The 288358-nt window shown below is 41.8% G+C and overlaps 1 protein-coding gene and 2 long non-coding RNA genes across 11 annotated transcripts; 1 reads left to right on the top strand and 2 right to left on the bottom strand.

Moving 5' to 3' along the window:
- Nucleotides 1-3397: 3397 nt before the first annotated feature.
- On the bottom strand, nucleotides 3398-16035 carry LOC112544659 (uncharacterized). The gene is made up of 4 exons (XR_003088006.2): nucleotides 15504-16035; nucleotides 14595-14688; nucleotides 13675-13805; nucleotides 3398-4371 (listed from the first exon to the last, which is right to left on the bottom strand). It is a non-coding gene; the product is annotated as an uncharacterized LOC112544659 (long non-coding RNA).
- A 104-nt stretch (nucleotides 16036-16139) lies between these two features.
- LOC112544661 (uncharacterized) lies at nucleotides 16140-27661 on the bottom strand. The gene is made up of 4 exons (XR_003088008.2): nucleotides 26980-27661; nucleotides 22422-22487; nucleotides 19982-20074; nucleotides 16140-19313 (listed from the first exon to the last, which is right to left on the bottom strand). It is a non-coding gene; the product is annotated as an uncharacterized LOC112544661 (long non-coding RNA).
- Nucleotides 27662-29264: 1603 nt separating this feature from the next.
- On the top strand, nucleotides 29265-208279 carry LOC102463874 (solute carrier organic anion transporter family member 4C1). Of its 9 annotated transcripts, XR_012904797.1 has the most exons (16): nucleotides 29266-29771; nucleotides 37167-37430; nucleotides 84870-85064; nucleotides 93236-93332; nucleotides 94592-94713; nucleotides 95728-95843; nucleotides 101353-101497; nucleotides 106926-107121; nucleotides 115530-115683; nucleotides 130025-130212; nucleotides 136865-136929; nucleotides 140784-140921; nucleotides 158630-158815; nucleotides 159314-159410; nucleotides 161470-175482; nucleotides 177783-208279. XR_012904797.1 is itself a non-coding variant. In XM_075932072.1 (13 exons), exons 1-13 carry the CDS (start codon nucleotides 29546-29548, stop codon nucleotides 177827-177829), a joined length of 1953 nt encoding a protein of 650 aa, XP_075788187.1. In that variant the 5' UTR covers nucleotides 29265-29545; the 3' UTR covers nucleotides 177830-178719. The 9 variants fall into 9 exon arrangements, 4 of the variants coding, with proteins under 4 accessions (XP_075788187.1, XP_075788189.1, XP_075788188.1 ...); XR_012904799.1 differs by lacking the exon at nucleotides 158630-158815; XR_012904796.1 differs by lacking the exon at nucleotides 161470-175482 and having other exon boundaries at nucleotides 177783-178721.
- Nucleotides 208280-288358: the final 80079 nt, after the last annotated feature.

Here is a 288358-nt window from a genome sequence, read left to right on the forward strand (position 1 = left end):
TCTTCACAGCTTCAGAGCAGCCTCAGAAGTACTGGTGCAGAGGGTGGACATATATCAGCCTTGTCTGAACCCTGATGGTGGCATTGATAACTATAAAAAATTTACCTTTAAAATAAATTTCACTCTTTTCACCAAGCACATGGAAAAAAGCTGCCTTGCCTACAACTGATGTCTGCATGTACAGGAGTAGCTTAGTACTGGGCATGAATCACAGTCAAAGAGGTTGATGAATTCTCTGATTTTTCTCCTGATGATTGTATCAATCTAACATATTTATCTTCATTTTGTCTAGATTGGACCTCCACTAGCTGTCATCCAAGTCCCAATCCCAGCCAGATTCTGATCAGATGAGCTAGAAATTTAGAATGTCAACAGCCTAATAAAGACAATGCCATCAGATCTCATTAACTCTAACAGGTTCCTGTGTAGATTAAACAAAAGGAATGATTGTGACACTCAGGATTCCTGGCAAAGAATCCCCTATTCTTTGTAACAAAACAAACAAACAAACAAACAAACAAAAAAAACCCCCCAACCCTCTCACTTCAGACTTGACAAACTCACTACAAATACATTTTGTAGAATATTTATCTATAAATGGTAACATGTAAGATGTCTACAGAAAATTTATCAAGACTCATAATCATTGTGAGATATACATATGGTTAATATTTAACGAATAATATATTTGTATTAAAAGTATGCTTTATGGACTTAGAGTCAGCCATGAAAGGCTAATAGGTCTTGGTGATGGCTCAGTCACACAGGTTAGTGAACCAATGCTAAACTCAACCATCTAGCCTTGCTTCATGCCAAAACTTTCAATGGAAAACCATCAGAGACAATTGCAAACAACTGAAACCACTTAGAGGTTGGAAAAAAAAAGTTTATAACAGACAAGTTTTGTCCTGCCTATGAATAGATTGTTTCAGTATAACAGAGACTTGGAAAAGATACTGTGATCTGGTTCACTGGGGATCACGAGGTTCTCATAAAAATTAGACCCAGGTGCATGTAAGCCAGCTAGCTCTACAATAGATTCAGGTTTCTGGGGAAAATTTGTTTTATTTGATAGGAAAGATAAATATTAATACATTTAGAACTAGCGTTGAGTTTTATGATTTGGTTTTGTAATGTAACCAGTTGTTTCCAACATTCTCTCATTTCTAGAGAAATGTACTCTTGCTTAAATAAACCTGTTTTTGTTTTATTCTAATTGCTCATCACTGTTGTGTGATTTTACAGAATCAGTAATTTAAAGTCAAACTAGTAAACTGGTATATATTGCTCCTTTGGGGCACATAATCTGGGTTATCCTGTGAACAGCTAGGGTATGTCTAGACTACATGGCTCCATCGACAGAGCCATGTAGATGAGGTTTCTAGACATACGGAAATGAAGCGGCGATTTAAATAATCGCCGCTTCATTTACATCAAAATGGCTGCCACGCTGTTCCGATCAACTCTTTGGCAGCACAGCGCGGTAGTCTGGACGCTCCGCGGTCGACAAGGGAAGCTCTTATCGACCGCCCCATTATGCTATAACTACTCAAAGAGAGAGATCGTGGAGTCATTTTGGATAGTTCATCCACTCAATGTGCAGTGGTAGTCAAAAAAGCAAACAGAATATTAGGAATCATTAAAAAGGGATAGAGAATAAGGCAGAGAATATCGTATTGCCTCTATATAAACCCACGGTATGCCCACATTTTGAATACTGTGTACAGATGTGGTTGCCTCATCTCAAAAAAGATATCTTGACATTGGAAAAGGTTCAGAAAAGGGCAACAGAAATGATTAGGGGTTTGGAAAGGATGCCATATGAAGAGAGATTAAAAAGATTTGGACTTTTCAGCTTATAAAAGAGGAAAACAAGGTGGAATATGAGAAACATCATGACAGGTATGGAGAAAGTGAATAAGGAAAAGTTATGTAGTTGTTCCCATAACATAAGAACTAGGAGTCACCAAATGAAATTAATAGTAGCATGTTTAAAAGAAACAAAAGGATGTTTTTCTTCATGCAGAGCACAGTCTACCTGTGGAACTCCTTGCCAGAGGAGCTTGTAAAGTTCAGGATTTTAACAGGATTCAAAAAAGAACTAGATAAATTCATGGAGGTTAGGTCCATTGATACTTATTAGCCAGACTAGGTAGGAATGGGGTCCCTAGCCTCTGTTTGTCAGGGGCTGGAAATGTGTGACAGAAGAGGGGATCACTTGATGATTACCTATTTTTATTCACTCCCTCTGGGGCACCTGGCATTGGCCACTGTCAGAATACTGGATACTGGGCTAGATGGTCCTTTGATTTGACCCAATATGGCTGTTCTTATGTTGGTTAAAATATGGCTCATTAAAACTTGGATCATTGTCTTATGGCTGGGGGGACTCACTTGACAAGAGACAAGGGCAAATACATAAGGGGGAAAGATGAAAGTAAAATAAAGATCTTGAATGTGGTTAGGTGACAAGGGAACCAGCAGAGAGATTCTAAAAAGGGCGATGTGGTGACAGTATTTAATAAGAACTGGAAGTCAGTGGGGCCAGGAGGAGATTACAATAATCATAATGGGAATAAGGGCCTGACTGAAAGTTTGAATTGTATGGTTAGAAGGATTCAGGCCGATATGGCAGAAGAAGAACAAACAATTTGGAAACACCCCAGCCATGTTTATCAAAAAGGAAGGAAGAAACAAAAATGACCTTCAGATGAAAGACTTGAATCACTGGGTGGACAGTGGTATTAATAGTAATCAGAAATGGAGGAACAGAGAAGGTTTGGGAAGGAACACAAGAAGTTTGATTTTGGGCTTGTTATGTTTAAATTAATGGTGAAAAATGCAGGAAATGTCAGAGAGACAGGCTGAAATGCAGGAATGGTATATATTTTTTAAATTCTGAAGATAAAATGTTTGTTTTAGATAAAACACATTTGGGCCTGTAATGCTTGTTTTTACTTCAGAATAACTTAATTTATGGAGGACTGAATTGCATTAGACATAATTCTCCTAGCAACCAAAAAGAAGCAGGTGGTAATGTCGAGAATCATTAACTAGTAAAATATTAATATTTTTCACTTCTTATTTTAATAAAATACTTTTTAAAAGGAAGTGGCAGCTAGATGGAAGATTTCAAATTGTGAAATGTGTGAATATTTTTTCACTTCCTACATTGCTGTTTATTTTACATTCTATTTTCATCTTTCCCCACTCAGTTTCCACTGTAGGAGTTGATGAGTGGAAATTCCAACATTACCAAATGTCAAGCTAGATTAAGTAAGGCTTCCCTAGCTATTTGGCTCCAAAAACCAAGATATTTGTTCTTCTGAATTTGTGTAGTATGATATTATACATTACAAAGGACAGGTACTGCTAAATATAAAGTTTTATCTCTATGCAAATGATTCATCTTCTAACTCAGGTTGGCAGTCTATGTCCAGAGTAGATACCTCATTTCAACAGTCTACATCAATAGTCATAACTGGCATTAGTTAATCATTTTACAGGAGAGGTTAAGGGGTGAGCAGTCATGGCAAATAATTTCGCCTTGGAAATGTTCTTTTGAAGTCAGGGTTGAGGCATATTAATGGCTAGTTTTTTATTGATTCTACATCTACTATATCTTTTCTATGGATATTGAATCCCATTCTTTAGACTTGTCACTTGAATATTTTGTGACTGAGATGGTTATTTAAAATCAATAAATTAAAAGAAGGTATGTTGTGGACCACATTGAAATGGTTACATTAAACTGCTGTACTTTATTTTACTTGTTAAACCAAGTTAGAGGTCAAATGAATTTTATAGGCTTGTTTAATATATTCACACTACTAGCATTATATAATAAGCATACCCTTTAAAGAACTCAGTTGATGCATCACCCAGATTATTGATCTGTGTATCATTAAGAAAACAAAGGCAGACTAGTCCTTTCATTTTACAAAAGGATATATTTTCCAGTTGTGTGACATGAGGACTTGGAGTTATTTAAACCGCCATGGGAGAAACAGCTAATGTAAATATTATGTCTTGATTGAATTATATTGGTTTACATCAGCAAAAGTATCTGGTTTGTTTCCTTTAAATTTTTTAAATAATTATTTTAACTGGTTGCCAACCATTAATAACTTAGTTCTAAAACAGTATTCCTAACAGTGGTTTTGAATTTGGTATTTACTAGCTGTTTCTGGTTGCTATCCAAGTAGGTTTCTGTGGACTAATTCTGGATAAATTGGAGGAGAGATAAACAGCATTTCCTGTAGTTTAAAGCCAACATAAATCAGACAATATCTCTGAGAGCAGCTGTGGAACTTAGGAGGAAGAGCAGCATGTGACTTGCTTGGGCTCTAAAGGATTTAATGTGATTCAAATCTAGAAAAGAGGGAGAAATAGTAGTAAAAACTTCAGTTTTCTGTTTGGTAAATTAAAAAAATCTTGAATAAATATTCTATTAAAAAAATAGTATGAGAGTTATTGTAACCCTGAAAGAAGGACAGGAGACATTTGACATGGATTTAATTAGGCTACAACTTTATTATTAGACATCTGGGACTACCTGGCACATAAAGTGTATAAGCAGTGCAGGTAATACCATGTTTATTCCAAAATTTCGGGGGAGGGGAAAGAGATTTTACTAGAACCCCCTCTTTTTTCAACCATCTCTCCAGCAAATTTTTTGCTAGAACCACGTATTATTTTTATTCAATAAAACATGGTTTCTATCACAAAATTTACTACTATTGAAACTTAAATACTATTAGAATTACAGTACTATGAAAATAAAATCAGCACATTTCAGAGTGTTTCTAAAGGATTTTTAAAAGAGCATTGATAAACAACCCAGCACATGAACGTGGACGTTTAAGGAATAAAATATATGCATTGTTTGTGTAAAACTTAGAAGAAATTTGTCTTCATGTGGCTACTGTTGCTTTGTTTTACAGTAAACTGTAGTCATTACCCAAAGCAGTTCTTAAAGAAGTTGCCACTATCATATTTGGAAACTGACTAAGACCAAGACTCTGTCTGGACCTGCCAGAGGATTGAGGAGTGGCAGAATAAGGAAGAAATGGTACGATGAGCCTTCCCTTACAGCACACCTGCATGTGAACCCTGACAAAATTTCTCCTAGTCCACAACTTCTCCTATCAGGGCATGGAATGATGGGTAAAGAGTGAGGCAATAGCCTCCCTCCCCCATATATACCTCTGTAGCTTGCTAAGCAAAACAAGGGAGCAGATACTGTTTATTTAGAAAGCAGGAATATTGCATTCATTTCAGAAATCATATGGACTGTGTCTTTAAAAGACACAATAGAGGTCTATACCAGGAACCACAACTGGCTGTATCTGGACGGGGTGCATGAAATATACTCTAAAAGAACTTCAGTAGAGGTCTATTGGAACCTCCTTATGTCATGTCTCTCTGGGTATGTCTACACATCAAAATTAATTCAAAATAACAGCCGTTATTTTGAATTAACTTTCCTAGCATCTACACAGGCAAACTGCTATTTCAATATAAAATCGAAATAGTGGGGCAGTTATTTCGAATTTGGTAAACCTCATTCTACGAGGAATAACGCCAAATTCGAAATAGCTAATGCGAAATAAGTGCTGACTAGATGCTAATTTCGAAATAGGGGGCCTCCAGCCCTTCCCAGTTTCCCCTGGTGGCCACTCTGGGCCAAACCAGGAAAACTCCTCTCCTCTCCCCCAGCCCTGGAGCCCTTAAAGGGGTAGACTCTGGCCACAGTGCATGTACTAGTTACAGGCCTGCCAACACAGAGCCAGCAGTCACTGACCCTGACCCAGTGGTCCCAGTATGAGCCAGGCAGCCAGTGCCAGCCAGCTGTCCACCGCCCAGTCCCCCAGCTCCCAGGAGCCAGCCAGGGGCCGGAGATGGCAGGCGCCCTCCTGAACTAGTGCGGAGATCAAGGAATTCATTGAGGTTTGGGGGGAAGCCTCCAATGTCCATAGTCTCCGCACTAGATGGAGGAACGCAGCCATGTACAGCCGCATAGCTGCCACCATGGCCACCACAGGCCACATGCGCACCCAGGGGCAGGTGCGCATGAAAATTAAAGAGCTGTGGCAGGCATACGCCAGGGCCACACGAGGCAGCTCCCCAAAACAGGGGCAGACACCTGTCCCCATTTTGACACCCTGGACCGCATAATGGGGGGCAGGACGGTCTGTGCCACCCCAGGGGGCAATGATCCGGGAGCAGAGGGTCCTGACCAGGGCATGGAGGAGGAGCTGCAGGAGCCACCACGGAGGGTGCCATGCCGCCAGGACCCCTGAGCTGTCCCTGCAGCTGAGTCACCAGGGTCATCCGGGGAGGCCATAACATGTGAGTGACATCACTGTCCTCTTCTGGAGTAGGAGGGCAAGGGCAGGGAGGGAGACCAGGGACAATGTGCATCGGCCTTGCTTACCACGGATCACGCAGCAACCTGTGCATGTGTAAGCACGTGTCGTGCCACCCCTGGGCAGGTGGCTCCAGCTGCCTGCCACACAGGGGCCTTGGCCTGATAGCTACATGCATGTGTGAAGAAACATGACATGCTCCTGACCCCGGGGTGGGACACAGCAGGATGTCCTTGGTTCACAAGCCCCCTCTACGCAGAAGCAGGGGACATCTGCCCCCCACCTCAGCTGCACTATACTCAACACAGGGGCATGGGTGCGGTCTCGTGGCAGCTCCCACTTCCGGGGATAGCCGAATATTCTGACCATGACCTCTGTGCAAGCACATCAGCTCTGACGGTGCAGGGCACGGTCATCCTCACCTAGCAGAGGTGGGCTGGGATTCACCCACTGTGTCCCTAGGGAGAATTGACCACTTCTCTTGTTTCTCCACAGCCACACCAGCTGCGTGTGCAGGGTGCACCACTCTGCCCGGGACATCCTCCCGCACCCGAGGGCTCTGCAGGTCCACCCGAACACTGCAGGGGTATCGACAGCAGCACCTGAGGGCCCTGTGAGCCCTGCACTGCACCTTGGAGCTCTGGGTGCAAGACGATTGGGAGTTCCGGCAGTGTAGTAAAGCAGGCCTTTTCTGATCATGGCCTTCATGTATCGCCCATCCTGCCACACTAGGCCCCTCACTGAAAACAGACCGTAAGATACTCAGAAAAGCATGAGAAGCACAATGCAGCTTTCTGTAAATAGAATTTGGCCTTGTAGGCATCATAGAACAGGGTGGTGAGCATGAAAAAATAGAACACAGCTACAAGAGATAAATAAGACTCTCTTGACCAGTCCTTGAAGGCAGGGAGGTACGCAGGCATAGGGATATAAGATGCAATTGCCATGCACACTAACCATGCCCACACCCAGCACTGTCCACGGGGCCATCAGGCGGTCATCATAAAAAATCCTATAGGGCAGTATTTCACGTTACCTCATTACCAGCCTATCAGGCCCGGCCAGGGAACTGACCCTAATAAGGTACTGGATATCAGGTTATGTTATAAAAGACCCTCAACCCCTTTGTTCGGGGAGGTTCCGTGTATTGAGGGCACGTGGGTTTTTTTTTTCCCAGCTGAAGGATTGATCACCCTGAGGCTGCCTTCCTCACCCTTTGAGTCAAAGATAGGGGTGCGCGAGTCCTGAGCATGATCCGAGTTTTTGTGTGTCTTCATGTTGTTATCATTGCTGGATTTGTAAGTATTACTTAAATCTATCAATTGTTAGCTTAGTCAGTAGTTAAGTTGTATTAATCATGTCTTGTAATCTTGTGAGGTATAAGCAAGTTGCATTGTATAGATAGTGTAATTTTGTGCTGTGCGATAGTGTTATGTTTTAGTCTAAGTACAAGTGTTAGAAGAAAAACCTAGGAGTTGTTAACCTGTAACAGCAAAAAATCAATGACTAACTCTGCCAGCTGTCCTAAAGTAACATTGGAAGGATTGGCTGTAGGTGGCCTTTTTATTGTTATTATTTTAGCTTTGTTTTTTGTATTTTTTGTTTGTATGCTGCGCTGCATTAAGCGAATTAGGGATAGTGATTTAATATAAGTAAATTGTAATCTAGGAATTGTAATCAGTTATGTATAGTTGTGTTCAAGTTTTCTACCCTGTAAAAGCATTGGGCAATTGTTAGTTAAAAAAACCATTTTCTAATTGTTGGTTTTGATAAAAGAATCATTCCACTTAATAAAGATCATTTGTTTTACACCATCATCCAGTAGTTTTCACTGGGTAGTCGGCTTTAACCCTTGAGGCTTCCACCACATCACCGAACCAAAGTGTAACAGGCAGGAGCTGCTTTCCCAGGGTTGTGCCATCTGCCAACATCTGCAGATCCTGGTGCAGAGCATGCTGCCTCGTGCAGCTCCAGCACCTGCTGCCTCCCCAGCTACCACTCATCCTCCCACTCCTTCTCCTCTTCCCGCCTCTCCCTCCACACCCTCCTCAGCCTCCACACCCTCCTCCCCATGCCTCGGGGACATCGAGGCCCCCGAACCCGCTGTGCTCGGAGACAGTTGGCCTGGCGAGACCCCCACCGCTACCCCGAGCTTCCCCTTGCTCCTCTTGCTTCCCCCTTCCAGCTCCCTCCTCCCAGGTTTCCCCCTCCCCTCCTCTCTTCTCCCCTCTCCGGTTTCCTTTCCACAGTCTCCCCAGAGTTTCATCTCCCCCCCCTCAGTTTTGTTAAATTTTTGAATATACGTGTTTTTTATTTGACATTAGGAAGAAGGGTTGGGGGGAGTATGGGTAAGTGGAAGGATGTGAGGGAGGAATGAGGCACAAGCCCCGAGTGGGGAAAACCAGGGAGGCTCTGAGTGCTCCTCAGGGTGGATGCTCTCTTGCAGGGCCTCCTGGATACTGACAGCCCCCCGATGGACCTCCCAGATGGCAGCCTGCAGCAAGTGCAGCCATGCTGACAGCAACGCGTCCACAAGAAGCACCAGAGTGTCCACAGGAAGCTTTGTCTCCATGTTGCAGAGTGCTGTGGTGTCCTGAGTGAGGGCAACCAGAGCACACAGACACACAAATGCTTTGCTCTCCCTCAGTGAGGGTATGTCTACACTACAAAGTTAATTCGAACTAAGCTAATTCGAACTAACGCATCCAGACTAAAAAACTAGTTGGAATTAGCGTTTTGCTAATTCGAACTAGCATGTCCACACAGAGTGGAACCTGAACCGGGGTTAAGGATGGAAGCAGTGCCGGCAGGGCATCAGATGAGGACTTAGAGCGTGGAGCTGCTGTCTCAGGCTAGCCAAGGGCTGTGCTTAAAGGGACCCGACCCCCACCCCGAACAGACAGTTCTCAGGGATTCCCCGCTTGCAAAGCAGTCCTGGCTTGGAGTGCCCGGAGTACCCACACTGGGCACATCACAGCACTCAGCCATCAGACCGGCTGCACTTGCCGCATGCTGCCATCTGGGGAGAGGAGGCAATTGGGGGGCTGCAGGAGAGGTTCCACCCCCAGAAGCCCGCAGAGCCAGCCCAGTCCTCCCCATCGGGGGCTTGTACCCCATTCCTCCCTCATCTCCTTCCACTTACCGCTCCCTAACCCCCCTTCCTGATGTACAAAATAAAGGACAATTGTGTTCAAAAATAGAATCTCTCTTTATTGAACAAAACTGGGGGAGACTGGGAAAAGGAGGTGGGAGAGGGGAAGAGAGAGGGTGGGAGAGGGGAGGGCAACTACAAGGATGAGGGGTTTGGAACAGGTCTCATATGAAGAGAGGCTAAAGAGACTGGGACTTTTCAGCTTAGAAAAGAGGAGATGGAGGGGGGATATGATAGAGGTCTCTAAAAGCATGAGTGGGGTGGAGAGGTGCATACAGAAAAGTTCTTCATTAGTTCCCATAATAGAAGGACTAGGGGACACCAAAGGAAAGGAATGGGTAGCAGGCTTCAAACTAACAACAGAAAGTACTTTTTCACAAAGCAAATAGTCAACCTGTGGAACTCCTTGCTGCAGGAGGCTGTGAAGGCTAGAACTAGAACAGAGTTTAAAGAGAAGTGAGATGAATTCATGGAGGTTGGGTCCATGGAGTGGTATTAGCCAGGGGTAGGAGTGGTGTCCCTGCCCGAAGTTTGTGGAAGGCTGGAGAGGGATGGCACGAGACAAATGGCTTGGTCACTGTCTTTGGTCCATCCCCTCCAGGGTCCCTAGGGTTGGCCGCTGTCGTCAGACAGGCTACTGGGCTAGATGGACCTTTGGTCTGACCCAGTACGGCCATTCTAAGCTCAGGGCACAGGGTCGGGGGTCTCAGTGGACCACCTTGATTTTCATGCTCTCCTGCCCTAGATGGCCGCTTTCCTGTGCCTAGTGCGGAAGTCGTGGACGAGGTCCACGATATCTGCACTGGACCAGGCGGGTACCCGCCTCTTGTGGTCCTGGGCAAGCTCCCGGGAGCCGCCAGCCTGGTCCCGGAAAGAGGGGGAGGGCTGGGGGGCATCAGGTGGCTGGCTCGAGCTGTGCCAGGTACAGGGTCTGCTGGCTGGGTGCTGGCAGGCTTGCACCTGGCATGGGCACCGTAGCCAGCCCATGCCCCTTTAAGGAGTCCGGGGCCGGGAGGGGGGCAATAGAGTTTCCCTGGTGTTGGCCAGAGTGGCCACTAGGGAAAGCTGGGGAGGGCTAGCCTCCCACTGGTTCGAATTTAGGGGCTACACACCCCTTAATTCAAACTAGTAAGTTCGAACTAGGCTTAGTCCTCGTAAAATGAGGTTTACCTAGTTCGAAGTAAGCGCTCCGCTAGTTCGAATTAAATTCGAACTAGCGGAGCGCTAGTGTAGTGCCTATCAAAGTTAATTCCAACTAACGTCCGTTAGTTCGAATTAACTTTGTAGTGTAGACATACCCTGAGGCAGGCAATCAAACAGGGACACCTGAGAACTGGCTTCCTGGGGGCGGGGAATGTGTCCCTTTAAACACAGGCCTCAGCCACACAAAGACACTCCTGACCTGATATCCTACCCCTGACCTGGTTCCAGCCGGCCTAAAATCCGAATCAGTGTCCACTCCATGTGGACGCGGTATTTCAAAATAGAAAAAGGCTATTTCAAACTGCATTTTGTGTGTAGACGTGCTATTTTGAAATATCTTATTTCAAATTAACTATTTTGAATTAAGATATTTCAAATTAACACTGTAGTGTAGACATACCTTATGTATGCTGCCTCTGTCCAGTACCAAAACCAAGGACATTACACTGCTTATGCACCAGAGAAATCTGGAAAAATTATTTCTCAAGGCTCAGTGTCTTCTGAAATGAATTGGAACAAGACACCACTAAACAGAAGGGCTATGTCTAGACTGGCATGATTTTCCGCAAATGCTTTTAACGGAAAAGTTTTCCGTTAAAGGCATTTGCAGAAAAGAGCATCTATATTGGCACAGATGCTTTTCCGCAAAAGCACTTTTTGCGGAAAAGCGTCTGTGCCAATCTAGAAGCGCTTTTGCGCAAAAAAGCCCCGATTGCCATTTTAGCCATCGGGGCTTTTTTGCGCAAAACAGTACTGTGCTGTCTACACTGGCCCTCTTGTACAAATGATTTGCACAAGAGGGCTTTTGCCTGAACGGGAGAAGCATAGTATTTCCGCAAGAAGCACTGATTTCTTACAGTAGGAAGTCAGTGTTCTTGCGGAAATTCAAGGGGCCAGTGTAGACAGCTGGCAAGTTTTTCCATAAAAGCAGCTGATTTTGAGGAAAAACTTGCCAGTCTAGACACAGCCAAGATGTATCAGAAAAAGACAATGGCAGAAAAGGAGCAGAAGCAGTGTTTCCTTCCCCATAATTGGCTCTCTGAAAAAGTTTAATTTAACATGTCCCTTTCCAAAAGAGTCGCTGAAGGCCAGGTGGTTGCTTCTGTCTATGGTTAGGACGCAGAGGGTACATCTACAGTGCAAACCTATTTTGGGATACCATAGTATCCCAAAATAGCTATCCTGTGTCTTAACAGCAAACCTGTTATTTTGGGCTCACTATTCCAAAGTCCCTGTAAACCTCATTCTGCAAGGAGTAAGAGACATTTTGGAATAGCGCTTTATTTCAAAATTTGGCGCTGTGTAGACTATTTCAAAATAGCATCGAAATAAGATACGCAATTTGCATAGCTCAAATTGCATATCTTATTCCAAGTTATGGTACAGTTTAGACGCACCCTGAATGATAGAATTGTATAGGTAAACTGTTACTCACAAGGGTTCAGTCATGCTGCTAACTCATTATAGTAGGACTTAATTCCAGAAATGTGATCTTAAAAAGGTGGCACTTTTGTGAATTATACTGTAAAATACATCAGATACAATTCAATCATTAAATAAAGATACTACAAGTTGTACCTCCCAAAACTGGGAGTTTCTTGTCTGGCAACATCCATGGTCTGCCAGGACCATGGGTGTTCTTGGACCAGAGAGCTACATGGGGAGAGGGACAGGGAGTGTCCAGCAGCATGGGGTTGGGAATCTCACAGGCCGGAGGCAGGAGGTGCTGGCCGGGACTAGAAGTGGAGCCAATGGTGGGCTGTGGGGCTAGTGGTAAGAGACCACCCCTGCTCCAGCAAATTCCCTCATTTGGGACCAGTCAGATCCCCAGGGTGCGTTAGCGACGGGGCTGGATGCTGCAAGCCCTTTCAATTGCTTCTATTCAAAGGGCTCACGCCTGCCTAAATTAGTAAGAAAAAGACAACTTGAACCTCGGTCCCCCAAATCCCACATGACTGAGCTAATCACAGCGCTATTGGCCATTTTGGGCTAAAAAGAAGTGCGTCTGCTTTAACATTATATTTTTTAAAGGTCTGAGTTGGTCCACATCAGAACAGAACAAAACTGATTTTTGTGAGTGAAATTTAATCAAACTTAAGGCCATTAGCTATTATTTTTGAACCACAAAACACTTAAAATATAATACCTGTTATCCATTCCAGAAATGTGACAGTTGCTTTATTCTTTGTTTAGACATTTTAAATGGTTGGGGTTACCATACCTGAACGTTCAAAAAAGAGGACACCTTTGAGAGGGAGTGTATTTGTATCAGTATCTACCAACTTACATTATTAATTATAATTATATTATATTATATTATATTATATTATATAACACATTAATACAATGTGAGTTGGTAGATACTGATACAGATACACTCCCTCTCAAAGGTGTCCTCTTTTTTGAAAGTTCAAATATGGTAGCCCTAAAATGGTGGTTAATAAAACTCAGAGATTTTAAAGGCATAATTGGGGAATCTTTTTTGGGTCGGGGGAATCCACTGACTGAGAAGGAGAAAGACACTCCTCACATTTCCCTCGTGCACCAGTTCATGGGGGGAGGAGGGCATCCTAGTAGATTTTGTGTGCTCCAGCCCTGTGGTGGAGGGCTGGAGTGCCAGCACATGCTCCCCAGTACTGGGGGTGGAGAGAACCCTGAGCGTTGGGGGCCACTTCCAGGCAAGTCGGGGGCTGCATCCTGTCCATAGACCTAAGGTCTTCCACCCCTGTTTTAAGACCAGAGGGGACCATCTAATGTAAGCACCTACAAGTTGCAGGCCACAGAACCTCACTCACTCACTACTAAGATGACCAGAAACATCCTGACTAGTGGAAAGCAAGAATTCCAGTTAAAAAAAAAATGCAATTTCATTCAACAGCAAAACAAAAAGTATAACCTTTCAAAATTTTTCATGAAAACAAGATATCAACCCATTTCAGAATAGCCTCTCACCTGGATGTTAGAAATCCAGATTCCAGTCCTTGGTCTAAATCAGTAATAGAACTTGAAGCTGGGTCTACCACAGATCAGGTCTTAACTACTTCGATATGGGCCTCTCCCTGGGTTTGACCTGAAATTCCATTCTGGAACATCAAAACAAATAGATTTCCACAAACTTTTGGTTTTGACAAGCTGGGTTATTTGGATGAAAAACATGTCAAAATATTTTGAACTGGCTCTGCTGTAATCTGTTTCTGCTTCTGTAAGCTACTCTATATTTATCTGTATCTCTCCTCTACCTGTTATTGCTTTTCAGGCATATACCATTGGTGATATTCCCTTTCAACCAGATGATTGGATACTTTTACTGAAAAGTATTGAACTACCTGAACGTGGAGTCATTGTGCTCAAAATTTGTTTGTTGTACGGTGCAATCCTGGCTCAGTAATGTCAATGGCAGAACTGCCATTAATATCAGCAGGAATAGGATTTCACCATAAGCACATTCTAAGCTTTGTTTTAATTCCCTGACTTTTAAAATAAGCTCCTTCAATGGTACCTAATTCTGCCATGTTTAAAGTGAGGATCACTGTTTGTAATTGTACCCAAGAAGCTATATACCTCCCTTTGCCCTCTTATTTTTTGCATATTTGGATTGGCTAATTTCAACACCTCTTTAGGAACACAGTAGGTCCTAACTCTTAAGTAAATATAACTGTACACTTTCAGTTTCATATGACTGCCCAGAAGTGGATTTTGATTTTTTTCTTTTTTCTTCATATATACATGGCTTCATCATCTATATGCAACAGAATTGATCGGTTTCTCTGATGCCTTTAAAAAGTTGGACGAATGTTCTATGGAAAATTTGTGTTGAAACATTATTTCAAATGTCAGTTGAAGATGAAATGTATAAACATTTTTTAAATTACCTCAATATCAGCTACCAAATTCATGAGCTCACAGCAAGGAAGCATAAAACAACCATAGAATCTTTGCTAGTAATATCCTCAGCAACCATGTTCTCTGTGAAAAACAGAAAATTGATTTAAAACATACCCTCAAATTTCTTGTATCCCATCAGGGACAAGCTGCGTTGCCCATTTTTGAGATAGTCTGTATCTTGAATCTGTTTCCAGCATTCACTTATCTGAAATGCTTCGTGGTTTGTTTAGTTTCTTTTCAAACTTTCACTCAGAATGACTAGAAACTTTCTATTAAAAAGTGCACTCTGGCCAGTTTCTTGAGTTGGTTTTTCACTTCTTCCATCTAGGGACCTAATACTATGGAAAACCCATTCATTTAGGCAGAAATATACCCTTATTCAGAGGGCTAGGACAGAAAGAACTCTTTTAAGAGTTCTGTTCCCGTCCTAAACTGAGCACAACTCTTACCCTGGACTTTGATCTTTCTTTGTGTAACCCTTCTGCTGGGTAGGCCTGGCAGTTACCAGGGCTGGGTTCAATATCTAGGGGTCCATCTCACACAGAATCGGCTCGAGCCCCCACCCAGTAATCTGGGAAATTCACACACCCTTGGGTGCCTCTGAGAGGCAATGCTTTCCCACTTGCAAGCACTGAGTCTAAGTGTAGGAAAGAAACATTTAATGAAACAGAGAGAAGTCATACGGCATTAACTTGGTGGAAACACCACAAACAGAGTTTATAACCTAAACATGAGCTAAGCCCCCCACCAGCCAAGAATCACCTGAAGTCCAAAGAGTCCCACACCCCAAAAGTCTCTATCCCTGGTCCGTGCCACCCAGAGTCCCAAAGTTCACCCGCAGGGTTTTACCTCCCAACCTGGGTAGAAATAGGGGTGGCGGAATAGATAGGGGGCACCTTACGACACTCCTCCACGCTCCACCAGTTGTCTCATCCCGCACCACCAGACGCTCCACTGGTTGCCTGCCGCTGCTCCTCGTCTGCTGTTGCCGCTCCTCGCCTGCCACCGCTCCACGCAACGCCACTGGTCGCTACTCCACACCGCTGGTCGCCGCTCCTCGCCTGCTGCTGCTTCGTGCCATGTTACGCCACCAGCCAGTGATTCCCACCAGCCACTCTACTGGTCGCCGCCACTCCACTGGCTGCAATGGGTCTGGCTCTCAGCCAAACCAGTGATTTCAGCTTTCCAAGATTTCAACTCTTTAGCCACCAGCTGGACTGGCAAAGGAATCCAGCTTCCACTAGACTATCAAAAGAAAAGACTCCTCAGGGAGTCTGCTTTAGGTCTATCCTTAAAACAAAGGGCCTGTGTCTAGACTGGCATGATTTTCCGGAAATGCTTTTAAAGGAAAAGTTTTCCGTTAAAAGCATTTTCAGAAAAGAGCATCTAGATTGGCACGGACGCTTTTCCACGAAAGCACTTTTTGCGGAAAAGCGTCCGTGCCAATCTAGACGCGCTTTTCCGCAAAAAAGCCCCGATTGCCATTTTCGCAATCAGGGCTTTTTTGCGGAAAACAAATCTGAGCTGTCTACACTGGCCCTTTTGCGCAAAAGTTTGGTGTAAAAGGACTTTTGCCTGAACGGGAGCAGCATAGTATTTCCGCAAGAAGCACTGATTTCTTACAGTAGGAAGTCAGTGCTTTCACAGAAATTCAAGCGGCCAATGTAGACAGCTGGCAAGTTTTTCCGGAAAAGTGGCTGATTTTCCAGAAAAACTGGCCAGTCTAGACACAGCCAGGGGGAAAAGGGGCAGGTTGGGCCAGTCTTATAGCTCACACCTAGCAGGTGTGAAGCAGGCTGACTCAAGCCCTTTAACCTTTCCCCCCAGCTCAGTTCACTCAACTCTGGAAAGGGAGAGGCTTGTTCCTCCGAGACCTCTTACCATGATGGTAGTGTCTCTCCTACAAGCACTGGTGGCATGTTTTACAGTTCCTACATATATGGGTAGCATGATTAGTGACCCCCACAACAGTCCCAAATTATTTACAATTCTCCACATTCCATTCCAACACTGACTCTCCATCAGCCCTAGCTGAATGGGATTTACATAGCCACAACTGGTATTCTCTCCTGAGCTATATTTACATATCAACAGTTAGTTACCTTGCAGAGCTAAACAATTGTAGTGGGCACACCCACCCCTCCTTTTAGCTGGCTGATAGCAAGCAGCAGTTCAGCCCCTGCTTACATCTGCTTTCCCCTTGTTCATGGGGTAGCTGTGTCCCCTCAGAGGGAGGGTTAACTTATTTCATATGTATCACCATGTGGGGCTTCTCTCCAGTTCCAAAGCATACCCAGGCTATACCTAGTTTTTACAAGAAGGTTTGTTTCCTTGACTGAGGAAAGCAAACAAACAAGGAAAAGAGCCTTAATACATTCCTTAGCCTCAGGCTTCTGGGCCACCACTCCTGGGGTCTCTGGCTATGTCTACACTACAGAGTTTTTCCAAAAAAACTTCACTTATGTCCACACTGCAATCATGTTATTTAAAAAAAAAATCAAAAGAACAGAGGGGGTTTTCTGACATTGGTAAACCTCTTTCTACAAGGAAGAAGCTTTTTTCCGAAAGAGCTCTGTCAGAAAAAGATATGCATGGCTAGGGAAGAGGGAGTTCTTTCAAAAGAAGAAGAAAAAAGAAAATGCACAGGTCCCCATTCAGTGTGGACGCTATATTTCGAAAAAGCAGATCACTTTTTTGATACGCTTTGGCAGTGTGGACACTCACTTTCAGAAGAAGTTTTTTCAAAAGATCTCTTCTTGAAAAACTTCAGAAAGAAACCTTCTCTCTAGACGTAGTCTCAGTCAGCTCTTCTTTCTTCTTGGAACAATAGTCCCGGGACTGCTTCTCTGAGCTCCTGGCCCCTTGCTCCAGAAACTACCACAGGAGCCAGCTCCACTGTCTCGTTTTCCCTTCCTGGGGCACAGGCTATGTCAGCTCCACCCTCAGCTGCTCGTTAGCAGCTCTTTAATTGGTTGGATTGGAATCATCTGCTTTGGTCCAGGTTCAGCATATTCACAGGGACCAGTTACCCTATGAAGTACTCTCCCCTCACATAACCAGGGCTGCCCCAATAAGTTGCTCTCACATTGGCTTCCTTTAAGCCCCTTTTTGGTTGGCCGGGGCTTTTCCCTCCAGCCTGTTTTAATCCCCTCTGGATAGAGTGGGGCAGGTGCCTCACTACAATAATTCCAGGGATTTCAACAACTTCCACCTCATCATCAACCTTAGCCTGGACCAGTCCACACTAGCGATCCACTTCCTTAAACTACAGTACAATTAAACAACGGCCACATTTCCACCACCTTATACCAGAAACCTACTAACCATAACATTTAACTATATGCTTCTAGCTTCTATCCTGGACACATTTCCCAATCAATTGTTTACAGCCAGGCCCTAAGATACAACTGGATTTGCTCCAATCCCACAGACAGAGACAAACACATATAGGACCTCCAGGACTAAAGGGTGGGCTAGCTGGGCAGCTGCCTAGGGTGTCAACCTATGGGTGGCACCTGGCTCCCAGTGGGCTGCAGTGGCTGCCCGGGGTGGGGACTGTGTTAACCCCCGCAGCACCAGCCAGCAGCGCCCTTTCCCCTGCAGTCGCAGAGCCCTGCACAGCCAGGCACAGCCTGCTCAGGGCGGCCCCGGGCTGTGCACCATCAGCGGTGGTCGGGCCGATTGGGCAGCGCATGCGCCATGCGTCCACCCACACGCCCTGGGGGAGGGCCCGCACATGAGTCCAAAGGTGGGGCCGTGCACCCCAGGGACGGTGCCGCGTGCCTGGGGCCCATGGCACCAAAATGGCTCAGGCTGGCCCTGAGGACCTCTATCAGGCATTCTTAAAACTTAAATACCCACCCAGGGAAGTGAAAAAACAGATTGACAGAACCAGACAAGTACCCAGGCATCAGCTTCCTCAAGAGAGGCCCAATAGAGGAAACAAAGAACACCATTGGTCGTCAACTACAGTCCTGAACTTCAACCCCTCCAGCACATCATTAACAATCTACAACATATCCTGGAAAATTATTCCTCACTCTCAAGGGCCTTGGAGGACACTTGGATCTAAAAGTGACTATATCACAAAGCAATTTAAAAAACACTGCTTGAGAGAGAAGCTGCAGAACCTGGTTTCATTTACAAGTTTGACACCTGTAATCAAAGTCTGAACAAAGACCTGACCTGGATGGGCCACTACATTACATACCATTATGATATAAAAAGTTAAGCTCTGGGGACAAATAGCTAGCCTCATTTAGCACAGACACTGTAACTGACAATATTTTTCCTTCTCTTTCCCTTCCCATCCCCTTTCTTTCTCTGCTATTTATTTGTACCCTGGACCCCTTACTCCATATATTGAAGAAGTAGGTTGTGCCCACGAAAGCTCATAATACCATCTACATTTTTGTTAGTCTCTAAGGTGCTGCAGAACTATTCATTGTTTTTGAAGTTTGTGCAGCTACAGACTAACACGGCTACCCCTCTGAGACACTGCAGTAATGTTGATAAATACTCAGATCTGTAATATCTTAACTACATTATGTGAAAAATATGGATGCAGTGTCCTCTATAGAAGGCCATCAGGTTTGGTTCATTTCCATTGCATTTGGACCTCTTTTTCCACATTGAAAGCATCTTCTTTAAGTTAACAGCGTGTCTTAGTAATGTGACCTCCTTGTAAAAGTAGAAGTTCTTCCTTCCTAGTGCAAAACAAACATCTAAACAACATAAATCCAAACCAGGAAGGAAACTACAAATTCACCTTTCTGTTTAAAATAAAAACATTATTAAGACTGAAAAATCAATCATTCTTAAAAAAAAAAAAAAAAAAAAAAGCCAGAATTAAGGTTCCCTATGCAACTTTTCTCATATAATCAAGTCCCTTATTTTATGATACTGTACATTAACTAAATGATATAAAGTCATACATTGTAAGTCTCCTGCTAGTATCATTTTCTTTCTAGTTTTAAAGGGTGCATCTACACTGCACACTTAGCTAGAAATAAGTAGCAGAAATAAGTAGCAATTGTGTAGCAGATTTTGTAATTTGAAGCTGCCTACACAGTGCCAAATTTCAAAATAAACTGCTATTCCAAAACGTCCCTTAATCCTTGTGGAACGAGGTATAGAGGGATGTTGGAATAGTGCGCCTGTTATTTTGAGAAATATTTTGAAATAACAGACGTGCTGTCAAGATGCGGAATAGCTATTTTGTGATACTGGAAATATTCTGAAATAGCACTGCAGTGTAGATGTACCCAAATTGAAGGTAGACTGTCAGATTAAAAACAGCCTATTTCTTTATCTGCCTTATAAACACCACTTTAAACACTAAGGACTCTTCCAAAACATACTTATTGTTGCTTACACTGGTTCAGCTACATCAGCTTAAGCAATGTTGATAGCAGTAGTACATATGGTTTTCTCTGTCTTTTACGCGCTTCTGGAAGACAACATTTTCCTATACAAACACAAAGTTTTTAATTAATTTTGTTTCACACACATGCAGCATCATGACTCAGCAAGAGCAAAATTGATTCAAGGAATATTAATATAAACAAATGTTGCTTTCTTTTGGACAGGGGGGCAACAGTAAATGTCAGACTTACATCAGTAAGATAAATATGAGATTTGCATGTATTAGGAAAGCTGGAAAACCCCTCAAAAACCCAGTTACTCTCTATGCTGATTAAAAATAAGAACAGCTGTGAATTTCACCTTATTAGTTAGTTATAGGACAACAAATTAATGCAGAACATCTGAATATTTTGAGTGAAAAACATTTACTATGTGAATGAAGTTGCAGTTGGAAGTGGTCAAGCAATACATCTCCTCAAAGAAATCCAGCACAAACACAGCAGTAAACTCAGTTTCTTCAATTTTATCTAAATAAATTTCTACTTACAACTAAGCATCGAACACATGATGGTTATAAATGTGAATATATGTAACTATCCAGAATACGTTGTCAAAGTTAGGGAGTTGCAAGGAATAAGAAGTCAGATAACTTGCAGGATTAGTAGAGAAATCACTATATAACCATTGCATTCTATGATTGGTCTACGCTTAACGTTTAGATCAATCTAGCTAAGTCATTCAAGAGTGTGAAAAATTCACATCCCTGAATACAATAGGTAAGCTGACTTTGCCCATCTTGTAGTCACACCTACATTGATGGAAGCATGCTTCCACTGATTTTACTTCCACTGCTCGTGGAAGTAGATTACCCCACGAGCAGTGGGAAAACCCCTTCCATTGATGTTGAAAATATCTGTGTGATAGTGATGTATTAGAACTACAGCCAGTGATAGCTACAGAACTGTAGCTATGCTGCTGTAGCATAGATATGATAATGAGATAAATAGATACTTATAGTATAGATATGACTTCAGTTTGACAGATTCATTCTATTTTGAAATTACAGGCAGTCCCTGGGTTACGTACAAGATAGGGACTGTAGGTTTGTTCTTAAGTTGAATTTGTATGTAAGTCGGAACTGGTACATATTGTAGGGGAAACTCTAGCCAAACATTTCTCCAGAGCTCAGTTTTATTCTCCCACACCTCACTTCCCTCAGTACTTTATTCTCAAGCTGAGGTGTCTGCTGAGAAAAGCCGCTCCGCGTCTCCCTGGTCTGCTGGGGGGAAGCAGCTAGTGCGGGGTTGCCTCACCCCGTTAATAAATAGGGATCCGATGTAAGTTGGATCCATGTAACCCGGGGACTGCCTGTATGTTTTTCCTAATTCACAAAACCAGTGCTCTGGTTTGCAGGATCCAGGTCTGTAAAATAAGATAAAACTATCCATAGATCCTGTAATTTTGAAGGCAGCAATTATAATATAGTCACATTCCTACATCCATGCTTCTGTCTAATGAGGAATGGAGTGCCCCATAGCATAGGGGTGCGTCTAGACTGGCATGATTTTGCACAAAAGCAGCAGCTTTTGCGCAAAAACCTTGTCGCCTGTCTACACTGGCTGCAAGTTTTTGCGCAAAAACACTGACTTTGTAATGTACAAAATCAGTGGTTCTTGCGCAAATATTCCGACGCTCCCGCTCAGGGATAAGCCCTCTTGTGCAAGTATTCTTGCGCAAGAGGCCCAATGTAGACAGCCACGTTAATTTCTTGCGCAAGAAAGCCCAATGGCTAAAATGGCCATTGGAGCTTTCTTGAGCAAGAGATGCAAATCTTTTGTGCAAAGGCACATGCCAGTATAGATGCTCTCTTGCGCAAATACTTTTAATGGAAAAACTTTTCCGTTAAAAGTATTTGCGCAAAATCATGCCGGTCTAGACGCAGCCCAGCTGTTTCATCATCAACCACTAGATGTCACATATCTGCAGGTGAAACAAATTACTGTTGTCCTGAACCATCACTTATTGTTTGATCAGACTGTGAACAGAAACAAATAAACAAAATAATGAACACTGCCCAACCCTAGTGAAGACAGTGTATGTGCATGCATCTATGTTATAATAACCAATTACCTTCAAGAAGGAGAGAAGGCAATTAACTCTTCTGTACAAACTTGTTTAATAGATTCACAATCTCAAAGACAAATATATCATTGAACTCTTTCTATAAATAAATAATCAAAGACTATGTTAAGTGAATTTGGTTCTTTCTAGTTAGTAATGAACTGATATACAGATCACAGCAAAGACCACCATCCTTTATATAAACTGAAATGCTGGCAGACTTGGCTGAGAAGTTAAAAAGCTGAATGGACAGGGAACCTGAATAATCGCCTAAAAATGCTCAAAATCAAGGTTGAGGCACACTTGTATGCCTGCTACTCATACTGTACCTGTTCTGTGAATACATGCAGAACTTCATTTTTCAGGACTGCCAACGTGGCACCTTTTAGTGAATACTAAATGTCACACACAAAAACAAACAAGTAAATGTTGTAAAAAATAGTATGCTATTGTGAAGAACAACAGATGTCTCCTACATAGGCACGAAAAGTACACAAAGAGGAAGAAGAGAGTATCCAGCACTATCTTGAAATAAAAGAATAAACTAAAAATAATTGCATTACCATGGTTAACCATGGGAAAAACCAAGTAGTCCTGTGGCATCACTGTGTTGGATCACTATAGCTAACACAATTAGGTTGTAGGGCTGTTGTAAGGACCTCCCTGCCCTGGTGAATGGAGACCTCTAAACTAGACTTGCAGCCAGCTCTGTGCACATGATGCAGAGATTGTTCTGAAGTGGGAAGGATGGAGAAGAGAGGAGGCATGTCGGGAACTGTCCCCTATGATGATCCCCTGGCAGTGCCTAAAGAAGGGAGGCAGAGGACAACTGTCCTCAGTCTCTGCCTTGATGTGGTTTTTAATTACACAATCACATACTATTTGTCAAATAATAGGTTTTTTAACCTTAGATACATAGGTGTAGCATTCGTTTATATGTGATGTGACAGGGTCTGGCTGAAGGAGTACAGAAGGGTGATAGAAGGGAAATATATTAGCTGTAGATTAAATAGGTCCCTGTTTCCAGGGTAAACTAACAAGAATTAATCCAGAACTAACAGGAACCTTCTAGAATTAATCAGGGCTATCAGGCCAATTAACACATTTGAAGGCCATTAGGAGGCTTTCAGCTTCAAGGGAGCCAGACTACTCAGGACATCTGGAGCCAATGAAGAACCAGTTGAGACAGGTTAGAAAGGCCTCCCCCTTCTGTTTGTTCAGTGTGTGAGCAAGGAGAGAAAGTGCTGTGGTGGGTCTGGGAGAGAAAGCATAAGCTGCTATAAGGAGGAAGAGCCTGTGATAAGGAAGTTGCTAGGGTAGGGTGTGGGGAACTGGCCTTGCGGAGTGTAGCTGTCATGTAGCTGGAGACATTGCAGGCAGCTGCTATTTCACAGTGCCCCTGGGCTGGAACTTGGTGTAGAGGGTGGACCCAGGTTTCCTCTCCCCTACAACTTTCCATTTCAGCACCAGAAAAGCCAGTGCTTTGGGTAAGTAGCCTCTCTACTATAATGCACTTCCCCTGGTGCTTGGCTGCAGTACCGGTTGGAGAGCAGCCCTGCCAACATGGCCCTACTGGGAGCACTGCTAGGACCAGACAACAAAGCTCGCAGTGCTGGCAGGCAGCACAGCCTCAGCCTCCTCCCCTCCGACTGAGGAGATGTGGGCCAGGGCCAGGGCCAGGCAGTGCCTCCTGCCTTCCTCAGGAAAAGCTGTGGGCTGGGCCACGGGGCCCTGCCCCCTTAAGGAGAAACAATGGACTAGATCTGGGCCACAGTCTTCCCCCTCAAGGAGAAACACCAAACCTTCTAGCCCTCAGCCCATATTGCTACACTCCCTACCCTTTGCACTGAGTCCCCAATAGGGGACTGAGCAGAGCTGGGTAAATCCTCTAGTAAAATATAAACTCTACATTGGCCAGGTACTGCACGGGAAATGAGCTCCCAGTGCTATAACTCCTGAGGTATTCACATTGACAAGGGATTTAGTGTGCACAAACTCTGAAGTTGCTGCACTCTAGGTAAACCAACTTGATAAGAAGCATAGAGCTTATTACACTCTGGATACAGCAGTAGAGGGCCAGTGTGGACACTTACATTGTATGTTGTGTTCTGACTGGTCTCTGGAAATAACCCATAATCCCTCAAGTCCCCTCTGCTCTTTTGAGTTCAGCTCTCTGCTCTGCAGGCATGAGCATATCCCCTTTCAGAGCTCCATTTTGGAAAAATTCATTCCTCTGTACAATTCTTAGAAAGTATTTGCACAAACATATTGCTCAAAACACAACAGAAGATTAGTGTTACAAGCTTTGTTGTGTTTCCTCCATAAACATTTAAAATACAAAATAGCTTCACATTTTTGGTAAAATATCTCAAAATATAAGTAACAAAACAAACAAACATAAATACAGGCAGTCCCCGAGTTACGCGGATCCGACTTACGTTGGATCCGCAGTTACGAACGGGGCCGTTCCTTTCCCTGGTCTCCAGCAGACCAGGGAGAGGAAGCAAAGTGGCGGAACACGTGGGCAGCGGACAGGGCTGTCCGCTGCCCACGCGCTCCAAGGCTTGGCTCTGCTTTGCCCCCCCCGTCCCCCGGGTCTGCAGACCAGGGGGACGGGGGGAGGCAAAGCAGAGCCAAGCCGCGGAGCGCGCGGTCAGCTGACAGCTGTCAGCTGGCTGCGTCCTCCGTGGCTTGGCTCTGCTTTGCCCCCCCCCTCTTCCCCTGGTCTGCAGACCAGGGGGACGGGGGGGGGGCAAAGCAGAGCAAAGTCGTGGAGCCCGAGGGCAGCAGGAAAGCCACGGCGCGTCTGGGTTGTCCCGCTGCCCCTGTGCTCCATGGATTTGGTCCGGGCACCTGTGGTACAGCAGCTGGGGCGCTGCCAGTTGGTCCCGTAGCGCCGCTCTGGGCGCTACTGGACCAACCGGGCAGCACCCCAGCTGTTCTGCCCCAGGCGTCCTGATTCAGCCACTGCTGGTCAGATTCAGCAGCGGCTGAATCAGGGCGCCTGGGTCAGAGCAGCTTGGGTGCTGCTGGGTTGGTCCAGTAGCGCCGAGGAGCGGCGGCGCTACTGGACCAACCCAGCAGCACCCCAGCTGCTCTGCCCCAGGCGTCCCCAAGTCATCCGCTGCTGAAACTGACCAGTGGCTGACTACAGGAAGCCTCTGCCCCGGGCTTCCTGGAATCAGCCGCTGATCAGTTTCAGCAGCAGCTGACTTGGGGATGCCTGGGGTTCTTAAGTTGAATCTGTATGTAAGTCAGAACTGGCGTCCAGATTCAGCCGCTGTTGAAACTGATCAGTTTCAGCAGTGGCTGAATCTGGACGCCAGTTCCGACTTACATACAGATTCAACTTAAGAACAAACCTACAGTCCCTATCTTGTACGTAACCCGGGGACTGCCTGTAAAACAAAACAGAAGAAGGAAAAGAGAAAAAGAAGGAATATAGAAAAGGAGAATAGCTATAACAGGATATGGAGAAGTGCAAGGGTATTGAAAGAAGATATGACTGATGTTAGTAAATCATATGCAGGATTGTTATAAACCTATTAGTCCCAGGATAAGAGAGGCAATGTGGGTGAGATAATATCTTTTACTAAGTTGCCACTACTGGAAAGCAATCCAGGCAGGCCATTCTCAGCTCTGGGGAGGAGTCCCATGGGAAATCAACCACTCACTTCATCTGTGAAGCTATGTGTACATTACAGATTTTTTTCAGAAAAACGTTTGTTTTTCTGAAAAAATTCATGGAGCATCCACACCTCAAGCACATTCTTGTCCAAAAAAATCAAAAGAACAGAGGGGTTTTTCCGGCATAGGTTTCCTTATTCTACAAGGAAGAACGCTTTTTTGCAAAAGAGTTCTTTTGCAAAAAGTTGTGTGTGGATGTGGAAGAGGGTTTTTTTTTGGTGCAAAAAGAGGAAAAAGCACAGGTGCCCTGATGGCCATTCTGTGCATAGCAATCAGAGCTTACTTTTGAGAGTGTCCAGGCAATCTGGATACTCTTTTTCACAAAAGCGCATCGCTTTTTTGATGCATTTTTGCAGTGTGGATGTGCTCTTGTGCAAGAAGTTTTTGTGGAAGAGCTCTTCCAATAAAAGCTTCTTGCACAAGAAGCCTGCAGTCTAGGCGTAGCCTGAGTGTAGACATCCAGTTCCCTTTGTAAGATAAAGGGCTAAATCTGCAAGAAGCGCTAGTAGTTGTATAATATCTTGTATGAGATCCCTGGTAAAATGGAATAAAATCTGATAATTTCTATCTGATGTAGCTTTTTCTACTATAAATACATTGATCCACTATTTCTATTTATTGAGAGAAGAGCAATGACAAAAAAGAATGCTTTTAAAGAGAGGTAGCACTGTTAAAACTAGCTTTGAAAGATAATTTGGAATGGTTGTATGCACATCTCAATCCAGAAACTGAAAATGATGTGGAGAAATGTACTGCAGCAGAGATAAAATTGCATAAGCTATATCTATCATAGTCCTAAAGTAAAGGAGATAAATTTGTAGAAGAACATTGATGTGTGAAACTGAGCAGAAATTGAAAGTCTGCCTGAAAAATGTCTAGCAGGAAACTGGTAATATCTTTTCAGGATCTTATTTCGTGGTAGATGGAGAGACAGTAGATGGAGATGGAGAGTAGATGGAGAGACTGAATTTATTAACAATAAATTATGCCAAATGCTTATTGAACTTTAGGAAGGGTGAGATTTAGATCTGTATTCCATTTGATTCTAGAAGAAGGAAGACAGCGAATAGACAAGTGTATTTGTTCAATCTGACAGTATCTCATCCTCTCTAAAAAGTTTGTGTCTTCCCCCAAATCCTACCCTAAAGGCCAATACAAAACAGTGATTTAGCTTCTCCATAGCTGTCCTATTCTCCTTACCTACTCACTGTACTACCTGAAAGTCACTGAAATGAGGCTATCCAGTGACTGTGGGTAGCAGATTGAGGCCATATGTGATGATATGTAGCAAACAGGCACAAATGCAGAGGGATGTGTAGCTGATCCTGAGTGCAGAAGGTGAAGGGATTTCTTTTCATAATATAAGAATCTACCTTAGTCTGGTAATGGGATGGTGACATCATCTACCAACTGTCACACTCAACCACTATGGAACAGTTTGACTCCAACATTCCATCAAATTTCTAAAAATGGTGCTTGCTCTAACATTTTCCTTCTGTTTCATAATCCACTTCTCTAGAATAGTTAGGTTTTCTTTTAAAGCAAACATGATTATGTTATTTTACTGCATTGTATTGTCATAAATCTTCTCAATTTTATATTGTATGTCCTGCTATGTGCTCCCTGAGTAGCTAGGACTATTTGAAACTCCAGTCTGCTCTCTTAAGAGGAAAAAAAAATCCTTGTTGGGGAGTCAGATGTATGCCTTGAGACTTATCCAAGGCCACTGCTAATGCATGTTGGTTCAATTTTTATTCTTTCCAATGAGTCTAAGCTGTTTTGGACTCATAAAAGGGGATGGAGAATCCAGTGGGACAAATTTGTGATGAGCACTTGCTGGTGATGTTGATTTCTGCATTCCTTCCAAAATGTACTTGTTCGGAGAAGTAAGACAATTAACTCCTTATCTTGGTAAAACAAAATACAGGACTATGTAGCATTTTAAAGACTAACAAGATGGTTTATTAGATGATGAGCTTTCGTGGGCCAGATCCACTTCCTCAGATCAAATAGTGGAAGAAAATAGTCACAACCATATATACCAAAGGATACAATTAAAAAAAGTGAACACATATGAAAAGGACAAATCACATTTCAGAACAGAAGGGGGATGCGGGGGGGGGGGGGGGGGGAAGGAAGGTAAATGTCTGTGAGTTAATGATATTAGAGGTGGGGAAAGGTGGATGTCTGTGAGCTAATTAACTCACAGACATTTACCTTCCTTCCCCCCCCCCCACCGCATCCTCCTTCTGTTCTGAAATGTGATTTGTCCTTTTCATATGTGTTCACTTTTTTTTAATTGTATCCTTTGGTATATATGGCTGTGACTATTTTCTTCCACTATTTGATCTGAGGAAGTGGGTCTGGCCCTCAAAAGCTCATCATCTAATAAACCATCTTGTTAGTCTTGAAAATGCTACATAGTCCTGTATTTTGTGTCAGCTACACCAGACTAACATGGCTACATTTCTATCACTATCTTGGTAAAGAAACTGAAACTACCACTAACCACTGGATGAACATTCATACTTCACACCACCAGAAAAGTTTTAATACCTCTTCCTTGTTGCTCCAACACACAACCAGCCTCTGTAAGTCAACACAGGAATAACTGTTGTCAGAGACAACTTTTGGAATTGTTTTTGGGGGGGGAGAGGTTCAGAAATTGTCTTAGTGGTTCAGGATGGGTTTCATTCCATCTAACTTTCTCCTCACAAAGAAGACCAGCATCTGTATTAACTATTCTCTGGGTTTTTCCATTAGCAACATTTAATGTTGTGAAAGTTTCTGTTCTGGGGAGAGACTTTCAGAGGGGAATTCTTCCAGGTACTCAATTTTTAAAAATTCTATGGGCTTTCTATTTAGCCATCTAACATCTGAGGTAATAGTTGTTTGCAACAATGCCAGTTGGTCCCAGCCACACCCCCTGGTGGTTGTGGAGCTTATACCAGCCATCCAAGGAGCCAAAGCTGGTCACATTTCCACCCTGGCTGTTTTTCCCCTTGACTTCATGAACTCCTTTGACACCTTAATTGCATAAACCACCCTGATTCTAGTATCTTGGAGGAGAGCTGGGTATTGAGGCATAACTGTGTATTAGCAAAATCTTAAAAACCAAGGACTAGTCTAGCAGCACCTTAAAGACTAATAAAACATGTAGATAGGATCATGAGCTTTCCTGGGCAAAACCCGCTTCTACAGATGACACTAGTGTGTTGTACTCAAGAAAGCTCATGATCCCATGTACATGTTTTGTTAGTCTGGAAGGTGCTGCTAGACTATTCCTTGGTTTTTAAGTTTTTCCTGTTACAGACTAAGTCGGGGACTCCTCTGCAGAGTGTGTATTTGCAAAAGCTTCCCGTGGCGGGGTGTTATTTTCCCGGCTTCTTCCTTGAGCGATGCCTTAGCAGGGAGAAACGCAGCCGACCGAAGGGGGGGGGGGGGGGGAAGCAGCTTGAAAAAGTTTCCCTTCGAAGGCGGAGGACGCTGGCGAACGGCCGGGCTGGGTTGGGCAGGGGCAGCCGTCGGGTGGCGCTGCGAGGGCGGGAGGCCCCTCCCCTCCCCTCCTCTGTGGCGGCTGCGGCGGCAGCTTGACCAAAGCCGCGTTGGGCAGGTGACTGGTAGCAGCCGCCGCCGCCGCTCAGCGAAACCTCCCGAGCGGTCCCACGAGAAGCAGCTGCCGCCTGCCCCACGTATCTGGCGGTCCCGGTCCCGAGCGCTACCTCTGACTGGAGGGCGGGGGTTGAGCGCGGCCGCCGGCAGCGCCATGGAGCGGGACGGCATCGACAACCCGGCTTTCGAGCCCTCCACCCCCGACCTCCGTTTCCAGAGCAGGACGAGCGCCGCCCGCCCGCATCCGGCCCCCGGCCGCTCCCCGCGGGTGTACGAGGAGGGGCCCTGCGGGTGGGGCAGCTTCTCCCCTAGGGCTCTGCAGCTCTGCAACAACCCCGAGGGCTACCTGAGCGTCTACAGCCTGCTGGCCGTCTTCCAAGGTAACCCTGGCCGGAGCGGGCCCGCCGGATGGGGGCGACCCCTGCGAGACGCAGCCCGACCTCGCCCCTTAGGAAGTAGGGAAGGTGGAGCAGAAGGGCCCGAGGGCATTGTGAGCTGGGAAGGCTGCCAAAGGGATGGGAGAGGAATTGCGGGTCGGCTGGTGTCAGTCTAAAATGTGACAATCTTGTGACTTCACCAGGATCCATGTTAGCATGGGCAGGCTCCTAGCTCAAAAGTGCTGGGACAGTTTGTATAGCTGGGGTGCAAGGAGCCGTTACCAAACCGTATCCCTTTCTATAACGAGAACCACTTCCAGCCAGGGGGTGCTGCAGCCCAAAGTGGCACAGATAATGCCAGACTCTCTTTAGGTGCTTGTTCCCTCCTCTTTCCTCCCCTCCACCCCTGTTAATTACTCACAAACCTTCCTCTCTAGTCAGTACTCTTTCCTGTGCTACTTCACTACTACCTATAAGTTAGGCCGGATCGACTAGTCCCAAAAGGTCTGCTTAAAGTAAGCAAGTCTAGCTACATAAATAGCGTAGCTGGAGTTTAAGTACCTTAACCCAAGCTTGGCACAGTCTCCATGGTGGGAGGTTGATGGAAGCAAATGCTCCCATCGACTTTCCGTATTCCTTGCAAATCAAGGAGTATTGGTGCTGATAGGGGGTGCCCTCAGCATTCAGTTTAGTGGGTCCTTACTAACCTACTCAATAGAGTACCAGAAGATTGATCTCTGGCATGGTAAGTATAGACGTGACCTTAGGGAGTCTAGATGTTGAGACTGAATCTTACTTGGAAGCGTAGGGCCTGAAAGTTAGGCACTGCAATGATGAGCCATAGTGCCCTGTGTGAATCCAGCCCCTACTACTTATAATGAACTAGTAGAGGAAAAAAATTGATAGTGAGTCTTTCAAATAAAAATTGGCAGTGGATATATTTTACTCAGCATCAGAAAATAAGAAGGTAAATAAAGAATATCAGGGAAGAACACTTCAGCAATTTCCGATTATATATTAAACTTGTATCTGTGAACTGAGGTTCTGATCCTTTAAATAATTTAAGCATATGCTTATTTTTAAGCATATATTTATAGTGATAGTTGGGGCCTGAGGCAGTCTTGTAATGAAGGCACTGAACTAGGACTCAAAAGTTTTATAGTTTTGCAACAGGCCTTGCATAATTCACTAATGTCTTGATCCTGATATCGGAGATCCAGATGGGTAGAAATGTGCAGAAATGTTTTGAAGCTTGCCTACACAGATCTGACTGCATGATTGGATTTTTATCTTGTGGTTAAAGAGTGATGAGCACTGTTGCGCCAAACCTTCTTCTAGATACAGTAATCCTCAACTTTTATCTCATCAGAACATACAACATTTTTATATGAAGAATAAAATGACAAAAAAAGAAAATTATGAATAATTATTTATATATATCACAACTTTAACTGAGGTGCTACGTTGGTCAAACTTAGGACTCCATTAACTAAGAAGATTTTGTACTTTCATAGCTGGCCTTAAAAAGATGATAGTGTAATAGATAATAATTGATAGATTCCTCAGTAGTTCAAGTAGAGCTGTCTGGAAAACTGATTTTTTTTTTTTTTACTTGTCATTTCAAGTTCAGATGAGGCCTATATTTCTAGAGTATAATCATTATGTATAGCAAATAGTAAAATGACTAACTTGATATCTGATTTATATTGATCAAAGGCCACATAAATGTGCATAATTGCATCCTAGGATGCATGTCTGAGTCACCATAAATTATAACAAGAGATGCTACAGTTCATAACTCTGGGAGGGAGTAACAGCTTTTTAAAGTTGAGTCACAGAATATGTAAACAATGTCGTCATTATTGTTTCCAAATAAAATGCTGCCACTTTTGAGAGCTAGTACTTTTCCTGGGCAAATGGAGGGAATGCTATTTTCACACTGTAGCTGGGACTATGATTGATGCTAGGAGTAAACAGCAAAGATTAAAATAATACATCCAAGTCTGCATGTGGCTTTGATGAGCTTTTGTGACCAGACCTAACATAATACAAATATTATTCTTCAATGTTTGTAAATTATTTTGAGGTACTTGGGTGAATGATTAAAGTTCAGGATAATATTTTTATTAAACTGTAACTGGTTAGAAAAATCGTCAAAGCCACATACTGGTAGTAAAGGTTTAAGTAGACAATGACATGACACCAATCACATCTGAGACCTTTGAGGGAAAGAGAAAAAAAATCTGTTTAGCTACAATGCTACATGACTGGGTAAAAAGTGAAAAGTAGTAATGATTAGCTTTAGTAAAGTAAGTCAAAGACTAATGACTTGCTAATTACCATTCTAGTTTATTGGTGCAGTACTCTTTGTGAACCACACTGTGTCCATTCCTTCACATACTGCAGAAATGCGAGTAATTGAAACAAACTGTTCCTTGGCTAATATTTACTCGGGTGCCAAGAGCTCCTTGAGTAAGATCTAGGAGTTGCTGACAGTAATGGATTAACAGGCTTCCATTTCTGATAAAACAACTTCTTTCCTTCTTTTGTAATAAGGAGGTATTGAAAAATATCTTGCCAGCAATTGCATTTATTATTAAATTGTTATCTAAATTCTTATAAGTGAAGTTCAATTACCAATTGAATTGTAATGAATTTGCTTATGTGTCTTTAATCTGTGAGCTGAACATTGGTAACTAAATTTAAGACAAATTACAAGAATGTTTAACAGTTTTGTAATCAGTTACTGACTTGCTTCATTTTTGTGGTGTACAGGTATTTAACTCTTGTGAGCCAGCTTCCAAATACTTCCTGTTTTCTACTTGATATGAGTGCTCAGGAACCTAATTATATATTTGATGTCCAGTGCTTTTTTTGTGACTGTACTGCTGGGTACGCAGTACCGGAACCTCCAGATGCAGTACTAGAACCTCCAGTCAGAGCTCAACAACTTTTCTCCTGGAGTACCAGCACCTTTTTTTTTTTTTTAACAAAAAAAGCACTGGATGTACCATATATATGCCGACAAATGACAGAAGCAGAAAATGAGCTAGACACTTGCTCATGTCTTTTTAGGTTATTAGTGTCTTTACTCATCACTGAGAGTTTTTTCCAAGTTAAAAACAACCCAACATAACAGTCCATCATAGTAACATTTGATACTATAATTCTTTTCTCACATTTTCTCCATACCCAATATTCCATAATATGAATTAAGTGTACTAGATTGGACATAACAGTTCATAGGGTGAGCCCTTTTCCACTCTTTTATGCTAGGTGTATGAATTAAGGTGCTTTTAAAGCCTAGTGCTGGGCCAGTGCAAAAACTGTTTTCCTTCTCTTGATAATCACATTTCCAAATCAGTTGCTTGAATTAACCACTTTCACCATGACTTGATAAGCTTCATTTACACAAGTAACTGCTTTCTTTTGTTGTTCTTGTATATATACCCATGCCTTTGTAAATTGCACTCCAATTCATCTGATTAAGGGGGGTTTACCTACAGAAACTCATGCCTTAATAAATGTGTTAGGCCATGTCCACAGTATGAAGTTAGGTCAGATCTAATATGGTTGATTTCCTATCACCTGATTTTGCAAAGTCGAAGCAAAATTAAAAGGACTTTTTTTTTCTTCCAAGCACCGTCTCCTCTTGTGCCATTCATCTGAGCTTGTGTTCATTTCAGATTAACTGGTACAGAGCATCTCACTGGGAGAAATCCTTGGATCTCTTTGTCTTCATTATTTTTATTAAAATATAATTAGGAAAACCCTTCTAAATGAGCTACCAACATGTCCTCGCTGCAGGGAAGAAGTGAATATTGTCCAAAGTAATATGTCCCCATTATGGAGCTTACTGTCAGCTCAGAGAGCAATGCACCTTGGGTAGCTTTGTATTCTGGGCTATGCTCCTGGGGCCCGCTGGGACCAAAATTCTGCAGTGGGTGGTTATGGGTTCATGTTGTCATGTAATCCTGGGAGTGGAAGCAGCGGGGCTGAGGGAGGAGGGACTGGTGTTGTCATTGGGGCAGGCAGGGTTCTTGGAGGAGTCCCTCTCCAAACATGCAGCCAGGGGCTCCATCACAGCTGTCAGGGAGGCAAAGATGGTCTCAACTGCTCCCTGGCAGATTGGGAGCAGATGCTGTTTGAATATGGCCAGAAACCTGGGCCTTATGCTGCAATACTTTGTGGTTCAATGATGCTAGACCACTGCTGGTTTGGTATTGGAAAGTATCCTGCCATGGAGGACAGAATAAAGTCCTGCCATGGAAGACAGTTGAGATTCCAGAAGACTGGAAAAGGGCAAATATTGTGCCCATCTATAAAAAGGGGAATAAGACCAACCCAGGAAACTATAGACCGGTCAGTTTAACGTCTGTCCCAGGAAAGATAATGGAGCAGGTAATTAAGGAAATCATATGCAAACACTTGGAAGGTAATAAAGTGATAGGGAATAGCCAGCATGGGTTTGAGAAGAACAAGTCATGCCAAACTAATCTGATAGCTTTCTTTGATAGGATAACGAGCCTTGTGGATAAGGGAGAAGCGGTGGATGTCATATACCTAGACTTTAGTAAGGCATTTAATACGGTCTTGCATGATATTCTTATTGATAAACTAGGCAAATATAACTTAGATAGGGCCACGATAAGGTGGGTGCATAATTGGCTGGATAACCGTAGTCAGAGAGTTGTTGTTAACGGTTCTAAATCCTGCTGGAAAGGGATAACAAGTGGAGTTCCGCAAGGGTCTGTTTTGGGACCTGTACTGTTCAATATCTTCATCAATGATGTAGATATGGGGATAGAGAGTACGCTTATTAAGTTTGCAGATGATACCAAACTGGGTGGGGTTGCAACTTCTTTGGAGAATAGGGACATAATTCAAAATGACCGTAGCAAGTTAGAGAAATGGTCAGAGGTAAACAGGATGAAGTTTAATAAAGAGAAATGCAAAGTGCTCCACTTAGGAAGGAACAATCAGTTCCATACATACAAGATGGGAAGCGACTGTCTAGGAAGGAGCATGGCGGAAAGGGATCTAGGGGTCATAGTGGACCACTAGTTGAATATGAGTCAACAGCGTGATGCTGTTGCAAAAAAAGCAAATATGATTCTAGGTTGTATCAACAGGTGTGTTGTAAGCAAAACTCGTGAAGTCATTCTGCCGCTCTACTCTGCACTAGTTAGGCCTCAGCTGGAGTACTGTGTCCAGTTCTGGGCGCCACATTTCAAGAAAGATGTGGAGAAATTGGAAAGGGTACAGAGAAGAGTGACAAGAATGATTAAAGGTCTAGAGAACATGACCTATGAAGCCAGGCTTCATGAACTGGGCTTGTTTAGTTTGGAAAAAAGAAGATTAAGGGGGAACATGATAGCGGTTTTCAAATATCTAAAAGGGAGTCACAAGGAGAAAGGAGAAAATTTGTTCCTCTTGGTTTCTGAGGACAGGACAAGGAGTAATGGGCTTAAAGTGCAGCGAGGGAGGTTTAGATTGGACATTAGGAAAAAATTCCTAACTGTCAGGGTGGTTAAATATTGGAATAAATTGCCAAGGGAGGTAGTGGAATCTCCCTCTCTGGAGATATTTAAGAACAGGTTAGATAGACATCTGTCAGGGATGGTGTAGTTGGAGCTTGGTCCTGCCTTGAGGGCGGGAGGCTGGACTCGATGACCTCTTGAGGTCCCTTCCAGTCCTATGATTCTATGATTGTAAGTTGCTCCTCCTCCCCAATTAAAAAAAAACAAACCTCGTGAGAAGGATGAAAGAGTTTCTAGCGGAGAGTTTCCTGGAGATGTACAGGCACGACTCCTGCTCCATCTGGAGACACATTAACAAGTTGTTCTCAGCCCCCATGCTGTGTAGTAACAGGGCACACCAAACATCGCATCCTATTGCCTTAACCTGCTTGTAGAAGAAAAAATATTATGAATTCATCAGAAGTGCCGCCCTGGGTCAGTGCTCGACTGGGAGACATCCTGGGAGAAGGGGACTGGTTCCAGCATTGTGAGCAGATCTTGGTTCTCATCAATCGCAGGCTGGCCAGTCTCCTCATCCTCACTCTCTGCCACCATGCTGTCCTCCACAGTGATGCCTGGAGTATCTTGGCTGGACTTCACATTCAGACTGATTAGCCTGTTGGTGGCCCCTCTTTCCATGAATAGCACCCAGATTCTCATAGAAGCAGCATCTGTGAGGTGCTGCACCAGATCATCAGTTAGTCTCCTTCGCCTTGTGGAAGTACTGTCTCAGCTCCTTGATTTTAACTCTGCGCTGCTGGACATGCTTAGAATAGCTTTTAGCCTCCTGGCAGCTTGTGATCTTTGCATAAATGTCAACATTTTGCTTGCTGGTTCCGAGCTCAGAGAGAATGGATTCATCTCCACACCTTGATGAGGTCCAAGATCTCCTGGACATTCCATACTGGTGCTTTTCTGCACCTCTGGGAACTGGAGCCTGTGGGAGCAGAAGTATTTGAAGTCATTACCGTATTCGAATTGGACAAAGTCATGTCCACGTGTGCTGCCATGTGCTGCTCGTAATGCTGGCCATACAGGAAATGAAATTCAAATTTACCTGGGGCTTTTTTTGTTTACCTGGAAGGCAGTAGAGGCACAAGTTCTGGCCAGAGCAGTCAGAGCGGGGAACTGTGGGATGCCTCCTGGAGGCCAATAGTCTCAACTTTTGCCAACGCTGTGTCTATACTATCTTAAAGTCGGCTACGAAAGTTAAGGAATAGTATTATTTCTTGTAAAATTAGGAGTAACCAACATTGACTTTAGTGGCTGTTATGGTTGATGCGACAGGGTTGGTAGCATGAACACATGGTTTAGAAAATTAACCTTATGCAGCTAAGTTTGATTTAAACTAGTATAGACCAGGCCTTAATCTCTAAGATGCCACAGGACTTCCTGTTTTTGTCTACCATGCTGTTTTAAACAGTGTTAAGGGCTCCATCAAGACACTACACTGCTATGCATAGCCACACAAGGCAGTATGGATGCAGCTTGCCTTTCACTGAAACATGGAGCGACACAAACTATACACTGCTGCACGTAGTGACAAGACTTTAAGCAGTCAGAGTTTCTGCAGCTCCAGATGAAGAGGACACAAAGGTTGCTTGAATTTGGGTCTCCCACATCCTGGATGAGTGTTCTAAAAGTTAGGCTAAAAGTTATGTAAACTGTTCATCTGGAAAAAAAATTGCTCCATGCTAATGTCTGGATTAAATTTTTTGCTATCATAATCACTAAATTCTCTATCAAGAGTTGAGTGATTAAATGCAAGATGGAATTTGAACTTTCAGATGATACTGTAATAAAATTACATAGTAATTGGTCAAGAAAATAATACATATTTGGTTTGTCTAATCATGTCTCTTTTTTTTTTTTTTGGTAGGTATCATTGTGAATGGCCTAATAAACGTTAGTATTTCCACCATTGAAAAGCGTTTTGAGCTGAACAGTTCCCTTGCTGGCGTCATCTCTGCAAGCTATGACATTTCTTTTTGTGTATTGTCCCTGTTTGTATCTTTCTTTGGAGAAAGAGGGCACAAACCAAGATGGCTTGCCTTTTCATCATTTATGATAGGATTGGGCTCACTTGTGTTTGCCTTGCCACACTTTTCTGTTGGAATATATCAGTATGGATCTAAACTTGAAGGTAAGTTTATATTTTAGTATTTTTGGTATTTTCCTAACAAAATGAATAAGAGAGATGAATATGCATAGAGTTGTGTTTTAAATAAAAACCTATACATTTGGATATGAAAGTACATTATCTGGATTAAGGATGTTAAATTGCAGTTAAATAACTAGTCAAGTAGTCCATGGAATTTCCATAAACTACTTGACTAGTTGATAGGCACTTCTGCATTCTTCCTTTGAAATGTACAAGAGCACCTGCTGGGGCACCTGCTGTAAATTTCAAAATAGGAATGTGGAACTCCGCGTGCAGCCCGGGACGAGCAGGAAGCCCCAGGCATGCCTACTTTGAAATGTACGTGAGTCCTCAGCAGGGGCTCTTGTGCATTTCAAAGCCATGCAGCCTGGAGTCAACGAGGGACTCAGAATGCCCCGCTGACCCTGGATTCCATGCTGCCCTGAATCTCGGGTTCTGGGGAAATGATGCACGGAACCCAGGGTCAGATGGGGAGTCCCCGGCATTGCCCTTTTGAAATGCTGAGGCAGCATTTCAAAGGCGCAGCGCTGCATGCTACCTTGGCATTTCAAAGGGGCATGCCGGGGACTCCCCAGCTGATCCCTGGCTCAGCTGTGCATCAGCTTCCCCTTTAAAATGACCCCTCAGCATTTCATAGGGGCAGCACCGTGGAACCAGGGGTAGCTGCAGACTCCCTAGCTGATACTGGGCTCTGCATGACATTTCAGCCATTCCCTGGGTTCTGGGGAAATGCTGCTTGGAACCCACAGTTAGCTGGGGAGTCCCCAGCTGACCCCAGGCTCCACAGTGCTTCAGTGTTTTAAAGGGGTAGCACTGCACAGCTGAGCCGCGGATCAAATGTGCAGCGTCTGTCCCTTTGAAATGCTGCCTTGGGGTTTCAAAGTGGCAGTGTCGCACAGCTGATCCCTAGCTCAGCTGTGCGAAACTGCTGCTTTGAAGTACCCTTTTTTCCCCCCCTATCTGATAGAGGCAGCAAAGGGGGAGGGGAATTGATTAGATGACTGACTAATTATCTCATAAGCAAATGCTTATCGGATAAATAGTCGACTAGTCCTTAACATCCTTAATCTGGATTAGGGTATCAAGATCAAGTGTACAGGAAGATGTGGGATGTGTTCACTCTCCCTGTAGTTTTACTTACTGAGGCGTTGGGTGTGCTACAGTTGTATGCATCTCATATATCATATCTATATCACAAGTTTTTTTTTGGCTTGTTAAGGTCCAGGGCAGATTTTGGGCTTCCTACTGATGCAGATTCATGATTTCAGTGTGCTACAAAGTATCAAGTGCTTTTAAATGGCTGATGGTGTCTTCTCCATTAAGGTCTCAACTTGATATTAAACTTCACTAACTGCTACCCTATCTCAATTTTCTGTGTTTTTAGTAAAGGCTGCTGCAAAAGCTGAGATGAAGGGGGTTACTCAATAGTTAGTCAACCTATCTGAGGTCACTTAAATTGCAATCTTTCTGGTGGAGGACTGTCTTTGTTCTATGTCTCTGCAGCACCTAGCACAACGGGGTTCTGGACCATAGCAAGGTGCTAAGTTACAATTCTGGAAACACTCACTTTATATCTAAGGATCTGCATATTTGCAGGACTCTACTTACACCATCTCCTTTGATGTTTTGGAAGGAGAAAGGTCACAGAATATGGCATTATCTTTTCTTGTAAAATATTTTTGTTTTCCACCTTTCTAAGCCTTTTTTTCCCTTATGCCTTGACTTTTGTGTGTTAGAACTTCTTATGTCTTGATGGCCTTTTTGTTTCTAGGAAAGTTTTAGTGATTCTAATAAACTCAAATGTAACACAAATGAGTTATTAAGAATTTGGAATCTGTTCCATAGAGTATTGAAATCTAGTTGTATATCAATACTACTTTTAAATATTCATTGTATGTGGATAGCTTACATGTTTTATAGGGTTGCCAGCTTTTGAGGTACTTTAAAATCAATAAGATGCTATTTATTTGTATTTTAAACAAATACAATCACGCACTCCTTGAAATTAACCAGTTCCCAATGGCTGATATTAAGAAACTGATTGTAATTTCATATGCAAGACAGTATTCATATCTTGACTGCTCAGGACATTTTTTCTTTTTAGTGGACCTTGAGCATCTGAGTGTGGTTGGGTCTCCCTGGCAGCAGGGTGGCCTAGAGGTTAGGACCCCGATTTAGCAGCGGGACAAGGAGGGTAGCTCCCTGCTGCTTTTCCCTGGGCCTGGGAATTCTGGCCTTTTATTGGGGTATAGTCGTTAAGTTTGGGGTGTCGCCCCAAGAGTCCAAACTTCCCCCTCCTTCATGAAGGTTCCTTATAGGTTTTCCCCCTCCTTTGCCCCAGGATGGAGTGGGGTGGGGTGGGGTAGGATTGAAGGCTCATGTACTCTGGTGGTTAGCCAAGTAGACGGATTCTGGCTCAGGTCCTGCAGACAGCAGAACCAGCTCCCGTCTCCTTGCTGGTCAGCTCCAACTGAGCCAGGCTCCTTTTTCTTATCCTCCCTCCAGGTCTGGCATTGGCTGCAGGTAAAGCGGGGTGGGGCTAGTGGGAAAAAAGGCTTTATTTAGCCCCTGTACTGCCAGACCCTCCTCTCCCTCCCTCCCACTGAGGTTAGAATAGAATCTTGGTTTAAGCAACATATATAAGACCTGGCTTGTGTTGACTAACTACCATAGCACTTACATCTTGTTTAGAATTCTACCTACGCTTTTTTCTTAGGGTACGTCTAGACTACATGCCTCTGTCGCCAGAGGCATGTAGATTAGACTACCAGGCACAGGAAAATGAAGTGGCGATTTAAATAATTGCCGCTTCATTTAAATTTACATGGCTGCCGCGCTGAGCCGACAAATAGCTGATCAGAATTCTACCTACGCTTTTTTCTTAGGGTACGTCTAGACTACATGCCTCTGTCGCCAGAGGCATGTAGATTAGGCTACCAGGCATAGGAAAATGAAGCGGCGATTTAAATAATTGCCGCTTCATTTAAATTTACATGGCTGCCGCGCTGAGCCGACAAACAGCTGATTAGCAGCCATGTAAATTTAAATGAAGCGGCGATTGTTTAAATCGCCGCTTCATTTTCCTATGCCTGGTAGCCTAATCTACATGCCTCTGGCGACAGAGGCATGTAGTCTAGACGTACCCTAAGAAAAAAGCGTAGGTAGAATTCTGATCAGCTATTTGTCGGCTCAGCGCGGCAGCCATGTAAATTTAAATGAAGCGGCAATTATTTAAATCGCCACTTCATTTTCCTGTGCCTGGTAGCCTAATCTACATGCCTCTGGCGACAGAGGCATGTAGTCTAGACGTACCCTTAGTTACTAAAAACATGAAGGGGGGAAAACAAACACTGAATACAAACAAAGAACCCAAACTGATAAATTGAAGGGATTCAGAAAACTATGATGATTAAAAGCAATGTTTGTCTAATCAGGAAATACAACACTTAAAGCAGAGAGGCACTGAATATGATTAACTTTGGGTAAATAATCTTATTGTATATTTTAGAAATGTGCATCTGTTAGTCTGTGAGTCTGTTTGTTCAAGAATTTCTCCTAAAGGGTAAAGGCTAAGGCCACCAAATTTCATATGCTGCTCCCTCTAATCTTAACTTAAAGCAAGGCAAGGGTTTGGTTGTGCCAGGACAATGGGATGTGCCTGGAATTCAATTTTATCATAAAATGGAAAGGGGGGCCTGATTGCAGGGACAGTAATACTGTAGATTGATCACAGGGGGGCAGCAAGGACCAAAGAGGGGGACTGGGACAGCTATAACCCCATTGGGACAGCAGAGGGCAGGAGAAAGGGACAGCTGTTTACTATATATTTTAGAGTGTCTATTTGTTTGTCTGTCTCCCTGCTGGGGGTCATGCACCACTGTGACTGCTGTGGTTGTAGCAGCCAGGGAGAAGTGCTTCTCACCTGGCCCCAAGCTGCTGAGGTGAGAGAAGGCTGGGGTTGTCCTCTTTACCTGGGGCAGTCTGCACACTGAACTCCCTCATTCCCAATCTCATCCCAGAACAATGGTTTAACTGAGGAAACATTGAGTGAAATTATTTATATACGAACTTGCTAGAGAATGCTGGGATCATGTCTCAGTAACACATCACTAAAAACTGGTAAGAAGAAATAATGGGTTAATGTAAGGTCAGTTCTGCCCTACTGAAAAGGGATGAACATATGCCTTAATTTTCCTTTCTAGTTTGATATCTGTACTAAGAAATAGATATGCTATTATTCAGAGTTGTTGACTCAAGTCTCGCAACTTGAACTCGAGTCCGACTTAGTCCCCTAGGTGACTCAACTTGAGACTCGACTCGGGTTCATTGTTTGTGACTTGAGACTCGACTTGAGACTTGCTAATTTTGTTAAATTGATTTGGCGAAAAATTGTCCGAAAATGCCAATATTGATAGTATGTACAAAAGTGACTTGACATTTTTTAGAACATAAGAATGGCCGTACTGGGTCAGACCAAAGGTCTATCTAGCCCAGTATCCTGTCTACCGACAGTGGCCAGCACCAGGTGCCCCAGAGAGGGTGGACCGAAGACAATGATCAAGCGATTTGTCTCCTGCCATCCCTCTCCAGCCTCTGACAAACAGAGGCCAAGGACACCATTTTATCCCCTGGCTAATAGCCTTTTATGGACCTAACCTCCATGAATTTATCCAGCTTCTCTTTAAACTCTATTAAAGTCCTAGCCTTCACAGCCTCCTCTGGCAAGGAGTTCCACAGGTTGACAACATGCTGTGTGAAGAAGAACTTCCTTTTATTAGTTTTAAACCTGCTACCCATTAATTTCATTTGGTGTTCTCTAGTTCTTCTATTATGGGAACTAATAAATAACTTTTCTTTATTAGCCCTCTCCACACCACTCATGATTTTATAGACCTCTATCATATCCCCCCTCAGTCTCCTCTTTTCTAAACTGAAAAGTCCCAGTCTCTTTAGCCTCTCCTCATATGGGACCCGTTCCAAACCCCTAATCATTTTAGTTGCCCTTTTCTGAACCCTTTCCAAGGCCAAAATATCTTTTTTGAGGTGAGGAGACCACATCTGTACACAGTATTCAAGATGTGGGCGTACCATAGTTTTATACAGGGGCTGTAAGATATTCTGGGTCTTATTTTCTATCCCTTTCCTAATAATTCCTAGCTTCCTATTTGCCTTTTTGACCGCCGCTGCACTCTGGAAGTTTTCAGAGAACTGTCCACGATAACTCCAAGATCTCTTTCCTGATTGGTCGTAGCCAAATTAGCCCCCATCATACTGTACGTATATTTGGGGTTATTTTTCCCAATGTGCATTACTTTACACTTATCCACATTAAATTTCATTTGCCATTTTGTTGCCCAATCACTCAGTTTGGTGAGATTTTCTTGGAGTCCCTCACAGTCTGCTTCTGTCTTAACTATCCTAAATAGTTTGGTATCATCTGCAAACTTTACTACCTTACTGCTTACCCCTTTCTCCAGATTATTTATGAATAAGTTGAAAAGTATTGGTCCCAGGACTGACCCTTGGGGTACACCACTAGTTACCCCTCTCCAATCTGAAAATTTACCATTTATTCCTACCCTTTGTTTCCTGTCTTTTAACCAGTTCTTAATCCAAGAAAGGACCTTCCCTCTTATCCCATGGCCATGTAATTTACACAAGAGCCTTTGGTGAGGGACCTTGTCAAAGGCTTTCTGAAAATCGAAGTATACTATATCTACTGGATTCCCCTTGTCCGCATGTTTGTTAACCCCTTCAAAGAACTCTAATAGATTAGTAAGACAGGATTTCCCTTTACAGAAACGATGTTGACTTTTGTCCAACAAATTATGTTCTTCTACATGCTTCACAATTTTATTCTTTACTATTGTTTCGACTAATTTGCCTGGTACTGAAGTTAGACTTACCGGTCTGTAATTGCCAGGATTGCCTCTAGAGCCCTTTTAAAATATTGGTGTCACGTTGGCTACCTTCCAGTCATTAGGTACGGAAGCCGATTTAAAGGATAGGTTACAAACCACAGATAATAGCTCAGCAATTTCCCATTTGAGTTCTTTTAGAACCCTTGGATGAATGCCATCCGGTCCCGGAGATTTGTTAACATTAAGTTTTTCTATTTGTTCCAAAACCTCCTCTAATGACACTTCAATCTGGGACAGTTCCTCAGATTCATCACCCACAAAGGACGGTGCAGATTCAAGAATCTCCCCAACGTCCTCAGCCGTGAAGACTGAAGCAAAGAAATCATTTAGTTTCTCCGCAATGGCTTTATTGTCCTTGATTGCTCCTTTTATAGCTCGATCATCTAGGGGACCCACAGGTTTTTTAGCAGGCTTCCTGCTTCTAATGTACTTAAAAAACATTTTGTTATTTCTTTTTGAGTTTTTGGCTAGCTGTTCCTCAAAATCTTTTTCTGCTTTTCTTATTACATGTTTACACTTGATTTGACAGTGTTTATGTTCCTTTCTATTTATCTCACTAGGATTGGACTTCCACTTCTTAAAAGATACCTTTTTGTCCCTCACTGCTTCTTTTACATGGTGGTTAAGCCACAGTGACTCTTTTTTAGGTCTCTTGCTATGTTTTTTAATTTGGGGTATACATTTAAGTTGGGCCTCTATTATGGTGTCTTTAAAAAGTTTCCATGCAGGGGATTTGGCTCTAGTCACTGTGCCTTTTAATTTCTGTTTAACCTCCTCATTTTTGCGTAATTCCCCTTTTTGAAATTAAATGCCAGGGTGCTGGACTGCTGAGGTGTTCTTCCCACCACAGGAATGTTGAATGTTATTATATTATGGTCACTATTCCATATTTTAAATTAAGACTTGAGACTCGACTTGGGACTTGACTGGAAAGTGACTTTAGGGACTCGAGAATCAACTTGAGACTTGAACTGTAGTGACTTGAGACTCGACTTGGACTAGACAATGACAACTTGAAGACAACACTGCTATGACTCATTGTCATAATGTCTGTCTTTTTTGTAGTTTCTAATTTCTAGTTTCGGAAATTGTGTGGTATTTCAGAGTCAGTCTTGGCTTTGTTTCTTTCATTGTTCTGTGATCCCAAATTATACTTCTAGTGATGGGTGTGCAATTCCATTACCTTTATTGAGGTTGCAAATCTATAATTAAATGTATTACAGTTGAGCCTGGCGTATCCAGTTGAAATGGGGGCATTGCTATGCAAGACGTTATATTATTATACAAATTCATACTGAAACAGTCCCTGCTCCACAGAGCTTACCAGCTGTTTGGAAAAGACAGAAGAAATCAGAGAAATGACTGATAATCATCAGAGCAGGGAATGGAATCCATCTCTTCTGCGAAACCTCTTTCTTAGATCCTGCTGTCCACTTGGTAAACAGATCTTTAAAATGCAAGGGATAGAATCTAGCACCTTCCCTGGCTGTTCTGTTAGCACTGCAGAGATCTCAAGAGTAAATGCACTAAATATAAGTTTTGTGGAAGATGATAGGCTATGAGTGCATATGATCTCTGGGAGCATAGCTGTTATTCTTGGGAAAAATGAATGGTTATCGAGAGTGGAATTTATATTGATGAGATTGCTTTCTGGCCCATAGCTATGGAACTTTTCTCTGAAAGATGTGAACATCCTGATATTCATAATCACCTTTTGAGCAAAATGTATACCATCTTTCTATTTGGGTTTTGCTCAAGAATGCTTCCAAAATCGCTATTTGAAAAAGGATCTTCCTACAGAATAGTGGGGGAAAAGTGAGTTACTTTCATGTTAATGAGTACTAGAAATGTGGCCACTGATTAATAAGAGCATAAATATTTGAGAAAAGGGATTCAATTCACAGTTACTTTTCAAAGTAGAAATATACTATGCAGTGATTTTCTTACTGTTGTCTTTTTGTTTTTGTTTAAAACTATTGCCAGGTTCAGTGAACATTCTTAATGAATTACTTAACTCTCTTTAGAAATTTCAGAACTTCCTCTAAAATGTTGATTTTAAAGGTGTTTGTACAAAGAGGAAACTATTAACTTCTTCTTTTTGTTGCATACACTTCTGAGAACTCTTGAGTATTCATCTCTGTGGCAGCATTTAACTCTGCATTCTTCAATATGAAGCATAAGGGTAACTATGAGGGGGGGTCATGACCATGTCCCCCAATAATCATTGGGTGCATAGAACTTCTCAGGTCCTGGGGCCATGGAGGCAGAGAAGGAGGACTTGCTGGTATAGGGGAGTGTCACAAGGTGGGGGCGTGGTCAGACGCCCCGACCTGTTGATAGTCAGATTTGCATAGATCGCCGCCCAGCTCTGAGCTTTCCGGGCGGAGTGGGGGGTCTGGGCCCGCCCTCCCTCCGGACCCCGACCCAGGGCCTTAACACTGAGAGTGCGACTCTCAGTGGTAGCAGGGGGGTTGCTAACCCCAAACACACCTGCTCCCGGGTTCCACAGCCTGCCCTGGGTCCTACTCCACTCCGCCGGCCATTGGCCGCACCAATCACCCTCTGGTCCCCGCGGGCTCCTTGTCTCCTCCGCCTCCCCCTTGCCCGCGCCTCTCGCTCACCTCCCCTCTGTCCTTGCCTTCGGATTCCTCCGGCTCCGATCCCCCTGCCTCGGCCGCTTCCACGCCTTTTATTCTCTCCTCTCCCTTCCGGGTTCCCCCCTCCTTTTCCGGCGTCGTGCCCGTGACGTCATCGAGGGCGTACCCAGGCGCCGCGTGATGACGCGCCCCATCCCCCTCGCTCAGACCTCCCTGAGCCGGGCGGCCTGCCGCGCTCGCTGTCTCCCCGCCGGCTGCCCCGTGCGGCGTTAACAAGTGACGGGGTTGCTCTACCCCATCACAGGGAGGGAAGGGCATACTTTCAGCCAGGGCTGGGGTGAGGGGCAGCAAAGTGAGGGTAAGCTCCTTGGGTGGGGATAAATTAAATTCCTTCACATGCCCCTTCTAACCACTGTACTTATGTTGACTATCCAGCCTTTATAATCCACAGTGTGATGTGCAGTTAATTGTATGAGCATGAGTACAACTGTCTGTCAAACTGATGTTTCAGGGCCATCATAGCTTTTATTATAGTAATTCATAAACTATAAGCATGTCAAGTATGGAGAAATAGCCTATTGCCTTGACATTTTTATTAGCAATTGGTCTGCTGCAACCCAGAGCTGAGCAGGACTTTTTGTAATGACAATTCTGAGCTGCTGTGAGCTGGGCCTAGAGATGAGACCAAGAAGTTTCTTGCCCTTGTACTCATTCCACTCTCTCCATCCCATTACTGTGTAGCATGATCAATAGAGGAGGAGTTGTGGGCGACTGTTTGTGATGGAATGCCGGGGAAATGGGGAATTTGTGGAGTTGAATTGGAGCTGACTCGTGACACACAGAACCATCAAGATGTTTTAATAAAGTTTCTCTTGCTCAATTTAAATCAATAGACAGCTTCAATCTTTGTAGATGACACAGGCAGTCTGGCGGAGAAAACTGCCTGCTTCTAACACAGAAGGGGCGAGAGATGGAGTAGATTGGGGCTGAGAGATGGACAGAGATGGGAGTATATGTGTGCAGGGAGTGAGAGTAGGTCTTGTTGGACAAGGAAGCTACCCTGGGATGAGCAGCTTGAGGACTGGAATCTGGGTTAGGCAAAGTGAAGGGAATTGTACTAGAAGGAGTAGACAGGAGTGGAGGATGAGACGACAACAGTGACAGCTGTGATGAGATGTAGCAGAAAAGTGAAGGGTCCCTGTGATGGGGCACCTTCGTCTTGCACTTGGAGAAACCCCGGGCCGCGGAGCACGGGGGCGGGGGGGAGGCCGAGTGGAGACGGCGGCGCGCCGGAAAGCCCCAGCTGGGAAGCAGCTGGGGTGAGTACGGGCGGCAGAATGGGAGACTCAGCAAGCCCGCCACCGGAGTTGCCCGCTGAGGGCGCCATGGGGTGCGGATGGGGAGGTGAGCGAAAGGCCGTCACTCGATGCACCGGCGTGGAATTTAAAAGGATGTGAGGAACCAGGGGAGGAGGGAGAGAAGAGGAAAGAAGGCGAAGAGAGAAGAGGAGAAGGAGAGGCGACTGGCGAAGAAGGAGAGGAGGCATTGGAGAGGAACGCCCGATGAGAGGACTTGGACCAGGGGACAACAACGGTGAGTCCTGCCCCCAACCCAGCGAGCCGGAGTTAGACACGGAGATGGGGAAGAGGTGGCCCAGGGCAGGGCCGTGGAACCCATGAGTGGAGGGGTTTAGGGGCTACGGCCCCCTCCACTAAGCAGGGGCTAAGCTCCCTGCCTTAGGGCCTGGACCGGGGCTCGGAGAGAAGGAGGGCCTGAGCCTCCTTCCCCCATCGCTGAGACAAGTTGATAAACACACCAAGGGCGAGGCCACAGGGCATTTTGCCCGTCTGACCAGACAGGAGCGGTGCAAGAGTGAACACAAACATGGACTGGTAGGACCGGAGCCCGCGGCAAGCGGCCTCGCGGAACAGCTGAACCTTGGGGAGAGGGGAGACTGATAACACGGGGGAGACTTGTACCAGTCCCTCTGTAATGGGGAACAGTTAGTGTGCTATCATCCACAGCCTGGAATAGACCTAGATTCCTGAGTCTCACTGTTTCTTGGTCAGCAAATAGCTGTGAAATCATGTGGCATAGGGATTAATTTACTAATTGAGTATTCGATGGAATTTCCTATGCTTATCGGGTAGTTGACTACTCAACTAGTCGCTTACATCCCTAATGTGGCAAAGTGTGTTATTCCCTTTTCTGGTTTGCATCAAGGCTACTGCTGATATAATTTGCTTTATCATCTCATGTGTCAGAGGTTAGTGTATTCAAAATAAAAGGTTCCTATTCTGCTGATGAACTATGTGTGTGTCAATATGATATACCACAGGGTGGAATTTGTTTGTTTTTAGAAAGAGCCATCTAGGAAATCTCTCACACATTGCATCTAAAGAATCTTAAGGCAGAAAAATAAGATTCAAAATGTTAGAAAATGGTAACTTTTATGCTTCCTTGGGCAACTTATTACAGTCAGCTTGTGTGTAAAGGCTGTTTCATAAGGCATATACATGAGCTCACACTCCTAGAACTTTTCAGTATATAAAATTAATGATATTCACTTATTTTATTCTCCTAGTGCGGTGTTTGGTTCCATGCCTAATTTATGACACACTTAGGGCCACTGATTGGGGGGAGGGATCAAAGGGGGCAGGTGGCTTGGGTCTTGGTGAGTTAAAAGTGACTAAGGCTGCTGTCATTGGCTGGAACTCCAGGGCATTTAAATTGCCATCTGTGCCCTAGGCAGTGCAGTCTGGGGGTGTGTCTAGACTACATGCCTCCTTCGACGGAGGCATGTAGATTAGCCAGATCGGAAGAGGGAAATGAAGCCGCGATTAAAATAATCGCGGCTTCATTTAAATTTAAATGGCTGCCCCGATCTGCCGATCAGCTGTTTGTCGGCAGATCGGGGGAGTCTGGACGCGATGCCCCGACAAAGAAGCCTTTCTTCATCGACACAGGTAAGCCTCGTGAAACCAGGCTTACCTGTGTCGATGAAGAAAGGCTTCTTTGTCGGGGCATCGCGTCCAGACTCCCCCGATCTGCCGACAAACAGCTGATCGGCAGATCGGGGCAGCCATTTAAATTTAAATGAAGCCGCGATTATTTTAATCGCGGCTTCATTTCCCTCTTCCGATCTGGCTAATCTACATGCCTCCGTCGAAGGAGGCATGTAGTCTAGACACACCCTGGGTGGTGCACAAAAGCTGGCTGGGGCTGGCAGCTAACCTCACTCTCCTTAACTTCCCCCGTTCCCATGGGCCTGGCATTTCTGTTCTCAGCCCTGGGTAAACTAGTCAAATTCTCCTCTGAATGCAACTTATAAATACAGCATTTTTTTTTTCATGGGGGTTGTTTGGGTTCCTGCCTGTACTATCTGAGTGGTCAACAAAACATGAACTAAGTTTTGTAATATCCTTGTGACATGAGGAGATATTATCTGTTTCACAGATGGGGAACTGAGGCTTGAGAATAAAAGCACAAGAATCGGTTCTCGCTAGGGGTGTGAAAGTATAAACAATGAGCCTGGGTTAGTCGGTTAACATGCATTGTTACACAGAGATACACACATGCACATGCGCTACTGACACCCTGTGTCAGAGGCAGCAGCGTGGGAAGGGAAGGGAGAAGCAGGAGCCGGTAGGCACAGGGAGCTGGCTTTTGAGTTGGCTGCCTGCATGGACTGGCCCATCTACAACTGCTGCAAATTACAGTGGTTACATGATTAAAGACATTTTAACTTCCCTAGTTTTTATCGTGCACAATTTGACATGGATAAAACTATAGTATTCTGTAAGACTTCATATGCTCATATCCAGGGTTTGATGAATGGCGGCGAAAGCCTCTCGCCAGCCCCGCACTGCACATGCGCAAGACCCACATTGCGCATGTGTGTGCCGCAAATGAACGGGGTGCACGGCTGAAATCTACTAACCATGGGCGAGTAGATTCGGTACTTTGTCGAGCCCTGCTTATATCCCAGTTTCCATTGACTTCAGTTTCAGCTCAGCATATGAGATCATATGGTATCTCATTAGTCACTTAACATGAAAATGAGGAACATGAACATTGACTACCACGAAAAGTTAGACAAATTACATAGACTAATCATTACGTGAGAACTCTGGGGCCGAAAAGCAATATAGTTCTGTCCTGAAGGGGGTACATTTATCTAACCCATTTGAGGCAATTTTACTCTGCTTCCTAGTCACTGAAGACTTTCCAACTTCTGCAACAAATGAGGTAACGGTCCTTCATCTAATATACTCCCTTATTACAAAAGTCTAATTTATCTCTAGGCACATGTTCACTGAATGAATCAGTGACTCTTGTGGTGATCATGTAATTGCAGATTGTAGTGTAATGCATAGGCAAAAGGGAGCCCAACTAAAATTGGTCTTGCATCTCCTAACTTGAGTTGGACATTGCTTGATGTTGCAACTGTAATGCTTTTTTTTATGTGGCTTTGTGTGTGTGTGTGTGTGTGTAAGTCACGTACTACCTAAAGCATGTCAATGGGATACAAAAATAAAAATAAAATGGACTAATACATTTACGTTAACTTTAAGTTTTCTTCATGTGTGCATACCTATACAAAGAATATTGCTTATTATGCTCTAGTGCTACTTACATTTACTCTTATAATTTGAGTGGTTGTAGTTCTACTTCAGGTTGTAATGGACTTGTTTGTGCTTGTAATCCCTACACTTAGAGCAGTGGTGGGCAACCTGCAGCCATTGGGGTTCTGTGTGTGGCCCTCAAGACATTTTGTTTACCATGGTTGACAGATTCCGCTGGTTTTCATCTGCATAGTTTTTTCTTACTAGTATTACAAAAGTGACACACACTTAAAGCAAGGGCACAAGGAAGTGAGATGTGTGCTGATTGTACACGCTGTGAGAGCCATGTGCTCCTTGTGCATCCAATCAAAACACTGCTATGGTTCAGTTGGCATGAATTCTAAGTATGCAAACAGTTTGCAAAACTACCCTATCCCAGGAGATGGTCTTGGTTACAACAGTCTTGTGTCCCGCCACTTATGCAGTGCATTCACTAGCCAAGGTTACCCCTCACTTACTTAAATTCTGACATAGAATCATAGAAAGGGAGAGCAGGCAGGGACCTCTGAAGTCACCAAGTCCTGAGGCAGGACTAAGTAACCCTAGACACTCCCTTACAGGCTGTTTGTCTGACTTGTTAAAAACAGTCAATGATGGGGATTTCAGAGCCTCTTTTGAAACCCTCTTCCAGATCTTAACTATTCTTTCAGTCATAAAGTTTTTTCCTAAAATCCCTTGCTGCAGATTAAGCCTATTACTACTATTCCTACCATCAGCAGACAGAGCAGTGGATCACAATCCTCTTTGTAACAACTCTAAACAAATCAGGACCCCTGCAATTCATTTTTTCTCAAGACTAAACATGCCCAGTTGTTTTCACTTTTCCTCCTAGGTCAGGTTGGGTATCCTAAACCTATTATCACTTTTTTTTGTTTCTTTTCTTTGGACTCTCTCCAATTTGTCCACATCATTCCTAAAGTGTGATTCTCACGACTATACGCAGTAATCCAGCTGTGGCCTTCCCAGGGCCGAATTGAGTGGAATAGTTATATTCTATTTGTTTTATATACAGAACGCCTGTTAATGTACACCAGGCTGTTATCCTTTGATACAAACCATGGTGATAAAATTAAGGTGAGTTTATCTCCCAGTGATTTTGTACCACTATTTCAATCTGCTATCTGGGAAGATGGAGAAACCCAGATCCACAAAGGTATTTAGGCACCTCAATCCCAGAACTAACAGGAGTGTTATGAGCAAGATACAAGAAGTAATTTTTCTGCTCTACTCTGCACTGATTAGGCCTCAGATGGAGTATTGTGTCTACTTCTGGGCATAGGGATGTTAAATTCAGTTTAATCAACTAGTTAACTAGTCGATAGATTTTCCTTCGACTAGACGATATGCAGGGGAGCCACAGCGGGGCTAGGTCCCAGCCCCAGGAGCTAACCCTGCTGCGGCTCAGCCTTTTAAATGTATTAAGAGACTACTCTTAAAAATCAGAAGTGCAGTGGGGGTGGCAACTCGGTGCTAGCCAAGACAGCTGATTCTCAGCTTGCACCAGGTTCTCCTGCTGCTCACGACCCCTAAATGTAAAAGGCTGGAGTGAATTGGGGGACCTGGCGTGACCCAGAAATGTGCTGTCTTGGTTCATGCCGGTTCCCAGGAGGCTCTTAATACATTTGAAAAGCAGAGGCACATCATTTGGGACTGGGTGTGAGCTGGGAATCAGCTGATTCCCAGCTTGCACCCGGTCCCCACTACCCTTCTGCGTGTAGCTGGGGGAACCGACTTTTAAGCCCACTCCCCCCAGCACCGGCTCCTGCTTCCCTTCCCTTGCTGCCTCTAGTGGAAAAGCTTATTGGATGGTTGACTAATCACTTACATCCCTATCCAGGCACATTTCAAGAAAGATGTGGAGAAATTGGAGAAGGTCAAAAGAATAGCAACAAAAATGATTAAAGGTCTGGAATACACGAGTATGAGGGAAGACTGAAAGAATTGGGCTTGTTAAGTTTAGGAAAGAGAAGACTGAGAGGGGACATGCTAGCAGTTTTCAGGTATCTAAAAGGGTATCAAGAGGAGGGAGGAAAAATTGTTCTCCTTGGCCTCTGAGGATAGGACAAGAAGCAATGAGTTTAAACTGCAGTAAGAGAGGTTTAGGTTGGACATTAAGAAAAACACTACCCAACTGTCATAGAATCATAGAATAATAGGACTGGAAGGGACCTCGAGGTCATCGAGTCCAGCCCCCCGCCCTCAAGGCAGGACCAAGCTCCACCTACACCATCCCTGACAGATGTCTATCTAACCTGTTCTTAAATATCTCCAGAGAGGGAGATTCCACCACCTCCCTTGGCAATTTATTCCAATATTTGACCACCCTGACAGTTAGGAATTTTTTCCTAATGTCCAATCTAAACCTCCCCTGCTGCACTTTAAGCCCATTACTCCTTGTCCTGTCCTCAGAAACCAAGAGGAACAAATTTTCTCCTTCCTCCTTGTGACACCCTTCAAGGTGGTTAAACACTGGAATAAATTGGCCTGGGAGGTTGTGGAATCTCTATCAGGGAGATATTTAAGAGCAGGTTGGATAGACATCTGTCAGCGTACTCTAGATGGTGCTTGGTCCTGCAATAAAGGCAGGGAACTGGACTTGATGGTCTCTCAAAGTCCCTTCTAGTGCTAGTATTCTGTGAGTCTATGAATTAAATATTTAACACATAGTTTTGGCTCCACAGCTATCCATTGAACTCTTGCTCAATCTTATAGGTACCTAAATTCACTGAACACCTAAATTTTCCATGTAAAAGTAGCTGCTGTGTCTGTTTTTGCCACTAGGCATGTGCATTGCTGCTTCTAGATAACATCCAACTTAAGCTCCTGGATTATTACATGAACCAGGGGAAGATGGGCATTAGTCTGCCTAAGTCAGGCTATGAGGTATTCTAATATGGTGCTCCCTCAGTCTCTTCTAATGAAGCTGTTTCACTGTGGTTAACTAACAAGAGTATATTGGAGTACGGGGGATTGGATAATCTTTCTCTCCAACCAACCCATTATGAATATTTAATAGTCAGTGGGTGATTGTAGGAGTGGTTAGGGTAAGCTCTTGAGAAATGGGAAGGAACCTTCCAAATCTTCCACTTGTAGATAGGGGAATTGAACCTAGTGTTACTCATCTGCCAGGTGAGTGTTCTAACCACCAAGTTGTCAGCTGTATTTGCTAATTTTTCAGCTAGTTGTTTTGTGTGGAGTAAGGCAGGAATCTGCTTCAGGCCTGGTCTGAAATAGGAATTTATAGCCATATTACTCCATCTTTCACGGGGGTGAAGAATTCTCACCCCTGTGAAATATAGCTGTAGGCAGGGCTCGACAAACAATGTAATCTACTTGCCAGTGGCAAGTAGATTACACCCTGGAAATGCCGGCGCAGAGCGATATGCACATGCGCAGAATGATCTGCGCATGTGCAGAGCGTAGAACCGCACAGCTGGCGAGTGGGGCTCACCGCTGTTTGGTGAGCCCTGGCTAAAGGGTATGTCGAAACTACATCCTGTTTTCGATAAAGGGATGTAAATTAGACATATTGAAATTGTAAATGAAGCCGGGATTTGAATTTCCCGTGCTTCATTTACATAATGGCGGCCACAGCTTTTTTCCAAAAGCTGCTTTTCGGAGGGGGGGGGGGAACCGCTTTCAAGGCAGGGATCTTTTGACAGAAATACCCCAGTTTGAAAGATGCTGTAAATCTTGAGGATTACAGGATCTTTCAAAACAGGTGCAGCTGTGTTGCCGTAGGCTACGTCTACACTGACATGATTTTGCACAAGAACTCTTTTGCGGAAGAGTTCTTGTGCAAAAATTCTTCCAGAAGAGAGTGTCTACACTGGCATGTGCCTTGCACAAGAGATGTACTTTTGTGCAAGAGCATCCATGCCAGTGTAGACGCTCTCTTGCACAAGAAAGCTCTGATGGCCATTTTAACCATAGGGCTTTCTTGCGCAAGAAATTCATGTTGCCTGTCTACACTGGTCTCTTGCACAAGAACAGTTGTGCAAGAGGGCTTATTCCTAAGTGGGAGCATCATAGTTTTTGCGCAAGAAGCACTGATTTCATATATTAGAAAGTCAATGTTCTTGTGCAAGATCGCGCCAATGTAGACACAGCCATAGTGTTTTAAGTGTAGACAAAGCCTCATTTGTGTAAGAAACCCCTTAGGTGCATAAACTGCTTGACTATAGGAAATGAGTTCCTATTTGTGGATTGCTAAGCAGTGATATGTGTCTCTTTGCAGTCTGACATAGGCACTATCTCTGTGAGGGGGTAAGAATGAAGACATGCCCCATGTAATTAGCATTTTCACTCCTTAGCCTCCCACCTAGCATGCTGACTTTTAGAAATCTCTTTCTTAGGCACCTATTTCTTCCCATTCATACTATATAGGAGCCCAGTTGCTTAACTCAAGCTTAGCAGATCACAGTGGTGCCATTCCTGTTTTGGAGTACTGCATTGCAAAGCTTAAGTCCGTGTTTTGATCTGGCCCAGATCACAAGAACATTTGCCTACACAAGAAATCTGTGCCAGGGCCCAGATAATCTATGCCAGTTCTAATATCCTAACACCACTATTCTTACTCTGTCTGGCAAGCAGTCTTAAGACCTGAAGCATTTACAAACCCTGCAGAGTCATGGTACCTCATCAGCGAAATTTTGCCTCGCTATGAGTAGTGCAGCATCAAAATACATTGCACTGGATGTAAGAGGTCTATTATGGTAAAGATTTTGCTTTCATTATTATAGTCCCGAGTGAGGCACATGTAAAGTGGTTCTGTTTAGTCATTTGAAGACCTAATACTTTGGGTGCCATGTCCTAATCCAGTTACAGTCCTTTCAATCCCACTAGTTCTGAACACACTACTGAATTCCCTCCTGAAGTGACAATGCATGTGACTGTGGAGAAATTGGTAGTCAAAGGATGAAAGCTGCACAATGAAATGTGGGGTGTAAAGTTGGGGAGTTCAGTCCAATAGTTGGGGGGGAGGAGAAAGGGGCGGAAGTCTTAGATTGCAAATGGCTTTATCATACACTCAATTTAGACAACATGCTTCTTCTTGATTTAGTTTTAGACACACATCACTGGGTAAATCACTATGTTTGTGTGGCTAGTGTTTGACCAAAACCATCAGCTTCATATACCTACAAACCACATTTCTGCTTGTGGGACTGCATTTAAAATATCCCTTCAGAGATGGTTCAGAAATTAGGAGGCAAAAGGCTCCATACAGAGGGATTGGTAATATCACTGTGGTTAGTTGAAATAAGTCTGAGGGGTAGCCATGTTAGTCTGTAACTGTAAAAGCAATGAGCAGTCCTATGGCACATTTATTAAGTCATAAGCTTTCGTGGGTAAAATTCACTTCATCATATGAATTTAGTGGAAATTACAGAATCCAGGGTATATATAACAGCAAAAGAAGTTACCTGTCAATTGTAGGACCAGTTTTAATGAAGCTAATAAAGTCAGGGTACACATGTTTCGTTCACAGCATTTGACATGGCGATGTGAATATCAAAATTTGGAAAAATGCCTTAACCAGTTTGGAGATTTGTTCATGCCTAAATTGATAGTGTTGAACTTGTAAATGAACTCCATTTTAGCTGTCTCCCTCTGCAGTTGGGTGATAAAATTCCTTTGTCAATGGATGGCTACTTTAAAATCCATTATTAAGTGTTCTGGTGAGTTCTAGTACTGTGGTGCCATACCTTGCCGAGCAGCACAAGGCTAAATTGGAGCTAACAGAATATGGCATCCGAGAGGAAATCCTTAAGACTTGGGTGTGAGTAGGTGCTACATATCTAGTAACTTTTTGACCTGTTAGGCACAATCACTTTGACGCATCTAAACACTGTCTGGTATGGCTGATCGCAGTTCAACCTTTATCCTAATAAAGACAAAGCCTAAAGAATAGTGGATGTGTTCACACTTCCCTCTGATTCCTTAAGTATACAGATGTCTCTCATGAGCTCAGGACTTCACTTAGAGAAGTCAAGATTAAGGCTTTCTGGGGATGTCATGTAACATTACCTTAACTCTCTTTCTTGCTTATAAGAAAATTAAATAGAGGTATGTTTGACATTGTGAAAGGATATAAGGCACTGACTGTCAACTTTAATTCTATGTTGAAGAAGTTCTTGGGTAGTGAATTGTATTTGCACAAGTGGTGAATTTGGAGAATGATGATAGGACTTCAGATTTTTACAGAACAAGTTCCCACACCCAATTGTGGTGAATTATTTTAGCCCAAGGGAGCCCTTATTATACTACAGTGAAATATGTTCTCTCTACCAAATGAGTTAGTACTTGTGGTTAAAGGTACCCGTTCTCTCTGGGGGATGGTATTTTGCTGCCATGGGAAGATTGTGATTAGTAAACTCTGTGTTCCATGAGATCTGCTTGAAAGGTTTTGTGCATATTGTTCTCTGTGGGAATGTATTTGAATGGTTTTCACTACATGGTTTTGGTTTTCTTAGTGATGATCAGGGTTAGGGAAATTGGCCGATTCTGATCAATTATTTTAAGTCCGCGAATCCTTCTTTTGAACTGAAACTCAAGTTTATTGTAAAACAGCTGTATAATGAGAGGAAAATAGTCTAAGCAGCCAATAATAGGGATTTACAAAAATGAGACTACTGTGGGATTCAGGAGAGGAACTTGAGATTCTGTGAGAAAAACAACGGAGCCTTTTTACATCTATCCCCGCCCTCTTCCTTCTTTAGGTCAGTTTCCTTTTGTTTTGCTGTAATAGTTGTAAAATAACTTCCCTTATTTCAGAAAGTCCTCCTCAAGTTCTTCACATGTTTCAGGAAGATAAGAGAAGAGGTTCTTGTTCTCTGGGACCTTTAACCATTCTAACTCCTGCAGCGCATGCAGGTGTTGTATAAATCTGTTTTTGATGTACAGTATTGAATTGTCCAGAGTTCTGACACTGAGGCAGGGATTTTGTGTGGCCCTAGCTGTGAAGGATGCAGTCATGTGAAGCCTCATATAAAAGAATATGTGAACATGCCAAATTGAATGGTTAATGAGTAACTTTCCCTGATACTTTCCCAGTTCTGTTGGACCTTCAGAAAAAAAGAATGTAGTTTTGAAGTGCTGTATATGTGTTTGTAGGTTACTCTATATCGATGAAAAACTTTCACCTGCTCAGTGTTTCACAGTAAGGTTAAAGTGGAAATGCAGTCCTGCAAGTGTTGATATTAGTGCATATATGTATTACGCAACATTTTTAATTACATGTTATGTAAAAATAGTAATCCTTCCATGGGTTTTCTAATTCAGAGAAGTAAATACAAAGCCAAAATTATCAAAAGAGTGTTGTTCAGCATATACCTGCATTTTTATTGGCAGAACTTGTATTTGTGTGAACATATCCAAAACTAGGTTCAAAATTATTTCACAGTAGATCTGACTATAGTCTCTTAGAAAATGGGAGAATATGCAAACTGTGAGTGCGGATCTCTTTAAAAAGACCCTCTAAAAATCTCTTAAGGGTCTCAAGTGAAATCTCCATACATTTCTTCCAGTGCTACTGATTTTTAGTGAATGTAACTTTCCTGAGAAAAAGGCATAGGAAAGGAAAAGTGAAAACTAATCAATGAAAGTATGACTGTTCAATAACTTGGGGAGTGTTAAAAATGATCAGACAAAAACTGAGTATATAACCCATTATCTGATATGCTATTTTTAACATTTGCTAAATTTTGATACCAAATAGGAAGAATGTATCTATGGCTGTGTCTACACTGGCCACTTATTCCGGAAAAGCAGTCGCTTTTCCGAAATAACTTGCCAGCTGTCTACACTGGCTGCTTGCTTTTCTGGAAAAGCAATGACAATCTACTGTAAAATTGTCAGTGTTTTTCCAGAAAAACTATACTGCTCCCGTTTGGGCAAAAGTTCTTTTCCAGAAAACTGTTCCGGAAAAGGACCAGTGTAGACAGCACAGTAGTCTTTTCCGCAAAAAAGCCCCGATCGCGAAAATGACGAAAGTGCTTTTCCGGAAAAGCATCCTGCCAATGTAGACGCGCTTTTCTGGAAATACTTATAACGGAAAACTGTTCCGTTTTAAGCATTTCCGGAAAAGGGTGCCAGTGTAGACGTAGCCCATATGTGTAAACAGTGATAAAATGTTATTTTTGACATCTCTTACCCCTAAACTGGCAATATCAATATTCATTCTTGTTCGTATTGTTCGTCAATCCAGACCAGGGATGTAATAGTTTAGTCGAGTAACCGATTAACCAATAAGCAAAATCTTATAGGTTAATGCTATAGACCAGCCCTGCACAACTCGGAAAACAATGAGGGCCATATTACTCCAAAGAAAACAGCTGCGGGCTGCAAGTAAGGATGCTCTCCCAAAAAATACCAAACACACAAATAAAAATTTTTGTTGAGCAAAAAAAATTGCTCCCCTTGGTGTCTTCCCCTTTCTCCTGACTTGCCCCCCCTCCCCTCAGCACAAGCCCCTTCCCCTCCTACCTGGCTTCTGTCTTTTTGAATCCAGCAGTAGCTGGCCGTAATGTCACGACATCACGCCAGCGTCCTGGCATATGCTGGCGTCCTGCTCTCCTGCCCTCTTGCTCGCACCCCTCCTTCTTGCGCCAGAGCTGCACGCAGGCAGCCCTGCGGCGAAAATTGCCGCACTTCCCCTCCCCGGCAGCACTCCACTCCTCCGCCTGGCTGGTGGATCGGATGGGGCTGTGCTGCCCGTAGTTGTCAGGGGCCGCACAGTGAGCCCCTGTGGGCCGCATGTTGTGCAGGCCTGCTATAGACTACACGCATTTCCACCCCCCACCCGCCCACTTCCTTTGCCAGTACATTTTTTAGCAGGCTGTCCAGCAGCCTGACTCAGTCATGGCTCACACCAGGTCTGGGACCTATCCCTGTCTTACACTCCCTGTCCTAAAATAAAGAACAGAGAAAGTTTAAATGATAGAGAAATTGTAAAGGGAGTATTAAGATCAAGTTCTCCAAATGAAAGAGGAGTGCCTACTTGACCCTTTAATTATATCCATATTGTGTGGTATAATTCATCCCGTCCCAATGTAAAATTTCTAGACATCATTAATGGCTGCTTTTTGGAGCAGCTACTCTTAGAACACAGAAGGGGAGAGGCAATTCTTCATTCTAGGTGACACAGAGGATCCTGGTTTAAGAGATTAATATAAAAAAAAACAGTTGGTAATATTCACCATAATGTAATTAGATTTAACATCTTTGTGTTGACAGTCTATATAGGTGGGAAAATACCAAAGGAGCCCACCACCATTGCATTAACTTCTAAAAGGGGGGGACTACACAAAAATGAGGAAGCTAGTTAAATGGAAATTAAAAGGACCAAACACAAGAGTGAAAACCCTTCTCAGTATATGAAAACTTTTAAAAACATCATAACAGAGGTATACAAATTCAATGTTGTCTGCAAATAAAGTAGGAGAGATTCAGCAAACCTGTGTTGAAAGGTGATCGGTTTGATATAGTCTGCTTAGACTTTCAGAAAGGTTTGTGATAAAGTCCCTCACCTAAGGGCTCTTACAAAAAGTAAGCAGTCATGAAATAAGAAGGAAGGTCCTCTCCTGGATTAGTAACTGCTTAAAGATAGGAAGCAAGGGGTAGGAATAAATTATCAGATTTCTTAGAGGAGAGAGAGAGAGAGGGGACTCCCAAGGATTTATGCTGGGACCAGTGATGTAATGTACTGATGAATAATTTAGAAAAAAGGATAAACAAGTGGAATAGCTTTCAGATGATACAAATTTATGGTTAAATTATCTTTCAGGCCTATGATTCTATAATTTACTTCAGATAGTTAAATGCATAGTTGATTGCAAAGAATTATAAAGGGATCTCACAAAGCTGGGTGACTGGGCAACAAAATAGCATATGAAAATCAGTCTTGATAAATGAAAGTAGTACATATTGGAAAATGTAATACTAACTATACATACAACTTGATGTGGTCTAAAATACCTCCAGCTACTCAAGAAAGATCTTGGAGTCATTGTGGATAGGTTTCTGAAAATAACCACTCATTGTTCAGCATCAGTTTAAAAAAAAAAAAGCAAACTGAATGTTAGGAACCATTAGGAAGGGGACAGATAATGAGACAAAGAATATCATATTGCCACTACAGTATATAAATCCACCCCTTGAATACTGGATGTAGTTCTGGTCGCTTCATCTCAAAAATATATATTGGCAGGGCTCAACAAACTATAGAATCTACTTTCCTGTGGCAAGTAGATTTCAGCCGCGCACCCCGTTTACCGGTAGCGGCTCTTGCTTATGCGCAATGCGAGGCTGGTGAGCGGCTTTCGCTGCTGTTTGTCAAGCCCTGTATATTGGAATTGGAAAAAGTATAGAGAAGGACAACAAAAATGAGCAGGGATATGGAACAGTTTCTATACGTGATTAGAAAGACTGTTCATCTTAAAAGAGATGACTAATTTGTGAATGGTGTGGAGAAACTAAATAAGAAAGTGTTATTTACTCCGGATGATAAAATGCAGCAGGTATTTAACTAATTGAGTAGTTGATAGAATTTTTATTCACTACTTGATTAGCTGATAGGGAGTCTGGCTTGCCTTGGGTGTGAGACCAAACCCCACTGAGGCTCTGCAATTTAAAAGGTGGTAGGAGCTGGACAGCCTGCCCCTGGCTCCTGCTGTGTTTTAAATTGCAGAGTTGCAGCAGGGTTTTGTCCCACACCTGACGTGAGCTGGAACTGAGCCAGGCTGCCTACCTAGCTGGCAGCAGCCCCTGTGCATGGGGGTTCCAGTGGGGATTTGGGACCTCCCGTGCACAGGCACTGCTGCTATGAAGCAGCTCCTGTCTCCTCCTCCAATAGATGGGTGGCATTGCAGAGACAGTGCTGGGGGAACCAGCTCTTGCTTCCCTGCCCCCTTGTTGCCTTTTAATACAGAGGCAGCAAGGGCGGGGGGTGGGAGTAGTCGACTCAACTACCCAATAAATATAGGTTTATTGGGTAGCTGACTCGTTGACTTCTCCTTTACATCCCTATTATTTATCCCTTCATATAACACAAGAACTAAGGGACATCCAATGAAATTAATAGGCAGCAGGTTTAAAATAAATAAAAGGAAGTATATCATACAACACACAGTCATCCTGTGGAACTTGTCGCTGGGAGATGTTGTGAAGGTTCAGCTGTAACTGGGTTCAGAAAAGAATTAGATATGTTCATGGAAGATAGGCCTATCAGTGGTGATTAGCCAAAATGTTCAAGGATGCAACTCTAATGTCCCTAGGGGATGGATCAGTAATAATTGCTGTGTTCTGTTCACTCCCTCTAAAGCATCTGGTAGTGGCCACTGTGAGAAGATGGGACACTGCGTTAGATGGATCATTGGTCTGACGCAGTATTTGTATAATATTCTTATGAGGAAAATAGAATTTTTATATACAAATCTTGGAAAGCAAAGGTTACTAAAATGTACTGTAATTTGATAAATATTTAACAGCTACCCAATTCCCCCCCAACCAAACAAACCCCATGAAGCTACTTGTGTAAATGGTACTCTCAGTTCTATTTTCAAATGCATTGAAATGATATAGAGAGAGTATGAGATTGAAATAGGATTTTAACTCTCATTCCTTTCTCTGTCAGTTCTTATTAAAAGTATAGTTTCCTGTTCTTTGTGATTCAAACAAAAGCAATCTCATTTTTCTTCACCACAAGAAGGAGTTGGGGGAGAGAAGAAGGAATAGTCCATGTTCAGTGGTATCACAGGCTATTCAAATATGTACCTTACAAATGGTCTTTTTAACGACTGCAGTCCTATAACATCTTGGGAAGATGTTAATGTTTCCTGTTACTAAGACCAAAATATTGTCATCTAATGGTTAAAGCACAAGAATCGGAAACAAGATGAAGTAGAATCTTCCAGTCTTTCACATCTTGTGTATCAATTGGGTCTTCATTCTCCTCTAACACCTCTGTCCTCCCTCCCCCAGTACCTCAGTCAGCGTCTCTCACAGCCACTGTTTTTCTTCCCTCTTAGGATCAAGCACACTTGCAAAACAGAGCTATTAACCACAGTATCTCACAGGTGTATTATACAGATTAATTTATGTTGGTAAAGTGGAAGATGCAGTAGAAATGCAAATTGTTGTGTGATACATATGAAGTGGGATTTCCAGAAGCATTTAGCGTTGATCAAATTTTGTTAGTATTAACATTAATGGAGAGATGCCTGCTGACTTCAGTGGAATCAAAATTAGGCCAATATGGAATATTCTTGGAAAATCTCTCCTTCCATTTGTCTCTTTGTCTGCCCTCAGCAGTTTATCTTATGAGCAAATCCCCATAGCTGATCCTTAAGCTTTCAAAAATGTGATACACACGTTCACGTTCCACAAAAGATTGTGTAACTTAAAATTTATTAGCTTATGAAACCTGAACCATGAATTCTTCTGACCATATAATTGTCTAGACAAATAGCCTAGTCTATCTGCTGTAGTACAGGGGAGGCAGATACCTAGTTCAAAGCCAAAACTCAAATTTATTTGTTCTTTTCAAGTAATGCTAACTGTGGGGATTTCATATTTTTGGATGTATGTTTTATTTTGTGCCCCTTCAAGATTTTTTTGCCCCAGTTTGAAATCTGCATCTGTGAACATATCACAACAATCTTTTGGTGCCTCCTAACTTCTGAATTTGTTATATAATTCACCATTTTATGTAAATAATCAAATGCTGACAAACTACTGAAATAAAATACACGTACAGACAAGTAGGCCTTTCCTCCATGCCTCTAGCACTAAGAAAATTACACAACCGAGAATTATTCTAAGATTCTAGGGGACAGGTTAATGAGGCTCCTTTAAACGTTTTCCTCTCCCGGCTGATACACCAGACTTCCATTACAAGTATTCCTTTCTATTGCTGTAAGCCTATGTTTTATTGCTATCATCCAGACAAAATAAAGAACAAATGTTTTTTACATATTCTAAATTAGCCAGAAAGAATACCACAGTATCAACAAAACATTCTTTCAGGTGGAACTGATATCAAGCCTGATATTTTTCCAATTCATGGGTAGGTAATAACTGGCCTGTGGGCTGGACATGGTTAGCCAGGGTTATCTGCTGGTGGGCTTCCAGATGCTGTGTTTACTTGAGTGTCCCCAGGTGTGGCCACTCACAGCTCTCAATGGCTGCTGTTCACCATACACAGACAATGGGAGCTGTGGAAAGTGGTGGGGACTGGACCATTGCCTTCTGCAGCTCCCACTGGTCATGAATTGAAAACCACAGCCAATGGGAGCTGGGGGTGGGGAAGAGGCTCCATGTGTGTGGACACTTGGATAAACAAAACATCTGGCAGCAGCTAACTCTGGCAAGCCGTGTTTGGCTCACGGGTTGCTTATTGACCATCTCTGTTCGAACTCTTTTGCTTTATTCTCAAGTAAAAATTATATGTATTAATTGTAATAAGACTCTGCACAAATGTAAAAGATTGAGGTCTGCTAAAATCAAAGATCCTGCAAAATTGAGAAACATCGGATCCTCGAGAATCTTCACTTCATTTGAAATCATATAGTTTGCAATAAACTAAATTGGGCTCTTCAACCCTTGCTAAGTATATGAACATCTTTTATTTGGGATAAACAGGTCCAAAAAGTGTTTAGATTTTTCCCTGTATTAGAGTATTTTGTGGTAAATGTCCATATTATCTGGTCCAAAAATGAGAGAGAGCGCTATAATTTCAGAAGGCTCGAGATCTTCTGTTCTAATAAAATACTTTATTCTCCTCCAGGTTGGTGGTGGAATGTTTTGTTTGCCTTCATCAGTTTTTCCTTTGCAGTAGACCAAATGAAAAGCTCATTGGGGTTGAGTGTATTTCCATCAATTTCAGTGATTTTTGATCTGAGAAGTGTACAAGTATGTTGTGTTTCTTTAAACTTGTATCCCCAAGACATTGTTAGTTTGTTTATTTACTAGATGGTTTACCTGGCATTGTTTGGGTCTTTAACTCAATTAATTTGGGGGTTTTGGAAAATAAAATGAAAATGTACATTCTTAATTTAAATCATTGCTCTGGAGTGGGGCCATAGATGAGAGATTCAGGATGCAGGCTGCCCCAGAGGGAGAGAGGACTACCCTAGCCCTTTCTCACCACAGTAGCTTGGGACCAGGTGAGAAGCGCTTCTCCATAGCTGCTTCAGGGAAAGAGTACATGTCCCCTGGCTAGGGCAGGTTGAAGTTCATCTGCCCACTGTGCTCCTCAGCCAGAGGGGAAATGCAGAAAATGGCACACTTTCCCTTCGCTTCCTGACAAAGGCCAGCAATTTTCCTGTATTGGGGGGAGGGAGAAGGAGGGGAGGAGGGGAAGGTGACTTCAGCCACCCCACTTTCTGTAAAGGACACCTGGTGTGTAGGCAGGCTTGGGGCTGGGGCAGTCCTGGACAGTGGGGATGTACCCTCAGCCAGCCCCTTTCATCTACCTGGTGATTGTTTGTTTATTTTCCGTATGGTTTTATGAGAGGCACTTCCCATTTTCCTGGCACAGCCCAGTGCTTACATTGCTTTAAGTGAGGGGTCAGCAACCTATGGCTCAAAAGACAAATATGGCTTGCGAGGGAGTCTGTAGTGGGGTGGAGTGGCTGCCCACTGACCTCGAGGGGGAAGCATCCTTTGGTGCCTTGGTGGGGAGCACCTGGCCCTAGTGTCCCACCTGACCAGAAGACAGGAGGCGGGGCCAGGGATATAAAAGGCCTGCCAGAGAGGCCAATGACGGAAGGAGCCAGAAGCCTCCCCTGCACACCTAAAGGAGGAGCTGGACCCAGGAGAAGTGGAGGACTACCCTTGGCTGCTCGAGCCCCAACTGGATGATGAACTAGAGAGACTGCTTGCCTGACTGGGGGTTCCAGAGCCACGAAGCCCAGGTACCACCTGAGGGCAGGAGGGAGGAAGAAGCCCAAGGGTATCTGATCACTATTTGGCTGGACCAGAACCAGGACAGCATGTTGCGGTACAGATCCCTGCTGACCCAGCAGCAGACTGGTCTGCTGCTAGGGCCCTGGGCTGGGATACAGTGGAGTGGGTGGGCCTGTGTCCTCTCTGCTACCCTACTCTTGGGTGGCAGTCTCCCCCCTCGTCTGTTACAGAAGAGTAGCCGTGACCTTCTGGACCCCTGCCTGAGCAAGGGGACCCAGCTGGGTGCTTATATTAAGACTGTCTGAACTTTTTATGTTTGCCTGCCACGCTGCCTTGAACCAGGACTAGGCTCTGACCTGTTCACCTGTTTGCTGCCCTGTCCTCAACCAAGGCCTGGGGCTCAGAACTGTTTGTTTACTGCCCTGCCCTGAAACAAGTGCCTGCGCTGAGAACTGTGTTTATTTGCCTGCTGCCACACCCCAAACCAGGGCCGGGGCTCTGAATTGTTTGCCACTGATGGCTATCTTGGACGGTGGACTACCCGTAAGCCTAAAGCCACAACTAATTTCCCACAAGAGACTAAGCAAGGTATAGTGGGATGGAGTGGACACCTCGTGACCTCAAGGGGGAGGTGCACCTTTCTGAGCCCTACATGGTTACATATGGTAGAGAATGCAGGCACCTGGAGACAGCCCCAGACGAAAAGGGGCTTAGCCACTACCCATTAAGAAAAAAAGAGACACAGACACAGAAATGGATCTCAATTTTTTTTCAAGTACTGGATGGAGAGCCAACACCATCACCACCACCACCACCACCAGCAGTTGGTACAGCAGCTGGGCACACAGCATGAGCAGCAGCAGCAGCTGATGTGGGAGATGGGCACCCAGCAGCAGCAGTTCCTACAAAGGGTAGCTACTTAAGAACAGGAGCTTCAGCTGCAAGGGTTCCAGCAGGTGTTCTCCCTCAGGTCCTGAACCAACCAACAACAACCCAGGGCAGCAGGAGACCCCCTGGGACTCACCGCACCAGTATGACTCTCCAAGATGGGGCCCAACAATGACTCTGAAGCCTTTTTGGAGACATTTGAATGTGTGGCTATGGTAGTGGGCTGGCTATGGGAACAGCGGGCCACTCTTCTGGTGCCCTACCTGTCTGGGCCTGCCCAGATGGCCTATTGAGGTCTTCCTCTTAAGGAGGCCCAAGATTATGGATATGTAAAGGCGGCGATCCTAGACACCCAGGACTTCATGCCAGAGACTTTCCAGTGCTGGCTCTGGAGCATAAATTATCCAACCGGCCCTTCCCCCATCTTCCCTCAGCAGGCTCTGAATCTCCTTCCCCCGAGGCCTTGGGGGGGGAGGGGAGAGCTGACCATTGTTTGAGCACCCAGGAGCCTCAGGTTTGCACTCAAAGGGGGAAGGGGGTAGCCAACCAGCCCCTGGGAACAAGGAGCTCAGGAGATGCCCCAACTGGGAAACGGGGATGGACTGCAGAACCAACCTCCGAATGCCCCAACCCAATTTGCCCTCTCGGATCTTGGACCCTGCTTTTCCTGCAGCCACTTGGGATACCTACAGCGAGATTGTCCTGATATGGACTGTAACTTTGGACTGGTTTGCACCACGGCATCTTGGGCCCACAGGCTGGGGCTGTCCAAGCTGACAGTGCTTGTGAAAACAGGGCCATGGGAGATGGCTGCCCTTTTAGACTTGATCTATGGCGGTCTATCCTCCAGTGGTGCAGTGGATAAGGTACCTGCCTTCGGATCCAGAGGTCGAGGGTTTGAGCTCTGCACTCAACCAACATGAACTTGGCACCCTTGGAACTAAGGAAGGATAAGAGGGGCCCAGATTGTAGGGGGATTAGGGGGCTCCTCCAGTGGTGCAGAGGATAGACTGCAAGAACGTTATCCCTCCCCCAGTAGTGCCTGATGGGACTCTCCAGCTTCAGTGCATCCATGGGAATATTAAGGCATCTCCCCGGGCCCTAGTGGCCCTGACCATAAATGACTTAATAGAGGAAATGGTGGTGGGGTTGGGCCCAACTCTAGCCTACTCCCTCATCCTTGGTTGAGACTGGCTAGGATTTATTGATCTCCTCCATGGAGCCAACTCCATGGAGCCAGTCTCTGGCCCTCAGCCATGCAGGATGCTCTTGTGGAGAGTTTGGCCAGCAGGGGCCTATCTGCATGCCAGGGCGTGGAGCTTGCCACAGAAGGGGAGGAAGAAACCTGTCCTGGTTTTTCTGGCCAGGTGTTTACCAAGAATTAAGAAATAAAACTACTACAGCAGCAAAAGTCCCATTAAATAAAGTGTGTGAATATGTTTCATTCATGCTTTTATGTCAATTATCAATAATATTAAGTTGTATATTTTCAGTCATGCAAATTGGCATTCTTATACAGCTCTTTGTTGACCACTTGTTTTGAAATTTGATGTATATTGGCTCTTTGGATTGAAAAGGTTGCCAACTCCTGCTTTAAATTATAAGAGGACGCTGTACACTGAATTTGGTGGTCCTAGCTCTTCCCATGTAGGAGCAGTTTTTGAACAGACAGGCAAACTATCTCAAATATATAATAGATTTATTTATTCATTACAAAGACTTCCAATGATTATAAAACAATTTTAAAATATCTTCATATTCTATTTTCATTTGCATGCTAAATTAATCTTCACGATGAAATTAAATCTATGTATGTTTAAATCAACTGGAGAATACATTAGAGAACTGTTTAAGGTATTATGTTGTAGCAAAACACAGTCTCTTCTAATTGGCTTATAAATCTTATGCTTTTTTTGTAAGCGCAATAATGTTTATGCTACTTATATAAAGCTACAGAGATAAAATATGTAATACACTTTGCATTAATAAGCACTTGCTACAGTTAAAGTGGAATTTTAGCTTCCTTTCTAACCCCTCCCTTTCCGGTTATCGGTAATCTGTGATCTGTACTTATGGCAAAAAAAATGTATCCTGCTTTGACTCAATTCAGAGTTGACTCAGTTTAAATGGTGTGTGTGAGAGAGTGAGAGTGAGAGGTTTGAAATATGAAGCAGAATCAATTGTTTGTGTATGTGAAAAATATAGTTTTGCCATATGGCCTGACAAGAAGAGCCTTTTGCATTAAACACTGCTGGTATACAAGGATGACAATTGATTAAATTCAATTACTATTATTAAGGATGTTAAATTTAGTTTAATCAACTAATCGACTAGTCAATGGATTTTCCATCGACTAGTCCATAAGTGGGGGAGCTGCAGCAGGGCGGGGAGCTAACCCTACTGCAGCTATGCCTTTCAAATGCATTTAAAAAGCCAAAGCGTAGCAGGAGGACCCAGCACGAGCCAGGAATCCATTGTCCCCGTTCATGCCAGGTGACCCCTGCTGCACTTTTGGTTTTTTAAAATGTATTAAGAGCCAGCAGTCTCTTTATACATTTAAAAAGCAGAGGTGCAGCATCTGGGATTGGGCATGAGCCGGGAATCAGCTCTCCATGGAGGTTGCATTGCTGGTTGCTGTCATATCGGCTCACTGCATGGGGGACATGGCAGCATTCATGGCTGACCTACATTTCACAATATTCCATTCTTATAAGGTTATCCTTTGCATGCACCCAAAACACTTACTTAAGGTTGCTTCCTCATTTCATCTAAAGGAACCAATGAACTTAGCTGTATTTTCCCCAAAACTACATGCAAATGTATTCGAGACTTCCAGGCCTGCTCTCGATGTCAGGCAAGTGCTAGGATTTTCTCTGCAAAGAATTAAACCCTTCAGGCAAATACATCATCTGCACCAAAGCTACAGGCCTTAATGTGCCTGCTTTGAGAAGCTCAGTGCCTTTTACAGCACCGGACAAACAAAAGACTGAATCAGCGGCACCAAGAATACATCTCTCGGCACCACAACCTTCAGTGGCACCGGACCCAAGTACTGTCAATCCAGTCACTGGTGCCATAACCATAACCGCATTGCAACAGTAAGTGTTACTAACCTATTTGCAGACAACATTGGCATTGCCTATGGCACTGTCCACAATGTCATTCTGGGGGGAGGGATAGCTCAGTGGTTTGAGCATTGGCCTGCTGAGTCCAGGGTTGTAAGTTCAGTCCTTGAGGGGGCCACTTAGGGATCTGGGGTAAATATGTCAGGGATGTCATGAGAGCAGGGGACTGGACCTAATTACCTCTCAAGGTCCTTCCAATTCTATGAGAGAGGTATATCTCCATTTATTTATTACCTTCATCATAAGGACCTCACCATTTCTTCCACCTTCAGTTCTGAGTTCTGCAGCACCAAGACACATCCCTTCTCCTACACTATTATCTAGCAATGAAGATGATGCAGAGGTGTTATCTTTTTTACCCCAAATCTCGCCTGGCACCGTGGTCTCCATACTGTCCTCACATCCTGTTTTTTGGCACTCATTGAGGGCAGCAGTTCCCCCCTCAGGACCGCACCCCTGAATGCTACCGCACATGCCATACATTGCACAGTAGCAGTACTGGAAGCTCTGGGCACATGCATACAAAAGGAAGCATGCTAAAAAGATGGACAAACAGCCTGTGCCTTCCCCTCCACCCCAGCCTCCATCTTCTCCGAGGATGCAGGATGTACCTGATCAGCAAAACCATGATTCAGGGCCAGATACATCTCCTGATACAAATTCATCCTCTTCTCCAGATGAAACACTAATGCTACCGCCTCCGATGGTGGCAGATGACTTCACCTCCTTTCAAGACCTCTTAAAAAGGATGGTAGCAGGTCTCAACATTGCCATGGAGGAAGTCTGAGACCCAACACAGGCTTGTCAACATCCTACAGGCCACTCCTACCACCAAGATCGCGTTCCCTATAAACCTTGCGATTATGGGCCCTGGAAAACCGATCTGACAGGCCCCTGCATCTATACTGCTCACCTGCAAATGGGCTGATAGAAAATATTCTGTACCCCCTCAGGGATCTGAATTTCTGTTTACCCATCCTCCGCCTAATTTTCTGGTAGTCGAAGCTGCACATCAGAGAAATAAACACCAGCCATGATCCACCCCAGCTGACAGGGATAGCAAGTGACTATATCTCTTCGGGAGAAAGGTCTATACGTCTTCCACGTTTCAGTTTAGAGTTGCTAACTATGCTGCGTTGCTTAACAAATGTGATTAGCAACTATTCGAAGTTCAATACTTTTATTGATTATATACCGGAGGCAAAGAAACAACAATTTAAAGTGGCAATCCCTGAAGAACAAGCAATTTCATGCACAATCTTATAAGCTGTCCTCAATGCAGCTAACTTGGTAAGTAGGTCAACAGCCACATTGGTCAATATGAGCTGAGCCTCCTGATTTAACTCCTCAGCTTTCCCAAGGGAAACACAGTCTACCGTAGAGGATTTCCCCTTCCAGGGCGAGAAGCTCTTCTCGACAAAGACCAATGAGGTCTTCCATTACATGAAGGACTCACGGGCCACCTTATATTCCCTAGGGATTCACATGCCTGTAAATAGGTGAGAATTTAGATACCAACCATATCCAAGACCCAGGTATCCCTCAGCAGAGACAGGAACACCAGCCTCAAGCAACAATTGTCGGGGAAGGCAACAGCACAGATGTAATCAGACTAGCTCTGCAAACCAGGCATCTCAGCAAAATAAACAAATTTGACGCCTCGGTGTAAGGACTGAAAACATCTTCACCTGCTCCAGAGCCGCTAACTTCTGAGAAACCATTCAACCACCATCTTCTGCCCTTTTCACAGCATGGTGGACCATAACATGACAAATGGGTGCTGCAATCAGTCAGTTCAGGATATACTATTCCCTTTATCTCCATTCCCCCTCCCTACTCACACACTCTGTCCCTCTTCAGAACCACCCTCACGACGATATCCTACAGCATGAAGTTGACCATTGTCTTCGATTGGGAGCTATAGAGCCAGTCCTACAAGGATAGGAGGGGAGTGGATTCTACCCACACTACTTCCTCACTCAAAAGAAGAACGGTGGATGGTGTCCTATTTTAGACCTTAGAGCCCTTTACAAATTTGTAAAAAGGCAAAATTTCAAGATGGTAACACTAAACACCATCATTCCTGCTCTGGAGCTCGGTGACTGGTTTTCGTCTCTTGACTTACAAGATGCTTATTTTTATGTGCACATTCATCCCACTCAGAGGAGCTTTCCCCATGTTGTCCTAGGTATGTGCCACTACCAATATATTGCCTTGCCATTTGGACTCCATGGCACTGTTTCACCCCTTCCCCCCCAAAATGCTTGCAGTAGTCACCGTCTACCCAAGGAAAAATAATCATGTTGAGTTTTCTTATCTCGACAACTGCCTAATCAAGTCCAGATTGGAGGCACAGTCCCATCACAACATTCATGTGGTCATTACTTGCTTCAACTTGTTGGGCCTAATGATAAATGAAACAAAGTTAGTACTCACACCAGTGCAGTCCATACAGTTTATAGGGGCTCAAATTGACTCAATGGTTGCAAGAGTTTCCTTGCCCACTGCAAGGTTCAAGATCAGGGACTTGGTCCAAAAAACTGTGCATGATGCCGTAGGTAATAGCATACGATTGCCTCCAGTTGCTCGGCCACATGGCAGCAGCAACTCAGTGGTCCCCAATTCATGTCTGTTCATGAGGTGCCTACAGGGTTAGTTCAGTCTGTAGACCATGCTGAGCCATCACCCCCTTACCAAGTCTCTTTCCATCCTGCCCATGGTAAAAAATGCACTACTATGATGGACAAAAACACAGAACTTACGTACAGGGATTCAGTTTCAGCCACCAGAGCCTTCCACCGTCATTACAGCAGATGCCTCCCTCACAGGCTGGAGGAGCACATGGGAAATCTACCACAGGGGTTCTGGATTCCAAAAGAAAGGGCTCTTCACATAAATGTAGAAATAAGAGTTGTAAGACTAGCCTGCCAACACTTCTTTCCAGCAATAGCACACAAGCACGTCACGATATATACCAGAAACGTTGCCAGCATTTTTATATAAACAGACAGGGAGGAGCCCATTCCCATGCCCTCTGTGGAATTGGTGCCTTTCCCATGCCATCACTCTCAGCATATCATCTACCAGGCGCATTGAATACCACAGCCGACACATTAAACAGATCGCTAACTCAACATAATGAGTGTCAGACCAGCAAACATTTGATGTGATCTTTGTGCACTGGGGGTGCCTTTTAGTATATCTTTTTGCAAGCACCAACAAAAAATGTCCCTTATCCTGCTTCAGAGCAGGCATACGCAAAGGCTCCCGCAGAGATCCTCTCACTGCTCCTCTGTGCCTTTCTGTGCCTTCCCTCCCATTCCCCTTCTCCTTCACATGATACTCAAGATAAGAAGGGACAACACCAGAGTCATTCTGATAGCTCCATGCTGGTTCAGACTACCCTGGTTCCCTTTCCTCATCAGAATGACACTGTTTCTGCTGATTTCCCTGCCATGCAACCCCAGGCTGTTGTATCAATCAGGTGTACAGACCCAACACCAGTGGTTCCTCAGACTCCACCTAAAGGTTTAGTACCTGGATGGCTCTCAGGCAGAGTTACAATGTTCTGACCAAGCATGCAACATACTTTTACACAGTTATGCTACCTCAATTAGGAAAACATAGTCTAACAAGTCGGCATGTTTTGTACATTGAGCCACCTTGCCTAACACATCTCTTGAGACTGTCCCATTGCCTGTTGTCCTTGCCTACTTCCTGCATTTAAAGCAGTCCAACCTTTCCATGAGCTCTATTAGGGTGCACCTAGCTGCTATAACCATATTCCATTAAAAAATAGACAACACAATTTTGCCCATCCAATAGCAAAGAGCTTCATAAAGGGCCTACAGTCATTATACCCTGATATAAATCAACCAAGGGAGCCATGGAATCTTCATCTTGTCCTCAACGTGCTCACCAATCCTCCAGGTACTGCGCATGGTGAGTAATCTTTGTTTGCTGAAGTTTGCAGACTACTTCAGATTTGATATTAGAAGTGTGAGTGCTCCTTTCCTCTGGAGGAGAGAGGATAAAAGATAATCCATTGGATATTCTATCCCTCATATTTACATATTGCATGTGGAAATGGATTAACAATTTCTTAACTCATAGTAAAACTAAAATTAGAAATTTCTGTTTTCTACAAATAGGCACAAGAAGGGAATTTTGTGACCTTATCTAGAAATTTTCAAATAAGAAAGTTTTAAAATGATTTAGGGTAATCACTAAGGGTATGTCTACACTACCCCACTAGTTCGAACTAGCGGGGTAATGTAGGCATACCGCACTTGCAAATGAAGCCCGGGATTTGAATTTCCCGGGCTTCATTTGCATAAGCGGGGCGCCGCCATTTTTAAAACCCCGCTCGTTCGAACCCTGTGCCGCGCGGCTACACGGGGCACGAACTACCTAGTTCGTGCCCCGTGTAGCCGCGCGGCACAGGGTTCGAACGAGCGGGGTTTTAAAAATGGCGGCGCCCCGCTTATGCAAATGAAGCCCGGGAAATTCAAATCCTGGGCTTCATTTGCAAGTGCGGTATGCCTACATTACTCTCCTAGTTCGAACTAGGAGGGTAGTGTAGACATACCCTAACTTATTGGAATATCTGGTTTAAAGTTGACGTATGTGCGGGAGGGGTGGGGAGAAAGTCGAAGTACCTGAAACAATATTACAGGTATCGGTAGACTAAGTTAGGAGCTCCCTCTAGTGGTTTATTGTCTTACTGTAAATTGTTTCATTTTACAGTTAAATACATTCCAGTGGTTTCCATCATGTCATTCTTTGGATAATGCAAACATTGCAATAGAAACTATACACAATATATACAGGATTAAATATTTTTCCTTTAAAACTCCATGTCAGATGTCTCCCTTTTCATCTGAAATTTAAAATAATTGAATTTTAGGATAATGCATTTAATGGCCTGTTCAGATCAGTTACTTTAAAAATAATGGAGGTCACTGTTGCTAGCCTTGCCGATGAATTGTGTGTACATAGAATGATGGTGGGGCAAGTACCACGGGAGATGAGGGTTCAGGTTCCAGCTCTGCCTCAGACTTCCTGTGACAATGGGCAAATCACTTAGGCTCTCTCTGTATTATCTCTCCATGTGTAAAATGAACAGTGATACTCCCCTACCTCAGAGGAGTGTTAAGACACTAGCTAACATTAAAAAGATTGGGATGCTCAGATACTGTGGTGATGGAGTTATACAAGTACTTTAGAATAACTATAATTGAAACTAGTAATAGAGATGTAGCCGTGTTAGTCCTGCTTTTTGTTTCAGCTAGACTAGACTATGTAGCACTTTAAAGACTAACAATATGGTTTATTAGGTGATGAGCTTTCGTGGACCAGGCCCACTTCCTCAGATCAAATTGTGGAAGAAAATTGGCATGACCATATATACCAAAGGGATACAATCAAAAAAGTGAACACATATAAAAAGGACAAATCAAATTTCAGAACAGAGGGGGGATGGGTGGGGGGGAAGGTTAATGTCTGTGAGCTAATGATATTAGAGGTGATATTGAGGAAGCTATCTTTGTAATGGGTAAGGTAATTAGCAGTCTCCAAGCTTCAGCTGAAGCCAACAGGTTCTATCAAGCCTGCCACACTCAGCTGTCTGTTGGAGAGTTCAACAGCCATCACACAGACTGAGAATATAAGAAGGAATACACCAGAGGTCCCCAACATGGTGCCCGTGGGCTCCATGGCGCCCGCCGGGGCATTTATGTGCACCCGCTGCGTGATCAGAGCTGGCCTTGCCCCGGGCACGTGGCGCATGCGCGGCACCGGCCCTGGGCACGTGGTGCATGGATGGCCCCGCCCCTGGGTGCTCGTCAGCCCCAAAAGGTTGGGGACCACTGGTATACACTAATGGTGAACATCTTGCAGACTGGACATTTTGAAATGACTTTGCTCTTATCCGTGCTGCTAAGCAACAAGGCCTAGTCTGTTAATTCTAGATGGGATCTTGACTACTCTCCTGATTTAGACTGCATCAGCTCAGTTCATGGCCATCTTTAGCCAACAACATGCCACGTCTTGGATAACTTTCCTCACAGCCAACATAGACCATTGCTAATCCATATCTGGCTATAGCTCCCAGTTGTCCAAAAAGAAGTGGTGGAACTTTGGAAAGCCCAACTATGAAAAATACTGAGCAGCACTGGAGAAGAGACTCTTGACGATATCAGTCCGGCATATTTCAGAAAACAAGATCTAATGTTGCTTCTGTGGTGCTATCTACAAAATAGCCTGTAGAGCCATCCCATGCAGTTGCTGCCTGGTCTACATCTCCCTGTCTTGATGAGGAGAGCACGGCTTTGCTCAAGCAGCATGAGACATCTGGTAACTGAGAGGTTGCTGACCATCTGATAGAATCATTAGATTCTGCTTGCCGAGCCATATGGGAGGAGATGACTGAGAGGATGTGTTTACATGCTCCAACAAGTTTTGGAGTCTGCTCCAAAGCTATTGAGCCATGCAGCAGCCACCTGCATTTAGGTGACCTATAGTGACACCCAACCAGGTACTTAAAGTGGCCAGAACACCTTTGTAGAAAAGGTGTGAGGAATGAAAAACCTGTTTTATTAGAAGCTGCCCAGAATCATTCACTGTAACACAGCTGTAACAGACACTGGGTAGCATCAAGTGTGGAAACTGGTGTGCTGTGGTTGAGTTCTGCACACCAATAAGGAGTCGATGGCCACATACCAAGCTGATAGATACACAGTTGCATGCCACTACGTGCATTATGTCTGGAATTCTGCATCCAATGCCACCTTTGTGATTTCCAGTTCTGAGCAATGTTGCTCCTCCTCAATATCAAATGAGAATTTTGACACTGGCCAGTTACTAGAGAAAGTATGTGCCAACCCAAGCTTGCTGCTGCACAATGACTTTAATTAAACTGCCAGCTGCAAGTTTTTGCCATCACATCATGATCTCAACTGGTGTGTCAAGATGTTGGAGTGGAAATACTCTGGCAAGAGGAATTGATATCTATTACATTCCCCAACCAGTCCTTCATCACTGATCCCATAATCTACCCATCTGTTTTTGACCTGCCGTGTCACTAGTGGTGGCTGTTGAGAAGATTCCAGACTGGGCCAAGTTTCTGTGCAGCAAACCAGTATTGCTGGGATGTTTTGTGATAGCCTTTTGTGCACTGCAGTGCAACACAAATAGTGATGTATAGTGTCAATGAATGCCTGCTGACTAGGTTCAGCGGTGATCTAGAAGAACTCCATCATGCCACTGATGATGCCATCACTTGGCTAGGTGACTACATACACACTAAAAAAGTGCTGGTTGTAGTTTACAGCTGGGATGCTTTTAGGTGGTGATTTTTTTTATGGCTATAGGACTTCACATTTCTGTGCTGCATATTATAAATACCATTCAAATGCACTAAATTCACAGATGTGCAAAGGCAGGAAAACCTGGCAAATCTACCAAACAAAATAAAGGATTGGACTTATTTTCTAATCAGTATTTTTATATAAGAAATTACTTAGAACATTTTGTGTCAGGAGCTCAGTACTTTTTTTTTCATTTTTGTTTTGTAATGGAATGCCATGATAGCTCTGTTATCAGACATTTTATTTTGCTTCTGAAAGTGATTTAAAACTCTTCCAAGAGGATATCTTAGGCTTAAACGTAAAGAAAAATTACACTGAACTGTTCCATGGGGCTGCACTGTAATCTCAAGAGTCTGTTGCACTTAAAGATAGAGATTTAGTGCAGTGATGGTGGTGCTCCTTTTGAATTACAAGAGAGGGAAAGAAATTTTATGGAAAAAAGGCAGTGAAAACGGACAGGTAAAACTAGCTGTAAGATTTTCACAAAGGTGGCTGATCACTAAAATAATTAATCTTGGTTTAGTCTGAATTTTAAATTCTCTTCAGAATGCCATCTATAATTTGTACTCATTATTAAATATTCAAGGTGTGTGTGTGTGTGTGTGTGTGTGTGTGTGTGTGTGTGTGTTAACTCAGTGATTTACTAATATGGGGTGCTATATGATTTTTATTTTTATTATTTTACACACACACACACACGTATCTTGCAGATTTTTAGTACATACTTTTCCAGTGATCTGAGTAAAACTTTAATGGTTGAGTCACAAATTCCTGAAAAATGACTCCTCTTAGAAAGGCTGATAACCTTAGCTACAAAGGTGTAAATAACGTCACTGTAACATATTCTGCTTTTGTGATTCTGAAGATATAAGCTAGAGCACTGAGGCCAACAGTCAACATAAAGCATCTTGGGGACATGCAAATTCAGAAGACCCAGCAGACTGTGAAGGAGATATGTTCCTAGTGAGTTCACAATCAATGACACAAATAATATGTCATTAGACTGCAAAGTTTTTACTTCTCAAGGATGAAAAAAGCTTATATGCTGAATTCAGTCCTATGAAGAGCTTTGAACAGGGGAACAGACAGCCTTGCCAGCCCCTGGACAAAGTGGAGGGTGGCTCCAGAAGGGGCGGGGTCTCAGGTGGAAGGGGCAGGACAGGGTTCAGCCAGACCTTAGCACTGCCTGGATTGTGGCATGTCTTCTTCCTTCCCTCCCTCCCCCTGACCACAGTACTGCCTGGTGCTTGTTGCATATTACAGGCAGTCCCCGGGTTACGTACAAGATAGGGACTGTAGGTTTGTTCTTAAGTTGAATTTGTATGTAAGTCGGAACTGGTACATATTGTAGGGGAAACTCTAGCCGAACATTTCTCCAGAGCTCAGTTTTATTCTCCCACACCTCACTTCCCTCAGTCCTTTATTCTCAAGCTGAGGTGTCTGCTGAGAAAAGCCGCTCCGCATCTCCCTGGTCTGCTGGAGGGAGGGGCGGGGGGCGCTAGCTTCACATCTCCCTGGTCTGCTGGGGGGAAGCAGCTAGTGCGGGGTTGCCTCACCCCGTTTGTAAGTAGGGATCCGATGTAAGCTGGATCCATGTAACCCAGGGACTGCCTGTACTCCAGTTGCAATTTAAAGGATGCGGGGCAGTAGCAGTGGTGGTGGCCAGGAGCTTCAGGACCTTTTTAATTGCCAGGTTCTGGGGCAGTTGCTTCCTTTGTTCTCTCCCCACCCACATTGGCAGGCCTGGCTCAGAATCAAAATTTGAAATACAATTCTTAAATATTGTACTTGATTATATGCATTTTGAAACTGTACAGATGGTTCAGTCCTTTAAGAGTTGTTAGTATTAGCTTGTCATACAGTGGAAAAACGCTTACCCATTTTGTTTACATTAACTGCCTTCCAGCCAGTCACACTGTTTGAATGTCTCCTGATCTCTATTCATCCTTTTAGCTGATGGACATTTTTGTGTCTTATTGTGCTTCATCAGCTTCCCACTAAGGAATCATTTGAAACTGAAGGCTGTGGTTTAAAGATGGGAACTTTACTCCTAAGCACTAAAAAAACAGTACACATTAAAAAGCTTGCAAATCCTGGACTAGTATGTGGTTGAATATCTGTCTATACCCATAAATATTTTATAGATACTTCATATTATGAAGCAACACAAATATGCTCCATATATTAAGACATCATGAGTAATGCAAAAAGATGAAAAGCACCATCGTTACTTTGCACCATAAAATCAATTAAACTGTACTGATGGCTTAATCTCTTTGCCTGTGAGTGTAAGGTGACATTATTAAAATGTTTAGCTTCTTTATAAGTCATGTGCCAGTTCATTGGTTTAACCATTTGAAAGACCTTCAGAATAGCTGCCTATGTATAATTACTAGGGCAGGATGGTTCATAGAAATGGAATATAGTCTTTTATTTCTAGATCACAGGTTCAAGTCTGCCGAAGGTTGGTAATGATAGTATTCATGGACTTTAAGGCTATAATGGACCATTATGATCGTCTAGTCTGACTTCCTGCACATTGCAGGCCACAGAACCTCACCCAACCACTCCTGTAATAGACCATAACTTATGGTTGAGTTACTGAAGTCACCCAATCTTGATTTAATGAATTCAAGTTACAGAACATCCACTGTTTACTCTAGTTATAACCAGCAAGTGGCCCATTTATGCCTTGTCCCATGCTGTAGAAGGGGGTCGCTGCCAGTCTGCCTTAGGTAAAAATTCATGTTTGGATTGTTTAGTGGCCTATGTGAAGTCAGTGTAAGGTTTTTAAATTCTAAACAAAACGAATACCACATTGTTTCAAATGCCTTCCTTCGCTTTCCATTTCCTCTCCAATTCTCAACAGTGTAATTAGAAAAGAACTTTGTGATGGCATTTCTAGAAAAAGGATGGCTCCTGTTGGTTGAGCACTGTGGAGGATCAATCAGCCAGTAGGCATTAGGTTTGCCTACTCAAAGCTGCGTGTGAAAGGGAGGGCTTCATTTTCTAGGGGTGTCAGTGTTGACACTTCTTTCTTTTTGTAAAAAATGTAATAAAACAAGATCAAATGTTAATAAAAATGACTGCTTGCTTTCTTCCCAGTCACACTCCTCTTTTCCTCTGTTTTCACTCTGACTTAGTTGCAATAGCAAGTTCCTATTCCTAAAGACAAGTTTCTAAATGCAGTTAGATTTAGTGTCAAATTGCTAAACATTATATAAGCCTGATTGTGTGAAGTAAGTGTAGGAGTTAGTCACACATGAAAATGGTAACTGTGCCTTAAGATATTATTAAAAATGCTGAATATTTGCTGCAAAATAATTCCAAGTTTTTTAAGAGTGACTTGAGGGTGAATTTATTTAAAATCAAATAACTTGATGTTCATTTGAGTGAATGTTCAGAACCTGTTAGTCACAAAACTGTAATTTTTTAGCAATATTCCTTGAAGAAAAATGTGTCATTATATGGCAGATGGTTGTAAATAATAACACAGTTTTTTATATAAGCAACATTATCCAAATGTTTTCTTTAAAAACGGACCTTGGCTCCCTTCTTGTAAATATTTTACTAAATAGCAATTTAGGTTTCATTAATTACATATTTTGCTTGCAAGAGTTAATTGGATATATATTGAGGCAATTGTGCATTACCAAGTAGTGAAATGTATATATTTGCTTAAGCTACTGGATTTCAATGTATCCAAATGAAAGTTGTTCTTACTGTAATGAAGATCACAGCTTATGATGGTGTTTTTTCAAGGATTGACCACAAAACAGTGTCTGCAGTGGACAAGCAGAACAGCCTACTTAAAACATAAAATTGCATTTAGATATCCTTGTTTGGTTGGATTTTGGCTAAGTTATACTTAGTTCTCACAAAAGTAAAGAAAGCAGGGCAGAATCCAGTGGACATTCCTTTGCCCTATTCATATAGAGGTAATCTGATGTTAGGAACTTTAGGTGTGTGTATCTTCCAAAGGGAAGAACTTCTTTCTCCATACTAGTTCATAGTGTAATGAAAGTACTGTTTAACTTGTTTTGCCAAAATTTATGTGCGCGTAATAGAAAACTGATCTTCAGTCTTCCATTTATCTCTCTTATGCAAAGTTTTATACATTCTAATGTGCCTTCTACAAATTTAAATGTAATGATTTCATTATCCTTTTCCACGTTTAATTCACTCTTTGATGTCACAACAATGCCTAACAATTATACCAGTCCCTATGTGCCCACTCGTGTCTTTGTGGTTTTCCCCTATGGAGCCTCTGTGTGTGGAGTGATCTAGTCTGTCTAAGGCTCCACTTTTGTTCATTAGTAGTCCATGAAAAGCTACTTTTCCATGACTTGTTTACAAATGGATGGTGGTGGGATGAGGAAAAAAGGAGAGAAAAATAAGCCATTTTTTAAAAAAAGCATCTTAGATTGGTTGTTCTTTTGAATCTTTGAGGATATCTTAAGTCTGTCTCCTAGGTTAGTAGTTGTTCCTGAGTCAAGGATTGTCTTGATTATTGATTTTTGTATAATGCCAGACCCTATCTGTGTGTGTGTGTGTGTGTGTGTGTGTGTGTGTGTGTGTGTGTGTGTGTGTGTGTATATATATATATATATATATATATATATATATATATATATATATATATATATATTAAAAAAAAATTCAGTTGGCATACTACTGAGATTCTTTCAATTCTCTAGAACTCTGGTAAACTTTATATAATTACTGAGTTTATCTAGCATTAATGTTAGGGATGTTAAAATGCATTTTTTTTTGGTAAATGTGTAACTTAAAATTTTCAGTGGTTACACGTTTACCCATATGGGGAGGAGGTAGAAAGGTGGTTCCCTGTGAGCACCGGCTCCCACTTGCTTCCCCCCTCCCATATTGTTGCCTTTGATACAGAGGCATCAGCTTATGGAGGGGGAAAGGGAGGGTGGCCTTGCATGTAACTGTGAAGGTTAAACAATGAGCCAAGGTTCATTGGTTAACCGTTTAAACATTTGTACACTCACATCCCTAATGTACATCTACAAATGTACTCTGGGTCATCACATATGGTGTTATTGCAGTATTTAGAGCTGTTACAATGTAAAGATTTTGCTTTTACAGTATGTTATCTGTGACGGGGCAGACGGCCCAACCACGCTGCCCTGCACTGAAAAGGAAGCTGGGCGGGGGGTAGAGCGGCCCGAGGGGGCACCGGGCGGCAGCAAAGAGGCCGCAGAGAAACCCGGGGCCGGGCCGACCACGTTCAAGGCTGCCGCAGCCGAGGATCCGCGGCCCAGGCAAGCGCACCCGGATGACGTCCCTTGTGACATCATCCGGGGATCCCGGAAGGGCGGGGCGACGTGCGCGGGGGCGGGGCCAACCGGGGATGCTAAGCCGCGGCCCTTTCAAAAGGGCCTGAGACAGGATGCTAGAGGAGAGGGCGGCAGAGAGGAGGAGCGTCCTTCCACCCCCCCCCCCCGAGGAGGCGACTGGCGGTAAGCTTATCCCCATTCTGGGGAAAGGGACTCTGACGGGGGAGAAGTGGCCCAGGGCAGGGCCGTGGTCCCCATGAGTGGAGGGTTTAGGGGTCTCAGCCCCCTCCACTGGTAAGGGATAGATATCCCTGCCTTAGGGCCCTGGGCCGGGGCTCGGAGAGAGGGAGGGCCCGAGCCCCCTCCCCGGCCCCGAGTGAGCAAGCGAGTCTAAACGCACTAATATATACATATAAATCGAAAAGACCCTTCGGGGATCATAGACACGGGACGACACCCCACCCGAACTCGGGGAGGGTTTGGGATGAACCGGTAACAGTATCCTACCATAAAACACTTCATGTACCACAGAATAAAATTTGATACATTTTGTTTAAACTTAGACTCAGGTCAATTGGATTTTAGGTAGAAAACCCACAAACGCATAAATACTCCTAGAAAATTATTGAATCATATTTATGTGCTGTTTCTAATATCTCTTCAAATGCCAAAATATCTTTTATCATGGTAAAGAATACTAGTTTTTATTGATAAAAAGCTGGGGTTATTTTGGGTTAATTAAAAGGGTTAAAACATTTCTAATATTCTACTCTTGTCCAAAAATACTACAGGAGGAGAATAATCACCTAAAATGTGGAGGCCCACTTAGAGGAATTGGTACTGATTTTTTCCTTCCAGTGCAAGGATTTGCCCCTTCAAAGAGGGAAGAACTTGCTAACCCTGCTACCCCTTAGGAGCCCTTCCTTCTACAGCCTTTTAAGATCCTTTTTGCTATTCAAGTACTCTACATCCTTCCACCAAGTTGTGCAGGTCTACCCTCTCTGGAAGTATCCATGTTATTTTTATTAATGTTAACTTCTTCTAGGACCTGGTTTCTGCCAGACATCTGCCATATTCCAAGAGCTTCAGCCCTTCTCCTAGAGTATAAATCGAAAGGAGCATTGAACACAAAGTGTGTGTAGGTTTTTTTGGTAACAAATTCTCTTAAACTGAAAATTTGCCTCATCTGACTTAATGGAAATTTTAGTATCAAAATACTGCCAATTGACCAGGCTAATGTATGAAGTGTTAATATGAAGTGAATTTGTATGTCAACTTTAAAGACTTTGGAAGATGAAAGGATAATGGCGAGGATGATAGACTTAATCATAATAGCTTTTCCTGCCTAACCCTTCATGTTAGGTTCTGAATGACCACTAGGTAATTTCTACTCTCTTCTGATGCTGAATATATTACTAGCTTGTTAATGAAATATTGTATAAGCTGTATTACTCTTTTGTCAGCACTGTGAGGGCCAAAAAGTATCCTTTGGCTTCATTTATAAAACACCAGTGTAAAAAATAATATTTAGTCATGCTCCTGGAGGGATGATTCTGAATAGTTGGTTGGCATACTGTGGTTAAATAAAACCTACTTACATAATTTTCTCTTTACAGTAAGTGTTCTGAAATATTTTTTTAAATAGTTGAGAAGTTCCCAGTACAGCCATTCTGACAAATGAGTGGGATTTTCCTTTTTCAGGGTTGCACATGTGTACAGGTATATGCACACGTGTACAGGTATATGCAGACATTTGCAAAGAATACTGCTCATACTCCAGTTCTAGTCTGTCAAATAAGATCAAGGCTTTTTGATGTCTATGGAAAAATAGTAGAGGGAAAAATAATATTCTAGAGGGAAGGAAAAGCTAACTTTTACATATAACTAATTTTTGGGTACCAGAAAGAAAGTGTGCGTTAACACAGTTCCTTTTCTTGCCCTGTGTGTATGTGTGAGAAATCCGAGTAATATAGTTTCCTCATTCTAGGTATCAGGCAACCAATTTGTTGTCATGGGGAGATTGTTAGATTTAACCTATTAAATAGGAAAACCCTTACAAACTTATTTTTTTTCTTTCCAGGGGAGAAATATTGGGTCACACACACAAAAAAAAAAGATTCAGAATTTTCTTCTACTACAACTACCTCAGTCTTCTCAGACATTTAAGTGATGGAGGGATGGAGAGTGTCTTTGTGCCTATCCATATCAGCTAGATAAAGATTTATTGATTGATAAAGAATAACCTCTGTTTTAAAGTACATTTTCCTATATTTTGTTCTTTAACTTGGAGTATTGTAAGTTACAGTAGTATCAGATAATTCTATTTGTTATCTTGTTGCATGAACAACTCCTCCTCCAAACCAGAGATTTAATTCAGTGTATTTGGGCAACCAAAAATAATAAAAATGATGTTTTTTTAAACAAATCTCCCACTCTTCTTTGACTGGTGGGGAGAGATCCTCATTTTTCATATTGTAATATTGTGGTACAGAGATGTTCAGTTGACATGTTCTGATGTGCTCAGGAAAACAGTAGGAAGAGCTGGCATTAGAAGATTAGGAGTTGAGTAATCCAGTGCTATTAATTATAGAAGGCATTATGCACTTGCTCTCTTATCTTTCTATTTCATAGCACAAATTAGATGATGATACAGTCAGTTGCATTTTATTAATGTCTCTATACTTGTGTTTTCAGATACCTGTCCAGTATCAGGAACTAGGAATGCTAACTTCACTTGCAATACCAGCAAACAGTCTTCACTTTCCAACTACCTCTATGTCTTCATCCTGGCACAGCTGCTGCTGGGAGTTGGAGGAACTCCCTTGTACACTGTTGGCACAGCCTTCATTGATGATAGTGTCCCAAAACACAAATCATCTCTATATATAGGTAATATTGTTTTAAAATTTAAACTGCTAGCAAATGATTCCTGAATAAGCACTTTATAAAATGGTAATTAAAAAGCCTGCTAGAAGAAAGTGATCATAAATGTTGTAAACACAACACTTCTCATTAAAGAGCTGAAGTAATAGATTTGGTTGCTTACCGATTTTTAATATAGACATTGTTTCTGCAGTGGTTTCTTTTTGGAAACAGGCACGCTGATGCTTATTATCTCAGCTGGTTGGAAATTTTGTTGAATGGCTATTTTTATTTAATAGGGGCGGATGAGGAGAAATCCTACAATATCTAGAACAATTCACCTAATCTTTTATTTTCTTATGTAACTAACATAAGTTGAGAAATTGAGATTTTAACATGGTACTAAACTGCTCATATTTAAACTAGCAGTAGCTAGAGTTGGCATCTACTCTCAAATAGAAGAGCCAAACTGTCATAGCTAAAAACTATCTATTCAGCAGCCACTTCCTACTGTATTTGTTGGAAACCAAAAATGTAGACACCGTGTAGATTCAAGCAGTAGGGTTTATTACACACAGTGCTGGTAGAGTGCTACCTGGCCACTTGGGCTCAGCGGACACTGCCAAGTAAATGATTATAAGATACTATAAAGGGGGCTGATGGGTGGAGTGAAACAACGGGGTGGGCGTGCCCGAGCCCTTGGATAGGTTCTAGCAGCAAAATATTATGAGCCAATAAGCCAAAAATCTAAAAGATTGCATAGTAACTCCGCCCACGGCTCAGGTTAACACAATTGCGAAACACAAATATATGTCCCCATTCTTCCCCCCAAAATGTGCAAGGCATAACTACATTCCGCTTGGGATGCATAGGAGTGGCAACGGTGTTTCCCCGATAAGTGATAGGTATGGTCCATAGGTGCTTATCTAAGGGTATAGAGCAAAAAACAAATCAAAATAAGATACGCAGCAAGCAGTTATTTAAAGTATATCTTTAATAGATTTGCAAGTTGGGCTTGTGAAGGGGAGCACTATCTCTAGTTCCTTAGCAACGATTCGTGGTTGACCTTGAGAAGGCAGCTGTTGTTTCTTTCTCGGGAGAATGGCCCAGACTCTGAGGCCCCTTCCAGGGCTTTGGCTTTGAATGGGTGTGTGAAACTTATGATATGAGAGTTTAGTTATGATTTCCTACTTAATATTATGCTTCTTTGGCTCTCTACTTTAGGATAAACAGGCAGGGTTGCTTTTTTATGCTCATCCTTTGTTCCCACTGAACTCAAGGCTTTAGCCAGGCCAGTTAGGCCTTCTGCATCTTCGGCCAGCTGAACAGCAGGCCTCTAGAAAGTTTAGCCAGAGACAATAGTTTAAGGGCCTGCTGGCTATCACAGTGGGTTAAAACCTGTTCTTACAGTATTGTTTAATGGTTGCATCATCTTTCCTCATTCTGGAGCAGTAGTTAGATCACACTTGAGTGGTGCTTCAACCCCATATGCTAGGCTGTAAGGTGAAGTGCTGAGAGCAGTGTCTAGCCCTATGGAATTGGAGCTGCTGCTGCAGGGTGAATGTTGGCTCACTCTCCAGGCTCCACATACCCAGGATGAGGAGTGCTTCTGTGGATGGTTGGTAGCCTCTCAGTGCTTCGTGTGTTGGCCCCTTTGAATCGAGACTACATCTGCTCCACGTGGTACCCTGTGACAAAGCAACTCACATGTTTTTTCCCCTCTATTTTATAGTGGTCAAGCCTTCCTCTACACTTACCAAAAGAATTCCTTCAATCACCATAATTTACTTGTGAATTCAGCAGTCACTTCTTTCCTCAGGTTAATAAAGGAGCAAGTTAATTGTGTTGAAATATTGTTCAAGTTTCTTTTAATAATATGCTGCAGGACAGTTCATGTAACTAACGCTAGAATTAGATTTAATTAAGGTTTCAGTTCTGTGCTCAAATGTCCATCCAGAATACTTAAATCTATAATCCTTATTCTACTGGCTCTAGGGAAGCATTTTCAAATTAGTTGATTTCCTCAAAACTAATCAATCAATTAAACTTGTACTGTACCTTTGAACTTTAACATGAAAGTTGTTCAAAATTGTTTGATGCTTATATAGTTATTCTAAAGAGTGGTTCTGAGTGCACAAATTCTGTCAGACCTGTTTTGAATTCTGTTGGACTGCTCACATGATGGAGGGGGATGGGAGGAGGGAGGAGAGGGAAAAATTTGACACACACTAGAATCATAGAATCATAGGACTGAAGGGACCTCGAAAGGTCATCGAGTCCAGCCCCCCGCCCTCAAGGCAGGACCAAGCTCCGTCTACACCATCCCTGACAGATGTCTATCTAACCTGTTCTTAAATATCTCCAGAGAGGGAGATTCCACCACCTCCCTTGGCAATTTATTCCAATATTTGACCACCCTGACAGTTAGGAATTTTTTCCTAATGTCCAATCTAAACCTCCTTGCTGCACTTTAAGCCCATTACTCCTTGTCCTGTCCTCAGAAACCAAAAGGAACAAATTTTCTCCTTCCTCCTTGTGACACCCTTTTAGATATTTGAAAACCGCTATCATGTCCCCCCTTAATCTTCTTTTTTCCAAACTAAACAAGCCCAGTTCATGAAGCCTGGTTTCATAGGTCATGTTCTCTAGACCTTTAATCATTCTTGTCACTCTTCTCTGTACCCTTTCCAATTTCTCCACATCTTTCTTGAAATGTGGCGCCCAGAACTGGACACAGTACTCCAGCTGAGGCCTAACTAGTGCAGAGTAGAGCGGCAGAATGACTTCACGTGTTTTGCTTACAACACACCTGTTGGTACAACCTAGAATCATATTTGCTTTTTTTGCAACAGCATCACGCTGTTGACTCATATTCAACTCGTGGTCCACTATGACCCCTAGATCCCTTTCCGCCATGCTCCTTCCTAGACAGTCGCTTCCCATCTTGTATGTATGGAACTGATTGTTCCTTCCTAAGTGGAGCACTTTGCATTTTTCTTTATTAAACTTCATCCTGTTTACCTCTGACCATTTCTCTAACTTGCTAAGGTCATTTTGAATTATGTCCCTATCCTCCAAAGAAGTTGCAACCCCACCCAGTTTGGTATCATCTGCAAACTTAAGCGTACTCTCTATCCCCATATCTACATCATTGATGAAGATATTGAACAGTACGGGTCCCAAAAAAGACCCTTGCGGAACTCCACTTGTTATCCCTTTCCAGCAGGATTTAGCACCGTTAACAACAACTCTCTGACTATGGTTATCCAGCCAATTATGCACCCACCTTATCGTGGCCCTATCTAAGTTATATTTGCCTAGTTTATCAATAAGAATATCATGCGAGACTGTATCAAATGCCTTACTAAAGTCTAGGTATATGACATCCACCGCTTCTCCCTTATCCACAAGGCTCGTTATCTTATCAAAGAAAGCTATCAGATTAGTTTGGCATGACTTGTTCTTCACAAACCCATGCTGGCTATTCCCTATCACTTTATTACCTTTCAAGTGTTTGCATATGATTTCCTTAATTACCTGCTCCATTATCTTCCCTGGGACAGACGTTAAACTGACCGGTCTGTAGTTTCTTGGGTTGTTCTTATTCCCCTTTTTATAGATGGGCACAATATTTGCCCTTTTCCGGTCTTCTGGAATCTCCCGTCTTCCATGATTTTTCAAAGATCATAGCTAAAGGCTCAGATACCTCCTCTATCAGCTCCTTGAGTATCCTGGGATGCATTTCATCAGGACCAGAATATTCAAGAAATATCTGTAGAGCAGGAAAGTGTTGCAAAATGATTCCAGTGGAGTTTTTAAAACAAATAAAAAAGTAATTTGCTCATTAGATTTCATTGCTAGCTCTAAAACCAAATCTAAAGGGCCAGTGCTTTTGAAGAGTTGATGACATAGATTTCTAGACTTCAGATTAACATCTGAATTTACAGAAGAAAAAAGTAGTGTCATCTTAAAAAGTAGCCTATTTTAACAACATAACAAAATTAAAATATGTATTAAATAACTAAGTACGTTCATATTTCCATTTTTGAATTATAATAAAATATCGGCAGAGATATGTGCTTGTTTTTGAACTTGGGGACCTGTTTTTAATTAAGCTTTTGTTAGGCACAGAAAGGCCTCTGGTACATCATATTTTAGGTATTTACCAAATTTATTTGTTTTATGTTGCATTCTTTTCTTTCCATTTGCACATTTTAAGTGCATTCCAAAACAAAAGTTTAATTTGATATGAAAGGAAAGTAACTTGATTTCTACTGACATTTTATGATGCAGACTAGCCGTTATTAGACAGATAAAACTCTCTGTCCCATATGCTCAGAAGTTAGAATTCCCATTCATGATTTGTTGGTCCTTTAAAGTTTTATCTTAAGTCTCCTGGATCTAAGGGTCCTACCAGTTTTGGTAGACATCCTGGCTTCACTGAAGTCATTGGGAGTTTTTCAGTACGGTCAGTGTTTTACGTTGGGTCTCTAAGGAGATAATTCCGGTAGCATTAAATAGCTAAGAAACATAGTCCTACCCCTTAGCATATTGAATCCAGAAATGCAGGCCTGCTCATGGGGAGAGGGAGGAGGAGCTAAAGGTTGCAGTTGCCCTGGGGCTTAGCAGTTTTCAAAGGGACCCAGAGCTCCAGCATTGCTGTAATAACAGTGGTGGCAGTTGGGGGTCTGGACCCTTTGAGTAGCTGCTGGAGTGCTGCTCTGAGGACTTGGGGGGGGGGGGGGACGACAGTGACGGGCTCATCGCAGTCTGTCCCCAGCTCTATACCTTCTGAGGGCACAGAGCTGGGGCTCCACACACACCATGTTGTGGGGCCCATGGTAGCTGTCCTCCCTGCTGCAGCAATGTCGGCCTATAAGAAAATTGCTAGGCCAGATCCCTGATTCAACAAAACTGAAAAAAATTATACATGTAACCCTTCTTCCAAGTAGTGCTGGCAGTAGCCAGGGACGGGTTCAATATCTAGCAGTCCCTTTTCATCCATCTTACACAGAACTGGCTTGAGCCCCCACCCAGTAGCCTGGGAAATTCACACACCTCTGGGCGCCTCTGAGAGGCAATGCTTTCCCACTCGCAAGCACAGAGTCTGGGTGTAGAAAAGGGGAGAGAGGTCATATGAAAGAGGGAGAGAGGTCACATGACATTAGCTTGGGAAAATACCATGAACAGAGTTCATAACCCCCCCCCCCCCCCACAAGTAACTGTCCCAGCTTACATTCACTTACCCAAATTTCTCTGTATGCCGATCCACCCAGTCAATGTGGACCCCGACACATCACTCTAATGACTCCACTTATTGAGCCTGAGGCCATGCCACCTTTGTGCTGATTCTGTGGTCCTCTTGTTCCACCAGCCTCTTCTTCTGCTGGCCGCCTGCCACTGTTCCTAGCAGTGGCCCGCCATGACCGCCAGGTGCCTTGTTGGCCACCAGCCGGTTGTTCCTGCCAGCCACCTTGCTGGCCAGCTGCTGGCCATTTCCGCCAGCCGCTGCTCCTATCAGCTGCCCACTGGTCACAATGGATCTGGCTCCAGGCCAAACCAGTGATTTCAACTCTTAGCCGACACCTAGTCTGACTAAAAGATTCCAGCTTCCAATGGAATAACAAAAGACTCCTGATGGAGTCTGCTTTAGGTCTACCTTAAAACAGGGAGGAAAAGAAACAGGTTGAACCAGTCTTACAGCTCACACCTGGCAGGCTAGCACAAGCCTTCCTCCTCCCCCCCCCCCCCCCCAACTCAGTTCACTCAACTCTGGAAAGGGAAGGCTTGTTTATCTGAGACCCCTTACAATGATGGTGTCTCTCCTGCAAGCACTGGTGTCATATTTTACAGTTCCTACATTTGGGGGTAGCATGGTTTGTGACCCCACAACAGACAAATTAGTTACAACATACCACATTCCATGCTAACAACTGATCCTCCATCAGCCCTGGCTGAATTGGATTTACATAAGGGCACCCTGGCTTTCTTCCCCATCCCAGCATGAGCTATATTTACATATCAACAGTTAATTATCTTGCAGGGCTAAACAACTTCAGCTAGCTGCAGTGCAGCAGTCCTTCAGTCCCTGCTTACATACAGAATTTTAGCTAAAGTCCTTTCCGCATAATTAGTCATGTATACTTAGTTGAAAGTTAATGTCTGTCTCTCTGTTCTCCACCATAGTGTAGGATACTCTGATATTGTGGCAATTAGGCCTTAAAAAGACTAAGAGCATACTTTATACTGAACAGAGGGTTAGCTAATTTGGATTAAAATAGCTATTAAGACATATTAACTTGTAGACATAATAGCAGCTCAAGTTAAAGTATATAGAGCTGCTGACACAAGTTAAAAGAGGAGTTGTTGATTCTTCACTGCTGTTTAATCAAGTTGGCTAATCTGGACTAGCCTGAAATAAGAGAACCTCTTTAGATATGCTCTAAGGCAAAATCAAGAAAGCATGCTGCTTGTTATTCTCTTGCCTTGCAAAACTAGAGAGAACCGTCTGTATTGCTGCTTTGGGCAGACAAAATAGCTCTCCTTCTCCCCCTCAATGACTTAGCAAGTTATACTGAAAGCATACAGGGCCATTGCTCTTGAATCATTTAGACGTTCAGTAAACTGGGAGCTGTATATTTTATTATGCTTCAAGTGTTATTTATTGCTGTCAGAGCTGCTCATGCAGACATCAGCTTCTTATCCCTTCACTTTCCCACTTCCTTGGCCTTCCTCACATAAACAGAGAATGGCAATATCCAAGTCCAGAGATGTACGTAATTCAATGTGGTTAGCTTCCAGAAAGCATGAATCCAGTGTCTTTTCCTTGTTTCCTTATTTTTTCAACCTACTTCCTGTTTACTCCCAATGTATATAGTAACATTTTCAGGAGGACCTTAACCAGTCATTTTACTGAAATTTAACTAACCAATTCTAACACAGTATGACATGATTATCCAACCAATTACATTCTGCTACCTTAATATATTTACACCCAGCAAAATTATACAGCAGACAGAAACAATCAAGGAACCTGTCAGAGGCAATACAGATAAACAATAGAGAGACTAGGAGCATAATAACAAAATAATACAAAAAAGAGAATTTCACATCCTCAACTATTGATAAGTGGGTCCTTGCCAGATAGAAGGCTATCAACCTTTAAATCTTCTAGTCTATTTCCTTTATGTGGAGTCAAGTACCAAATTGTCTTATTTCAATGTGACTGGTTTAGAATGCATCCCAATTTACGGATGCCCCTGCCACTTAGCAAAAAGCCTTAAGAATAAGGCCTCTGACTACCATGTACATATACACTGATTTTGATTCTTCGTTTTTAAACGTTTGTAATTAGCAAAATGGTAAAACTACACCAAAATTCTTAAAGTATAGGCCTTTCCAGGCTTAGAATTTCCAGGCTATATATGTGTTCTCTTAATAATTTAAGTGCTAAGAGTGGTTTTTTTTTTTTTTACTTTAAACCATTTAAATTTAGGGCAAAAAATACTAGTGATAATGCTACCTAACATGGCAAGATTCAAGTGCTTTGAAACACACACACACACACACACACACACACAAAATTCGAGAAATTAGCTATTTGTTCTTCAATTCTTTCACACAATAGGGAGCAAAGTTTCCATTCCATATCACTTCCTGGACACCACAATCAGTGTCAACAGTGCAACCCAACAGATCATCATATAAAGCAATACTGCAGGTAACCACACCTGCCTTCATTGATCCAGTAGCAACCCCAATGCAGTCAAGCACAGAATATGCTCTGAGGAGAAAGTCTGGGATATACACATGAGTGCACAAAACCATTTTAATCAAACAAGGCACTCCACCAGAGAAGTAGATTGCATCATGGCAGGGCCACCCAAATAGCCAGAAGTTGTTTTAATAAAAGATGCTACTTTACCCACCTTATTTCTTAAATAATAGCTATGAGATAATGTTAAAGAGATTCATAATATAATTAAGTATATATTTTGATTTTTACAAATCTTCCATAAATCATTACATTTAAAGTCTATATGTAATTTTTCTTCCCCTGCAAATGTGTTTTGTGTGTTTGTGAACCTTTACTGTGATCTGAAATAGGCTTAATTTTTTCTTTAACTTTACATTGAAGAATTGTATATCCTAGTAAGACATAAAATGGAAAATATTTTTTTCTTTTTCTTTCTCTTTAGGAATTGGCTATGCCATGTCATTGCTGGGTCCTGCCCTTGGCTATGTATTAGGAGGGCAGCTGCTTAAAATCTATATTGATGCCCCTCTTCAAACAAGGTAAGACAGCATTCTGGTTTTCTTCTGTTCCGTGCACCGTGTGCTATTTTTATTGATCTTTTTTACCTAAATAATCTACTAAAATCTTCAGGTACTTCCTATGGCATTGTTGAGGATATGGAGGGTGAATAGCTGAGCTCAGCTTCAGTCTCTTTAATAGCTCATTCCTTCAAAGAACATTAGATTATTTGTGTTGTGGGCTTTTTTGAAAACCCTGTGGCCTGTTGGGCAACATTTTTGACTTTGATGACTTCTAAGAAAAGAGACCTAAACTCTAATCTTTTTGGTAGGGAAAAGTTACTCCTCCTAATCAGGGGCATGAGCCAAGCTTCAACTTTTGGAGATGGTGGTTATCACTTTTATTTATCATCTTTAAAGTAAGAGCAAACTTGCCTTCTAAGTACATGAATGAAGCAACTAAATTTCAGACAATCAATATTTTCTATCCAGAGAATTCCTTTAGTGATTAATATGAAGAGTGGGATCTCGCTTGTTTCATTTCAGTGGTTATGTTCTAGGATTTCCACAGTGACATTAGTTAAAATAAAAAAAAAATCTGTGTGATATATCATTCCTCAGTGACTTAGGACATAAACCAACCACTAATTTCTTGGGATTAGGAAGAAACCTCTCTCCTGGGCATGTCACATAATGGAAACTTATTCAGTGGGGATTTCTTTGTAGAATCTATTCCTGAAATGTAATAAGATACAGGACTAGATGATCACTGGACCAATCTAATATCGCAATTGGTGCAATCCTGATTTGGATGAACTATTGTTGCTTTTTCGTTTTTGTGACTTTAGCCATGCAACTTCAGTGTGATGGCACTAGTATCCAGTTCAGATTTGACTTGTATAAAAATCCACTGATGATAAAGAGATTTAAAGTTGTTTTGAATAATATTAAACATATATTTAGTGATTAATGATGTGGTGGTGACATTGCATCCTAGCAAGATCCATTTTCCCTTGCTCCCATATTAGTCAGTCCAGTACATTCTGGTTCAAGAGCCTCCATTTTGATTTGATTATTTTTATAATGTCCTGATTGATTGTATAAAAAAGTAAAACTATAACATTTAATAGGTCCAGAAAACAATGCTGAAAAAAGCATTGTACCTGATAGGCTTTTTCTTAATTCCATGGGAGAAACTGAATGCATAGCTCTTAAGGCCACAATAATCTGTGGCAATATTCTGTACGAATAGAAGATGTTTGTCATTATTATATCTACATTTTCCATATTATCTTTTCTAGCACAGAGATTGATCCAGATGACCCACGTTGGCTTGGGGCTTGGTGGATAGCATTTCTCCTGTGCTGTCTTGGAACATGGCTTCTGATAGTACCATTTTCATGTTTTCCAAAGCATTTACCAGGTAAATGTTCATTGTTAACCAACTAAGTTATAAGGGAGTTTGAGCTTTTGGCTAGCAGTACTTTGGGAATGGGTACTCTAAGGTTCTCTTCCACTCACTTAGCTTACTGTGTAACACCAAGTAAATAATTTAATTACTCTATGATTTTAGTGTGTCATTGGTAAAATAGGAATGATGTCTTGTGTTTAGAATATTAATTAAACCTGTATTACAGGTAAGTAGTGAAATTCTAGGCTTGTTGGACAGGAGGCAGACAATTGAGTGTTAGAGGGTTATTGAATGGCTTACTGGGAAATGGGATTACAAAGGAGGATTCAGGATCTAGTAGAAATAAAATGAGGGCAAGAGAAGTAGGGAATGTGGTGGTTAAAGTTTTCAAAAGAACAGTTTCCTTGTGTTACGCCCCAAGACAATAGTTAAGAGTTTAAATACATTATTTTACTTTTTCAGACTGCTCAGGACGCAATAATTCCTGCTAAATAATTCCATTTAGTCTTGTATCGTAGTCTTTGATTCAGGTGTAACCTCCTGCCTTGATGTATGGGTAGAGCAATGAAAGCTGGATTCAAGTATCCTAGGATGGGCTTACACCTCAGGAACTTTACAAAATATTTTGTTAGTAAAATGTAGTACAGGCTCTTCACAAAATATTTTAAAGCTTTCTGTGTGGGAAATGGCTGAAATAAGAAGAGAACGAAGAGTATGGGGGAAGAAATGGCCATTACAGAGTTTAGTAAATCTGAATTCTTTTTTGATGGGCCTGATACCACCAAGAATTCTCATTCTTGCCCTTGATGTTTTTGCTGTGATGCTCCAAAGCTCTATTCTCCATAGAAAAGCATTATTGATCAGTTTTGTACTTTGTATCACTGCATTGTCCAGCAAAATCTACACAAAGTCTCTTCTGGGAAATGGAGCATTTGTTGTAACATTGCATTTTAAAGATGAATTTGTTTCAAGCATTAAAAGTCACTCCTTATTTTCATTGTGTAAAATAAACTTGTTCTTTTGTAGGTACAGCAAAAATACAATCTGAAAAAGTTTCTGAAGCTCATCATGATGGAAGTGAGGCATTTGTTGAAGACAGGAATATTGGAAAAAGTTTTAAAGATTTTCCAGTTGCTCTTTTGGTAAGGTAAACAATAAATCTAGTGCAAGATTTTTAGCAGTTATTTGTTATTGAGTTTACATAATTTTTATATACTTTGACTTTCTCACATATGAACTACCAATTTCATAGAAATGTAGAAAACTTGTTCTCTTACGCAGATGCTTGCATGGGAAATAATTGCAGTACTGTTTTGGGACAACTACAGGAGTAGATACTGGATAGTGACAAAAGTATAAATGTTACATAGTAATATTCTTTTTGTAGTACAAAATATAATTTAATAACCACAGTCGAGTGGTGTTCAGAGAACTTCTACTCCTTCAAATCATGGAGTCTTAACTAAGCTTCTAAGGCTGTCACTGAGCCTTGTAATCCAACTATCTGGTTTACTCTTGGATAGAAACCCAGATATTTCACCCTGAAAACTTTCTTCAAATCAAAAGGATTTGTTGGGAAGGAGGGGCAGTCAACAGTTTTAAAGAAAATCAGACTTCATTTGTTAGCTACTACAGAGCTAACGGGTAAGAGGGGTTGGGCTTCTCTGGATGCTGTGACAGCAGGATCTGGACAGCTGTGTGGAGAGAAGGGGCAGCAAAGGTGGCATTGCTGGGGTACTGTGAAGCAGAAAAGGAGGATGTCTGTGGTCAGAGGAAATAGAAAGGAGGCAGAAAAGGAGGCTGGAGGGAGGGTCAGAGAGCGGGGCCCCCTTTGGGATGCCATGTTGAGAAGGGGGGATCTCCTGCTCACTCACAGACAGGGGGGCAGGAGAGGGGCTGAGGACTGTGGGGGGTCTCCTGGTGCCACCATGCAGAAGCAGGTGCCCCTCCCTTGGCTACCATGTCCCCACTCAGCTGGGTTGGTAGCCACTCTGAAAGCTGCTAGGCCTCCCCTTTGAGATGACTCGGGGCTTCTGAATGGCAGCAGCAGGTTCTACAGGTTGATATTGGTGTGGCCACCCGGGGTGTAGCGGGTGTAGCATGGGGTGGCGGGCAGCCAAGGACAAGGGGCTGGAGCCTGCCTCCATTCCCAGTGCAAGTGGGTCATGCCTTGGGCTTCACACCAGCTGCAGCAGCCCTCTGGGAGGAGCATATATAGAATTGGGAGTGATTGTTTAGGAAGGAGAACAGCTAAAAGGAATTTAGGGGTCATAGTGGACCACAAGTGTCAAGTGTGACACTGTTACAAAAAAAGCAAACATGATTCTGGGGTGCAAGACTCAAGAAGTGATTCTTCTGCTCTACTCTGTGCTGATTAGGCCTCAGTTGTAGGATTGTGACCCCTTACCCACCTCTGCTGTCCTGACTCCTGCCCTTCTCACGGCCCTCAGCATTCCTGAGACCTGCCCCCCTCCACCAGCCCTTCTCTCCCCCCTCTGTGCCCACTCCTCCAGGAGCCCCACTCTGATCATGTGAGCTACCCCTCCTCATCCCCTCTCCTAACACCCCCCTCTACACACCTGCCTTGCCTCTCTCCTCTGGTGTTGGTTCCTCCCCTGCAGGTGTCTGCCCTTCTGCTTCACCACCAGAATCCCCTGGCACTTGCACCTTCCCGCTACCCCTGCACCCTCCTGGTGCCTCCCGCTTCCCTCACTGCCCCTGCCCCCTTTGCCCTCTATTTCCCTGATGCCCACCCCCTCACCACTCTCTGCCCCCAATACCCTCATGCCCCTGTGCCCTCGCACATGCCTTGCTCCATCCCCGCCTTCCTCATGCCCACCCCTTCTTTCATGCCTTCTCCCAGCACCACCTCCCCTTCTCCCCTCTAGCCTCCAAAGCCCCTCCCCTCTCCTCTCCCAGCATTATCCTGTCTCTCCCCCCCCCCCCCCCCCCCCCCGCCACTGACACCTCCCTGCCTGCTCTTTTCCTCATTGTTTCCACTTGGCCCCCTGGCATTTGTCTCTCTCGTCTACCCTGTCCCTTAGTGCCTTCCCCTTTCTTCTCCTGTCCTGCCCCCCTCCCCTCAGCACAAGCCCCTTCCTCTCTGACCCTTCCCCCTATTTTTCCCTCCTTCTCCAGCAGCAGCCTTACAGCTAGTCTGTAAGGGTACGTCTACACTACTGCACTAATTCGAACTAACTTAGTTAATTTGAACTAAGCTAATTCGAATTTGCGCATCTAGACTTAAAAACTAGTTCGAATTAGCGTTTTGAATGTATTGTACTTTTGGCATTGCTAAAAGGTGTTACTGTTCAGTCCTGTTACTACTGCATCATGAGGAATATTTTCACTTAACTGACCTATGGCTAATTTTTGACGACATTAGAGAATCCAACTGGGATTTAAATATCCCGGGCTTCATTTGCATCTTGCTGGGCGCCGCCATTTTTAAAGCCCCGGTAGTTCGGACTCTGTGCCCACGGCTACAAGCGGCAGGGAGTAAGTAGTTCGGAGGAACGTGGAACGAAGTGTACCGGTAGTTCGGATTAGAGAGCCTAATCTGAACTACCTACTCCGTGCTGCGTGTAGCCACAGGCACGGAGTCCGAACTACCGGGGCTTTAAAAATGGCGGCGCCCAGCAAGATGCAAATGAAGCCTGGGATATTTAAATCCCGGGCTTCATTTGCAACTTCGGTTGCCTACATTAACCATCCTAGTTCGAATTAGGGTGGTAGTGTAAACATACCCTAAGAGAGTGATTCTCTGTGGCCTTTCTGCTTTGCTTGATGAAACTATTTCATGATGCACAATAATTCGTGACCACATTTAAAATCATCAGTTGAAAATTGAAGCACACTGCAAAAAATAAATTCCTTTGGACACCATTCAGGAGAAAGTATAAATTTGTTTGATATCTGAAAACAAACATCCCAAAACATGGCTGAAGTACCTATTAATGAAGGGATGCTGCATCCATCAAATGACCTTTGGGTCACCCCTCATGCTGTCAAACCAAGGCTGCACACTCAGCTGCCACTCCAGCAAAACTGAGGCAAGTAATCACTCAGGAATGCAGTAACAATCCAATTTCATTGATTTACCCTTCCAAAGTAGCCTGCAGTGATTTCAGCCATCAGGCAAGAAGTAGCAGCCTGTCCCTGTGCCAAGATCTGGTCAGATGACCCTCAGACTCTGGTATTTCCCCAATCCTGCCAAAGCTGCAGATTAGTCTATGCAACAGCACTGCCCAACCAGGAATCTTCCTGCAGCCTTGCAGTGTATTAGACTGTTGAGATTCCCAGATTGCTCTTGATCCTGTTCCTGCTCCAGCCTTGTCTGAACTCTGTTCCAGACTAGTTTGTGTTCTTCACTGACTTTGTTGTGCCCTGTCACTGACCCTTTTTATCCTTTGACCCTCTTTGTATCTGGATGCTGGCTACAATACTAATTTGAATTGTCCCTGAATTCTGACCACCTCGCTTCAGCAGCAGGTTTATACCTGGAATCCGGCTGCAATGCTGAATCTGGCTTCTCTATAACTGAGGTTGGTTCTGACCTTGTCATATCCCCAGATCTTGATTCCAGTGATACCCTTGGCCCAGTCAGGACCCTGTCCCTGGCTTTGACCTCTGCCCCAAATACCAGGCATGACTACTTGGAGGTGGAGCCTGGGACTTGTGTAAATCCTTCCTGCTGTTCATAGCAGTGGCAGCCGGAATAAGAGGACAGTCAGTCTCTAGGCAGAGAATTTCTTCCTGGATGACATTCTGTATATGTATGGCTAATGTCACACCATTATTCAACAATATCACAGTCATCTTTCATGAACTTTCTGGCACAGTTTTCAATTACAGACATTTGTAGTGCGGCCTCCTTGTCTACAGGTTTATTTCCCTCTATGCAGTGGCTGAAGATTCTAGAGCTGAAGCTAGAGTTGTATGGGTGGTTTTTCAGTCTTCATTGAAATAGACTCCCATTTCTTGTTTTCATGGCTCGAAACTCACCAAGAGTGAAATGCATATTTAAGAAGAAAATGGTTACTAACAAGTTCAGTAAATGTTGTTGTTTGAAATGTGTTGTACATCTCCATTTCCATGTTCACAGTACACAATTCTACCCTCTACATTGGAGTTCCACCAGGAAGGAACAGCAGTCGCTAAGAGTGGCTCTGTTGTTTGTACCCACATATTGTGTTGTATAGCAGCAGGGGGAGCTTGAAATGCCCATTGTTACCAGTGAGGGGGAAAGTTGCAAGATAAGTGCAATTAACATGTGCAATACATGTCATACAAACAGTTACTGAATAGATTAGTAACTAATCTTCTTTCTTCTGGTTCAGTGACTGTTCATTGTCATTATGAATGATTGTGCGTTGCCTCTGTGAATGAGAGTGACTTCTCCACCTCCCACTTTCCACACATTCCTTTGTTCTTGGCTGAAACTACTGAAAGAATATTTTTTTATTCACCAAAACTGAACTTTTCAGTAAAGATGCTATTTGGCCAAAAAACTTGAAATAGCAACTTTATCATGAATTGTCGTAATATTTTTCTATTCTTGTAAGAAGCTGAAATAAATTTAATATAAGTCAGCAGCTTGGCTTACCCAAGAAATTCATAACTGAATGAAACTGTGAAAGACTTCAGAATCAGCTTCATTTTATGATAAAAGTAAATTCCTTCAGTAAATGTGTATAGCGGTACAATGCAGGAGAAGGGAAGCCCAATGGCATCTGTGGCACTAAGGCTATGTCTACACTGCATACCTGGCAGAAGCACAGCTGTGTCACTAAAGCTATGCTTCTGTGAGATATGCAGTGTATCCAGTCTTTGCATGCAGGAGAGAGTTCTCCTGCCAGCAAAATAAAACCACCCCCAAAGAGGGGTTGTAACTTTATTGTCAGGAGAGCATCTTTTTGTTAAAACTTTTGACTCCTTGCTTCTCCGTAAGTACTCAAGTTTTTGGCCACAACTCCTGCAAGAGAATATAGTAAGAAATAAGAGAATGCAAAATAAAGATGAAACTTTGATTCTTCTTGTTATTTAGCCTTATGATCTCTTTCTTTGGGAGACTTTAAGACTGTCTAATACAGTGTTTTTTAAACTTTTTAAGATCATGGAACACCAAACAATTTTTTTATGAGGAACACCAATGATTTTTTTGTTGGGGGGGGGGGGGGGGAGAGAAAACAGTCTAGGGGAAGTTATTAAACAACAAAAAAAAAAAAAAGGTTGCCTGCCCCTTTAAGGGTGGCCATTTTGAACTCTGTTGTTTTCCATGGCAAACCTCTGACTGCCTCGCGGCACACCGGTGTCCTGCAGAACACAGTTTAAGAAACACTGGTCTAATACATTGAAAACTTATCACTCAAACATCTAAAACTAGAATGGTCAATTCATTTTTCCTGGACAAAAAAGTCCTTTATTAAGACTAATTTCTAATAAATCTATTTCAGATGTGTATGACAAGTGAAGTGTGGGAAAAAGTAGAAAATCATATTGACAGTTTCAGGGCTTGTAATTCCCAAGTCTTTTAAACTAAAGTATCAGCACACATTTTAAAATGTTGTTTACTTACAATAAATAAATAAAGTAATAGTAATATTATAGTGAAGGAATGTACAGACTACTAAACAAACTTTCCCCTCCCAGATACTGCTGAAGAATCCTGTATTGATGTGTTTAATAGTAGCTGCTTCTACAGAAGCTTTAGTTGCCACTGGCTTTGCCACATTTCTGCCAAAATATATAGAAAATCAGTTTGGACAGACATCCAGTTATTCAGCTACATTAGGAGGTAAAATGACTTTTCAATTTTTTAACCTCAAATAAAAATATCTTGTACTATTTATATTATACCGCTTATGTTAATTTGCTGAAAGAGGAGACAAATTCATTTGGGCTTGGTATTGGACTTGAAATTATATGATTTCTGTAACCTTTTATATATAAATATTTGCAGCAAAAATTGGCCTTTTTACTACAAAATGCTGACTTCAGAGTACAGTGGTCTCTTTCCCATACTATTCCAGTCATTGGTCCAACTCTTGCCTATATTTGAAATACTATCACCTGTAATTCACTGGTGGAGCACCTCTATCAGAAGAAGTTGTATCATCAACAGAATGCCAGGAATTTTTATCATTGATTGTAAGGATAGACAGTGTTGTCATAATTTGGCCCACAAATTTCTGTAAAGTAAGCTCAGCTGTGAAAATTAAGTTGGAAATTAAGCTAATTGGTGAACAAAATAATGAATGGACTGTGTATTCCAACCATCACCACATTTGAGTCGTGAAAGGAAGATTTGGAGAAAAAAATGGCTCATGGCATGAGTTTGACGAGAGTCGCTTCCACCCCCACCATATGTAGTGACTGGACCATCTTCATCCTAATACTGAATGATGTCCTGAGCAGATTATTTTGGAGGGAGGGAGTCAGATGACACTGCTACCTCCACCACCTCTTGCTGGACCTGAACACTACTTGGGAGATAAGACCTTGTCTCTCCCAACTCCTTCCAATACGTTCTTTTCCCTTTTCTATTTTATTTCATCTCTTTATCTCCTTTTTACTTTTGTCTAATTAGAATCTGGCTTAGTTGATCAAGACTGCATATTTGGCAATACTGTGACTGTGACCAGAAAGAGGCAGCTAAAAGCAATAACCTAAACAAGTTTGCCTGATCTCAGAGTATCTGATAAGACTGTGTGCCTTGTCTGTGTTTTTCCAGTGAACTTTGCAAGTGAAAATCAACCAGATTTGTCTATCTTTTGTATTCTGTTCTATCCCTTTTTGTGTGCGTTTGTCTTATTTTGTCATCCAGGAATTGGGACCAGACTTTAGCAACATGAGCAAGAACAACAGTTTCAACCCATCTCAAGTAATTATCTCTTCTTTTTTCTGAAAAGGGCAGCTATTGCTATCTTTAATACCATCTACATCACTTGCAGAAAAAGTTTCTTTTTCCTTTCTAAAGGCTTTCTCCAGCTAAAGGGAAAGAGAATGTGTAATATGCTTCAAATGTTTTAATGTTCCTCTTTTTCTGTATCTTTAATTAAAGGCTTAAAGTTTTTTTAATGGTGTGTTTGCCATGATCCTTCTTAATGCATGTGTCATGGGCTAAATTGGCATGTGACCAGGATTTATAACTGAATTTAGCTTGCTAGTTAAATAATTAGCTTTTCTGGCCCATGGTGTCTCCTGGTGGGGAGTGTGAGAAGAACACTGTTCCATGTACCTCATACTAAGAAGGCTGAAGTCTCCATATAGCAAACCCAGAGCCTTGTTTAAAACTATTATTGAACAGGGACTGGGTTATATTAACACCTTTGATTCTTTGGGTTCATATATTCCATCTAAATTAATTCATTAGACATCATAGTCGTAAAAATGTCTTGAGTCCTGTTGGCAAGATAGTTTCCACTTTTGCTACCTCTGGTGAATATCATTTATGGTTTTCTTTGGCTAGAGATGTTTAAAACATTAATCCATAGGAAATTAGGTGATAATATGAATGTCACTTGAAGTCTGCTTAACTTCGAAATTATTTTAGGATGAATGAGATGAAAGGGAATTGGGAATTGGGAATTTTTTGTTTCCAATGAATGCCTCTTTGCTTCCCCTCCAATTACTCTTCACCCTACATACCCTAGCGAGGCTGCTCGACTCCTGTTATTGCAGTGGTACTCAACTCATTTCAGTCCACGGACCACCAGGTCAATCTCAAAGTTTTCGTGGACCACCTCCTTTTTGAGACATAATCAGAAACATTTTTATGACTATGTTGTCTAATGAATTAATTTAGATAATTTTGAGAAAAAAGAGAAGACAACAAACATTTTGTTTTGAAATTTATTTCTTATTAACAGATTTTTTTTTATACTCTTCTCACTGACAAACTTTTCAACGTTTGGAGTGGGACTTGATAATGAATAACGAATATCACTTTCCACTGCAAGCCGATTCCTCTGTTTAGACTTAACGTGCAACAAACACAAAAATCCAGTCTCACATGTATAAGTTGATGCAAATGGCAAAAGAAATCTGATTACATGTGCTGACAGATTTGGGTAACTCCTGGTCATGCTGGCCCCAAATTTCTCGATGGTAGACTGCTGGTACACGTCTTGAGCCGCAAAATCATTTTTCAGATCCAAGAATTCCTCCTGCAGATCCTCTGGAACACTATTAACATCTGTTGTAAATGAATTCCTGATGAAAGATAATCCATACCTTGTCCTGTCCACCTCCGGAAAGTATCGTTGGAATTCATCTCTTAGCTTCCGTAAATGATAAAGAATTTGTGTCCAAATGGCTTCCTTTTCCCCGAGCATGGCATCCACATATGGAAATTGAACCAAATTATTGCCTTCGACTCTTACGATCCAGAGATCCAATTTGTCAAGAAAAGCCTTGATGATGCTTTGGTGAGAGAACAGATCTGCACCTTTCCCTTGCAGCTGAAGATTCAGTTTGTTCAAGATTTCAAAAATATCAACAAGATGCGCAAGTTCTAAATTTGACTGCGTCAGCACATTTCAGAATTCCTCTCTCCCTTGAGCCTGGAGAAATAAATCCAACTCCTCTCTCAATTAAAAAACTCTGTTGAGTATGTTCCCTGCTGACAACCACCGTACAGAAGTGTAGAACAGCAAAACATCGAAGTCGGAACCCATGTCCAGGTAAAATCTTTTGAACAGCCTGGTGTTCAGAGCCGATGGTTTGATGTGATTCACCACTTTCACTAACCCTTTGAAAATGGCGTTCAGTTGATCAGGCAATGTTTTTGATGCCAAAGCTTCCCTATGAATGAAACAATGAACTCTGATTACCATTGGAGCACGCTGTTTCACCAGCATTTGGAAGCCCAATCTTGAGCCCAGCATGGCAGGTGCATCATCAGTGGTGACACCCACAAGATTTACCCAGTCCAGACCATGTACTTCAAATAAATAGTTAACAATTTCCATCACTTCCTGAGCCTTTGTGGTGGTATCAAGAGTCTTACAAAAAAGAAACTCGTCTTTGAAGTCTCCCTCAACCATGTATCGTGTGAACATCAATAGCTGAGAGCACAATGCGACATCAGTCGATTCATCCAATTGTATGGCAAACAACGGATACCTTCTTTATTTCTTCCACAACTTATTCACTGATGTTCTGTAATATCTCATTTATCCGTCTTGATACTGTGTCATTAGAGACAAATATATCATTCAGCTTCCTTGCTGCTTCTTTGCCAAGAACAAGACGCTACATCACTTTTGCACAGGAGAGAACAAGTTGCTCTACAATGGTATGAGGCTTCTTGGCCTATGCACCTTTGTATGCAACAATAGAGGAAGTGCACACTGCATTGCTTGTCTTATTGTAGAATGCACTTGTTGCGTCAAGGCGCTGCCGTTTCAGACCTGATAACCGCCACTCAAAATAATCTTCATCCTTTTGCAACAAGTTGGGGTGACACTTTTCGAGATGGAGTTTCAGCTTAGCCAGCTTCATTGAGTCATTCCCCAAGACTTTGAAACAAATAACACATTGTGGCAAATCTATGCCTTCTTTTTCTTGACAAGTGAAGCCGAATTTGTTGTAGTCCTCTGAATACTTATGCTTGACATTTCTTTCTGTCATTGCCATTATAAGCAAACTACACCACACCTGTAAAACAGCATATGTAGCACAGGATGAATGACACAGCAACCGCTCAGCACAATGGCGGCAGCTACACTGATGCTCAGAGCCTCAGACGGAAGTTACTGGCAACACAGTGCCATTGCGTCCTAGGTGACGCTATGGATGATGTGCCGCATGCTTGTGAACACGATGTAAAACAGCCTAATGGCTGTGGACCACCGAAAAAGTCACCATGGACCATCAGTTGAGAACGACAGTGTTATTGGCTCTCTTCTCCCATGGGACTTTCATGTTCTGTGGTGCCAGCAGCTGTGGGATGTGGAAACTTATGATTAAGAAACGGAAGTGGGATTGGTGTGGGGTTTATTTTATGACACCACAGTGATCTATGTTAAATATGATTTTTAATATCAGTATGTTCATTAATGGGCTAGAGAAACAGCGTAAACAGCATCTAAATGAAATGATGCTATCATTGGGGACTGCTGAATGAAACAACGCCAAATAACGTGGGTATACAGATTAGATGTGGAAATAAAATAACAATGAATGGACATGTTGAGAAAAATACAAGTAAAATACCATGAAATAATTTAATTCAAATAAGATATTCAGTTTCCTGGAGCAGTGTGAAAAGCAGAACATTAGGCTACTGGTGTGCTGAGTCCACAGCCTTATTGTTAAGATTCTGTAGGCATTATGAAAAAGCAGAAGTTTAAGGCAGGTAAGAAGAGTTTTGCAGATGGGAATCTCTTTTCAGACATGAAGGGAAGAATGAGAGCAAGTGCGGAGGTGCTTGTTTTAAAATTTAACAAGTGTGTGATGGCATCATGGGCTGAGCAAAGGTGAATTGGACTCTTTTGCTTATCAATAGCTACTTCATACTACAATTACTGCCATAGGAATCATTCACTCAATTTCCTCTTTTGTCCACAGTGAAGGAGCTTTTTGCAGGAGTTGTTTGTTACCTCAGTTGTTATACTACTACTTATCCTAGTTAGCTATGATTGATGCAGGTATTTATTTCTATTCCTTCTTTGCCTTCCTGTCAGGCTTCATCCTATTATTTTTTCTGGGTTTATTTTTAACCTCAGAAAATCCTCAGAAAATGGGGTAGGGAGACTGTCTGACTAGGGGATTGGAGGACCAAATAGCCCAATATCTGCACATCCTTGGAACTCATAGAAAATCTTGTGCTGAATATAGCAGTAGGCTGAGTGGAGGAAGATTCCAGCTGGCTGAAGGGTACACTAAAGAAGTAAATGCTTTGAGTGTGTGAGAGAATGCTATATTAATCTGATGTATTTACCACACAAACTAGGATTGGGCTGTGCCTTTCATAATAAGTAGTATGAATCAACAGCTGAATAATGAGAGACCATAGATATATACATATAAATCTAAAAAGAATCATTAAGTTATTTTGTGAGAGCTGTAATAATAGTTTATTCATGCCTTTTGAAATTCTAATAATGACAAACTCAGGATACATCGCGATACATTTTATTATTTCAAATATGAAATTTCTCTAAATTGCTTAATTATGCATTGCATTTTTGTGTAACTACTGGTATCTCATTTTCCTCTAGGACTTGTATTAATTCCAGGAGCAGCACTAGGCCAAATCATAAGTGGCTTCTTGGTTTCCAAGTGCAAAATGGATTGCAAAAATGTAATCAAGTTCATTTTAGGTACTTGCTCAGTGGCACTAGCATTAAACACAGTGATTGTGTTTGCAAAATGTGGGAACGAACCATTTGCAGGTGTCTCCGAAACATATAACGGGTAAATATATTTTATTTTTTTATGGGCTTGGTAGCAATGTTCAAACCTAGTAAACTATTTTACAGTGTATAAATACACTTTTCAAATGGTCTTGTTAAGCTTTCTTTAATGTATGAAAAACACCTTTTGACAAAGCGGAGATTCCTCTCCATAGTTGAGTCCTCCTAGCAATAGATGAAAACAAGAAAAATTCAGAGTTCTTGTAATGTTGTATACAAGGGTGTGGCAGGCTGACTATGCTCAACTCTTATTTCTCTACTTCTTGCAGATGTGGCCAGGTCTTGTAGTTGCTTAGGTTAGATGTTTCTTTGAAGAAAGTTTTTTTTCTTAACCTTTTCAGTTTCTGTCAGTGCTCATTTAATGTATGCAGGTTTTTTTCTTGATAGAGATTCCCACCCCGTGCTCTTTCATTGAAACACATTGAAGAGATTGAAGTCCTACCTTTGCTGCTTTTACAGTGAACGATCTGCAACCAGTGGGCCTCTTATTGTATCCATTCTTTCTTAAAGACTGGGAGAATTCAGCTGTCAGAGTAAAGAGAGACTTAGCCCTGTCATTTTACTTTTTCTGTGTATACCTTCTTCTTGGCTGAAAGGCACTTAAAGCCCAGCAACTTAACTGGTAAATTGATCTTGCTGTAGGTGGAATGAGTTAGGCCTCGTTTGAAAGAAATGTGAGCAGGTATCATCATGTCAGTCATTTATGCCAGTCATGCACGGAACCAGTGCTCTTGCCTTGATGGATAAAGAGCATGGACTGCATCAGTGTTACCTTTTTGGCCTGCAGAATGGCCCTAGCTAGTGGCAATCTAAACAAAAGTGTTTTTGTTCACTTGGGATATAACTATACAGCCCATAGAGCAAGACTTACAACCTAGGTCAGCAGACTTGGGGTAGCATAGCTCATGTTAGTGCTCTCAGAATACCTGGTAGACAGCATGTTGAAATCATGACTTGGGCAGGATATTAGGTTCTAAAGTCCATCCTCCTTTCTTGGCTTCAGAGCCTGAGTTTCAGACTGAACTGCAACTTAAAAGTGTTGTCTTCACAGCTATTTTAAAGTGCTAGCACAAGCCCTGGTAGCCCAGCTATTAACCCTGGCAGGAAGGCTTATGGGGCGGTTTAGATTGTGTCACTCCTCCTATGCATCTCCCTTAGTTATCTGAACTGTTTTCTGGAGACAGAGCTTAATTAAGCCTTCTTGACCCTGATTCAGTAGTTCTTTCATTCTTCCTAAGTCTTGTTACCTCCTGTGTAGCTTAACGATTTACTTCTAATTTTATGGGTGAATCAATGAAATATGGTCTCTTGGGCCAGATGCTCCCTTCGACCCATTCTTCTTCTCTTTTATTGTATCAATGGATACTGGTCTGTAATATGGTCAATAACAATCTAGGCACTAGAATGCTTTAATTGTATTCAAATCAAATGAGAGCTACCCTTTTCCTATTTACATTTTTGCAAAAAGGTCCCCTACATTAATAGAATTCTAGTCTGAATGCAACTTCTTCTGAAAAATTTTTAAAGAGAATCAGTCAGAACAGTGTTCAACTAAAAGTACATTATATTTTAACCTTACTTTCAGAACAATGGGATTCAGAAGAGTATACTCCTAGGAATCGTTTTCTATTCCAGTGGATAAGTGCCATCCACCCAGACAGTTATAGCAATATCTTAGTATGCTTTTTACTCATGGCTGGGGAGTGTGTTCACAAATAGAGAATTTTTGTTCCTTATTATTATAGTTGTGCTTAGATATTGCACCTGGGATGGGACCTCATTACGCTCCAATTACAATAATAAGTGATAGCTCCTGACTCAAGGAACTTTCATACTGAACACCAGACTTGCTTTGTTTGTAATAGAGGTGGAATGACTTGTCTAACTAGAATCCAACTCTAGTGTTCTATCCATTGAACTATACTAGTTGTGTTTGAAACTTTCAATTAGTCTGATTCTGGTGCTTGTATCTGTAAGGATTCTTGTCTCTTTCTGTTAGTTGATTTTGACTTCCTGAGCAACTTCAGCATTTCCATTTGACACCAGGTCTCCATGCTACATCTCAAAATGATTATCTCTGATATCTACTTGTCTTTGGTGCATTTGAAAGTAAAAAAGTTTAATGCATTCTAATATAGCATAAGAAAGATAACAGTTACAGCTTACATTGTTGTACCTGAAAATTATTTGGTGTTTCAATAGCCTTCTAACTTTATATTCTAACTCTGTCAGTCTTTATGAAAGCATAACATATGATGCTTTGGAAGAGTATTTCTAGTACTCTTATTTTAATTTTCCATTCAAAAAATTTAAAAAATGAGTTAAGACCAAAAAGCTACTCATTTAATGAGATATTTTCAAAGACACAAATGGAAGATGAGAACTTGAGAATGGCCATACTGGGTCAGATCATTGGGACATCTATCCCAGTATCCTGTCTTCTGACAGTGGCTGGTGACAAATGCTTCAGACAGAATGAATAGAACAGGGCAGTTAAGTGATCCATTTCCTGTTTCCCTTTTTTGGTATTGAAATTTAGGGACATCCAGAGAAAGGGGTTATGCCTTGACCATATTGTATAATAATAATTGATAGACTTGTCCTCCATGAACTTATCTATTTTTGTGTATGTGTGAAGCAGCTTGAGTTTTGGCCTTTGCAATATTCCCCATCAATGAGTTCCACAGGTTAAGTGTACATTGTTTTAAAATTGTTGCCTATTAATTTCATTGGGTGAGCACTCGTTCTTATGTGAAGGAGTAAATAACACTTCTTTATTCACTTTCACTACACCAGTTCTGATTTTATAGACTTCTTTCGTATTCTCTGAAGTAATTTCTTTTCTAAAATGAATAGTGCAAATGTTTTAAATCTTTTCTTTTAAATTTTTCCCTGATCATTTTTGTTGACCATCACTGTACTTATCCTGCCTCACCCACAAAAAAGTACATATTAAAACTCGGAAGACAAGAACTTCACAGAGTATTTCAGATGTGAGTGAATCATGGATTCATATGATATTTAGTATCTTATTATCTATCCCTTTTCTAATGATTCCTAATATTCTATTATATTTTTTTACTGACACTAAACATTAAGCAGATGTTTTCAGAGAACTATAGATGATGACTCCAAAATCTTTCTTGAGTAATAGTTAATTTATAACTTATCATTTTGTATGTGTATTTGGGATTATGTTTTCCAATGTGCATTATTTTCCACCAGTCAACATTCAGATGTTCAATGTTTGATCCTACAGTTTAATTATGATAAACATTTATGCAGTTTGAAATGCTGCATTTGTTGTACTTGAATGAATTACATGGGATCTTTTTCAGGGGGATACTGCAAAACACCACATTTATAGATAATGTAACATTCTGTAATATGCATATCCCACACCCACAAACATACATGCACGCACATACCATCTTGTTGATGTTATAGTTACCAGTCTGTTACTCACATTTACTCACTGGTCAGGTGAGTTAAATTCAAGAGATGGAGGAGCTGAGTTTCTGCCAGTTTGGACTGATGCTCTGAGCTTGACCAGATGAGACCCAAAGATTCATGCAAGATACCTCATCTTTTATAGGACTTTTCTCCCATTCAGGTCTATACATTTTGACCTGCCAACTCTTAATCAGTCACAATCAGTTCTTGAGTGATAGAAATGTAGCCGTGTTAGTCTGGGGTAGTTGAAGCAAAATGCAGGACAATGTAGCACTTTAAAGACTAACAAGATGGTTTATTAGATGATGAGCTTTCGTGGGCCAGACCCACTTCAGTTCTTGTAACATCTGTCTATCTGGAAGTCGTTTTTCATTGTCATCCACTATCAGTATGATGGTGCCTCCTTCTGGTGTTGCTTCAAACTGCCTTAATTGTCTTGGTTAGAAGTGCTTGTTTCTAACTTCAAGGCTTTCTGTCTGTCCTGCATTGGTCTCCTTTTACAATAGGCTCATTTGATATTGCCTTGGTGTCCCTGAATCTCCAGCTCCTCCTTTGTTCATCTGGATGCTGAGGTATCCTTCAAGTTTGTATCTCTTTTCAGACGCTCACATTCCTCACTCATTCACTTTCCCCCAAGAACTAAATAATTGTTTCACATAGGCAGAGGAATATAATTGCCTTTGTAAGGTATCCAATGTAATTCTAATATAAAACTTCTGTTAGTACAAACTTTTAATCATTTATTATATTTTCTTTATAACATAACCTGTATCCTAATTATTCCTAAGAGAAACAGTGTGATCATGCTGAATCACAAGGATCCTTATGGTCTTTCTCTTTCTGCCTTGATGGATGCAGACACACAGATACAGATAAGAAGTCTGCCGGATGCATCTTTACTAATGGTCTAAAAGATGGTTCCTCTTTGCTAACGAGGAAGGGAGATTGGCAGACTTACAGTTGCGTGGAATTTATTCTCATACTAGCCAGTACGCAGTATTTATTTATTCCATCACTAACCATTAAACTACATTACACAAGACATAATTACATTATAAAACTCTGTTTTCTACACTTTGAGCATAAATACTCTACAATTTAATTTGCTTGTTCTTAAAATATTTGGAATTCATATGTGTCTTAAGAGAATAATTGAAGAGTAAATAGCTTATATAAATGTTTATAGCTATCTGCGTATTGTACTGATGATTAACCCAAAAAATCCTATTTGATTAAAGATGGTACCAGCAGAGGGACCTTTCAAATGTTCAGGCTTTCGCAGCAAGCTAATGTGGTAGTATGAAACACTCCTGTCACCCAAAGTCTTTAGGGATTTAAATTATTCCTATTTCATAAATAGATAAAAAGGCACACATTCCTATGAGTCACGCAGAATAAAACAAGAAAATAGGTCTCCTGAAACTCAGACAACCCATCAGCAGCCAGTTATTCTATCATGGAGTAACAAATTACAACTGAAGATCTGCCAAAGAGCCAGATGGTGTTGTGGAAAATAACTTCCATGCTCCGGTACCTAGGGATTCTAGCTTCCTTTTAAAGATAACCATAAACATGAGTGATATGCAGTGCAACTGGGTAAATGACTTCTCAATATTCTGTTGCAATTCCACATTACTGAAATTTAGAAAAGGACTTAATATGTTGTCAGAATAATATGGTGAAAAACATAAGACCTTTAGTTTTATTAATAATTAACAGAATTATATGTTCTAACTTTTCTGTCTTTTGCTTTTGCTACCACATATTGAACTTTTTGGTGGCCTCAAGTGGCTCCAAACCAAATGAATTCAAGTGACCCCATGCACTCCCTACAATGTGCATGAAAGAGGTGTCCGTGTCCTAAATGGTCTAAGAAAACAGTGATCTTAAATATCAGATTTAGCCATCACTTACGTGCTGAAGTATACCCAGGAATAGTGTTACATATCTTCCAAACAAACAAACAAACAAACAAACAAACAAACAAACAAACAAAGACGGAAATTGTAGCGCAAGTTAGAAACAGAGAAATGGAGATACTTTACATGAAGTGAATAAGGCACATTTGTCATATTTTAATGCATCGGCTGGAGTTCACTTTACGTGAATTATTTTGGGGGCATTCCCCAGTCTGTGATCATACATGCCTGATGATCACAATGTTCCCTTCTGGATTTGGTGTCTATGATTCTATAGTATTATTCTTTGAATTAAAATCAAAAGTTTTCTCTCTCACATAATAGGAAAATGACATAAAACATGGAGTTCGACCTGTAGGCGGTTTCAATGGTAGAATAAATAACTAGATTCAAAACTGAATAAAGCAGATACTTTCATGACACAGTATCATAGTGAGAAATTCTTAAAGTTTTTTAATCATTAAAATGTGAAATAAGACACATCAATGAATGATGACTGCTCACAAACTACTAAAGAGAAAAGTGAGAATAAGAGCAAAATGTCTCTTGTATGTTTAAATGCAAAAACACAATAATGCAAATTTAAATTTATACACTTAATAGCTAGGATTTTCAAAGGAACTGAAGGGAGTTATTTGGCCAATTGCTAATGAAATTCAAAAGAGTTGGATACCTATCTGTATCTTACTATAGGTTGGACCTCCAAAAAATGGGACACCCTCATCCAGCAACATCCATGGTCTGGCAGGGAATGCCAGTGTCAAGAGGCCTGGCAGCTCGGAGTCCAATGGCACTGGGTCTGGGATTGGGGCTGGAGCCCCAGTAACACAGCTGGGGATGCAGCAGCCCTAGTAGCAGAGCCAGAGAGGTGGCAGTCCGGGCAGCCAGGGTCACAGCAGCACGGCAGCCCAGCGGAGGGGTCACTGGGGCAGCAGCAGAGAGGAGAGGTGGGCTCGGGGCTATTAGCAGGGAACCTCCCATGGTCTGGCAAATTCCCTTGTTCGGAACCAGTCAGGTTCCAAAGGTGCTGGACCAGAGACGTCCAACCTGTACACTGAAAAACACTGGTTTACAAGTCGTGTCCTGACTTTGTTAGGTTTTAAGGTTAAACAGCCTTACATTTCACATAACCTGCATCCTTGCACATATCATAGTACCCCAAAATCTTTAATCCCCAACACCTGTAGATAGGAAAATACTGCTATCTACATTTTACAGATGGGAAACTAAGGCAGAGAGAGACTTGCCTAAAATCACATAGGAAGTCTGATGGAGCAGGGAATTGAAGCTAGCTCTCTCATGCCCCGACTTGATGTCTTCACATAGCTACACATTAGCACAGCGGTGGCAAATACTAGCTTGTGGGCCAGATCCAGGTGGCCAAGGTTAGCTCCTGGTGAGCCCCCTCCCTGTGTTATCCTGCACAGCTGCAAGTACTGGCGATTGCAGCTCCCATTGATTGTGAATTGCTGTTCCCGGCCAATAGGAGCTTCAGGAAGCAATGTCCCAATCCATGCCCTTTCCCATCATTCCCATTGGCTGGAAATGGTGATTTGTGGCCAACAGGAGCTATGATCACTGGGACCTGTGGCCATAGAGGTAAATATATTAGTGGTGGCCCACCAGTGGCTAGCCCTGGTGAACAGCCACCATGTTGTTATCCATCTTGTCTACAAAAGAAGCCAACTTCAAGGAAAATTAGTACAGAAGTTTTAAAATTTGGAATATCTAACAAATTTTAAAAAACCATTGATTTGAAAAGGGCACACCTCACTATGGGAAAAGGTTATATATGGGAAATTCTAGCCTAAGAGGAAAAGAGAATTTTGTTGAAAACTGTGAACGTCTGAAACAGAACTCTGCTGGAAAATCTTTTGTCTCCCCAACTTTACGGTATCTTTGTGTGCATTAAGAGAATGAACTGTTGTGTACTGTGACAGTCAGGAGTTTCAAAGTCATTGTTATTCTGTCCCAACACTGTGAGAGAGTCTTTTTAATTTGCTTCTCATATTTACTTTAACAGTTTAACATTCAATTTCAGCTATAGATCTATAGTGACTTTGCCACTCTGGAAGTGAGAGGATTAAACATTTGTAACTGTAGAATAAAAGAGTTAAGAAACTTCTTTTATTGTTATCACTTCCCAGAGAAGCTATGCAGCTCTGGGACAGAACTTAGATGTTGTCTTGCCACTGTACAGTGTGCACATGCAGCTTTCTTGGTGTTTGAACAATCCAGATGTCATCTGCTAATCTAGAATATATCTGAGAGTTTGTTTATTCGAAAACTCCTCCCAAATGGTAAGCACAAAGACCACCAAATTTGGCATACAGATCCCTCCTATTATAACTTAAAGCAAGGTAAGGGTTTGGTTGTGCCAGGAAAATGGAAAGTGCTGGAATGAGATTCCGTCTCTTTTCTGCATGGTTTTCTGTGAAGTAATCACCAGGTAGGTTAAAGGAGCTTGCTGGGGGGGCATGCTTCTCTTCCCATAAGGGACTGCTCCAGCCCTGAGCCTGTATGTGTACTTTATATGGGGGGGCGGGCGGGCTGAAGCTTTCCCTCCCTCTACCCCCACCCCCCGATTTGTATGGGAACATTGCTGCCTGTTTCCCTTTGTCAGGGAGAAAAGGGAAAGTGCACAGTTTGCTGCATTCCTCACTCTGGCTGGGGAACACAGTGAGCAGATGAACCTGGACCTGCCCCAGCTGGGGGACATGCACTGTCAGATGCATTGAGTATGCAAATTAGAATTTTTTTCCTTTAATATTTCAGTATAGCAATTTTAGGTATTACAATAGGTATACATTTTTCAGAGGAGTGTGATCTTTACATTTCTAGATAGTTTGAATTTCATTATTGTAGTAATGTATTTATATTGTAGTACATGTATATTTCATTTATTGTAGTAATGTAGAAGTGTAGATTAGCAAATGAATGTTCCAATGCTGACTCATGTCTCTCTATTGCAAGTTATTCTTAAACTGAGAATGAAATATATTGTTTACTCATACTCTATTTAATCTTTACCTTACAGAACAGGCAAATTACAGAACTTGACAGCACCATGTAATGCTAACTGCAACTGCTTACGCTCCTTCTATTACCCAGTTTGTGGCAGAGATGAAGTCCAGTATTTTTCTCCCTGTTTTGCAGGATGTACATCTTTTTCTGTTCAAAAGAGGAAAAAGGTATTTTATATTATGTCTTTAACAGTTTATATTTTATCTTGGATTCTTAGCAAAATTTGTATACCATTTATAATTGTTAAATGCAAGAGAATTGTTTCTATTACAACAAAACAGTGAATCAACGCTAGCTTTTAAATACATAATTGGTAACTTAAAAAAAGAAACCAAATTAAAACCCCTCTTTGAATCTATAAGTGAATATTCCATTTCAATGGAATGAGGGATCTAGTGCCTCATAGTTGTTACCTGTCTGCAGCGTTTTGTTGCAAATGTAGTTTTGTGACAATTCCAGCATTGCACTCATTCTGTAAAACCAGAAATGAAGTAGCAGAAGTTGCTACTATTGCTAGTTTTTAGTGTCAAAAACAGCTTGTGATTTTTAAGAGCACACCTGGATTTTGAGATTTAATATGTATTTACAAATTACTTTGAATTTTCTTAGCTGACTTTATGTTGCATACATTTTTTTCTCTAAATCAGGCTCTAACTGCCATCATGCAGAAATGAATTATTTTTTCCAGCATAGGATTTTCCAGCACGGTTCATCACCAGGCTTGTTAGGGTCAAAATAATTCTAAAAGCTGTTGGCTTTCTGTGTAAGGGTGCTAAAGGAATCTAGGATGGTGGGGGCAATAACATTTTGTTTATGTTGGAATCTTAAGAGTAATTATTTTGGGATATAATAGTAATCTATTTTCAAGAATAGATTTTGAGATGTCAAAGTGACAAATTCTTAGTCAAGAGTAATGCTGATTACAGCCAGAGAAGAGGAATTTTAGGGATGAGGGAGTTGTACTGGTTCATGCTGCTCTTTGCTGCAAAGCACTTCTTGTTTTAAGAGTTAAGTCCTGCTCTGCTGAATGTTTCTCTAAATTCTTGCAGGACTTAGTTCTGTAGGTGGTGCACCTTGGGAAACAGGAAGCACACAGTGCTACAGTTCCATCTGTACCAAAAGGATGTTTTAAGGAGTTGCCAAGTTCCTTTAGCCACGTAGAAATATAAAAATGGCACCTCAGGAGAAGGAGGGAAGCCTTTATGTCAGCATTTGGGTCACGACCAAAATATGGGTCGCCATTACATTTCAAACGGGTCGCCAGGTGTCTCTCTAGGTGGTACTCTTAAGGAGCCATTCACACATTTGAAAAGGTCCCGGGCTGGTCAGCTCCACAGCTTGTTTAGTTTTAAAGAGCCATTCACCTGAAGTGGTACTCAACTTACTTGGATTAACAACCTTCAGGCTGTTAAACCAATCAATTGAACTGAATACCATGTCAGTGACTCAGAGCAGAGTAAGGTGGGGTCTCCAACCTTTTTAAGCAGGAGATCACTTTTTGAATTTAAGTGCAATCCAGGATCTACCTCAAACCCAAATACCCTTGCCCCGCCTCCATCGTGCCTCTTCTCCGAGGCCCTGCCCCTACTCACTCCATTCTCCCTCCCTTTCACCAGGCAGGGGCAAAGGGTTGGGGCACAAGCTCTGGTCTTGTGCTAAGGGATTTGGAGTGTGAAGGGGCTCTGAGTTTAGCCTGGGGCAGGGAGTTGGGGTGCAGGAGGGAGTTCAAGGTGCAGATACAGTAAGGGAGTTTGGTACAGGAGGACTCAGGGCAAGAGCAGGGGCTTGGGGTGTAGACGGGGGTACGTGACAGGGGCAGGGGTTGGGATCTGGCTGCATCTGGACATTGTTTACCACAGGTGGCTCCTGGGTGATGGTGCAGTGGGACTAAGGCAGGCTCACCCCTGCCCTGGCCCTGTATCACTCTCAAAAGCAGCCAGCAAACTTCTTCCATCCCAGGCCCTGTTGTGCCCCTCTTCCCGATCTGTGGAAACAGAATACAGTGTGAAAAAAGGGGCACCCTGACATCAGCACCCCTCCTCTCCCTTCCCTGCTCTGTACCACAAGCAGGAGGCTCCTAGGGGGGCAGAGGGAAGCTCCAGGCAAAGGGCAGGAGGTGCACAGCAGTGTGGGGAGGGGCAGCTGATAGCTTCTTGTCAGAGGCTCCAACATCTACCAGTAGATCCCGATCTAATGGTTGGTGACCACTGGAGTAAGGAAATATCCCTGGTCATGGGGGGAAAGAAGTTAGAATGCTAGGGAACGCAGAGAAGAAGCAGCGCCCAGCTCAGGTAGGTGGGGGTGGCGGCCAGGTGTCCGGGTGTCCTGTTGAGAGGTTTCCAGCTGCCTCGGCTGGGGTTCCTGTGCTGGCATTGGCTGGACAGGCAGAGTTCTTGTCAGCCGACGGTCAGGGCAGTGTGTGTGTGTATGTTTCCGAGAAAAGGTTTAACGTCCGTGCCTTTACTGCTAGGACCGGGGTCCCATCGCAGAGGGTGGCCAGCAGGCCAACAGACGCCCCGTTATATAGGAAGAGCTTATTACATCTTAGATTTCAGCTGCTAGAATTTCATAATTCCTTCGCAGCGGGCAGCCTTGAGGAAAGACTGAAAGATGCCCCAGTGGATCCTGTCACCTGGGAGTGACACAGATCCAAACGCCCAAGCTCTTCCTATAACTGTCCCTTTAGACCGGCTGAAGTTCTTTTAAATTGTGCTTGGTTCTGTTACAGCAACTGAAGGAGGCAGGTTAAAGCCTAAACAGTTACAGGTTTATTAAAGAAGCTTATAAATCATATGGTTACAATGGCTATTGTTCTATTTCTTAACTATTAGCAAAATATAGGTCTTAAAAATGGTTACAAAGAAGATAAAGATAGAAAAATAGAAATAATGGTACCAAGTAACAGCTTACTCTTTCTATGTGTACACTTAAGACAGAGGACGACATCCAGGTACCATTTTTACCCCTTCTGTGCCTCTCGACTCCAGCATGTCAGGCCAGGGCCGGTCCCTCAATTCCTAGGAAAGACGAAAATACGAGGTGGGCGTCCCCATAGAACCTCGGGAGGTCAAACACCTAACCGGACCAGCAGGTAGAGGGTAGAATGACACTCAAAGTGAGTGTGTGCTGGGCCCATCTTTTATAATCATGGGGTCACGTATTTCTCTTTCTTATCTGTAATGCCAATTGATGCTGGTCTGTCTGCTGTGAGACCAGTTCTTACAAGGAAGTTGTGAACTTAATTTACACTTGTAAGAGAGAATTGAGGTGATTAAATTTTGAAGTACTGGACATTGTTTTCTCAGTGGGAAATTCCTCTTCCTGGGACTGTGTGTTCGAATCAACATAGGTGCCAGCCGCAGCCTCGAGGCCAGCTTATTGACTTAGCTGCTCTCTATCCACATATCTGTGTTTCAGCTTCTCAGGATCAGATGAGCCAGCATAGACTATGCTGATATTATTGCTCCTTCTCTGCCCTGTGCTTCAGAGAGGCAAATAAGATGGATGATATGGAGGCAGGCTGTCTGGCCACAGTTCTGACTGGCTTGCAGCCACGGTGGGCCGAGGTAGGGGCTGGAACTGTGTTCGGGAGCGTAGGGGAGAAAGGCTGGGACTGCGTTGGGGGATGCCACAACAATTCCGAGGATACAACAGTTAGCAAAGCAAATGCAAGCTCAACCATCCTATTAATTTAAGTTCAGGTGAAACTGTTTGGTAAAATACTAAATTTTACTTGTTTTTTTGAATGTGTTTTATGTTTCTAATATTTTTGTAACACCTGTGCGTTGTGTGTGAGACCCCCAGGCCCTGGCTCCCAGCCTCTGAGTGTGTGACTCCCAGCCCCTGGGTGTGACTCTCAGGTCCCTGAGTGATTGAGTCTCACAGTCAGGGGTCTGGGTGGCACCCAGCTCCTCCACTCCCTGAGTGTGACTCTTAGGCCCTCCAGCCCCCCCAACCCCTCCAGCTCCTGAGAATGACTCCTCCAGCCTCTGAGTGTGGGGTTTAAGCCGAGGGGAATGGTTTGGGGATGAGTGTCTTTCCCCCACCACAACTCAAATAAATGTAGTATTATTTTTTTATTAATGTATTTTCAGTTTTTCTATGAAATAACTACTATGAATATATAAACAGGAGGGGGCACAATTTTATATTCTTGTCTCAGGTGCAAAATTAGCTAGTTACGGCACTGTCCTTTCCCCCGCCCCCATTTTTTAATTGCTTTGGGTCACCAAGTCTTCCTGAATTGTCAAAATGGGTCCCCATCTGGAAAAGGTTGGGAACCGCTGTGGAACTTTAGATCCTTACATATTGAAACCTGCTCATGCTTGGTTTATAGACTCCAGATGGCAGCTGCTGCTTCTTAATCTCCCAAAAACAGTGGTTCAGGCCCTTCTGCCTCTGAATTTGAAGCAGGTCATTCTAGTCCATGCTCTCCTGAATTGAGAAGTATCATCACTTTGCCATGTCCCCCTCAGTCACAGTTTTTCCTGTTGTGGAAAATGCTGAAAAGAGCACAGTCGGAGAAGGCAGGCAGAATAGTAGTCATTCAAGGTAAGCTAGAAAATGGCAAGAAAATGGCCTTTTTTGGATATAATTACCAAAGAGAGACTATGCAGAATCTGCGTAAAAAAGCTAAGTTAGACAGGATATGCACAGCCAACTAACCTCATTATACACCGGAATCTGTGAGAGGTGGTGACTATTCCTTATTGAAAGAATGTTAATCTCTCTCTCTTCGTAGAAACGACGAGTCCTGTAGCACCTTGTCGCTTTTTCAGATCCAGACTAACATGGCTACCCCTCTGATCTTTGTAGAAAGACTTTTTAAAAAATCTGGAGCTCTATTAATGTAAAATACAACTAAAATCCACTCAGTTTGTTTACTTGATTCTAAAAGCCTCTGATAGTTTATTGTTAATTACATCTCATTCTCTCATTACTTCATTAAACATTAGCATGTACTTAGCAAAGTCAGAAGGTTGATATTAATAGTTAGCTGACTTCAAAGTGAGTGACTTAATTGAGCTCATGTGAAAGTTATTCATATTATCTTTTTTATACCAGTTCAAGATTATTTGACTTTCTTTTGAGGGATTTATGCCTGAGTTGGAGTGCCATCAGTCTTGAACAAAACCACTTGTTCTTTGAGTGCTTGCTCATGTCCATTCAACATAGTTGTGTGTGCCTGCCGTGTGCACTGGTGCCAGAAGTTTTTCCCCAAGCAGTACCCAGAGGGGCCTGGCTCCCAGTGTCTCCTGGAGTGTCACACACATGCCGCACTATATAGGACTCTCCCTGGCCTCTCCCTCCTCAGTTCCTCCTTAGCTCCAGTGATGGTGCTTTGAACAGTGCTTCGAACAGCATGTTCCAGCCTTAGCTGTAGCAAGCATTCCCTTTGTAGTGTTGATAGTTCTATTTGAACTTGCTAAGTACCTGTGAACTGTTGGACTTGGTTCTGCTTAAAAGACTTTGCCTGGGGGATAAGGCATGCCCCCTCCAATGTTCCTTGTAAGCTGCAGCACAGGACAGCTTCACAGGTGATTAATCAGCTCCGCCCAGTCAGTGAACTCCCTGCATGGAGCCCTGCTGCCCTGACTGGTCAGGGCTGAATAATCTCCTGTGAAGCTGTGCTTCCTGGCAACTTAGGGGAAATACTGGCCTATCCCCCTGCTTCAAAGCTTGCACCATATGCTGCAGGCCCATGCCAGTCAGCAGTCCACATGCTGACTGCTTTCCTTGACTGGGGTAAGGACACATCTTGGACAGGTGTCATATTTGCAGGTCCTTCCGTCCCAGAATCATTAAATAGCGGAGCATTCATCTTAGAGTGCTCTTAATGGAATCTGTGCTTGCTCTGCAATTGCAAGTGCCCTTATAAGAATAAGGGGAAGAAGAGTGATCATTCTGTGGATAGGCTGGAGAAGGCCCAGAAGGCTCCAAGCCCCGACGTCCGGGTCACCTTCCTTGGTGTTGGAAGTCCGTCTCTCCTCCATGCCAGAGGCCTTCCATGCCATGCAGGACATAAGTGCCATGCCAGTACCGCCGTTCCTGACACCAGTGGGGCCTTGGCATAGGGGAAAGCTGTTGTTTGCCCCCCATCACCTGGCAGAGCGTGATCACACACTCCTCCGGTGTCCAGAGCTCTCTCCTCTCAAAGTCCCCACTGGTCTGTCCGTGAAAGGGCACAATGCACGGTCCTGTGTTGCTGTAGTCGGCGCACAAACCTTTGGAGGCGAGCATCTCACGGCACCAGCTGCACCGATAGGACAGTGATTCTCCCTATTCATTGCGTTGGCAATGCCACTGAGTAACTATGGCTATAGAGGCCCATCTTGGTACCATTCCCCAGACTTGGAGTGGATCTTCAGGGCGCCGTATCTCCCACAAACACATGGAATGCTCTTGGTCACTTAGGTCTCTGTTGGTGGCATAGTCCCGGACCAAAGAGGTTCCCACTTCTGTTCTTTGTCTTGGGTGTCAGCAAGTGTTCACTCCTTCAGTGTAGCTTCAGACATGGCTTCTGTTTCTCTGGCACAGCAGTTGGCACAACCCTCGGGTTTGCCCTAGGGCATGCTGTGGCCTTTGTCTTCGTGGCAAGTGCAATGGTCGATGAACTCCCTGGGGCTTTTCAGTTCAGCCCCAACTTTCCTGCCCCCTGCTAGTGTCTCGTGGGTCTCAAGAGGGCATAGGGGCATCAGCCAGTGGTTGGGGTGACTGACCAACCCCCACCTTGTGAGGAAGGTGGGGCCACTCCCCAGAGCTCTGCAAGAAAGCTATGAGACTCTGGAAGTTTTGTGGCATTGTGCTAGAGGCCCATCACTTTCTAGGGGTATGGAATGTGATTGCAGACAATCTCAGCAGAGAGTTCTCCTCTCACCATGAGTGGGCTCTACACACTGAGGCAACCACCTCAGTGGGAAGAACACCTCAGTAGTCCAGCACTCTGGCATTTAATTTCAAAAAGGGAAATTACACAAAAATTACACAAAAATGAGGAGGTTAGTTAAACAGAAATTAAAAGGCACAGTGATTAGAGCCAAATCCCTGCAAGCTTCATGGAAACTTTTTAAAGACACCCTATTAGAGGCCCAACTTAAATGTATACTCCAAATTAAAAAACATAGTAAGAGACCTAAAAAAGAGTCATCGTGGCTTCACCACCACATAAAAGAAGCAGTGAGGGACAAAAAGGCATCTTTCAAGAAGTGGAAGTCCAATCCTAGTGATATAAATAGAAAGGAACATAAACAACTGTGAAATCAAATGTAAAAATGTAATAAGAAAAGCAAAAAAAGATTTTGAGGAACAGCTAGCCAAAAACTCAAAAAGGAATAGCAAACTGTTTTTAAGTACATTAGAAGCAGGAAGCCTGCTAAAAAAACAAGTGGTTCCCCATGACAATCGAGATAAAAAGGAGCAATCAAGGATGATAAAGCGATTGCGGAGAAACTAAATGATTTCTTTGCTTCAATATTCATGGCTGAGGATGTAAGGGAGATTCCCAAATCTGCAGCGTCCTTTGTCGGTGATGAATCTGAGGACTGTCATTAGAGGAGGTTTTGGAACAAATAGAAAAACTTAATGTTAACAAATCACCGGGACTGAATGGCATTCATCCAAGGGTTCAAAAAGAACTCAAATGGGAAATTGCAGAACTATTATCTGTGGTTTATAACCTATCCTTTAAATCGGCTTCCGTACCTAATGACTGGAAGATAGCTAACGTGACATCAATATTTAAAAAGGGCTGTAGTGGTGATCCTAGCAATTACATACCGGTAAGTCCAACTTCAGTACCGGGCAAATTAGTCAAAACAATAGTAAAGAATAAAATTGTGAGGCATGTAGAAGAACATAATTTGTTGGACAAAAGTCAACATGGTTTCTGTAAAAGGAAATCATGTCATACTAATCTATTAGGGTATGTCTACACTGCCACCCTAGTTCGAACTAGGGTGGTTAATGTAGGCATTCGAAGTTGCAAATGAAGCCCGGGATATTTAAATCCCGGGCTTCATTTGCATCTTGCCGGGTGCCGCCATTTTTAAATCCCCCTTAGTGCAGACTCCGTGCCTGCGGCTACATGCGGCCTTGTGGCACTATTCCACGAGGAATAATGGTAGTTCAAATTAGAGATCCTAATTCGAACTACCTACTCCGTGCCGCAGTGTAGACATACCCTTAGAGTTCTTTGAAGGGGTTAACAAACAGGCGGACAAGGGGGATCCAGTAGATATAGTATACTTAGATTTTCAGAAAGCCTTTGACAAGGTCCCTCACCAAATGCTCTTTTGTAAATTACATTGTCCTGGGATAAGAGGGAAGGTCCTTTCATGGATTGAGAACTGGTTATAAGACAGGAAACAAAGGATAGGAATAGATGGTAAATTTTCAGAATGGAGAGGGGTAACTCGTGGTGTCCCCCAAGGGTCAGTCCTGGGACCAATCCTGTTCAACTTATTCATAAATGATCTGGAGAAAGGGGTAAGCAGCGAGGTGGTAAAGTTTGTGGATGATACCAAACTGTTTAAGATAGTCAAGACAGAAGCAGACTGTGAAGAACTTCAAAAAGATCTCACCAAACTGAGTGATTGGGCAACAAAATGGCAAATGAAATTTATTGTGGATAAGTGTAAAGTAATGCACGTTGGAAAAAAATAACCCCAACTATATGTACAGTATGACGGGGGCTAATTTGGCCGTGACAAATCAGGAAAGAGATCTTGGAGTTATCATGGATAGTTCTCTGAAAACTTCCACACAGTGTGCAGCGGCAGTCAAAAAGGCAAATAGGATGTTAGGAATTATTAAGAAAGGGATAGAAAATAAGACAAAGGCTATCTTACTGTATAAAACTATGGTACGCCCACATCGTGAATACCGTGTACAGATGTGGTCTCCTCACCTCAAAAAAGATATTTTGGCCTTGGAAAGGGTTCAGAAAAGGGCAACTAAAATGATTATGGATTTGGAAGGGGGTCATATGAAGAGAGGCTAAAGTGACTGGGACTTTTCAGTTTAGAAAAGAGGAGACTAAGGGGGAATATGATAGAGGTATATAAAATCATGAGTGGTGTGGAGAGGGTGAATAAAGAAAAGTTATTTATTAGTTCCCATAATAAAAGAACTAGAGGACACCAAATGAAATTGATGGGTAGCAGGTTTAAAACTAATAAAAATTCTTCTTCACACAGCGTGTAGTCAACCTGTGGAACGCCTTGCCAGAGGAGGCTGTGAAGGCTAGGACTATAACAGAGTTTAAAGAGAAGCTAGATAATTTCATGGAGGTTAGGTCCATAAAAGGCTATTAGCCAGGGGATAGAAATGGTGTTCCTGGCCTCTGTTTGTCAGAGGCTGAAGATGGATGGCATAAGACAAATCATTTGATCATTGTCTTGGGTCCACCCCTCTGGGACACCTGGTGCTGGGCACTGTTGGCAGACAGGCTACTGGGCTAGATGGACCTTTGGTTTGACCCAGTACGGCCATTCTTGTGTTCTTATGTTCAAAGGGTTTTCCTTGAGAGTCAAAAGCCTTTGATGTGGTCAGCCTATGCTGCCAAATGGATTCTTTTCTCACTGTGGGTGCAGCAAAGGCAGATTGTTCCATCCAGGCTTCCCTTCTCAGGAAATCCTGGAGTAACTACTCTATCTGAAGCAGCAAGGTCTTTCTTTGGCCACCGTCAGGGTCCACCTGTTGGCCATTTCTGCATTTCATCCTCCCATACAAGGTCATTCTGTTTTCTCCCATGATGTCACCTCCTTTTTCCTGAAGGCCTTAGAATGACTCTTCCCCCAGACCACAGACACTCTCCCGCAGTGTATCTGAATCTGGTCTTGGCGTGGCTCACGGGGCCTTTGTTTGAGGCCCAGGCCATGTGTCCCTTGTTGCTGTCCTCTTTCAAGGTTGCCTTGCTGATTGCCATCATATGGGCTAGATGGGTGTCAGATCTCTGAGCCCTTAAGTCATACCTGCATTCTTCCTTCCTACGGTGGACTCTGCCTTGGACATGGATCAAGACATTTTTCTGCCAGTCTTCTGTCCGAAGCCTCATGTGACCAATGAGAAGAGGTGGTTCCTACTCACTGGATGTGGGAGAGGGGTGAGGAGGAAGGCTGAAATCTTGTACTTCTTGCAAATGGTGCTCCTCCACTGGAGAGCACTATGGTGTGTGCTAGCATAGGTAGAGGATGATATTGTAATACTTCCTGTCCTCTGGATCCATTCATGAGTATCTTATGCACACTAAGGTTAGCACTGATCATAGAACACTAGAACTGGAAGGGTCCATAACTGAGAGGTCATCAGGTCCAGTCCCTTGCCCTCACAGCAGGACCCAGTACCATCTAGACCATCCCTGATAGATGTCTGTCTAACCTGCTCTTATATATCTCCAGAGATGGAGATTCCACAACCTCCCTAGGTAACTTATTCCAGTGTTTAACCATGCTGACAGGAAGTTTTTCCTAATGCCCAACCAAAACCTGCCTTGCTGCAGCTTGCTGATGAAGCTGTTATAGTGGTAGTAAAAAGGTTGGCTAATAAGTTTTGTAATAGGTCAGCATTCCAGCTTTTCATTTTGTATTGTAGTAATCATATACTCATTCTAGCTAATATTGGAAAGCCATGTGAATTTTATTACTGGAGGGTATGCCTTCAAGTTATATTTTATTCTTGAATAATGCCAGTAGACAAGAACAGTCATGAGGGGCCAAAGTGTCATGTTTGGCTTAAAGTTTATATGACAGATGAAGCACTTGTTGGGCCTGTTTGGCTGGAGAGGTTAATTCAAATCGCTCTTTGAGCCAGAGTAAGTAATAGGCTTTGAGGGTGGACGACCATGGTGATGAGTGTACAGAGTTTTGTACATGATATTTTTTTCTGTTTGAGTTTTTTCCATAGCGTGTTTTTATTATAATTTTCACATTTTGTCAACTACTTCTTCCATCTGTAGGCTGCAGTACCATCTGTTGGACAAATGCTTGTAAGTCAGGAAGCCATAATTGTATTTCTGAGTAGCTCCACCCATTTCTGGGTCAAGGGTATCACCAATTCTCCTGCTTCCCTCAGATTCTTCAATTTAGCTTGGTTTTGTAATATATATGTTTTTAAAACCAACACCTCTCACTGTACCCTCCTCTCCCCATGAAATAGAAAAGGGAAAGTGGCAGAAAAGCTTTAAAATAGTGTATTTAACACACATGCCCAATACCTTTGCTTCTGTATCTTATTTTCCTCACTATTCTCCCATCTCTCTCTCTTTCTCTCTCACTTTTTCTCTCTCACACTTTTCAAAGGCTTTGGTATCCATCATTTCAGTCATGCACTGTGTGAGAGATGGGCAATAACACGGCAGAGGCTTGCCAGGATTAGGCCCTGGCAGGATGCCGCCGCTGTACTTAACTGCATGGCCTCAGATCACTGTTCCAGGTTAATGAGAGTGGTGGTAAGTGGCACAGATCAGCACACTGCTTACCGTTGCTACGATTGGCTGGGGATGGTGATCCACTGCCAATGGGAGCTGTGGTTGCTGGTACCTGCCACAGTGCAGGTAAATATAGCAGTAGAGGTCCACTATAAGCTAACCCTGGTGGACCTGATCCAGTCCATGGGCTAGTACCTGCCCACCCTTGCACTATGCCCAATTATATTGCTGTATAAATAAGGTATAATACATGGTTTACCTCACTGGAATTTACCAATATCCTTCAGAAGAATTGGAACCCATATTAGAAAGAGCATTCTACAGTTTCTAGTCCCTTCTGTTGCTAAAGAGTGGAGGAGCTTCGGGGGTAGCCAAGTTAGTCTGTTAGGGTATGTCTACACTACCCCGCTAGTTCGAACTAGCGGGGTAATGTATGCATACCGCACTTGCTAATGAAGCCCGGGATTTGAATTTCCCGGGCTTCATTAGCATAAGCGGGGAGCCGCCATTTTTAAATCCCCGCTGCTTCGAACCCCGTGTAGTGCGGCTACACGGGGCTCGAACTAGGTAGTTCGGACTAGGGTCCTATTCCGAACTACCGGTACTCCTCGTGAAACGAGGTGTACCGGTAGTTCGGAATAGGCACCCTAGTCCGAACTACCTAGTTCGAGCCCCGTGTAGCCGCGCTACACGGGGTTCGAAGCAGCGGGGATTTAAAAATGGCGGCTCCCCGCTTATGCTAATGAAGCCCGGGAAATTCAAATCCCGGGCTTCATTAGCAAGTGCGGTATGCATACATTACCCTCCTAGTTCGAACTAGGAGGGTAGTGTAGACATACCCTTACAGAAAACAGCAAGCAAATGGTCTGGGTAGTACTTTATAGACTAACAAAACATGTAGATGGTATCATAAGCTTTTGTGGACGCAGCCCAGTTCTTCAGATGACCGGAGTTGTGACTAGAGGATAAGAAATCTCAAAATAAATAGGAGAAGGGAAGGATGGGGGAGAAAAGAAAGATACTCGGTGGCCCACCCCACTATCTCTATACATAAAGTTTACATAAAGGAGAAAGGGTGCTAAACCTGAATAGATAAAGATCAAAGTCAGTGGATGGATTGCTGTGGCAGGAAGGATACCATTCAGAAAGCTGTTAGCAATTTCAGTGTCTTCTGTTTTGGTGATAAAGGCTCCGCCACCCCAAATCTTGATTAAGTCCATGAGTAATAGAATTGAATTTGCATATGTATTGTAATTCCAAGCTTTCCCTGTGGATTTGACTTGAGGCTCTGGCCTGTGACAAGACCGCCACCTTCAGATCTGTGAGATTATGGCTAGGTAAACAGAAATGTTCTGCCACTCACTTCTGAGTATTTTCTATATGTATATCCAATTTGTGTCCATTGATTCTTTCATGTAGAGAACATCCAGTTTGATCAATATATATAGTAGAGGGACACTGTTGGCATTTGATGGCCTAGATCAAATTACTAGATGAGCAGTCAAATGACCCTTTGATTTTGTGTCTTTTGTTGTTTGCTCCAGTGATGAATTCGTCAGTGTAGATATGTGGGCAGAGTTGGCATCTTTTCTGGTTGCAGGGCTGGGTTCCTGGAGGCTTATGATGTGGTTGTGTGGCATGGTTATCAGAAAGAATACGTTTCAGGTTAGGGGGAGTGGAAGTTATGGAAGTCTGAACTGAGACTGAGAAATATGTAAGTAATCTAGTAAGTATTGTACCTGAACAAGGACAAGATATTTAGATTAAGCTGAAATAGGTCAAAAGCTGAAGAGGCACAACACAGGAGAAGAGGGTAGGCAGTGCAAGAACACTATATTTTAAGTGTCACGTGGTATTATCATTAACTTTAAATTATAGCCTAGAGGTGCCAAATGAAATTAAGGCTCCATTGCCCTAGCTACTAAATTAACAGATTCTGAGAGACTGTTTTTGAACTTGCAGTTTAAACTAAAAGCATAAATGGGGGAAAATGTTTTGGTAGAGCTGAGAAGTGAACTCAGGTATTATGAATTCCGGTACAGTGCCTTAGTCATAAAAGACCATTGTCCATCTCTAATCTACCTTTGGGAATTTATATTGATGTAATTAATTAGTGAAAGAGGAGAGGTCTAACCAGGAATTTTATTTAAAGCATTAATTCTAAATCAGCCAATACTGACAGAACAAGTGGTTCTTTGATAATCTTGCTGGATAAAGTGCATGTATGTGGGAAATCTTCCAGGTTATAAAACAATAATTGTAATTTAATAATAAGGGTTGGATAAGGCTAGTGTTAATTTTATTAGCCTGTGATGAAAAGGGGTTATTTAAAAATTAGGATTAGCATATGATAAGTGTCCAAACAAAAAAGAATTCATACTTTTATAATTTTAAATAATTGCATATTCCTAACTTGTAACAAGAGGGTACATTTATTGGAGTATAGAACTGTCCTGATTTGGGCTGTTAATTCTCAGCTTTACCTTTTCCGATAAAGTGATTGAAAACTCTACACTAATTTAGGGGACACCACCAGAATACTTAATTTTTCATGTTTTTTTTTTTAAATTGGAGTTTGTGTATGAAGCAGGTGTTCTCAGTTTACTTATTTTCTCCTGGAGATTATATTTAGTGCAGTATGAAGTGATGCCTTATTAATAATAAAGAGGTCATTTCAATGTAAATTAATACAATGATCAGTCTGTCAGAAAAGGTTTAATGTCTAAGTTCAGAATATCCCCAATGGACTTTAGGGGTAACTGCTGTTTGGATAATAGAAAACTTCTTTTGGTAGCTTGCCAACCCAGGAGCAAAGCAAACTAATGAGGGGAGGATAGAGTTACTCTTCATAGTTGGAGTCATGTAGGTGAGCATAGTTACTATTAAAAATGGATGGAAGAACCAGGATAGTGTGGCTGAAAATATCACAAAATAAATCCTGCATTCAGTAAATAATGTACCATCCTTGAAATAATTAAGTGTGTTTTAATGTATGGATATCTGATCATTACTTAATCTCTATCAATTACTGTAATTTACAATTTTATGTAAATAATACTGTTTGTTTTGTGCATTACTTGTAGACTTACCAAAACTGCTCCTGTGTGGGGAAGCCAAAAAAATTACCTGCAACAGAAGATGTCTCTTTTGAGGTTGTGGCTAGGAAATGCAAAACACAGTGCACATTCTTGCCTCTATTCCTGACCGTTTTCTTTCTTGCTGTTGTTTTCACTTTTATGGCTGTTACTCCCACTACTGTGGCCATCCTCAGGTATTTCATTTTAATACTTATCAATAACATATTTCTGGTTCTATAGGAGAGTGTAAATTTAAATTTATCATGGCATTTGTTCTTCCCTAGAGCTGAAGAAGAGCTCTGTTGTACCTCCACCAACAAAAGTTGGTCCAGTAAAGATATTACCTCACCTACATTGTTTCTCTCCATGGCAAAGAATGCAATTATTCTGACAACATGCAAAATAAAGATTTTTAAATATGCTTTTACTCTTTTTGTACAGGATCAGCTCAGTAAATAAAATGCATAAGGAATGCTTTGTATCCCTGTCTGCTAATATCTCACCTCTAATAGTTACAGTGTAGTACAACCAGTTTTAAGTCAGTGGGGTCCTTGAACATTGGATGAAGAGACTACTGTCATCTGTAGATACTTTACTGTTTCACAACATTTCTTCTCTGATAAAAATAGAAATAACATCCTTTCCACTTAGTGGCCCTGCTTTTAAAACAAGGTTCCCCTTTAAAGATGTATACAACACTCCATCAATAAGAGAGGAAGGGTAACGTCTTTTTATCCTTACATCTTCTATGATCTCATTTTTTGATGAAGCACCAAACCTTGCCTGCATCACTGAGACATAGTTCAGTGCCTTTTCCAACCCTATCTTAATAAAGCTCATCTTCCTTATATATAACAAGCTAAGACCGTATCTAGAATGCACCAGACTTTTCACCATCTTACTTTACTCAACGTCACCCCTGCAAAGAACAACTCCCCTGGACATGGCATTGTATGCCAGTGGTTCTCAACAACTGGTCTGTGGACCAGTGCCAGCCCCTGAGACCACCCTGTCTCAGTTTATGAAGGCAGCAAGTGTTATACTTGAAAGAATTTCATAGGATCTTTTTAGGGGGATAAAGCAAAACTCCACATTTATTGACAATGTAACATATTCACACATATCCACACACAAACCCTGTCTTGTTTTTTCTTAAAGTTAACCAGACTGTTGCACACAGTAACCCACTGGCCTGGTGAGTTAAGTGTGAGGAAGAGAAGCAGGGGCTTCTCTCGGTCTGGATTGCTGCTCTGATTTTGACAAGACGAGACCCAGAGATTTATTCAAGATGCCCTATCTTTTATAGTACTTTACTTCCATTCAGGCCTATGCATATTGTTGTGTCAGCTCTTGACCAATCACCATTTTAACATCTGTTTATCTGGAAGTCATTCTTCTTTACCATATGATATCAGTATGTTGATGGTTCGTTCCCAGTGTTATTTCAAGGCTATCTTGTTTGTAAAAGAGTGCTTGCTTCTTAACACTCCAAGGCCATCCATATGTCCTCCATAGGTCTGCTTTGTATTGGACCCAATTTATGGTACCTTAACGCCTCTAAGTCTTCCAGTTCTGGGCCCCTTACTCCCTTCCACTGTCTGGACTCTGAAATTGCTGGGTCTACAAGTTATCATCTTTCCAAGCACTCACATTTAAAACTCATTCACTCCCCTCCCCAGGAACTACACAGTCATTCCACACATGGGATGCAATTGTCCATACAAAAAGTATCGATCTAATTCCTAATACAAGTCTCTGTTAATACAAACTTTTAATCATTTATCATATTTTCTTTATAACACAATCTATATTCCAGTACTCCTAAGAGCAACAGTGTGATCATGGTGAATCACCAGGATCCTTCTGATCTCTTTCTGTCTTGACATAAGATATCACAAACAGTTTGCCTGATTGATCTTTATTAAAGGCCTAGAAGACTGTTCTTCCCTGCTAACCAGAGAAGGGTGTCCAACAGAGTTATAGTTGTTCAACATTTAATCTCATACTACCCAGTAAGCATATTACATAAAACATTGTAAAACTCTGGTTTATACAAGCTGGCCCCTGGTTTATACAAGAAATGCTTTAGTACAGTCTTTGCTGGACTGCGGGGATCCAAGATCTCTTCTGCAAATATGAGTGTAGAGACCCAGAAATTGAAAAATCTCTCCTGGTATCATTGGATATAGCAAGACAGAAACTATGGCTCAAGCAGATATACTTGGAATCTGTTGAGATATCTGGGGGCTGCAAATGCCAAACATGCCATTAGTTCATAGTTTGAAAGTCAGTGCCATTGTTGCTAAATTTTTGTGGGTATCAAAGCCACCAGTGAACAATCAGTATTACAGATAAGATTGGCATCAACTTTGGCAAGCAATGTCCGCATGTACTCAGTTGTTCCCATGGTTTGGACCATTCATAAGTAAAGAGATTGATACAGCCATGAAACTGGAAGAAACAGTGGAAAAAAGATGGCATCTGCCATAAGTTCACTGGCATGGAATTGGTTGATGGAGCTTGTCACCAATATCCTGGAGACTAGTGAGATTCCCTGTTAAAGCCCAGAAAATCTGTAGCTGACCCTCCTAGTTATAAGGCAATCTCCTCTTGAGCACCAGCTACAAGGTGACAGAGAGCAATCCACACATCTGTTGGGTGTGGCGTATTGTCCCATGTAATGGTACTTAGGCTACTTAGTGAGAAAAAGAATGAGTGTGTTCTACAGTCTTACCTGAGAGCCAGCTGATGTTCAGCTCAAGCAGTAAAGGCTCATGCACTAAGCTGCACAGGTCTCAGGTTTGACTGTGGCTATACAAAAGCACATATTCTGAATTGAACTGGGCCCACATTTCAAAGCCTTTCATCATAAGTGACACACACAATTCAAATATCCCTTTTGTTCCCAAATTCCTGCCAAACATGCATTTTCCTTCCCTACCTCAAGCTTATTCCTGACTTCAAAGGAGATATGTTAAAGACTGCAGGAATCTGTTGCTATGTATTTTATGTGAAAGGTGCTCTGGTTCAATCAGGAGTGGCAGTATAAAATTCTAAGGTATGTGCATGTTAACCACAACTAGGTTGTCTTGCCAGACTCTGAAATGCCTCCAATCTTTGATCCTAAACACATGCTGCTATATAATGGTTGTACCATTATATTCTAAATTGATATGTAGACTAATTATGTGGGGCTTACCTTACCATTGAAATGAGATTTCATTAATACCTTGTTAAAGCAGCTGTTCATCCATGCAGAGCTACAATATGGATGTTAATAAAAGTCACAATATTCTGAGCATGATAATTGCAGCCCTATTATATAGCTTCTAAAGCCTCATAGCCAAATTTAGAAAGAGTATGTTACAATTTTTACTGTTTAAATTTCACAAGGTATTTGAAAGGCATATCATCCTTCAGAATTACTCTATATACCATAAAAAGCATTACCACTACTGAAATAATGTATTAATATGTTACATTGTACTGTATTGTCATAGAATCAGAATACTAGGACTGGAAGGGACCTCAAGAGGTCATAGAGACCAGTCCCCTGCCCTTATGGCAGGACCCAGTACTGTGTAAACCATCTCTGATAGACATTTATCCAACCTACTCTTAAATATCTCCAGAGATGGAGATTCCACAACCTCCCTAGTCAATTTATTCCAGTGTCTAAACACCCTGACAGTTAAGAACTTTTCCCTAATGTCCAACCCAAACCTCATTTGCTGAAGTTTAAGCCCATTGCTTCTTGTTCTATCCTCAGAGGCCAGGAAGAACAATTTTTCTCCCTCCTCCTTGTGACACCCTTTTAGACACCTGAAAACCAGTATCATGTCCCCTCCCAATATTCTCTTTTCCAAGCTAAACAAGCCAAATTCTTTCAGTCTTCTTTCATAGGTTCTCCAGACCTTTAATAATTCTTGTTGCTCTTTTCTGGATCTTTTCCAATTTCCCAACATCTTTCTTGAAATGTGGTGCCCAGAATTGGACACAGTACTCCAACTGAGGCCTAATCAGTGCAGTGTAGAGTGGAAGAATGACTTTTCGTGTCTTGCTCATCACACACCTGTTAATGCATCCTAGAATCATATTTGCTTTTTTTGCAACAGCATCAAACTGTTGAGTCATAGTTAGCTTGTCCACTATAACCTCTAGATCCCTTTCTGCCGTATTTCTTCCTAGACAGTCGCTTCCCATTCTGTACGTGTGAAACTGATTGTTCCTTCCTAAGTGGGATAAGGGAGATTTGTTTGGAGCTGGGCTCCCAATGCTGAGGATGCTGGCCTCAGGGGGAGCGGGAAGTGCACTGGAATCGGGGGTGGAGGGCGCTAGGGGGGCCTGGATCTGAGGCAGGTGGGAGTGCACTAGGATGGGGGAGTGCTAGGGGAGGTCTGGCTCTGACGCAGGGGTGAGTGCATTGGGATGGGGAGACTGGGGGGCATGGCTCAGGGGGAGGGGTGGGTGCATTGGCGGTTAGCGTGCAGTCCCAAACTGGACAAAGTGCTGCAACTTTTGCTTAAGGACTTTGGCTCCCCCCTCTCTTTTTTTTCTTAACTTTGGAGCAGTGAAGGTGGGGGGGGGGGTCACACAAATTCATTTAGCATTTTAGGGGGTCGCAGTATCACAAAGTTTGAGAACCTGTGGCCTAGTTTATTGATAAGATCATGTGAGACCGTATCAAATGTCTTACTAAAGTCTAGGTATACCACGTCTACTGCTTCTCCCTTATCCCCAAAACTTGTTATCCTATCAAAGAAAGCTATCAGATTGATTTGATATGATTTGTTCTTTACAAATCTATGCTGGCTGTTCCCTATCACCTTATTATCTTCCAAGTGTTTGCAGGTGATTTCCTTAATTACTTGCTCCATTATCTTTCCTGGCACAGAAATTAAACTGACTGATCTGTACTTTCCTGGGGGTTTTTTTCCCCTTTTTATAGATAGGCCCTATATTTGCCCTTTTCCAATGTTCTGGAATCTCACCTGTCTTCCATGATTTTCCAAAGATGATAGCAAAGGCTCAGATACCTCCTCTATCAGCTCCTTAAGAATTCTAGGATGCATTTCATCTGGCCCTGGTGACTTGCAGGCATCTAACTTTTCTAAGTGATTTTTAACTTGTTCTTTTTTTAGTTTATCTTCTAAACTCTACCCCCTTCCCACTAGCATTCACTATGTTAGGCGTTCCTTCATCAGACTTCTTGGTGAAGACCGAAACAAAGAAGTCATTAACCATCTCTGCCATTTCCGCATTTCCTGTTACTGTTTCTCCCTCCTCACTGTGCAGTGGGCCTACCCTGTCTTTGGTCTTCCTCTTGCTTCTAATATATTTATAGAATGTCTTCTTGTTTCCTTTTATGCTTGTAACTAATTTGAGCTCATTTTGTGTCTTTGCCTTTCATATCTTGCCCCTGCATTCCTGTATTGATTGCCTATATTAATCCTTTGTAATTTGCCCTAGTTTCCATTTTTATATGACTCCTTTTTTATTTTTAGCTCGTGCAAGATCTCCTGGTTGATCCAAGGCGGTCTTTTGCCATATTTTCTATCTTCTCTACGCAGTGGAATAGCTTGCTTTTGGGCCCTTAACAATGTCCCTTTGAAAAACTGCCAACTCTTTTCAGTTGTTTTTCCCCTCAGTCTAGCTTCCCATGGGAACTTACCTACCAGCTCTCTGAGCTTACCAAAATCTGCCTTCCTGAAATCCATTGTCTCTAATTTGCCGTTTTCCCTTCTACCATACCTTAGAATCATGAACTCTATGATTTCATGACCACTTTCACCCAAGCTGCCACTTTCAAATCAACCAGTTCCTCCCTATTTGTTAAAATCAAGTCTAGAACAGCTTTCACCCAGTAGCTTTTTCAACCTTCTGAAATAAAGTGTTGTCTTCAATGCAGTCCAAGAACTTATTGGATAGTTTGTGCCCCACTGTGTTAGTTTCCCAACATATATCTGGATAGTTGAAGTCCCCCATCACCACCAAATCCTGCGCTTTGGATGATTTTGCTTCATTTAATTTACATTCTGTTCTTGGTGCTATAGTGTGAGGCCATGTGGGAATTGCATTGGCAATTTGTTAGTCTGGAGGCAGAGAAAGGGCACTTGTGTTTGGATTGGGGATCAGGGAAAAACAGTATTTTTGCATGATTATATATTAGGGTACATCTACACTAGCCCCCTAGATCGTTCTAAGGAGGCTAATGTGGGCAACCGGAATTGCAAATCAAGCCCGGGATTTAAATATCCCACGCTTGATTTGCATGTTCCCGGCCGGTCGCCATTTTAGAAACTGACTAGCCCGAAGTAACTGCCCATGTCTACACATGGCAGTAAAATGGGCTTCTGATTTAAAGCCCTTAATTTGAATTAGGTGGTAAACCTCATTGCAGGAGGAATACCACCTAATTCAATTTAGGGCTTTAAATCGGAAGCCCGTTTCACTGCTGCGTGTAGACGCAGGCAGTTACTTTGGTCTAGTCAATTTCTAAAATGGCGACCAGCCGGGAACATGCAAATCAAGCACGGGATATTTAAATCCCGGGCTTGATTTGCAATTCTGGTCACCCTCATTAGCCTCCCTAGATCGGTCTAAGAGGCTAATGTAGACGTACCCTTACAGAAATCATTTTTTGTCTCTTTTTCAAGTAAATTCTATTTAAATTTTTTAGGTTGCCTACACTCAATATATAGACCAAAGTATTAACAAATAACTTATCAAAAGTCAAAGTGTAACTTACAAAAAAAAACAGACTCTAAAACACTCCAAGATGAAAAACATCTATAAATAGTTAAATTTACATTTGATAAAGCCTTTAAATTGCAATTTTATTTGTAGGTGTGTTCCAGATAAACAGCGTTCATTTTCTCTGGGAGTTCAGTCGCTGTTTCTACGAATAGTAGGTATGACATTTATGATCTTTTGCATAAATACCTATCATAGCATAACTTTTTGCATAAATACCTATCATAGCATAAAATGTCTAATTGGCAGTCTTCCTTTTTCAGTACCCAAACTGACTAATTTTAAAGAAAATGTGTATGAATAAATTTGCTGTAGTCTCTCTCTCTCTCTGAAAGTTCAAGCCAAACTCAAGAACTCGATTGTGGTATTTCTCTTATTTTTAGCATTAATGCTGTCATCTCTATAAATAGTTGTGGAAAGAGGCTAAAAGGACATGCCAGAGGAAAAAAGTCCCAAGTCTAAAAGAATAATATTTAAATTTGCATCCCCTTAATAAAAGCATCCTTTCTCCTCCCCAAAACTGCATGTCCATTTTTGAAAGTTGCAGAGATTTAAGGCTTTACTAGTCAAAAATACTGTGGTTCTGTATTGAGATCCGTTAGCCATGTTTTTATTACATAATGTAATATTGATGAAAATAGCAGCACTTTAGAAGATACAAGCAAAATGGTAAGTATATGAAACCTGCTGCATTGTTTTGTTACTTCTAATGGGCACATAAGCATATTTTAGAAGTCTACCAGGCAGATAAACTGCATAATTAGGTATTCATTTCCAAACCCACTTTCAGATAGTCTTGACTGATTTCTGGTGTCTTCATTTTTTGCAGGTAATTGATGTGCATGTAGAAAGAGTCTACTTATCCGGGGGAGGGATAGCTCAGTGCTTTGAGCATTGGCCTGCTAAACCCAGGATTGTGTGTTCAGTCCTTGAGGAGGCCATTTAGGAATCTGGGGCAAAATCTGGCAAGAGTGGTACATGGTCCGGCAGGGGACTGGACTCAATGACCTTTCAAGGTCCCTTCCAGTTCTAGGAGATAGGTATCTCCATTTATTTTTAAAACATGGAGGCATAGGCTCTTACCATGTGATGTTGTGCTCAGGACCTATTGTAATAATTGGACTTACAAATTTCCCTTACGTTTTGCAGCTAGGCTTACAAATAAATGGAGATTCATAGTGTCAGCCTGTCATAATTAATGCTAATGGGAAAATGGCAAATAGGAGATGGAAAAACTAAATTAATGCACATAAAAAGGCCACCCAATATAATTCAATTTCTGTTTTAAAATAATGCCTGGTAAACAAGACAATGTGGTACTGGGAATTAATGAACCTCCATTGGTGTATTGGAAATTAGTTTTAAATTAAGGACAAAATAATGAGGAAAAGAGGTATTCTACCAACCTTTTTGAAGTCCTTAAAAATGGTTATGGTGAGAAAAATTGGTTACTTGAGGAAACTTCATCATCATGGCTGCCACCTCTACTGTCTTCTAGGACCCCAGGCCTTCATCATTCTGGTCTTAACAAGTGTCTTGACCAGACCTCCCCAAAACAACCTCCAAATAACATTGCTATCAACTCTAGCTAAATTGGAAATGCTACCTAAAATAAAACAAAATAGGAATCTTACAGCCACAGTAACAACTCTAGCCCAGCTCAGCTAACTTTTCTTTGTTCCCCAAAATAGTTATCTTTAATACCATCCAATAGACTGTCAAACATAGAGTTGGTTCTTTTAAATATTCTCTTCAGTTACAGCAAAAATATTAAATTAGGCTTATTTTAACATTACAATAAAATACTTTAGCTGTTTTTCTTTATTAATTACCAAAAATTAACTAGTACTAAGAAAATTTAAGTCTCTTTATGCAAAATCCCAGATCTTGTTTAGCAGTGTTTAAAGGGAAACAGCAACTACATTATATCAATACCTTTGGTCCATTTATTCCATGGAAATTAACACAAAATACTTATGCCCAAGCAGACCATTGGGTAATTTAGGCCATCTCAAAGTCTGAAACATTACCTCTAGACTTTTATTTATGGGTATATTTTGATATAATTGACACTGGTCTGTTAGCCAAGAAAGTTTTTTTTTTCCAAAAAACCTTTGCTTCTCAGAGAATTAGGGGAGAGGAAAGATGTGTTAGAACTGAGCCGCCTGGTAAAACCTGCACCAAAGAATGTAGAGCTTTCTTTCCCGTAACCACTGAGTAATTGACCACTGAGCTGAATTACCTAAGGTCAATACACTAAGTAATTTGGAACTGGGGCACAGATACTGGGTTTTAATTTTGCCTAGAGTGCTAAACCTCTCATTCAGCCCTAGGTCCCTCCCCAACTCCACCCCATCCCCACTGTTTCCTCACTCCTCCTCCTTACTCTACCTCCCAGCACCACCAGAATCCTGTAGAGGCTGTTCTACAATGTGCAGGAGGTACAAGTAGGGAGTGCGAGGATTTGCTCAGAAGGGGCTACTACTTCTAGGGCAGGTGGGTGCTAAGCACCCACTAATTTTTTCTGTGGGTGCTTCAGCCCTGGTGTGCACACAAAATCAGTGACTATGAATTGGAGTGATGAATGAACAGTATATATGATACAGAACAATATATAATTTTCACTGTTGGTCTTCATTTAGGAAATTGTATTTTCAGAAGCACAGTCCATTTCGATCAGCTGTAAGAGGATAGCTCATTTCTATGAGTATTTTCAGAATCCATTGTATAATTAAAGTATTAATTTGCATAATGATTAAAATACCTTAATGCTTAAAAATTATGTACATATTGAATTCCTAATGTATAGCCACCTCTTGGGTAGGAGGTGACAGGATGTGAGAATATTTCACTATAGTGCGGAAGAGAGTAAATATCAATCAATGTAGTTCATCAGAGGGGGTGCACTTCCTCTTTCCCCGGGCCTGTCTGCCTCACTAAGTCATTATCCATTGCTGGATGTGTGGAATCAGCAAGGCAACTAAAGCCATGAACATGGGCCTCTGCTCAGGGCTATACAATTAACACAGTGACTGAGCCCTGTACCTAATCAGGGCAGGGCAGCAAAAAGAATTCAAGGGCTCAGGCTTGCACTCAAACTGAGTAATAAATAATTTGTCCACCCAGAAGAGCAAAGGAGTCTAGGGCTTAGGCCAGTGTTCAGGCTGAGAGACAGTCAAAAAAATAACCCATGTTCTTGTTCAGAGCAGGGTTAAAACTATATCAGGCCAGGTCTTTGTTCAGGCAGAGCTTTAGTCAATTAAGTGGCCCAGAACCTCAGCTCTGTTAGCTTGAGGGAGGGGGGAGGCTGCTACCCAGAAGATGGGTGGCAGGAGGGACACAGCTCCACCCACACTACTACATCCCGGCCAAACGCTCTAACAGTGACAGAGTGGTCTACTATCAAGTCAGCAGGGATTTAGGCTGAAACATGCTGACTCGCCCTCTGTCAGTTTTGAAGTAAAAGAGGGGTCTACCATCCTTGGGCCACTTCCACACTACCCTTTTCAGTGTAACTGTGTATCCAGACTGGTAAGCTAGTGGATGGTGGCCTCCATTGCCAGTAACTACTCTTCGGGTCTGCCAGTGATCTGGACGGTCCGAGCCAGTCCTTTGTTTCCTATGGGCCCATTGCATCCTCCCAGTGCGGGAGCTCAGGGGAAGTGTCTGTACCTTCTGGAGGCTGTGCTTCAAATAGGCGCTCACCTCTGCTATTTATACTTCGTCCCACCCCTTGGGTTCTGGAAGCAGGGTGAGAGTGATCTCTCTGCTTATGAGAGTGAAGAGGCCTACTCCTTCCTCTGTGGGTTTTTGGGCAGCTAGTCCACCTCATTACTATCATGGAAAAAAGGGCAATTTCCTATTCTTATAAAAAGTACTATGGTATCCTTAGCATTCAGATGGAGCAGATGATATCTTTGTTTGAAGGTGAACCACTGGCTGAACCACTCTGAATTTTGTTGATTTAGTTAAAACTATTTCAATTACTTTTGTACATTTGCATGTCTTCTAGGCACTATTCCTGGACCAATTCTGTTTGGTGTGGCAATAGACAGTAGTTGTACTCTGTGGGATATTAATAAATGTGACACTAAAGGAGCCTGCTGGGTCTATGACAACTCAAAAATGGCCTTTATGCTGATTGGTATAAGTAAGTAATTGCATATTTGATATATACATAATACAAATGAGTGTTAAAATCTTTAATTGTAAAAAGCATAGCTATTTTGAATTCCACTGCCATGTAACAATTGAGGAGTAAGAAAACAGCCTAATAATACTATGTCATCAGTTTAAATCATAATCAGCACTTTGCTCACAGATAAGAGAAGTTCCCTCTTCTGAAGGAATTACTATTTACTTAAGACATGATAGCTAAAACTCAGGCAAGAGAAAGGACCACACTTTGGTAGGACGTCTTTGGGGATTATTGAGAATTGAAAGAAATTATGAGATTGTTTAAAGAGGTAGTTTTTTTAAAAAATAAGCTGAAATTGAATTTTTTCTTTGGTGGATCCATGCCCCTTATTGATTCCTTATGGATGAACAAGAGCCTGAAATATAGTTGGATTTGTGTGGTTGCCTTCCACCTTCCATCCTCACGTTTTTTGTTTTTGTTTTTTGAGGAGAGGTGAGTGCTTCCTTTTGCCATCTTTCCTGATATTTGTTCCATAAATGTCAAATCTGATCATTCCTAGTTTGGCTGGAAGATTTTTAGAGGTCTGATAAATATTGGCACTTTGTCACCTCCTACCTCCTCTGGCACTGAAACAGAGTTCCAAAGAAGACCAAAACCAGAGATTTCATGATTCTGACTAAAAGTAATTTCTGCTGTCAATAAGATTTGATCTGATATTTTTAAGTATGAGTGGGGAACCTTTTTTTGGCTTGGGGGGGCCGCTGATCTACAGAAAAATCAGTCAGGGTCTGCACACAATTGAGAAGCAAAGAACCCCCAAACCCTGACTGATGTGGCTCTTGACTGAGAAGGAGAAAGACAATTCCCACATTCCCCTTGCATACCAGAACCTAGGCAGAACAAGGCTAGTAGATTTTGTGTGCTCCAACCCTGAGTCTCAGGGGCTGGATCTAGGCAAGTTGGGGGCTGAATCCAGTCTCTGGGCCTTAGGTTCCCCACCCCTGTTTTAAAGGCACACAGGTGGCTTATGACGTCAGTGATAGTTGCAAGTGAACACCCCCTTTGGCAGTTAGGCTACCTACTTAGGTTAGGGATGTAAGCGAGAAGTCGACTAATCAATGAGCCTAGGTAGCGGGGGGGGGGGGGGGAGGGCAGGGGACAGGAGGCTGCCCTGAAGCAACCTCTGTCCGCGATGAGCACAGGCTCACCGCAGGCAGGGGCTGTCCTGTATCCTGCAGAGCAGCCCCTGTCCATGGCAGCCCGCGCTGGCCATGAACACAGGATGCTACATCAGCAGCCCTGTCCGCTGGGGGTCCTAGTTCCCCACTGAGACCCCTGGGGATAGAGGCTGCTGGATGAAGGCTTGCTCAGTTCCGGCTCTCACCAGGTCTGGGAGCTACCTCTGTTGCAGCTCTGCAGTTCAAATGTAGTAGGAGCCGGGCTCCCTGCCCACCTGGCTCTTACTACATTTAAACTGCAGAGCTGCAGCAGGAAGTAGCTTCTGGACTTGGCACGAGTCGGGACTCAGGTTTTCTCCCTTATCGACTAATCGTATAATTGATAGAAGTTCTTTTGAGTACACAATTAGTTAATTACTCACTTCCTAACATCCCTAATTTAGGTGCCTTAAATTTAACTATCAAAGTTTGAAAATTAAAGAAACAACAAGAAAAAAAAAACCCAAAGAAACAAAAAGAACAAACCGTCCCACCAGCTTTAATAAAACCTTTTATTTTTAAACTATAGATTTTATTTAGGAAGTGCTATCAAGTTTACAAATCCTTTCCATATAAATATTAGAAACAAAAAATCTTACAAGTTAGCTCTTGTCTATATTCCCATATAATGTCTCTTTAAACATCAGATCTTCCTATTTAACTAAATATTGCCCTCATTCAAACATTCATCATTTCTAGGGATTTTATTAAATTGAGTGAAATTTATCATCTATTACGTGTATGCAGAGACATGTCTATCAAATGTCAAGTTAAAAAAAAAAGAGGCGTGTGATTTGTTTCCCAGGTGAATGTGCTTTGAGTATTGAATAAAAAGTAACTAAATATCTATCTCTTTTCTGTCTGTTTTTCTGGGTATATGACCAGTGTGTAGGGTTTTTTTCATGATTTCCACTTCCTGTTGTTCTGAGCTGATCCTCTGTTGGACTGTTTTTTTTTTTTTTTTTAATTTTCTAACAAGAGGCTATCAATACCTAACCATCCACCAACAGATGAGAGAATAGTTCTTCATTTCTTCCCACTAGAAAGCCCAAGGAAGATTACCAACAGATTATTTGGTAATAAATAAATGTTCAATGTGTGATAATTGTATAGGTGCTCAAAGCAGTGGCTATGCCAAACAGATGACAAAGGCTCCATATGGTCCCCCACTTTCGCCCCTTTGGTTGTCTGATTTCCCTCCAAATCAACAGTTTTGTAGTCATTGATGCCTAAATAGTTTTGATCAAATGTAATATTATGGCATGACACACACACAGAGATGCCATCAATTTAATGTAAAATTTTCATAAGCAATTAATGTAAACTACCTTTATTGAAAATTGATCTTCAACAATAAACAAGTTTATTTTTCTTCATATAAAGGTGCAGTTTGTAAAGTCATCACTATCCTTTTTGTTGTTGCTGCATTATGCTTGTATAAGCCTCCACCGAGCATTTCTGTGACTTTGCGAAAGGATGCTGAAATAGTTTCTGCTGTGCCTATGTAAAACTTACGAAAAAAACAGGAACTTTAAAATAAATCAAGAAGAATATATACAGCTGCCGGAGGAAAGCTGCGAGAGAGTTTTATGTACAGCATTATTTCAACACAATTTAGTTCTTGAGCAAATTAAAGTGATTTTTAAATATAGGTGGATGTTTCTGTAACATTAATTGAAGCTCAGGAAATTTTATATTTCAACAATGTACCTTTAAGTATCACAGGAAAGAAATTAGGCTATTAACCCTTTTGTTTTTAACTCTCCATATATTCAATAAAAAATACAGTAAATATAGGAAGGGTCTTATTATTTGGTAAGTTAAGCAAATTGCATAATTATCAGTCAAACATAAAAAAGATGATACTGAACTGGAATACCCCACTACTAAAAGACAAATTTTAGGACAATTGGATTAATTAAATGGAGTTGTCAATGTCTACTTCAAACTGGCAGGAATAATCTGTGCCAATGTTTGGGCTGCTAAACAACATTTAAGGTTAGACTGATGTAAATGTATAAATGCAATAGTTTCTTGAGTAAGAACAAATAGAAAAAAAACAAGCACTTAAATTTTCTCAATATACTTTGTGCAAGTTAGGTTAAATGTTTAAATTGTGATCATTTTTTGTAATCTTAAATATATCTGTAGGAAAAAATAGTTCTCATTATAGGAAAACTGTTAATTACATGTTTATTAAACTGGGTGCTTTCATTCAACTGGGTGCCTTAGTATTTGAATTTAGACAATATCCAAAAGGATGATGTCAAAATATTGTTACATTTTGTAGAGAATATTCATTTCTCATAATATATACTTCAGAAATTTTGAAAATGAAATTTGTTTTCTTTAGATGTTTTACTCATTTGATATGTGTGATCTCATTATTTTGAGGTTACTCCTACCTAAGCTCTTCTGCACTAATTATTTTCTAAAAAAGGATTTACTTGTTTTTACTGATTACAAATGCACAAAGACTACTCAAATACAGTGATAGAAAAATTACATTGAATTGGGGCTTATAAATCTTGAAAATAATAGTGTGTGGATCTGTAGAAAACTTAAAATAAGATGTACATCTCTTGGTGAACACAGCAGTTTTTTTAGTATTAAACATTTATTAAATGCAAATCTATATTTAAATATTGTTTACTATGAAATAAATCTATTTTAAAACTGGTATTTAGTGCTGTTTTGTTTATAATGCATATGAGATGTTGTTTGCTGCGTTTACACTAGCTTCAAAGCTGCTGAAGTACCAATAATGAATTACATTTTCTCTGCCTACCTAAACTCATGTGCATCTGTGTGTGCTGTGTGCTAAGTACTATACTGGCTATACTGATGGCTGGCTATACTGACTTTCGATTCCGTGGAGGAACCTTTTGTGTCAACATCCGCGTGACCATTTGCTGGATCCCCGGAAAAGAGATCTACCCACCCTTTCTTATAGCCTTTTTAAATCGGTAACCAAGTGGGTTTGTTTGGCAGATGGATCCTATTAACCTGCCACTGAATATTCATATGATCCGAGAGCTCAGACTAGCCAGGCATCCACAACTAAGGACAGTAGCTCAAATAACTGGAAAGCGTAATTCTCAGTTCTTTCTAATTGCAGCTCGTAGAGACAAAAACAGAGTCTGGAACCTGCAATAGAGGGTTTCATGCTTTTTTGTTGTTGTTGGCCTATTTTGTTAACATAAATGAAGAAGATACCTTCCAGCCTCTTTGTGTTCATTGCCTTGTTGGGGGCACGAAGGAGTGTTTTTGGTCTAATATTGGCCACAGGATAATGTTTACATAGCTTTCTGATTTGCATAATTATCAGTGTGATCCCATGTGATCCCATATTGTGTGAAGGAACGAAACTAATTCTGAACAGAAAAGGTTGATGAAGTGATGTGCTTGTAGTTGAGACAGTGGTCTGTGACTGAGGTCACATTGGCCTGTCAGTATAATAGGTGTGATGCTACTTCTCAGCCTCCTTTTTGTCTTATTATATAGACTGAGTTCTGTAGGAACACAAACTGATTCTTACTATGGGTGTGTGTACTGCTTAGCCCAACTGGGGACATGACAATACAAAGAAATAACCATAACTAAACCAGAAGCAGTGCATGAGCACTATAGAAGAGGAATGAGTGTCAGCCTTCCAGTTCTGCTTTAGTGCCAGAATTAGCATGGTGACCTATACTCCCTAAGAACTCTGGGGTTTAGCAGTCCTTTTCCCCTTCAATGTTGTTTTTTATTCTGGCCAGGCCTCTCTTCACTGGCCTACTTACATGGTTACAGCTCCACATTTCTAGAGGTGACCTGCAAAGTTAGCACTCCAAATGCAGATCTTTCCTGCTAAACCCTTGTTTTCTGCTTGATTTTGAGAGGGAGGGGGAAGAATGCTCCATTGAGTTGCTTCATACTTTCTTGCTGTAACTCTCATCTGCCTTTTTCCCATATTCTCCACTATAGTTTAATTTGTTGTGTTTAAATGTAGGTTGTAAGGTTTCTGGAATACTCTGTCTTGCTATCTGTGCAATAAGCCAGTTGGATGTTTTAAAATTGTGATTTCATTGTCTTTTTATGACAAGTAATTTGATTATACAAATTGTAGATAAGTTGATGAAATTGAGAAGTACAGCCAGAACCCCAAAATTCTACCACGTCATATGGTGTCTGAGGATAGTTGTGTGGCTTCTAAAAACTGCTTGATGTATAGTGTTTTTTTGTTAAACAGCTTTGATCACTGAGTAAGGCAAAATCTGCTAATTTTTTGGTTTCTGGAATTTTCAAAGGCCTGGAGTTTTTGATAGATGAGTGTTTGACATAAAAAAAACTTGCTTTAAAAGATCTGGGGTTATAATTTTTCAAAACTGACATTTTAAAATTCTGCATAGATTGTTGGAAATAATTCTTGGGGTACATAATAATTTCCAGTGAAGTAAGGATTGTCTTGGACAAAGATTTTTTTTTCCCTCCTTTTGCTAAAGCAGAAAATAAATTCATACATAACATTTTATAATTCAAAACTCTTAGCTCAAGAAAACCCTCATTAAAATGAGTGGAGATTTTACCTAGTATGGCATCTTGTCACTTAAAAATTCCCTTTCAGTCTTGGGCAAAACAATTTAGATTGAGTTACAATAGATGAAAATTAATCTTTTGCACGTGCGCACACACACCCAACAACAAACAAACAAACAGAAAACCAGCTTGGTATCTGCGGAAATTACTTACTTAATATATTTTTTTAGATGCAGGTGGTATCCATGATATCATGTTTGATTTTTTTTGGAATTTGTTTGGCATCAAAAGTTATACTTGAAAGGACAATAAAACTGAAAAAACTTGGAAGTCTGCATTTCAATATGTGGGATAGAGCACCACCGTCAGGAATTCTAAATGACTGCAATATCTACAGATTGGGGGAAATTCTTGGTTTGTTTTTGGTAAATAATAAAACAAACAACAAAGTTATGCAGGGTTTTACCTTAGAAAAGATGACTGGATATAGTCATTTTCTCAGACTTCTGAATTCACATAAATTGAAATTTTAGCTGCATTTGCTCTTCAGAGGTGATAGAAATGCTAGCTGTTCCTGCTTCAGTGGCAGCCAGCAATCATGCACTTGATTAAATCTTCAAATGACCAAACCAAAAGGGATTTTGAACAGCACAGGCTTGTGGTGTTTTAGGGTTACTGAGCAATCACAGGATATTGATAGTAAGGTTGCAGACAGGACTCACCAGAATGATTAAAGGGTTAGAAAATATGCCTTTTGTGGAATAGATATTCAAGGAGCTCAGTTTTAACAAAAGGATGTAAGGGTTGACTTGATTATAATCTAAATACCTAGATAAGGAACAAATATTTAATAACGGGCTATTTAATTTGGTAGATAAAAAGTATAACAATCCAATTGGTACAAATTCAAGCTAGACAGATTCAGATGGAAAATAAGGCATACATTTTTAACAGTGTGCAATTAATCTCTGGAGCAATTTAATAAATATTGGGTGGATTCCTTATTTTTTTATGTCAATATTGAACATTTTTCTAAAAGATGCATCCAAGGAAATGTTTTGGGGAAGTGCTATGGCCTGTTATACAGGAGGGAAGACATGATGATCACAATGGTTCCTTCTGGCCTTATAACTCTTCCAGCACTTTTAACTTCAAGAGTGTATATAGGTCAAAAACATGGGCAGGGTCAGCCCCTTCATCATTGATGTGGATACTAAAATCCATAATTAGTATTGTCAAGGCTAAATCCCCATTCTGGCACGATGAATGCAGAAGTGGGGTCCCGCAAAAGTACCGCAAAACCTTATCTTTCCAGGCTTTGGTATAAAACTTCCCCACAAAATCTTAAAAACCTAGATTTTGAAGTATACAAATTCTCTGCTACCACCCAAGTAATGGTAAGAAAACCAGGGAAGAGATCACTTGGGAAATCTCAGCCCTGAAGCAAAACCAGGACACAAAAAAATTAACCAATACCAGATTAATAAAAAAGAGAATTTTTATCCTACTTCCAGATAGTGATGAGTATTCTCTTGGAAAGAGACATTTTCTGTCCCACTCAGTATCTGGAGAGAGAACTGCCCAGGGACAAAGGAGGGAAAAACCAAAAATTCCTTTGTCCCGGTTTGAAATTCCTACCTGCATTTCTATTGGCTGCCTGCTACCTGGTTAGGTACAGTTAACTCCTGAGTCCCCAGGCTGCTGGCTAACCCTCATGGTCATGACTAGTATAATGACTGACAAATCATTAGAAAGAAAGCAAATTGTGACAAGGGTGTACAACACTGCACCAATGAAAAAGGTGTAAAAGGGCAGCTTTCAGCTCAGGTAGTCCTACCTGGCCATAGCTGGGAAGCATGCCAGTCTCAGAGAAAGAGACTTCAAAAGGAGAAGGAAAGGGTAAAAGAGCCTAGATCAGGGGTTGGCAACCTTTGGCTCTTGGCTCATCAAGGTAATCCATTAGCAGGCTCTGAGATACTTTGCTGACCTTTACTATCTGCAGACATCCCTCCCCCCCATCCCCACCCCCACCGCCACCCCCACAGCTCCCAGTGGCTGTGATTGACCGTTCCTGGGCAATGTGAACTACAGGAAGTGGCAGTCAGCATCTTCCTGAAGTCTATGTTGCTCTTTTTACTGGGGTTGTGGCAGATGGAGGATTTTTTGACCCCCAAATGAAATCATTCTGGAAACCAAAGATGAGATTCTTGTAGAGGGGGGAGAATGAATACAAAGTAGAAAAGGAAAAGTGTGGAAGCAGAACCAGTAAAAAAGTAAAGCTAAAAAAGAAAATAACCCACAATGTTATAACTGTAATCCATGGAAATAAGATCTGGTGATGTTAACCTTCTGAAAGTAGCTGACTGGATTAATTACAATACCCCTATGTTTTTGTTTTTTTAAGAGCCAAGAGGCTGCACGTTCGGGGCTTTTAGTTGAATGTAAATATGAAGAGCAAGCTGATAGAGTGCTTAAAACTACTGAAACATAAATAATTTGCAAGCTACCAAAGGATTTGACTGAATTGAAGGGGTTAATGCATGGAATGCCCTTGGAATTGATCAGTGATGAGATACCCAAAAGCATATGACAGGTTAAGTATTAGCAAGTAAGTGGCTAATTAGTAAATGAGAGAAAGCAAACCTTAAGCAGTACTGCTGACTACAGTAAAGGGAGGAACTCTACTTGAGAAAATAACAGGAATTCAAGACATTCATAACCAAGCCATATATTCTCTTTCTCTAAGACATAAAGTGCCAACACTGTGGGCACAAACATTCCAGAATGTTTATAAAGGGAAAATATTGACTTTTGTCCCATTATTACAATTGTGCTAACTGTGGTGTTAATCACAGTCTAGTAAATGGAAGATGTGTTCTGGCAAGGCAAGCTGAAGAGAAACAAATACCAAAAATACCAGGTAAGTTTTCTAGTGAAGTGTAAAATAATTGAGACAATAGTACAAAGAATAAAAAAAATCAAGGAAATACTGTTGGTGGAAAAGAAAGATCTCAACACATCAGAGATATACAAGCACGTTACTCAAACTATTGAAATTTAGACTAATAGTAGCTACATTCCAGATCTTTTTGGGACTAGCAACAAAGTTAGAAGTATCTGATAAGAGAAAGCTGCAGTTTTTGCAGATACTTTGAGGGGTGAATGATGAAAGACAAAGTGCAATTTTGTCTTTGTAAGGTGGTGGGGCGGGTTCCCACATGGCCTAAGGGATAGGGCACTTGCCTGGGGAGGACAGGGTCATGGGTTCAAGTCCCGCCTCCCCCAGGGTCAGGGCAAGCAATTTTCTACCAGATTCAAGGACAATTCATTGAAGAGAGCCATGATCTATTATATATAGTTGGAGTAAACCTGAATGTACTATGCTGAATGAATAGCTTTGTATGCCAGAACTTGTCAAAGATATTGATAACAGCACAAATACTTCCCAAAGTAAAGACAATATTTGTAACAATGTTTAAATATCTCTGCAAGTAACTCTATGGGGAGGGGAGGAAGAAGGAGCAATACTACTAGAATAGAAATGTAGCAATTCCAATACATATATTAGACAGATTATCCAGAAAAGACAGATGCTTATATAGACAATAGACATCTTGTCTGGGTAAAATTAAGGAGAGAATGGTAAACTGAAGATTGGTTGTCACTTTGTAAAACAGTGGCATTATAGATAAGAGGCAGAGTGGTTTTAGAAGAGGAAGTTGCACTACTGATCACATTGCTAAATAAGAACTGCAAAAGCATATGAGGCATAGGGTTTCCTGAAAGCTGGCTTTTGAACTATTGAAAAGATGTATGACATGCTGTTGAGGGAAGACTTGTTGTACAAAACAGGTGCACTAGAGATAAGAGGAAGACCATCTGACTAACTTGAGTAAAGGACCAAATAGATCAGACTTTGGAAAGTAGTGGTGACTATCGGTATAACCTTATTTAATAGAATCATAGAATAATAGGACTGGAAGGGACCTCGAGAGGTCATCGAGTCCAGCCCCCCACCCTCAAGGCAGGACCAAGCTCCGTCTACACCATCCCTGACAGATGTCTATCAAACCTGTTCTTAAATATCTCCAGAGAGGGAGATTCCACCACCTCCCTTGGCAATTTATTCCAATATTTGACCACCCTGACAGTTAGGAATTTTTTCCTAATGTCTAATCTAAACCTCCCCTGCTGCACTTTAAGCCCATTACTCCTTGTCCTGTCCTCAGAAACCAAGAGGAACAAATTTTCTCCTTCCTCCTTGTGACACCCTTTTAGATATTTGAAAACCGCTATCATGTCCCCCCTTAATCTTCTTTTTTCCAAACTAAACAAGCCCAGTTCATGAAGCCTGGCTTCATAGGTCATGTTCTCTAAACCTTTAATCATTCTTGTCGCTCTTCTCTGTACCCTTTCCAATTTCTCCACATCTTTCTTGAAATGTGGCGCCCAGAACTGGACACAGTACTCCAGCTGAGGCCTAACTAGTGCAGAGTAGAGTGGCAGAATGACTTCACGAGTTTTGCTTCCAACACACCTGTTGATACAACCTAGAATCATATTTGCTTTTTTTGCAACAGCATCACACTGTTGACTCATATTCAACTAGTGGTCCACTATGACCCCTAGATCCCTTTCCGCCATGCTCCTTCCTAGACAGTCGCTTCCCATCTTGTATGTATGGAACTGATTGTTCCTTCCTAAGTGGAGCACTTTGCATTTCTCTTTATTAAACCTCATCCTGTTTACCTCTGACCATTTCTCTAACTTGCAAAGGTCATTTTGAATTATGTCCCTATCCTCCAAAGAAGTTGCAACCCCACCCAGTTTGGTATCATCTGCAAACTTAATAAGCGTACTCTCTATCCCGATATCTACGTCATTGATGAAGATATTGAACAGTATGGGTCCCAAAACAGACCCTTGCGGAACTCCACTTGTTATCCCTTTACAGCAGGATTTAGAACCGTTAACAACAGCTCTCTGACTACGGTTATCCAGCCGATTATGCACCCACCTTATCGTGGCCCTATCTAAGTTATATTTGCCTAGTTTATCAATAAGAATATCATGCGAGACCGTATCAAATGCCTTACTAAAGTTTAGGTATATGACATCCACCTCTTCTCCCTTATCCACAAGGCTCGTTATCCTATCAAAGAAAGCTATCAGATTAGTTTGGCATGACTTGTTCTTCACAAACCCATGCTGGCTATTCTCTATCACTTTATTACTTTCCAAGTGTTTGCATATGATTTCCTTAATTACCTGCTCCATTATCTTCCCTGGGACAGACGTTAAACTGACCGGTCTGTAGTTTCCTGGGTTGTTCTTATTCCCCTTTTTATAGATGGGAACAATATTTGCCCTTTTCCAGTCTTCTGGAATCTCCCCTGTCTTCCATGATTTTTCAAAAATCATAGCTAAAGGCTCAGATACCTCCTCTATCAGCTCCTTGAGTATCCTGGGATGCATTTCATCAGGACCTGGTGACTTGCTGACATCTAACTTTCCTAAGTGATTTTTAACTTGTTCTTTGTGTATCCTATCTTCTAAACTTACCCTCTCTCTGCTTGTATTCACTACGTTAGGCACACCTCCAGACTTCTCGGTGAAGACCGAAACAAAGAAGTCATTGAGCATCTCCGCCATTTCCAAGTTTCCTGTTACTATTTCTCCCTCCTCACTAAGCAGTGGGCCTACCCGGTCCTTGGTCTTCCTCTTGCTTTTAATGTATTTATAAAAGGTCTTCTTGTTTCCCTTTATGCTTGTAGCTAGTTTGATCTCATTTTGTGCCTTTGCCTTTCTAATCTTGCCCCTGCATTCCCGTGTTGCTTGCCTATATTCATCCTTTGTCTTGAGTAGGAGTAGAGAGATTTTTACCTCTGTCCAATAAAAGCTCTGTTATCTAGCATCCAATTAACCAAAACACTCAATTAGCAGGTATTTCTGATATCTCCATAAAAAAGTTCATTTTAGTAACTGGTGCTAGTCTACTGCCCAGCATGTTATGCAAATGCATATTCTGTGCTCTGTTTTTATGCAAAAGAGGCAAAAGAGAAGCAAGCAAGCTGAAATCAGGGATTTATACAAAAAAGCAGCTTTCAGAGTATGTCATAGGCCCACAGTGGTCTCCAACATGATGCCCGTGGGCACCATGGCGCCCACCGGGGCATTTATGTGCGCCCGCCGTAACATCTGGGTGGCCCCGGCCCCGGGTGCACAGCACATGTGCCGTGCCGGCCCCGGGCGCAGGGCGTGTGGGCGGCCCCTGCCTCGGGCATGTGGCACATGCATGGTGCCAGCCCTGGGCGCGTGGGCGGCCCCTACCCCAGCCACACAGCACATGGGTGATGCTGGCCCCAGGCATGTGAGCGGCCCCTACCCCCGGTGTGTGGCACATGCGCGGAGCCTGCCCCACGTACAGGGTGTGTGGGCGGCTCCTACCCCCGGCGTGCAGCATATGCACGGTGCCGGCCCCAGGTGTGCGGCACATGCATGGTGCCAGCCCCAGGCATGTGAGCAGCCCCGCCCCCAGATGCCTGGCCCGTGAGCGGCCCCGCCCCGGGCGCCTGGCAGCCATGAATGGTTGGGGACCACTGATAGGGTTATTACAGATTCAGCTCAATCTCTTACACCTTCCGTGTCTACAATGATAATTGATGTTGATAATGATGATCCTGAAGCACTGCAAGGTGCTAAAGTACCTTTGAATCATCAAAGATTGAGAGGTAGCTGTGCTAGTCTGTAACTTTAAAAACAACTTTTAAAAACAGTGAAGTGGGTTTTGTCCACGAAAGCTCACGATACAGTAAACTTCCGATAATCTGGCACCTTTAGGGCCCAGGGGGTGCCGAATTATCCGATATGCTGGAGTACCGGAAGAGGGGCTATGAGCGGTCTGGGGTGGGGGTGGAGGGCTCGGCGGGGACCTGTGCAGCGTGGGAGAGGGTGGAGCTGTGGGACCAACCCGGCAGCACCCCAGCTGCTCTGCCCGTGGTTTCCCCAAGTCAGCTGCTGCTGAAACTGACCAGAGGCTGACTTGGTGAAGCCAGGGGCAGAGCAGCTGGGGTGCTGCCGGGTTTGTCCCACAGCGCCGACCCTCACCCGAGTGGCGCTGCGGGACAAACCCGGCAGCACCCCTGCTGCTCTGCCCCCAGCTTTCCCAAGTTAGCTGCTGCTGAAACTGACCAACGGCTGTCTTGGGGAAGCCAGGAGCAAAGCAGCTCCAATTGTCCGGCTGGCCGGAGCACTTCCGGGTTCCAATTGTTGCCAGACCATCAGGAGTCCCGGACCACTGGATGCCGGACAATTGGAGTTTTACTGTACTATATAAAGTCTCTAAGGTGCCACAGGACTACTCGTTTTTAAAGAAAGATTGAATTATGTTCAATATAGTTTTAGTGTTAAGTGTATATTTAGTGATCTGGGTGTATGCCATGTGCTGCCCATAGTGATATATAGTATCATAAGATAGCGTACTGTATAGAAAAATGTATCTATATACTCCTAAATACTTTAAGGAACCATTCTGCAGTGTGATACTACTATGGATTGATCAGTACCTGGATGCTATTTTGTACTTTCATCATTTTATTGTATTCTAATTCTTTGAAAATTGGTGTTCCACTGGTAAGGTATAACACTCAGTTAATCAGAATATTTGATTAACTGACACTCCCTGGACTCCCAATATGCCAGATAACCAAGCTTTTACTGTATTTTGCACTGGTATGACCACTGCTGGAATACTATGTGCATTCCTGGAATCTATAATTCAAGAAGGATGTGGATAAATTGGAGCTGGTTCAGAGAAGTGTCATGACAATGATTAATGGATAAAAAAGCCTTATACTGATTGAGCTCTTAGAGTCTCTCTGTTTAGCTTAACTAAGAGAATGTTACATGGTGACTTCAACATGTAGTGCTTACAGAGTGTACTGAACAGGTACTTAATAATGGTCTCTCTCATATAGCAGAGAAAACTATAACATGATTTGATGGCTTGAAGCAGAAGCTAGATAATTCAGATTGGAAATTTTGAACAGTGAGTAATCAATCATTGTAACAATTTTCAAGTATGGTGGTGGATTCTTCATCACTGACAAATGTTAGAAAAACATCCAATCTTGATGCGCTCTGGAAATAATTTTTGGGGAAATTCATGGTTGGTGTTAAACAGAAATCAGATTAGATGATCACTATGATCCATTCTGGTCTTGGAATCTATGAAATCTTTCTTGTATTTAGTAAGGTTTCCCCTTCTTCAGCAATTTTACTATAAGACCTCTCTTGCACTGAGCAAGGTTCTTTTCTTCATTCCATACTCTATCAAAAAACATAAGAGAAGTCTAAAGGGTTGTTTCATCACTTGCTTTAAGCATCTCCCCAGTAATATTCTTTCCAGCTGTTTCCCACTTTTGAGTTTACTGGTGGTTTATCTAACTTCTTCAATTATAGCATCTTAAATCAAAATCAAATTCTTGTGACAGTTCTTCATCACATATTTCTAGCAATTTGATTCAGCTTGGTCTATTTAAAACAGACTGCCAGTGTTCTGCACATCTTTTGTTTTTGTTTTGTCCTAATAGGACCTCCAGGACTGCTAGCATTTCCTATTAGCTGTTTGCTTGTCTTACACAAAGTTGTAAGGTCATCTCTTTGACTAGTGTCTGCAGCCTCTTGAGATTTTTCTATGAATATATGCCCTTTCATCTCTTTTTAACACTCTTGATTCTTATAACTAGAGTTCTGTATTCTTCTTGCCACTTGCTTGCCTCTTCACGTCTTGGTATTGATGAGGTGAGGGGTTTTTTTGGTTTGTTTTTGTTTTTTTGCTTTACACTTCTCTTTTTCCATTGTTGCTGGAAAAATAGCATTACTAATCCATTTTTGCTTCTTAGATTTGTTTTTTTTTATTAGAACGGCAATGTGCTTTCAAGATAGCACTCTCCATTTTCCTGCAGAATATCAATATCTTGGTTTTCTCCAGTTGATTGCATTAGAACACTGGATTTCACTTATTTGTTTGAGTTTTTCAATTTTGTGCTGTTGATTCATGGATTTTTATCCTCATTAATCTTTTTAATTTGATAATCAATTTAGTGTATATAGGTTATGGTAATTAGCTACACCTTCTTTCCAGTATCCATGTACATCTGCCAATGAGTTGAAAACATGCTCAAAATGGAGAAGTGGTCTATTTTTTTGTAGTACCATCTGAGGAATTCAAAATTGCTTTATGGACTTCTTTATTAGTAAATATTGTTCCTCTATCGCTAAGCTTTTCACAGTTATCATTTCCACTAAGCAGTCACCATTTACTTGAATGTTCGAATCCCAGCTGTGCTTGCCTATAATTTTATCCACCCATTATTTTACTTCCAACCTTTGCATTAAAATTGTTCATAGTCACTATATCATACTTTGGAATAGGCAAATCCGCGAGGGATTTAAATATCCCCCGCGGCATTTGCATTAACATGGCTGCCGCTTTTTTCCGGCTTGGGGAAAAGCCGGAAAAAAGCGCCAGTCTAGACGTTATTCTCTGGAAAATAAAGTCTTTTCCGGAGGATTTCTTATTCCTACTTTCAAGGCAGATTTGCCTATTCCAAAGTGCTACATTAGCATCCCTTTTCCAGAAAGGGGTGCCAATGTAGACGTAGCCATAATGTTGACAAGGCCTTGTTTTTCTGGGCCCAACAATAGTAACTTGACTCAGGAAACATGTTTCAAACTTAGTCAATGATCTCTGTTAGTTTTGTCTGACAAGGTGTAAGAAGTTTGATGGGAGTGTCCAAATTAGAAAAACTAAGGCCAGGTCTATACTAGATCTGGAAGGTCAGCTTAATATATGCAACTCCAGCTACATAAATAATGTAGCTGGAGTCAATGTACTTTAAGTTGATCTTGGCATCCTCTTTGCAAGGAATACCGGTGCAGATTGGGGGTGCCCTCAGTGTTCAATTTAGTGGGTCCTTACTAGATCCACTAAAAATTGAACACCAGAAAATTGATCTCTGGTATGGTACGTAAAGACATGGCCTAAGTAAATAGAGTTTTGTTTCTGCTGTGGGGGCCCTGAGAAAGGTGATAGTATAAGAAATAGGCTTATTTTGTGGAGAGGGAGGAATCAGGGCAGTATTCTGGGGAGAGTAAGTGAGCGTGAAGTGTTTGTGTAATCTATTGAACTTGCAATCTTTTGTCCAAAGAGCAGCAGACATTCTTGATTATCAGTTAACTGTTGTTGCTATTCCTTTTGGCTTGCCAATAGATGTCTCTGTTGTTTCTGCTAAACACGCAATCTTATTCTGCATTGGATGGAAAGTTAAGTTCTTTGGAATTCAGAGCTTAGACTGCAGCAGTCACAAAAACAAGAACAAAAACTCTATTGTGAGAGGTATGACTATTGTCTTTTGTCAGGCTGTTTTCCATTCTTGCAGCATTAACTGCTTTTTTGTTGACGCACTAAATTCAAATATAGTTAGTTACTATTTTTTTGTATTATGAATCTCTTGCAGAATTTTATCTCTCAGAAAAGGCACACATGCACATCATGGTGAATTTTAACAATTTTCATATTGTGTATACTTAGTGGCATTTTTATACAAAAATCCCAGGGCATATGGGTTCAGAATTCTAAATATAAATAAGTATGCATACTCAGACCAGAATTTGTACTAGCAAATGGGAAACTTTTTAGGAGTGTGTGTAATAAAGAAATTGACTCTCTGGGCTGAAAATAAAGTTTGAGGGAATTAACTGTTATTTTGTAGTGAAAGACAATATAAAAATGTACAGATATCTTTTACTTTGAGGTACACATATAGGCCAGTGAAAAATTCACTTCTAAATAATCGAGGCCAATCTCCTTTTTTGAAAAAATTAGAGAGCCATACATACCTATGCTTGTCTGCTATTGTACATGCACTCACTGAAAGTCCACATGCAGGTAATGCATATGTAACTGAGTTAAAAATGCTTACCCATGGCTGATTCTCCATTTTGCAGACATGCCTGTGGTAAATAGATGTACAAAAGCAGAGTCTAAGGATTGCATGCACAATGTATGACCTGTAAGACCTTTCTTAAAAGATGTGCTTGCTCAGAATATCTCTCAGCACAACTCTTGGTTAGAGTTAGAGCTCATGTATATGGGTAGTGTCAAACAAACAAAGATCAAGATATTAGATCCCTAACATTAAGATTCTAAATCTTTACTAAAGTTTCTATCTATGAATTTAGGATGTTAATTTGAGACATCCACTTCTGAAAATCTTGGCCTTGGATTGTTTTGTGTTGAAAGGAAGAGCGTAAGACAGAATTTAATTGGTATATTTAGGATTAAACGTGAAAGCTGTTTAAACAGTCACTGTTAGTTAGATTTGGCTAGTGTCTTCAGGGATACTTCACCACATCTTCAGTGGTGTAGCCCCATTGAAAGGATATGGTGATCTATAAAATTTAAAAGAAGCATGATAAAGGTATGACACAGATTCACCCTAGGGTAGAGAAGAGTAAAGGAGAATCAAGCTAAAATGGGTATAAACTAATAATCTAATCATCTACATTTTTTAGATTCACACTTTTTTGGGCTAGTCTAAGAAATTGGGCTATGGATAGGGGAGAGAGTTTTCAACAGCCAACAAAGTTAGCTAGTAACAGCTGAAAAATGGTGCATTTATATTTGTGCATTAAAGAAGCAGCTTTGATTGAAATACATCGGGACAATAGAATCTAAATTCTGAGTGAGAAACAGAGAGTTGCCAGTGTCTTTCAATTATTGCTTAAGATAATCAACCCAAACCTATTCACTTCTAATTAGGTTACATCATACCCATCACCACACAGTGGTATGTTCTCTTCATCACTTCTCATGTTACTTACCTGATCTTAAATTAGATGTATTTGTTTATATAATTTAAATGAGGCACTTTTTTTTAGACCAGCATTGCACTGATTACCTCATTCAGCCATTTTTTTCAGGTCCACATGGGACATCAAAACTCTAAAACAAGAAGTTCAGACATCAATCTCTGATATGCTAGATTTTTCAATCTGTAATTAATAGACCGAAGACCCAGTATTTCACAACTTACACTTGTTTCACTATGGGCGGATGTAATGCAAACAGTGACACAATGCTCTTGAGCTGGGATAATTTGAAATGAGGTTAGTTCCTAATTAATATGCTTAGGGTTGGGTTTTGTGTGTGTGTGTTCAGCATTTTTTGTTACTCACATGTATTATCCACATTTGCCTAGCTGAACTCCTTCTACGTCATTTTTCTGATTTTTCTTTGCTCGTGATTGTAATAGGGTAGCTGTCCTTATGTTTGTTCCCTTTTCCATGAATGAAACAAAATGATGAAGTGCTTAAAATTTAAGCTGGAGGAAAAATAGATATTTTTGTATACTGACAATTAGGGATATTTTGTAACTTGTGTTTCAGAAGTGTTGACAAACTTATATTTTTGGATTATTTCTAATTGAAGTGATTCAGTTAATGTGACAAGAATTTGCAAAATGTTGGTGTTGCCAAATCTGTATTGTCCGCTAAAATGTTTTCTGCATGAAAATGTTGCCTAGCTTTATTTAAAATGGCAGACAGGTCAAGCTCCACGATCCTTAGTAGCATAAATCTTGTCCTTTTTCTCTTTTTTAACTGCAGACTAACCAGAAGAATAGCAGTAAAAGATTCTGCAGCAAATGAAACAGTCTGAGTTACAGATAACACAGACTCCAAGACACCAAGCTAATTACCTACAGTACGTGAATTGAAGCAGTTCTAGTGAGATATTGGTGAATAAGCATATTAAAACAGCTATAATAGGAGACATGAAATGAGAAAAGAAACGAGGGGTGAAAATGTAATGTATGAAAGGAAATTCATACAGGAGATTAAGAAAGTGTGCATGGCTATTGTTTCATTCTCAAAGTCAAAGATCTTCATTTTTTAAGATGTTTTAAGGCATGTTGTAAGGCAGTTATTTATATCTAAGGGAATACAAGCAAACACAGTTGGTTGAACTGAGGCTGAACCCCTCCTTCTCAGCTCTGGAAATGCATTAGATACAATATAGATATCATAGTGCGTAATGTGATAACTAGGAGAGAGAAGAAGCTAGATTTGTCAAGAAGTTTCATTTTTTGGTGCTGTAAAGGTGATTTAAAAATTTGTAGAGCTGCATTTTTCATGGACACACAACTGTGGTTCCAAGTTAATATTTCAACATTGCCATCAGGTGATGAGTTCACATGATGTATTTTTCTGCTAACAGAGCCTACTTTTTCTGTACATTTCAGTGGAGTTATTTAGGAATTGCTCCTGGGTGTGTGTGTGACTTTCTTCTCTCTCTCTCTCTCTCTCTCTCTTTTATAATATGAAACAATAGCATACTGAATTATTCTCCCCTTTGGCTAAGTTCCTGCATTTTCCTTCCTTTGACCCAGAAATGATTTCTGTTTATCCTCTTGTGCATTAATTAAAGTCTCTCTATTGTTGTCATACATTCTTGTATCCTTCTTGGCCAAATGCATTCTTCAATATCTTTGTAAACTTCAAATGTATCTATATACTTGCAAAGCTGTCTCCTATCAACTGGATACCAAATTTAAAATTTTTATTTTAGTCATGGATATTATAACCACTGCCTGTTTGGGGGTTCAAAACAAGTTTTAAATCCAAACATCTAAGATAATTTACAATCTACTATTTCTCTGCGGGTAAACTTAATACTATTAAATAAACAGACCAAATAAATTCAGCCAAACAGTATTTTTATTAGTTCTTTTTGATAGTGCCTATTAAAAATATGCTCTAAGCTGTGCCAGATAGAAAGAAAAGAAAAAAGCAAAGACCCATCTAAACAGCTTGCCGTCTTGGGATTTGATCCTGGAAATATAAGGGTATGTCTACACTACCCCGCTAGTTCGAACTAACGGGGTAATGTAGGCATACCGCACTTGCAAATGAAGCCCGGGATTTGAATTTCCCGGGCTTCATTTGCATAAGCAGGGAGCTGCCATTTTTAAAACCCCGCTGGTTCGAACCCCGTGCAGCGCGGCTACACGGGGCTCAAACTAGGCAGTTCGAACTAGGCTTCCTATTCCGAACTACCGGTACACCTCGTTCCAACTACATAGTCCGAACTACCTAGTTCGAGCCCTGTGTAGCCGCGCTGCACGGGGTTTGAACCAGCGGGGTTTTAAAAATGGCGGCTCCCCGCTTATGCAAATGAAGCCCGGGAAATTCAAATCCCGGGCTTCATTTGCAAGTGCGGTATGCCTACATTACCCTCCTAGTTCGAACTAGGAGGGTAGTGTAGACATACCCTAAGTGTTTAAACTCTTAAAGATCCCTATTGGACTCAATTGAAGTGTTGACAGACTTACAGGTGAGCATGTGAATAAGAATTTGTAGGATCAGGCCATAATATATGAGTCCTGCAGACTGCTGAAGTGAGGCAGGATCTGCTAGTCTGGAGCAGGCGACCGCTTCAGGGGGACGGACGGATGGACGGACACACACACACACACACAGGTTTGAATAAATATAGTAGTGTGTGAATCTGGGAGCAGCTTTTCATTTTTATATGTGAGAAAACTGCCTTACATGTACAGCAGTCTAAAAGGACTAATTTTCATTTCTGACATTCTTAGACAACTTTGAATGTATTTTGGGAGAAAATTTTACTTTCTACAACATGTGTTCCAGATATTAACAGAGATTAAATCTTCTAAGTGCAAACCCTGGAAGCTACATTTTTACATTAGTTGTTTGAAAAGTTTTTATCTAGTTCTTTCTTCTCTTTTCTTCTTTATTAGGCATGTCTCTGAAGGAGTATCTTGGCGAGTCTGCAGAACTGAAGCTATTGCCTAATTTAGGTTCTTTTCCATAAAAAGCACAAAGATTACTTTAAAATATTGTAATTTTTGTTTCTGTGCTAATTTGGCAAAATTTGAAATTGTACAAAAGGGCAAAATGCAGCTGACAAAATTCCACCTTTGCTGAGCTGGAAAACTATATGAGGTCATGCATACACTACAGGAGCAGGAAGGCATCAAGTCTTTCAAGCCTTACCTAATTCTTTTGTTCTCATCTGCCAATTATTTCAAATACTCAGGTGGACATTATCCTTTAGAATCTTCCATTTTGTGTCTGGATTTGTAACATCTGCAGTCTGAAAATCTAACGGGGATGAACATGCTCCAGACTAGTTGATGAAATGAACCTAAGGAGTGGTACTAAATGGTGAGATTATTAGGGCCTGCACTCTGAATATCTTAGCTATAAGTGATTCTTTCAATAGCATTTAAGGGAGAATCCCCCAAATTAGCTACTACCAGCTACAGCTGAGAGTACAGCATATAAATCAGGGTTGTCCTTTGTCTCCCTACACAGAGGGACCTTCATGAGTAGCAGGGCTAATGGCCTCCTTTCTCCCTCCGTATGGAACAAAACAATCTTGGGAAAACACATATGCTCATGACTTCTTTCCCACAGAACTGGATCTAGTAGTAAGTTTTGGGTTTCTGCCCTCATATGTATTCAAAGAGACCATCATTAGACCTAGCAGCTTCCTTACCTCACTGGGAATAGTAGCTGGGAGAGCTTTCTACGTTTTCTGAAACATGGATTAAAGACTCTTTTTTGTTCCTGGCTTCATTTTTCCCCATCCTACTATTGCAGCCACCCAACTTCCCTCTTCCTGCTTACACTCATCCTACTTTTCTGCCTCCCTCCCCATTGTTGACTTCTAACTTTACCTCCCTCTTTCTTCCTCTACCCTAATGTGACCTTCAATGCTTGCCCACCTCCCATGTCAATTTGACTGCATGAATAAAACAAAAATGCAATCAAAGATTTAAGAACATTTGGAACTGATATGGCATACATCCCTTTGTTCACTTGCTTGTGTAAGATGAGAGCACCTCCATCTGTGTCTTTTGTACTTTCATAAAGTAAATTTTTCAAGTCAGGGATTTTGCTTCCTATATATTTGTGTTCTCAATCTTAGGCTTGTGAGAATTACTGCTGAATACATGGTAAATGATAGGATTTAAGAACATGCTCATTTGCCCAATCCATCACTATGTCTATGTATGTAAGCAAAATAGCTCAAATTCTCTACGGCACTGAGATTTACTTGGCATAGGAATAGGGGGAATAACCCCAGGAGGCATACAGCTGAGGCACCCTGATTTGAGTCTCTGCCCTGTCCCTGACAAAGGTTACAGCTATCTGAGGAAGCAACTCACAAGATTATAGAAACATACCTCAGGTTAAGGAAAATAAACGGAAAAAAGGAAAATAAGGACAACTCAGGAAATTATTTACCAGTCAGATGAACTTCTGTACCTGGAAAGGAACAAATATAATTAAGGAATCAATTTGCAAACACCTAGAAGATTAGTAATAGAATGGATTTTTCAAGAACAAATCATGTCAAATCAACCTGACCACTTTCTCTGCAGGGTAACATGCCTTTTGGGTAGGAAGCACTAGATGTAGTATGTCTAGACTTTAGTAAGGTTTTTGATACAGTCATGCATGACCTTCTCATTAACAAACTAGGGAAATACAACCTAGATGGATCTTCTATTTGGTGGGTGCATAATTATCAATGTTTCTCAGTCATGCTAGAAGGGCATAATGAGTGAGATTCATCAGGAATCAGTTCTGGGTCTGGATTTACCCAGTATTTTCATCATTGATTTAGATAAAGGCACATTTATAAAGTTTGCAGATGTCACCAAGCAGGGAGGGGTTGCTAGTAATCTGGAAAACAGGATTATAATTGAAAAATGACCTGGACAAACTAGAGAAATGGTCTGAGGAAAATAGGATGAAATTCAATAGGGACAAATGCAAAGTACTTCCTTACAGTTAGTAAGGAACAATGAGTTGCACATGTATAAAAGGGGAAATGCCTGTCAAGGAAGGAGTACTGTGGGAAGGGATCTAGAAATCATAGTGGACCACAAGCTAAATATGAGTCAACAGTGTAAAACTGTTGCAAAAGAAATGAACATCATTCTGGGATTAGCAGAAATGTTGTAAGTAAGAGACAAGAAGTAATTCTTTCATTCTACTCTGCACTGATTAGACCTCAATGGAAGTATTGTGTCCTCTTGTGGGCACCACATTTCAGGAAAGATGTGGAGCTATTGGAGAAGGTCAAAAGAAGAGCAACAAAAATAATTAAAGATATATAGAAAACATAATCTGTGAGATACTGAAAGAATTGAGTTTGTCTGCAAAAGAGAAGACTCAGAGGGGACAGAGCACTTTTTCAAGTACCTAAAAGGTTGTTACAAGGAGGAAGGAGGAAAATTATTTTCCTTAACCTCTGAGAATAGAATAAGAAGCTTAAATTGTAGCAAGGGGGTTTAGGTTGGACATTAGGAAGAACTTCCTGTCAGGGTGGTTAAACACTGAAATAAATTGCCTAGGGAGGTTGTGGAATCTCCGTCACTGGAGATATTTAAGAGCAGGTTAGACAAACACTCATCAGGGATGATTTAGATCAGGAGTTGGCAACCCACGGCATGTGTGCCATAAGTGGCACGTAAACCAATTTTCACTGGCACATGAGCCTCCCCGCTGGACCTGTATACTAACCATATGGGACTATCCCAATTTTAACTGCCATTGCTTCTCCTCCCCCCTTCCTCCACAGAGCATATAGGCAGCTCCATTGGAGCTTTGCTGGTGGGCAGCCGGGCCAGCTTCTGATCGTGTGCATTTTCCGGTCACTGTGCCACTCACTGCCCCACCAACATGCACTGTGCAGCCTCCTCTCTCCCCCAGCGGAAATGCCTCTGACATGTGGGGCCCCTGGTCTGGCCATGCCTCTGCCTCCATCTCCAGGCTGCTTGTTGGTACCGCCACTGCTGCCATTGCTGCTGGGGATGGGGGGGAACCTCTGCATCTTCAAGCTGTTGCTTCATCTCCGGCAGAGGCCACGCAGAGCTCAGCTGGGGTGCTGTGGAGTGGGGTATGCTTGCATTCTTTTTGCTGCCGCTCTCTCTGCCCCTCACTACCCCACTGGGGGAGTGACAATGAACTGGGTCTGGTGGGGAAGGTTGGGGTTTCTTCACCCCCCTCGCCGCTGTGCCTGGCTGCATGGAGAGGGGACAGAGCTCCCTCCCACTTTGCACCCTGCTAGAGGAATGGCAGTATGCTGTCCAGTGGCTTTCCCTGCTGCAAGAGGGTATGATGCCAGGTAAGCATCCCCCCTCATGCTCAGACCCCCACATCTCAATCCTGCTCACTCATTCCTCTTCCTCCACCAACACACTGCACACCCAGCTTGCTCCAATACCCTCCCTTGCTCCTGTACTCTCCCTTCTGGCCAGACACCTTACCCCCAGCCTGTTCCTGAACTCTCCTTGGCTCCTGTACCTTCCCGCTGGCCAAACCCCTACTCCAACCATGCTTCTGCATCCACCATTGCTTCTACAGTCCATCTTGGACAAAACACTGCATCCTCCCTTGCTCCTGCTCCCTCACCCTGGCCAGATGCCCTACTTCCAGCCTGCTTCTGCCTCCCACCCAGATCCTGTACCCCATCACTATTCCATACACTAGCAGCCCTGTCCCGCACACTGAATCCCTCGTTTTTGTCTCCACCCCAGAGACTAAGGAGGTCCATAAAATCCACTAAATCTGGAACCCCAGAAAAGTAAATCTGGCCTGTACGAAGCCCTGAACCTCAGTCCTCCCTGTCCCTTCCACTTGCCCTATGGAGCTGGAGCACTAGAGGAGTGGGGTGTCTCATTTGGGGGCCACATCAGAGAGGGTTGGGGGGTTTTGTGGTTTTTTTGCTTCTGACTTGTGTGGTCCCCAACTGATTTTTCTGAGTGTCAGTGGCCCCAACCCAAAGAAGGTTCCCCATCCCTGCCATAAATAAAAAAAAATTGAAACCTTTTTTTGTAGGTCATAAATTAATATTTTACTTTGTTTAAAATGAAGTTTGATAAACTAACATGAGACAGTTAAAATGATTAATGATTAATAATTTAAATTAAACCATTCTCCCTAGCTGCAGCTGGTTCAGAAAATATGGTCCCTGAACCCAGCCTGACCCTCTCTTTGGCACACAGGTCTGTAAATAGAAGTAAATAAATTAAATCTTGACACACCACTTCTGAGGGGTTGCCAACACCTGTTCTAGATGGTGCATGGTCCTGTCAAGAGTGCAGGGGACTGGACTTGATGACCTCTAAAGGTCCCTTCCATTCTCATAATTCTATGGTTGATTTGGTTTGTGAAATGTAGTAAAACGACAAAAGTGCTGGGATAAGAGATGATTTTGAAACTGTATACCAACAGTTTTAAAAAAAAGGCTTTATATATCTATTACTTTATCACAGAAAACATTGTCACTGTTGACATATTTTCCTAATTAGCTAATTAGTTTATCAAAAGAAATTATTTGAATTTATAAAATAACACTTCTGCCTGAGGAGACAAAAATCTTGTGCTCTCAGATTTAGCAGTTTTCCGAACACCAGTTTATCCATTTTCCTCTAAGTGCTGTTACCTAATAGTTTCCAGACGTTTTGCTGATTTCTTGCTTTTTAATGTTTTTGTTTTTCAGTACAGGCAGTCCCCGGGTTACGTACAAGATAGGGACTATAGGTTTGTTCTTAAGTTGAATTTGTATGTAAGTCGGAACTGGTACATATTGTAGGGGAAACTCTAGCCGAACATTTCTCCAGAGCTCAGTTTTATTCTCCCACACTTCACTTCCCTCAGTCCTTTATTCTCAAGCTGAGGTGTCTGCTGAGAAAAGCCACTCCATGTCTCCCTGGTCTGCTGGGGGAAGAGGGGGGGCGCTAGCTTCGCGTCTCCCTGGTCTGCTGGGGGGAAGCAGCTAGTGCGGGGTTGCCTCACCCCGTTTGTAAGTAGGGATCCGATGTAAGTCGGATCCATGTAACCCGGGGACTGCCTGTGCCATACAGTTACATTTGTGTTTTTTTTTAATAACTGATGCCCAAATGAAGAATCAATTTAAATAACTTCCTCAAACAATGTAGCAATTTTGGTAGAGACATAAGTGTAGTTTCAATACTTTAAATATAACATTTTAAGAAGTGAAGTAGGTAGCCTAGTTACAGAAGAATATCCTGACTGCTCTACTATAGCACCCGTTCTTCTTCGAGTGGCCCCGTGGGTGCTCCACTCCAAGTGTCGGGTCCATCCCGGTGCTACTGATCAGGAGATTTCATAGCCATATCGGGCCGGACCGCGCATGCTCCCTGTGCCTGCTGGTCATTCGCGCCCTTTCTAACGTGAGCAGTTCGGCCCCCCCACCAGTTCCTCTCAACCATCCTTGGTTGCTGATGGGAGCTGGTGATCTCTCTTCGGTCGTTTAACATTTCTCTGAAAAAAACCTAACATGTAAATAGTTAAAATTTTTAGTGTTAGTTAGTTGTTAGTCTTGGTTTATTTAGTCTTCAAAAAAAAAAAAGAAAAGAAAAAGAAGATCGTTTTGGTCAGTTACGCGCTGAAACGTTTTTTCTCATCAGTTTCACCGCCATGTCTGGATCACCCGGCTTCAAGCTGTGTGCTCAGTGTAAAGAGGCAATACCCGCTTCTGACGGACATGCACTCTGCATTTGTTGCCTGGGGGAGTCTCATGTCACTAGTAAATGTGCCCACTGCTGTAGGTTAACACCGAAGGCACGAAGAGACAGAGACTTACACCTGAAGCTCCTGCTATGTGACAAGGCTCTTCAGCCATCACACACTCCACAGCAGGAGTCACCGCAACCCCCAAGACGAAGGGCATTATCCCCTGTGGTAGTGGGAGCAAAGAAGAAAAAAGCCTCCCCTGCCCACTCCCTGCCAGCGGTTCCTCTGCCTCAAATAATCCAGGAAACCCAGGGTTTGCAAGATAGCCGGTCGGCGGCCAACTCAGTTTCACGGCCGCGATCCGATAAGCCGGGCAAGCCCCGCACGGAATCTGCCCCGCCGCTAGTCTCCCCTCTCCATAGGAAGCACAAGCAGGCGTCAACCCCTTCGGGGACCAAGCGGCCCCGGCTAACGGCGCTGACGGAGAGGGCACTGTCCCCGAAACATCAGGACACAAAAGGTTCAGCCCCGGAGTCGGCAGTCCGGGTGTTCACGGAGACGGTGCCACTTGCGGCTCCGCAAGACCGAGTGCCCTCCGCACCGGACAGGAGATGGCACCGGGAAAGCCCTGCACTGCAAGGCGTGGACCTGGCGCTGGCAATGCGGCCGACACCGGCAGCAATCAGCAGTTCCGCAGCACAACCGGTGCCGCAAGAATTACCCGGCTCGGCACCGAGAGCACTCTCGCATTCTACTCAGCAGGCTATATCAACACTGCAAACAGGCTCTCCCCCCTCCCATGACTCAGACTCTACATCAGTGGAGGAGATCTATCGGAGCTCAGCAGGGGACTCCTCAGTTGTGAAGGGACACTCATCATCAGTCCCTACAAAAGCAGATAGGAAGTTGGTCCCTAGGGATCATTCACTGTCTCCTTCTCCTATGCTTTCAGCGGACCCTTCCCCACCCCACCCCATTATCCAATATCAGGAAGGGGACCTTACCCTCCGAGGCATAGATCTTCGCATTTCCCGTGACGAAGATCTCACCATTATTACAGATACACATCTTGCTCTACCAGTTACCCCACTCCAAGATTTCACCATTCTAGACATGGGAGTAGATACGCTTCCAGAAGGTCATCTCCTGATTATGACTATCGTAATCACAGGAGTTATTACACAGGGAGGCAGGACAGGTCACAGTCCCATTCTTATTCGTGTTGCTGCCGCCAGTCCGCTTATAGACGCTGCTCACCACCTGTCTCGGACCACCAACCACTGTGGTTACCCAGACCCCCTCCTTTTGCACCTTCTGTGTCGGTCCTGTCAGAACCTGAAGAGGGTCAAATCTCGGACACGAATGAGCGGACGCCGCAAGCTTCCCTGCAGGATGCCCAGTCGTCTTCTCCTGATGACGCAGTTTTTGCAATGAACTCCTCACCACCAGATGATACCCGAAAGTTTCAAAACCTCTTCAAGAGGGTGGCACAATCACAGTGGGTTCAGTTAGTGGAGGTGCAAGCAAAACACTATAAGGGTATGTCTACACTACAAAGTTAATTCAAACTAACAGTCGTTAGTTCGAATTAACTTTCATAGGCGCTACACATACAAACGACTAGTTCGAACTTAATTCGAACTAGCGGAGTGCTTAATTTGAACTAGGTAAACCTCATTCTACGAGGACTAACGCCTAGTTCGAATTAAGTAGTTCGAATTAAGGGCTGTGTAGCCACTTAATTCGAACTACTTTGAGGCAAGCCCTTCCCAGCTTGCCCTGGTGGCTACTCTGGGCCAAGCCAGGGAAACTCTTCTGCCCCCCTCCTGGCCCCGGAGCCCTTAAAGGGGCACGGTCTGGCTACGATGCCCATGCCAGGTGCAAGCCTGCCAGCACCCAGCCAGCAGACCCTCCACCTGGCACGGCATGAGCCAGTCACCAGCTGCCACCCAGCCCTCCACCTCTTCCCAGGACCAGGCTGACAGCTCCCAGGAGCCTACCTGGGGCTGCAAGAGGCGGGCGTCCGCCTGGTCTAGTGCAGAGATCGTGGACTTCATCCAGGTTTGGGGGGGAGGCCTCCAACGTCCACAATCTCCGCACTAGGCACAGGAAAGTGGCTGTCTAGGGCAGGATAGCTGCCAGCCTGGCCACCAAAGGCCACATGCGAACCCAGGAGCAGGTTTGCATGAAAATCAAGTTGGTCCAGTGAGACCTCCGACCCTGAGCCCTGAGCTTGGAACGTAAGAACATAAGAATGGCCGTACTGGGTCAGACCAAAGGTCCATCTAGCCCAGTAGCCTGTCTGCCGACAGCGGCCAACACCAGCTACCCCAGAGGGGATGGACTGAAGACAATGACCAAGCCATTTGTCTCGTGCCATCCATCTCCAGCCTTCCAAAAACAGAGGCTAGAGACACCATTCCTACCCCCTGGCTAATAGCACTCCATGGACCCAACCTCCATGACTTTTTCTAGCTTATCTTTAAACTCTGTTATAGTTCTAGCCTTCGCAGCCTCCTGTGGCAAGAAGTTTCACAGGTTGACCATTTGCTTTGTGAAGAACAACTTTCTGTTATTAGTTTGAAACCTGCTACCCATTCATTTCATTTGGTGTCCTCTAGTCCTTATATTATGGGAACTAATGAAGAACTTTTCTTTATTCACCCTCTCCACACCACTCATGATTTTATATACCTCTATCATATCCCCCCTCAGTCTCCTCTTTTCTAAGCTGAAAAGTCCCAGTCTCTTTAGCCTCTCTTCATATGGGACCTGTTCCAAACCCCTAATCATTTTAGTTGACCTTTTCTGGACCCTTTCCAAGGCCAAAACATCTTTTTTGAGGTGAGGAGAACACATCTGTACACTGTACTGAAGATATAGCGTATCATAGTTTTATACTTCCTTTCCTCCTCCTTCCCCTGTCTTCTCCCTTCCAGCTCCCTCCTCCCAGGTTTCCCCCTCCCCTCTCCCATCTTCTTTTCCCAGTCTCCTCAGAGGTTAATCCCCCCCCCCCCGCCCAGTTTTGTTAAAAAAAGAGAGTTTCTATTTTTGAACACACGTGTCCTTTATTTTGTACATAAGGAAGGGGGGCTATGGAGGGGTAAATGGAAGGAGGTGAAGGAGGAATGGGGCACAAGCCCCCGATGGGGAGGACTGGGGTGGCTCTGCGGGCTCCTCAGGGTGGAAGCTCTCCTGCAGGGCTTCCTGGATCCTCACAGCCCCCTGATTGACCCCCCCGGATGGCAGCCTGCGGCAAGTGCAGCCGGGCTGATGGCCAAGTGCTGTGATGTGCCGAGTGTGGGCACTCAAGGCACTCCAAGCCAGGACTGCTTTGCTGTCCCTCATCGAGGTAGACAAGCAAGCGGGGAACCCTGAGAACTGTCTGTCTGGGGTGGGGGTCAGGTCCCGTTAAGCACAGCCCTCGGCTAGCCTGAGACAGCAGCTCCACACTCTAAGTCCTAACCAGATGCCCTGCTGGCACTGGTTCCGGTCAGCCTTAACTTCGGTTCATGGTCCACTCAATGTGGACATGCTAGTTTGAATTAGCAAAACGCTAATTCAAATTAGTTTTTAGGTCTAGATGCACTAGTTCGAATTAGCTTAATTCGAATTAACTAATTCGAATTAAGTTAGCTCGAATTAGTGCTGTAGTGTAGACATACCCTTTGTTACTAAAGAACTTGCACCCCAGACAACAATCTAAGGTGGCTCTACCACTAGACGATGCAATCTGGGAGCCAGACACAGAAATTTGGAATACGCCGGCTTCCACTACTCCATCATGTAAGCGAGCAGAGAAAAGATATTTTATATCTTCAAAGGGCACTGAGTTCCTTTTTACTCACCCTCAACCAAACTCGCTGGTGGTAGATGCAGCTTTGCAGAGGGCAAAAAACCCGCAAGTGAGGAATTCAGCAGCAGACAAGGATGCAAAGAGACTGGACATATTCGGAAGAAAAGTGTACTCCTCCTCAACACTTCTCCTCCGTATCACAAATTACGCAGCCTTACTTTCTAATCATAGTTTTGACAACATCGCAAAGTTAACGGAAATTGCTCAGAGAATTTCTGAAACCGACAAAATACTCCTCTGTTCTATACTACAGGAGGGATATGCATGTGCTAGAGCGGGTTTGCAAATTGCCATGGATGTGGCAGACACAGCGGCTCAAACAATTGCAACAGCAGTTTCTATGAGAAGAGCTTCATGGCTTGCGACCGCTGCTGTACCGAAAGAGTTACAATCCAAGGTCGAGGATCTTCCATTCGACAGGATTAAGTTGTTTGTGGAGAAAACGGACGAGGTGCTCCACACGGGCAAAGATTCCCGAGCCACCTTATGTACTCTCGGGATGTACATTCCACCTTTCCGCCGTAAGCGTACTTTCCCATTCCAAAGACGTTATGAGTACCAGTTTCGTAGACAGCAAAACCGTCTGTATGAGCCAAACCAGTCCAAGTAGAGGACACAGTGCAGATTCCCTCAGTCATCTAGGGCGAATAACGCAATGACACCCAAGCAGCAGGTTTGACTCCCAGGTCAAGGGCACACCGAACATCCCTGTTCTAGTCAGACACACCAACCCCATTTTTCAACATCTGCTGTGACCCTACTACCATCAGTGGGTTGCCATATCATCGGACAGATGGGTCCTGGAAATTATAAAATCCGGACTCACGATCTCATTCACATCCCTTCCCCTCTCCACCCTGCCCCTTTTCAGGGACCCTTCTCATGAAGCCCTCTTACAATAGGAGGCATATCACCTGTTACGAACTGGAACGATAGAAAGGGTCCCGGACTGCTTCAGGGGAAAAGGGTTCAATTCGAGATACTTCCTAACTCAAAAGAAATCAGGGAGTTGGAGACCCATACTCGATCTACAAGGGTTAAACCGTTATCTGCGGAAGCAGCGATTCAAAATGGTGGCTCTGACTACGATCATTCCTTCTCTGGACACCAACGACTGGTTCACGGCCCTCGACCTCCAGGATGCCTATTTTCACATAGCCATACACTCTGCACACAGGAGATTCTTGCGATTTGTTATAAGCAACGAGCATTTTCAGTATTGCTTCCTTCCGTTTGGGCTGGCTTCAGCTCCAAGAGTTTTCTTAAAGACCCTCACCGTAGTCGCCACCCACCTTCATCGCCTCGGAGTCATCATATTCCCTTAACTAGATGACTGTCTCATAAAGGGAACATCACGACAGGAGACGATGCAGATGCTTTCAATAGTCAGAGACAATTTCAACTCACTGGGGCTGATAGTAAACAAGCAGAAGTCCATGTTAGTTCCAACATAGAACATAAAGTTCATAGGAGCAGTTCTCGATTCTCGTGCGGCGAGAGCATATCTGCCCGGGGATAGATTCCAGGCAATAAAAGACCTGGTAAATCTTCTCTATGAAACTGCAACAGTTTCAGTGCATACTTGCCTACGCCTGCTTAGCCACATGGCTGCAGCCACCTTCGTCGTCCTGCACGCATGTCTCCATCTACGGAATCTACAGCACTGGCTGTCAACGGTATATGTCCCCACATACACAAGTTATGTCTAAAGGTAGCCATCCTGCAGCAAAAAAACTTCAGGACCAGACTTCAAAGAGAAACTGCTAAGCTACAGTTCATCTTCAAGTTTGACACAATCAACTCTGGATTAAACGAAGACTATGAATGGCTTGCTAACTACAAAAGCAGCTACTCCTCTCTTGGAATTCACACCTCCAGATCAGCTTCTAGAAGTGGGCCTCATCCTCCTTGATTGGATCCACCTCATCATCTCCAGCCTGATTCTGGCCTGCATATTTATACCTACCTCTGGAAATTTCCACTACATGACGAAATGGGTCTTTGCCCACGAAAGCTTATGCTCCTACACTTCAGTTAGTCTATAAGGTGACACAGGACTCCTCGCCGCTTTTGCAGATTCAGACTAACACGGCTACCCCTCTGATACTATACACAAGTTAGTTACTCCTCCATCCCATGTGCACAGGTCCCTCCGATGGTAGATGGACCCATCAAACATCCTTGTGGGAGTACCGTTTCACCAAGCTCAGCCATCGGTTCAGTTAACATCGGATGCTTCTCTCATCGGGTGGGGTGCTCACATGGGCGAGGAGCACATCCAGGGACGATGGTCTCACACCGAAAGATGCCTTCACATCAACCAGCTAGAGTTACGAGCAATCTTTCTAGCATGCAAACACTTCCTCCCCAGTCTGAGAGGCAAAAAAGTCAGGGTATTGACAGACAGCGTAGCGGCAATGTATTATATAAACAGACAGGGAGGAGCAAGATCACGCTCCCTATGCGCCGAAGCGGTACTGTACTGGACTTGGTGCATACAGAACAACATAATAATAACAGCATCGTACTTACCTGGCATAGCCAATGTCATTGCCGATTCCCTCAGCAGCGCTTACCCACAGACCACGAATGGGAGGTGAGGCAGGATGTACTTCAGAAGATCTTCCACAGATGGGGAATGCCTCTGGTAGATCTTTTTGCAATATCCATCAACAAAAAGTGTCGCCTTTTTTGCTCCAGAGCAGGAATCGGCAAAGGATCTCTCGGCGATGCACTCCTGATAAATTAGAAAAAGTCGCTCCTGTACACTTTTCCGCCATCAGTCCTCATTCCCAGAACATTACAGAAAAGCAGGACGGAGAGGGCGACGGTAATTTTAATAGCACTAGCTTGGCCGAGGCAAACATGGTATCCGTTCTTACACAAAATGTCGCTGCAACCACCATGGTCTCTGCCCTTGTACCAAGATCTCTTCTCTCAAGACCAGGGATCTCTCCTTCATCCCAAACTAGAAACATTGCATTTGATGGCGTGGTTCCTGACTGGCTTAGACTAGATGAAAAGCTTTGTTCAGATCAGGTCAGGTCCATATTGATGCATAGTAGAAAGGCATCTACGCGAAATACTTACTTGGCAAAATGGCGCAGATACTACGACTGGTGCCTCCAGAATAATGTTCAACCATTGTCTTCTCCTTTACACCAAATTCTCAAATACATTCTTCACCTGAGAAACTTGAAGCTTTCTCTAGCATCCCTCAGAGTTCACTTGGCAGCCATCAATGCCTTCCATTACCCAATACAGGGTTCTTCAGTGTTCTCTCACCTGACGACTAGACGTTTCCTCAAAGGCATGATTAATATAAGCCCACCTCAAAGGCCACCTCCGCCTTCGTGGAACCTAGACCTGGTACTCGACACAATTATGTATCCTCCATTCGAGCCTCTAGCATCTGTACTCTTACAGATGTTAACCATGAAGACCATCTTCTTGCTCGCAATTACATCAGCACGTAGAGTTAGTGAGCTAGGGGCGATAATGACAAATCCTCCTTTTACTTCTTTCTTGAAGGAGTCGGTGACTTGACGATTGCACCCAGCGTTCATACCCAAGGTCTCTTCGTCATTTCATATCAATGAACCGATCATCCTGCCTTCCTTTTACCCTAAGCCACAAGCCTCAACGAAGGAGGCCCTGCTGCATACGCTGGATGTAAAGTGCGCTCTTTCCTTTTACATAGACAGAACCCAACAGTGGAGACAAACAGACTCCTGATATCAACAGCTCACTGATCTAAGGGAGCTGCACTCTCCACTCAGTGCATTGCCAAGCTTATCACCTTATGCATTACCACATGCCATTCCATTCGGGGTAGACCCTTGTCTTCTCAGCCACGAGCTCACTCGACCAGGGCAGTGGCAACTTCTACTGCCTTCGCCAGAGGAGTTCCATTAGCAGACATTTGCAGGCCAGCCACATGAGCTTCCAGCTCTACATTTATGAGACATTACACTATAGTGCAAAGATGGGCGGTGGACCATGCAGTAAAACCACAGTAAAACCTAATTGATCCAGAGCGCAACTTGTTCCAACAACTGCTATACAGTAACCTGGAGTGGAGCATCCACGGGGCCACTCGAAGAAGAAGAGGAGGTTACTCACCTTGTGTAGTAACGATGGTTCTTTGAGATGGGCCCTGTGGTGCTCCCCGCTCCGGGGTTGTTTCTCTCTCTTTCTCGTTTCAGAGACCGAGTGGTGAGAGGAACTGGCGGGGGGGCCGAACGGCGTACGTTAGAAAGGGCGCGAATGACCAGCAGGCACAGGGAGCATGCGCGGTCCAGCCCAGTATGGCTATGAAATCTCCCGATCAGTGGCGCCGGGATGGACCCTGGAGTGGAGCACCCATGGGGCCCATCTCGAAGAACCATCGTTACTACACAAGGTGAGTAACCTCTTCTTTTCCAACTAAGATGATTGTGCTCTTCAATAGATGTCTAAACTAAGGAGGGGGTCAAACCCTGCTTTGGTTTTTTGCTTGACTAGCATTTTAAACACACATCTATTTTGGTGAGCAACAAAGGACCCTCTGATATTGAACTGAGAAGTAAATTTGATAAACCTTATGCATAGAAATGCATGCGATAAGTAACAAAATGCAGCCGTGCTTGGGACAAAAGAGCATTACATGTCTTTCTGCAGTAATTGAATATTGTGCACAACAAACTCTTGTTATATAACTTCTTCCATGAGATTTTATTTTATTTTATTTTAATTTTAGTCCAAGGGCAACAATTTTGTTTTAACAAATAATCTCACAAATAACAAATAATAATGAAAATCAGAAAGTAAAAATTGTCTAGGGTTAAGTGGAGCTTTTGCAAGCTTGAAGAAATGCAATAAGGCCAAAACATTCAAACAAGGAAGCTTAATGTTAATATGTATTGGGCCACATTGCACTATCCAATATGGCAGTGTTAATGCATACTAGTTAAACTGATGTGACAGAGAAGAGAATCTGCCCCATTGAGTTTAATGGGAAATTCAAGTGTTTAGCAGCTCTTCTAAAAAATAAGACTCTTTGATTCTTTAGGCAGCCAAGCTTAAAAAATTTGTACTTAATGGGGGAAAAGCCAGTATAAAAGTAAGATAGTTCAATAGTGAAAAGTTTTTCACTTTTAAATTCTAAGATGCTACTTGTTGAAATGTGATTTAAAAAAAAGAGAGAGACTGTCTCATATTGTCACTTTTCATTCATTTTCTATAGGTGGCTGGTGCTTCCACCTGATCCAGTGTTAAGTAAAAGAATGCTCATTGACTTTGTTCCATATGTTAAAATACTCCGTTACTGACAGACCAAACCAATCACCACTCTAACAGTAGAAATAACTGGAGGCTGAAATCCGTCCAAAGAGAGCTTTCCTTTGAGAAGCTTGTCAGAGACATGGTCATACGTTTGCTCATGTGCCTTTTGAGTCTTCCATTCATTTTTTCATCATGCTTTCACCAGATAGCCATTAGCTAATCTTCTGCTGTACAGGAAAGCTGGGATGCTGATTGGTGTAGTCATAGTTGTCTTCCTGTCCATGGGTTTACCACATTGGCATTTTGTTCCTTCTCAGTAAAAATTGAAAAACTGAGATGATCTGTACAAAAAAACAGAAAATAGATTTCCTCTGTATACACCAAAATAATCCAAAGCATATTATTAAACAACATAAGTGTTTGCTGTTTGACTTCAGTCAATAAAAGGTTTTAGAATAAACCTTATGCTTCAAGATGAATGACAGGTATTGGGATATTCATAGTTATCTTAACACTTGTATGAATGCTGTAATGCCAAGAATTTTAATGTTTTCTGAGATTGTATAGTTTTCATGCCTTACCAAAGATATACAGATTTAAGTAGATGTTAAGTTCTTTGTAAGTCAAGTTTGAATCCTGTGTTTCAAATAATCATTGACAGATTCACACAGAGTGATGCCAGCTGATGTGTATAACACAATATTATTTAAATAGACTGATAATAGAGATTTGTACTCTGTTCTCTATGTTTTACTTTTAGAGTAGTGCCTGCATTAAATAGTACAAATGACTTAACCTCAACCAGTTTATCTGAAGAAAAGTTCTTAGCTTGCTTCTTTAATCAGAGTAACAAATGTACAGAAATACTTTTGGCAGTGTGGGGTCTTCTGTCTAAACTGTCTGTAAAACTCAAAAGCCATAGTGAGCAGCTGCTGTGATCATTGCTTGAAGTATTTATGGAGGTATCACAGCTGAACTGGAAACTTTGTATCATGTAATAGGATGATTTGCTGTGCACATTAAAGCCTGTAAGCTATAGTGCAACAGTTTGCTGACAATAAAATGTGTTGGGAATTAATGGTGACTGGAATAGAGTTTGATCCAGGAGAACATCTGTCCTGAATTCTAAAAGATATACATGCTCATGTCCGTGTCAGTAGACTGGTACAGAAAAGCTATATGAACTAAGGACAGAAATTTATGAAGATAGAGATAATGAAGATACGCGTTAAGCAAGGACCTAAGATCAGGAAGTTCATTCAGAGGAAAATGTGATTAAATAAGCAGAACAAATTATGCGCATTTATGAATTAGTTATTTCATTGAACTAGCTGTATGCTATGTTAGTGATGTTCTTTATTCAGTTGGAGGGTGTTATTACTAGTCATGTAGGTATATAGGATCATAAATGTGAAATTTAAGAGGAATCTTTGAACACAGGTCTCTGGAAAATTCTGCATTCAGCAACAACATGCATTACAGAATAAAGTTTGTGGGCCACTTAAAGTTGGATCTAGTCTAAACATGACAACACCTAGATAAGAGGTTAGTACCATTTTGTGCATTACTTATATTGCTAAAGAAAAACATGTCAAGTAAAAACATTTTATAGATTTAAAACAAAACCTAGGAATTAGTTGTGAAAAAAAACCAACAACTGCTACAGGAGCAAATGAAACACAGTGGATAGAGTTGACATGCTGTGCAGTATTTTGTTGTATGTGGAAATGATGTGCTTATAAAATTTACACTTGCAATGTCTGAGGTACCCTTTAAGTTTTATTCATTGTCCTATGGCAGTGTTTCTCAAAGTGTTTTGTGGGATCACTTTGGGAAAGCTGTTAGTGGGCTTGTACAGCTTTGTTTACCTAAAGGGTCTGTAGCAACATAGCCACATAGCCTTGCAATTCCAATTAGTTCCATTTTGCTGTTTCATGCATGCACATGAGAACCTCTGAGTGCTTCAGAAGACTTGCGTTCACAACAATCAATGCATACTGATTCTTGGGGATCAGAATTGTGACATGTATTTGGTTCTTGAGGTAACAGTAGGTGTCTGAAATCTTTTATATTCTAAAACCAAGCAATTCAGAAGTTTCTAAATTATGTAAATATGTTATTACAATAGGCTCATATTTGCTATTTTTACTGGTAATTTATTGGATTGTGAACAATATAACAATATATACAGAGTAGTTCCAACACATCCATCCTGTAGCTTGCTATTCCTCATTTCCTGTTGAAATGACCGAAGCAAAATGCAGTGATTACATGTTTTTGTTTCCCAGCTTTTCGACAGTTACACTGTAGTTGCCAGAAGAAATATTCCAATTGTTAAAAAAAAAAAAAAAAAAAAAAAAAAGATGGTGCAGAAAGGAATTTTGTATGGGAGGGAGGGTTAGGTTGGCTATTAGGAAAAACTATTTTACTGGAAAGGTGGTGAAGCACTAGAATGGTTTACCTAGGGAAGTGGTAGGAACTCCATTCCTAGAAGTTTTTAAGTCCAGACTTGACCAAGCCCAGGGGGATTTAGTTGGGGTTGGTCCTGCTTTCTATTTCTATGAATATATATTACAAAACAGAAATGATTCATTTTATCAGTTACACCATGGCTATTAATGGTATTCAATCACTGGGATGACAAATAATTCTTTGTTTCCCAACCTATTTCCTACCTGGATGCAGATGCTGATTGTAATATACTGGGATCTGTGTTTTCATTCACATCATCTCTGTATGCAGGAGGTAAGTGCAGACTTCAGTAGGCATGTCACTTGCTGTGCAATTCAGAGTGGTGAATATTTTAAAGAGGAGACTTGCCTAATGAATTTTTTCATTTGAATTATATTTTGATGGTGTTTTGCCTTGAAATAGGTAGATCAGCCCACTGAAGTCAATGGGAATTTTTAGAGACTCAGCAGTTTTGAAAATCAAGCCTAATTAGGTACCTTCATAGACTTCTAGAATACTAGAATTGGAAGGGATCTCAAGAGATCATCAAATCCAGTCCCCTGCCCTCATGGCAGGACCAAGCACTATCTAGATCAGGAGTTCCCAACCTGGGGTATGTGTACCCTCAGGGGGTACGAGAAGCTTGTCAAGGAGGTACGGGGAATATTTGGTAAATCACTAGATTATCCTAATTGAAATATTCCCAAAGTAGTAGTGTTAGTGAAAAAAGATGCAGATTCTAGAGCCTAGAATTTATTTCCTTTCATATTGAATAGGGGGTATGGGAAGTTTTACTAAAAGCCAAGGAGGTACAGGTACTGAAAAAGTTTGGGAACCCCTGATCTAGATCATACCAGGGGGAGGGAGCATGCTGTAGGTTGCCAACCCCTGATCTAGATCATCATTGATGAGTGTTTGTCTAACCTGCTCTTAAATATCTCCAGTGATGGAGATTCCACAACCTCCCTAGGCAATTTATTCTGGTACTTAACCACCCTGACAGTTAGGAAGTTTTTCTTAATGTCCAACCTAAACCTCCCTTTCTTCAGTTTAAGCCATTGCTGCTGCTTCTATCATTAGAAACCAAGGAGAACAATTCCCCTCTGTGACGGTCCGCCAGCGACCCGCGTGAGAGACAGCCTGGGCCGCCGGGCTGTAGAAAGTGGCAGCACGGCCCAAGCCCCTCCCACCATCCCCGGCACAGGCAGGGGAAGCCGGCAGGGCTGTGCTCAACCTCCGTGGCTGTGCCGGCGGGGAACCACTGGTCCCTCCCCGGAGGTCGCACTGGGCGAGGGCGGGGCAGAGCCAAGCAGCCAAACGGCTGCCGAGAATACAGGCACGCCGCCGGAAGGGGAGGAGCCCCGAGCAGCGTCCGGCGTAGCGGGCCATTTTAAAAAGGCTCGCTGCCAGCGAGGAAAGGGGCAGCCTCCTCGCAGAGAGGGAGGAGAGCCCCCGGATGCAGAACGGACCCCGAGCGGCACCAAGGTCGGCAGTCGGCCTGGCCTCGGCCCAGGGGTTCCCGGGACAGCCACTGCAGCTGGCGGTCGACCAGTTCCAGCTCCGACGGAGATTGGACCCCGCTCCGCCAGCCCTGGAAGGAACAGCCCAGTAGAGAGTGGACCCAGCGGAGGGAACGGACCCACGAGGCATCACCGGAGCAACTCCGGACCCGGACTTCTGAACCAGGGTAGGCTTCAGGGACTGGGGCAGCGACCCGAAGGGACCCGGAAAGGGAGGAAGGAGCCCGGGGCGGGGCCCTTTTGGTGTTGGTGGGTAGACGGGTTATGGCAGGAGTGACCCCTGTCTACCGTGTCGGGGCGCGAGCAAGCCCCGACGCTTAGGGCCCCGGGCTGGGGCCTGGAGAGAGGGCAGCACCGGGTCCCCCTCCCTCACCTCTGAGGAGCATTCAAGCCCGGGCAACGCCGGCTCAGTCATACAACAGAATCAGGTGACAGTCAAACCAGAGAGACTGGACTGTGGGCTCAGGCCCCAACCCCGCAGGGGCGTGTGACAGCTACAGGGTCCGCCGACCCCCCTCCCCTTCTTGGGGAGGGGGTGATCTCACCAATTGTCAGGGCTTATAAACAGGGGCCCTAGGCAGGATACTGACGGAAAGAGGGCGGAGGGGTTCGCCGAGCCCCCCTCTCGTGCTGAGGGGGGTGATCACACCCAGAACCCCTCACACCCTCCCTTCCTCCTTGACACCCTTTGACACCTGAAAACTGCTATCATGTCCCCTCTTAGTCTTCTCTTTTCCAAACTAAACAAGCCCAATTCCTTCAGCCTTCTCTCATAGCTCATGTTATCTAGATCTTTAATCATTTTTGTTGCTCTTCTCTGGACCTTCTCCAATTTCTCCACATATTTCTTGAAATGTGGTGGCCAGAACTGGACACAATACTCCAATTGAGGCCTAATCAGTACAGAGTAGAGCAGAAGAATGACTTCTCAAGTCTTGCTTACAACACTCCTGTTAATGCATCCCAGAATCATGGTTGTTGTGTATGTGGGGTGTGTGTTTGTTGTTGTTGTTTTTGCAACAGTGTCATACTGTTGACTTGTATTTAGCTTGTGGTCCACTATGACCCCTAGATCCTTTGTTGCGGTACTCCTTCCTAGTCAGTCGCTTCCCATTCTGTATGAGGGTATGTCTACACTACAGCACTAATTTGAACTAACTTAGTTCGAATTAGTTAATTCGAACTAAGCTAGTTCGAATTAGCACAGCTACACTTAAAAACTAGTTCGAATTAGCATTTTGCTAATTCGAACTAGCATGTCCACACAGAGTGGACCCTGAACAGAGGTTTAGGATGGCCGGAAGCAGTGCCGGCAGGGCATCAGATGAGAACTTAGAGCGTGGAGCTGCTGTCTCAGGCTAGCTGAGGGCTGTGTTTAAAGGGACCCGACCCCCACCCCGGACAGACAGTTCTCAGGGTTCCCCGCTTGCAAAGCAGTCCTGGCTTGGAGTGCCCTGAGTGCCCACACGTGGAACATCACAGCACTCGGCCATCAGCCCGGCTGCACTTGCCACAGGCTGCCATCCGGGGGGCGGGAGTAATCGGGGGGGCTGCAGGAGAACTTCCACCCTGAGAAGCCCGCAGAGCCAGCCCAGTCCTCCCCATCGGGGGTGCGTACTCCATTCCTCCCTCACCTCCTTCCACTTACCCTTCCCTAGCCCCCCTTCCTGATGTACAAAATAAAGAAAACGTGTGTTCAAAAATAGAATCTCTCTTTATTGAACAAAACTGGGGGAGACTGGGAAAAAGAGGTGGGAGAGGGGAGGGCAACTAAAATGATCAGGGGTTTGGAACAGGTCCCATATGAAGAGAGGCTAAAGAGACTGGGACTTTTCAGCTTAGAGAAGAGGAGACGGAGGGGGGATATGATAGAGGTCTATAAAAGCAAGAGTGGTGTGGAGAGGGTGCATAAAGAAAAGTTCTCCATTAGTTCCCATAATAGAAGGACTAGAGGACACCAAAGGAAAGGTATGGGTAGCAGGCTTCAAACTAGTAACAGAAAGTTCTTCTTCACAAAGCAAATAGTCAACCTGTGGAACTCCTTGCTGCAGGAGGCTGTGAAGGCTAGAACTAGAACAGAGTTTAAAGAGAAGTTAGATCAAGTCATGGAGGTTGGGTCCATGGAGTGCTATTAGCCAGGGGGTAGAAATGGTGTCCCTGCCCAAAGTTTGTGGAAGGCTGGAGATGGATGGCACGAGGCAAATGGCTTGGTCACTGTCTTTGGTCCATCCCCTCCAGGGTACCTAGGGTTGGGTGTTGTTGGCAGACAGGCTACTGGACTAGATGGACCTTTGGTCTGACCCAGTACGACCATTCTAAGCTCAGGGCTCAGGGTCGGGGGGTCTCAGTCGACCACCCTGATTTTCATGCAAACCTGCTCCTGGGTGGCAAGGCTGGCAACTCTCCTGCCCTAGACAGCCACTTTCCTGTGCCTAGTGCGGAGTTCGTGGATGAAGTCCACGATGTCTGCACAAGACCAGGCGGGTGCCCGCCTCTTGCGGTCCTGGCCAGGTTCCCGAGAGCCAGCCAGCCATCCCGGGAAGAGGCGGAGGGCTGGGGGGCATCGGGTGGCTGGCTCATGGCGTGCCAGGTGCTGGGTCTGCTGGCTGGGTGCTGGCAGGCTTGCACCTGGCACGGGCACCATAGCCAGCCCGTGCCCCTTTAAGGGCTCCGGGGCAGGGAGGGGGGCATACGAGTTTCCCTGGTGGTGCCCAGAGTGGCCACCAGGGAAAGCTGGGGAGGGCTAGCCTCCCACTAGCTCGAATTAAGGGTCTACACAGCCCTTAATTCGAACTAGTAAGTTCGAACTAGGCTTAGTCCTCGTAAAATGAGGTTTACCTAGTTCGAAGTAAGCGCTCCGCTAGTTCGAATTTAGTTCGAACTAGCGGAGCGCTAGTGTAGCGCCTATCAAAGTTAATTCGAACTAACATCCGTTAGTTCGAATTAACTTTGTATTAATTCGAACTAACGTCCGTTAGTTCGAATTAACTTTGTAGTGTAGACATACCCTATGTGAAATGGATTGTTCCTTCCTAAGTAAAGTATTTTGCATTTGTCCTTATTAAGCTTCATCCTATTTACCTCAGACCATTTCTCCAGTTTGTCCAGATCATTTTGAATTATGACCCTATCCTCCAAAGCAGTTGCAACCCCTCCCGGCTTGGTACCATCTGCAAACTTAATAATCGTAGTCTCTATGCCACCATCTAAATCATTGATGAAGATATTGAACAGAACCAGTCACAAAGCAGACCCCTGCAGAACTCCACTTGTTATGCTGGTTCAGCATGACTGTGAACCTTCAGTTACTACTCTCTGAAAATGGTTATCTAGCCAGTAATACACCTACCTTATACTAGCCCCATCTAAGTTGAATTTCCCTAGTTGATTGATAAGAAACTCATGTGAGACCATATCAAATGCTATACTAAAGTCTAGGTATACCACGTTCACCACTTCTCCCTTATCCAAAAGACTTGTTATCCTATCAAAGAAAGCTATCAGATTGGTTTGACATTATTTGTTCTTTACAAATCCATGCTGGCTGTTACTTATCTTATTTTCTATGGCTTAGAAGAGAATTTACCTATATGCATTTACTTGAAAAATGCTTTATCCTAAATTCTTAGTGATGTTCCTATATTTGTATTTATGCACTTTAGAGGGGGGAGTTCTTACTCCTCTTTGTTTGGAAAGTGGTAGTGGGGAGGGTTTGCTTGGTGGCAGGCCTTGTGAAGGATAAAAAAAGTAATTGTTGAGCATTGAGATAAAATGGAGGTTATGGAGGTCCCTTCTGGTTCCCCCTCATAAACCCTCAACCCCCCCCCCCCCCCCCGACTGGACAAACGCTTATAAATTAGCTATTAATGGTGGCTGTTTTGACCTTGCTGTTCCTGAATGTTCCTTTCTGCATCCATTCTCTCTTGCTCCTCTTTCAGTCATCTTATCTGATCAACGGTTCCCTTTGACTCCAGTGGTGAAAGATAAAGGCCAGGAGAACTGTCATGATATCAGCATGCTTCTACCACTTATTGTAGTTCTGACAGCACCAGGCTGTGAAAGGAGGGTTTGTTATGAATATTTTATGCACAATAAAACAGGTAGACCTCTGGTGACTGTCCTCCAGTTCTTGGCAGAGGTGTCTTCCACATCATACTTGGCATCAGTTGTAGTTATATAAAAAGGATAAGAAAGAGCGTAATCACCCTCTCTATGAATTGAGTGAAGGAATTCCCATTGTCTATATCAGGGCTTGGATCAATCTCTTATTTCAAAGTGCATTTTGATAGTCTTGCTTTCACAATGCACTGTTAGTCACAGTTCCTATGGCAGTCCTTGTTATAGGTACAGAAATGTGCCATGAATTAAATTCCTCCTTCATATTCAATGTAGTGTACAAATGCAAGAAGCAGAAAAGTGAATAGCTCTTCCATCCTCAGTATGGTGACTGAGTGATAGACTGTTTTAGGCCCTCCCCTATGCTGATGTGATCAGGGACCATTTTAGCTCTGTTGTGAGCTAGAGCAGCCTAAAGGTACATGTAGACAGCAGCACTATTTCGGGATACTTCCAGAATCCCAAAATAGTTATTCTGCGTCCTTTTAAGCAAGCCCGTTATTTTGAAATCTAACAAGCTCACTATTCCGACATCCCTGTAAACCCCGTTCCATGAGGATGTTTTGAAATAGCATTTTATTTAGAAATTCGGTGCTGTGTAGAAGCGCCAAATTTTGAAATAAGCTATTTTGAAATTAACTCAAAATAAGCTATGCAATTTGCATAGCTCAAATTTTGTAGCTTATTTTGGGATAAGATGCAGTGTAGATTCCCCCCTTGAGAACAGCTGAGGTTTAGGAATTCTCAGTCCTCCAACACAATGCGTTACATTCCTCTCTCCCTTTCTTCACTGAAGGATGCTGCAGGGGGTGTTGCAGAGGCAGACTATGTTAAGTAGTCACAGGACATTGCGTAAACTGTCTACTTTGCTCATGCCTAATAAAACCTAGGCTGCAAAACTAAAATGCTTTGGTAGAAGTTTGAATACTTATTTCTGTGGTTTTGACTTACTCTGAACAGTGTTTTTCAGGCTGTTTCCTTTCCCATCAGAAAATATACAGGTTCATAGATTTTATTCCAAGTTAATCAGAATTTTTTGAGTCTCATTAAACAAATTGAAATAGTTTCAGAGCAACCAATGCATATGAAGCCTAAATTGTTTGCAAAAGCTGTGCTTTAATTTTCGTGGCAGCATTTATCCAGTGATAGTCCCTTATAAAGTTCAGTTCCAGCCTCTTATCAATGTTGCGGCTCATCACTCTGCATCCCTACATTACTACTCTGGGAGGAGCTTGAGTTTCACATTGGCTTTCCCTTTGTCACCAAAGACAAGTAACTGTGTTAACTGTAAAAACTTAAAAAACAATGAATAGTCCTGCAGCACCTTAGAGACTAATTCAAAAATGTATATAATATCATGAGCTTCTGTGGGCACAACCCTGTGTCACCATGCCAAGGGCACTCCTACCCTCCCTCTCTTCCCCCACCAACTTGCTGTGATGGAGGTCCCTTGTGATGGCAAGGGTTATAGGTGCCTAATACTGTCACTGTTTAGTCAATGTCCAGTTCCCTCTGGCTGTGTATAACAACAAGAGCTTCACAATGCTCTGCCCAGATTCCATCCTTAAAAGCACTACAGGCAGTCCCCGGGTTACGTACAAGATAGGGACTGTAGGTTTGTTCTTAAGTTGAATTTGTATGTAAGTCGGAACTGGTACATATTGTAGGGGAAACTCTAGCCAAACATTTCTCCAGAACTCAGTTTTATTCTCCCACTCCTCACTTCCCTCAGTCCTTTATTCTCAAGCTGAGGTGTCTGCTGAGAAAAGCCTCTCCGCGACTCCCTGGTCTGCTGGGTTGGGGAGGCACTAGCTTCGTGTCTCCCTGGTCTGCTGGGGGGGAAGCAGCTAGTGCGGGGTTGCCTCACCCCGTTTGTAAGTAGGGATCGGATGTAAGTCGGATCCATGTAACCCGGGGACTGCCTGTATTCCCAATATCACAATATGTATTGCTATATCTCTCTATTGTTGTGTTTTGAAAAGCCAGCTACTTTTGCTGTTTGGCTAGCTTTGCCTTTTCATGACAAAGCTGTGATTTACACTGCACACCTGATTATATTTCATGTATTTAACATTTTACTCAATTGATTAATAGCATTAAGCTAGTGTGCTCCCTCTCCCTCTCCCTCTCTCTCTCCCCTTTTCAGAGTCCTCTCTCCCCATACACCAGGGTGCTCCTTCTAAAACATCAGTTGATCTTGGTCTGTTTACACTGATAGTTTCTTTAAGTAGGGGATGAAACATTTTCTAACTAATGGTGATGAATGGTAGTTTTAGGTGATGAACAGGTAGCTTAGTCCAGCTCTTGGGGGCAGAGGGAAGGTGGGAAGCTTGATCATCTTAGTCAATTTTAGCACTTTAAAAAGGAAGAGACAGCTTGAGTAGGCAGTACACTTGCTGTCTACATTGGCTAAAACTGAAAATAAATATACTGTTACCAAGCTCTACACACACACGCGCGCGCACGCACACACACACACACACACACACACACACACACACACTTTGCAATGCAGTAAACCAATTTTGTTACCTTGGCCTGGAGAGACTTTTTCCATTAAGCTGATTGTAGAGGTCCCAATAATGAGTCCTGAGATGATGAAGTACCCATCTGCAGCTGTTCTTGAAATGATCACAAGTAGTAGCAGGCTGAACTAATGCTGCCCTCTATCATATACATGTACAGACTTTTTCCCTCTTGCTTTGTGCCTTCCTCTTATTTCTAGGTTTTATTGTCAAGGACCTGTCTACATTAGAAATATAACTACTACTGTGCAGGTAGTAGCCTCTGGGTTCTAATACCATTTTTAATATTGTGGTTTGTGTGAATAGGGATGATGAACACAAGTGTATCCTGAGTTTGTGGTATCCACTTTATAAATGTTATCTGTATTTCTGTGAGACAGGGATTATGCTGACTGATTGGGAAAGGATTATGAAGCTAGTCTTATTATGTTTCCTTATGGTATGTGCATTGTGAGACAATACAGATGTCTCCTTGTGGGAGTGGTTCTCAACCTGTGGACCAAGAGTTGCTTGCAGCCTAATCAGCACATAGAGGAGGTCCGTCTGACATCCTCGGGGCCATACAGGTAGTAGGGGATGTGACCAACATATGCATCCCACAATGGTAAATAGGTTGAAAAGCCTTATGGATTTCAGAATGCAGAAACCTTGGAATCATCTGAGCCCTTGGCCACTAGACAAGAGCAAGAGGTGGAAACTTTAAAGATGAGAATGGAAAACATCTTCTAGCAAGGATTAACATATAAACTTTCTGACTATCCACAGGGATGTGTGGTGAATAGCTGGCACAAAATAAAGTAAACTTGACTGTAAATGGCACATGACATTCTAATTAATGAAATCACAGTGCTGAAAAGTATAGGAATGGATACGTAGTGGTGAAATATTCAAGTTAAAGAATTGGTGGTGGGAGTGGAAACATAATATTAAGGAAAAAATAATGGTAGGCCAATGTCTTGAGTAGTGATAAGAAGGCATACCCAGAGGCAAAAACAGAAGCCAAAGGAAGTGCTGCATGAGCTAAAAGTATGGCTTATGACATGCCATATGGCCAACCAGGAGAACATGAAGGAGAAAAGACCATTTATAGACTTGCCAAAAGGCAAAAGAGAAAATGATTAGATGTGGATGAGTTTACTAAAATTAGAAATGAACATAGTATAATACATAAATTGTGAATCATTTGTCAAAGTTAGAACCTTACTATACAGAAAGAGAGATGAATGAGGAAAACCCAAGGGAGAACATGCAAGCTGAACTAGAACAAAACAAATTGCATATGGGAGGAAAAGGTTGCAGAGGCACTTCAGAAAATGAAACGAGATAGCGTCTAGACCAGAAGAAGTGCTAATGGATGCATTGAGTCTTTGGGAAAAGAAGTAATCTTCTTATAAGTCTGTTCAATAATATTCTTCAGAATGAGAAAATATCAGATGAATGGCATAAACGTTTTGTGATGCTTATATTTAAACATAACAGAGGTGTTATATGATGGGCTAACTGTTGCTCAATTAAGATGATGTCATACTATGAAAATATGGGAGAAGACTACTGAAAAACAGTGGTGTGTAATAATTGAAGTATGGAAGGGTGAGTATGGGTTCATTCCAGGAAGGAAAACAATTTATGCTATCATTGCACTCTGAACCCTTGTGGAGAAATTCAGAAAAAAGAGATGGCAATTGGTCATGGTCTCTGTGAGCCTGGAGAACATGTACAATTATGTACCCAGAGAATTCATTTGTTAGTGGTTCTGATGGAGCAATGTGCTGGAAAGATATGTCCATCTTATTCAAGGTATGTATGATGAAGTGACTATTGTAGTCAAAATTAAATAATGCTATCAGTAAACCGTAGCCTGTATCAGAGATGAACAACAAATCTCTTTTTGTTTGCATTTGTCATAAATGTGATAAATGAGAACATGGACCATGCTTTAGTGATATGTGTGATGGGGTGCAGTCACAGACGACCCCTCGGGGGTGCCTCCTGGGGTGCTACTCGCCTTCCCGTTCTCTGGGGCTCCTCACTGCCCAGTCCTGCTGGGCTAGCTCCACTGGTCTCCCCCTGCCAAGGCCCCAAGCTGAGGTCCCTGCCAGAGAAGTAGTACAGACACTGACCACTTCAGATCCAAGGAGAGTGCAGTTTAGGGCCCAGCCTCCTGAGAGAGCACTCTGCAGAGAATTAGGTAAGCCCCCTTTAGCAATGAACACTGGTTGCCCTCCTACCCACCTCCCAGGTAACAATCGCTTACACTGGGTTTGATAGAAAATAAAAATGGTTTTATTAAGTTGAAGCAGTAGGATTTAAGTAGTAATAAGAGAAAGAAGGCAGAGCAAAGTAGGTTACAAATCAAAAGAAATAAAATCTCTTGACTAATTCTACATTGAAATCTCAGTACAAACTTAATCAAACTCACCCTAAAACCTCTTTTCCAGCTGCCACTCTATCTTCTCCCCCTGGGGTCTCAGCGTCTTTTCTTCAGGTGCAGCCCAGCCAAAAGACCCAGGCCTCTCCTTTCCTATTCCTTTTGTTAAGGAGTTGAGGCCACTCCCTATCAACCACTACTCAGACTGAAGGACGAAAGAGATAATTTAACAGTTGAGGGTAACACCCTCTATGTCTCTCATTCACACATTTGGAACTCACAAAGTATTCCCCACTCCATGTGTCTAATTTTACACACACACACTATACATACAACAGAGTAAGATAAACAGAACCAGCAGATCATGACATGAAGATTGATGGGTTACATGAAATAATTTGCTCAAACCACCTTTGAATTATATATATTCACGTCCATGAGTCCATTTAATAAAGCATGGGGGGAGGGAGGGTGTGCTCCATCACAATCTGTGCAGAGGATGATGAGCCAGCTTTTAACAGTGGCAACATAGTTTTGACCAGGCTGGGCTTAGAGTGAATGTTAGGAAGACTGAAGTAGGAGGACTCCCCACTAACTGCTGGCATTGGCGGAGAGTTGAGAATGAAATTCAAATACTTAAGATCAATGGCTGCTGACAGTGGTGTTATCTTGAGTGCTGCCCAGCATGATACTATAGCACTTCTTGGTGCAAATGCCAGATCTCACTTCTTTGTGACAGAAATATATCAATAAAGTTAAAACAGTATAAAACAGTCACTTGACACCTCCTAAAGCACAGGACAGACTTGGCCAGTCACTAGAAAGAAAATCAATATGCATTCCATCATGGAAATAAAAATGTTGACACATTCGAATGGCAGATATTTCAGTGAAGGTATGATAGGAAATGAAACAAGGAGGGTGTAAGTGGCCTAATGCAATTGAAGACCAGCCTCGGGAGGCTAGGTTATGTTGGTTTGGGCATACCCAGTGGAGAGCTGAGAGTTATATAGAATGTGATGCATGGAAACCTACCAAGGCGGGAGACCAAATTCTTAGTACTTGGACTGGATGTGAGCAGACTAAGGGTATGTCTACAAAGAAAAGTTATTTCGAAATAACAGCCGTTATTTCGAAATAACTGTACTAGCATCTACACAAGCCAACCATTATTTCAAAATTAATTTGAAGTAGCGGAGGGCTTATTTTGAACGTGGTAAACCTCATTCCATGAGGAATAGCATCATTTCAAAATTGCTATTTTGAAATAACTACGGTGTCGATGCGGAATAGAGGCTATTTCAAAATAGGGGGCTTCCAGCCCTTCCCAGGGTGCCCTGTTGGACACTCTGGTCCCAACCAAGAAAACTCCTCTCCTCCTCCCATCCCTGGAGCCCTTAAAGAGGTAGAGTCTGGCCGCAGTGTCTGTGCCAGCTCCAGGCCTGCCAGCCCAGAGCCAGTATTCGCTGCCCCTGACCCAGTGGCCCTAGCATGAGCCAGGTAGCCAGTGCCAGCCAGCCTTCCACCACTCCCTGGGCCCAGTCCCCCAGCTCCCAGGAGCCTGCCAGGGGCCGGAGAAGCGGGTTCCTTCCTAGTCCAATGTGGAGATCATGGACCTGATTGAATTTTAGAGTATGCCTCCAATGTCCAGGATCTCCACACTAGATGGAGGAACACAGCCATCTATGGCAGGATAGCTGCCAGCCTGATCACCAAAGGCCACATCCGAACCCAGGAGCAGGTTCAGATGAAAATTAAGGAGCTGTGGCAGGCCTATGCCAGGGCCACAGGGGGCAGCTCCCAAACAGGGGAAGACCTTGAAAGCTGCCCCTATTTTGACACCCTGGACCGCATCCTGGGGGGCGGTACAATCTGTGCCCTGTTACCTACCAGCCCTGTGCTCTTGTGTAGCCAGAGAGTGACATTCTTGGAAAACCATCTCCCCCTTCTCCTAGGCCTCTGCTAGAATCAGACAAAGCAAGGAAAAGGCCAGGGAAGACACACCTAAACTAATTAAGGAAACACCCCAGCCTCATCTGCATTGAAGATAGAACTCCTTAGCATACAGAATGGAGACCAGGACTTCCAAAGCAGGAACCACAGTGAACAATGGGATAGCGAAAGCAGAGAAGCACTGCCTGATGGGAAATCTCTACTCCAGATGCTAATGAACCCAGGCCTGCTAACACCCAAATTAGTCATTATCAGACCAGTTCTAGTAACAATCCTATTGACATCTAAAATACTGAAACTGCCTAGTTGCATTGTGAGCTTGTTCAAGGAACATCACCCATAACCAGGGGTGATCAGTCTCTATTGTCTCGCCTCTTTCTCTTTGAACTATTGTCCTATCCCTATAAAAACTCCTATCCTTGCCCTGGATTTAAACTGCATCAGTTCCATTGAGACTTCATCATCTCCTGTCGGATCGTGCTGGGGGCTCTTCTCTGCTTGTCTCCTGCCCTCTGGACCCCCAGCTCCCATCACCATCTGGGAATCCCGATTGGTGTGTTAGGCCACAGAAAATTGGGCGGTTATGCTAAGACAGACCTATCTGGGTAGTCCCCAACAAGTGCAAGCTTCACATAGTGGTGAGATCTCTCTCTCTCTGTCTCCTTCCTCCCCCCCCTCCCCCACCTATCTCTAAGCCTAGCCTCCTGACTCTGCCCTATGTAAACTGTTATATGGTTAGCTAGCCCTAACATTTGTAATCAGTTCCAATTTAGATTTAATAGTGTAACTGTTTTGTGTGTTTGGCTCCCTATATATATAATAAATAACTTTCATTGTTAAGCTGGTTGTTTCTCTCTCTTTCTTTCTCTTTTGCTCAATCTTCCTCAAGGGGTGTTGTTTTAGCTTTCTCATTCGCTCTGCAACAACGCTTCTTGTGCCCAAGCTAAAGATCCCTGTATTGCCCAAAATCCTGTGGGGTTTGCTCATCGTGTGGTTTACCAATGAATGATTGTGGTGTGAAAGTGGGGATAAGGGGTGCTGAACCTGGGGGCATATGAGGATGGCAGCTTAAAGTCCTGTTTAATCCAACCCACTGAGTCCAAAGGCACATGAGGGTGCAGTGTGGCATTGCTGTTAAACCCAGCCTGCTGAGTCCAGGGACATATGAGGGGTCAGCTTTTTAGTGCTGATTACCTAGTCCTCTCAGACGTGCTCTGTTAATGGGAGTGAGTGTCTGTGTGTGTTGCTAAGTGGGAAGTTCCTGCAGGAGAGCTCCAGTGGGAGGGGGAATTGACAGCAGGGAGAAAATTCAGCTCCATTTGAGAGCACAAGTAAGCACAAGCAGCAAGCACACTCATAGAATTGATAACCTTCCCCCAGTCCCATAAAAGTAACCCTAATAAATGAGCATACCCCAGAATATTGGGCAAATCTGGTAACAAATCTAGGTGGTCATCAACCCTGGGGCAGAAGGCCCTGACCAGGGCATGGAGGAGGGGGAGGAGGAGGAGAGCCAGGAGCTGCAGGAGCCTGGAGGGAGTGTGCCGCCCAGCTAGGACCCCCGAGCCATCTCAGGGGACCAGTCGCTGGTGTCATCCAGGGAGGCAACAACATGTGAGTGCCCATCACTGTCTCCTTATGGGGGGAGGGGAGTGCGAGGGAGACTAGGGACTGCGCACATGTTGGCCTTGCTGACCAGGGATCATGCAGCAACCTGTGCATGTGCGAGCATGTGCCGTGCCACCTCTGGGCACATGGCCTCAGCTGTCTTCCACACAGGGGCCTTGGCCTGTTAGCCACACGTGTGTGTGAAGAGACATGACATGCTCCTGACCCGAAGGTGGGACACTGCAGGACACCCTGCCTCCACAAGCCCTCTCTACTCAGAGGCAGTGGACATCTCCCCCCGACACACACCCACACTGATGTAGCACAGGGGCATGAGTGCCGTCTCAGGGCAGCTCCCACTCCCTGGGATAGCAGGACATCCTGAACATGGCCTGTGTGCAAGCACATCGGTTCTGATGGTGCGGAGAACTGTTGTCCTCGCTTGCAGAGGGGGGCTGGGCTTCACCCACTGTGACCCCAGGGATAACTGACCACTTCTCTTGTTTCTCCACAGACACACCAACTGTGAGTGCAGGGCACACACCACCACCTGGGACATCCTTCCACACCCGAGGACTCCACAGGCCCACCCGTGAAGTGGAGGAGTACCAGAAGGAGCACCTGCAGGCACTGCAAGCCTTGCACCACACCCTTGATCACTGGGTGCAGGAAGTACTTCAGGTCTGGCGGGAGCAGCTTGCCCAGGGCCGTGCCATCTGCGAGCACCTGCAGACCCTGGTGCAGAGATTGCTGCCTCCTGCCGCTCCAGCCCCTGCTCCCTCCCCAGCTTCCGCTCCTCCTTCCACTTCTTCTCCCACTCCCGCTTCTTTCTCCACACCCTCCTCACTCCACTGGGGATGCCAAGGCCCCTGCACCGGTGGTGCTTGGAGACAGTTGGGCCGGCGAGACCCCCAACCCTGATCCCTGAGCTTCTCCTCCCCCTTCCTCCCCTTGCCTCCCCCTGCCAGCTCCCTCCTCCCATGTTTCCCCCTCCCACCCTCCCCCCTCCGCCTCCCACCTTCTTTCCCCATTCTCACCTCTGTTTCATTCCCCCCACCCCAGTTTTGTTCAACAAAGAGACTTTGTTGTAATGAATACATGTGTCTTTTACTGTACAGCGGGAAGGGAGGTTGGTGGGGTAAGTGGAAGGATGTGAGGGAAGAATGAGGCACAAGCCCCCAGCGGGGCACATCAGGGAGACCAGTACTGCCTGCAGAATGTGCTGCCAGGCTCACAGCAACACGTCCAGGAGAAGCACCAGAGTGCCCAGGGACAGCTCTGGTTCCATGCTGCAGAGTGCTGTGATGTCCTGAGTGAGGGCAACCAGAGCACGCAGAGAAAAAAAATGCTTTGCTGTCCCTCAGTGAGGTAGGCAAGCAAGCAGGGAAACCTGAGAACTGGCTGTCCTGGGGGTGGGGAGGGTCCCTTTAAGAACAGGCCTCAGATACCTTGTGTGGCTGCTGCCTGAGGCTAACTCCTGTTCTGATGCCCTGCCAGAACTGGTTCTGGCCAGCCTTAAATGTGATTCAGCGTCCAATCAGTGTGGATGTGCTATTTCAAAATAGCAAAATGCTATTTCAAAATGCATTTTGTGTCTAGACACATTATTTTGAAATAAGATATTTTGAAATAACTATTTTGAAATAAGATATTTCGAAATAATGCTATAGTGTAGACATACCCTAAGAGACTAATCTCCAGGACAGTCAGGCATATGATCATCAATTTTGAAGAAATACTAGAAAAAGATGTGGCTTCTGAATAGGGAAGTGGCAAAGGAAGAAGAAATAATTTATCTGTAATGGTTTTATCCTAACATTAATGCACTGTGATGTCTGAAAGGCTTTCTAGTGTCTGGTAAACTACTGTCTTCTTCCTCACCTCCCCCCAGAGTTAATGGTAACCTTAGAAGGCTCACTTCTTTAGTGGAGTTCTGGGAAGGGTGTGTTTAAGTTACAGAGTCTGAAGGGACTAGAGTATTCCAGTTATTGCTGGGGAGGGTGTAGACCCTCCATCTAAGAACATGCATAGGGATACACAGACCATTGAAAATCCCTGGACTCCATTCAGGTTCCAGGAAGCTTAAAACAGTAGGGACATAGCTAGAGATCCTCTCTCAGCAATCAACTGAGCCTGGCTGGATCTGTGACAGTTTGTACTATGGGATGACATGGTAATAGAATTTGTTTGGGAATATGTTATATCTCATGGTCTAGGTTGTAATATGTTCCTCTCATATAACCTTACAAAGATGGTGTAGTGTCCACTCAGTAAGCTACAACATGTTAGAACACGGACACCTCTCATGTTAGGCTGATGGTTCTCAAATGGCCAATGGTGGGCCTCCCCAGGAAGAAACAGCAATGTACCAAGAGAAACATGAGCTTAGTGCTCCCCTCTCTCTTTTTTTTAAGGGCTCTGGATGTCAGTCCATGTGTCTGGAACTTGTGCAAAAGGGCCATACTGACCCCCGAGGCAGGGATTAAAGGGATAGCTGGAGCCCTGCCACCCTGGGACTGAAAACCAGTGCCCCACCACTCAGGCTCTCCTCCTCTTCCCTATCCCTCACCTAGTAGTGGTGGGTCTCCGACCATCATTCCTGGGGTGGAAGCTGCTGCACAGAAGAAAGGGTGGCAATGGGGTGCTATGGCTACTGGAAAAGTGATACTGATAGATAGCACTTTTCACATTGCCATCCTTCTGTGTTGCTGCTGGCACAGCAATGCCTTCAAGGCTGGGCACCTGAACAGCAGCTCTCTGTTCTGTCTTCAGAACTGAGTGGTGCGTAAATGGCTAGAGACACAAAGAAAGGGAGCCCGATCAAATAAAAGAATTGCCGTGCTAAGCAAATTTGCACTGGAATGATTAAATTTAGAGTGTATGTTGTTCTTAAAAAGTCATCTTTTATAAAAAGATAATGCTCTGTTCCAGACTCAGAAGTTAAGGCTAGATAAGAGATGGTGGGTTTTTTATTTGATATAGTTACAGGCTGGATTATCTCAGAAATGCTCCCTCAACTTGTTCCATCACCATTAAGAAAACTTGATTATACATTAATCCTGATTTATTCTCTCTTCTGGACCAAAATGATTGACCTGACTAAATCTCTCATGTTCCCGGAGCTTCCTTGTTGGAATAAAACAAAAATAGAGACCATGCCTAATGGAAACCTGTACAGTTAGGGGGAAAAAATTGAGTCAACCTGGCTTCAGAAAAGAGGTTTAATGTCTTCTGGATCTAATGGAGTTTTCCTAAGAAAGAAAATCTGAAAGCAGGTCTCCACACATGGCCTATATATGGATAATTATTTTGGTTAGGTGTGTCATTCATGGGTTGTGGTCCTTTAACCAAGATAGTTATACTGTTACAATCTGTACTATATACAGTATATAGTTATGTTGGCATGAAGGTATAATAGTTAGGCACCTTTATATCTGTATAATTCCATTTACATTGGGGGGTTGAGAGTTATAGCTCTAGCTATTATGAAATTTCCCATCAACTTTGACAGATGACATATAGTCACTTACTGTGGGTCCAGAGATCAGATCAAGGACCATTTTTAGACCTTCAGCCCTCTGTGTAAGTGCTACAGGTGAAACCAAAGTAGATAAATGCACTGCTTTTATGCTCTAAAATGCTCTATCTTTTGGTCCTAGGTGGCAGAGCTGCCAGCATCAGAACTTGTCATTGGTTAGTAGCTCTGAGGTGTTGCAGTCAACATTGCAAGGCTTGTGGTTGGTCTTGTGTGTCTTTGTAACATTTTCTTGGTATGCGCTAAAATGAGTTCATCTGTAGTTCTCCATAAAAGACAGCCTTCAATATTCCATTGTCAGGCATACTAACCAAATGATTTCAGCATCTTAGCTGTGCTTTCACTATACGAGCTTCAATGCCTGAGTTGTTTCAGCACTCACACCTCAATGTTTGGAAACAAATCTTATCATTTATATCCCATTATCTGCTGTGGACATCATAAGCGGAATTGTTCCAAGTGTTTTATGTGGTATTGAAAAATAGTCCATGTGTTGCAGCCATGATGATAATGATGACATGGTAAATATTCATTTTTGTTTGCAGTCCAACACTAAGTTACATCTAGAGATGATGCTGAAGTTTTCTGAATGCATTGCTGGTTGTACCAATGCTCCTTGTAGTATCATTATTAGCCATTGCATCTTGTGAATCAACATTATCTAGGTAGCAAAATTGTAGTCATTAGTTACCATTACAGTTAAAGTGGTTCAAATAACTGTGTGTAGAACATAATGTGTGTTCTGTGGGATTGTTCATTTGGATGTTGGCGGAGGAGGGGCCTTCTGAAGTTGGGGGAGGAAGAAATGAACTTAAGATTTAGATTTCTAATATGTCTGAAAATTGATAAAAAAATCATTGTTCCAAATAATACTGTATCCCTTCTTTTCATCTGAGTTTATGCATTCCTCTACAGAGTGAGAAAAATTCCTATTGCCTTTGGAGAAAAGAAACAACTATATATAATAACTGTAAAAAAGCAACAACAGTCACACTAAAGTATAAAATGTGGCTATGGTCAGAAAAGTTACTCTGTTAAAATAGCATCATGGGGTTCCATGTTTATTCTCCATCAGTGTCTCCAGATAAGGTTTGCTCAGTTAATAAACCAAAGGGAATTTTTTCTAAAGCCAGCATGGCATGCATGCTCAGTGATTTTTCTGAAATTCACACTGTGTAGATTCCATCTTCTACATCTTTACCAACATAAACATTCTGAAATCAAAATTTAGCTGGTAATTTTGTTAATGTATTTTGCAGATTGGCCAACTTTCTCTTTCTCTGTTATATTAACTCTACAGTACAGAGAGTATATGTTGTCAGAAACTTGATTTGGACATTATGGTAAACAGCTATATCTCTGAAGACACAGAGTATGCAGTTATGTGCAAATAACAAGGTGCAGTTTTTAGTCGTTCTGTGACCAGAATCATAAACTGGATGAATTGGCTAAGTTACTGTAAAGTAAGCATGTGTTTGAAAAGATGCACAAACCTCAAATCTTCATCCAAACTAGGGTGATGGTTGTCCTGATTTTTATAGGGAAAGCCATAATATTTGGGGCTTTTTCACACTTGCTACCTGGTCATTCTAATCAAAATCCTAGAGTCTCACTCTTGACATTAACCTCAATCTTTTTGGACATCTCAAAATTCTGATTAAGACCTTTATTCTTCACTTTCTCATTTTGTTTTACAGATGAACCAAGATAGCAGAAGGTTGACTATTCTCAGGATAATTTCTTCCCAGTCCACTACTGGAAAGCAGTAGAAATATTCAAAATGACAAGATTACTAAATCACGTGTATAATATGCATTTACATGGTGCCTTTAAAAACATACATGATTGCTATTTCATAGTATAGAAATGCCAAGAGGTCCTGAACAAAAGCATGGCCCTTTTGTGATTGTGCAATACCTATAATAGCAGGAGACATGGTCTCTATCCTGAAGGATTTATAGTCTAAAATAATTCCACTTCCCCTGCTCCTCTCCTCTCCCCCCCCCCCCGCAGACTTGAGAGGATTCAGTTATTAGCCTAAGTCTGAGCACAACAGAATTGAAATGTTGAACCTGTTCAGCTGAGCTAGCATTTGCCATCTAAAATCTCATTGAAGCAATATAAATAGGCCTTTATAAATGTAAACACATATTTAAGATATCTGTTTTACATAGATGGACTATAAATATTATCATTATGTTATATATGGGGAAACTGAGGCACATGTAATGTGGAAAAATGACCCATCCAAGGTCATATAGTAAACCAGTGGCAGAACTGGCATTAGAATACAGGTATCTTGGCTTCTACGTCTACACAGGGATAAAAACCCTGTAGCTGGTCCAGGTCAGCTGGTTCAGCCTTGCAGGGTCTGGACTCTTGAACTGAAAAATCTCTGTGTAGATGCTTGGCCTTGGCTGTCTCCTGAGTTCTGGGATCCTGCATGGGAGAGGGACCCAGGGCTCTGGCTCCAGTCTAAGCCTAAACATCTGCACAATGATTTTGATCCCTGATGTCTGTCATCTGACGTGAGCCAGCTGCGACTGTGCTGTCTTTTATCTCTCTGTAGATGTACCCTTAATCATCTAGAGCCTAACATATTTAGTAGCCCCAGGTTAGCCTGTGCCAACATTCTCTGGAAATCTGACATGGTCTCTAGAAGTAGTTTTTAGACTCTGTTTAGATTCTCTTCTTTTGATGAATTTCTTGTGTGGCATAGGTGAATTCCAAATTTTGAGAAAAGGGAAATCAGTGTTCCATGTATTTCCCTTACATATCGTATGTCTTTGCCCTTTTCAACTATCTTTAAAGTGCAGAAACAGGTGATTCATATTCTGTGCATTTTAGTACTTGGGTATAGGATAGAGACAATTTAATATTCTGAGGACTAAGTAAATGGCACTTAAGCAATAGCAATCAAGATGCTGAGCATTTCCTTCCAATTAATGACCAGTTGGGAGGAGCTGATGGCCCATGACTGAATCTTGGATCATTAACCTTACACTAGATAATTTCCTAGTAAAATGTGCTGTGGTGACATAATTTTTGCTATTATAAGCTAAATATATTTTAATGGCTTATGAAATGCCTCTACTTTGGTGGGGTTTTGTTTATTTGAGTGTGTGTTGTCACTGCCATAAGTAGTACCCTAAATGGCTTAGAACATAGATCCCAGACAGGCTGTTGTGTTTCCTGGTGATATCACTGCATATGTCTACAATTGAGGCAGTCAAGAAAAAGTCTGGTTAAAGAGGGAAGGGGGTCTTCTGTCAGAGATTTTCAATGGGTGGTTCAGAAACTTGCCTTTTAATTAATCAGAGCTGGGATTGCTATTTTTTTTGTGAAAACTGGTTCTTCTCCACCCCAGTGAGTGTTTGGGGATGAGTCAACAGTGTATGTGAGACTATTTACGGTCATGTGACATCAGTTTTGTTGACAAATGTTATAGTGGCTGTGTATGTAATAATTACTCAGGGTTCACAAGTAGAAGTGTGGTATAGTAGAAAACTTTTTTTCCATGAGTTTCCCCTCATATTCATAAGTGGCAAATTCATAGATGGGTTAATGCATTAAGAGCAGCCGTTCTGAGCCAGATCAAAGGTCCATCTAGCTCAGTATCCTGTCTTCTGACAGTGGCCAATGAATATATGTAATAGGATAGATCCTAGTACAGGCCCCTGGGAATACCACTAGTGACTAACCCATGAGAGGACCTTCCATCTTATCACATGACAGTTTACTTAAATCTAAGTACACTATATCCACTGGATCCCCCTTATCCATATGCATGTTGGCCCCATCAAAGAATTCTAGTAGGTTAGTGAGGCATGATTTCCCTTTACAAAAACCATGTTGATTCTTCCCAAACAAATTACGTTAATCCATGTTTCTGACAATTCGTTCTTTTATAAAATTGCCTTTTTACCTCATTAGTCCATTATATGCTGTGCATACGTAAGATATGACACAAATAATACCTCCCAATGTTTTAGAGTTTCTCAAGGTATCCTTCCACTTACAAGGATAAAACTGGGACCTGCCTGTCTTTAAAATTGTCTCTGTCTATCCCCCCCTTGCATGTTGTTGCAGCTGTCCTTGACAGAGCACTCCTTTGAAATCCCTGTCATTATAGTTGAGAGTGGGCTTCCAGCAGTATATCTCTGTAAGGATCCTGTATCCTAAAGCTCGCAGTAATGCTCTGTGTGGACACCAAGACTCCAACTGTATTGTAGCAGGACATTACTGATTGGTACGCTGCTCAGCTGTAGATTCACATCCTGGTTTGTTGTGCTGTAGACTTCTATATAGACAAGCCCTGATATTCCAGTTCTGCAGCACTGGGAGGTGGCAGACACTGTTCACCTGTGTGTGTGACAGTGTAGCTGGGGCGAATGCTGACTGTTGCTGCAGTACTCAATGGTGAAGGTAGGAGGATGGGCAGTGGAGGCAATGTGGGCACTGAGTCTATTACACACAGGAATTGTACTGGGTTTGTAGCTTATAAGATCACAGTCTCTTTGGGGGAAGGGAGCACCATCTTTATGTATCTTTCCCCATCATTGCTTACAGAATAAACATTATAAATATATAATATAGCAATTCTATACTCGCTCGTCACATAAGAATGGCCGTACTGGATCAGAGAAAAGGTCGATCTCGCCCTGTATCCTGTCTGCCAACAGTGGCCAATGCCAGATGCCCCAAAGGAAGCGAACACAACAGGGTATCATCAAGAAATCCCTTTTCTGTCACCCATTCCCAGCCTCTGTCAGAGGCCATGGACACCATTCCTACCCATCCTGTCTATTGGCCTAAACTCCATGAATTTACTTAATTCTTTCTTGAACCCTGTTCACCTGGATCTTATCATTAACCATGTGAACATCAACTTTTGAGTCCTTCTAAGCTCTTTAGCTCTGTGATATAGTGTGGCAATGAGTTCCACGGAGTTTTCTTATGTCAAATTCAATGCAACTGCTCTTTCAATTTAATCAAATGCCACTTTGTTCATACATCATAAGAAGCTAAATAAAGTGCTTGCAAGGCTTTCTCTTTTTGATTCATTATGTTAGAAACCTCTTTCATGACCTTTTCTATTGGTCTCCACTCAAATGCTAATTTTTTCAATGTCACGTCATACAGAAATCTTTTTATGGCTATTATTGTACATTTCTCTGGATCTGTTCTATTTCTTCAGTATTTTTATGAGAGGGTGACTAGAACTGAACATAGTATTGGGTGTGCCATTGATGTATATATATAATGGCATTATACAATGTTCAGTATTATTCCATTTTCTATAAAGAGCTTAACTATTTGCTTTTGACCATCCTCTGTGTAAAGAACAGTTCATTTTATTGACTTGTACACTGTAATAAATGGTTTCAAAGTAAGTATTTTAAAACAATTACCATTCATTAATCAAGTATTTTTAAAAGATTGTAAGAATTTGCTTTTTAAATATTTATTTTATGTATTTATGTTTTAAATAAAGACCTACACTAGTAAGCATATATCTTTTTTTAAAGTGACTTAATATTGATGATTTGGACATGTGGAGTAGCTGGGAATCCTATCACCTGTGACTGGTTTGCCCTTGAAAATATTCATATTTAACTTACTAGTTGTTTATAATGTGTAATTGCATTATACTCTTCACTTTGTGTAACACTGCAGTAAGCCTGTGATACTAATTATTGCTTTATATAGTCAGTCTATAATTTATAACTTCACTATTTCATCTCTTAGGATTAGCATTATTTAAAAAAGTCTGCTAACTAGAGGTAGTCATATGCATACTAAATTAAAAATAACTTACTTGATAATGGACTTTTTGAATAAATTATTCACGGAAAGTTGTTGGAACATCTATATAGCTGATCACTAATGAGAGAAATTATTTGCATACTAGGGTGAAAATTAAATGGATACATTCTGAGTAACCAATAATTTGAAAAACTCTGAGTTTAACATTTCTTCTGTATATTTAAGAGGGGATATATATGTAAGCATATGTAGTTAAGAACGAATGACTAGTTAATTTAATTGTTTATTTATTTTAATCCAAAAATCAATATGCCAGGAATGAAACATATACTATATGTAAAACCATAGCGTGTAGTATCTGAGAGTAGTTCAGTGTTCATTGTGGAAACTCTGATAAATGGATAATTGATAGACAGTTCTGGAAATGTTTTAAGAAGAAGAATCCTGTGAGTCCACTAAGGTCAGCTAGGCATCTGTCCTCAAACAATGGTGCTACTGAAATGTAAATGGTTTTTGATACAAAATATACACTATTTATTTATTTATTGCTAAGAGTTTCTCAAAACTCAGCTAAGATCACGTATCATGCTGAGCACAGAATTCTTTTAGACTAAAACCCGCCATCATTCGAAATTGTTAGGAAAGATAGAACTCCCAGAAATCACTGACATCAGCAAACACTGCCGAGCTTAGTTGGTGTCTGCTGATGTCAACAGGAACTATGGTGATTTAATTTGCATCTTTAATACCAAAGTTATTCTATAATCATAAAAAGGTCATTTGAATGAGATTCCTGATAAAGATGTTGCTTTTTGTACATCAGGTGATTGTGATACCTTTAATGAAGCTAAATGGTACACCATCCATTTCCTGAACTGGGAGAACCTGTAGAATAAGGTATATTCAGTGGGAATAAATATTTTGAATTCTGGTTCTTAATACTTTCTGTGGGGAGCTAATGGATTCAATGCCATTCTATACAAAGTGTGCAGACCTCTACAATATGGAAGCTTTTGTTTTGCATCTAAGAGCATTGAGAATTTTATTGAAATATTTCAAAAATATGCTGGACCATGGATGTTGCTGAACCAGAGAATCCCAGTTAAGAAAGTTTCAACCTGGATATTTAGAGTAATCTTACAGGTGTACTTTAAAACAAGTACAGGTTGGATCCCTCTGGTCCAGCACCCTCAGGACCTGATTGGTTCAAATGAGGGAATTTGCCATACCAGAGAATGTCCCCTGCTACTTGCTCTGCAGACTACCTTCCCTCCCTACTGCTGGCCCCAGCCACCCCCTGTACTGGGTTGCCATGCAGCTATGGCCCCAGCAGTCCAAAATGTTCAGGACCCAGCTCCGCTATCAGGGCTGCCACATCCCTGACCCCAGCCTCATTTCTGGGGCTGCTGCAACTGTCAGATCCCTGGCTCTGCTACTGGGGCTGCTGTGGCCACCTGCTGCGCTACTGCGGCTCCAGCACTGGTCCCAGCCCTGCCAGGCTCTGAGCCACTAGCCCTCTTGCCACTGGGGCTCCCACCAAGGACTCCCTGGTCCAGGAACACTTGTGGTCCTGCCAGATGAGGGAGTCCTTGTTTTGGTAGGTCCAACCTGTACAATATTTCAACTAGGTATAATTCAATCTTCTACTGTCTGATCTATTTTTATATACTTCCTTGGTGAATTTAATATTATAATTCATACCAATATCTTCACTAGAAATGCACATTTATCTCTTAAAAATGAGGTTGTATATGGATGAATAATTGGTTGTGGGGATATGAAAAATGTTTCATTTGCTGCACGGAAGGGTCAGTATCTATATGTTTTCTTTTGGTGAATAACCCTAACTGGCCACGTGAATGGCTTTCTGCTGACATTCTTTTGACATTTTAAACAGTTCACCCATAGTCTAAACTCTTTGTGTTCACTTACTGTTGATAATCTAGCAAATTAGTTTGTTGGCAGGACTATTTGCTAAACCAATGGATTTTAAGTACTGCATTTGCATAAAAAGTGAATGCAGAATTAATTGTAATTATTTACATTGGAAACCATGTTGCTAATAGTCAAGTTCATCAAGGAACAGAATCATATATATGATATATATGTGCAGTCAAAATAATCTGAAAATTGAATACTCACAGCTAATAGCTTGTAAATAATTTACACGAGTATTTCTGAAGAAATTAAGTCAATAATTCTTTAGAATGAATAAAACTAAGAAACTCTTAACCATTACACACAATTCATAAGCTGAAAAGTAGAGTGGAATTCATACAAATGAATTAATTTGTTACAAATAATTTGCCTAGTTCTAACTTTGTATTCGATAGATGTCTAAACTAGCCTGGAAACTTTTAACAAATTTGGGGGCATTTTGCGGCCGAGAAAGAGAATAATTATTGAAAATATAGTATCTGATTTTTCTGTGAATCTCTCAAGTGCCTGATGTTGGATGTCAATATCAGGTTATCTCTGCTTCTGTGAACAAGGGACTTATAATTATGAATTCTTCCTCTTATGTACATTCCCACATTCTTCCCATGAAGCAGTAACAATGCATCTGTAACTATAGTCTACCACTAAATTTTTGTGGGTATTCAAAGAGAAAATTATTTTTAAAATGGGGGAGGGGGAACTTGGCCTTCCAAGGTGCATGTTGAAATACCACCTGCTGTAATGTGTGACAAAGGTGTAAAGATAGTGACAACCTTACACTGATGTCTTTCTTCAAAATGGGTTGCAAAACCTTACAAGCTGATATGAGTTATACACAGGGATCACTGCTAAATTGCAGCCACCAAAGAGCCACTGAGATTAATTGGCACGACAGTCTCTTCTGGTAAATAAATGAGAGCACTTAAGCAAAGTCTAAACAAGTGCTTGTATTAGGAACTGCTTCATTTGACAGTTTGAAACAGTTCAAAGATTAAAATGAGAGCATGTATGCAGGGCAACATTTTAAGGCAGACTTACTGAACCTCAGTTTATTCTTTTGACCAGTGGATATTTGCTGCAAGTTGTATTTATGGTCATGCCAAATAAATTGTTAAACGGCTAGTTCTTATAGTCAGTGGCAGTAGCTTAGAGTGCAAGAGTAACTCCAGTGAAGGTAAGTTGCTCAGATAATTGAAAGAAGGCATAAGTCTGTAAATTACATCATAGTTCAATGTCTGCAGTAAATCAAATGCTATAATGAAGCTAACTGCAAGAGAGAGCTATGAAAGATTCTCTTCTTTGGTTGCTAAATGTCCCAAGATTTGTTGAAGCATTCCAAAATAGTTTAGACTCCAATTGAATATAAAGGTGGTTAGCGTTGCTTCTATTTTGACTGTCTCTGATATACAGTCACTGTTGTGTTTTACAACTATATTGAACTCCTCTATACACTTAATAATGTAAGTACGTACCACGTAAGAGGAGTTGGCAGGTGTGTGTGTGTTCTGTTATATATAACAGTACTTCGATTGAGGCTCAGAAACAAATTTTACAGATTATAACTATATTTTACAGATTAAAAAAATCTCACTGGCCATCAATAACTAATAATTGCGTCATTTGAGGTTAAGGCCCCTAGGTTATGGCTGTGGAGTCATAGCTTTGAGTCAAAGAGCTCTTTTAAAATGAACGTAGAGTAGCTCTTTCAAATGACTAAACAATAGAACTGAGAGATCCTCAGGTTCACAGAAGCCCCACTCAAACACACCTGAAAGAGTAGGTGATGTAGAAATAGTTGTTTCCACAATATTTCTGAGTATTTGGGTTTGTTTAACTCCCTGTTAGGTAGAGAGCTAAGGATTGGCCTTGAGTATGAAACTGATGCCAATGACTGTGTATTCTGTATCATTAGTCTATTCTGTGTACACTGTATAGTGTACACTGTATCATTACAATGAATTCTTTGTAATTGCAATGGGTAACATCTGGGATTTTCTGCTCAGTGCCCCCTTCAGATTTCCTCATTCTGATCCTGTGACCTATACTCCAGACCCTGCTTTTCATTCTTTGACTTCCCCAATTGCATATTGCCTGGGTTATGTAGCCTCTCCCCTATATCAGGCTGGGTTCTGGCCACCATTCTAGGATTTAAATAGGTGGAAACCTTTTACTAGCATTAAATACCCTACACATATTCTAAAGGAAAAGAAAAAACAGATGTTTCATGATTAAACATAAAGCTTCTGAAATGTTTAAAATTATGTGCATGTACATAGAAGAATCATAAAATGGGGTAAAGCACCAATCCATAAAATAAGGGTGTCTACAAGGAAAGAAGGGGCTGATACCACTCGGGGAGAACAAGTAAATGGAAATACCCTTATATAGATTTTCTGAAACAGATAATGGACGTTTTCTAGCTATCAGTAGTACATTGTGGAGGTGAAACAGCTTTGGAAGGTGATCACTTAAGTCAAATATGTCTTGACACAGAATGATGCAGGTTTTATTTTGAAATTGCTTGAATTTCCAATGGATGCACAAACTACCTTTATGAAAAGAACATTGACCAGGGCTTTGAGAATGTGAACATTAGTGTTCTTAGGAAGCCCTGTTTGGCTGTCATTTTTCTGAAGGTAAACAGCTGTTAATGAAGAGCTTGAGAATTATGTTTCTTCAGTGCAGTGGCAATTTACATTAATGATTTCTAATTTTCAAGTCAGATGAAATAAAAAGAAATAATGAATGCAGGCCAGTGGAAGACAGAAAAGAGCAGAAATATGCCAGCATTAGAAACCTTGCAACACAAGTCTATTTTCTAGTTAATGATGCTTAAACTGAGCCTTAATATTCAGCACTGATGCTATTTGTGTTCTTTGTTTACAGAGCTTTTTATGAAGAGTATGTGCTTAATACACCTACTGAAGCAGATGGGTGGAAAAAAAAAAACAAGTGTTTCATGGCACCAAGACAGCTGGCACAAATAGACAGCAATTCACCATCATGGGGAAAAAGTCCTTTAATGTTGAGTCCTATTGTTTTAGAACAACATTATGCACAGAGACACTCCCAGCAGCATCAGAACAAAAGCAGGGGATGTGGCCCAAATGGGCTCCCCTAGATCTGATTGGGATGATCCTCTGTTATGGACACTGGACTGAGGGGATCCCTTCCCCTAGTTAAAAGGCAAGCCACAGAGAAACCCATCAGCGGATGTAGCTGGGGCAGAGGATAGACAGCATTTATTTTATTATAGTTAGCAAAGCAGATGGCACCATGAAACACTGGTTTCTCCACCCAAGAAAGCTGGCATTAATAGTGAGTATTAGAAAAGCCCATCATTGATGAGTCCTATTGTTTCCAAAATGTTTTACTCAGACTTCCTGCAAAAGCAGCCAAAGCAGTAACAGTGCCCAGCCAGTGTCCCTTCCTCTCTTCCTGGGTCTGGGTGGGGTAGAACTGCATCACTCAGGGGCATTAAGCCTTGCATTGCCCCTCAGACTTGTGGGTTAAGGGAAAATAAGAGCTGGAACTCCCAAGAACCATGGGGAATGAGCTCAGCTACCACTTAAAAGCAGCAGAAACAGAGATAGTGAGTGAGGCAACCTTGGGCAATAGAGATATCTTCAGACTTCAGACTCTATGGAACCATATTGTCCTTGTATGAGACTGATTTACACAGTATGTTGTGGCTCGACTCATGCCATATTATGAGAACTCTAGAGAGGATTGGGCTATGTATCTGGATCTAAAAAAATATAGATGAGTCTGTTGGATAGTTTACATGTCTTTTGAGGAGCATAATAGAAACATACAGACTCTTTCTGTTTAGTGATTTAAAAATACAAAACAACGAATAGTCTAGCAGCACTTAGGAGACTCACAAAACATGGGCTTTTGTGTGCAAAATCCATTTTGTCAGATGAGCTGGAAGCTGGAGTGGAAAATGTGGGTTTTGTGCATGAAAGCTCGTGATACTATGTATATTTCAGAGGGGTAGCTGAGTTAGTCTATAACTGGAAAAACTTAAAAAACAGCGAATAGTCTTGGAGCACCTTAGAGACTAACAAAACATGCAGATGGTATAATGAGCTTTCGTGGGCACAACCTACTTCTTCAAATGAATGGAGTGATTAAAGGCCCAGTTTCTAAATAAATAGGGGATGGGGGGGGGGGGGGGAGGAAAGAGAGAAGGAAAGAAGAGGGGGGAAAAAGGGGATAACTCAATTAGTGTTCATGCTACATGAAGCTGATAGAGAAAGTACTAATTGTTCTTAAGTACCCATTGTATGGGTTTTTTTAAATAAATGTATTTAAAAAATACATTTAGTTTAATTATATGTTGGGTGGGAGACCCATTTGTGTGGTGAGAATGGGGAATATGACCACATTTCTATGTGGCCCATGTGTTATGATTATATAGATCCAGTGGCCAAAAATTCCTGTGTCCGAGGACACATGGGTTATGGAGGAGGGTTACCCTCTGCCCTATATGCAGACTGGGAGTGTGTTCCACTCTCCTAACCATCATGTAGCTCCCCTGTGCGATACTCATTTACTTTGTTTTTTAGGTCTTTCTAGGTATTGCTCTGCACATTTGAATTTCATTCCACCTGAACTTCTGTACTCATTCTAGTCGCTTCTTATCATGACTTTCTTATAGGCAAATCAGAGAGAGAGCTGTCATAATGGGAATTCATCTGTGTTCTTAGTTCCAGTTCAATGTTACACTTTCTCCACTATTTTTCTCTTCCATTTTGGTAATTGTTCCTTCATTTAATTTCTCTGTTATTAAAACAAAGACAACATTACAAAGAAAACCCAAATAGTGTCTTGGAGTTTTTATATTTCATGGGATTCCAGTTGCCAATGAATATTGTTTAATTAAGGGTACAGAGGAAAAATACCTTCATTAAAATGTAGGAAAGCTCCATGGATGACATTTCCTAAATGTTAGTTTGAAAAAGTTGTTCTCTAATAATCCTTGGAAAATACATAATGATGAGCAGTTTTCTTGCATAGTAATCTAAATGTGATATGTACCCTAACAAGTTTCATGAAGACCTGTAATTTTCTGTCTCTATTTCTTCACCAGTGTCTATACACCATATTAGCGCATAAATCACCTATACAATTGTCCTAAACTCTTTATTAAATTGTCACACTTCAGAGTCTTGAAACCCTTCATTAACCTCATGGTAGCATAGCTCATTAGATTTATACATAAGCTTGTCCTTTTCTGTCTTTCATATATATACAAAGCGACCATAGCTGGGTCGCACACAAATTAAGACATACTTTTATGTCTTAGGATCCAATATCCTTCTATAGCATTTCTGGCTTATAAAAGTGTAGGTTCTTAACCTGCTCTCCTTGGAAAGACAAACTCAGCTGAGTTAATTCTTGCATTCATTGAACTTTTTAGTGTGAATTTTGGATAGGCAAAATCCAGATCCTTACTACATTTCTGGCAGCTGTATATTCTGTAAGAAATGAGAAAATACATTTGAAAATAAGAGCCTGACTGCAAACTTAGTTCACAAAAGTAGTACTTACTTGAATTCAGTGGGACTATTTCTGTCAATGGGTACATGTAGATTCAGATCCCTACATTTATAGTTTAGTTCTACTTAGATTGTGAGCTCTTTTTTGTTCTGTATTGGTAAAATGCCTGCACTATGGCACTCTGGTACGTGAGTAGAACTCATTAGGTGCTACAGAAATACAAATACTATATAATAATGAAGTGAGAACTTTAAGATTTTAAAAGTATGTTTATTTCTGGCACCATGTTGCAAGTTCTGAAAGGAACTCTATTTATTTAATTTCCTCCTTAAACGACACATTCTCTGAGCATGACATTCTTTCAGTGTGCCAGGATGTTCAAGCCAAGCCCTTCAGAACTCTGGACTACAAAACCAAACTGCCACCAACAAACCCCCTTTTTGCCATATAAACATGATATTTATCAAGATTAGCTAGCAGTTCGTTGATTCTTCTTCTGCAACTGAAAGATGATATGTGGGAGTTTATCAGACCCAGGGGGTTAGGTTAATGATAAAGGTAGTCCCAACCATGTTAAATCTCTATAACAGTTTACAGTCATATCTGTATATTATTATATTTCTGTGTGGGTATTTTAAAAAATACATTATTTCCATATAAAGGCATCCAGATCCATAGTCCCTCCTTTAGGCAGCCCTTGACAATGTCTCCTGTTGAAGTTGTTTCACTGACAATAAAGAGAGAGAGTGATTAGAGCAGGGGCACTTGCTCCTCAAGGTGCGTTCCCTAGCCACTAGACTACAGAGTCGTCCCCACATACTCTTTCTCTCTCTGGTCCAATCACTCTTTTTTTTTTTTTTTTTTTTTTTTTAAAGTGTGTGGTAGAGTTGCTTCAGCAGGAGAGATTGACAGAGCACCACATTTACATATCCAGCAGGTAGAGTTCTCTCCTGAGAGGTGGGCTGTGGACAGATGTCTCCTGTCTCACTCTTTAGCAGAGTGGGAGGAAATTGAACCTGGGTCTCCCCATTCCAGGTGAGTGCTCTAACCATTGACTTATACATTTTAATGATAAGATGGCCATTTCTTCCTCCACCCTACCCCATTTTGTGTGGAGTGTAGTCATCTAAACTGGGAGAGGGCTACCCATCCATAGCTATCATCCTATTGCTGATAGAGACAGGAGTTAATACTTTTGCATCCCCCACTGGCTAGCTGAGCTTTTCTTTTAGGTAGAGATGAGGCTTAGCACATTGGTTTTTGTGGATTGCATTCTTACACTCCTGTCTATCGACATACATGGGCTATAAGGAGCCCATTGGCCTAACTTGACTTTATAGATCACAGTGTTATTCCTGTGATTATTATTCTAAGGTGCCTAAAAATTTGGTGTCATGATGGTCACCATTGCAACACCTAAGTGCCTAAGTCATTTTTGAAAATGAGACTTAGGCTCCACAGTCATTTGTGGTTGATCCAGCTCTCATTTAAGCCCATGGGAAATGGTGCAGGATCAAACCCTCAGATGTTTTTGAATATGTTTTTCTTGATCTAGTTTTTTTTTAAATAAATGGTTCAAACATTGTGTGTGTGATGAAACTGCATATGTGTAGGATATCAAACTATATGCAGGTTGAATCTCTCTAGTCCAGCACTCTTTGGTCCAACAACTTCCGTGGTCCATCATGATTTTAATTAGACAGATGGCTACCCCCCATGATAAGTAGACAAGTTTCCCGTGGTCCCATGAAGTTTGTTTACAACCACCAGTCCTGGCTCTCTGTGTTCTGTGCTCTTATTTAGCTCTAATTTACCCCTAAATGTCTTCTAAGAGTCCAGTAAGCAGTGGAAGTGTTGGAAAAGCTGCTAGACAATATTGACATCCTGAGGGTTGGCACCAGTCAGGTCCTGAGGGTGCCGGACTAGAGAGATTCAACCTGTATAATTGATTAGCTCTCAGTTTTCAGAAAATGTATTTCAGGATGTACAAATGCAAATATTTTCACCATTCATATGTGTATTAATCCCATCTCTGTATGGAAACAGATATTTTTAGACTAATTAACAGCATGACAAGATTCATTTTGAACTGTGCTTTACTCTAAAGTACAGTTGGACTGTTAAAATCATTAAGAGCATGTCATTGCTTGTTACAAGGAGGGCATTTAGTCATTTTGTATTGATGTTTTGTAACACATACTGCTCATAAATTTTAGTTGCGTGACTTGCTAAGGAGGAGACACTGAGAGGAAGCTGATTGCACATTAGTTTTATTAATTTGCGCTTCAATTCCTATGATAGTTCTAGCATGCAGCATATTCAGTTTGCAGCAGTAAAATCTTTGAGTTTGATTCTTAAGACTTCTTAGATTAGTATAAATCAGCATCTCATCAACTGGCATTGCAATATAAAAAGAATGCCAAATAAGAATCATGTCATTCATGTTAACAGATCCCTCAAATTTTATTTGTAAACATACATGCCCAAATCTGGCTCTCAGTTACACCGGTGTCATTTCTCTGACATCAAGAGACATTTCACCCACATAGCTGAAGGAAGAATTGGCCACATAGATAATATTGCATTATGAAGTCATCTTTAGGGTTAAGATTATGTATAACTTATAACTATATGACTACACATAATGACGTATAATTATATGACCATATATAATGATTGAAGGAAGGGTTTGTGAGCCTTTGGGGCCATGGGATGGATCCCGGGGTTGGCCCTGTCTTCTTGGATCTCCAGGGTTATGTTTACACTACAAGGTTTTTGAAGAAAAACAGTCATTTTTGCACAAAAACTGGCAGAGTGGCTATAACTTGACAGAATAGAGGGCTTTTGCAGGTAGAGTTATTCCTCTCCCCACAAGGAATAGCTCCTTTTTGTGCTATAGCTCTTGCACAAAAAAGCAGGCGTGGTTGCTCCAGAGGGGTTTTTGTGTAAGAAACCCCTATCGGAAAAAGCACAGGTGCTCTGATGGCCATTCTGTGAATGGCAATCAGAACTTTCTTGCACAAGAGTGTCCATGCAGTCTGGATGCTCTCTTGTGCAAAAGCACATCGCTTTTGCGATGCGCTTTGAGATCTGGGTGTGCTTTTGCACAAGAAGGTTTTGCACAAGAACTCTTCTGCAAAGGCTTCTTGCACAAAAACCCTGGAGTATAGACAAAGCCCAGGAGTTTGTAATGTGAGAGGCCCCTGCATCATGTGGTGTCCCGAAGTTGGAGATAAGCTCCTGAGACCATGTGCCAAATCTGGGAAAGATTGCAGTCTGGGGAAGGGAGAGAGAGAGGGGGAAGAATTCTGATGTAGCCTGGATCTTCCACATGGCTCCTGCAGCAGCTGCTGTTATAGCTCCCAAGTATTCCTATGGCATTCTCTGCTTCTGTTTTGGTGGTGGTGTTGGGTCTGGCTTTAAAATGTCCAAGTTGTTTTTTGTATGTTGTCACACTGTTTTTTTTCCTCATCAGATAATGTAAGAAAAGGAAATTGTGATTTTCCCTTCCTCTTCCAATTACTTGTATTATCTTTGACGAACCTGAATGCAATTTCATGGGACCAGTGGAAAAAAATGGCTCTATCCCATGTCCTTTCTCCCTGTTAAATTTCAAAGATATACATCAAACCAGGGGGATATAAAAGCATCTTCAAAAGGCTATAAGAATTTTTGTAGTGGAAAGCAGTGTTGCTAGTTCTTGCAATTTTATCACAAGTCTCACATTATTTTTTAAAAGACCCGCCTCCTGGAATTGATGGATTATTAATCTCAGCCTTTATTTTTAAAAGAAGTGTCGAGTCCTTATAGATATGGAGAAAAACTTGAAAAGGCCAGCCAAACATTTCCTAAGGACTTTGAAAATAAAGAAAAAAAATTGGAGGGGTTTTAAAAATTATTTTAATAGCCAATTTCATGATTTTTGGAGGCCTGGATGATGAAACTATTGAGGTTGGCAGTGTTGGGAAAGTGTAAGGCAACCTAAACTGAGAGATTTTTATCCCCCTAGTATCTTGGCCAAACAGAGGATTTTTGATATAACAGTATTAAATATTAGGAAAATATTAAGGAAATGGTTATTTTCCTTGCTCAGGTTATGGTCAAGATTGGCCTACAAAACTTACAGGGTTCATCAGTTACTTTAGTTTTCTGGTGTTATCAACTTCTCTATCACTGTGCAGGAGATGCCAGGGCAGGGAGATTCTCTGTAATTGCCTTTGGCAAGACTGCCTTGGTGTTGCTGCTTCATCATTCTGGTACACTTGGCAGGAGCATAGCAAGGGCTCCCTTCAGTACTGCTGCCTTGAGGCCTGGGGAACTGAAGGACTAACGATGTGGGGGTCAAGAATGACTCAAAACATATTTCATTATTTGCCCTGCTCTACTCATGAATGTGAGGAAGCTGGAGTCTTTGTGGGATCCATACTGTGCTAGAGACTTAAGTTTCCACATATGACTGATGAGCAGAGTCTCTGCTCTGGCAAGGCAACTGTTCTAAAAGTTTAATTCAGTAGTTAAATTTGATTAAACATCATAAACCTGGACTGGAAAACCAATTGGTGCTTGCATATAGAACTATTAATTAGAGCTGGTTGCATATGTTCTTATGGGATGTTTTTCTGTCAGAAAGTGACAATTTGTTGCATTCAAAATATTCCTGGGGAATGTGTCTATTTTGACAAAACTTTCAACAAAAATTTGTCAGGTTTCCCCTATTTCTCTCAGTACTTAGAAACCAACTTGAAATGCTGCTGAGAGCCAGGTCTTTCTAGGGATTCCAGGCTTCCAGATGTCCAAGATGTTCAAGCAGTTCACCAAGTGGGACATGAGACTGAAGGCATAGGACATGGGACTGAGATTTTAGTTTGTCCAAATTAGAGTTTTTTGAAAATGTTCCTTCAATTAATTTTTTTTTGCATATCCAATTTTCACTTTAATTGGGATTTTTTTTGTCAGAAATGCAAAATTTTCCACAGAAGTGATATTCCAGGTTTTGCACAGCTGTACAATAAAGTTTCATACTAACTGAGAAACATACAATCTTCCCAACAAGCGTGTAGTGAAACATTTCATGTCTGCTTGAGGAAACTCCTTGAGAGACCCTCACAAAGTAGTGAATTGAAGGCCCAAGAACTGAGCTGACTGAGAAAGAAACAGGTCTGAGGAAACTGACACTTTGATCACTGGCTGATGATAAATCATGAAATATGATCTCATTGCCTCAAAATGCTCATTGAGGGCTTGGTTCAGCAAGGTACTTGAGCCCAATGGGTAGTGATCAATGGCTCGATGTCAGGTTGGCAGTCAGTTTCTAGCGGAGTGCCCCAAGGATCTGTTCTTGGACTGGTTTTGTTCAACATCTTTCTTAATGACCTGGATGAGGGGACAGATTACACCCTCAGGAAGTTCACAGATGACACTAAGATAGGAGGAGAGGTAGATACGCTGGAGGGTAGGGATCGGGTCTAGAGTGACCTGGACAAATTAGAGGATTGGGCCAAAAGAAATCTGATGAGGTTCAACAAGGACAAGTGTAGAGTCCTGCACTTGGGATGGAAGAATCCCAAGCATTGTTACAGGCTGGGGACTGAATGGCTAAGTAGCAGTTCTGCAGAAAAGGACCTGGGGATTACAGTGGATGAGAAGCTGGTTATGATTCAACAGTATGCCCTTGTAGCCAAGAAGGCTAATGGCATATTAGGGTGCAGATCTAGAGAAGTGATTATTCCCCTTTATGGCTCTGGTGAGGCCACATCTGGAATATTGTGTCCAGTTCTGGGCCCCCCACTACAGAAAGGATGTGGACGCATTGGAGAGGGTCCAGCAGAGGGTGACCAAAATGATTACGGGGCTGGAGTGCATGACCTATGAGGAGAGACTAAGGGATTTGGGTTTGTTTAGTCTGCAGAAGAGAAGAGTGAGGGGGGATTTGATAGCAGCCTTCAACTTCCTGAAGGAGGTTCCAAAGAGGATGGAGAAAGGCTGTTCACAGTAGTGATGGATGGCAGAACAAGGAGCAATGGTCTCAAGTTACAGTGGGAGAGGTCTAGGTTGGATATTAGGAAAAACTATTTCACTAGAAGGTCGTGAAGCACTGGAATGGGTTATCTAGGGAGGTGTTGGAATCTCCATCCCTAGAGGTTTTTATGTCTTGGCTTGACAAAGCCCTGTCTAGGTTGATTTAGTTGGGATTGGTCCTGCCTTGGGCTGGACTTGATGACCTCCTGAGGTCTCTTCCAGTTCTATGATTCTATGATTATTTTAATCAAGTAAATAGTCCCTTGAAAGTCAGTTGGGGTACTCATGTGCTTTAGTGTCTTGCAGAACAATAGCTCAGAGACAGCATTTGAGACAGGAGTTCTGAAGACCCACATGAAGGCTCTGGGACAGAGTCTCAGGTAATGCCAGACAGTGGAGCTTTTCTGACTTCCATAAAGAATATTTCCCTTTATCTCAGCCGGGCTTGTGAGAGGTGAAAGCAGACCAGATCGTAGAAAGAACTGTACCTTTCTTCAGTCACCGAGCTGTTCTAGTTACTGAAATGTACTATAGTAAACTCTGTGATCCCAACATACTGTGTATACTTTTTATTTTCCACAACTGTTGTTGAACTACTACTCAGAACAATGTAGTTCTATGATTACATGTATCCCAGATAACTGACAAGTTTCTATTTCCTTCTGGGACTATGCAAGACTACGGGTGTATCAGGAACATAGATGATTGGAGTAAAGTATTAGTCAGGCCTCAACAGTGGCAGAGTGGTTGAGTGGATTGAGTTCTATGTGCTGCTGACTCAGTGTGATCTTGACTATGTCACTTAATCTTTCTATGCCTCAGTTTCTCAAACAGTAAAATGGGGATAAATACCTTTTGTAAAAATGGAAACTATATGCAATCTTCAGACTGGAGCTATGTCTGTTTAATAAAAGTGTGATTCTGACCTTATGTATGTCAAATTCTTAGCCAAAAAGCTATGTTGAAAATGATGAACAGTTACATTATTTTTTACCTTGAAAAAGGTGGGATCTTCTTGTATCTAATCAGTGCCTCATTCAGAATTTTAAATTAGTTGACTCTAAACAAATAAAATAAATTTAAGAGGATATTTGGGACTGATGATAGAAAACATTTCTCTCCTCACCTCACGTGACCCCATTTTCAGTTTTAATGGTCCTGCTCTTGCAGTGGAAACACTTCAGTTTAAGTCAGTGGGAATTTTTCTGGAGGAATTAGAGCTGTTATTTGTTTTTTTTAGGGTCTTGATGCTGAATGCCGGAATGATTTTATGTGCAGTGTCTCCATACATCATGATTTTAAAATGTAATTGAGAGAGATATTATTCATTTGCATAGTGTTGATCCCTGTTTTGGATCTAAATGGTCTATCGTCTTCTTGATATTCATGCTATCTACAAATGCATAGTTCCTGGTACTAAGGGGATTTGAACACATCTATTGAAGAGAGAAAAGATCATACAATTAGGATGTTTCCTGATTTCCTTCTTTCAAAGAAATTAGAAATGCTGGGTACATTTAGCTCATATCAAAATAATAAAAATGCGTTGTTGTTTGTTTTTATAGGAAAAAGCACAAATTCTCTGCCCACCTACATCCTGTGCATCTTGACTGATGTCAGAAGGAATGTATGAAGCATCATGTCTATATTACAAACCCAGCTATTTCAGGGATCCTGGCTATGACACAATAGTCCCATTAGCTGGCTAAGAACATGTTTAAACTTATAGTGTCAAATGGACTTTCAAAGGGCTAGGTCTAAAGACTTCAAAAATAAAATAGGTCCTGTATGTAGTTTGGTTAGGGAACAGTGATATTTTAGCCAGGTTGCCTGATGTGCATCTGCAGGATAGATATAGCCTTAGCGAGATGGATTTGCTATACTTGGTTGATTGTGTAAATCTCTTCATAACTCACTGCCGCTGCTGGAGTCTGGAATATTTGAAAATGTCAGACACTGGCTGTCAGAAATGGTTACTATCTTCCTTTCTGTCTGGTTTCATTGCCAGCTCTTTGCCTCCTTTCTAAAACATTGACATGACATTGTTTTTGCAAAGTGTTAATGTTCATTTACTGTCAGGAATAAAAACACAAAATGCCTATGCTTGGAAACACCTTCCTTGGCACCGTTAATCAGGAGAATGAAAGATAACATAGCTGTCAGCATTTTGTAACTACAAACTGGGTTACAGGATGAAGTTAGTGTTACAGGATGAAGTGGCCAATTCTTTTAAATGAGACTGACTACAGTGCTTATGATTTTTAGCATTGTTTTGCCATGTAAATTATTGTGACTATATTTGAACTAGTTTTCTCTTATATAATGCATTTCACATAAGGCTTTAAAGTTAATGACTCCTAAAAGTGATATTTATTTAATGAGCATAGTATGGTCACTGGCAATTTTTATGCTTGTGTGTGTGTGTGTGTGTGTGTGAGAGAGAGAGAGAGAGAGAGAGAGAGAGATTCTCCACTTCTTATGACCCTGAACACAGAGCATCTGGAATTATTTAGTTTAATATGAGCTGTTAGATATGTAAATAGTTACTTGACTGGGAACAATCTTTTCAAAAGCATGCATGTAAATTCATCTACAAGAGGGTGTTTTATTTATTAATCTGCTTGCATGGCAATACAGATGCAAATCAGTGTGTAGACTTGAATGTGCTTTTCAATTCTAATAATTCAATTCATGCATTTCTCTGTGTTTGAAAATATTGCTGTGTTGTTCATAGACATTTTTGTGTCCCAATAGTTTTAGACAATTGCACAAACTGAGCTAGACTTCAGACACCCAGGAAAATGTCATGGGCTGTGTTGTTCAGGAGGTCAGATTATATGATTGTAATGATCCCCTCGGGATTTAAATTCATCCGGGAAATTCTGGATCCACTGAAAGCAATGGAATTTTTTGCCACGATCTTTCATGGGGTCAGGATTTCATCCTATGAATTATCCTTTCAGTGCAATTAACACTGTAATCTTATCAGTTTTCAAAATTGAAACAACCTCCTGTCACGTTATTGGATTTTAAAGGGAACAGACAGAACACTGTTGCATCCACGGGTGATGTTTGCTCTAAATTCTGTACAAAGTGGGCCATGTGAGATGTCAAATGAAAGCTTATGCTCTATTGATTCTATGTATGACACTCATGTACTTGTATGACTTTTGTATGTGGAGTTATGAATATGGGCTCTGTTCTTGTATTGGAAATCTTCTCTGTCTGGGAGAGAGCAATTGGCCTGGACTACTTATTGTGAGGAAGGATTGTTCAGTGAATGGTTGTGTTAACTGGCACTATTTCATGGACAATGGCCAATATACACCTGAGGAATGTGTCTGGAAGCCTGCAGACTAGCCGGTGCCTCATGGCTGTTTGCATGTGAAACAAAGATAAGTCACTTCATCATGTGACCAGCTCCTATTTGGGAGATATCAGGAATATAAAAATCCCATGAGGGCATCTCCATCATGTCTTCTATCTTGCTCCTGATTCCAGATGCATCCATGCTAGGGACAGAGAGACGGGAAGGACTGCTGACCCGTCCTGACACAGGATGTACACCAGAGACTTTTAAGCTAGCAGTTTGTAACATCTCTGCTAAGAGCCTTCATCAAGAACTTGGTGATTGATGTATGTAATGTATTTCTCCTTAACAATCTTACTCTCTGCCTTTTCTTTCTTTTATTAATAAACCTTTGGAATTTAGATTCTGAAGGATTGGCTCAGTATGCTCGTGTGGGTAAGATCTAAAGTGTAAATTGACCTGGGATTGTGACTGGTTCTTTGGGACCGGGAGGATTTGTTTGGAGTTGGTGAGATTGGTTTTTGTAACCCTCGCCTGTGTGTAAGGTCTGGGACTGATTGTGGCACAGGGAATGCTGGAATGCCTGGGGGGTTTTGCTCGTGGCCAGATTGGCAGCTGAAGTACTCTGTGTGACTGGTTTGTGGCCTATTTGGGAAAGGTCTCCAGTCGAGGGCTGTAAGTAGCTCTGGTTTTGAGCAACTTGCTCTGAGCTGATGCCCTCTGCAGTGCCCAGATCTGACCCGGTCCGTCACCCCTTCTAATCATACCCTGACTCTGTAATCTGCTAAAACTCAACATGTTTTTCACATAATCTTAATAGCTGCTGAAAATATTCGGGTGAGATTCTATCTGCTCCAATGTGTTTCTTTTTCAGTGTGTATGTGTGTGTGATATTCTTCACTTCTTGTGACCCTGCACAGAGAGCAGCGAGAATTTTTATGTTTCCCCTCATGCTTTTAGCTATGGAAGTACCTGCTATGCCAGCCAAGAAGACAGCCATTACACAGACACATAATTGTCCATCACTACAGACTGATTCCTGTCTTTAAAATCTGACTAGAAACTAGTGGAAAGTCATTTTAAACACCCAGGAGACATCCTCTGGTTATTGCTCCTATGACTAAAGTCAGTGTTGACATATCTGACTGTTATATTATTTGAGAATGATCAATTGATTTGGAGTCTGCTCTGTAATCAGTAGATCACTGATCACCATTAACAGCATAGGCTCCTTTTGGAGGAAAAAAAAGCATTAAGACAGGTAGGATCCCACTCAGTGTCATTACATGCAATAATACTTTGTGTGTATTGGGTAATTTGTATCGCTTCTCGGCCTTTTGGCTAAGATCAAGTGTAGTATTGGCGGTCCATGCCCTGCTGGTGGGTGCTCTGGGCGCCTGGGACCCGGAGAACGACGCGTTGCTGGAGGCCTGCGAGATTGGGCGTCGCTACGCCGGTCTGATGCGCAGGCTGATGGTATCCGACGCCATCAGGTGGTCCAGGGACATTTATACGGAGCACATCACTGGTCACCGCCAGTATGACATCTAACCACCCGGCCCCCCTAACACCTCCAGTACACCCTGCCAGGCCTGCTCCCGGTCCTGCCCATGCTCGTATCCACCACGCTTCACCCTAACCTGCTCTCACCCTGCTCCCTAGGCCCTGGACCTGCCCAAGGCCTGCCTCTATGGCTATCCCTTAAACTACTATTAGCCTCCTTGCCCTCTGGCCCTGCCCGTGACCCCTTTCTGCCGCCCATAGGTACGGTCTCCCGTACTAAACAGGGCCCCAACGAACGCTATTGTCGCTTCCCTGGCCTTCCCCTGCATCCCTCCATAATCCAGGTGTTGGTACAAATAGGGCCCCCGACAGCTCCCTTGCTCAATCCCTCTACACACTTGTGGAGACTCATCTAGAAACCCCCTCAGCCTTCATGGAAGAACACTTAGTCTTCTAAAAGGCCTGTATTTTCTGCACACTCTGCAATTCTTAACCTGTCTGTATGTATCTGGGACTGGAGAGGTTCCCTTGTCTCTCCACGATAACTCCAATGGTACTATCCACCCCGCAGTGCAACCTGCTCCAGCTCCCCAGATGTATTTTACTTGTTTATTTGTTTACTGTATTTTATTTGAAAACATTCACTCAATAAAACTCGTTTAATCTGTTCTCCCCCGCCCCCGGCACAATGGGGAAAATAAACATATAACCACTAACTACTTTACATGAAACTTGGCAAATAAAGATATGAGATATTAATGTAAAAAGGAAATCCTTGTGAAAAGTGACCATTTATTCCTACACTCTGTTTCCCTTACTTATTCCTGAGAAGGCTTTTCCTGTTATCCTGTTTCCTTAAGAGCCTTTGGTGAGGGACCTTGTCAAAGACTTTCTGGAAATCCAGATATGCTATATCAATTGGATCATCTTGATCCACATATTCGTTAACATCCTCTAAGAATTCTAATAGATTGTTGAGTCATGATTTCTCTTTACAGAAAACATGTTAAGTCTTCCCTCAACAAATCACTGGTTTTTAATAATTCTGTTACTTACTGTAGTTTTTCTTCTCTAGCAGTTTCTTCTGACTGAGCTTTATAATATTAAAAGAGTCTTAAATTTGAGACTATATTGGAATCCTCTAACTTTTGTGTTTTCCAAAAGAGAGTTTCCTGTAACATGGTCCTACAGGCTCATTGAACTGTCTGATGTAGGCTCCTGGATGTAGGGTGACCTGATAGCAAGTGTGAAAAATTGGGACAGAAGGTGGGGAGGTAATAGGTGCCTATATAAGACAAAGCCCTGAATATTGGGATTGTCCCTTTAAAATTGAGCTATTTGGTCACCCTACCTGGATCATTTCTTCCTATTACAAATGGCCTATTTTGTTGTGCATTCCCCTGTGAATAACTATACATGAATGCAAATGTGGCTGCTTTTGTGGGGCACTTCCTGCTCTAGGATTCTATTATTCTACTTTCTGTACCTCCTTGTGGCCAGAGAAGCTGGCTCTTCTCCCTGCTCCTTCCCTGAAGTGAGAGGACCTGGCATTCCAGACATCTCAACATGGCCCCAGGCCCAGGAAAGCTGATTCTCCCTGCTCCTTACACAGCCACAGGGACAGAGACGCTTGCTCTTTCCTGGCAGCAGTTGGAGTTGGATCTCACCTCATGGCCTCACTGTCCCCACCCCAGCTCTGAAGTTCTGTGCACTCACTGATGGGCTGTGTGCCCCCTGCTTGCTCCTGGTTACTGTTGAATATTGTTTCAAACAACATTTTATATTCCATTTAACTTAAAGCTCTGGCCACATTTTGTGCTTTACATTCCAGTGGATGAAGTGAGGAGCATGTGAATAGAAAAAGCAGTTTGGGTTTAGTGGACTGTGAAAAGCAAAAAGCAGTTTGGGTTTAGTGGACAGCATATTTGATTTCAAGATATTTATTTTTCAGCTAGAAAGTTCATATTTTGAAAATTGGAATGCTCTTTGTCACACGGATCTTAGCATCAAATGCTGAAGGAACCACAAATTCATGGTAAAGCACCTCCACATTTTTTGAAACAAAAGAATAGACGATATCACACATCCCCAGAGAAATGTTTGGAACAGTATTCTCTTGATATTAATGGACATGACCATTGGATGTCACTGTTGCTGCTCATAGGAGATGTTGCTGTAAGTCTATTTCTGTCAGTGATAAAAGAAAATATTCTTGAGAAAGAATGTTTGAAAATGAGTTCTGGGGTTCATGTTCATTTCATCAACTCTGCTCTTTGCTTTTCTTGAATGATGGAAGGAGGGGGGACTAAGAAAAAAAATCAAAGAGACGAGATAGTGGCTGATATAAGAGGGAAAAATCCACACTGAGATGTGGCCCGCATAGATATTCAGCAGGATCTAATGTAGCAACTAGTATTGTTAAAAGCATTTGCTTAGGAATTATATTGACAAAATTTTGATGTATTTTTCCATTATGGGACCAATTTTCACATAACCAGTTAAATCAAGTGCTGGCTTGATAGCTATGGGAATGAAGGATTATGTTGTCATGTCACTCGTCTGCAAATAAAGACACTGTTTGGAAAAATACTGAACATTATGCAATTGAGAAGCAGTAAGAGTAAACTGGCTGGTAACTGTTCACATAGCAGTAATAAATTAGTGCAGTACATCATCAGTAAGCATGGCTGGTAGCAGTGGTGCATCGAAAATGCTGTATTTCACACTGAACTATCCCTGTGCATATTGTCAGATACAGTTTTCCTACTGGCTAAAACATAAGGCCCCAATCCTGCAAAACAGTTACACATTTTCTTAACTTACTGTTAGGTGCCAATCCTATAAGCTCCTCCACAGGGGCAAACCCTTCAGACCAATGACCTTACTTGCAATGGGGCTTGACTCGGGTCCTGGGGTCTGCATCTGAAATCTTTGGTGACCTTAAATACACAACAGAGGGTTATAATCAGGCCATGGTGCAACTGGAGTTGCAGCTAGAAAGTGAAGTGAAGGATAACAAGAAGGTATGCTAGCAATAAGGTGGTCAGGAAAAGTGTGGGACCCTTAGCATGTGTCTACACTGCACCGTAGCTCAAAATAAGATACTCAATTTGAGCTATGCAAATTGCGCATCTTATTTTGATCTTATTTTGAAATAGCTTATTTCATAATTTGGTGCTGTCTACACAGTACCAAATTTCGAAATAACCTGCTATCCTGAAACATCCATTATTCCTTGCGGAATGAGGTTTATAGGGATGTTGGAATGGTGAGCCTGAAATAACAGGCTTGTTGTTAAGATGTCAGGAACGGCCCGAGGCTGGCTGCAGCAGCTGGCGCCCTAGGCGGGGCGGCGCAATCTCCGCCCCTGCCTGCACAGCCGTCAATGGCCATGACATCAGCATCGGGAACCCGGGGCAGCGGCATCCTAGGCAACTGTCTAGCTCGCCTAGGCTCACGGGCTGCCCCTGTGCAGGATAGCCCCTGTTAAGACACAAGATACTCCGGTATCCCGAAATAACATTGCAGCATAGATGTAGCTTTACAGAATGGAGAAGGCTACTTAGTAACATATAATTTGGAAAAAGGTGAAGTACTCAGTGTTTGTTTTGCCTTGGAGTTCACAGACAAGATCTGCTCCCAGATAGGTGCACTAAGCAGTGCAGTAAGGGGAGGAGGTGAGCAGTTCTCAGTGATGAAAGAACAGGGTAAGGACTTAAAAAAACCCAACCTATAAATGCACAAGTCCAAAGGGCTGTATCTAATGCCTCTGAGAATGCTGAAAGAGTTGGCTGATGTGGTGGCAGACAGTGTGCCCTTGTTGCCAAGAAGAGTGAGTAGGGATTTGATAGCAGCCTTTAACCACCTGAATGGGGATTCCAAAGAAGATGGAGTAAGGCTGTCTCAGTTGTGACAGATGACATAATGAGGAACAATGGTGTCTATTTGTAGTGTGGGAGGTCTAGGTTGAACATTAGGGAATACTATTTCACTAAGAGGGTGATGAAGCACTGAAATAGGTTACCTAAGGAGTTGGTGAAATCACACCCCTGAGAGCAGGAGTGGGAAACTTTTTTTGGGTTGGGGGCCACTGACCTACAGAAAAATCTGTTGGGGGCCACAAGTGAGAAGCAAAATGAGAAGCCCCTGCCCAAGAAGGAGAAAGACACTGCCCTTTCACACCAGAGCCTGAGGTGGTGGGGCAAGCTAGTAGATTCTGTATATTCCAGCCCTGCAGGTGGGTGAGAGTGGGGCTGGAATGCCAGCATGGGCTCTGTAGTGTGGGGGAGATCATTGAGCCTCAGGTACCAGATCCAGGCAAAGAGGGACCTGCATCTGGTCCTGGGCTTGAGGTTCCCCACACCTGCCTTAGAGTTTTTAAGACCAGGCTTGACAAAGCCCTAGCTAGGATGGTTTAGTTTAGGTTGATCTTGCTTGGAGCAGGGGGTTAGATCAGAGGACCTCCTGAGGTCTCTTCTAACTCTAATATTATATGATTTTATGATTCTTTGTCCAGAACAGGTCCAAGTTCAAAATGCTTATTCTATCTTCTGGGTAAAATGTTATCTTTAGTAGGCTAAACCCACTTTCTAAGCAATCACATCTCATTGCATACATTTATACATAAACATCTGTGAAATTTCAGCAGTACACTGCTTTAACATGATATGTTCTTATCTTGTGAAGTGATGAATCCCTGCAATACCCACGGAAGTGAATGACACTGTATGCTTCTGTAATTTTACAGGGGTTTTACTGCTGTTTGAACCTGATTATTATATTCTCCATTAAAAAAACTGGGGAAAAGCCACACTATAATTCTTGACAGGATTTGCCCTATTAGAAAGTAAACTTCAGTGAAACAGAATTTATCAGTTTAACTTCTTGATAATTTCTCCCTTTGTGCAAATATGTAAAGCTTCATTTACTTATCTAAAGTTCTTGTATGGACCCACTGCAGTATCAGTACAGCTCACAATCTTCAATATAATAAAGCTTTACCAGTGAAATAGGAAAGTGCTATTCTCCCCCTGTGGTGGCGTGAGCTTTCCCCGTCACTAGGGTGACCTCATTCCAGGATGTGCACGCTGCCTCCTTGGCTGCAAGGGAGTTGGCCGTCTCTATAATCCGCACAACTTCGCAGGTCTCTGGGCAACCCTGAGTCTGTAAGCAGCCCTGCTCACCAGGCAACGTCCTCAATTTGGGGCACTATGGCTCACCAGCCAGGGTCAGTCAATGATAGCCCACAGTCCAAGGCAGTATGGCTTACTAGCCAGAGTCAGTGCGGTTGGGGGACCCAGGCCCTCCTTGCTCCACCTGGTCCGAACCCAGGGCCCTGTGAGCAGCAGCACGGTCTGCCACTCCCTTGGCGTGCCGAGGACACTGGGGTGGGAGAGGCCGCTCCTGCACCCACCCTGGGTCATGTTTGAATTGATTGAATCAAGGTCCCATGTGATAGTTGAGTCTTCCGGCTCTCCAGTAACCTCTTCTCCCTGGAATCCCACAGGGGTTGCATTGTGGCTGTCTCCCAGGCCTCTGATTCTCACCCCTGAGATGGCTGGCTTCAGCAGTTTAGGAGCTCTGGCGAGAGGTCCTTCTCCTGGTCAGCCCAGACTGAACTGCTCTGTTGCCTCTTGTACTGCTCCAGCACTTGGACCATGCCCAATCTGGGTAAAGGGGTGGGACTTCCTCCGCCCACAGACTCTTAATACCCCCCCCTTCAGTGCAGGGTATGCTCTCCTCATCAAACCCCCTTTTACTACTAGGAATTGAAGCACAGAAATACTTAGGATATGTCTACACTGCAGAGGAAGATCGAAGCTGCTTGAATTAGCGGTCGAATTAAGACAGCTGATTTGAAGTGAGAAGGGGGCTCCTGTGGATGCCGGCAACCCACATTTCATGATGAGTAAGGGAAGTCGAAGGAAGAGTGTTTCCTGTGTAAACACTGTCAAAAGCCAAGTTAAGCTACTTCAACTTCAGCTATGCAATTAACGTAGCTGAAGTTGCATAGCTTAATTCGACTTGGTCCCACATTATAGACATACCCTAAGGCTGTGTCTACATTGGCACCCTTTTCCGGAAAAGGGATGCTAATGAGACAAGTCGGAATTGTAAATGTCGCGGGGATTTAAATTTTCCCGGAAAATAAAGCCTTTTCCGGAAGATCTCTTATTCCTGATTTTAAGAGGAATAAGGGATCTTCCAGAAAAGGCTTTATTTTCCAAAAGATCCCTGTCTAGACTGGCGCTTTTTTCCGGCAAAACCCCGAGCCGGAAAAAAGTGGCAGCCATGTTCATGCAAATGCTGCAGGGAAAATTTAAATCCCCGTGGCATTTGCAATTCCGACTTGTCTCATTAGCGTCCCTTTTCCGGAAAAGGGTGCCAATGTAGACACAGCCTAAGTGACACACATAGCACAAAGCAATTAAAAACAATAACAGGCTATGTGTACACTACTAGGTTATTTCAAAATAAGTTATTTAAAAATTACAACTCCCAAATAACTATTTGAAATAAGCGTATTTCTCTTCATAAGCAGGAGTTATTTCAAAATACCAATCCCATTATTCCAAAATAAAAGGCTTGGTAGTGTGGATGCTTGCCTTATTTTGAAATAAGAGGAGTTATTTTGAAATAACTCCCCAGTATAGACATTTCCTACAGAGGTTTTTTTCCTCTGTTTTTCACGAAATAAGTGGGAAAATGTATAGCAATATGTTCTTTAATGTTCCAGGTAGTGATCTATTATTCAACCTGTTTTACAACTATTACTTACTAAAGCACATCATCTACATTTCCTTGACCTCATCTTTTAAAGGGATTGTTAACATGAAAAGCTGATTAGGGGGAAAATGAAAATAGAATGCTAATAATTCCTGAGCTGACATAGTAATTCCCTCTGAAAAATTAACTTTTATAGAAATCCAAATAGTCAAATATATATCTTTGTCTCATAAAATAATTCATGATCTCCTTAAGAGCTTTTGGGTTTTTTTCCTGAGGAAAGTTAATTCTGTTCCAGATTAAGAAAGGTAACAGCCTAATAATTCCAGAAATTACTGTTAGAATTGCAGATTTCTCTCCAAGGTATTTATCTTTTGTAGTTCTTTTCATCTGAGTAACACAAAGAATCAAGCTGTACAGAGAAATTTTAATCAAGGTGTCTTGCTGCTGAAGAACTGCATTCTAATTTTTCAAAGCTTCTCCTCTGACAATGCAAAGATTCAATGTAGCACACTGTTTCTGGATTTGATCCAATTCCCACTGAAGTTAATGGGTATCTTCCCTTTGAGTGCTGGAGTTGGATCAGATGGAAAAGATGATGCAAAAGTGCCAAAGAGCTATTATAGGAGGAGCAGTACATATGTTTTTCACCAAGACAGAAGGTATTGGTTTGGGAATGGGGAGGGCTTTTTAACTATTAGAGCTGGGTGCAAAATGAAAATTTTTGCCATATCACTAGAAAATTTCACAGTCTCCTGGTGGCTGAAAGCAAGTTAGTTGTTGTTTGTTTTCAATTGCCTTTGATAGTACATGACCTTTTCACTTAATGGAAGGACTAACTAAATATTGTCTAGCGTGGATATTTCAGAAGTGCCAAGCACTGCAGTATCTAGCTGCTAAATATTAATGGTGAGATAACATTCACATAGAACTTTTATGGTGGAAGCACTTTACAAACATTAATCCTCACTGATAGAGAAACAAGGACGTAAGTGAGGTCATGATTTCTTCTCCAAGTAGTGGCTATTGTAAAAAAAAGAAAAAGTTGTAAATAAAAACAAAACAAAACAAAATTGGAAAAAGTGCTAGTTCCTCTTTACCCAGATTCAGCAAGTTGCTTATGTGCATAACTGACTTTCAGAACATGAATATAACTGTAAATACAAGATTAAAAAACTCAATGAATTGAGTTCTTCATGAATATATACATTTGCGTATTATTTAATAACATTCTTATCATATGTTTTACATTGGTTGGAGGCTAGATAATCAATTGCAGAAATAGGATGGATGCTGTATATGAGGTAATCCTATTAGCAGTAGCCCTGCCTCTTGTGCTTTTCATCAGCCAAATTTATTTAAATAGAAAATATTTCCACAGCTTACTGCTTTACTGAGCCCTTTCCTTCACTGGCCTAAGAAATTTTCGTCTTTAATTATCAGTGCATTATTAGCAACATTAGCAAATAGGTTCAATATCCTTTCCAGAATTTGTGTAAAGTATAACTCTGAATGTTATTGTTATCCATATAAATGCCCAATAACTTTTACGATTTTGCTAAGTTGTGGACTTCCGTGACTTCTTGTGACAATGAGTTCCACAGTCTAACCATACATTGTGTGAAAAATATTTCCTTTTATTAGTTTTGAATTTGCCATTTTTTACTTTATTTGTATTTTTCCTTATATTTGTTTTGAGTCAGGGAGAACAGAATCTCTCAATCCACCTTACATTTAACATTTATATACTTAAATCGCGTATCTTATTTGTTTCCTTTCTTAGAAAACCAACCTCAAACTTTTCAATATTTTTACTGTGAGTTTTTCTAAGTCTTTGATCATTCTTATCATCTTAAGGTTCCATGGGGCCCTGATCCAGAATAAGTGGGGTCCCCTTCCCACCCCTTCACCTGCAGTCGTGCCCCTCTTCAGTCTCTTTTGCCTGTGACCCTACACATAGCCCCATCATCCTGTTCCTTACCACACATGATCAGCCTCATTCTGCCCCTTATTGCAGTCCTAACTCTAGCTCCTTTCTCCTCCTTCCTACCATGGCCCCAAATCTGGAGAAGCTCTGCCTCCTCCACATGGCCCCAAGCTGCAGTGGGGAGATCTTTCCCCAGATGTGGGGCCATAGAGCTAGAGCTCCTCCGGTCCCAGGACCATAGGCATAGTTTGACTGCTATATTTGGGGGGCAAAGTGCACACATGCATGTGCGCTCATGTACACACTGAAGCCAGTCCTCTTGGTTCATTGATTGTCTTCCTCCTGCTTATAGTGGTAACCTGGGCTACAGAATACATTTTTTTCAAAAATTCTTGGCAGAGAAATGGCCAATCAGGGAGTCAGGCAGCCACTTGTCTATATATCAGTCACAAGTGTCAGGATTACAGCAAATCAAATATTTTCCTAAGGAACAATTTTCCATTGAAAAATGCTGATTTGATGCCTGCCTGGTTTACTCTGGATCTTGTAAAATTGATATGTCCCCACAGGATGACCATATTCCATAGAACTCAACATGTTCAATGGAAAATTATTCCTTTGGAATCTTTTTTTGACTAGCTCTAATTTTTAACACCTTTTTTCTCCTCTCTTGTAACTTGGGCTCATGATACAGATATGGTGTGAATACAATGTTGTGTTAGACATCATGGTAAGCAGATTTTCACTGTTCTAATCCAAGGTGCTGCTGAGAGCTCCCTAGGCCTGATCCCTCTTCCTTGAAGTCAGTAGCAAAACTCCTATTGACGTTAGTAGGGTAGTCTCAAGCCTCTGTAAGATGGTGAATGTTTTCATCTAACATTAGAGGTGAGGATGTGGAGCACTTCTCTGGATTGGGCCTGGTGCAAGGTCTAAAAGAGGATTAGCTGTTTAACTGCAGAAGAGATTATTATCCAAATGTAAAGTTTTGGTACAAATATTACTTGTGGTATATTTTAGAACATAGCAGTTGGCAACGTTTTTAAACTCTGGCAGAAAGAAAAAGATTTTCTTCTCTGCTACATCATTGAAATTAACATGCTTCTCAGAGACCACCTGATGTCTCAAACTAATATCAGCAATTGATTTCCAGCCTGGGGGTCATGACTGCTGAAGTCTAAAAGCTTGAATCAATTCAAAATTATGCTAATTTGTTAAAATATTTTCCCATCACTTATCATGGGTTTCCTAGTTTGTAATTTGTCATCACATCACCTTTGCACGGGGGATCATGCAATGAGTTGGTAATAAGTTCAGGGATATTTGAATGGTGATTGATGTTAATTGCTTGTCTCAAGAGACAGCTTATAGCAATAGCAGTGTTATGCTTTACTTTGTACATTTGTGAATTGATGATTGGGAAGTTTGTATCTAATCAAGAAGTATGTCATAATAAACTTCATATGGGACGTTAAAGGGAAGAAAACAAATTTATAATGTTAATGTTTCTCATGAGCTGGCAAATACTCCTGCTTTCATATTTTAGAACAATCCTGCTATGTATTTAAAGAATTCACTAACCTGATCTTGTTAAAAGAATGTAATAATAACTTGCAGTTCTGTTATTGCTAAGCTGTGGGCCCCCGTGTCACCAATATCCAGTAATAATCAAAATCCCTTCGCATTTTCATGCTCATTATTGAAGAAGGTCTATACTCTGAGCTGATTTAAATTTCCATAAAAATGTAATGAACCTAGAGTTTATATTAAAATGTTCATAAGATGACAAGTTATGATCAGTGCCTCTTTGGATGAGACTGGCTATAGAGGTCTTGAATTTATTAATATTAGCAGGAGGTCATGGTATTCTGCTGCTTCATTAATCATTTTTCCTTCAGATATATTACGTTTTTTAATTTAACAAGGATAGAATCTTTTCTACTGGCTATGCAGCATGAGGCCTGGTGTGTGTTGCCATATCCTTAATGTTCAGGGCAACTGCAGCTTATGCAACAGGAGCACAGACTGCATATGGGATGAAGAGCAGGTCTGACAGAGTCCACTGAAGAATGCAGAGGTATCCTGAGCAGTGGAAAGAGATGTGGGAAGGGGCTTCAGGAAGGGGAGGGGGTTTGGAGAGTGGGAGCGGGATCGTGGCTGGGGCAGTGGGTTGGTCCATGAGGGGACCTTAAGGGTACAGGCTTTGGTTGTCACTTACCTCAAGCAGATCCTGGAAGCAGCAGCATGTCCCCTATCTGACTCCTATATGAAGGTGCAGCCAGGTGGTTCTGCACGCTGCCCCATTTGCAGCTGCTGCCCCTGCAGTTCCCATCAGCCAGGGCTCCCTAGTGTGATTTGGTAGTGTTGAGCAGACACTAGCTAGTGCCCCAGCGTGTGCTTTATCTGTGACTCTGAAACAGGTAATGCTATTTTTGACAGAGTGCCTTGCCCATTTGACACTTCCCAGATTTGCTATGTAACCCTTCTGCCGTGTAGGCCCGGCAGCAACCAGGGCCGGTTCAATATCTAGGGGTCCATCTCACACAGAACTGGCTTGAGCCCCCACCCAGTAACCTAGGAAATTCACATACCCCTGGGCACCTCTGAGAGGCAATGCTTCCCCACTCGCAAACAGAGTCTGAGTGTAGGAATGAAACATTTAATGAAACAGAGAGAAGTCATACGGCATTAACTTGGGAAAATACCACAAACAGAGTTCAGCCCAAACATGAGCTAAGGTTCCCCTCCCCCGCACAGCCAAGAATCACCCTAAGTCCCAAAGTCCGACACCTCAAAAGACTCTGTCCCTGGTCAGTGCCGCCCAAAGTCCAAAAGTTCATCCGCAGGGTTTTACCTCTCAACCTGGGTGGAAATGGGTGTGGGGGAATAGATAGGGGCACCTTACATGGTCGGAGGCTGTTGGCCCCACCTCTCCATAGGGTTCTGCTGCAGTCTTTAACGTGAGTCACTCCGCCACACTCCACCAGCTGTCTCGTTCCACTCGACTGGATGCTCCGCTGCTCACCTGCCACCGCTCCTACTGGCCGTGCCGTGCTGCTGGTCGCCTGCCGCTGTCCCTCACCTGCAATCACTGATATCATGTTTTAAAGTTCCCACATTTAGGGGTAGCATGATTTGTGACCCCCACAACAGCCCCAAATTATTTACAATACACCACATTCCATTCCAACACCGATCCTCCATCCGCCCTGGCTGAATTGGATTTACATACCACATCTCCGATTCCTTCCTTCTCCTAGCATGAGCTGTATTTACATATCAACAGTTAACAGTTAGTTAATTATCTTGCAGAGCTAAGTAATTGGAGTGGGCACACCCACACCCCGGGCAGCTCTCTCCTTTTAGCTGGCTGACAGTAAGCAGCAGTTCAGCCCCTGCTTATAGCTATAGTCATTGATATTTAACATTTCACACCACAGCAGAGGGTGGTGCTTGTGGGAGATCTGATTCAAGCATCAGGGCACAGGGGCTTGCCCCGTTCAGCCCACCCAGCCAAAGTTCCTGTGGTGCAAGGACTTGCCTCACTCTGTTCTCTGCCCCTGATAGGGAATAGATGAAGGTGCTAGGGCTTGCTCCATTTCACCTGCCTGGCATTCCTGCCATGAAATGAGGTTGGGGCAGGAAAGTGATGTGGCTGGCACCAAACTGGGGTTTGAAGTCCCAGCCTGTGTATTCGGAGTGCTCCAGCCCTGATTTGGCTGTGCCTGGATGCTAAGTGGGTGGTTTGTGATCCACTAAGGCTCATGCATGACTACATCCCTGGTATGTTGACCTACTGCTTAATACACATTGAGCTGCTGCAAAATGGGAAGGAGTCAGGCCATGGAACATTGGAAATGTGATAAGAGGAGCATGTCAAGAATATGGAATGGAGGATGGAACTGGGGCACTTAGAGTTTGTCTACACTACAGAGTTTTGTTAGAAAAACGGCTGTTTTTCCGACAAAACTTGAGGAACCTCTACACTGCAATTGCACTCTTCTGCAAGAAAATGGAAAGAACAGAGGATTTTTTCTGGCATTGGTAATCCTCATTCTTTGAGGAAGAAGTCTTTTTGTGAAAGAACTCTTTTGCAAAAAGGCGTGTGTGGACAGGGAAGAGGGAGTTCTTTCGGAAGAAGAGGAAAGAGGAAAAAGCACAGGTTCCCTGATGGCCATTCCATCCATAGCAATCACAGCTTACATTGGAGAGAGCATCCATTCTGTCTGGATGCTCTCTTTCAAAAAAGCAGATTGCTTTTTTGATGCACTTTTGCAGTGTGGATGCGCTTTTTTGAAAGAAGTTTTTTCGGAAGAGCTCTTATGAAAAAAGCTTCTTCCAAAAGAAGACTATAGTCTAGACATAGCCATACAGAAGTACACAGAGGGGGCAGGAGACTTATGCATGGAAAGGGATCAGGGCAGTATTCAGGGGTGAGTGTCAAACCCACAGAAGTGAGTAAATGGGATATTTTTTAAGTGTAAATCTTTAAATTCTTAAGAATCCTAGGCATAAACATTGAAAATAATTTTAATGCTCATAAAAGCTTCCTCTTCCTTTTCTTTGCAGTGCCCATGTTCTTATCCTACAAAGATGTAATTCTTCACATTCTATGTATCATTCACATGTTCCTCCTCTGGACTGAAATCTGCAAGAGGTGAGTTTGCTTAGTAAGCCTCATAAGACTTGCCAAAATTACAATTTCCCATATGTAGAACTTGTAAACTATCAATCTGACTTTAAGTTACAAGTACTTTTTTTAAAAAAAAGACAAAAAGCAAAGGACATATTTTTAAAATAAAAGAGTTAAAGTTGGCAATGTGTTGTGGGACATAAATCAAATGTGGTGATAAGCAACTGATGAAGACATTTGGCAGCAGGGAGATACTGAATCAAATGGCTAAATTCATTTCAAGACTTTTAAACATGAACATTTTAAAAATGCAGGATGTGTACAATAAGTGTAATTTCAATTGTGCATGATGGCTGGATTCCTCTGAAAGGTACTTTCACCCTTGTCACTTTTTCTAACAAAGATTTTGTTAGAGTATTGAATGTCAAATAAGAAAGAAGAGAATGGGAGGGGAGAAGGATGCATTTTTAGCATTAGAATACTTCCAGATTGCACAAATTTAAGAATACATTTGCATGTCCAGATACTTCAGTTTAACACCAGGGAAGACCACTGTGCATGCATGGATTACTAAAGAAGTCATTGGGATTCACAAGGTTCAGGTCTAGAATTGGCTCTGCACCCCATCTCTAGTGAAAACACATACCATTGATTATGACATGTCATGTTGAGGACTGTTTTTCAAGATCCTTTTGCGATTGTGTCATGGTACCATGTACTACAGCTTGTTTTCATGGTTCATTTAGCCCAATTTAACTCTGTGCCCAGAGGTGCTGGGGCTCAGTGTTGGCAAGCCCTAACTTTACCAAGGATTCAATTGTCATTTTATTGTCTGTAAAGAAAATGAAACTTATTGCAAATGGTGTTCTATTACTAGTTCCATGGAATATGTAAAAGGACACTTGTAATGGGTTGAGCATAGAGCCAGAAGCCAGGAACTACTGTTTTCTAATCTAATCCCAGTTTTACTCTGACTGGCTGTGTGGATTTATCTGAATAATTTAAACTTTTCCATGCTTGTTTCTCAATCGATAAAGCAGATGAATGAATATTTAATGACCTGACAGCATTAGCAGTTTTTGACTTCACTGCTCTGTGATAAAAAGTTTGAGCAAGTACTACGGGAAGTCACATGCATGAGCTAACCTACGGTAACTATATATTACTTCATCAGTGTAAGTACCAATCACTGTCCATGCCTGAGTTCTCATGGCACACACATAAGCGGAAAATTACACTTCATGTGAGACACTACTTAATATCATAAACAACAACAACCTTTAGGGGTGAGTCTTGTGTTAATAATACATGGAATGCAAAAAACAGCTGTATAATCTCAATGTTTTGAGGTAGGTCCTCAGCTCTGTTTTAAAATGCTCAACTAAAATATAGTATTTCAAATTTAATGTGCAGGAACATGAAAGATAATCAGATGGCAAATGTTTCCATTCCACAGTTCAATCATAAATGTATGTATGATTAGATTTAATTATACAGCCTGTTGAGGAAATGGAGACATATGATGATTGCAACATCACAATAATAGACATTCATTTAACATGTATAATTTACTGTGTTCCAGGCTATGCTTCTGAGGTCTTAAAAAAACTCCAACTCCTGACTCTCTTGTATTGTTTATAATTTGAAACAAAAGTTGGGCCACAAAGTTGTCTACAATATACTTTTCTTAGTTACAAAGTGTATGGGGTTGTATTATTTTGCTGTGTTTGAGGGTTGTTGCTGCACCAGGGAGTCAAAGTGGTTGAAGGCAGGTGGCTGAAAAAGAGAGAAGAATGAAGAGAGCAAAGAAGAAAGTGCAGCAGATGGAAATGGTATATCTAGATTTTAGTAAGGCATTTGACATGATCTCGCATGACCTTCTTATCAATAAACTAGGAAAATATAACCTAGATAGGGCTACTATAAGGTGGGTACAAAACGGGCTGGATAACCATTCTCAGAGAGTAATAATTAACACTTCACAATCATGCTGGAAGGGTTTAACAAATGGGGTTCTGCAGGGGTCTGTTTTGGGACTGGTTCTGTTCAATATCTTCATCAATGATTTAGATAATGGCTTAGAGAGTACGCTTATTAAGTTTGCAGATGATACCAAGCTGGGAGGGTTTGCAAGTGCTTTGTAGGATAGGGTCAAAATTCAAAATGATCTGAACAAACTAGTAAAATGATCTGAGGGAAACAGAATGAAGTTTAATAAGGACAAAAGCAAAGTACTTCACTTAGGAAGGAACAATCAGATTCACACATACAGAATGGGAAATGACTGTCTAGGAATGTGCAGAAAGTATTACAGAAAGTGTTTTAGGGGTCATAGTAGACCACAAGTTAAATATGAGTCAACAGTGTGACACTGTTGCAAAAAAAGCAAATGTGATTCTGGGATACATTAACCGGAGTATTGTGAGCAAGATATGAGAAGTTATTCTTCCACTTTACTCTGCGCTGATTAGGCCTCAGTTGGAGCATTGTGTCGAGTTTTGGGCACAGCATTTCAAGAAAGATGTGGAGAAATTGGAGAGGGTCCAGAGTAGAGCAACAGAAGAGATGAAAGCTCTAGAGAATATGACCTATAAGGGTACCCTAAAGGTGTTACAAGAAGGAATGCAAAAATTTGTCTCTTTCACTAACAGGAATTGGTCCAATAAAAGGAGTGTTCTCCTGCCCACAAAGCAAATGCTATTCGTAATGGGAAGATGTGGCAAAATTGGAGAAGGTCCAGAGAAGAGCAACAAGAATGATTAAAGGTCTAAAAAACCTGAGCTATGGGAGAAGACTGAAAGAATTGAGCTTGTTTAGTTTAGGAAAGAGAAGACTGAGAGGGGTCATCCTAGCCACTTTCAAGTATCTAAAAGGTTGTTATAAGGAGTAGGAAGAAAAATTGTTCTCCTTGGCCTCTGATGATAGGACAAGAAGCAATGGGCTTAAATTGCAGCAAGGGAGGTTTAGGTTGGACATTAGGAAAAACTTCCTAACTGTCTGGGTGGTTAAACTTTGGAATAAATGTCATAGGGCGGTTGAGGAATCTCCATTACTGGAGATATTTAAGAGCAGGTTAGATAGACATCTATCAGGGATAATCTAGAAGGTGCTTTGTCCTGACATGGGGCAGAGGACTGGACTTGATGACCTCTCAAGATTCCTTATAGTTCTATGATTCTATGATTCAAGTGTCTGTAGTACACCAGTTTCATTTTCTGGTCTTGCTCCTTTTTCCTGCCACACAGGGATGCTGGAACAATGTTTATAGTGAGAATGCTGAGAGACAATGAACTACCCTTTATATAATGGAAACCACTTCAAGTCAGAGGGTGCTGCAGCACCTGCATCACCTCTGGTTCCAGCACCTATGCTACACCAATTGCCTCTGAGAATTGGTGTGTTTTTTTTTAACCATTTGTTTACACAGAAAATCATGAATTACTTTGGATTTAACATAATTGCATTTTGAGGTGGTAAGTTGTAATCCATAGATATTTTACTTATATGGAACAATTAAATATATTGAAATTTAACAAAAGGAGATGTATATTACAGTTGGTGTGATTTCCCTTTGTTCAGATTTACTTCATTTAATTGTATATTTTTTATTCTGGCTGAAAGATATTTTTGATTCTTCATTTGTTACTCCAGCCCTTAACATATATGCGGCTATGACCTTGTTTGTCACATACAGTATTAAGGTACCTAGAAGCCACCTGAGATGGGTGTATGATAAACAATGCACTAATGGTGCATTTGCACTGCTAAGAAAGGTGTGTTCATAATTCAAAATAACTAAACTAGGTTAAAATAGCAGTGAAGTCATGGTAACATGGCTTTTATCTTGGCTTAGCAGTTTGAGTTAGTCTACAATGGAGCCAAAGTTTGAACTCCAGCTGCTGACACAAATTATCATGCTTTCATTGCTGTTTGAACCTGCATTAGCTAAAGAGAGTTAACTAACCTGAGTTAAGGTGATAAATTTTGGTTTTCACTTGACAATCCTGGTGTTGAGAACTTCATGTTCACACAAGCACTCTCAAATGAAATAAAGCTTATCTCTCTGGTTGCACATGTGGCATGAGAAGCAAAGAAATTTGGATATGCAGCATGTATGTTCTGATTGTACTGATGTGAAACTAGGGACTCTAAAAGGAAAGTTTTGGAGTTATGGGTGATTCAGCTGCATCCAATTTTCCTGGCTGCAGTTTCCATACCAATGCTCATGTCTGGATGGGAAAAATCTGAATGGTGAGGCTTATTTCTATGTGAACTGAGTTCCTTTTATAAAGCATGTTATGGCAGAATAACCTATGTCTTGATTTACCATTTAAAAGAATCTTAAATAATAAGGCTATATAAATATCTAATAAAAATGTATTGAAACCACTGGCATTTACAGTTGTGGTGCACATTATTTTTTTATACACTACTCCAGGTCAGAAACAATTTTTGTCAACATATGTGGAGTTCTGAATGGCTTTTGTGTAATTCACAGTTAGTAATTTTTAGCAAGTTGCTACTGGAAACTTTCCCACTGGGACACAAAAACTAACGGGATAATGCATCCAACTACTTTTTCGGGGCTTTTTATAATTAATAACAGGGGTGACTTTCAAACTTTGATTTGGATCAGCCCTTAAAAATCTATCAGATTTTTTAGGTTTCATTGATCTTTTTTATTTCCTTTTGTCTGTCTACTCAGTCTCTTCTCTCCATAACTACCTTTCTTTGTGATTTCCCCAGTAAGCTTTCTTAGATTACCTCTTCCTTTACTGACATCTTCATTTTCTCGTGATGCTTTCAAGCTTTTTAGTTGAAGAATATACTTCTGGGTACGTAGTATCCAAGCAGACATTGGAAATTCTGTTTTACAAATCCCAAAATTTAAAAAGTAAATTATTTTGGATAGATTGACTTTTTACTTTTTTATTATTATAGGGTACTAGCAGATTTACCCAGTGTAATCTGGTGGTCCCAAAACAGAGCATTACTCCAAATTTTTCCATTTTATCTCTTCTGTAAGGTTTATAGAGATGCAATCCTATTCCAAGTTCATCCTATTTTTCTGGATCATCTTGGTTCAGTCTCTTTCAACATTCACTCAATTACGTCAATTATGACAATTGTACTTGCTTTGGTTATTCTGTCTCTCTTCTGTTTGGTTTTATGAGAAGTAATTACATTTCAGGCACATACTGTTTTCCTGGTACAACCAAATCCTTTTGTTGCTTTACGTTATGATAAGAGAAAGCTGTACACTGAATTTGGGGGTCCCAGCTCTTACCATGTAGGAGAACTTCTTGATTGAAAAGATAGAAACATTCTCTAAATATATATAGTAGATAACATAAATCAGAATAAAGAAAAATTCAAAATGGAAAGTCATTTCAAAATGGAAAAAGAAAGAATGTTTATTTTCAAAAAAGTCAAAATGGGATGTTTTAACACCGTCCCTATTTTTTTCCCTATTTTTTTCTTCCATGGTGGAATTTTGGCAAAACTGACACAGTTGTAAGATGATCATCTTTTTAATAGAGTGTGTTTCCAATGGAAAAATTTCATTAAAGTTCTTCCTGCCAGTTCTAGGATGGCACAGTTATTTGTCTGAAGGACTTGTAACTTTCTGTGTTGGAAAAGTCTTGATCTACCTAGGTTTGAGTAACACTGTAGGGTCTATATGGGAAATCCAAGATTCGACAGAAGTCTTAAAGCCTAGGAAACACAATAATGGATCTGAGGACCACATAAAGGAAGTAGATATTCAAAGATCAATCTACTAGGATATGGAAACTCAGGAGAGAGTCATAAGATTCTGAAGATGATAGCCATGGAAAGGAAATATGAGTGGAGCAAGTAATCAGGCAAAGCCTCCTATCCCAGTACAGGAAAATGGACTCAATGGCCTCTTGAGGGCCCTTCCAGACCCACATATCAATGACTCTATGAAGCTTAGAGACTTTATTTTTAAATGAAAGCTTAGATTCTGAAGAACTTTATTCTGTCATGCACAGTATTTCTCCAGCTCCTTGTGTACAACATGGATCATTAACACATTATTTGTCCCATCTTCCAGGTTATAAATGAAGACATTAAATATGGGTACAATTTTCAAACATGTCCAAGATTCATTGTTGAACAGAAGTAGGTTCTTAAGTCATATCTGAAATTGGGAATTAGTCATTCAGGAGCTGTTAAAAATGTATTCTACAAATAGTTGTACCTATCCAGCACCAGTTTATCCGGGGTTAACTGCTTTCTGTGGTCTGTGGATGAGGGGGCATCCTTGCAGGGCAGCTGGAATCTGAGTAAAAAAAGGAGTCATTCAGCTCAATCTGGGCTGACTACCATAGGTAGCAGATGTGTTGCAAGCTCCTGCAGGGGGGCTGCCAGAGCTCCAGGACACAGAGTCCTACCAGTTGGAAACCCCAGTAGACTCTCAGCTGACTGCCAGTGAAATAGAGAGCAGAGGCTAAGAGACTAGAGGCACTGGAAGGACAGTCTTACTCTGACCATTGGGCTATACTGCCCTGATCTGCCACTTGGGCTGTCAAATACTCAGTTAGATAATCCCCTATGATCTGGTACCCCATGACAGGGTGTGCCTACCTTACAACAATTGAGCTCTTAACAGATCCCAATTGCATCTCATTAGTCACTCTAGCAACTCAGTTATTTGGGATTCATCTTAACTCTTTGACTATGGTCTTTCTGCCTCCTGTTTCGGTCCTAGGAGCAAGTGAGATGCTTTAAATATTCAGCAGTATATTATTTTGTTAGAAAGAGATAGCACTGTGGCATCTAAGAAGAGTTATGTATAGGTTGTTCTGGCTTAAGGTAATAAAATAAAAAGGAATAATAGATTAGAGGGAGTTAAATGGTGTATCTTCATCCACAGAGTGCTAAGTTGTATTGGCTAATTCCAACCATCTGTTTTGTATTTGTTACTTAATTCTTCTTGGTATGGACAAAAGATACAAAAAATTCCTTTAATTCTTCTCATTTACTGAAGAAGATCATAAAGGCAATAAACACACTGACAGAGTTTTCTAGTCATGATACTGAAGGCTGTGATTTAGGGAAACAATCACCCCTTAGAAAGAGAAAATTAGAAAATAAAATAACTCTCATTGTCCCATAATTTTTTATGATATATTACTGCAGCTCTGTTATGCATGGACATGTTCTCATTTAAATTTGGATTGTTTGAATATTGTTTATGCCTTGGAAATATGCAAGAATTTTTGCTATAAAATGTACCTAATGCTTTTTTGCATATTCCATAAGCACTTCCCACAGAGCTTTTAGTAATAAAACATGGACTTAAAGGTTATAAGAGTGACTATAAATCTGTGCTAATGACCTGTTCTAAGTTCTGCAAAATCATGGCCTTTAGGCAATGAATTTGTTAGTGAGAATAATGGTGAGTGATTGCATATTCTAGTCTCATTCAGATTTTGAAACAGGGGTATAATACTAACACATGCCTAATGTTACTGCGGTTGAATAATGTGGCACCCTTCTTCAGAATTCTGATCATGTATTGTTAATTTCGCTGCCCTGAACATAGGATCCTTGGAATAGCAGTTTGTGATTCTAGAGGTATCCACTTGTGTTCAATCATGCATGATACACAGACTGGGGAATCTGATCCTGATTTTAAGTCAGTGGGGAGCTTTGCCATTGAATTCAATTGCAGCAGATTCAGATTTTGAGTGAAAAAATATTCTGATTGTGCTGTAGAGCTCAGTTTTCTTATTGCCTTTCTTCTTTAACAAGGAGTCTTTTCATAACCCAGCTATTGGAAAAAGGTTTTCTGTATGTGAATAGGCTTTCTATTCAGTTTTCTTGAGAATTACTCTCAAGGTTTCTGTACTCCGTATTAGTACAATATAGTCATTCTTATCTTACCTTCAATTGACATGGAGAGCAAATGATAACCATCCTTTTTATAACAGCCCTAACACATATGGAGACTGTCATCACCTTTTGTCAAGACTTCTCCTTCCTCCTCCCTCCGTTAGTGCTAGTCTAGACATACCCAGTTTTTACATTGTTCCTGAGGTCTGGTTTTGTAAACTTTTCTTTTTTTTTAATCATTTTTGAAGCTGTCCTCTGGACTCTTTCCAATTGGTCCACACCTGTCTTAGTGTGGTGACCAAAACCACACACAGTACTCCAGCAGAGGCACCTCTAGTTCTAACTAGAAGAGCCACTGCTGTTGATACATACATGCTTTTTATCTGCTTTTTTGCCATCACATAACACTGTAACACATGTTCAATTTGTATGCCATTATCTTGCATAAAGCCTTCTGAAAAAATATGATTGTTTTTGTTGTACAATATTTTAAAATTTATTCAAAAAGTAGTTTTGATGGGAAACATCATTCTATTATTTTTTCTATTAGAAAACTGGAAGGGGGAAAACTGACAGCAGAAGCTCTGGGATGCTATTTAAAGTGAGGGGGAGGAATTGGATAGTGCACCTGCACCACATTTACTCTGTCATAACTCCTGCCCTACACGACTGGCCTTGCTCTGTCTTGTTGGCCCTCATTACTGTGTGAAGGTAGGACCTTCCCTTCAAATGCCCAGGGCTCTAGTCAAGAGGTAGTGAATAAGGGCTCCTGCCCAGAAACTGGAAACTTGAGACTTAACTGAGCACTCACAGAGTAGATCACAGAAGGAGGATACAGGTGCAGATACCCTGAAACTATGAAAGTGAGATCAAGTGATGTGAGTAAAAAGGGTGCCATGAGTGCATGAGGGAAATCTTAAGATCAGATGTGTGGTACCAAAAAGAGAAGGGCCAGGTATATGGGAGAAAATTGAGAGTGGAGGTTGGACAGTTTCGTGGAGAAAATGGTAAGAATCTATTGTTTTGACAGGGAATGTAGTGAGGAATTGAAGCATTTGACTGGGTGAAATATATCTGTATTATGTGGAATATATTTAGTAAAATCCAACATAGGATTCATTATCTTTTGTACAACATCTCCCACTTTCCAAACTTTTACATAGACTATCATAAGATGAAAACAAAAAGATACTTTTCTAATACACTTATTAAATGCCTCCCACCAATAAAACTGAAAAATAGTCTGAACAATCTAGGGGTCTGCAATTTAATTGTAGGCCAACTTGAAGATTGAAATGACAGTATCACAAACTTTGGGTGTCTTTAATACTGGTAGTTTCCCATAGTAAAAATGTATCTCCAGCTAGCTAAGGTGAGAATCCAACATGTGTGTAGTTTTTTCATGCTTGGAGAACCAAAGGATCCTATAATGCCACTTGTGGCTGCTCTCAACTTTCATCTGGAGTAGAGGCCAGTTGGACACAGACAATTTATAGCATTTTATCTTTCCCAGAAGACCACTTCGGTCGGGATAAAATGCCACAACCTGGGATATACAGATAGAGTGTACAGTACCTCCACATTAAAGATCAAAGTGACTATCCCATGCAAATGATTTAACATTATGGTGAGTTGCTACTGTACCATTTGCTAAAAGTGCTTTTGTTTCTTTATAGAAGAAATGAGACCTACCCCTACACATGCACTTCAAGAAGGGTACAATCAAATTTTACAATGGAGAGCAACAAACATGAGAGGTAGAGTGACTACTTAGGTTTGTAATGTGCATGATTTTGTTTTCATATTAGGGTTGAGAAAGTGGGGTTGCATGTGTTTACACTGCTTGATTGTAGGTTTCTCTTTCAGAACATCATGAACCATTTAAAAATAAAAATCAATTAGTTCTATCTGTAATGGTGTCAGAGATAAAGGAATACCATTGATGACAAGATTTAAGATAAAAGTGTGGGCCTGCATTGCTATCCTGTCTAAATAAACTATTATTACTACTTAGAAAAAGACTTGAAAAACCAGCAGTTAGTGAAAAAAGAATCTGAGAAATATTTCAGCCACCAGATCTTTATCAGCCATAATGCTTTCATGAAGATGATGTGACTGCGATCCAGTTGCTAAGCATGGAAGGTAGGGGTTGTCTTGGTTTTGATGGTTGCTGAACTGCCGACCGTAGTATGAGCCTAAGAGTCACTTGACCATTTTGTACTCCAGCACTGCTGAAAAGTCAAGTTAAAAGTACTTCTGCCCTAGGCAGAGGGCTGATCTAACTCATTTATGTTAACTTTATTAAAAAGAGGGAATCAAACCATGATAGTTGGTGAAATTATTGTGTGAACTGCTTCCTATATTAACTTTTTTCTGCTGATTTCTTGCTTTTGGGCTGAAACTGAAGAGATGTTTGGAAATAAAAATAGCATGGAACTGTGAATTTCTAATCCTACTTTCTGTATCATTTCTAGATTGCTCCAGCAGTGAAAGTGTTTTTAGACAGTGATTTAAATGTTATTTAAATCTGGCTTGCAAGGTTTTCCCAATTTGATGCAGTTCTTGGGTGAAGTCTTTATCTCATGTATATTAGTGTAGCTCCAGGATCTGTTCCTTTCTTTTTGTGAATGTTCTAGGCAGGGGCGATGAGTGGAGAGGCACATGCCTCTCAAATGCCATGTGTAGGAAGAGCAAGAAGCCAGCAGCAGGCAGGACCAGAGTCTTTGTGTGGTTCAGAACACTAGCTGGAGGGAGGCTTGGAAACATGCTAGGGATCAGCTCCTGTACATTTACCGGCAGTGGTGGTGGTGGTGGGTGAAGTGGAGAAAAGTAGTGCTAGTTCATTCTGCTCCCGGGCTCCTGGCTGCATGTCTCAGGAAAGGGGGCAGGACTGTCACCCACACACACCGACAGTCTAGAACCAGTTGCGCCTATTCTGCTCTGTTTCCCTGCTGCTGCTTGTGTGTGTGTGTGTAAGGGGGTGACCCCTGCTGTTGTCCTGTTCCAGATCCCCTTTAGTCCTTTAGACCACATTGCTCAGGGGAGGTGGCTTGGGCAAAGAGGTGAGGTGGGAAGAGGCAGGATGGGCTGGGGTCTAGGGCAGAGGGAGATTGTCTCAGTGGCTCCCTGGGTTAGGGATGGTGTGGACAGGAGTCATGTGGGAGGGAAGGCAAGGCTATCCCTACCCGTGCCGGTGCCCTATGTTGCCCAGCACTGGCATCCCCCATGGACAGAGTGGGGTGGGGGCAGAACCTATGTGGGGGTAGGCGGTTGCCAATTGCTGCTGGCTGTAAAGAGGCTGCATTTTGAAGGCTCCCCCCCTTCTCTCCGGCTGCATGGCTGCCCCTTGCTCCTTCTGAATCCTCCCACCCACACTTACACCACTCACCACTGCCTGGTGATCAGGGCCTGGGCACAGCCTGCAGGTAGTGAGCAGCCAAGAGGGTAAAGGCTGGGGTCTGCTGGAGCCAATTCCAAGCCGGGGTGTGGAGGGGTGGGGGCCACCAGAGCCAGCACTGCCCATAATCCTATTCTATCAAATTTAGTGGTGCCCTATGCAACCATGTATGCCTAAGGACAGCGCTAGGGGTATTCACATGGCTAGTGCCACCCCACATGCCCCTCCTCAGAAGGCACTCAAGGTTCTGGAGCAATCATGCAAACCCCAGTTTTCAAAGGAGCATTAATGAACTTTTATATTGTATTGCATTGGTGCACTGGTGGACTTGGACAAGAAGTTATGCATTTAAACTGCAACAAGGGAGGATTAGGTGAGACATTAGGAAAAAATTCCTAACTGTCAGGGTGGTTAAACATTGGAATAAATTGCCTAGAGAGCTTGTGGAATCTTCATCTCTGGAGATATTTAAGAGCAGGATAGAGAGACATCTTTCAGGGATTGTCTAGATGGTGCTTGGTCCTGCAATGAGAGCGGAGGGACTGAACTTGATTACCTTGCAAGATCCCTTCCAGTTCTAGGATTCTATGACTCCACTATCTCATTTTTCACATCCAGTTTTCTCTACTACAAGGCCTGTTCTTCACTCTTTACTCTGCCAACACTTTCATCGACTTCAATCTGAGCTTTGCCTCCAGAGCACATAGGACATGGACCCCAGTTTGTGCTTGCTGTTAAGATAAGCAACAAACTAATGTTCCATAATGAACTTTAGGAATTTGGCAGCACCAAGTGTCAGTTTGACTGGATGATGAAACATGTACTCCACAGAAAAGAATAATATTTGTTCCCGTAATGCTTGCTGGGATTTTGAACATATCTTTCCCAAGCCTGTTACGTAAGATACAGAACCTATAAAGATGAAATATTTCAGCTCAGACTTGGTGAATTAAATGCAGGCAGTAGCAGTGTAACCCGAACAACTGTCTTGATTATAAAGTCAATAGCTAAGTAAAAACAAATCTTCATGGACATTACAAACTTGTCGATATCTCATGGAGAATCTACAGCTCATTGTGCTTTAAAATTCTGTCTTCAGAGAGGTTTGTTAACTTGTATTTTGTGAATGTTATGGACTTTACAAGCAGACAGGTTTCTCTACATAATTTTTAAAGTGAACCCCTAAAAGACTTTTAGAAATAAAACTGAAAAAGCAATGCAGTCAGTAGTCTTATGATATGTCACATAAAGTGTTACAGAACAATGTTTTCCTTGTTTCCTAAGTAGTGTGGAATGCTTATCTGTCAAAAAAATTAATCAGGTTGTCTTATCTAATGCCCACTTTTTCATGACAATTTTATCTGTGCTGCCCAATGGATGATGATTCTGTAGGGAAAAAATGCATCCTGAGCATCATAATACAATTTTTAACTGTATCTTTGCAGAAGTAATTGTATCTTTTAGGATCAAATCCTACAGTTCTTACTTGCAAAGAATGGGGGTATAATCCCAGTCAAATGAAATCAATGTACATTTTGCCATTCACTTTAACTGCGACATGATTGCATGTTGCTGGGGTGGAATTGTCTAAATAAAGAGTACAACAGTTGGCCTTTAAGTATGGCTGGATTATGGAATGTCTGTAAATTATAAACTGTTCAGCATCAAATTCCTCTATGGGCATCCCTTACTATGGTGGTGAAGTTTAAATCCAAAATCAGACTTAAAGCTAAGGGTCAACTTTACGAAAAAATGTTTTACTGATGTGTAGCTTTTTATAATTGACATTGTGTGGTAGGCTGAAAAATGTCAAAGGAACATTTGAAAACAAGAGGCTACATCAAGGTTTCCAGTTACATACCTAGGAAATGCAAAAATAATCCTATATGCATTAGATATCATTTTATGCTCACTTTTGCCCTCATTTACCATACATGTATGTGAACAATCACAACGTTCAAAGCCTGCTGATCTAATTGAGGAAAGGATGAGCAGTGGATCTTGAGATTCTGTTTTCCCAGTTTGTTTTTTCTTGTTTGAGAAAATTTAAATAAGTCTGTCATGAAAAACTAAAATCTGAAAAAGAGAATAATGAGTTGTTCTTTTATTTTAGCTATTCTCTGCAGAAGAAAATAGAGCTCAAATGCTTAGTTCATGATCCCAAGGTACAGCAGTAATTGTTCGTTCAGTACAAAATATCATTTTCAGGAGTCCTTGTGGTTTACAAATGGAGGAAAAATGATGTTTGGCTATTGAGAAATTAAAAATGCAATTGCAATAGAATAGGAGAACATTGAATTGACAGATAATGTCAGTGATATCAGTGAAGAACTAGTGCTACAAAGAAACATACAGTTAGCACATCTAGTTATCAAGAGAAATGTAACTTTGCAATTAAGAAGGATAATGCTTTAATCAATGAGGATTTTTAATTCATTCTATAGATGCCAATGTAAGCTATGGCTTTACATACCATATCGCTTCTTTCTATTGCACAGCATTTGTACAAAAGGGAGAACATATCGGTTACACAGAATATAGGAATTATCAATCATATTTGACACTGCAAACATAGAATTCATTTTTCATTTCTCAATAAATGGAATACATGAGCTCCTGATTATGTTATATAGCATCTGGGACAGGGAAAAGATTCAGCATTTGCCAGCAGTTGTTTAATTTCAGTAATGTTATATCTGAAGTGCTTCAACCCTAATTGATACTTTCTATTATCAAACTAATTTTTTTTAAATAAATTTCTATGTGATTGAAAAAGGAAACATCCCTTTAGGACAGGCTTATCAAGCCAAATGGGCTTTCCTACTCAGTAGTTCCTTATTAGCAGAATAACAAATCTGTACCTGCGGGGAAGTCAGCATCCAAGCTGTCCCAGGAGTTTAACAGCTCTAAAGGATGTTGAGAATTCTTTCTTGCATGGCTGTTGAAGAAAGTTTTTTTCTTTGTAATGGAATATTCCACTGTACGATTCTCCCAGAGATGTTCTATCACTTGAGATGCATATTATTAGTAGAAATGTGAGTCCTGTGGCTTGAAATGCCACAGGGAAAATAGTTTTCTGTTCCCACTACAGTAGAGAAAAAAAAAGGTGAAGCCTCACAGAACTTCATTTGTCTAAGCTCCCCACCAACAATTCCTCTAATGGAGCTTGGGAGGCCTGAGGCCACCATACTGTAGATGGAAATAGATGGCGGGGGGGAAAGGGAGTCTAGCTTTTGAAATCATTATAACTGGACTATGTGATAGAGTCTCATGGTAGGAACAGGAAGCACATACAAAGAGACTGGAGACAGGCCTGCCCAAATGCTCTTCAGGAGTCTGGGACTATGCTACTCACTAACATCAAACCCTGAGCAGCGTTTACTGATTACTTTCTTTGACTTGTGCTTAAAGGGAAGCAAGTAGAGGTTGTATATCTAGACTTTAGTAAGGCTTTTGATAATAGTCTTGTATGACCTTCTTGTTAACAAAATAGGGAAATACAACCTAGATGGAGCTACTATTAGGTGGTTATATATAACTTGTCGGATAACCATTCATAGAGTGGAGTTATCAATGGTTCACTGTCATGTTAGAAGAGCGTAATGAGTGGGGTTCTACAGAGATCAGATGTGGGTCTGGTCCTGCTCAATATCTTCATCAAATTAAGTTGTCATGGGATAAAAGGGAAGCTCCTTTCATGGATTGATAACTGGTTAAAAGTTAGGAAACAATGGATAGGAATAAATGGTAAGAATTCAGAAAGGAGAGAGGTAACTGGTGATGTCATCCAAGGGTCAGTCCTAGGACCAATCCTATTCAACTTATTTATAAATGATCTGGAGAAAGGGGTAAACAGTGAGGCAGCAAAATTTGCAGATGATACTAAACTGCTAAGGATAGCAAAGACCAAAGCAGACTGTGAAGAGCTTCAAAAAGATCTCACCAAACTAAGTGATTTGGCAACAAAATGGCAAATGAAATTTAATGTTGATAAATGTAAAGTAATGCATTGGAAAAAATAACACGAACTATATATACAACTAACCAATTAGCCCGTCATAAGACAGGATTTTCAGGTCTCTCCTCCACGTCGGTCTTCACTCCTGAGCCTCCGGTCTCTCGTTCCATCTCTCTCTCTCTCTCTCTCTCTCTCTCTCTCTCTCTCTCTCTCTCTCCCCCTCCTGCTTCCACACCCCCTCTCTCAGCTCTTCTCCGCCTCCTGCCTCTCTCTCTGCCTCTCTCTTTCACTTCTCCTCCCTCTCCTGCCTCTCATTTAGGGGACCGCGGAGCCCAAATGGCCATTTGGGCTCCGCACTCCCCGTGCTGCATGGGGGGCACGGAGCCCAAACGGCCGCTTATGCTGCTTGCTCCCACGTGGCGGCCTGGCTGAGCAGTGCAGAAGTCAGCCGAGCACCACGGCAGGAGGCGAAGGGGGGTGGGGAGATGATGTTCACGGACAGGGGTGGGGCCTGGAGCCGCTGTCATGCTGCACGTCTCTGCCCTCCCCCCTTCGCCTCCCACTGTGGCACTCGGCTGACTTCTGCGCTGCTCAGCCAGGCCGCCGCGGGGGAGCAAGCGATGCAAGTGACCGTTTGGGCCCTGCACTCCCCATGCAGCACAGGCCCCCCAGAAGGAACAGCCAGCATTTCGGCATTACAGACTCTCAGACACTGGGCTACTATAATATACAATATGATGGGAACTTATTTAGCTACAATTACTCAATAGAGAGATCTTAGAATCATTGTTGGTAATTCTCTGAAACATCCACTCAGTGTGCAGCAGCAGTCAAAAAATCAAACAGAATGTTAGGCAACATTTAAAAAGGGATAGAGAATAAGACAGATAATATCTTATTGCCTCTATATAAAACCATAGTACACCCACATTTGAATACTGCGTACAGATGTGGTTGCCTCATCTCAAAAAAATATATTGGCATTGGAAAAGGTTCAGAGAACGGCAACAGAAATGATTAGGAGTTTGGAATGGGTCTCATATGAAGATAGATTAAAAAGACTTGGACTTTTCAGCTTAGAAAAGAGGAGACTAAGGGAATGGGGAGAACATACGATAGAGATCTGTAAAATCGTGACTGGTATGGAAAAAGTAAATGAGGAAAAGATATTATTTGTTTCCATAATATAAGAACTAGGGGGTCACCAAATGCAATTAATAGATAACATATTTAAAACTAACAAAAGGAAGTTTTTCTTCATGCAGCACAGTCAACCTATGGAATTCCTTGCCAAAGGATGTGTAAAGACTAGAACTTTAACAGACTTCAAAAAAGAACTAGATAAATTCATGGAGGTTAGGTCCATCAATGGCTATTATCCAGGATGGGTAGGAATAGTATCCCTAGCCTCTGTTTCTCTGCAATTAGATGATAAGAGAGGGATCACATGAGGATTACCTGTTGTGTTCACTTCCTCTGGGGGATCCTGCATTGGCCACTGTCACCAGACAGGATACTGGGCTGGATGGACCTTTGGTCTGACTCTGTATGACCATTGTTATGTTCTTATGTTATGTTTATGTGAATGATTTAGATAATTGCATAAAGAATAAACTGATAACCTATGTGGATGATACCATGCAGGAAAGAGTTACAAGTGCTTTTGGAGGATAGTTTTGCAATCCAAAATGATCTGAACAAACTGGAGAAATGGTCTGAAATAAATAGGATGAAAATCAGTAAGGGCAAATGCAAAGTACCTCACTTAGGAAGGATCAATCGGTTGCACACATACAAAATGGGAAGTGATTGTCTAAGAAGGAGTACTGTGAAAAGAGATCTAGGGGTCAGAGTGGACCACAATCTAAGTATGAGTCAAGAGTGTAACGATACAAAAAAAGTGAACATCATTCTGGAATGTAGGAGAATAAATATTATAAACAAGATATGAAAAGTAATTTTTCCATCTATTCTGCACTGATTAGGCTTCAACTGGAGTATTGTGTCCAATTCTGGGAGGTTGTAGGCAAATTGGAAAAAGTCCAGAGAAGAGCAGGAAAAATGGTTGAAGGTCTAGAAAACATTACCTATGTTTCTTGAGAGAAAATCAAAAGAACTGGGTTTGTTTAATTTGGAAAAGAGAAGACTTAGAGGGAACATAACAGCTTTCAAGCTTTCAACAGCTAAAAGACGGTTGTTACAAGAAGGCGGGAGGAAAATTATTCTCCTTAACCTCTAATGATAGGACAAGAAGCAGTGGGCTTAAATTGCAGAAAGGGAGGGTTAGCTTGGACAACAGGAAAAACTTTCTGTCAGGGTCATTAATCACAGAAAAAAAATTGCCTAGGGAAGTTTTAGAATCTCCATTATTAGAGGTTTTTTAGAGTAGGTTGGACAAACACCTGCCATGGATGATCTAGATGGTGCTTGATCCTGCCATGAATGCAAGGGATTGGACTTGGTGACCTTCTGAGGTTTGCTTATTGATACATTTTTTTCTCATGCAGCTGTTGGAAGAGTTGTTCTAGATGCCATTAGCTCATTCCTTAGTTTGTTCCTTAGTTTTTATTTTATTTATTTTTTATTCACGATACATGTATACTTATTACATACCATCTTCCTATGCCCGGTGCCTGTAAGTTACACCTTTGCAAAAGGCCAGGAGAATATTTTTGGACCACAATTTTAGTAACAGTTTTAGATGAAAAGTGCTTTTATACAGTGACACTGTTCATAAGTTAACTTGTATCACTATTAACCAAAATACCAGCAATTTCCCGTTCTAAGTGCAGGAAAATAGCTTAGTTTCTGCACTATTGTAACTGGGAAATACTGTTGGGAAATATAGGGGTTGCCATTTTAAACAGGCACTAAGTGCAAAGTTTTATTATTACAAGTGGTAAGTTGCTTTCATAGTGTTTTTCTTATTTATTTATTTATAAAGCAAGCACACACCTCTGAAACCTCTGGATGCATTTTCATTGCTGAAACTGTAATTACCATAACAAAATCATAACATACTGCCTATAAAAAGCAGCAACATCCCATACGCTTGAAACAGCGTAGCAGCATCAGCAATGCTATCAATTTATGTTAAGGAGAAGTCCCATACAAATATAATGAACTTCACTTTTTACTGTGTTTCATTAATGCTAGGGAAAGATTTATTTCATGGTGAAAAATGTGTCCCAGGAGTATTAAAGTTAGAGCTGAACTAAAGCTGCACACCATGGTTAAATTGGTCAATATCAATTTTGTTTTTTGATTTGCAAAAGTAAACCCACATTCAGGAAAAAGTCATACTCACCACAATTTTTGTGCTCTTTGTGAGCTGGAGGAAGCAGAGCCCCCCCAAAGCAGAAAGCAGGCTATTTCCTTTTACCCTGAAGTGTTTTGAAGCAAATTAGTGACATTGTTAACCTTCAAAAGGGAAGTCCTGGCAGTGTGTATTATAGATATGGAAAATTAGGAGGGAAAAATAATTACTTTTATTTTAACTTTGTACTTGGAATGTTGTTTGATTTTTGCCAAAGAGCTTCAGTTGAATTCTCTCAATTAGTATGATGCACCTACTTTTCTTAATAAATCTGATTTTAAGGAATGAATCATTTATATTTTTCTGTCCTCAGTTTTGTAATTATATCTATAATGTGTGTACACACACACACACACTTAACTGAGTGGGTGACTAATTAGTTAGCTGACTAAGTAACTGGGTGGTTTCAGCAGAGGAGGAGGAAGAGTCTGCATGGATAGGGTCCTGCTTTATGTCCACAGACCATATGTGTGGATTGCTGATGGATGCAGATAATTGCGGCTAGCACAATTGCTGCTGCTCACAACGAAGTTTTGGTGGTCTCAGAGTGTGGCCACCAACACTTGCTGGTGACCAGTCTGATATTTTTTCTGAAATACTTTGTTTAGGAAGAACAAATACGTGCACATATATGTCCAAATCTTTGTAATTTTCTTTTGTACAGAGTTGAATTTTTTTTCAGACTCAATAATAAAAATGATACACAATTGTCTCTATTCTTTACCATAGAAACACAAATAAGTGCTTTGCATTTTTTGTATCTTTTGTTGCTGTTTCTTTTGCTTTTTTTGGTTTTAAGATTTGCTTGCTGGTAAGTCTGCTGCTGTGAAATGTGATATTCGTGTGTTAATATCACTTTTCACAGTCTCTCAGTTAGCTACTAAATCTGCTGTGAAAAGTCATATTAACAAATACACAAATATCACTTTTCACAGAAGATTTACTCTGTCCTGATCACAGATGCCTTAAGGTCTTTAGAAAACCAAAATTCCTGTGGTGTCATGATAATCAGTACTGTTAGCCCTTGGTGGTGTTGTCTCCCTGGTATCAAGGAAAGCAACAATTTTGGCCACAATGAACATACTAATGCCATCTTTATAGAAGTGGCCTATCCTTCTGTCTCTGACAGGTAACACCAGTGCCCATAGAGCCCTTAGGCTTACTAGTGTCTGCACTGAAGGACTCATGCTATCTGTAGGTACCGTGCTTGGAAGCCATCAGTGCCAAAATGACTGAATGTGCCCAAGTCCTCCTCTGGCTCATTTGGCACTCATTATGAACCCTAATAGCTTATTTCTTGGAGGTCTTGTGTGGGGAGTTTGAAGGTTTTTTCCCTCAGTTCACGCTCTTTAGGGGTAGAAGTCTATGGTGCTGGCTCACATTGCTGAAGAGACTTGGGACCCGAGTCAGTCACAGGTGGACAGTTCACACCATAAGGAGTAGTTTCACTTAGTTCCCATTTTTTTCAGGATCTGACTTTTAGCTGGTGACAAATGTACGCCTTTGTGAAATGTGGGCCTCTCTGAGACAACGTACATAGCAGGAATATCTGACTATTACTGGTAAGGCCTACCAACAGAAGAGTAACCTTTTAGATGGCCAGGCATGTGTTTTGCTGGGGACAATCCCTTGTAGGAGAGGGAAGGGATAAGTAAATTTTGTTGTTGTTAGTTTTTTTTCTTCCCTCTTCATAAACAAACAGAACCCTATAACACTATGTAAAGGTGAACCAAGATTCTAAGAATATCTAAGTGAAGAGACTTCTATAAGAGGAAAAGTATCTATGAATGGATTGACTGGAGCAATTCACCGAAGGTAGTTTTACCTGCACAGAGGTAGTTACCTTCAAGGCAAAGCATGGGGGAAAGAGAGTGCATGTGTGGGCTAAACTGACACAGCTGCCAAAGATATCCAAACAGAAGCATAGGGATGCAGACACACCTAGGCCGTGTCCAGACTCAGGGGTTTTTTCGGGAAAAGTAGCCTTTTCCCGAAAAAACTTCCCCTGCGTCCAGACTCAAGCCGTGTTCTTTCGAAATTATTTCGAAAGAACGCGGCTTTTCTTTCGATGGCGGTAAACCTCGTTTCACGAGGAAGAACGCCTTCCTTCGAAAGTTCCTCTTTCAAAGGAAGGCATTCTTCAATGTAAAGAGGCCGTCTTCGAAAGAGAGCATCCAGACTCGCTGAGTGCTCTCTTTCGAAAAAGCGGATTTCTCTTTCGAAAGATCCGCCTGCAGTCTAGACGCGATCTTTCGAAAGATGCTCTTTCGAAAGATGCTTTCGAAAGAGCCTCTTTCGAAAGATGCTTTCGAAAGAGCCTCTTTCGAAAGAAGCCTGCAGTCTAGACATAGCCCTACAGTACAGCATCTATAGGGACACTACTTAAATACAACTTTTTCTTAAAATCCTTCACAATTTTATAGACCGCTATTATATCTCCCCTTTAGATGTCTCTTTTTCATGTTGAAGAATCTCTGTTTTTAATCTCTCTTGTTACAGAAGCTGTTCCATACTTTTAGTCATGTTATTGCCCTTTTGTGTTCATTTTCCAAATCTAATATTTTTTTTTTGAGATGGAGCAACCAGAACTGCATTCAGTATTCAAAGTGTAGGCATACCGAAGATTTATGCAAACTCACAAAATCAAAATAACTGATCTCCCCAAAACAAAGCAAGGCATAAAGGTAGGTTAAATCAGTAACAGCATGAACAAATCATGATGACAGTCTCAGCGGCAGATACATAGCCACAGGCCTTGAGTACTTAGACATATTCATTACTAGACCTAGTCTTATACAGAAACACTGAGTTCAGGGAGCCAGGAAGAAGGAAGGCAGAACACATAGCAGTGACCATCACAGAACCCTTTTCCTTTCTTCCCTCTGTGTTTGCTTCCACTGTACAACCAATTCTGAGTTTCTCTGCAGTTACAGTGATTCCCAGACTATCCTTGGAGGAATTCTGGGTATACAGTTTATGAAAATGGAACTTTCTGTAGCCAGACTTCCCCCTGTTCACCTAGCAATGGGGACAGAGATCCTAGTCCCTAAATGAAGCTCCGTCCATCTGGAATGCTGGATAAATACTACTTATTCCCCAGCCCCACTGTCCTCTGTTCACCATGAGCCGAGAGCTCATTGGTATGTAAAGCTTCAGGTTACAGGGCTTTATTAATATTCAGCTCCAGATTCATACAATCCACTATTACTCCCTTAAAAAATCTGACAACTTTTCAACTGTGGCTAAAACATTCTTGCCACGATTATTTGCCTTTTCTTAGGCTCTCTATGGTCACACTATTGTCATACTCAGCTGGTGACTGGCTTTGTCTAATTAATTGTTTGATATGTAATATGAAAATTAATTGAAGAGAGATTTTGTCAAAAGGCATTAATTATTAATTTTATGATCTTATTAATAATTAAATAATGCCCCTATTATTATTTGTTAGTTACACGTACTAAGATAAGGACAAGGGGAAAATCTTATGCTCCAGGGAGATATCTGATCACCACTGAGATCAGGAAAGCTTTTCTCCCATCTTCACTATGTACATCACTGCACATTTAATTATGAGAATTATAGGATTTTATAGACGTCTGCTGACTACCAGTGACATGATACAATATGATTGACTAATGGTGTAGTACAGTTTGGTAAATCCTTTATTTCTGAAAGTGTAGGCAAATTTTGCAAACAGAATAAATAAAAACAATCCAATGAAACCTTTTTGTCAAAAATAAAATAATCCTCCCTGACCACAGCAGGTGTACATATAATTACTGGGACACTGACACAGTGAACAAGAGCAAAGCAATGGAGCCAATGCTATGGCTTAGAAGTTCTTCAGTGTGGTTGATTTGTTCCACTCCAAGATGGGATTGTAAACGTGAAAACAAAGCATTTTACAAGCTTTCTGTGCAATCTTCCATTGGCTTAATTCATTTGATGTGATAACTAGAGCTGGTAAAATTCAGAATTTCTGTTCCATGGAAATTCTAGCATTTTGAAATTTCCTTTCCTCCTGACTCAGATCAAAATACATAATTTCCCACAAATTTGAAATTGCTGAAAATTTTCAATTGGGAAATTTCAAAATGACTTTACTGAAGTGTTTCATTTTGAATTTTGTTTTATAGTCTAATTTACAATGCAATGTCAATATTATTCTGTGTTATGTTATAAATTAGACTAAAATATAAAAGTTGAAGCACAGACAAAATGAAATGCTTCAATAAAGTTGTTTTAGTGTCTTTGAAAAGAAAATGTTCGTTGCTGAAACCAAATTTTTCAGTAAGCTCTTGTTGCAAATTTTGATGAATCAACAAAACATGCTGATTTTTGTTAATCAGCATGTTTTTGTTAGTTACATTTTTCAAAATATAACTCTTCCATCAGTTAATTTTTGTCCAGGTTGATGAAGGAAGATTGCTAAGGTCATATACTATGGCAAATTATAGTGTTTCCTAGTGCTAAGTCAAAGAATCAGCAACACTTGAGCAGGAAAGACGTGAATGATGTAAGAAAAATAGGATAAATAAAACATAAGCAGCACTGTAAACTTACTGTTCCACAAACAATAGCAAAAAAGAGAAAGCATTCTTTTTGCTTTTGTTTGTTTTCATTTCAGAGCATTTCTTTGAGCTTTACAGAGTTTGTATAGTACTGGGATCATAAAAATTATCTAAAGGGATTTTAAATGAGCAATGATAAAGTAAGAAGGAGAGACAAAGGAAAAAGGACCTGAGACTAGTTCTAATATTACAGAAACACCAAAGCTATGTTTCTTGGTTTAACTTCTCATGGCCTATGAGTCCTTAAGTTTCTTCTGATTTTGGAACCTATTTTCTATTGCTCTGTTATGTTAGCATTTTAGAATGCATTCATGGATTCATAGGACTGTAAAGGACTTTGGGAGGTCACCTAGTTCATTCCCCTGCATTATCCCTTGGCATTTAGTATTTGTTAAAACCCATTTTTATTGGATGATTCTGATATTTTAAAAAAATCCCGATAATATACCTAATTAAATTAAGTTAAATCCTGCTTTTCTCATTTGGAAGATAAATTAGTCTGTATAGTAGAACAAATTCATTTCATCCAAAAATTGAGCAGATCACATAAATTAGGAAGCTTGATTTTTGCAGTGCACAGAGGTAGAAGATCTTTGGTCAGTTCCTAAACACAAGCAAGTATCACCCTTCTCCTCCTAGCATAGCTTCCGAGCAGTTTTGATCCAGTCTGTCTTCTCTTATCTAGCTAGAACACTGTAAGTGGGCTACAGCAAGTGTCCCTAACTAGTTGGACACCCATATAGTTAATAGACTATGCAGCCAAATTGGGAGAGACAATTGCTTGTTATATCAATTCATTGTGGTATGGCGTTTGTGTACATAGTCGGTTAATGCATTCTCTGGGACAGTGATTTTCAAAGCATGTGAAAGTGTTGCATTTTAATTGGTCAGTGTGAACCTTGGTGGGTTTACATGAGCTTTACACGATCCAATTTAATGCACAACACTTTTGTGAGCTTTTAAAATTAAACTCTAAGGAAAAACACACAGCTACTTATCTAACTGAAAATAAATAGTATTATGGGTGTGTCTCCCTACCATCAATTCCACTCTCTTAACCTTATTTCTCAGTTTGTTGAGATTTTCTTCTGATTTTAGGTCAACACAACATAAATCAGCAATAATTTCAAAGCAATTTCTGCATTGCACCAGAGTAAGAAATCAGTACATGCATATATTTAAAATAAATGAATGAAGACAAATGTATCATTAAGTTCCTCTAGGCACATTGGATGCTACTAACTTTTTCCTTTATTTTCTTTTAACAATTCTTTCAGGAAAGTCACACATTCTTAGATTGGTGAAAAATGAAAAGAAATTAGCTAGCAAATTTTCTTAGTATCTGGGGAGGCAGAAGAAGTACACACTGAACACCAGCACAGAATTCATTTTCACAGCTGTGAAGTGCTAGATAGATAGAGCTGTGTGATGTTAGAACATCTTTTTGACTATGTTTATTTTTGTTTAAGCAATTTGATACTTCCATAATGTTGTTTTTCATCAAAAAAGAGAGGTGGTATTGCATTATATATATCATGAATATATATTTTGGTTCCAAAGGTGAGGTGCAGAAGGTGAAGGGCAGACTAATTGAAAGTTTCTGGATAAAAACAAAAGGGATACAAAATAGGGGTGAAATCATAGTCGGTATCTCAATGGACTGCCAAATCAGGAGGAGGGAAAGGGTTTGGTTTTTCTAGAACAAACAACCAAAATATCCACAACACAAGACTGATAATAATGGGGGACTGAGACTACTTAGACATCTGTTGGAAAAGTAACACAAATTACAAAAGGTACAATAAATACTTAGAATAAGAATCTAAGAATGGCCATATTGGGTCAGGTCAATGATCTGTTTAGCCCAGGATCCTGTCTTCCAGTAGTGGCCAATGCTAGATGATTTTGAGGGAATAAACGGAACACAATAATTACTGAGTGATCCATCTCCTATCATACACTCCCAGTATCTGACAGTCAGAGGGTCAAGGGTTGCATCCTGGTCATCTTAGCAATTAGCCATTGAGGGACCTACCCTCCATGAGCTCACCTATTACTTTTTTAACCCTGTTATACGGTTAGCTTTCCCAGCAATCTTTGGCAATGAATTTCTCAGGTTGACTGTGCATTGTCTGAAGAAATCCTTCCTTGGGTTTATTTTAAACCTCTTGTTTATTAATTTGAGTATCCCCTGATCCTTGTGCTAAATAAAACAGTAAATAACATTGCCATATTCACTGTCTTAACACATGATTTTATAAACCTCTGCCTTATCTCCCTTTAGCTGACTTTTCTAAGATGAATAGTTCTAGTCTTTTTAATCTCTCCACATATAAGTTGTTCCTTATACTTAATCATTTTTGTTGCCCTTCTCTGTATCTTTTCTATTTCCACTGCGGTATTTAAAGTGTGGGTATTATGAGATTTACTGACTTATTATTTATTGCTTTCTGAATCATTCCTAACATTCTGTTAACTTTTAAGGCCAGCAGTGTACATTGAGCAGATGTTTTCAGAGATGAAGACTCCAAGATCTTTCCTGCGTGGTAGGAGTTAATTTCAAACTAACTATAGTATTTCTACTGTTTAGATAATATCTTCCAATGTGCATTACATTGCCCTAATCAACAAAGGCCTTTCCTGTTGTCACTTCTAGGACTTGCTCCTCCAAGAAGCAGCCATTAATGGTTTCTAAAAATTTTATCTTTGCATTTTGTCCCAAGGTAACATGTACCCAGTCAAATATTGTAATATATATATTTTTATATTTTTGTAGCCTCTGTAATCTCCCTGAGCATTTCAACATCAGCATCCTGGATAGGTGGTCAGGAATATATTTCTATTGTATTATTATGTAAGCAGGGGCTAAACTACTGCTTGATATCAGCCAGCTAAAAGGAGAGAGCTGCCTAGGCATGGGTGTGCCCACTACAATTGTTAGCTCTGCAAGATAATTAACTGTCAACTGTTGATATGTAAATGTAGCTCATGCCAGGAGGGGGAAGGAATACGAGGTGTGGCTATGTAAATCCAATTCAGCCAGGGCAGATGGAGGATCAGTGTGGGAATGGAATGTGGTGTATTGTAAATCATTTGGGGCTGTTGTAGGGTCACAAATCATGCTACCCCTAAATGTGGGAACTGTAAAACATGACACCGGTGCTTGCAGGAGAGACACCATCATTGTAAGAGAAACAAGCCTCCCCCCTTCCAGAGTTGAGTGGACTGAGGTGGGGGGGGGGGGGGGCAGGAGGCCAAAGGGCTTGAGTCAGCCTGCTTCACACTGCCAGGTGTGAGCTGTAAGACTGGCCCAACCTGCCCTTTTCTCCCTTTGTTTTAAGGACAGACCTAAAGCAGACTCCATGGGTAGTCTTTTCTGCAGTCCAGTGGGAGCTGGAATATTTTGCTAGTCTAGATGATGAAATCACTAAGAGCTGAAATTACTGGTTTGGCTGGGAGCCAGACCTGTTGTAGCCAGCGAAGCGGCTGGCAGGAATGACCAGCAGGCGGCCGGTAGGAGCGACGGCGGCCAGCGGAGTGGCTGGTGGGAATGACTGGCAGGCAGCCAGTAGGAGTGGTGTCAGGTGACCAGCAGCACGGCGCAGCCGGTAGGAGAGGCGGCAGGTGACTCGCAAAGCAGCCAGTGGGAATGAGCAGCCGGTAGGAGCGGCAGCAGGCGACCAGTGGAGTGTCTGGTGGAGTAGAACGAGACAGCTGGTGGAGCGTGGCAGAATGGTTCGTGTTAAAGACTGCAACAGAACCCTATGGAGAGGTGGGGCCATTGGCCTCGCACCATGTAAAGTGTCCCTATTAATCCCCCTGCCCTCTTTTGGACTCTGGGAGGTACTGACCAGGGACAGAGACTTTTGGGGTATCGGACTTTGGGACTTCAGGTGATTCTTGGCGGTGTGGGGGGGAACCTTAGCTCATCTTTGGGCTATGAACTCTGTTTGCGGTATTTTCCCAAGTTAATGCCATATGACTTCTGTCTCTGTATCATTAAGTATTTCATTCCTACACTTAGACTCTGTGCTTGCGAGTGGGGAAGCATTGCCTCTCAGAGGCATGAAGGGGTGTGTGAATTTCCCAGGTTACTGGGTGGGGACTCAAGTCGGTTCTGTGTGAGATGGACCCCTAGATATTGAAACCGGTCCTGGTTGCTGCCGGGCCTACCCGGCAGAAGGGTTACAATTATTGTTATTCAAGCACAGAATTGCTATCCATGGAGATTCTATGGCCCAATATGATTATTCAAGATTTTTATTATATTTGACTCCGTGGTTTCATTCACATGTATCTCCCACTGCCCCATCAGCATGACCTATTCTGTCATTCCTATATATTTTGTACCCTGGTATTACTGTGTCCCATTGATTATCATTCCACCAACTTCCTGGGATGCCTATTATATCATTTGAAATCAGGAACCTGTGAACAGATATGTTAATGACTGTTATAAAGAGGACTGTGATCAGCTGTTTTGCATGTCCTCTGAAGATAGGACAAAAAGCAAGGGAGATTTAGGTTAGGATATGTCTACACTACAGCATTATTTCGAAATAGCTTGTTTTAAAATAGTTATTTTGAAATAGCTTATTTCGAAATAACACGTCTACACACAAAATGCATTTCAAAATAGCTTTTTGCTATTTCAAAATAGCACATCCACACTGAGTGGACACTGAATCACATTTAAGGCCAGCCGGAACCAGGTCCTGCAGGGCATCAGGTCAGGAGTTACTTTGTGTGGCTGCTGCCTGAGGCTATCTGAAGCCTGTGCTTAAAGGAACACCGCCCTTCCCCGCCCCCGGGCAGCTGGTTCTCAGGTGTCCCTGCTTACTTGCCTGCCTCGATGAGGGACAGCAAAGCATTTGTGTCTTGAAGTGCTCTGGTTGCTCTCACTCGGGACACCACAGCACTCTACAGCATGGAGCCAGAGCTGCCCCTGTGCACTCTGGTGCATCTCGTGCACGCGTTGCTATTGGCCTGGCTGCACTTGCTGCAGGTTGCCATCCGAGAGGTCCATCAGGGGGCTGTCAGTAACCAGGAGGCCCTGTGGGAGAGCTTCCACCATGGGGAGCACTAAGAGCCTCCCAGGTCTGCCCCAATGGGAGCTTGTGCCTCATTCCTCCCGTATGTCCTTCCACTTACCCCTCCCTAACACCCCTTCCTGATGTAAAATAAAATACATATATTTTCATGAATACAATCTCTTTTTATTTAACAAAACTGGGGGGAGGGGGAATGAAACACTGATGAGACTGGGGAAAGGAGGCGGGAGAGGAGAAGAGAGAGGGTGGGAGAGGGGAGAGGGAAACCTGGGAGGAGGAAGCTGGAAGGGGGAAGCAAGGGGAAAGGGGGGGAGGGGAAGCTCAGGGTTGGGGGTGTCGCCAGAACAGCTTGATTTTCATGCAAACCTGCTTCTGGATTCGCATGTGGCCTTTGGTGGCCAGACTGGCAGCTATCCTGCCATAGACAGCCACATTCCTCTGTCTAGTGTGGAGATCATGGACGTTGGGGACATCCCTCCCAAAATCTGAATAAGGTCCATGATCTCCACCCTGGACCAGGAAGGTGCCCACCTTCTCCAGGCCCTGGTAGGCTCCTGGGAGCTGGCAGACTGCTCCTGGGGAGCGGTGGAGGGCTGGCTGCCAGTGGCTTTCTGGCTCATGTTTTGGGGCCACTGGGTTAGGGACTGCTGGCTCTGGGCTGGCAGGCTTGGAGCTGGCCCAGGCACTGTGGCCAGAGTCAACCCCTTTAAGGGCTCCAGGGAGGGGGGAAGGAAAGGAGTGTTCTTGGTTGAGGCTGGAGTGGCCACCAGGGCACCCTGGGAAGGCTGGAGGCCCCCTATTTCAAAATAAGCATCTAAACAGCACTTATTTCGAAATAGCTATTTCGAATTTGGCATTATTCCCCATGGAATGAGGTTTACCAAATATGAAATAAGCGCTCTGCTATTTTGAATTAATTTTGAAATAGCGGTTTAGCTGTGTAGAGGCTAGTAAAGTTATTTTGAAATAATAGCACTGTTATAGGCTGTTATTTCGAAATAACTTTGCTATGTAGACATACCCGTAGATATTAAGAAAAGCTTTCTAACTATAAGGGTTCTTAAACTCTGGTTCTTAAACTATAAGGGTCTTAAACAGCTTGTGGAGTCCCTATCATTGGAGGTTTTTAAAACAATGTTGGACAAAGATTGTGAAATATGGATTTTGTTTACTTGGTTATGCCTCAGTGCTCGTAAAGGAGCTTCTCGAGGTCCTTCCAACCCTGTATTTCTATAATTCTACAGAGTGGCTATTTTTCACATTAAAGTTCCCAATTGGTTACTGCAGCAATTAGAGATTATGCTTTCACAGAGTACTCTTGCTTAACCCTCTTCCCTCTTGGTGGTACCAAAACATCTCCTTCCTTCTTCCCTCATCCAGTAATTCCTCTAGCATGTCCCCAGCTAGCCATTTAGAATATATCAAAGTCAAGGATCTGTTTCTCTCTGCTTTGGATATTCCTAAATTTGTTTATAGGAATTCTTAGACAGCTACCTTAATGAAAAAGCCTGATACATAGATATCTGTCTGTCCAGTTTAGGATTTTCTGTTGTGCCCATCACACTTGCACATAAACTCAATCTACCTCATGTACTGCATGAATCATGTTGACACTTTTGTTGAAAGCTATGATGCTAGGGGATTTGGAGTAGCTGGTCAGTCACTCGTTTATTACCTAGCACCTCCTTCAGCTTATGCCTTTGATTCCATGTCATAGGTGATTTGGAGAAACTGCATAATCCTGGTGTGCCTTTCTGCTGGATGCTGCTACTGCCCCTATAGTTCGTTGCCATCCATGTTTCCTGCCCCAGGCTAACCTCCTCACATAAACACCTGGGCTGTGTCTACACTGGGCCACTTATTCCGGAAAATCAGCCGCTTTTCCGGAATAAGCTGTGAGCTGTCTACACTGGCCCTTGAATTTCCGGAAAAGCAACGATGCTCTACTGAACAAAATCAGCCACTATTCCGGAAAAACTATTCTGCTCCCACTTGGGCATAAGTCCTTATTCCGGAACACTGTTCCGGAAAAGGGCCAGTGTAGACAGCCCAGTAGTCTTTTCCAAAAAAGCGCATCTACATTGGCCACAGACGCTTTTCCAGAAAAAAGGCTTTTCCGGAAAAGCAGCCTGCCAATGTAGACGCTCCTTTTCCAGAAAAACTGAAAACGGAATAGTATTCCGTTTTAAGCATTTCCGGAAATTCATGCCAGTGTGTAGACAGCCCTGTAGCCAGAGGGTGCATGGCTGGTCTACATGTCTGTTGTGAGATGAATTGAATGCCTTGCACCTTCTCAATCAAGTCAACAAATTAGAAGAGCAATACATTTTTGCTTGGCACTAAGCGACCAGCAGATGGAATTTTGCCCAGGCTGGAACGAGAATATACACAGTAGCAGCATCAGGATAGCAAGAATTTTGGATGAGAAAATATTGGCAAACAAAAAATAGTAACAAGAGTTTGACCTCCAGATTGGACTCTAAGCAGTAGCCCACATTAATGCCAACATTGCTGACTATCACTATCCCCTGGACAACCACAGACCAGTAGCTGTGACACCATTTGTATAACAATGGTGGGATTGTATAACAACAATGGTGGCTTATACTGAAGGAGAGAATTTAAATCCAAGACTGGAGCAGAAGTAACAGCTGCCACCACAGGAGTTGTGTCTGGTTTTTGCAGCTACAATGTCTGTTCCGTTTTTTGATAAATACAATAACTTATTTTGCTACTGTCCACTATGACTGGATCCTCCTATCTATAGTCCTCTCTTGGATACTATCATTTGTTTTTTACTCACCATCAGGAATCCTCTGTTCCTGATTCTTCCATGGGCTCTGTGGCAGCATGTTCATCTCTTCCAGATGAACAGACACAGCATAACAGTCATCCTTTCCAATTCTGACAACTTGGGCATTAGCAGCCTTTTCCTCTGTGGATCACATCTACTCCTCCCAGTTAATTTTTGTAAATTAGACCTACACTTTTTAGCAGACATTCTGACATTTGCAGGCTAAATTGATTTGGGAGGTTACAATCATAATTTCAGGAGCCGTACCCAACATCTAGCCAGTGACTTGTTAAAGGAGCCTCTTTTGGGAAAAAAAATCCTCCTTCTATGAGAATGTAGAATCAACTCTGCTGCTACTCCTGGCGTCTAATTTTTTGAGGAATGTCTTGAATGCTAGAACAGAGCAGAGCTCTCATTTTTCTTAGGAGCTAGGTCCCTGTGCAGCCAAATTTCACACCAGATACTTAAAATCTCAGATACTGGAAACAGTTGCTTGCCATTTCAACCAGAAAGGACTCTGTCTCAATGACCTACTCACCTGCATCTTACTTCAGAAGACATTCAAATCTGCACTTGAAAGAGAATCCTCTGAACTGGCATTCATGCTAAAATTTGACACTCTCCACGGAGGCATGAACAAAGACTCCAGCTATCTTACCCATTACAAAGATAGCTTCCCTAATTATCACCTCTAACACTATTAACTCACAGACATCTACCTTTCCCCACCTCTAATATCATTAACTCACAGGCATTCACCTTCCTTCCCTCCCCCCCCCCCCCGAATCCACCTTCTGTTCTGAAATGTGATTTGTCCTTTTCATATGTGTTCACTTTTTTTTTTAATTGTATCCTTTGGTATATATGGCTGTGACTATTTTCTTCCACTATCTGATCTGAGGAAGTGGGTCTGGCCCACGAAAACTCATCATCTAATAAACCATCTTGTTAGTCTTTAAAGTGCTACATAGTCCTATATTTTGTTTTAGAGTCATAGGGTATGTCTAGACTACAGTTTTTTTTTAAAAACTGGCCTTTTTTTGAAAAAACTTCCCCTGCATCTATAGTGCTGCCATGTTCTTTCAAAAGTAAAAACTGTTCCGCGGCAGTTTTTTTGACTGCAGAAAACCTTGTTTTATGAGGAAGAACGCCTTTTTTCACAAGTGCTTTTTCAAAAATAGGTGCTATATAATGCAAACTGTGCTTTTTCGAAAGAGAGCATCCAGACTGCCTGGGTGCTCTCTTTTGAAAAAGCAGCTTGCTTTTTCGAAAGTACAGTTTGTAGTCTAGATGCTCTTTTTTGAAAGAGGCTTTTTTGAAAGTATCTTTTGAAAAACCTTCTTTCGAAAGAGGCTTGCAGTCTAGACGTAGGGGAGTTTAAGGCCAGAAGGGACCTCTATGCAGGTGGTCAGACTGGATTATCTCCAGAAAATGCCATCAACACCACCCAGCTCCTGCACACTAACCCAACAACTATAGTGACACCAGTGTTTACAACCTGTAGAAGATTAAACTACTATGTGCCACAAGCTAAGTATAAGAGAGACTGAAGTGCCTTTGTGCTTGAGGCCCCTGCAATAGACTAAGCAAGGAAAACTCTTCTAATCTCTATTTGTAAAATAGGCCCTCCATTCCCCCCATAATCCTAGTTGCTCTTCTCTGTCCCTGTTCCAGTTTGAATTCATTTTCTTGAACGTGAGTGGCCAGAGCTTTACACAATATTCCAAGTGAAGTCTTACCAATGCTTTGCACATGACATTAATACTTTCTTATCTCTACTGGAAATTCATCCTCTAATGAAGTATTTTCACAGTCATATCACAAATGGGCTTACATTGCAAAACACAGCCCAATATCTGTTTGTTCTACTAAATTTGTGCAGTATTCTGTGTTTACATAATACACACACATATACACACACACACACACATTTTTAGGGAAATGACAGAAGGCGTCCAAATTAGAGGAATGAGGCATTGTTGGCAAGCACTGAAGAAGCAGAACTGTGCAAAACTTTCCTGTTGAAACCTTCAATCAGTAACATTCGTCTGCTTTTGTGTTTTGTAACCCTAACATTCCAGCTGCACTGAGGCCTGCAAACTAGTCAATTTATATTGATTTATACATTGGAGTAAACAGGAAAACTGATTTCTGTTGACCTGAAACAAGGCAGAATGACTATCAGGCTATGCAACAGGATCAGTTTGTGTTTTGCTTTTTTCCAACTTGAACTGCAGAACAGAAAACCAGGGTACAAACCAACACAAACTATAGGTGAGAAAAAGTTCTCACAAACCTATATATATAGGAACTAACAAGGTTCAGCTGGTTCTGTTTCAGTGTAATAAGGCACCTGGGCCCTGTTCATGGAGAATTGTTTTTGGAGGATAATTCTTATTTCATGAAGGGTACATCAATGGCTATTAACCAAGATGGTCAGGGGTACAACCCCAGGCTTTAGGCGTTTCTAATCCTCCAACTGCCAGAAGCTGGGACTAGATGGATCACTCAGAATTGTCCCGTTCTCTTCATTCCTTCTGAAGTAACTGGTACTGGCCATTGTCAGAAGATAGGTTATTGCACTAGTCGGACCATTTTTCTGAGCCAATTATGGCTATTGCTATGTACATTTCATTAAAAAATGTCCTTCATGTGGGACCATTGCCTTCACTAGAACTATGCTAATTTACTCTAGCTCATGGTCTGGCACCTATTTGTGTCCTATTTTTGCAATAATTGATATATACATAATAATAATTGATAATAATATAATATGCTGTGGGAACTAATATCAAAGAATGATGGAGGAAATTGAAGTAATGCATGGGGATTACAACTTGGACTAGTTTAGCAATAACATAAATTGTTTTCTATAGGGACAAGATGATTAGTGTATGAACACTGGACACAGATTTCATTATACTTCTCTCCCTGAAGTGTTGTTTCAGTAGCAATGTGATTTCGGTATTTATACTCTGGTTTGTAAATGTGTTTGGATTTCTTAGAGAGTGTGTAGCAGTGTACATATAAGACGATATTACTACTGACCAACCTAGCTAATGCTACCTTAGTAACTTTAATATTTTGATTTTACACAAACTTTTTATTTATGCTATGACTTCTCAGATAAAGACTCACTTCCCTATACTGGTGGTGGTCACTACTCTGGGAAAAACCTAAAAATAAGTGTCTAACAGAATGAAAAACGGAGCATCATAAAATAATGTTAATGGCTATAGTCATTACTCTGGATCTTTCACTTGATGTTTTACTTTTTCACCAGCTTATCTAGAATAATTGGTGCTACATGATAGTATTATAGTACATGGCATGTTATGGACCCCACCTCTTCAGATAAGAGAAAACCATAAAAGACCGTTTTACAGGTGGAACATATTTTTGTGCCTGATGTAGGAATACTTCTATAAACCACAACCCTAAGCATTCACAAACACACATTGTTGTTTAAATTTAGGAAACACTAGAATAGAAAGGTTTTTCTTTGCTTAAAAAAGCCACAAGATCTTCCTACTTGAAATCAAGGCCTTATTATTGAAGTTCAGAAGCAGAGATTTATTTATTTTAGTTCAAAAGCTGTTTTTATTTTTCAAAAGTATGTTTTCTGAATAAACTCAAACAACAAGTAAATTATAGGTAATCTTCATTGGCTCACAAAAGAGGCAAAAATTGTCAGACTGTTCTCTGCAAAATGATTCACTCAATTTTAGTTAATACATTCTGTGTTTATGTATTATAGCATTTGCAGTAATAATAGATAATATTAAGCTTATAGTGCTGACATCTTCAAAGTATTTTCACAGACATTAAATCTTAATAGCAAATGCTACATATAAGGTTTCAAAACAATTTCTTATTTTCATTTGCTCAGACATTTGAAAAAAAAACCAACCCCTCTTTAACGACTGAAAACATTTGATACTTGGGCTCCATCCAAAATAAGGGCTTTTTAGGGAAGTTTGGAGAAAATACCAGGAGTTGTTTCCATGATCAAGAGCAAGAAATCATACTTTCTTTTATTTCATCACACTTTTGATTTTTATCAGAAATAATTTAAGAATGTGGATTTATGAAAAGTACAATGCAAATACAACTCTACATACACCTTTTTTAGTAAGAAGATATTATATGAAGTAATTCTTATTTGTATGTAGGACTGTAAATTTAGGTATCATTTCTACTGAACAACCATTTGTTTTTTCTTTTTCTCATTTCTTCTGTCCTACATTCTCAAAGTTGGATTTGTTTTTCTTGTACATATGCATAATGCCCTGTCAGAATTTGGACCTCAGAAAGAATCTTTAACATAAGTTCTTAAAAATGGGACAACTGGGAAGGTGCTGAATACTCATTTATGGCATATCATCCTTAACCATGGCCCTTTAGTTAAAAAGCTTCCAATTTTGATTACAAATTCTGGAATGGATTATAATAAAAAGAATAGCTGGTGCTTATCATGTTCTGCCAGGTGGGGATGAGGACACATTTAGCTGTGGGTTTATAGTAAAACTGGAAAAATGAATGCTTGGAAATGTTAAAGCGTGGTCATTTGTTCAATTAGTTTACCTCAAGTGCTTTCCCTGGGACTTGAAATTAGAAGGGATTTACAGGGGAGAAGTAGAGGGTGGAAAATGACTAAATTGTCAACTCTGTATGTATCTAGTTGACTACTGGGGAGATCTGGAGGACTTCAGGGGACTACACACTCGTGCTAGAGGAGTGTAGGGAAATCCCTTATGTTATGAGTACGTTTCCAGGTAATTCCTTTCTAGCTGCTTGCAATCTCATGCATTTTGAAGTGGGAGCAAAGGTCTTAAGTACCTCAGAAACAGTTGGTTTTATGGTAAGTTAGTAACTTACTATATGGTATCCTGTGTTTCTTGTTGAGTATCTATCCCATATTGCTACACACACAATACTATGCATATGCTATGTTTTTCCTGTAAGGGCAAGTGGCAGAGAGTCTGCACAGACACCTGGAGTGAATTCACCCTTGGATAGCTCTCTTAGCTCCGGTCTACGCTAGGGAATTATTTCAAAATAATGAGCGAAGTCTCCATACTACCAAACCTGTTATTTTGAAATAACGGACTGGTTATTTTGAAAGCTGAACTCCTGCTTTCCTAGGGGAATTACACTTATTTTGAAATAGCATTAATGTAGATGCTCCAACTGTGGCTATTTTGAAATAATTACTCCCCAGAGTAATTCGAAGTGATTACTCTCCAGTGTTTCCTGGGGCCCTAAGTCAAGGTAGTGCATCCTCATTTATGGAGTCTGCCTTGGATTAATTTTGAGTCTCCCCTGTAGTAGGGACACGCTATTTCAATTTTCTTATTTTGGGCATTATTATTTCAAATTTAGTTATTTTGAAATAATTTCTAATTGTAGACATGACCTTAGGTACCAACCATGGGAATGCTTAGTAAGTAGTCCTAGTGATTTCAGTATCTTATTCATATGAGTAATCTTTATTATATAAGAGTTTGCAGGACTGGATTCGTATTGACTATATATAAGCAGCTCATGTATGAAAAAGCAAAAGAATTTAGTGTAGAAGACCAGCTTTGCAGAGTGGCAACATGGCCACATATTCTGATTGAACTAATGGAAATATCACTGCCAGAGTAAAGCATTCCTTGGTGTTTATGTAACCCAAGGAAAATTAAGAGATGGAAAAGTTTAAATGTGAAAAATCTTGACGGAAGATACGTACCACATCCTGTAAAGTGCTGAATGCTCCCAAAAGACTCTGAGCTGCCTCAACTCCCACAGAAATTAGGAGAAGCAGATGACACACTCCACATTTGAGCTGGTATTTGGGACTTTGCAGTAATGGAGTCTGTCTTATCTTTTCCTGGAAGCACAGGTCTCTGTGCCCAAAAGCAATATTAATCTTCATTTTCTTTTTCATCTACATTTTGCAGTCTGGTGGCAGCCACGCCTATTCTGGCTTGCCAAAGGGCTGAACAAAGAGAGAAATTGGCACACAGGCATATTTTTCAAAACCTTACCACAATGCCAGTTTTAGGAATGTATAAATCAACCGCCCACAACAGATGTGTTTATCCTAATCAAGTATAATGTTGCTGCTGCTCAACCGGTCAATACTGAAAAGAAAAAAATATATAGTTGGAGACATATCTGTAAAGCATTTACATTGGACATATATGCTGAGTAACTTTATATGAAAGTTTTGTCAGTATGAGGTTAGAAAGCTGTATTTCTTGCAGGTGCTGAGGTGGTGAGGGGTTTGTTTTACCAAATGAATTCTGTTATGCTTTTAAGCCATATTACACTGTATACGACAGGCGGAGCTGGTGACACTTCCTATAATCAAATGTTAACCATTTGGGCAAAAATGTCCCATGCCTGATAGCTGCCAAAGCTTAATGGTTTCAGCCAGAATGGTTCATCCATTTCTGAGCACTAGATTGGGGAAAATACGCAGTCTGAACTTCTTTGGTGCTTTCATGGCTTTCTTCTATCTCTTTTGATTCTCCAAAGACTTAAAACTTCTGTCTGGGGTTTTCAAAAGGGTTCAAGGGACTGAGCCTGAATTTGAATGGGTTGTAGCTCCCTCATGAGGCTACATCTAGGCTGTAGACTTCTTGAGCAAGAAGCTTTTTGTGAAAGAGATCTTCCACAAAAACGTATTGCACAAGAGTGTGGCCACACTGCAAAAGCGATGCGCTTTTGCACAAGAGAGCGTCCAGTTTTCATGGACACTTTCTTGCAAGAAAGCTCTAATTGCCATTAATAGAATGGCCACCAGGGCACCTGTGCTTCTTTTGATAGGCTGTTTTTGTGTAAAAAACCCTGTTTCCTGTCCACATACAACTTTTTGCGCAAGAGTTATTGTGCAAAAGGGCTTATTCCTCATAGAAAGAGGAATAACTATTGGCCAAAACCCCCTCTTTTCTTCTGATTTACTGTAAATTTTCTTGCGCAAAAACGCACTTGCAGTGCGGATTCTCTGCGAGTTTTTGTGCAAAAATTCTGCAGTTTAGACATAGTCTTATATTACTTTTGACAATCTCAGATGCTATTTCTAGCTCCATGGTTTACCAAGATGCCAGATCTGACATTCAGATCCATCACTGCTCCTGCAAGACTGAATATAGGTTGTGCTGAACTTTGGCTACTATTATTTTAATAAGATGAAATGGTAGGGGCAAGGGAAAGCAATATTTCTGTGGGAAGTTGATTTAAAAATAAAAATAAGCTGCTGGTAGGTTTGAAATGATGGAATAAGTCCATGGCCAATGCATTAGTGAGAAGCTGAGGAAATCAAAGGTTTCTGAGAAGTAGAATTTATCACATGGTTCTGCAATTTATCAGATACATATCACCACCAATGATCAGGAATATCATTCATATATAGAGAGAGATTACTAGGATCTGATTTATAGTTTACATTATGACTTCTAAAAAGCTGGAAAAAATATAAATATATAGTGGAACTGATTAATCTACAATGCTTCTTTGGGTTTAGTTCATTCTTTTTCTTTCCGTTGCTCCTCTCATCTGCTCTCCTCCCCTCCTTCTCCTCAAAATGGGTCCGAAGCAAAAAACTTTAGCTAGATAATGCTTTTGCCAATAATGAATATATAGAGATATATTTCAGTATTACGTTCTAAAATAGTAATTGAGATTAATGATGAAGTTCTTCCATTCTGTAAAAGTTCAGTTAAACCATTGCTGTGGCATCTGAATGATTCTCATACACAGATTAAAAGCTGTCAAAGCAATGATAAGAAAAGTAAAGTTTCAGAGTAGAGTTGGTTGGAAAAACCATGTCTTTACTCACAAAGTATTGTCAAAAAATAAATGCTTTGTAAAATTGGGCCAAACATTGCCAACATTTTGTCTCAGAGAAAAATAAAATATGTTCCCAAAAATGTGAAAATATTCCATATCAACATTTTTGGAATGAAATAATTTAATTTTTAAATAATTTTGGGATTTTAAATCTACATAACATGAAATGAAAAAAGGCATTCAGAATGTTGTTTGATACAAAATGATTTATTCAAAACATTTCCTTTCCTGAGAAATCAGGGGTTATTCCAATTCAAAATAAAGCTAAATTTTGAATCTCAAAATCTGTCACAAAATGAAATTTCTGTCCTCTGCACAGCTCTGATTTAGAGTATGAAAACTAGATTTTCATCTCATTTGCATTAATTTTATATCAGTGAACTCCATGGATTTATTTAGTGTTACTCCTGATTTACATTGGTGTTACATAAGAATGAAATCTTAGCAATGGTGTGGTGACTGCCCAACACTGGCTGGAAAGGGGTTAATGCAAGCTGGAGGGTGTGGCCAGTTCAGACTCTGGCTTGCCCCTGAAGCAGAAAAGCTGGATTTGGAGGCCACAATTGGCTGCAGTGGCAGTAGAGACACAGGACCACTGATAAACCCCTGGGAGGGGGACGAGAGACCACTGTAGAGGGCACTGCCAGAGGGCAGTATCCCAGGGTATGTCTACACTGCCATCCCTGTTCTAATTAGTTCGAACTACCTGCCTGTAGCTACATGTGGCACGGACTAGGTAGTTCGAACTAAAGCTCCTAATTTGAACTACCGTTATACCTCCTTGTAGGAGGAATAATGGTAGTTTGAATTAGGAGCTTTAATGTGTAGCCACGGGCAGGTAGTTCGAACTACGGGCATTTAAAAATGGCGGCACCCGGGAACATGCAAATGAAGCCTGGGATATTTAAATCCCGTGCTTCATTTGCAAGTTCGAATGCCTACATTAGCCACCCTAGTTCGAACTAGGGTGGCAATGTAGACATACCCCCAAAGAGGATGCATTGTGGTCTGGGAGTAAGGTGGGTCCAGAACACAAGCATGGCATGTGGATGGGGAGAGACATCAGCCAGGAGGAGGCACCCTGCTGATGACCAAGCTAATTCACTGGAGCTACTAGCAGGAGGCACCACAGTGGTGAGTTGACCCTGTGAAAGATGGAATATATATGTTGTGATGTGTAATTATCTACATTTCCTTTTCAATGAAGAAACTTTACACAGAATGTGAGGAAACTGAGGAACTTTTAAGGATTTGATGATGAATGTGTCCTTTTTGTTCTTTTTGTAATTATTTATTTTGACATAGTGTGATGTTACAATTTGCTTTTCAAGAAACTTGGAACTACATCATGTTACATTTCTTGTCTGCTTACATCATCATCTTTTCCCACATATTGTCATGCAACCGGTTGTATATGAGGGTACGTCTACACTTGCTTCCTAGTTCGAGCTAGGGATGCAAATGTAGCTGACCGAAATTGCTAATGAAGCGGGGATTTAAATATCCCGTGCTTCATTAGCATAATCTCGCTCATGCATTATTCCACTCAACAGCTGATTCAAACCAGGAAGTGTGCTCTGGGATGTGTTAGTCTGAATCAAATCCCTTCGTTCGAACTAACGTTACTCCTCATTTTTTCATCAAAAATTTTTTAATAAAAAATGAGGAGTAACGTTAGTTCAAACTAAGGGGTTTGATTCGAACTAACGCATCCCGGAGCGCACTTCGTGGTTCAAATCAGCTGCTGAGCGGAATAACGAGCGGGCAACATTATGCTAATGAAGTGCGGGATATTTAAATCCCCACTTCATTAGCAATTTCGGTTGGCTACATTTGCATCCGTAGCTTGAACCAGGGAGCAAGTGTAGACGTACACTAATGTATTAGAGTTTGTTACTGACTACAAGAATAATAAAACACTGTCAGATATTTTGGTTCAAGTTTCTTATTTAGATATTCAAACCAGAAGAGGGCAATGTTAATCTTAATAAAAACATATGCTTTGATTTCACTTATATCTTTTTTCCCCTTAACATTTACATTTGTTGTCTAAAAGTCAATGGTAATTTTAGGGCGATTACAGCAAACTCATAAGGATGTTACTGATGTCATTCACATGAGTTCAGTGGAACTACTCACTGAAGCATGTTATCAAGTATCAGAGGGGTAGCTGTGTTAGTCTGAACCTGAAAAAGCGGCGAGGAGTCCTGTGGCACCTTATAGACTAACTGAAATGTTGGAGCATAAGCTTTCGTGGGCAAAGACCCACTTCGTCAGATGCATCTGACGAAGTGGGTCTTTGCCCACGAAAGCTTATGCTCCAACATTTCAGTTAGTCTATAAGGTGCCACAGGACTCCTTGAAGCATGTTAGTTGCTTTACTCATACATATGCAGGCATGAGCCCTTTTAACAACAAGTCTTATTTATTAATTTTTGGAGCTTTGACAGATTTAAACTGAAAATTGCAATTTCAGATTTCAAACAATATCATTTTTTAAAAGATGGCCTACTGGGAATTGTGATTTTTTTGGTAGGAACCAGAGGAAGGTGAGCATGTATGCATTGAGAGTTCTACATTTAAAAATGGAGTGAAATCCTGGCCTACATTGGTTTTCCTTTGGTATCAGTGGAGCCTGGCATTTGCTCCAAATTAACACCCAGTAATTAGGCATTATAAAGGCACAAACTCCATTCACTTTGGGGGTGGGAGAATACTAGGATTTCTGTGCACTCATTGCCTAGTGTTTTGTGCATGCAAAGACACACATACATTTGCTCTTTATCCAAGTCAAAATTTGTCTCTGATTTTTAAAAATAATTCATATAAATCTGACAGACCTGTTACTTAACTTGGGTTCTTGAAGTTATACAACAACTTAATTGTCTAGCTACATCAAGGCCCTTAGCAGTTTTTATTTTAACAATAAAGTAGGTTCAAGGTGGAAAAGATGGTCACAGTGAAACTACTTGATATTAACATCACATGAAGTTTTCTGAAAGGACATAAAATATTAGAGTAAGTAACATAGCATAGAATTGCACTTGCAGATCAAGTGAAACATCAACAATAACAACAACAAAACACCCTTATTTAAACAGTGTAGGATGCTGCTTTCAATAAAGGCTACATGTTTGAGCTGTCTAGTTCAGCCCGTATGTCAGAGGAAGGAACAAGTTAATATTTTTGACATTGTAATCTGGAACGTACTGGAAACAGATGCTTAATAAAGAGCTCTGCCCACCCATGCAAACTACAGATGGATTAATGAAGATATAACTGGTTCAGCCTTCTGTTTATGCCAATTGATTCATCTCATTTATTTTATTTTAAATTCTTTTACTGTAAATATTCATACTAATAATTATTTCCATAATCTGGTATTATATTTTTATCCCAGTGTAGGTTAACTGTAGAACTTCAGCCAAAATAGATTTATACATAAAATCTATAGGCACAATAAAAGAAAAATTACGAGTATCTTGCATCTTCCACGAAGGTTCCCACAATGCTTTGTAAGCACTAAGGAGCTGTGCCTGTGACACCTTTGTCTGATAGTTAGGTAAGTATACATCCTTCCCCAAACATACATGTGGCTACGTCTACACTGGCAGCTTCTTGAGCAAGAACTCTTTTGCGGAAGAGTTCTTGTGCAAAAACTCTTCCAGAAGACAGCTTCTATACTGGCATGAGGTTTTGCACAAGAGCATCCATGCCAGTGTAGATGATCTCTTGTGCAAGAAAGCTCAGAGGGCTTTCTTGCACAAGAAATTCATGTTGCCTGTCTACACTGGCTTCTTGAGCAAGAACAGTTGCGCAAAAGGGCTTATTCCTGAGCAGGAGCGCCAGAGTTCTGGCTCAAGATGCCCTGATTTCATACATTAGAACATCAGATTACTTGCACAAGATCACGCGGCCAGTGTAGACAGGCAGCAAGCGACTGCTTTTGCGCAAGATCGTGCCAGTATAGACACAGCCACACAGGAACAATGTGGCAAAATCAGGAATAGAAACCAAAGGTAAAATCTTGGCTCAGCTGCATTCAATGGGAATTGTGCCACTGTCTTCATCCCACATAGAGTCCTGCCATAAACACTATTCTTCCTTCTAGCTGTTTCTGTTTGAGTTTAAATCCTGGACATTCAAAGATGAGGCTGCCTCGCTCTTATAATCTTTCTTTCATGCCCTTTTAGGCTATGTGTTTACTTACAGTGGCAAGAAGAACATGTACACAAGGGGTGGGGAACCCTTTTATAGGTCAGGGGCTGCTGATCCACAGACAAATCAGTCAAGGGCTTCACACAAGTGACAAGGAACCCTCCTGCAAAACTTCCCCACAACAACCCTCCATCCTCTCACTGACATGGCCCCTGATTGAGAAGAAGACACTCTCCACAGTCCCCTCCCACACCAAAGTCTAGAGGGGGCCCATAACCTCCAGGGTCAGATCCAGGCAAGCTAGGGGCCACATCTGCCCTCCAGGCCTGAGGTTCCCCACCCCTGACATACACTGTATACCACCTTAGTGTACATATAAAAAGTTGTATAGACAGTGAGGAACTGCTCAGGAGAGTAGAGTAAAAAACATGCCGAAATCTTAGGGTTTACACACTAATCTATATGGTGTGATGGATTGGATCACAGAAGTCCCCTTGGGATTGTACCCTGGTGTACTTATCATGATAATGATGCCCAGTTTCCTGATCTGTGGGGATTCCCACCAATCTATCTTCCTGGACCATATTCTCTGCTCTCCCCCAGACAAAGCACAGATTTGGGGTTACCTTCCCCCTTCAGAGCAACACAGACACTGAACCAGCTAAAAGGGCTCAGGAGCCAGGAAACTAACCCCAAAAAGGGACCAACCCCCAAATAAATAGGTTTTACTCTGTGTAAAAGTTTTACATAGTAAAAGCTCATAAGGCCCTCCCACTTTATCAGTGAAAGAAAGCTATGAACAGTGATTGCTCCCCCCCAGGTAATGATTATTTACACTGGGCTTTATAATAAACCTGTGGTGTCCAACCAATTCTGAAGCAATAGCCACTAAGGGAACTAGCCACGCTCAACTGGCCAAATAGCCGCTTATGGCTAGTGGCTAGCATGTTGGACACCACAGTAAACAAATGTGTTTTTACTAAGTATAAAAAGTAGGATTTAAGTGGTTGCAAATGAAAACAGTCAGAACAAAGTAAGTTACTAAATTAAAATGAACAAAAAATGCTTAGCTAGTTCCAATGCACTAAGAAACTTGTTACAAGCAAATTCTTACACTAAACAGCTGTTCTGATCTTAGGTAAAGAACTTCAAGTCAGATTTGAACTTTATTCTGATTTGGGTTTATAGCTTCTTCAAAGTTCTTTGTATCCTCTTAGGGTAGGCCAGTCAGTTTCACAGGCCAGCTGAAGACAAAGGACTGATGGTTTCCCATTGCTTAAATAGACATTCCCCCAGGGCAGGAACCCTTTGTTCAACACAATCAATCCCAATAGAAAAATACCAGCTTCAGAATGGATTCCAGTACCAGATGACATGTCACATGTCTTCCTGGGACCAACCAGTCTGGCTTACAGGACAAAGAAGACTATTCATAGGTCATTGGTTTGAGTATGTTGTCATTAAGAGCCAGAGCAGCAGAAATGTCCCTCATTAGCATATTTAGAACTATAAAGAGATCCACACTTCATATTTCTAACTTCACATACAAGAGTGATACATGCACAAAAATAGGATGTACAGATTTATCAGACTGTAGCTTTAAAATTGATATATTACATGCATGGTTTTGCATAAAACATTTTTCAGTTATGCATATTCATATCCATAAGCCAATTATCAAAAAGGAAGGGAGACCATGGCACATAGTTTTCTACTTGCGTAGGCCATACCTCCTATGTCCACACTGCTATTTTTAGCAGTGTAGTGTCTTTCTGCCTCCTTTCTGTTGACCCTTATTCCTAGGGGAAAGACTCCAGCAGTGGTGAAAGGCTCCAACAGCTCCTCACTGCTGGAGCCTTTCTCTGCTATAGGGAGCCACCAGAGTCTTTCCTTGCCACAGATAACTGCACACTACAATGTGGATTCAGCTCGCTTTAAACTGGGGCATGTAGCTACATCTACACTACATGCCATTGACAGTGTAGACAAAGCCATGTTCTGTTATCCATCCCACTTATCTAGGTTTTTCCTCTCGATTTCTTACTTACCTCATATTACTTTGCAGACCTTGTGTGATGTCTAAAAGTATATGAAGATATCTTAGCAGACCAGCGTCCACAGAAAGAGGATCCCCACTGAAATCTCGGGTCTAACCCAAAGAGTATATAGTGGTAAAGATCCTGCTCCTTTTGGCAGCGGGCACTTAATGGAGTTACACCACATAGCTGAAATCAGGAATAAGTTCAGTAAGAAGGAAATGTGGGAAAACAAAGTGAAAGTTATTGTCAGATGCATGTGAAGGGAACTTAATCAAAGAGATGAAATTGGTGTATTTATAGTGTTTAACCATTAGCAAAACAGTAATTATAGCTGGTAATTACTACAAAAATTGTCTCATGTAAGGACCTGTTTAAACAATTGTATAGCTATGGAAAAATGCTAGAGGTGTAAATACAACTCCATTGCATTAACTAAGATAATATTTGCATGTCATACTTTTGTGTGCTTCCTGTGTCTTGACCCTTAAATCTCTCTGCACAAGAGGCGGTATAATCCCTCCTTATCCTTTCAGAAAATAGTGTCTTCCTTTTTTCAAAAACCTATTTTATACAGTGATAACAAATTACAGAATCAGATTCTTTTTCTAACATTGAATGAGGTAATTTACTAGAATAAGAAAATAATATTATTCCTATAGCTTTTCTTTTCTTGCTTCCATATAGACCATCTGGCCAGAACTTTCTTCTGCTTGGCTTTCTTCTGCTTTTAAATAAATAGCAGCTATCCTTACAAGCTACTTCTGCCTCTTTGAAAACGTGTGCAGCTTTTCCTATTCATATTCCATTAGTATTGCAACCATTATATAAAAGTGTTTGTTTCTTAGTGAATACAGCAAGGATTATCCCAGCATACCCTTGTTTGGATGTTAGTGAGGGAAACCAGGTACAGGGGGATGTGAAGATTCAATAGCAGCGGTGGAAAATGCAGGGGATGGGGAATATGAGGACTCTTTTAGAAGCATGAACTAAAGGTTTACATTATCCAGAGCAGGGACCACCACACTGAAAGGTAACTTTTTTTATTTTTCTGAAAAGATGAAGCAAGTACAGTGGCTGTCTCGCTCAACATGATATCATGTCAAAAATATGTTTGCTGTGTTGTATCCTCTTTATAGATAGGCATATGATCAACATCATTTTCCCAAGAGGTGGATGATAGATGTATTCTGTTCCATCTTATGGCCAATTCTATCCCACATTTAATTCTTTTGGTCTTATGGTTTTTTTCCCTTCAGCTTGTTTAATCAAAATATTGAAGACTGCTCTGATTCTAACATCCTCCGTCTTGCTTAAAATCCATGTTAAAATTTAAATGTATGTTGTAATCCTTTTAACTGACTATAAATCAGATAGAAAGCTGACTAATAGTTGGATTCTAAAACCAAACTAGAATTTTTAGGGAATTGAACTGCAGTTTGCCACAGAGCTGTAGAAACCCCAGTTATAAGTTTTATTTTCTTTAGCTAAAGGTTTCAAATGGATGATTGAATAAACTGCTTTGCAGGGAGATGCAGTAAGATGACTTCAGTGACATCTCTTCCATGCAATTTCAGCCTCTGTAAACTAGAACTAATTGAAAAAAATCTTTATCTTGCGGGGCTTCTTTCATAAATAATGGCAAATTGTGTATAGAATTAAGTCAATCATTTTTAGACCTATAAATAATATGTGGTCATTACAATGAAAAGCCCATGTCTACTTTACATATGAAAGACCAGCTGTCATGGTAGAGATTTTGAATGTAGATGAATAATGGCCTGTTAAAATAAAAGTGAAAAAAACTTTAATATAATGTTGCAATGAAACAAAGAAATACTAAAGTCATTTAATTTTCCTGTGATTAGCTGTCCTACATCCCTTCTTTTCTCGAGGTATTTCACAAACATATGCACTATACATACAAAAAAATTCTGTTTGTTTCTAGAACCTATAACTCTCAGTAGAGTCAAGAACCAAATCATGGCTAACTCTGTATTAATCATCTTTGTATGCTGACTGACTTAGGACTTGTAGACTTAGTGCTCATGTAGCTTCTCCTAAAAGCAGTTTTAAAAGAAATAGCCTCCTTATGTGGCAGAATTCCAGAGATAATTACAGTAATCGAATCTGCCCTATTATTAATGCAAGAATATCGTCTGTTAGCATATGATTCCTACTACATCCCTACAAAGACTAGTCTGCAATTTCATAAATTGCTGTAGCAGTTGCTGATCCCCCCCACCAGGAATGGGAGAATGCAGCTGCTCCTTCAGGAACACTGTATAGAGCCTGGGGAAGAGTCTGTCTTACTTATCTTTCATGTATCTTAACTTACATGGCTGCCATCACTTTCAGTTTGAGCCATCATAAACTGTTTGTTTTATAAACTATGTGGACTATATATAGCGCCAAATTTCAAAATAAGCTATTTTGAATTTACCTTGAAAGAAGCTACACAATTCTCATAGGTCAAACTGCATAGCTTATTGCAAGGTAAGGGTGTAGTGTAGACGCACCCTGAGTGGAGAGATGCTGGTAAGCCAAGGGCCTGAAAAACCAGAAAAGTAGGACAAAGCCCAGTGAAACAGCAGCAAAAGATCAAACAGTGCAGAGACTTTGTTTGCCTGTTATAGAGTCCCTGGGTTAGAAATCATGGTAGGGGGTGGGCCTGGATTCTTCTGACAACAACTGGTAAATGGGAAGGGCATTGGAGATGCCAGCAAGCCAGTGGGTCTAGAGGGACTTTGAGTTTCTTGGAAGGGAAGGACTTTAGTGACCTGGTTGGAGAACCAAGCCACAAAGAGATGGATCTGAGAATGTGTGGGGCTAAAGAGTGAGACAGGATGGGGGAAGACACTACTGGAGGGAAAGCACAAGTCTGGTAGAACAAATTCCTAGGGTGGCCAGCAGGAAGTGCTCCTAGCAGTTGGTAATAAGCCTGAAGGGCGTGTGTGTGTGCACGTGCGCATATAAGCAATATAATTTAATTGAGAACTTGGTGTATAGAACAGTTCTTCAAATACCTAAAATAGCCCTAGGCTGTTTTGCCGTCTAAAATAATACACTACCAGCCACACACATATATTTCAGAGCATCAGAGTTATATATTTATTTAATACTGAGAAATCATAGATTTTTTTTCTAGGTAGCCATTTGAATATTAAATGCATCAAGCAGTATCATCTTAAAAAGCATTTGAATGTTTCATGTAACCCTATGTGGAGGGTGGAGGGGAAGAAATTGGCTATTGCCTAGCAACCAATAATTTAGGCAGGCAGCCTTAATTGGTATCAAGCTTGAAATTTTAACATTGGCTTCAACCTCTGTCTGACCCTCCAAGTATCAACTAGTTGGCTGGAACATAAATACATCATTTGATATTGATATTGATAATGCTCTGTTGCTTAAGGGCTGATAGCACAGACCTTATAAGGAATGTTTGGTTTATTTGATTGGTTTAATCAATGTTGTAATTCCTAATTCAATCAAAAGAAAGCAGGTTCCATATTTTATGCTTTTGCTTATATCAGTTTAGTTAATAAAACTGGAAATATGTGTTCCACAGATTTTTTCCCCAGATGCTGAGGTTACAGACCTGAGTATACAGAGAAATTAAATACAATTCTATGATCCAGCCATGGCCCCTCTATAGACCTACTCAGTAATCCTTCCGTAACTAGTGCCTTTAAGAGTAAGCTTTAGAGGAAAGTTGATTTATGTGTTGATCATATCTTGCAATAAGCAGCATGAACTCCAGAACAATTGAGGGTCTATCATGATACATATCAGCTAGTCAACCAGCAGGCTGACCAGTTCCTGATAATAAGCTTATACTCTTCATTCATATGTATTATCCTGTGAATAGGATCACTGAAGTGCTTAATATGACACTTATGAAAGCCCTGAATTGAACACTGGCTAAATTAACTGGTCAGTAAACTTAATCAATGTGGGCCAAAGTGGTCTGAAGAAGGTCTGACCTCATATATCTGGGTCTGTCTTACGCTCTGGAGGTCATCTAAAAGTGCAATTCTCATGCACAAGAATATTCCCACTCTCAGGCACAATGCTTCAGGAAAAACTGTAACTCTCTTCCTCTGCATATAGCCTGCATCAGTATCATTGCCCTGGGCTCCTGGATTGCATACACTTAGCAACCCCTTTCCTGCATTGTTCAGCTATAGCCCCCAGAAATACATGTAAACCCAGTGGCTAAAACACTAAGAAGAATGAAGCTCTCTGGTGTCTGTATGGGAGAAATATCCACCAATGGCCAGCTTCATTTATGTGAATTATGCTTATCTATAATTCAAACTAGTGAATGTTGTTGTTCGGAATGGAATTTATTTTCATGTACAAATGCTTTAATAGATTATCATTCCTGCATTCAAAATAAGAGCATAGAATTGTACATGACCTGGCATAAATGGTGTCACTATCCATTTTTGAGAACTGGTCTTTGGCTGGGTAATAAATCTCAGGCTCAGAAGAAAAGCATAAGGGGTTCTGTCCTGAAAGATAAAGAATTCAATCACAAGGTGTTTCTCCAATGGCCTGGTCAAAAATTTATATAACTAAACTAGTAGGAGCAGGACTGATTCTCTGAAGTTGAGACCAGGTGGAACAGTTCTCAGGACCTGATCAAGCCACTGGAGGAGAGTCACTTGATTATACAGGAACCAACTTGACTTTTGAGATTTTATGGTGATTGGGTTTGTAGAGCGAGATAATTTTTGGATCTCCATTTGGATCTTTTGTGATAGGGATCATAAGGGCTAACCAAGCTCTTCACATAGCAATTTTGGCAAGATTATTAGTTCTGGTAGAATCATTATGTATGAAGAAAGCCTGAACCTTTCTGATATGTGGAAAAGTTAAAACAATAAGTTAAATCTGCAGTATGTAGTGTATAAAAGAACAGAAGGAGTGTACAAAATTAACATAGCTTAATATTACTGATCCCATTCTCTTAAGTCAGGTTTTATCAATATGCACAAAAATCAGTTGTAACACTTCTAGTTATCTGATGTGGTTTTGAATTTAGATTTTATTCTACTATTATAGTTATATCACTGCTCTCAGGCACACCCCCTCCCTGTCCTATGAGACAGTATGAAGGAAGTTATGTTGCATGCTGCTCAAGTGCATATCCAAAGCCAGGTCCAGTAGTAGTGGGTCTAAGGTCATACAGATAGATGAACAGCATTTTTTTCACACTTAGAATGAAGCCCAAGATGAAATTCTGAGAACAGGGGTGCTGAAAGACCAAGTACAGCAGATGACTTTGGGGAGGAGGGTAGATACCATGACCAGCCAGATACTCCCTCCTCCTACTGACCCACCATCTGCCTGGGCAGCATGCAGGACAACAGTTCAACACAAGCCTGTTGTGTCCTCCAAGGGTACATCTAGACTACAGAGTTTTGTCGACAGAAGTTTTGTTGACAGTATCTATCAACAAATCTTCTGTCGACAAAGAGCGTCTAGACACATTCAGTTCTGTCGACAAAGCAAGCTGCTTTGTCGACAAAACCCTGTAGTCTAGACACAACCCTACATGCAATAACACCTTCTGTCGACAGAACTCTGTCAACAAAAGGTGTTATGCCTCGTAAAATGAGGTTTACCAGCGTCGACAAAACTGCTGAGTTCTGTCGACGTTATGTCGACAGAACTCAGCGGTAGTGTAGATGCAGGTATAGTTTTGTCGACAAAAGTCCACTTTTGTTGACAAAACTCTGTAGTCTAGACACACCCCAAGATATTCTCCTGAATAGCAGCCCTGTTGAACTTTTCTTGAAAGACTTGGAGTGCCTGTCCCACCTTCTAGGTCTGGGAGGCCCACTGAGCCTTTTGCACCTGGATCATATGAAAATAACCATGACAATGTACTGCCTAGGCAGAAAGAATTAATGGAGGTACAGGTTACGCCAAATGAGCTCATGGTGCATGGAGGATAAAAAGTATTTTTTGCTTTGAGACACAGTATAGGCAGACTGCAGTTGTCGCTGTTGTGGTTAAATAGCAGATAGCAGTAACACAAAAGTTAAACACTCATATTACCATTCATGAAGGTTAATGTTATGAGTTGATGAGGAACTGTTGTGGAATGAGTTGTAGTTATAGTAGAATACAGAGTGTAACCACATGGGTTCTTTTGACTGAGAAAGAGTTGCATTTTGCACTTACTCTCATGCCCTCTAATGAAGTGACTGAAAAGGCTAGGTACTGATCAGATGAAAGAGGCATGGGGTGACACTGGCCACAGCAGAGAACCATCATGTTCACTGAGTAGGTCCAATGTCTACTGAAGTAGGCATTTAGCTATCTGCTGTGGTCTTGGAAATCAATATGAATAACCTGTCACAGCTCCCAGGACTAATGGGAAATTTGCTAGGTTCACTCAGAGGAATAGGAGGGATTTCAAGATTGCAGTTACTTTTTTCCTTCTAATTCCACATACCTGCAAAAAAGTGTGTTGTGTATCAACATGGAAGTTCCTAAAATACATTTCTAAAAGCAGCTTTGGAACAAAAAACAAGATAAAGTTTTAAAGTTGTACTGTACAGTGGCATAACTATTTCCCAGCTCTCATGACAAATAACAATGCCTAACATGGGATGGATGGATTGTTCAGAAATCCTAATTTCTTTGCCTGCTGATTGAAAGAAAATTAGTCATTAACTACTCAGCTGTCTATTAAGAACATTTCCAGCAATGCAAAATATGTAGATGAAATCCTAGGGTGCAAAGAATAATTGTTTTAAATACTCATAGTGTATAGTTTCAACAAATGTTAGGCCATTTTGGTTTATTAAATCCCTTGTGGACTAGCTGTCTTGCTGTGCACAAGTGCTTATTTTCAAAAATAGGCACTTGCACAGCACAGCTGGAGACCAAATAGAAAAAGGACTTTAAAGTCCCAAATAAGCTCAATTTTCTTGCCTATAGCTTTGTGAACATTTATGACAATCACTGGCTTGATTGTTGGATTTTGTATGAATTCTGATGTAGTTACACCATGTGAAATATGGCTATGTGAATGTGATTTATAATAAGACAAGATTATTTTTCCCCATTACCGGGGTTAACAGGATTTGTTAGAAAGTAAATTGCTGTGGTTGATTAAAGCATGTTAAGGGTCACATTGGGGATAAAAATGAAGGCCGTATTTGCTATTAATTTTGAGATGATTCTAGGCTTTATACCAAAAATGGCTTTATTAAAGTTTTATTATAACCCATATTAAATCTTAGATGATACTGGAGCTGATTTAATATGGGTTATAATAAGCTTCCCACATGACCCTGTGTAAATCAAGAATTGGGTTTCCCTTTCTACAGCAATACAAAAAGTACATGGGCTTCATAAACTTTCTTCGAAATGGGATGCAAAGAATGGAGGAGACATGTAGTAGGCTACTTTAATCAGGTGAACGTGATCATCCTGTTAAGAATTTCCGAGCTGTCTCATTTTCATTCATGATGAAGAAATCTGATATAAATACTTTACAAATTTGGATCACTATTCTAATGTGTTCCACTTGTTATACTTTGCCCCCCACCCAATCCACAACTCCTTTCTCTCTCATAGGGCTGCTTCCCTTAATAGGTTGCTCTCTTCTTCTGCAAGTGAGAACTCTTGTGTGGTGGGACTTTGTAATGCTACCATTAATTCTTCCCTGCTATGGCTCCGTTCAGTATTCCCCATATTCTGGTATTTGGCTGTCAGTTGTCTTAATATTAATCCTAAGAATTAGGTGCAGGGATAGCTCTCACACCCAAATGACCTGATACAGAAAATAAGGATCAGATTGTTCGCCAACAAAGCCTGGACTAGGTTCAAGCATAGGATTGTCTCCTCCATAAGCAAACAACAAATGTCCTTAGTAGTTTGACTTCGAACAAGTGACCAGAGACTGAACAAAAAATTCAATATTTAATAGTGTGCAGTCTCAAAAATGGGAAAAACCCTAAACCTCTTTCTTAGGATAAATTAGCATGTCTACAGAAAGCTGGACTTAGAGGTAGTAAACACTTTTCTAGAATTTATAAATACAGACATTCCCCTGGAATGGTAGGGGATAAGCTAGAAATTAAAAGTAGTGCTCGCTAAAGATTTTTAGGCCCATCTATGAAGGGTACATTGGCACCAAGTGTGAGACTTAGGCTTCAAGTCCTAGTTTTGACTTCACTGTGATGCACAAAATGCCCACTGAATCCTCTAGAAATCTGAGCTCACTAAGGCCTAGTCTACCCTAGACCAAACAGGTCGGTTTAAGGTGTGCCATTCAGCTAGACAAAATGCATAGCTGGATTTGTCTTACCTTAAGCTGAGCCACCACAGCATCTACACTGCAGAAGGCTGATGGGAGCACATGCTCCGGTCAGCTTCCCTTACTCCTCATAGAATGAGGAGGACAGGATGCCAGTGGAGGCTGCCCTCAGAGTTCAATTTGGGAGTCTACACTAGACCTCTCTGGATCTATGTGTTCAAAATAAAAGTTTTCTAAGTACCTATGTTTCACTCTCTGAACAACTACATCTCTGGTTATTGATTCTCCCCACTTAAATCCCAGAACAATTCACAAATTAGGAAAGTTAGGCTTTCAATTGCCTAACAAATAAACGTGTGAGGTGTGATCAGGTAGATGTACTCAGAGGTACCTATTGGATTGCATTTCATTCAAATCTGACCTGTGATGATAGCATCTGTGTCACATTATAACCTTTTACCTGCATGGCCTCAGTTTGAGTATTGTGTCCAGTTCTGGGCACCACATTTCAAGAAAGATGTGGAGAAATTGGAGGAGGTCCAGAAAAGAGCAACAAGAATGATTAAAGGTCTAGAGAACATGACTTATGAAAGAAGACTGAAAGAATTGGGCTTGTTTAGTTTGGAAAAAAGAAGATTGAGAGGGGACATGATAGTGGTTTTCATGTATCTAAAAGGATGTCACAAGGCGGAGGGAGCAAAATTATTCTTCCTGGCCTCTGAGGATAGAACAAGAAGCAATGAGCTTAAACTGCAGCAAGGGAGGTTTAGTTGGACATTAGGGAAAACTTCCTAACTGTCAGGGTGGTTAAACACTAGAATAAATTGCCTAGGGAGGTTGTGGAATCTCCATCTCTGGAGATATTTAAGAGTAGGTGTGGGGGATCCCGTCCCACCCCCCCTTCTCCTATGCTACCTTGACGCGCTCCTAAGTGGCCAGTTGGCTGCAGTACACAAAGTTTGTTCCGCTGGGGTATGCGGGGTGGGGGGACTGGGCCCACCCTCACTCCCAGACCCCAGCCCAGGGCCCTAAGGACAGTGTCGCCAGGATCTGTCCCACTGGGGGGGGGTCTACCCCCGAAACCCACTGGTGCGCCGGCTCCTCGCCCTGCCCTGGGCTACTTCCACCCCGCCTATGACTCCCTACTCTTCTCTCGTCTTCCTGCCTGTCCCTCGCCCCCCTTCCCCTGCCTCTCCTGCTCCTTGGCGTTTATTCCTCCTCGCCCCCCCCCTACATCCGCCTCCGTCCCTTACTTCACTTCCGGCTGCCATTTCCCCGCGGCCCTGCGTCTGACATTGCCTAGCAACGTCTGCTGACCCGCTGCTCAGCTGACGCGCGGCCGCGCTACACGGCCGG

Source organism: Pelodiscus sinensis, chromosome 6 (assembly GCF_049634645.1).
Source record: "Pelodiscus sinensis isolate JC-2024 chromosome 6, ASM4963464v1, whole genome shotgun sequence".
Lineage (NCBI taxonomy): Eukaryota > Metazoa > Chordata > Testudines > Trionychidae > Pelodiscus > Pelodiscus sinensis.

What these genes read in the sequence shown, in the direction of transcription:
- LOC102463874 (XM_006116142.4), top strand. Translation starts at nt 29,546, where the DNA reads ATGGAGCGGGACGGCATCGACAACCCGGCTTTCGAGCCCTCCACCCCC. An exon ending in GTATGGATCTAAACTTGAAG is followed by an intron (nt 37,431 to 84,869) that starts GTAAGTTTATAT and finishes TTGTGTTTTCAG; the next exon opens with ATACCTGTCCAGTATCAGGA. An exon ending in GCTGTTTCTACGAATAGTAG is followed by an intron (nt 136,930 to 140,783) that starts GTATGACATTTA and finishes CATGTCTTCTAG; the next exon opens with GCACTATTCCTGGACCAATT.